Here is a 288358-nt window from a genome sequence, read left to right as displayed (position 1 = left end):
CAGCAAGGAGCAGCTGTGAGTGGCAGGGATCTGGCCCCAGGGTGGCCTGGCCCTTGGCCTCCAGCCCTCAGCACGCCCTGTCCCCCATTGAAATGGTACCCAGGATGAGGAGGACTCAGGACAGGTTTAGCAAAGGGTAATGGCTCTGCCCTGGTCCCCAGGCAACAGGCTCCTTCTCTGGGCCTGCAAGTTTGTGCCTGGTGGTGGGGATGGTGGTGGGGCCCGAGTGCCCAGGAGCTGCCAGATCAAATGGTGATCTTTCCTCTGGGGAGTGAACTTTGGAGGGACAAAGCAATAGGTTAATGGTGCGGGAGGATCCATTTGCGTGAATCCACTTTAGATGGAACAAGGAAATACAGGGTTAAAGTGCAGCAAGGAAGGTTTAGCTAGACTTAAGGAAGGAGTCCTTCAGTGGCAAAGGCCACAAATCTGTGTCCACAAAGATCCAGACAAAAGGATCCATATCCACCCATGGGGCTGGTGGAGGTGGTCGGAGGCAGGAGACTGGCTGGGATGACCTTTATAAGTGTTCCCTCCAGACACAGTCCTGGCTCTGTCTCGGGGTCTCTGCAGCTCCATGGGGACCCAGAGGGGAGTCTGGTGGGGAGGATTGGCCAGGCACCCTTCTGGGCACTGCTCCCAAGCTCCTTCCCTTCTCTGCTTCCTCCAGAACCTTTTTATCCTCCATTTCCTGCTGCCCTCCTCTCACCTCCAAGTGGCTGCCCCAGCCGTGCCCCCAAAGTGGCTTCCTCACTCCCTCCCTGCTGCTCCAGAGTTTGGGAAAGAAGCCACAAATTCCCCCAGTGGACTACCCCCAAAGGCCCAGCCCCGTCCCACACACGAGAGGTGCTTAGAGGCCTAAATCGGGTGCGGCTGCAGGGAGGCGGGAGCCAGGGGCCTCGTAGGCATCATCCCTCCAGCAGGGTGGTCTCGAGGAGACCAGGCCAACTGAACAGAGAGAGTGCGTCCTGCGAGCAGGGTCATAGGAGCCCTGAGGCCTCCCTCTGTCCGGTGTCTCCCTTTTCTGGGGGGCTTTGGGGCCTCTGCTTACCCTCTCTGGTGGCTTCCTCTTGCTCTCCAGGGAGTGGCCTGTGGGGAGGACATGCAGAGGTACTTGGGGAGGATGTGGAGGCAGAGCGGGCGCCCCCCTGCACCCCTTGCTCCCCTCCTCCTCCTCCTCCAGGAGCCCCCGTGCCTTCCTTGGGAAGTCTGACCCAGGCGAGTCCAGGGACAAGGGGAGGAGGTCATTAATCACCATTATTTATTACTTCTTATGTAACGGGGTGTTATGAAACATGCAACCCTGTACCAGGCACGACTGGGAATATGGGAAAGACAGTCTCTACCAGTAAGAGCTTCCCACTGGATGACCAGGTAGGTCCAGGAGCCACTGAGCAACCTGTGGACCAGCCTGGAACGTGGGGCGCAGGCCAGGCTGGGCTCTGGCTGGAGGTGGAATGGTCCTGCTGCAGCTGAAAAAAAGGAGAAAGCAAGGGAGTGGTAGTGGGAACCTCAAGGTGGGAAGGGAGCTGGGTTTCCTCCCCTCCCCCCTCCCCCCGCACCTCGCCAGGCCAGGCCCAGACCAGCTCTGGCTCCGGGGTGGCCTGGGTCACAGCTGGAGTTGTCACAATATTGACCCAGGAGGAGATAACATCCAAAGGGCTTGGAGTCCCAGTCGGACAAGGAGGGGGATGTCGCCGGAAAAGATCCCTGGCCCCCAGGGGGATCAAACTAAATGGGGCTTTAATAGGTCTCTTCCAGCTCAGATTTCATGGATAATTGGAAGCAGGTCTCCAGCCGGGCAGAGTGGGCGGCCACCGCAGCCAGGAGACAAGGAGGGACAAGGTGGGGTGGGGGTGCCGCCTCCATGCCACCCCACTGTGGCCTAGTGGGCCTCTGGCCTCGCTGGGGCTTCTGGGCTCCCTTCTCTCTGTTCCAGAAGTGCTGCTGCTTTAACCCCCTCAGGGAAGGAGGTGGACAAGTGAGGAGACCTGAGTCAGTTAGCTCCGGGGAAGGAGAGCAGCCTGTCCCAGCCACACATGCCCGGGACTCCTTCCGTCATTCAAATACACATTCACATTTAAAGCTGGCAACAGCTCTGAAAAACAACATCTTTATTTTTTTTCTTATCACAAAAGGGGTACACACTTGCTGAAACAAAATTCAAGGTATGTAAAGTAAAAAGTGAAAATTCTCTGCCCACCACACACCCATTACTCCTCTGTCCCTCTCTCACCACCCCCAGACTCTGGGGGTAGCCTCTGACTGCAACTTACTGGCTATCTTCCCAGAGCATTTCCAGTGCCTTCTGAATTACATCCTGCTGCTTTTGCTCAGGATTGATCATCATTGATATCCTTCCAAGGCCAGTAACTAGGGTGTGGACATTCCTCACTCCTATTTTAAAGATGAGGAAACTGAGGCTCAGAGAGGTTTCATGGCTGTCCCGGGCTGCACAGCCAGGCCTTGTGCTCATCCTACCACAGTTTTCAGCCTCTTCCCTGGGGGGCAGGGGGATGTCATGAGAAGAGGGCGAGAAAAGCCTTGAGGGAGGGTTGGGATGGGGGAGAGGGGCCGAAGAATGAGAAGGAAGCAGCGGCAGGTGAGGGAGGGTGTGAGGTCTCCTTGGAATGCAGCTGTGCCCCTCCTCCCTGAAGGATCCAGGTTTTCCTCAGGCAGCGGAGCCTGGGGCCCTGGAGGCCTGGGCTGGGCAGAGCTGGGCAGCTGGCAGTGGAGGGGTTTTCAAGGCAAACCTGGCAAGAAGGCAGGACGGATTGCATTTCAGCCTGAACGTGCCTGGGATGTGCACATGTCTCCCCAGGCCTTAGGGGCATTTCTTGCCCAACACCACCAGTGGGAGCTGGCTCTGCCCCTGCCTACTGAGGCTGACAGCTGTGCCTGTGTACTCCCTTCACGGCTGCTGCAGTCTCTAGCGCCCTGGCCTCCAGCACATCCAGCAGTGGAGGGGATGCCCCTTATTCCAGCCACAGCCCAGAGCAGCCAAGAGCCAACTCTTACTCACAGGGAGCCTGGGGCACTCCCACAGGGAAGAGCCTGAGGGGACAAGCAGGTGGGAGGCCGATGTGGCCTGGGCCTCGGCCTGAAGTGTAAACAAGGAAGGCTCTGGAAAGGTCGTGACCCAGAGGCCTTCACACCAGACACCTAGCCTTCCTCCTTCCTGCCTAGGACCTCCAAGGGAGGGACCCCGGGAAGCCAAGAGGACACAGAGGATGCATGGGGAAGAAAATATCCAGCGTCCCTCCTAGGTGGAGGAGCTCACGTCCCCAGGTGCATGCATGCACACACATTCTCATGCACACAGGCATGAATGCAGGGGGGAGAACTCAGAAGTGCAGAACAGCTGCCCAGCAGAGAGGGCTGGAGGGATGCTCTTAGAGAGGCAGGGCCAGGGACCTGGTGGTCTTTGGAGAGCTCTTTGCTCCTGAGACTGCAAAAAAATGCTCCCACAGGTGCCACCTAGACCTTGGAGGGGGTCACGGAGATTCTCCCAGAAGGCATTTAGGCCAATCAGGGAAGAGGACATCCATCCATTTCGTTCGCCAATATCCTTAGCAAACTTACTCTGTGCCAGGCTCCATGCTGGGAGTATGGAGACCACCTGCAAGGCTCAACTAGTGCCAGGCACCAGTGGGAATGTGGGAAAAAGGATCCCTACCGGAAAAGCTCATCCTCTACATGTCTCTGGCTGGGCAGTTGCAGAGGGACTGCAGAGCGGGCTTTGGCCAAGCTTAGTCCTGGATGAAGACCCTGCACCCCCACCCCAGCTAGTGGCCAGCTTAAAAGGAGCCTGGAAAGGCTGATGTCTGCTCTCTGCCCGCAGCCCACCCCCATCCCCACAGTCCTGGCCCTGGCTGGGGCCCCAGGAAGGAAATCACTAAGGAGGATTGAGTGTCAGTTCACAACCTAATCCCATCAGCGCACATAGCTACAGCACGGGCCGCCCCCTCCCCTACTCTGCAGACCCTGGCGGCTGCTGGCTGTCAGGCCCGGCCCCTGCCTGGCTGTGAGGCCAATTACTGCGGCCTTAATCACCACGGTTGCGGCGGCGGCGCGGCGTTAACAACTGTCTGCTCATCAGTCTCCTTCCTGGGGCGTCGTGGAGGGGATGACCCCATGCGGCTCTCCTCGAAGGAGCTTGAAACTGGATCCCAACAACAGCCCGATGGCCGCCGTCCAGGGAAACGCCTGGCTCCCTCCTGCTGTCTGCTGGTCTCCTGTGTGTTTGCCCAGCTCCTCCTGTCCTGGGGCTGAGAGCCCACGAGGACAAACCCGGGGACCCCGCATCCCCTGAGCGAGCACTAACACCATGATTCCCTCCGGCCGGCACTGCCAACAACTGAGCCCGGGAAGGCCAGCGCTCCCTGCCAACCAGAGCAAATTGGGTGCCCGGATGTTGAGGTCTGGCTGGCATTTCCTGTGTTGGCTTTGGCTGGTGAGGCCAGACCAGTGGGCTGCCCTCTTGACCTGAGCGGAGTCAGGCAGGCACGTCCCAGACTCTTGAGCCCACGGAGTTCTGCCCTGCGCCCCACAGGGAGTCTTGTTCTGGAAAAAAGATCTCCCTCCCCGCCTGGGTTCATGCTGAGCAGCCTTCCCTGCCTTGTAGGGTGCTCCGACAGCCCGAGGCCTGGCTGGCCCCCAGCCTGGCTGCCTCTGCGCCTGCTCCTCGGGCTCAGGCAGATCTTGGTGCTTCCTGGATGTGGTGAGGCCCCTATGCAGGTGGCCCTCAAGGCTGTGGTCTGGCGGAGGACTCTGAGCTCCTCTGATCTGCTCCCATCTGTATGTGGAATAATTTCCCCAGCCCAAGGCCTGGACTCCTAGGAGTCGTCAGTATCGGGTTCCAGCTTGGGAGCCTGCAGGAGCTCCCATTCCCAACCCCTGAAGGGCCAGCTTCACCTGAAGGCTTCAGTGGCACTGGCTCCAGTTCCTCAGCCCAATTTTTTTTTTTTTTTTTTTTGGCATTGGGTCTCTGGGACATCAGATTGTCCAAAACAAGACAACTTCATGATTCTTGTTTTTCCAAAGAGCACAGTCTGTACACAATCAGGCTTTCTGTGTGCAACTAGGGCTGCTCTGCCCTAGTTGCCCCATTCCTGCCCTAATCAGGTCTCTCTGGGACATGGAGTGTTCCTCATTCCCTGTGGCCAGAGGTCTCTGGCCTAGGGCTCAGCACGGCTGGGCAGAGAGGGCAGAGCCAGTCCCACCCCACAGACCATCACTGGCCCACAGCACTTCCTTTTCTCCTCCCAGACTTGGGATGCCAGGAGAGCCCCTAGGAGAAGCAGCAGGATGTGGGAACCACCAAGAGCACAAGCTCTGGAGTTAAACCTGATTATGAATCCTGGCTCTACTACACACCAGCTATGTGCCTTAAACACAGTACCAAATGGAACCCTGTCTCTTGGTCAGCAAAATGGAGATAATAAAGGTACTTGTAGCACAGGGTTTGTGCGAGGAGTCAGTAGGCCCGGCCTATAGTAAACCATCAACAGCTGTCATTTACATAGCTACTCCTCTGTGTGGGGCTGCCTGGGCAGCCACTAAGGGGTCTGCAGAGTGGAACTAGGCCAGCCTTAAGCCACACCTGGGATAGAGATGCTGTACCTCCACCCTACTAGTTGCTTCCTTGCCCAGGCTGGCTCTCTCCTGAACCACTTGGCTCCATGGCCATCAAGGATTTAAGACAGGGAGCTGCAGGGGGCACTGGTATCAAGGATTTAAGACAGGGAGCTGCGGGGGGCAGTGGAAGGAGATGGTTGGGTCCCTGAACCCCTGTTTGTAGAGGTCTCCACCTTTCTCCAGGGAGAGATGAGGCACAGCATAGCATCTCAGGTCCTCAGGGCCAGGCCCATGGGTGTTCAGAAATTTGATGAATGTGTGGTGAGCAAAGGAAAAGCCTCTGGATTTCCTACACTGCTCATGGAGGAGCAGTGGGCATGATTTTTCTGGACAGTTTGGGGGGATATTTATCAAGAGACTGAGGAGTGTTAATCACTTTGCTGAGCAATTCTACTCCTGGGATTCTCCCTTGGGAAATTACCTGAGCTGTCAGAAGTCAGGCAGGGCCACAGGAGGGTCCCCTAAAACATTTCTACCAAGATGTTTTTCTTGGGGCCATTTATAATAGCGAACGAACAAACCAAGCAGACAAAGAAAGTATCTCAGTATTTAAGAGTAGGATACTGGTAAAATATGTGCTATTCCATCTACAAGGAGTGAAAATGCAGAACTAAAAATCATGTTGAGGGCCAGGCACAGTGGCTCACACCTGTAATCCCAGAACTTTGGGAGGCTAAAGAGGATGGATCTCTTAAGTCCAGGAGTTTGAGACCAGCCTGGGCAATGTGGCAAAACCCCGTCTCTACAAAAAATACAAAAAATTAGCTGGGTGTGGTGGCATGCACCTGTAGTCTCAGCTACCTGGGAGGCTGAGGTGGGAGGATCACCTGAGCTTGGGAGGTCAAGGTTGCAGTAAGCTGTGATTACGCCACAATGATCTCAGCCTGGGTAATGGAGTGATACCCTGTCTAAAAAAAAAAAAAAAAAAAAATCATGCTGAGAAAAAATTTTTAATGACATGGCAACAGCTGAGTAAAAAAAAAAATCAGGATATTTAACATCTGACAAAGTATAATCTTGAAAAACAGGTTATGAATGGATAAACAAAATGTGACACACAACAGAATATTACTCAGCCTTTAAAAGGAAGGAAATTCTGACACATGCTGCAACATAGATGCACCTTGAAGCTCATATTGCTCAGTGAAAGAAATCAGACAGGAAATACCATATGATCCGCTTATGCGAGGTATCTGGAATTGCCAAATTTGGAGAGACAGAAAGTAGAAGAGTGGTTGCCAGGGGCTAGGGGGAGGTGGGAATGGGGAGTTAGTATTTCATGGGTATAGAGTTTGGGAAGATGAAAAGTCCTGGAGCTGGCTGGTGGTAATGGTTGTAAAACAGTGTGAATGTACGAATGCCACTGTACACAAAATAATGGTTAAAATGGTAAATTTTAGGGTCGGGTGCGGTGGCTCATGCCTGTAATCCCAGCACTTTGGGAAGCTGAGGTGGGCAGATCATCAGGTCAGGAGTTCAAGACCAGCCTGGCCAATATGGTGAAACCCCATCTCTACTAAAAATGCAAAAAAATTAGCCGGGTGTGGTGGCACATGCCTGTAATCCAAGCTACTTGGGAGGCTGAGGCAGGACAACTGCTTCAACCCAGGAGGTGGAGGTTGCAGTGAGCTGAGATCGTGCCTCTGCCCTCCAGCCTGGGCAACAGAGCAAGACTCCGTCTCAAAATAAATAAATAAATAAATAAAATTTTTTAAATGGTAAATTTTATGTTATCTCTATTTTACCACAACTTTAAAAATAGCTTATAGGGAAATATGTCAAGATGTTCATAATGAATATTTTTGAGTGAAGGGACTAGGGGTGATCTTGGTTTTATTCTTTTTAGTTTCCAGCATTTTCCCCTTAGTAAATGAGATGTTTTGTTGTGTTTGTTGTTGGTTTTAAGGAAGCTTTCTCCAGCATCTCCCACATGTGTGCGGGGGCTGGGCGAGCGGGGAGAGGCTGGGTCCAGCTGCAGTTAGAAATGAGGAAGGCCACAGTCTGCTGGGGAGGGGTGGCTCAGGGAGGGCTTGGGGCTCCTAGGCTCCCCTAAACTCTCTCAGCCCTACTGGCTGGCCGCCTTCTCTGCCTGCCCTCTATACTTGGGCCTCACCCATGGGCCTCCCAGGAACAGCTCCGTCACCAGCCTGAAGGGGCTGCCCTGGGCCTAGTGGGAATGTGGGCTTGGGGCTTTCTCAGACCATCAGTGCCCGAGACGCCTTCCCGCTGCTGCTCCGCCCCATCCCAGCTGCAAAAACAACAGCCCATACCCAAAGCCCTGTTATTGCAGCCGAGAGTGGAGCCTCAGTGGACAGCGGAAGGAGTGGGGATGGGGCCGGCCAGCCCTAAATGGACCTGGGGCAGGGGCTTCTTGGGGAGGGGTAGAGTCCTCTCCTGCTCCTCCTGGGGAAGCCTGGCTCTGAGGTGTGTGGGGGAAGGGACTTGCAGGGGCCTGTGGGACTCAGGGACTGAGGGTCAGCTCTGCCAGTGGCCTCCCTGTCTCCCTGGGGACTGTGGGAGGTGGGAGCCAGAGGGAGGAGGAAGTAAAGCCACTTGGGAACCCGCTGAGCCAAGCCGTGGGCAGGAGGCGGCACCAGCGTGGCTCCCGGGCGGGCCAGGGCCAAGGCTTTCCCACGGAGTGTGACTGGCCACCGGGCTCTGCAGAGCCGTCCACCCCAGGCTGGGGCCTCTGAGCCTTGGGAAGTTTCTGTGCTCTCTTCCCTTGGGGGATAGGGACTGGTGGCCCTGCATTCAGAACCCAGCAGGACTCTTCCTCTCCACTCCCCGGTGCTCTCAGGTGTGTGCCAGGCATCTTATCGAGGCTGGGGCTCGGCTCTCAGAAGCCCGATGCCCAGCTTCCTCGGCACCCATTCCAGTTTCATCTGTTGGCTTCATACTCAGGGAGCAGGGAGAGGGACGCAGAGCTTCTATCACCAAAGTCCTGAAGGCTTCAGAGGCTGGCGGGAGCCTGGCCCCTGTCTGACCCCTCTCAAGGCCATTTCTCCCATTCTAACAAAAAGGATGTGGCCATGGTGGAATTAGGAGGCACTGTGGCAGTCTCTGGAGACAGACACCCTGGGTTAGAACCTACACTTGGTCCCCATCAGTTGTATGGGCACGCCACTCAACTTGAGCCTCAGCTTCCTCTGGTGTAAAATGAAGATGTTAACATTTACCATACAGAACCCTGGGAGACTTCGAGGTGATTATAAAAAGTCTCTGGCACAATGCAGGCCCTTCATCAGTGCAGGCCACTGTGATTCTTCTTCCTCAAGCCCCAAAAAGGGAAATTACCTGAGATTGGAAATGATTTTCTGACCTCAGTTATCCCCACCTCCACATTCTGTGCAGTGGAGAGAGCAGCTTGAGAAGTTTTGCCTTCTCGCCCAAAAACCCTGCTCAGAAACCAGTTAATCAAACTACCCTCTGAAGTTAGACATGACTGTTAGAATATTCCTGGCCATGGCTATCAAACCAGGGACAGAAACTATTCCTGGGACAGAGGGGAGTCATCAGATGAGAGTGAGGGAGTTCTGGGCCTCTGGGGTTCATTGCCTGCAGGTTGGTCGCCGAGGGTCATGTCTGCTCCTAGAGTGGCAGGAATCTGCTGGGACCCAGGACATAGGCATCTGGACTAGGCTGCACCACCATGCAAGGAGTCCTTGAGAGAGATGTTCTCAGGTAGTTATAATAACTGGGGAGTCCTTCAAAAAGAGGAGTTATCAAAATAGAAGTCGATATTATTTTTCTCTGAATTATCCCATCTGAAATTACAACCAGGTCTACCAGAATCACCTTTTATAGAGAGTTCTAAAAATTCTCTCATGTAATGGGTATCCAGACCCGCTACTTTAAAGATCAGTAGTAGGTCGAGCGCTGTGGCTCACCACCGCAATCCCAGCACTTTGGGAGGCCAAGGCCAGTGGATCACCAGCCTGGCCAACATGATGAAACCCCATCTCTACTAAAAATACAAAACTTAGCCAGGTATGGTGGCCCACGCCTGTAATCCCAGTTACCCAGGAGGCTGAGGCACGAGAATCACTCGAACTCAGGAGGCAGAAGTTGCGGGGAGATGAGATCGCGTCACTGCACTCCACCCTAGGTGACAGAATGAGATTCTGTTTCAAAAAAAAAAAAAAAGGTCAGTAGTAGTACATGTCTCTAAATATTTCAGATCCTTACCATTTAGCAAAGGTCTCTGTTACTAACATCTCCACTGACAGACAAGATCACCCAGCTTGTGAGGTGTACACTCTAGGAGATGTGTGTGACTTCCAAATCCCAGCTTTTAAATGATTGAACATTCAGTGACTAAGAGAATAACTGGCTACTGGGCCTTGATCTCCACTTTTTTTTCTTTCAGAATCACAGACTATATTGTTTTGTGTACCTAAACGGCTGGACATTCTCACTTAGCGGAAGGGCCCTATCAATTGCAGAATAACTATCTGTTGACCAGAACCAATCCATCTCGTAGGGCCGTTGTAGACATCAAAAGAGATATGGAAAATGAAAGTCTCTAACCAAAAAGCAAAAATCCTCTAAAGTGTAAGCGATGATCTGTTTATTAGTATTGAGTTTCTCCTTGTACAGGGCCTATTTTCCATTATGCAGTGTTGGTGCTTGGTATAAAGGTGCATAATAAATATTTGTTATATGTTAAATATGTTGATCTATGAAGAGCAACGGTTAATACACGATCCTACTAACAATAGGGTAAGATTGTTTTTTTTTCTAATCACATACCCTGGTTCCACTACCTGTGTCTGTCATTAGACTTGCCCTTCAAATTCCTAGCAATTGGCCAGGCACAGTGGCTCATGCCTGTCTGTAATCTTAGCACTTTGGGAGGCTGAGGCAGGTGAATCACCTGAAGTCAGAAGTTCGAGAATAGCCTGGCCAACATGGTGAAACCCCATCTCTACCAAAAATACAAAAATTAGCCAGACATGGTGGCACATGCCTGTAAATCCCAGGTAGTTGAGAGGCTGAGGCAGGAGAATCACTGGAACCCAGGAGGCAGAGGTTGAAGTGAGCTGAGATCGCACCATTTCATTCCAGCCTGGGTGACAAGAGTGAGACTCCTTCTCAAAAAAAAAAAAAAAACAAAACACACACACACACACACAAAACAAAACAATTCCTAGCAATTGACCATGATCAAGTGTCAGGGAAGCCCAAGAGCAGAACCAGATGCCACAAAATATAAATCCGTATTTAGAGCAAGATTAGTTTCTTGTTTAGCAGAAGCAATCAAGTAACGAACTTTTGGGGCTCCTGGGAGGACACAAGAAGCTTAGTCAAGGCTCTAGCAACCCAAAAAGTTAAACCAAAGGGGAATTTGTTGAGAAGTCCAAGGGTGACTCTACTTTCAGGCATGGCTAGATCTAAGGGCCCACATCAGCTCATCTCAGATCATCAGCTCATTTGTTCTTTCTCCCTCTGTCTAGGACTGGATTCTACTTGCTTCTCCTGGAGCAGTTGGCTGACTTTCTTCTACACTAGACAAGCTCTCCCCATGAGGCAGGAAAGGTAGCCACTGCCAGTCCGGAGCCAAACTCTTTGCAGCAGATGAGGACAGAAACCTGCTTTCTTCCAGGGTCCATATAGCAAATCACAGGGAAGGACTGAACGGCTTTGCATGACCAATCAGCGTGGAAGTTGGATGATGGACCAGTCCCAGGTGTGGGGGGCCAGGCATGCGGTTGGGGGCCACCTGGGGCACGAGGAGGTGCTGGGATTGACAGTTCCACCCAAATCACATGAGATGAGGAAGGGCAGTTCCCAATGGAAAGCGGGTGCAGGGCAGTCAAAAACAACAGGTGTCTACTACAATAGCACTTGTTCTCAGGTTGCATAGAGACATGACTTATCCACCAAAACAATCAGAGAAGGATAAAAACAGTAGTGCATTCACATGCCCAAGTGTTGAGTCAAAGGCCTTCAGGAAAAGGAAATGATCCTATGGCCTAAAGGAGATTTTTTAGAACAGGAGGATAAAGACACAAACATTTTAGTAAGCCTCCCTGCCCCCAGTTGAGAATTATCATCATAATCACCATATTCTCCAAATTAAGTCCGGGAAACTGTTATTTGATAATTATGCAGACAATCAGCCATAATGTTTGGAATTGGGACATTTCTGGAAAATCTGGAAGGTTTGGTCAACATAATCATATTTCTGGCTGAAAGAAGGGGCCTGATGGATTTCTTATGTTTCTTACAAATAACTTTTATTTCTCATTATGAATGGCATATGTTGATTGCAGAAATTTTGGAAAATACAGAACAGTACACAAACAAAAGTAAAAATCATTCTTGCATTTTATTAAAGTTGGGTGTGACTGCAAATGATGGAAACTCCAAGATAACTGTGGAAGTTAAACAAGACTGAAGTTTATTTAGCTCTCAGCTGTATGAAGCCCAAAGGTAAATATTCCAGGTTGGTATGGGAGCTCCACTCCACAGCTCAGAGTGTCCAGGCTCCTTCTAGCTCACTCCTCTGCCATCCCTACAGTAGGACCTGCATCCTCATCACCTAAGCTGGCAGAGCAGAAATGCAGCAAGAAAGACAAAATGATGAAGAGGCCAAAGACCCATCCCAACTATCTCCTAGGGAAGGTTCTCAGAAGCAGCAACAAAATATTAATACTTCCACACCTTCCCATTGGTAAGAACATAGTCACATGGCCATATCTACCTGTGAAGGAGACTGGGAAATGTAATTTCTATTCTGGGTGGCTATTTACCCAGCTAAAACTCTGTTACCACAGTGGGGGAGAATGGCTTTGGGAGCAATTGTCTCTGATAAACCTGTAATCATACTATCCAGAGATAGTCATTGTTAATGTCATCGTATATGTCATTATACACACTTCACATACACATACATCTATATACATATATATGTATATATAAGAGTATGTGTATTGTGCATATTTTTATATATAATAATACATACAAATAACATATATTTTTAGAGTGAAATTGAGGTCCCACCAAATATACTATTTTTACATCCTGCTTTAAAAAAATTATAGACTTTAGGCCAGGTGCAGTGGCTCACGCCTATAATCCCAGCACTTTGGGAGGCCGAGGTGAGTGGATCACGAGGTCAGGAGTTCAAGACAGCCTGGTCAAGATGGTGAAACTCCGTCTCTACTAAAAATACAAAAATTAGTCAGGTGTGGTGGCAAGCACCTGTAATCCCAGCTACTCGGGAGGCTGAGGCAGAGAATTGCTTAAACCCGGGAGGCGGAGGTTGCGGTGAGCCAAGATCGTGCCACTGCACTCCAGCCTGAGCAACAGAGCAAGACTCTGTCTTAAAAAATACATAGAGAGAGACTTTAAACAGCCTCTTTCGGGATCTATTTTAGCAGTGTGTCATTTAACAATTACAGCTAGAGTTATTTAAAAAATTCACTGGGCACAGTGGCTCATGCTTGTAATCCCAGTGCTCTGGGAGGCTAAGATGGGAGGATCTCTTGAAGCCAGGAGATCAAGACTAGCCTGGGGAACATAGCAAGACCCTGTCTGTACAAAAAAACAAAAAAAACAAAAAAAACAAAAAAAAAATTAGCCAGATGTGGTGACCCACACCTGTAATTGTAGTTCTCACTACTTGGGAGGCTGAAGTGGGAGAGTGGGAGGATCAGTTTGAGGCTACAGTAAGCTATGACTGGACCCCTGTACTCCAGCCTGGGCGACAGAGTAACCCTGTCTCTTAAAAAAAAATGACCAACCCCCAAATGTAATGCTTTATAATTTTATAATTTTCTTTTAAATAGATGTTTTTATTTCATAAATCCTGGTTTTAATTTGTTTAACTATTTATTTTGAAATAATTGTAGATTCACAGGAGGTTACAAAGAAATATATCCCCTTCTCTCTCTTGCATCCTTCCCCCCAGACTACTGCAATGCTAACATTTTATACAACCATGACACAATGCCAAAACCAAGAAAATGACATTGGTACAATCCATAGAGTTTATTCAGATTTCACCAGTCATACATGCATTCCGCGCGTGTGTGTGTCTGTGTGTGTGTATGTGCGATTTTATCACAGGTAGCCTTGCATAACCACCACCACAATCAAGAAACCCAAGTGTACCATTAATATCACAAGATTCCTAGTGTTACTCCTTTGTAGCCACACATCCCACCCATCTGTAACTCCTGGAAGCCACTAATCTATTCTTTATTTCTATAATTATGTTATTTCATGATTGTTACACAAGCAAAGTCATGCAGTATGTACACTTTTTTTTTTGACACAGGGTCCTGCTCTGTTACCCAGGCTGAAGTACAGTGGTGCGATCTCAGCTCACTATAACCTCTGCCTCCTGGGTTCAAGCGCTTCTTGTGCCTCAGTCTCCCGAGTAGCTGGGATTACAGACATGCGCCACCACACCTGGCTAATTTTTTTTTGTATTTTTAGTAGAAACGGGGTTTCATCATATTGCCCAGGCTGGTCTTGAACTCTTGAGCACAAGTGATCCGCCTGTCCCAACATCCCAAAGTGCTGGGATTACAGGCGTGAGCCACCACACTTGGTCTATATTTTTGAGATGGGATTTTTCACTCAGCACAATTTCCTTGAGGTTAGTCTAAGTTGTTGCATGTATCAATGTTTCATTCCTTTCTATTACCAAGCAGTATTCCATGGTATGGATGTACAATTTGTGTAAAGATTCACCAGTTGGAAGACATTGGGCAGTTTTCAGTTGTTGGCTATTATGAATAAAGCTGCCGTGAACATTCACCTGCAAGTTCCTATGTGGACGTTCTTCATTTCTCTGGGATAAATCACCAAAAATACAACTGCTGGGTTATATTATAAGTTCATTTTCAGTTTTGAAAGGGACTGCCCAACTATTTTCAAGAGTGATTGTGTGCAATCCGCCTTTTAAAACTGATAATACGGCCGGGCGTGGTGGCTCACGCCTGTAATCCCAGCACTTTGGGAGGTCAAGGCAGGCGGATCACTAGGTCAAGAGATGGAGACCATCCTGGTTAACACGGTGAAACCTCATCTCTACGAAAAATACAAAAATCAGCTGGGTGTGGTGGCGCGCATCTGTAGTCCCAGCCACTTGGGAGGCTGAGGCAGGAGAATCGCTGGAACCCCAGAGGCAGAGGTTACAGTGAGCCTAGATTGCACCACTGCACTCCAGCTTGGCAACAGAGTGAGACTCCATCTCAAAAAATAAATAAATAAATAAAAATAAAAAATAAAAAATAGAGGCCAGGCGCGGTGGCTCAAGCCTGTAACCCCAGCACTTTGGGAGGCCGAGACGGGCGGATCACAAGGTCAGGAGATCGAGACCATCCTGGCTAATACGGTGAAACCCCGTCTCTACTAATGAATAAAAAAAACTAGCCGGGTGATGAGGCGGGCGCCTGTAGTCCCAGCTACTTGGGAGGCGGAGGCAGGAGAACGGCGTGAACCTGGGAGGCGGAGCTTGCAGTGAGCTGAGATCCGGCCACCGCACTCCAGCCTGGGCGACAGAGCCAGACTCCGTCTCAAAAAAAAAAAATAAATAAAAATAAATAAATAAATAATAAAAAATAAAAAATGAACAAAACTGACAATATGTTATCAACAGTTCTCCTTATTGTTAAGCACTTACCATATCAAAATTCCAAAAATCAATATTCCATTTTATGACTGTACTATAACATTCTTTTGTTTTGAAAATAATTATAACAAATACACAATCATAATTTCCATTTCAGTTTTGAGGAATCACAAAGATACATGGTAACTACAAAGTACCTGAGGTACCTTTCAGCTTTCAAGTCTCAAAAACAAGAATTACTTTCAATTGAAAGTAGCTCAGGCCGGGCGCGGTGGCTCAAGCCTGTAATTCCAGCACTTTGGGAGGCCGAGACGGGTGGATCACGAGGTCAGGAGATCGAGACCATCCTGGCTAACACGGTGAAACCCCGTCTCTACTAAAAAATACAAAAAACTAGCCGGGCGACGTGGCGGGCGCCTGTAGTCCCAGCTACTTGGGAGGCTGAGGCAGGAGAATGGCGTGAACCTGGGAGGTGGAGCTTGCGGTGAGCTGAGATCCGGCCACTGCACTCCAGCCTAGGTGATAGCGAGACTCCATCTCAAAAAAAAAAAAAAAAAGAAAGTAGCTCATCTTCCAAGTTTAAGAGAATAAAGAAGAGAATAAAGAGAACAAAGCTATACCATTTTAGCTCCAAATTTTAATTAGACTACTTTATATCAAGGTAATATAGCTCGTGAGCATGGTAACAGCCAGGTTTAAAGTACTTTTTGTACTATAATGTTCTAGACCAATCTCCTAATTTTTAATATTTAGGTTTATTTCTGATTTTTGTGTTAAAAATAATAAAGTGAAAAATATTACTGTGGGCTGGGCGCAGTGGCTCACATCTGTAATCCCAGCACTTTAGGAGGCCGAGGTGGGCGGATCATTTGAGGTCAGGAGTTTGAGATCAGCCTGACCAACATGGTGAAACCCCATCTCTACTGAAAATACAAAAATTAGCCAGGCATACTGGCTCAGGTAATACCAGCCAGTCAGGAGGCTGAGGCAGGAGACTCACTTGAACCCAGCAGGCGGAGGTTGCAGTGAGCCGAGATTGTACCATTGCACTCCAGCCTGGGCGACAAAACCAAAACTCTGTCTTGAAAAGAAAAGAAAACAACAAAAATATAAGAAAAATATTACTATGGATAACTGTATGCCTATTTCTGATTATTTTCTTAGAATGCATTTCTAAACATGGATATGCTGGCTCAAAGGTATAAATGAACATTTTAAAGTCTTTTGCTGTTTTCCCAACTAAAACAGCTACTAAAAGGTGCTTTAATTTGCACTCCCACAGGAATATATGAGAATTGGGACAAAATTTCTAAAAATACTAATATTGCAACACAAATGGCAGTCAAATGGTTGGTATCTTAAATACAGTATATAAATAGATGTTACAAATCAACTAAAAACAGATAAATACCCAATATCAAGTTGCTTTGGACTGCAAGTGATTGAGAACTCCATTCAAAATTATATAAACAACAGAGAAATGTATCATTTTATATAATAAGTCTAAAGGTAGGGCAACTTCTGGTTTTGTTGATTTCATACAATTTTAATAGAAGATACCACAGTACATAGACTAAAAGTGCAGGTTCTGAAGCCAGACTGTTGTGTTTACATTCCAGTTCTTCTGCTTACTAGGTGTGTAACATTGAACAAGTTACCTATTTTTGCCTCAAGTTTCCCTTTGGAAATGGTTACATTAAGAGCACCTATCTCAAGGTTTTTGTAAGAATGAAAACAGTTAATATATATAAAATACCCATTAAGTGTTGATATTGTCAAGAGCCTAGGTCCTTTCTGTTTTTCTTTTCTTATTTTTTTGTAAGGGGGGGCGGGGCTCACTATGTTGCCCAGGCTGGTCTTGAACTCCTTGCCTCAAGTGATCCTCCCACTTCCGCCTCCCAAAGTGCTGAGATTACATGTGTGAGCCACCACACAATCTGCTTTCAGTAGGAAACCTGTTAAAGTGTGGTGCAATGAACTACTACATGAGGGAAAAGAAAGGGAAATTTCTTTATGGAATGCTATGGGATAATCTCCAGAACGTATTTTTACGTTAAAAAAAAAAAAAAAGATTCCAGCTTCTTTCTGTTTTTCTGTTCTCCCATCCTCAGTATGTTAACTTTATTCCCAAGTCTTGAGACCTCAGGTCACAAGATAGCTGCAGTATATCCAGGCATCATATTCAAAAAGACCACAGTGGGCTGTGCTGGCACCACTGCACTCCAGTCTGGGCAACAGAGTGAGGCCCTATCTTAAAAAAAAAAAAAAAAGACAAGAGTTAAGATAATGTTATATTGATTCAGAAATAGGCAAATTCAGCAATGAAACCAAATAGCCGCCAAACAGACTCACACATTATAGAAACTTGACGTATGACAGTGGTGACATTAAAAATCACTGAAGAGGCCGGGCGCGGTGGCTCAAGCCTGTAATCCCAGCACTTTGGGAGGCCGAGACGGGTGGATCACGAGGTCAGCAGATCGAGACCATCCTGGCTAACATGGTGAAACCCCGTCTCTACTAAAAAATACAAAAAACTAGCCGGGCGAGATGGCGGGCGCCTGTAGTCCCAGCTACTTGGGAGGCTGAGGCAGGAGAATGGCGTGAACCCGGGAGGCGGAGCTTGCAGTGAGCTGAGATCCGGCCACTGCACTCCAGCCTGGGCGGCAGAGCGAGACTCCGCCTCAAAAAAAAAAAAAAAAATCACTGAAGAATGGAAAAATTGGATTCACACCTCTTACCTTACATAAAAAGCAATTCCAAATTATATGTAAAGATGTTTTTTTAATAACCAGAAGAAAATATAGGAGATTATATTTGTAATTTTGGATTAGGGAAGAATTTCTTCTGTATTCTTTTTTTTTTTTCCAGACAGGGATTCACTCTGCCACTCAGGCTAGAGTGCAGTAGTATGATCATGGCTCACTGCAGCCTTGACTTCCCAGGCTCAAGAGATCCTCCCACTTCAGCCTCCCAAGTAGCTGGAACCAGAGGTGTGAGTCAATTAAAAAAAAATTGCTAATTTTTTTTAGCTAATTAAAAAAAATTTTTTTTTTGTAGAGACAAGGTCTTGCTCTATTACCCAGGTTGGTCTCAAGCTTTGGAGCTCAAGTGATCCTCCTGCATTGGCCTCTCAAAGTACTGGGATTACAGGCATGAGCCACTGCACCTGGATGGATTTTTTTACTTTTTCATTTTTTTGAGTTGAAGTCTCACTCTGTTGCTTAGGCTGGAGTGCAGTGGTGCAATCACAGCTCACTGTAACTTCAAACTCCTAGGCTCAAGCAAACCTCTCACCTCAGCCTCCCAAGTAGCTGGCACTACAGGCACATGCCACCACACTTGGCTAATTTAAAAAATTTCTTGTATAGATGGGGTCTTGCTATTTTTCTCAGACTGGTCTAGAACTCCTCGCTTCAAGTGATCCTCCTACCTTGGCCTCCCAAATTGTTGGGATTCTAGGTATGTAATCCCAACACCTGGCAAATCCACTGCGCTTGGCTGAATTTCTGAAATAAGACAGAAAAGACATTACGTATAAAAGACAAGGTTGATACCTTTTAACACATTAAAATCAAGAATTCTGTTCAAAGACATCTCAAAGTAAATAATACAAGCCATAATTTGGAGAAGATATTTATTCATATGATAAATATTTGAGAGAATATTAGTATCTAGAATATATAAACTCCTACAAATCTACTTGGAAAATTTTTAAAGCCAAAAACAGTAGGTAAAAGGCACAAACAATTCACAAAAAACTCATGGCCAACAAACACATGAAAATAATGAACAGTAATCAGGAAAATGCAAATTAAGACCACAGTAACATATCCTTTTATACCTACCTGATTCCCAAATAATAAGATATTTGATAATATCACATGTCAGTAAGGATGTAGGTCAGCTGAAACTCTTTAAATATTGCTGGAGGGAGCATACATTAATTGAACCACTTTGTACAATTAGATCTATTTGTAAAGTTGAACATTCATATAGCCTCTGATCTAGCTGTTCCACTTATATAAGTGCCAAGACATACACAGGACTATTTATAGTTTATGTTCACCCACCTCCCTAAAAAGACTGGAAACAACCCAAATGTCTGTTGAAAAAAAAGAATACATAAATTATGCTATAGTCACATGAAATACTAGTGCAAATAAGAGAACTACAAGTTCTCACCAGTACAAATTCACCAGTGCAAATAAGAGAATTACAGGTACATGTAACAACATGGATAAATTTTATGAATGTCATACTGAGCAGAAAAAAGTGAAATATACCACATATTTCCTAAATTGTAAAATAATGCAGAACATAAATTTTACCATCTTAACCTTTTTAAGTGTACAATTTAGTGAAACTAAACTGGCATGAAGTACATTCACATTGTTGTGCAATCTAAATGCACAACCGTTATTCACCATCTCTCTCTAGAGCTCTTTTCAACTTGCAAAACTAAAACTCTGTAGCCATTAAACAGTAACTCCCTCCCCTCAGACTCTAGCAATCACAGTTCTACTTTCTTTCTTTTCTTTATCTTTTTTTGAGACAGGGTCTTGCCCTGCTGCCCAAGCTGGGGTGCAGAGGCAGGATCATAGCTCACTACAGGATCATACATAGCTCACTGCAGCCTCGACCTCCTAGGCTCAAGAGATCCTCCCCCCTCAGTCTCCCAAGTAGTTGGGACTACAGACAGTAGTTGGGACTATCACCACACCTAGCTAATTTTTAAATTTTTTGTACAGATGGGGGTCTTGTTGTCAGTGCTGGTTTCAACTCTTGGGCTCAAGCCATCCTCCCACCTTGTCCTCCTGAAGTGCTGGGATTCAGGTGTGAGCTACTATGCCTGGCCAACACAGCTTTGCTTTCTATCTCTATTAATTCGAATATTTTAGTTTCAAAGTGAGGAACTGGTTCACATTCCTCAACCTGTTCGTCGTCACGCTTTATAATTTGCATACACACACATAAAAATTCTTCAGTGTATATAAAATACTATACACCTTGGTTTTTGTTGTTGTTGTTTGTTTTTGAGACACAGTTTTGCTCTGTCACCCAGGCTGGAGTGCAGTGGCACAATCTCAGCTCACTGCAACCTTCACCTCCCAGGTTCAAGCTATTCTCCTGCCTCAGCCTCCCTAGTAGCTGGGGCTACAAACATGTGCCACCACCCCTGGCTAATTTTTGTATTTTTGGTAGAGACAGGGTTTTGCCATGTTGGCCAGGCTGGTCCCAAACTCTTGACATTCAGGTGATCTGCCCACCTTGGCCTCCCAAAGTGCTGGGATTACAGGCATGAGCCACTATGCCTGGCCTATATACCTTATTTTTTAATGACTTGATATACAAAAAAAAAAATGACAATATCCAAAATTGGCTATAATATGGTAACTGCTAGCCAGCATGTAAATTGATACAATTTTAAAGACATTTAAAAATTAGCACACAATTATCCAGGCATGGTAGTGTGTGCCTGTAGTCCCAGCTACTCAAGAGGCTGAGGTGGGAGGATTATTTGAGCCGAGAGAGGTTGAGGCTGCAGTGAGCAGTGAGCATGCCACTGCACTCCAGCCTGGGCAACAGCGTGAGACCCTGTCTCAAAATAAACAAATAAATCAATAAATAAAAACTAACACAGCAAAACTGACAAATATTTTATGGCTTTTTAGAGCAACTGTGTTTTCAACTTCAATTTCTGATATTCATTGCTAGTACATAGAAATACAGTTTTTGTATCCTTGCTAAACTTATGTTCTAGGAGGTTTTGTTTTTGTTGCTGTTGACTCTGGGATTTTCTGTGTAGACTATCATGTCTCCTGTGAACAGGGACAGTTTCTTTCCATTCTGTATGCTTTTTCTTTTTCTTGCCTTATTGCAAGGGCTACGACTTCACATATTGATGTTAAATGGGAGTGGTGACAGTAGACATCCTTGCCTTGTCCTGATCCTAAGGAGAAAGCAATCTTTTATTGTGAAGTATGATTTTTGGTGTAGGATTTTGTAGATATCTTTTATCAAGTTCAGGAAGCTCCCTTTTGTTCTAGTTTTCTGAGAGTTTGTATCATGAATATCAAATTTTGTCAAATGCTTCTTCCTGCATCAGTTGACATGATCATGTGGTTTTTACTTGTTAGATTGTTAGTATGGCACATGATATTGATTTTTAAGTATTTGATCAGCTTTGCATTCCAGGTTTATGTTTTACTTTGTAATTACATATTTTTTTTTATGTATTGCAGGATTTGATGTGCTAATAATTTGTTGCAATTTTTGCTTCCTATGTTCATGACAGATATTAATCTGTAATTTTCTTTTCTTTGTACTACCTTTGGCTAACTTTGGTATTGACATAATTTTTCTGGAGGGCAATTTGTAAATTATAACAAAAGTCTTTAAAATGTGTTCGCCTAAGGATTCCACTTTGAAGAATTTATCTTAAGGAAATAGAGATTTCTATTATACACAGACTTTGGGTTCAGGAAGACCTGGATTTAAGTATGAACCCAATCATTTATTAACTGCTTAAATTCTGTGGGTCTGTTTTCCAATCTGTAAAATGGGGATAAGAGGACCTATTTCAGACCTTATATAATTGAGACAATTCACACACAATTCTCAACATCCAGTAAGCTTTAAGTAAATGGTAACTCTTGGTATTATGTTATACTCTCTGGCCTCTCTGTAGGACAATTCTGTTCAAATCGGAGGATGTTATCTTTGCTTCTGTATTGGCTCCCACTTTGAATCTCCTTAATGGTTGGTAGTCTTCCTCATCTCTAATTTCGCTATCTTCTATTAGACGTGTTAGGCCTTGAGAATACAAAAGCAACAAAAGATATTGTCCTTGTTTTCAGAGAGATGAACCTACTAGATACAGGCGCAAACGGTATCAAGTAATGTAACAGAACAAAAGTGAGACATCTGCCCAAGGGGCAGCCGACCCTGGACACGCATTCGGAACGTTAGTGTCAGCTGACACTCGGGAGTGACAGCTCGGGCGGTCACCGAGCTGGGAAGACAGGAGGGAGTGCCGCAACTTCTTCAGTGTAGCCTTAAGTCGCGGTGAGGGGCGCGTAGAGACTTGCTGCTCCCATAGCAACGGGACTAGCCACCCTCTACAGGCCTGACGGGTTACTTCCGTTCACCGTCGGCTGAGCCAAGAAAGGCCGCTTCCGAGCCTGCAGCCCCCGAGGCGCGCGGGCCCGGTTGTAACTGAACAACCCGACCCTCACGTCTCTGATTGGCTCAGGCAGAGGAAGGGGGCGGGAGAGTGAAAACGAGGGGCGTGGCCTGCTTCCACTGAAACTTGTGGTTTCCCCCCTCCCCTCACGGCGGAAGCCGACCTCGCCCGCCCCGGAAGTGCAAATTGTGTGGTCTGGCAGGTGTGGATTCCGCCTGTGAAGGCTGAAGGCAGCTACCTTAGAGATGCCGGGGTCCGCAGCGAAGGGCTCGGAGTTGTCAGAGAGGATCGAGAGCTTCGTGGAGACCCTGAAGCGGGGTGGTGGGCCGCGCAGCTCTGAGGAAATGGCTCGGGAGACCCTGGGGCTGCTACGCCAGATCATTACGGACCACCGCTGGAGCAACGCGGGTGAGGCCGGCCTGCCTCCGTCAGCAAACCCGGCCCCTGTCTGTTCCCGATCCCAAGGCTGAAAGTTTCCCAGGCCTCACTTCGCGTTGGCCCTTCTTATCATCTCTCTTTTGGACTATAGGGGAGCTGATGGAGCTGATCCGCAGAGAGGGCAGGAGGATGACGGCCGCTCAGCCCTCCGAGACCACCGTGGGCAACATGGTGCGGAGAGTGCTCAAGATTATCCGGGAGGAGTATGGCAGGTCAGGCTCACATCCTGGGCTCCGGGTTGGATACAGTGACACTTTTTCCACGGGCCCCTCTCCCTGCTCGGAGACTTTATTGGAGCTGAGCAGCCCTTGTTACCTGCCTGACCACTCCTCCTCCCCACCTCTCTCTTTGCGTCTTGTTGCCTCTATAGACTCCATGGACGCAGCGACGAGAGTGATCAGCAGGAGTCCCTGCACAAACTGTTGACATCCGGAGGTCTGAACGAGGATTTCAGCTTCCATTATGCCCAACTCCAGTCCAACATCATTGAGGCGATTAATGAGCTGCTAGTGGAGCTGGGTAAGAGGCCTGATCGCTGGGAAAATGGGACTGGTCACAGGCAAATAAGGGAACAGAAGCCCCTGAAGGTTGTTCATTAGCAGAGATGGGATATTACCAGTCTTCTGGTTCTCAGAGGTTTAGACAAACCTTCCTGATTAGGAAATGTTGCAACAGGTGACGGGACCAAAGTAACCCTCTCTACTTTTCCTTACAGACCAATCCTTGATAGACTGCAAGTCTGTGCAGTGGCACAGACTCTATTAGGACAGAGTTTTATTTTCATTGTAAAGAAGATGAACTCCCTAGAGAACCAGGTCGATAGACCGCCTTCACTATCTCTGAATTTTTATACACACGTACACTATACCATTTCTATCCCGCTTGTCATTGCAGTCCAAGTGACTTGCAGATATTCATTATAATCAGATGATGAAGAAGCTGCTTCCAAATTCCTCCCCCGTTTTTCTTCTCTGGCCATTCTCTCTCACGTAGAAGTGTTGTGGCCACCTTTTGAAGGAAGAGTTCTTTTAGGCAGAAACTCTGTTTACCCGATTCTTAGCACTTTAGGATTTCCCAGATTGCCATTCCTTGGCTGAATTCACTGTCTTCAAAATCGGTTGTAAGGAGCTCTGTAGTGACAGAGGTGGTTGATAGATAGGGGTACTTCTGGAAGAGGGCAGGCAGAAAATCCCAGAGTGGGGCTTTTAAGAAATTGTGACATAGCTGGGCGTGGTGGCTCACACCTGTAATCCCACAAATTTGGGAGGCCAAGGTGAGTGGATTGCTTGCGACCAGGAGTTCAAAACCAGCCTGGGCAACATAGTGGGACCCTATCTCTATTTAAAAAAAAAAAAAAGGCCGGGAGCGGTGGCTCAAGCCTGTAATCCCAGCACTTTGGGAGGCCGAGACGGGCGGATCACTAGGTCAGGAGATTGAGACCATCCTGGCTAATACGGTGAAACCTCGTCTCTACTAAAAAATACAAAAAACTAGCCGGGCGAGGTGGCGGGCGCCTGTAGTCCCAGCTGCTCGGGAGGCTGAGGCAGGAGAATGGCGTAGACCCGGGCGGCGGAGCTTGCAGTGAGCTGACATCCGGCCACTGCACTCCAGCCTGGGTGACAGAGCGAGACTCTGTCTCAAAAAAAAAAAAAAAAAAAAAAAAGGTGACATTTCACTTTAAGCACATTAACCCTGTGGTACCAGGGGCTGCTAGGTTGGCAGTGCATGTGAAGGGCAGACATCTTTTTCTGTACACTCATAATGTGTGTTTGTGATATAGCATAGCAATTTCATATATATATATATATATATATATATTTTTTTTTTTTTTCAAAACTGTTTTTACAGAAGGGACAACGGAGAACATTGCAGCCCAGGCTCTGGAGCATATTCACTCCAATGAGGTGATCATGACCATTGGCTTCTCCCGAACAGTAGAGGCCTTCCTCAAAGAGGCTGCCCGAAAGAGGAAATTCCATGTCATTGTAGCAGAGTGTGCTCCTTTCTGCCAGGTAAGGAGACTGCTGTAGCTGCTACTAAGAAAAATGGAAAATGAAGAAGAAGTAAATAAGGGATGGGTAGGGCCATTCCAACCTCGAATTGATAAGCAAGACTTTGAGACACTGAGAAGATAAACTAAAACATTAAGGGAATTTTCAAGGTGTTCGTCCTGTGAACATTCTTAAATAGTGGTTTAAGAAAGTTGGGACTGGGAGCGGTGGTTCATGCCCATAATCCCAGCACTTTGGGAGGCTGAGGTGGGCGGATCACCTGATGTCAGGAGTTCGAGAGCAGCCTGGCCAACATGACGAAACCCCATCTCTACTAAAAATACAAAAATTAGCTGGGCATGCTGGTGCATGCCTGTAATCCCAGCTACTCTGGAGGTTGAGGCAGGAGAATTGCTTGAACCTGGAAAGCAGAGGTTGCAATGAGCCAAGATCGCGCCACTGCACTCCAGCCTACTATACCACAGAGCAAGACTCTGTCTCAGAAAAAAAAAAAAAAAAAAAGGTGGTGAACTGCTGGGTCCGAGGAAACATAGGTTGGTTCTTTTAGGAATCAAAGCAGGGTAAATTACCTTGGGGATGACTGATGCTTGGTCTGACCTCACTCGATCCTAAGTAAATAATAGGTCTCAAAAAGGAAGTATGTAAGGATGCAGGATGTTTTAAAATAATGAGCCAGGAGCTATCTTGTCAGCAATCGTGATTATGTTATACACACACGTTGTATTTCCAGTTTTTTTTTTTTTTTTTGAGGCGGAGTCTCGCTCTGTCGCCCAGACTGGAGTGCAGTGGCCAGATCTCAGCTCACTGCAAGCTCCGCCTCCCGGGTTTACGCCATTCTTCTGCCTCAGCCTCCTGAGTAGCTGGGACTACAGGCGCCCGCCACCTCGCCCGGCTCATTTTTGTATTTTTAGTAGAGACGGGGTTTCACCGTGTTAGCCAGGATGGTCTCAATCTCCTGACCTCGTGATCCGCCCATCTCGGCCTCCCAAAGTGCTGGGATTACAGGCTTGAGCCACCGCGCCCGGCCGTATTTCCAGTTTTGTGGCTGGAGCACTAGATATTTATTAGCTTCCCCTGGGCTTCCCTACAGCTTACCAGAGCTATGATAGTCCAAAAACTTAGTTGTCTGAAAAATGAGTTATCTATTGGAAATTATGTGCTGGATATGCCCATATCACACAATTCCCCAGATCCAGTTACATTTGAGAGCACTTTTCACTGTTTCTCACTCTTTCTCTTAGAATCAGCCTTTCCCTCCCATTGTAGGGTCATGAAATGGCTGTGAATTTGTCCAAAGCAGGTATTGAGACAACTGTCATGACTGATGCTGCCATTTTTGCCGTTATGTCAAGAGTCAACAAGGTGGGTATATTTGGAGTTATGTTGAATTAATGAAGATTATGTTTCTAAAATTGATTTTTATCTCCTGTAATATCCATGGTGAGAGAAGGAAGTTTCTAGCACCTTTCAAAGTACATACGTAGGCCTTTTAAATCTGTTAACTGAATTTCTTTTCCCTTTTTCTGCATCATTGTTCCTCTCTTGAAGTAGCCTCTAAATTTGGTTGAAGCATTGAAAAGAATGAAGTATTAAATAGAACTAAAGCAAGAGTGTCAGTTGCTAGGGATTGGCTACAAGGCTCCTGCCTTATGCTCAAAGAGCTTGGCAGTTGTCGATAGTGAATGAAAAAGGTTCCTGGCTTCTCAGAAGGTATGGCATCTCAATTTCCAGAAAATATGGGACTGAGAGCAGTAGGTTTTGCAGTTTCTTGTCCCATTTTACATTCATTCTTTCCTTGGCAACCTACTTTTAAGCTAGAACTTGTATTGAGCCAGGGATCCCTTCCCCTATACCAGTCTGTGACCCCTCACGATACCATTCTGAGGCCTGAGCATTCAGCTTTTTGTGGCCAGTGGCCCTTTTAAGGCTCCACCCCCAGGATGACTCACATTTTTCTTCTTGTCTCAAAGGTAATCATTGGCACGAAGACCATCCTGGCCAATGGTGCCCTGAGAGCTGTGACAGGAACTCACACTCTGGCACTGGCAGCAAAACACCATTCCACCCCACTCATCGTCTGTGCACCTATGTTCAAACTTTCCCCACAGGTATGTGTGTCTGTCTTTAGCTAGAAGCCAGCAGAAAGAAGGAAGCCAGAGGGTAGGCTTGAACTCTGGGACTTCAACCAACTCACTCCAGGGCCTCCATTTATCTGCATTTACTCAATGGATTACACCCAGTGGAGGCTGGAAAGAACCACAGAAGTCTTGATTCAGTAAAATAGTTGAGAGTTCTAAGCTGCCAGCTTTAGGAAGGCAAGATTGTGCGGACAATATGTAGTTGGGAAAGGTCCTTTCCTTACGATTGCCACCACTCCCCGTCGCCTGACCATTTCTGAAAATGCCAAGCAGGTTGAAAGTAGGATCATAGAATCAGTTTTGTTATTGTTGCAGGGCCTGTCCTTTATAACCTGAATACAAGCAGGGACTAAGTGAAGAGACATTTCATCAGTGATAGAAGCTATTTGCTTTGAAAACATCAAACTATTTATAGTCTCTATTTTTTAAATTGAGGTGAAATTCACATAACATACAATTAACCATTTTAAAGTATACAATTTAGTGGTATCTAGTATATTCACAGCATTGTACAACCACCACTCTCTAGTTTCAAAACTTTTTCTCCACTCTAGAAAAACTCTCTGTACCCATTAAGTAATCTCTCCCTATTTCTCCTTCTCCCCATCTCCTCTAATCTGCTCCTGTCTCTATGGATTTGTCCATTTTGTATAAAAGGAATCATAATATGTGACATGTTGTGCCTGACTTTTTTCACTTAGCATGATGTTTTCAAAGTTCATCCATGTTGTAATGTCAGAATTTCCTTTTGAGGTGGAATAATATTCCTTTATATGAACATACCACAATTTATTAATCCATTCATCTGTTTATGGGCATTTGGGTTGGTTCCACCTTTTGGCTTTTGTGAATAATCATGCTATAAGCATCTGTGTATAAATTTTCTGTGTGGACATGTTTTCATTTCTCTAGGGTACATATCTAGGAGTGGAATTGCTGGGTCTCTAGTTTTTAAAAATTTTTTCCTTTCTAGTTCCCCAATGAAGAAGACTCATTTCATAAGTTTGTGGCTCCTGAAGAAGTCCTGCCATTCACAGAAGGTACAAAAGCTGTGTGTGCATGTGCGCATGCGTGCATGTGTTGTGTGTATTCGGGGTTTGTGCGTGCATGTGTTTTGGTCTTTTTGTTGTTTTGTTGGTCAGTAGAACTGAATGCTGTCAGGTTGTGTTTTTTATCATACTTCTTGGCGGGGGGGGGGGGACTGTTTTCTTTAGCAGCTGAAAGTGCTTGAGGACCTGATCAAGTCCATGTTAATTTGTTCTGAGACAAATGTATTTTAGATTTGTTGGGGCTACTGTGGGTTGGATCATCTAGCATTGTCTGGGTTTGGCTTTGCATGCTCTTTGAGATATAAACAACCAATTGGGAAAATGTACCTGTTTTCCTGCTATATAAGGAGTCATTTTGGTAAATTGACTCCCAAAGGAAGCAGGCTGTGAAATGTTCCTACTTAGAAAACTTGCCTGTAGCCTGGATAATCTCATGTGTTGGGGTTCTTTTCTCTGGCTCCTTCTGAAGGCAGCAGCTCAGCTCATTATGCCTGCAGCCTCATCAGCAAGGGTGGCCTTATACACCCTCTGAGAGCAACACATAGTAGTTGGGGTCCTAGTTCCTCTTAGAAGTTGAATGACTTCATCCCTTTATTTAAATAAACATTCATTCTTCAGGAAATAGTTACTGAGCACCTACAATGTATCCAGCACTCTTCTAGGCACTGAAGATATCACAATAAATGAAAAAGATAAGGCCCTGTTCCCACACATTCTATTGTGGAAGACAGATGAGAAAGTATCAGGTCATGGGATGCCTGAGGACAAGCAAGGCTGATGTGATAGAAAGTGGCTAGGGGCCTAACTGAGATTGAGGAAGGGTCTTCATGAGATGACATTTCATCTGAGTCCTGAATGAATACAGTCCACCATATGAAGATCATCGAGTTTTCCATGAGCTGGTGCAGGGGGCTTAGCCAGTTAGAAAAGGATGGCATACATGGCTAGACAGTAATGAGCAAGGGGAAGAGTGGTCCAAATTGTAATTCATGTGGTGTGGCAGGGAGGGCCCAGATCTTAAATTTCAATCCTGAGTTTGAATTTTATTCTAAGGGCTGTGCAGAGGCACGGAAGAGTTGTAAGCAGGGGTTGTCATGATCTGAAGTCATCTCTTCTGGTTTGCATTTTTCCATAGCTTCCCATCTTTGGGGAGCTAATATGCCTGCATTCTCGAGGTTGGAATCTATATGCTACTTAATTATGAGAGAGGGAGGCTCAGTTTTACCTTTAGCACGTGTGCTTGCCTTTCAGGGGACATTCTGGAGAAGGTCAGCGTGCACTGCCCTGTGTTTGACTACGTCCCACCAGAGCTCATTACCCTCTTTATCTCCAACATTGGTGGGAATGCACCTTCCTACATCTACCGCCTGATGAGTGAACTCTACCATCCTGATGATCATGTTTTATGACCGACCACACTTGTCCTAAGCAGAGATTGTTTAGGCAGATACAGAATGAAGAGGAGACTTGAGTGCTGCTGCTGAAACATATCCTTGCAATGTGGGACTGCACAGGAGTACACCTAAAAAAAATCCTTGATACTGTTGCCTGCCTTTTTAGTCACCCTGTATCAAGGGCACACATCCAGGACTGTGTCTTGCCTTTCAGATCTTAACAGAGCAGTGGAGCTTAACCTGTTGATTTTGGAGCCTCTTAGTGACCTGGTTGCGTCTGTGTCAGGAACTTAAACTTTCTGGTTCAGTAGTGTGTTAAACATAACACTGAATACCTTGCTGGGATACAGATTTTTGCTCAGAAATGGCTACGACACTTCTTCTAGGCTCTGCCAATAAAAGCCACTTGAAGGTTCCATAGTTGGTTTATTGATTGTCCTACTCTGACAGAACTGCTTGAAACAGCAGCAGCAGAGCCTTTTTTGTGTTTGCATAGAGGGCTGTAGTTAGCGGGAAAAGTATACAACATGGAAGTAGTGGCCAGATACAGTGGCTCCCATTTGTAATCCTGGCACTTTGGGAGGGTAAGGTGGGAAGATTGTTTGAGGCCTGGAGTTTGAGATTAGCCTGGCAACATAGCAAGATCCTGTCTCTACAAAATTTTTTTTTTTTAAATTAGCCAGACATGGTGGGACATACCTGTGGCCTTGCTATTCTGGAGGCTGAGGTGGGAGGATCACTTGAGCCCATGAGTTCAAGGCTTCAGTGAGCTATGATTGTACCACTGCACTCCCGGGATGATAAGCAAGACCCTGTCTCTAAATAAAATTAAAAAACAGAAGTACAAATGAAAGTATAGTTTCTTTTACAATTCACTGCTCATGGCCCCAGACAGCTTGTTAATAGGCTAAAACGGTAGTTCCAAAACCTCTCTGATCATCAGAATCACCTGAGTCATTCCGGTCACTCACTCACACAGTCTTGGGTTTCATCTTCGACCTACTGCATCTGATCTCTGGGTTACCACCTGGGAATCTGTTTAAAGCTTCCCAGAAAAGGATAGTCTCATGCAGTGTTTATAGGACTATAAATTGGTACAACCTTTTAGAGGGCAATTTGGAAGCTGTATTTCTATAATTATTTGTATAAGCACAAAGATTTATACAGTAGTTTTTATGTCATAGCCTAAGTGTCCAGCTACAGGAGACACGTTGAGTAAGGATTGACAGTTACACTGCGGAACATTATACATGGCAATAGAAATTTCAGAAGGATGGCTGGAGGCGCAGTGTCTGGATTGAAGACATCTGGGCTGGTTCACTGCATTTAATGTGAATTCGTTACCAATATTTAAAAATCTGGAGATTGCACATTTCAAAAATTCAGATTTCTTGCTCTTCTTGAAAACTCGAATTTGGCAACTCTGGGCCAACATTTCCAAATGGCAGTAGTTAGTTTGCAGTTGGGTAATGTCTGATGCAATTAGATGAAACATCTCCAGTTTTCTGCAGTTCCTACTGGATCCATTTAACTCATTTATGTTATCTGCCTAACCCCTGTAGGCATCTGAGTTGTGATCCTGGTGTTAATAGGACAGATTTGCAAGGAAGTCCATTTGATACTCTGTTAGTTAAAAACAAGCTGGGAAAAACAAAAAGCTGCAGAGTAATGTGCATAATACGGACTCATTTCATTAAAACAACAACACTGGCCGGGCTCAGCGGCTCACGCCTATAATCCGAGCACTTTGGGAGGCCAAGGAGGGCAGATCACTTGAGGTCAGGAGTTTGAGACCAGCCTGGTCAAAATGGCGAAACTAAAATAATATAATAAAAATAAAATTTTTAGTCTCCACTAAAAATACAAAAGTTAGCCAGGTGTGGTTGTGGGTACCTGTAGTCCCAGCTACTCCGGAGTCTGAACTGGGGAAGTGGATGCTGCAGTGAGCAGTGCCATTGGGCCACTGCACTTTAGCTTGGGCAAGCATGGGTGAGACTCTGTCTGACAAAAACAAAACAAAATTATATGTACACGTATAGGGAAACAGTATAGAAGTAAAATACCAAGCACGGCAAGCAGAGGGACATCCTCTCATTTTGTTGACATGTTTATGCTTACATACTGTTTCCGGTTTTTAACCTAAAAAGTCTCCCAGGTGATCCAGATTTTCTGCCATGTTTAGGAACTTGTGGTCCAAAGCAGGGCCTCTTGTGCAGTGTCTGTGTGGGTGGAGGGAGCACTAAGAATCTGCATGTTTAACAAATAAGCACACTGTGGGCTTTGAACAGGTGATTTGAAACCACATTTTGGTGAACACTGGGCAGAGGTAGGTTCTGAGGGAAAGGCCTCTATTCTTTGATACCTCTTTGAGAGAGATCTTTGCCTTAGGTCTTCCAGAGAGGGAAAAAAGTAAGACCTCAGAAAGTCAGTATTTTACACTGACCTAACAACTGTATGACTCAGAAGAGCCTGACTCACTCAGGCTCAGTCTTTCTATTATTTCTTAAAGCATCTAAGACCCCACACTTTCTCAGTGAAGTGGCTTGTAGCTACCAATTACGAGCAATTGTCTCCTCCAAAGGCACCAATTCTAACAGCAATTCACTTGGGTACAATTGTGTGGTTTGGAGTAAGAGCAGCAGTGAGGCAAGGAAATTAAATCTGTTCCTGGCTCCAAAAATGCTTTATGATACTTGTCCTTTGTCCATCTTAGTCTCTGTGTCTAAAATTAGCACCAACATCCTTCCCAGGCATGACTGAGATGGATGAAGGTTATAAGGGTAGAAGCTCTCTTTCTCATCAGCTCTTACAGTGCTAAGAACAGAACTGCAGGAATGCATACTTTTTAGAATCTTTATGCCCCCAATTAAGTAAACCCTATTGAGGCTCATCTTCCTATTTCCCCTCTCTTCGTTTCCCTATTTGAGGAGGGGTAAGTATCAGAAAGAGAGAACCTGAACTGAACAGGAGGAAACAGAAGTTCCACGTCAACTCACTACCTGTCAGCATTGGTATCGGGGTGCCCACCTCCCACCCCTGCCTTGCTGGCAGAACCAAGAAACTCGAAAAAAAAAACAAACAAAAAAACAACTGTTGTAGCTTGGAGAGAATTAATAGAACTAGGATTCCATGGATGTGAAAGTCTTCCTGAATATGTTAAATAAACCAAGTTAGATAACTGCAGTTTGTAAAGACACTTTTTTTCCCACGGTTTCTATCTTCCAGTTTGGGCAGAGGGCAGGAGAGGCACAATTCTTGGAACTTGAATAAGGAACAGAAATTCCTAATTTAGCCTCAGAAGAGACGTCTCAGAAAAATACTCTACCAGGAAAAACTGAAGTGTAAAACGATGCCTCAAAGAAATCAATGCTGGTACCCATAGGATCATATGTTTCATGGATGTGCTTCAAAACTATTTCTCAAAGCAATCTGTTGCATCAGTCTTTGGGCTAAGAAAGGCTGCCAGTCACAGTCCCATCATGGAACGACTGGCATACTCTGTAATGATCTGTGAGAATACAGCTACATCAGAACGGCTCTGCCATATAGACAGTACCAATGGTAATGGGATTATTGTAAAGGCCTCATACTATCCACCTGTCCTTGCAAAAACTCCCTTAGCAGACACGCACCTAGTTGACACGAAAGGACCATTTTGAAATGTGATTTGGAAGTGTTTTATATCTGGCCTACTTTGCTTTGAATTACTCTTTCATTTGCCAAAGAGCTCTTGCAAGGTACTGCACAATGGCTAGGCAATTATTATTATTGATGGTAAAAACTGCAATTACTTTTGCACCAACTTAATAATAAAGAGCTAAAGTCTAAACTTCCAGTTTCCTGGCATCCCTCACATGATGGAGGGCAGCGCTTGAGTCTAATCATGCTTGAGATGGTGATTGCCTGATAGGTATATTAAATACTCTGCTGAAGAGACGGATCCTTTCAATAGTGTTTTTTTCAAGCATGTTACATTTAGAATTAAGACCTGCCTAGAAAATAAGCTACTTAGTGCTGAAGAAACAAAAACTTGACAAGATTCCTAAGTCATCATTTATATGTAATATTCTTCTTACAACACTGGGGTTGGAAAGATAACAAATACATAAAAATAAAATTCTGCAGTTAACTAATGTGAAAAAGAGGTAATGCAATGTTGAATAATGAGAAACTGCTAACTGCGGTAGCTAACTCCAAGCCACTTTTTTTTGGACTGCTTGGCCCATCATGGGGCACTCCTTACTTTGGAAGTAGATAAGAGCAAGTTGTAAGGCCAGAGTCAGGCAAGGCTGGCCAAATTCCACTTCTGCAGGCTGCTGCTCAAATCATGCTGGCCTGATAGATTCCCACATGCAGCACACTGCGATTCCCACATGCTTGGATCCGGTTGCCTGGACTATATCTGATGCTTCTGGGTAAGACTGAGTGCTCTGTAACTAATGGGCCTGCGGTGAAAATGATCCAAGGGTTGGAAACATCCTCAGCCATGTGATAACCTGTTTTTTTCCCTGGATATCCTGCACAAGTTCTGATACAATACATTTAGAAGGGAACTCACTGAAGATTTGCTGAATGATGAAGAGAGGGATGGAAGGAAGAAGGACGGAAGGGTTTATTTGGTGCAGATTCTTCAGCATTTTGTTTTCCCAGACTTCCTTCTTTTCCCCTCTTCTGGACCCACCTTTTTGCCATCTCACCATTGACGCGCAGCTTCAGCTGAGAGGGTAAAGACAGACAGGCATGATCGCGAGTAGCCAGCATACTGGCTGGTTCTCTCTGTTAGCAGACTTTTGCAAAGGGTTTGGATGGAATGGGTGGCTCTTCAGGGGGAAAACAAGTCATTCACTCCACTGTGCCATGACTGGCTCCCACCCGAAGCTTCAGCTGAGCTGGCTTGTCAGGGCTCGCTAGGAACTGCTGAGCTGCATCTGCTCTCACTTGGCATGGCTTCCTCAGCCCCTCCACATCTCAAGAATGTGGCCCTGGGCCCCCTCCTGCTCTTACCGTTTTGCTTGCCTGGGTTTTTTCACTGTCTGCCATGCCCAGATCCCAGCTGTTCATTTGTACCTGACCTCTGACTACTGCTAGAACCCCTCCATTCTTACATCTCATGTAGTTCCAGGTCCCCAGCCAGATTCTGGATGTTACCCAAGACCCCTCCCCATTCTGCAGCTTCATTCTAGCCTACACTTTATGTTTTGCCTTAAGCTTTTCCAATACTAGCTCCTATTGCCATCTCTAGTCTTAATTCTGATAGTGGGACTGTTAGCTCCTCTTCTTTCAATAATAAAAGGCTAGCTGTCACTAGCTGTGACTCTAATACCTAACGCCAGAGGAAGCTACTATATTCTATTGTTAGTTTTCTTGTCTTTCTCAGTGACTAAAGCTAAGCCTCTTGAAGGTAGAGACAGCCATAGGAACCTTCACTTCTCAATAAAGTGTTGATGAATGTTACAGAAAAAGGAACTCTCAAGAATGGCTGCATTTCACATCTCATCTCTGAAGTTTTACTCTGAAGTTACTAAAGCCTTCAGTGACCAGAATCGAATGAAGGTGAATCACCAAGTTTATAAATGAATGAATTCCTAATAAATTAAAAATATAAGGGACAGCATATGGGTAATAATGGGAAGGAGTGTGCAGTTTGAAGTCACTGAGACCTGGGTCTGAATTCTGGCTCTCACAGCTAAGCTTTCAGCAAACCAGTTAACTGCTCTGAGCTTCAAAGTTTTATTATACAAAGCGGGACAACCAGGCTCCTAAGAGGACGGCTCTCCCCCTTCGTTTCCCACTTTGTGAAATGGTGATGAAGCTACCACCTTACCTCACGGACTGTCAAGAAATTAAAATAAGATAAAGTATGAGAAAAAATATTTTGTAAACCTTAAAGCACAATATAGGTATTAATGATTACTATTATAAATTACATGTATCTTTGTTCTTATGGCATCTGAGTTAAAAACAACATAAAACCTTAATAGGCAATAAAGGTCATCTATTGGATGTTTTTCTCTAACAGGTTGTTTGAATGCTGAGGCCTGCCCCCACACTTATAAATGATGAAAATAGAATAATTATCTCTGACATTGCTTGAGTCAGGCTAGCCAGGAAGGCCAATGACATAATTTATGGAGGACTTTTTCTAATCCTCTGCTACTCTCAAGAAAATTGTAGTTGGGATTACATATAGCAAAACCTTCTGAAATCATAAGAGGCATTGAGACACTTTTTAAAATCTCTCAAATTGGTCTGACCTGAAAAGATTTTTGCACCTCCCAGGACAGTTGGCCTCTGTGCAGCCCTTAAGCAGGGAGGCGGAGGCCCTGAGGCCACGATGCCACACTAGGCCTGGAGGCAGAGCCCCTGACAGCCTGCAAATCCTCTGAAAACTCCCTCCTTTCTAAGGTCATGTTTTCCCATCTATAAAACACCCGTTTATATGTATTTAGAAGAATAAAAGCCATTTTTAGACAGTAGGGCCTGTTCTTCAGGGTTCCAATTACGTAAATCTACAAGGATCCCCTTGAAAACAAGTGAAGGTTTTCCCTGAACCTTCTCTGGGGCAGATGCTAATGAATGCAATACTTTCATTGCTCCTGTAAGATTCACTTCAAGGCTGCTGGCAAAGGAACTTTTCTTCCATGAGCACGAATTGGTTTCCTGTATTAAAAAATGAGGAAAATCATTCCATTGATATAAAAGCCACTTTGAGCAGGCTGGACAGGAAATACAAAAGTAGAAATTCTCATTGCATCATCTTACTAATTGTATAACACCCCAGTTGCAATAAACATTACCAGCTGGCATTTTGTATTCTTTTCTACTATGCAATTTTAGTCTATTGAGTCCTATTAACCACAAATCATGTGAAAAGGTGTGGGAAAAATAGATTGAGAATGGCATAACAAGCATTTGCAGAATGATCAGTCCTGGTCCCAAGTGAAATTATAAGGGCAATAGATAGGCATAATGTAATAACACCAAGATACTGTTTGAAAGGGACTCAAAGAACCCTTGTCTCCTGAAAGAGAAAGTGTAAACATATTTGGTTAGGTTGAACATAGATATGCTGTGTTTTGATATGACAATTGCTGTCACATAAAGAGATACTTTATGAAGTACCAAAAAAAATCATATTTTAAAAAACAAGCTCATAGTATTTTCACCATTTTACTGGTTTGAGATATTGAATATCAGTCTCTGAGTTTTTAAAGAAAACAAAACAAAAAACCCGGGACAGGACTTTAAATTTTCTCTGTTCTATCCTTGTCCTTTTTATCAATAGTTTTTCTCCCTAAAATAACTAAAGGCCTGATGAAAGCCCTAGAGAATGTTTTCACTGAAAGTAGAGAAACTCTTTAAGTCTGAGATGCAGCACATGAAGCAGCAGCACAGGGAAGTGAAGAAGACTGAAGGGAAAAGAAGGGACCAGTGGAGAAACCCTGGGGGCAGCCTGGGAAGGCAGACTACCCCTTGGACTTGAACATCAGCTGAATTAGATACGCGCAAATGTAAAGCTTGAAAAAAAACTGTACGGACACAAAAATCACACCCTTCAAATAACAAACCAAGCAACCAATCAAAAGGTCATTAAATTTTATCATTAAATAAGTAGCAAAAGGTAGATACTATATGGCAACCTTCTGTATCCATGGATGCAAATGAATGAACTGTCTTTAGGCTTGAATTCCATCTGGCTACTCAACTAGAGGAATCATCTGCTCAAGAAAGACTGATACAAAGAGCCCTGTTGTCTAAGCTGCTCAGGGACACTGGGCTGATTCAGTCAGGGCCGTGCTGGTACCTGCTGCTGCTGCTCTCTGCTCAGAAGCATACAGTGAAAATCCCTTTGTTCCTTTTAGACCAGTGATTCTGTTCTCATGGTGGCTCACAGGGAGGCATGGATTGCTGCAGGCTCTGCGTTGTATCACACTCTGCTTTTCCAAAGAGACGCCAGGCCTGGGCCATTTTGCGAAGTTTAGCGAGATTGGGTTTAATCTATGGGAAGAAAGAATAACTTCAATTAGCAATATGAAAATGTAGGTAGCATACAGGCCAGGTGCAGTGGATCACGCCTGTAATCCCAGCACTCTGGGAGGCCTAGGCAGGCGGATCACAAGGTCAGGAGTTTGAGACCAGCCTGGCCAACATGGTGAAACCCTGTCTCTACTAAAAATACAAAAAAAATTAGCCGGGTGTGGTGGTGCACGTCTGTAATCCCAGCACTCTGGGAGGCTGAGGCAGGCGGATCACAAGGTCAGGAGTTCGAGACCAGCTTGGCCAATATGGTGAAATCCTGTCTCTACTAAAAATACGAAAAAAATTAGCCGGGCGTGGTGGTGCACGTCTGTAATCCCAGCTACTCAGGAGGCTGAGGCAGGAGAATTGCTTGAACCTGGGAGGCGGAGGTTGTGGTGAGCTGAGATTGCGCCACTGCACTCCAGCCTGGGTGACAGAGTGAGACTCCGTCTCAAAAAAATAAAAAATGATAATAATAAAAAAAAGAACAAGAAAATGTAGGTAGCATACAAATATTTCCAAAGTCTGGTTGTTATAATCTGTTTAGATTTCTAACTTCTGGATTCAATAGAGATAATAGATGTTTTTAAGGATCAAAGGGGACTGATAACTTTAAGTCTAGATTCCAAGCTCTTCAGCAATGGAAAAAAACTTTCTTCATATTTTTCTTTGTGAAACAAAGAGGTTTTAATGAAGTAAAATCAGCTATTTAAGTCAGAAAACATTAGTACCTGAAAACTCCATGCAAGAAAATATTTTATATCCCTTAGCAGGGAAAGGTTAGCAAAAGAAAAGATTTGGGGCAGGTTGCGGTGGCTCATGCCTATAGTCCCAGCACTTTGGGAGGCCAAGGTGGACAGATCACCTGAGGTCGGGAGTTTGAGACCAGCCTGACCAACATGGAGAAATCCCGTCTCTACTAAAAATACAAAATTAGCCGGGCGTGGTGGCGCATGCCTGTAATCCCAGCTACTCCAGAGGCTGAGGCAGGAGAATTGCTTGAACCCGGGAGGCGAAAGTTGCGGTGAGCTGAGATTGCACCATTGCACTCCAGCCTGGGCAACAAGAGCAAAACTCTGTCTCAAAAAACAAAAAATCGAAAGAAAAGATTTTGGAAAGCAGCAACAGAGACATTCCTGTTACGTTTTCCATGTTCTCCTTCATTGAAGATTATAACAAGGACAGAGGTTCTTAATTTAAGCCACTCTGTGCCTTTACTGCATTATCCACATTGTAGTTTGCAGGTTGCTGGATAATTAGGGCCAAAGCATAATGTAGAGATCCCCAAGCTTGGGTCCCTGTCTGATGATCCTCAAACTATAACTCAAGATCCTTGGGGATGGCCAGGTACAGTCACAGATCACCATTTCCAGCAGGTACTATCCAGAAACTGGATGTGGAGGCTCTATATTGCCAACAGTGAATTTGCTGTGCTTCTACCAACTTTCAGTAGCTTCAGGAAGAACTGCAAATTATCAAACCTAGAGCCAGCAGGCAATAGATATTCAGGATACATAAGTCTGTACATGTGTTAAGCTTTAAAATACAAAGCCATTATGTAGGTGACCTGACAGTTCAGTCTAAGCTTCATTTTGGATTTGAGCTGGAAAATGAAATCGGTGAGGCTTTATGTGAAACTTCCAATGCAGATTTTGCAAAACTCTCCTATTTTGGAAAGGATTAAGACAGATTACAGTTGCGTAGTAAAAGCCAGAAAAGAAAGAAAAGATAAACTTTGCTCCCTCCTGCTCCTGTTAGTCATTAATGTACCTGTTTTTCCTGCTCCAAGTGGTCTATGTCAGCTAATGGCAGCATAGAAGGTCTCCCGTGAGCACACTGGAATGGCAGCTGGCACGAGGACAGAGTTTCAATAAGGCGGCAACTTTCCTGTAAGCTCAGGCCATCATTAAACTTAATGGCCCCTAAATGAAAGAGAGAAACAAGAAGGTTATAGTGTGTATAGTGGGAAACCAATGCTGACCTTGGGTCACTGCCAAATATCTGGAAAAAGTAACATGTTTCTTAGGCTTCTTTAATGAGGCTTTAATCCTGCTTGAAATTGGTGCTTATAGGCTGGGCACGGTGTCTCACGCCTGTAATCCTAGCACTTTGGGAGCCTGAGGCAGGCAGATCACGAGGTCGGGAGTTTAAGACCAGCCTGGCCAATATGGTGAAATCCCGCCTCTACTAAAAATATAAAAATTAGTCGGGCGTGGTGGCACGCGCCTGTAATCCAGCTACTTGGGAGGCTGAGGCAGAAGAATCGCTTGAACCCAGGAGACGGGGGTTGCAGTGGGCCGAGATCATGCCACTGCACTCCAGCCTGGGCAACAGAATGAGACTCTGTTCTCAAAAAAAATAATAATAATAAAAAAGAAAGAAAGAAAGAAATTGGTGCTTATGACCATGGATGAAACTAAGGCTTCAGGACTGACCTCTCAGCTTTTTCTTATGGAGTATTTGTCTTTCTAATCTCTGTAGGAGGCATTCCTTAACTTGTTAGGGTCTTACTCTCAGAGTTTTTCTCCAAGAGGCAAGAGCAGTATTTTTGCCTACTCTTTATGGGTTTGTGAAGTTGGGGTTATCTTTTTCCATGGATCGTCCAATAGCAATCTCTGATTGTTTCCTTACAATATTCATTTTATTTGCTTCTTTTTTCTAATTTCCATAATAATCTTCCTAAACTCTCATATTGTTATAACCTGCCTTTATGCATAATTTACCCAGTCAACAAACATTTATTAAGTATATACTTTGTATTGGGAGCTTTGTCAGGCAGTTAATGAGACAGATAATTTCCATCCTCATGGCGCTTATGGTCTAATAGGGGAGACAAACATGAAGCAGATACTTACACAATAATTTAAATGATAAATATAGGTGCTATAAAATACAGGATATGAATATATAATAGGAAGACCAAACCCAGTTGAGGAGCTTAAGGAAGGCTTTCCTGGCAAAGTAGTATTCAGGCTGAGACTTTAGGTTAAGAAAGACATGGCTAATTGAAGGAGGAGAGAAAAATATTTCAGGTAGAGGAAAAGGCCAGCCCAGAGGCCCCCAAACTGACAGATGTTTAGCACACAGGAAGTAGAAGACCAAAAAAGCAGGCCAGGATGTAAAGAACCAGGTAGACAGTGATATGACATGACACTGGAGAGGCAGGCAGGGGCCAAATCATGAAGACCCTTGTGGGCCACAGTAAAAAATCACATTTCTATCCCAAGAGCAATGGGTCGTCACTGACACATTTTAGTTAGAAGAACAACACGCTCAGAGGGATGTTTCAAAGAGATTCCTCTGGGTGCCGAGAGAAGAGTGGCTTGAAAGGGAGCCAGAGTGAATGTGAGGAACTAAGAGAACTCAACAGTGGCAAAAATGAGGGAGGGGCCAGACAGACTGAATCAGACGGACTGAAGATACATTTTGAAGGTGGCAATGATGACATTTGGTGATGGAGGAGTATGAATCTGTTCTCACCCTGCTATGAAGAAATGCCCAAGACTGGGTCATTTATAAAGGAAAGACCATTTAAATGACTCAGAGTTCTGCATGGCTGGGGAGGCCTCAGAAAACTTACAATTATGGCAGAAGGTGAAGGAGAAGCAGGCACCTTTCTCACAGGGTCTCACCCAGCTCCCTATTTTCTATACTGTATCATATTACCCCGCTCAAGAACCCTCAATGGTGTTCGCTTTGGCAGCACATACAATAAAATTGGAGTAATACAGGATTAGCATGGTCCCTGCACAAGGATGACATGCAAATTCACGAAATATTCCATCTTTATTATTATTATTATTATTATTTTGAGATGGAGTCTCACTCTGCCACCCAGGCTGGAGTGCAGTGGCACGATCTTGGCTCACTGCAACCTCCGTCTCCTGGTTTCAAGTGATTCTCCTGCCTCAGCCTCCTGAGTGGCTGGCATTACAGGTGCCTGCCACCATGCCCAGCTAATTTTTGTTTTTAGTAGAGATGGGGTTTCGCCATGTTGGCCAGGCTGGTCTCGAACTCTTGACCTCAGGTGATCCATCCGCCTCAGTCTCCCAAAGTGCTGGGATTACAGGCGTGAGCCACTGCACCTGGGTGTATTCCATCTTTTTAAAAAACCCTAGAAGAAAACCTCAGAAATACCATTCTGGACATAGGCCTTGGCAAAGATTTCCTGATAAAGGCTCTAGAAGCAACTGCAACGAAACGAAAATTGACAAGTGAGACTTAATTAAAGAGCTTCTCCACAGCAAAAGAAACTATCAACAGAATAAACGGACAACTTACAGAATGGGAGAAAATATTTGCAAACTGCATCCAACAGAGGTCTAATATCCAGAATCTATAAGGAACTTAAATAATTAACAAGCAAAAATTTAAAAACCCTATTAAAAAATGGGCAAAGGGGCTGGGCGCGGTGGCTCAAGCCTGTAATCCCAGCACTTTGGGAGGCCGAGACGGGCGGATCACGAGGTCAGGAGATCGAGACCATCCTGGCTAACATGGTGAAACCCCGTCTCTACTAAAAATACAAAAACTAGCCGGGCGAGGTGGCGGGCGCCTGTAGTCCCAGCTACTCAGGAGGCTGAGGCAGGAGAATGGTGTAAACCTGGGAGACGGAGCTTGCAGTGAGCTGAGATCCGGCCACTGCACTCCAGTCCGGGCGACAGAGCGAGACTCCGCCTCAAAAAAAAAAAAAAAAAAAAAAAAATGGGCAAAGGACATGAACACACACTTCTCAAAAGAAGACATACACATGGCCAACAAGCATATGAAAAATGTTCAACGTCACTATCCTAAGTGAATTAGAAAACCAAATACTGCATGTTCTTACTTTTAAGTGGGAACTAAACATTGAATACACATAGAATCAAAGATGGGATAACAAACACCTGGGCCTACTTGAGGGTGGAGGGTGGGAGGTGGGTGAGGATCGGAGAACCACCTATTGGGTACTATGCTTATTACCTAGGTGACAAAATAATCTGTACACCAAACCCCTGTGACATGCAATTCACCCATGTTACAAAGTGCACATGTACACCCTGAAGCTAAAATAAAAGTTGGAAAGAAAAGAAAAGAACCCTTGCTAATTCTAATGCCTTCTGTAGCAAATCCAGAGGTTTTGCTGTGACCTTCTAGATTTCTGTTCTCTTACCTGCCTAGTTTCTTGATACTCTTTGCTGCTTCTCACATAGCTAATTTGTTTCTGTTCTGCGTCTCTGCACAGGCTGTTTACTCTCCCTGTAGTGAACTCCCCCTTCCATGCTATGAACCCATGTCCCCCAGCTCATTCAAAATTCAACTCAAAATGCATCTCCTCTAGGAGTTATTCCTCCACTCATATAGGTCAGGCAGCACTACAGTCAAATTTGTGTGTTGGGATTTTGTTTTTGTAAAAGTGATTTTTTAAAATGTACATTCAGTTTCTTGATCTAAATTGTATTCTCCAAGAGTTAAGTAGTAAATGTGCCCTCTGCCTCTTTTGTAATCCCGGCAGCCCTGCCAGGGCTCTGCATGCAGAGGCGTTTGATCACTGCTATGTTGAAGGGCTTACCATGGCAGGCTTGGGATGCCAACACCTTCTGGACAGTCAGTGGCAATGTCCCTTGGATGCCTCCTGTGGTCTGGAGTAGCTAATGCATAAACACATTATTAACAGGAAAAGGAAATGGAACAACAAAGCCTTTTATGTGTGATGCTTCTGTGTGAAACCCCAAAATAAAGGAAAAGCTTACCTCCACTTGTTCTCGGATAAATTCCTACAAAGCAAAACGAAAATAGGCTTTAATCTACCGTTATGTTTTACTTGCCCTTTGATAGTTTACAAAATATCTCAATTTTCTTCTTTAAATCATGCCTCCTGAAGGAAAGAGTTCCAGCAATACAGCACTTGGGGATAAACTTATTTGTTGTAAGGCACTTTGAATGTGAAAAACCAAGCAACTAAACAGAACTCTTATTAAACACAGAATATACTTAGCTACTGAGACTTCTTCCACATACAGCTTCTCAACCAATGAGGTTATGTAGCTGGTGAGAGTCGTCTTGATGATTCAACCAGTTCAAAACATCAGGAAGGCTTCTCACTAAAAGGCTGTCTGTTTGTGTGTGTAATCTTAGCCAGAACAAGTGTAATATTACACACAAACTGAGAATAAATACACAACAACCATCAACACAACCACTGCTCAGTATAACACTTGCTTAAATATCATAAACATAAGTAAACAGTCACTTCAGTTCCCACGGGCTTTCTGAGGACAATTCCCTTCAGGTCAGAAAGTTTATTTTCTGAGGCCCTTTGTTGAGAAATTTCTCCTCCCTTGTATGTCTCTGTCCCTGGGGTAACTTTTTCAATAGTTACATCCCTGTGGATATTAATATTTACAAAAGAACTTTAAAGAAATTTAAAGCAGACACTATTTCATGCTACCAATTTGTTTAACCTCTGGAGGTAAAAAGAAAAAAAACCTGTTGCACATTTAATGATTTCTTTATAAGAAAATCATTTCTTTACTCCTGGAAAAGGCTATGTGTAAATCTGCCTCCTAAGATGACAACATGGTACATTTTCTTTTAAAACCAGACTCAGGAAATTCTCTTCCCTCCTTCATTTATACTCTAGTCTGCCATGCCTATAAATGAGCACAGTTACCAAGAGCTACGTAGTAGATACTATACTACATATAATTTAAAAATCACATGTTTTCCCAAACGAACCTAAACAGAAAGATGGTTTCATAAGACTCAATCCACTAACAAAGCTTACTGTGGATGGAGAGCAAACCTAACTGCTCTGCTGTTCTCTCTGGTGTTTGTGTATCTGGGATGGTAAAACATCTGTTTGTAAGCCTAGTGAAGGGGTGATGGGTCTCATCTCAGTCCATTTTATATTCCAATGGTCTGTTTAATGCTGGATAATTAATATTATTTTATTTTTATTTATTTATTTAGTTAGTTATTTTGAGATGGAGTTTCGCTCTTGTTGCCCAGGCTGAAGTTCAATGGCATGATCTTGGCTCACTGCAAACTCCGCCTTCTGGGTTCAACCTCCACCTTCTGGGTTCAAGTGATTTTCCTGCCTCAGCCTCCTGAGTAGCTGGGATTACAGGCATGCACCACCACGCCTGGCTAATTTTGTATTTTTAGTAGAGACAGGGTTTCTCCATGTTGGTCAGGCTGGTCTCAAAACTCCCAACCTCAGATAATCTGCCTGCCTCAGCCTCCCAAAGTGCTGGGATTACAGTTGTGAGCCACTGCGCTTGGCCTTATTTATTTATTTTTTTTAATTTTTTGAGACAGAGTCTCATTGTTGCCCAGGCTGGAGTGCAATGGCGCGATCTCGGCTCACTACAGCCTCTACCTCCTCACCAGGCTAGAAGATAGAGCTTTATAGAAGGATGTATTAATGATCTTTCAGCTGCTAGGATTCAATTAGCTACCTCCTCAAAACACCAAAACTATTCCAGCTTCTTCCAGAATCACACAAAAATCTCTCTGATCTGCCTGACATAGCATAATCAAGATTTTCTGAAACCAGAGGTTTGTTTCCATTTGAAGTAAACTCCTTAACAGTAGTCTTTGAAGTTCCTTTAGGAAAAGTTTTTCTTATAATTTTCTGGTTACATATTTAGGGATTGAATTACAATAAAAGACTCTAACAGATCCTATCTTTTGGATTTAGGACAATTTGGAGCAGGGGTCTTAGAGAAAGTATGTCTGTGGAGAGGAAAGAGCTTTGCTGGAAGCAGAGCAAAGTCTGTCTGATCCAGAGGCAATTCTGGAAACTGCAAAGCCAAGACGATCCAAGAGCTCTTCCTCTTGAATGTTTCACCCTTGGCCTGCAAATGTGCTTAGATCTTTTTTGTCTTAAAGCAAACAAACACCCTTCCTCAGCCTTGAATCCCACCCCACACTTCCCAACCACCTCTAACCTTTAGCTCTCACCCCATCTCTCTTTTTCTGTGTGTAGCCAAAGTTCTTGAAAGAGTAGTCTACTTAGCTCCACTTCCTCCTGCTTCATACGCTCCTAACTCACTGCACTCTTATCTTCTGCCCTACCTCATCCCCAGGAAATGATTCCACAAGACAACTAATGTCCACATGACAGCCAAGTCCAACGTTTCAGGCTCTACTTCATAGCTATTATTGGCCATTCCCTCCTTGCTTAAAACTTTCCTTAGTTTTGGCAATATTACTTTTTCCTGGTTTTCCTCCTCCCTCTCTAACCAAATATTTTCAGCCATCCTTAGAATTTCCTCTTTTCAGCAGAGCTTTCCAGACCTTTGCCAAAGCATATGCACCCTGGATGCTGACATTCCACAGGCTCCACCCTTTTCTCTCTTCCTTTTCACTCTCCATATTCTCCCCGGACAACCTCGCCTCCTCAAGGCCCTTCTCCAGCTTCTGATACTATCACAATATATATACTATTAACTCTCAGATAGATATTATGTACAGCCCAGATTTCTTTTCCAAGCACCAGATCTTTTAAGTCTGCCTATCCGCTGGGCATTCCACCTGAAGGCACATTCACTGTGTCTAAACCCAGCTTCACCATGGAACTCCTAGGCAGGTTTGTTCCTCCCCATCTGTGTCCCTTCTCTGTCAATGGCACCACCGTCCTTCCAGCCACCCATGCTACAACCCTCAGAATCACTGTTGCTTTTGTTTTCTCCTTTATTCTTTCACATTCGATTGCTCACCAGGTCCTCTTGCTTCTGCCTCCCAAATTCTGTCTCAAATATGTCACTCCTCTCTACTCCCTCTGCTACTGACTCAGTCCAATCCTCATCTTCTCTTACCCGCACAACTGCAGTAACCCCTCAGCTGCTCTCTCTGACTCAAATCTTCCCACATCAATCTATCCCCCAATTTATCTACTACATCTATCTTCTAATTTTAGATATTACTATTTTAGTAATTAGTACAGCACTTCAGACTTCTAGATGATGTGGATGTGGATTTGCCTGTGCTCCAAATAAAGAGAACCAGGGATAAAGGAGTAGGAACACTAATGAAAAAAGCAGGACACCAAGGGAGGACGAGTGAGATTTGGGGGAAAAAAACCACAACTTCTGGAAATAAAAAATATAGTCATTGAAATTAAAAATTTAGTCACTGAAATAAAAAACTCAGTGGATAAGCTAAACACATAATTAAACACAAGATGAAGAGATCCTTTAGTTCACTGGAACATAAGAGGAGATTTTGCAGAATGTATCACAGAGAGAGAAAGCAATGGGAAATACGGAAGAGATTTGAAGAGGCATGGAGAGTAGAAAGATAAGGCCCAGTAGATATCTGACAAAATTTCCAACACAGAGAATGGGAAATAAAGGTTTGAGGTGATAATGACTGCATACTTTCCAAGTTGAAGAAGCACAGCGAATCTCCAGAAGGAAATGAAAATAAATCCATACAAAGATATTTCATAGGGAAATTGCAGAACACCAAAGACAAAGTGAACATTGCAAGAGCAACCAGAGGGAAAATCAGATTACCTACAGAGTAATAATTGGATTGACAAAGGACTTCAATGGCTAAAACAGAAAGTCAGGCTGGGTGTGGTGGCTCACACCTGTAATCCCAGCACTTTGGGAGGCCACGGCAGGCGGATCACCTGAGGTCGGGAGATTGAGACCAGCCTGGCCAACATGGTGAAACCCCATCTCTACTAAAGATACAAAAATTAGCCAGGCGTGGTGGTGGGCACCTGTAATCCCAGCTACTTGGGAGGCTGAGGCAGGAGAATCACTTGAACCTGGGAGGTGGAGGTTGCAATGAGCTGAGATCACCCCACTGCACTTCAGCCGGGGCAACAGAGTGAGACTCTGTCTCAAAAAATAAAATAAAATAAATTAAAATAAATAAAATAGAAAGTCAAAAGTAGTGAAATATTTTCAAAATGTGGGGGGGATAACTGGCAATGTGAAATTCTGTTTTTAGCTAGATAATCATGCAAGTATGAAGGGAAAATAAAGAAACTTTAAAAGACAGCTTATCATTCATGGACTTTTTTTTTTCGAGACAGAGTTTCACTCTTGTCACCCAGGTTGGAGTGCAATGGCGTGATCCCAGCTCATTGCAACCTCTACCTCCCGGGTTCAAGCGATTCTCCTGCCTCAGCCTCCCAAGTAGCTGAATTACAAGCACCCGCCACCACGCCCAGCTAATTTTTGTGTTTTTGGTAGACACAGCATTTCAGCACATTGGCCAGGCTGGTCTCGAACTCCTGACCTCAGGTGATCTGCCCGCCTCAGCCTCCCAAAGTGCTGGGTTACGGGCATGAGCTACCATGTCTGGTCCATGGACTCTTACTAAAATAACTTCTATTTATTTTTATATTTTTGTATTTTTTTGTCTCAAGATCTATTTGTGGGTAAAAGATCTTTTAAGAGATTTACTTCAGTAAAAAAAAAAAAAAAACAGAACATAAAAGAACACAGAATAAGTAGGATGCAAGAGGCAATGGTGAACAAAGACTCTGGTGAACACTTTGTTTAATCTAAATGAAGATTGACTATAAAATAAATGACCACCAGGGGATTAAAAACAAGGTGGAATTAAAGTACTAGACAGCAACATGGAAGATGGGAGGAGATGAACGGTTTATAAGATTTTGGTACAGTTAGAAGAGGATGCAGAAATGAATTACTTTTAAACTGTGATAAGTATGCATGCTAAAAGTTAAGGCTAATCTCTAAAAGGATATAAATGGAATATATAACTTCTAAACCAGGAGAGCAAAAAAAAAAAAAAAAAAGAAATAAAGAAAACTATAATAGAAAACAGGAAAGGAGAGGAAAAAGACAATAAAGGCAAAATAAATGATATTTGCTATAAAAGAAACATATAAGTAATCAAAGTAAAAAGTAATAGTCCCCTCTAATACCTCCAATGCCACATCCAGCAGTAGCTTTCCAAACCTTTACCAAAACATATATGTAAAGTAATCATATTTGGAAAGGAATCTAAAATGGACCTTACTCTCCTGCTTAAAATTCTTCACTGGCTGCCTATAGGATAAAATGCAAACTACTTAGTAGAATATGCTAAATTATTTTATGATTTGATCTTGACAACCCATCTAGCCAACTCCCATCCAGTCAAAGATCCAAGTATAACTTCTGATTTCCCCCCAGTTTTTTTTTTTTTTTGAGACGAGTCTCACTCTGTCACCCAGGCTGGAGTGCAGTGGAGCAATCTTCGATCACTGCAACCTCTGCCTCCTGGGTTCAAGCAATTCTCATGCCTCAGCCACCTGAGTAGCTGGGATTACAGGCACATACCACCATGCCCGGCTAATTTTTTGTATTTTTAGTAGAGATGGGGGTCTCATCATGTTGGCCAGGCTGGTCTCGAACTCCTGACCTCAAATGATCTGCCCGCCTTGGCCTCCCAAAATGCTGGGAGCATTACAGGCATGAGCCACTGCACCTGGCCTGATTTCCCCAAATCTTAACTACCAATAGCCTACCGTTGACCAGAAGCGTTATCAATAACATAAACAGTCGACTAACACATATTTTGTGTGTTGTATATATTACACACTGTATTCTTACAATAAGGTAAGCTAGAGGAAAGAAAATGTTGGCCAGATATGGTGGCTCATGCCAGTAATCCCAGCACTTTGGGAGGCCAAGGCAGGTGGATCACTTGAGGTCAGGAGTTCAAGACCAACTTGGCCAACACGGTGAGACCCCATCTCTACTAAAAATACAAAAATTAGCCGGGGCATGGTGCTGTGCACCTGTAATCTCAGCTACTTTGGAGGCTGAGGTAGGAGAATCACTTGAACCCGGGAGGTGGAGGTTGCAGTGAGCTGAGATTGTGCCACTGCACTCCAGCCTGGGCATCGCAAAAAAAAAAAAAAAAAGTTAAGAAAATCTTAAGAATTTATTATTCATTAAGTGGAAATGAATCATCATAAAGGTCTTCACCCTCATCATTTTCACATTGAATAGGCTAAGGAGGAGGAAGAAGAGCAAGGAGGAAGAGACAGCAAGGTCTTGCTGTCTCATGAGTGGCAGAGGTGGAAGAAAATCTGCATATAAGTGTACCTGTGCAGTTCAGACCCAAGTTGTCCAAAGGTTAACTGTAGATCTTAATTTGAGCCATATCTATTATAGTTCCCTAAGCATAGGATGTGCCTCAAGTCTCTGATATGTATTCCTCTGAATAGAATGCCCTTCTGCCCTCTTCTGTACTCAGCAGTTTCTCACTATTCTTTTTTCTTTTTTTTTTTTTTGACACAGAGTTTCACTCTTGTTGCCCAGGCTGGAGTACAATGGCCCAATCTTGGCTCACCGCAACCTCTGCCTCCCAGGTACAAGTCATTCTGCTGCCTCAGCCCCTGAGTAGCTGGGATTATAGGCATGCACCACCACGCCCGGCTAATTTTCTGTTTTTAGTAGAGATGGGGTTTCTCCATGTTTGTCAGGCTGGTCTTGAACTCCCAGCCTCAGGTGATCCACCCGCCATGGCCTCCCAAAGTGCTGGGATTACAGGCATGAGCCATGGCGCCCGGCCTAGTTTCTCACTATTCTATAACACTTTTCTGGCTGTGTGCAGTGGCTCATGCCTGTAACGCCAGGGGTTTGGGAAGCCAATGCAGGGGGATTGCTTGAGGCCAGAAGTTCAGGACCAGCCTGTGCAACATAGTGAGACCCCCATCTCTACAAAAAAAAAGAAGGAAAAAATTAGCCAGGCACGGTGGTGTGTGCCTTTAGTCCGAGTTACTTGGGAGGCTGAGGCAGGAAGATCGCTTGTGCCCAGGAGATCAGTGAGCCAAGACTGCACCACTGCACTCCAGCCTGGGCAACAGAGTGAGGCCTGGTCTTTCAAAAGTAAAAACTTTTCTTAAGAAAACAGCTTTTCTGTGACAGTTTCATTGACTCCACCTCCCCAGGCACAGAATTCATTCTATATTTCCATAACACTTCCGAAAAACTATCTTGGTGCATTCTAGACTCTTAGTTTTCATGACCGTTATCATATTTGGAAGAAAGCAAAACACAAACCTGTACTAGCCAAAGTTCACTGACTATAATTCTTTAAATGCCCTTCTTCCTTATTTTGAGCTAATTCATCTCTGAATTTCTAGCTCCTGGCACACAGCAGGTAAATACCATGAATGCTTGTTGAAGAAAAGATGAATTCAGAGAACCTACAGACAAAATATGAGGTTACCATCACTCAGCAATTTCCTTAACATCTGCAGCTGTGTCTTACCTCCACGATACTCTTGGTCACAGTAGATCTTCCTCTCCGAAGCTCATTGGCTTCTCTTTCCACAAAACAGAGTGGTACTTTTCCCACAAGTACCAGAGAATCACTAGTGTCTGGAAATACAAGTTCAAGGCCCAGATCTTCCAGATTTTTGTGGTAACACCTAAAGAGATAACCTCAAATGTTAAAAAAAAAAAAAAAAAAAAAAAAGGGCTACTTCATTTGCACTTCAGTGCTGGTTCCAAATACTGCTTGATAGTTTTTCAAAAGCTGCCACAGGGCTTAACAATTGTATTGTTTTTCTCACACTTATGTGTGTGTTTGGGATTTTTTATTATCAAATTTCCTTTCTGAATTATAGTAATCTTTACTGTTTTTCTCCTTTCCATTGAGAATCAATCTTTGTCTAAGTCTTGTTTCTAAGTGTGTTTTCTTCATTGAGGAACTGCTAACTTCTGGCTGCTGGCACTTAACGGAGTCTGGCATGAAGAAAAGGTCTGAGAGTGATTGAATCAACATGAAAGCAGGGAGATAATTAATAGCCCACGGAACTGAGAAGTCCTGACTAACGGAATCTAAGTAAATAGATCTGCCTCTACTATAAATTATGTCACAGGGAAAAAAGATTTACTGGCAGTATCATATTCCCAAACTTGAAACATACTGGGAGAAAATTCTCTTTTTCATTTTCAATAATTTGTGCTGCCTAGAAGAGGAAAGATGCCCTATCTTGTGACTCACTACATGATTTGCCTCTTCCTTACATCCCAGTGTTTTACTTTCTTCACATTATGATTACGGTAACGAAAACTAACAGTCTAGAATGCACCAAGGCAGAGAAGAATGGGACCAATTACTGCAGAAACTTTGCTTTCACAAAGCACGGCACACAGACTGTTCCAAGAAATGAGAAGAGTGTTCTAAGCCAATTGCTGGAAAAAATTATCAGGGAAACTCTATCCTATACTCACCATCTTGGATACAGTGGAAAGAACAGGCTGGGTGCAGTGGCTCACGACTGTAATCCCAGCACTTCGGGAGGCCAAAGTGGGAGGAATGCTTGAGCCTAAGAGTTCAGACCAGCCTGGGCAACATGCCAAAAACTCATCTCTACCAAAAAATTACAAAAATTAGTCCAGCATAGTGGTGCTCACCTGTAGTTCCAGCTACTTGGGAGGCTGAAGTGGGAGGACTGCTTGAGCCTGGAAGGTGGAGGTTGCAGTGAGCAGAGATTACACCACTGCACTCCAACCTGGACAACAGAGTGAGACCATGTCTCAAAAATTAAATATTTTAATGGATGATTGGATGCAGAAAAAAATATATTTTAAAAAAGGAAACAGATGACCTGTGGAGTCAGATGACCTGCCTTTGAGTGCCTGCTCTACTACTTAATAACTGCTATGACCTTAGACAAGTCTTATAACCTCTCTTGGTCTCATCTGAGAAATGGAACAATAGTTATGCTTATTCCTCAGAGAATTATTGTGAGAATTGATACCATCAACATCACATTCTCATGGTAGTACTAACCATAAGAGTCTCCTTTGTTCCTCTGTCACTGTTATCTCTAGTGGAGGAATTAGAGTAGAAGACAGTAATTTTTTCCGACCAGAGCCTTGTGCCTGTTGCTTCTCATAGGAATCTATTGGCAGAAAGATGAATGGGTTAAGAGTAGGAAGGGAAGTCTTCTAGATTCAGATAAAAATAAAGCACAGCCTTGAGATAATCATTCTAATCCATAGCAGAATGTTTAATATCAGTTTTAGATTTTGGATTTCCATTTTTAAAGTCAAACTAATAAATATTCAGCCTATTAACAATTTTGGTAACATTTTTCAAAATAAGAAATATAAGACTTGCATCTTACATTCAGATGAACAAGGCAATGTTCCTGTAGTTAATAAATGTGGTTTTGATGACAGAGGTGAATAATGTGGATTACCAGGGACATATGTGGGTTTACCACACAGTCTTATGGCTCCAGAAGGCTTCCCTTTCCTTGAGCAGGGTCTCCCAGTCTCTGGAGAGAATTAGTACTATTCTCAAATGGTGGCGGGCCTGTAGAGGTAAGTTTTTCTAACACTGTTTTTGCTGTATCTTTCCCAACTCTTAGGCCATCATTTTATAAGGAAAAGTGAAAACAGTAGTAATATCATTGTCATTCTAGTCCATGAAGCACTCCTTAGTTCCTTGCCTAATTCTTTGACATTACTCATTGGCCACAGGAGTAAAGACTTTCCTGGTATTTTACCACTTGGCGAACACACTGCCTCATGATGAGGAAAAGGGTAGCACAAAAAAAAAAAAAAAAAAAAAAAAAAAAGCGGGGCGTGGTGGCTCACGCCTGTAATCCCAGCACTTTGGGAGGCTGAGGAGGGCGGATCACCTGAGGTTGGGAGTTCGACATCAGCCTGACCAACATGGAGAAACCCCGTCTCTACTAAAAGCACAAAATTAGCCGGGCGTGGTGGCGGGTGTCTATAATCCCAGCTACTAGGGAGGCCGAAGGAGAAGAATCACTTGAACCTGGGAGGTGGAGGTTGCAGTAAGCCGAGATCACGCCATTGCACTCCAGCCTGGGCAACAAGAGCGAAACTCCATCTCAAAAAAAAAAAAAAATAAATTAAAATTAAAATAAAAAGCATATATTGCTTTGGAAAGATAGATTTAAAAACCAGTGATATTGGTTGTCTCTGGGGACAGAAACTAGGAGGGTGGGGCACGGGTAGAAAGGAGACTTTATTACATTCCCTTTTGTGCCTTTCAGAATTGGGTCTATTTGATTATACTGCATATTCAAAAGCAAACTAAATTTTAAAATCAAAACAGCATACTGGGCCTTCTGAGCTGCCAGTGGTCTCTGCCTGATGGAGTGTAGGAAGGCATGCCAAGATCACTGGGCATATGGAGGGGCAGATCTTTGTGCTGGATGTCAGAGTAAGCAGCCTATCCTCAAGTACCTCTGGGTTGTTCGTAACATCCGGCAAATACGCCTCTGACCACATAAATAAGACCCACATCTTTCAATTAGTGAACTACCACATTCTTTCAGTTATAACACAGGCAAACTGGAGGACTTTAGTTTAATTTTTTAACATACAGTACAAAGTGTGCTTTCTCACAACAGTCACAGTTAGAAAAGCTCTTTGAGGAATACTGATTCTGCTGGGAGTCTCAAATTTATTCTGGCTGCGAACAGATCCTTACCAATGATAAGCTGCTCCAGACGGATACGCTCATGGGCAGCATGCTGATCCACCAGCACAAGCAGGTTTCCACCTAGATGAGCAAGGATTGTGAACTTTCAGATTCTCAGAGCAAGATGACGCCCATTGTGTGTGAGGAGAGACAAGGTTTAATTCAAACTATCTAACAACAGCATAAGACAAAACATTCTGAGTATTAACAATTGTACCTTTTATTTCCTAAAGCATGAAATTATGGGGAAAATGATAGCAAACTTATCCCATAAGTTTGGATCCCAGCTCCAATTCTGAAAGGCACAAAAGGGAATATAATAAAGTCTCCTTTATACCTTTGCTCCCACTCCTTCTAGTTTCTCTCCCCAGAGATTACCAGTATTAGTAAGTTTTATCCTATAAGTTTATTATTTTCCCCATAATTTCATTTTTTAGGAAACAAAAGGTAAACTAAGAAACTCTTTAGTTCACCAGTATCTCATTTAGAAAACAAAGTCAGGGCTGGGTGCAGTGTCTCACGCCTGTAATCCCAGCACATTCGGAGGCCAAGGCGGGCGGATCACGAGGTCAAGAGATCGAGACCATCCTGGCCAGTATGGTGAAACCCTGTCTCTACTAAAAATACAAAAATTAGCTGGGCATGGTGGCACACGCCTGTAGTCCCAGCTACTCAGAAGGCTGAGGCAGGAGAATCACTTGAACCCAGGAGGCATACGTTGCAGTGAGCCAAGATTGGGCCACTGCACTCCAGCCTGGCAACAGAGTGAAACTCCATCTTAAAAAAAAAAACAAAAAGTCAAAGTGGCGTTTCCTCAAGTTTGAAGCTTGAATGTATAATTCTTATGTTTAAATACTGATTTTGCCTTATTAATTCAACTTTAATATGATAAAGGATCACTAAACAACACATTGTTATAATCAGCTATCCTTGGTATACAAACTACTTGGAAACCCATAAAGAATGTACTTCCAGTGCCCTTTAGATCACAAGCTGGTGAATGTTTTCTGAAGGGCCAGATCATAAATATTTTAGGCTTCTTGGGCCACACAATTTCTGTCATGACTACTCAACAATTCTTTTTGAGCCAAAGCAGCCACAGATAATATGTGAATATTGTAGCTGTGTTCCAAAAAAACTTTATTTATGGACACTGAGATACTAATTTCATATAATTTTAATGTGTGAAGAAATAGTCTTTTTTTTTCCCCCAACCATTAAAAAATGTAAAAACCATTCTCATCTCCCTGGCTGTACAGAAACAGGTGATGCCCGGATTCTCCTCGGGCCATGTTTGTCCTGCCTTAGACTTGGGCTTCTCAAACGTTCATGGGCACACATACCACCCGGGGATCTTATTAAAACGCAGATTCTGGCTGGGCCCTGTGGCTCACGCCTGTAATCCCAGCACTTTGGGAGGCCGAGGAGGGCAGATCACTTGAGGTCAGGAATTCAAGATCAGCTGACCAACATTGTGAAACCCTGTCTCTACTAAAAATACAAAAATTAGCAGGGCGTGGTGGTGCGTGCCTATACTCCCAGCTACTTGGGAGGCTGAGGCAGAAGAATTCCTTGAGCCCGGGAGAGGGGGACTGCAGTGAGCCGAGATTGCACCACTACAATCCCACCTGGGCAACAGAGCAAGACTCCGTCTCAAAAAAAAAAAAAAAAAAAGGAAAGAAAAAAAAAGAGAAATTTCAACAGATCCATTTTGCTTCTTTTAACATCTGCAGATTTCGTGGCTACACCCATCCTGAGTACCATTAGTAGAGATTCTGACATCTCAAAAACAACAAAGAATTCCAGATAATGAAAACTTAAAAAAAAAAAAAAAATTGGCTGGGTGCAGTGGCTCCCGTCTGTAATCCCAGCACTTTGGGAAACCGAGGTGGGCGGATCACCTGAGGTCAGGAATTCGAGACCAGCCTGGCCAACATGGAGAAACCCCGTCTCTACTAAAAATACAAAATTAGCGGGCGTGGTGGCGGCACCTGTAATCCCAGCTGCCCGGGAGGCTCAGGCAGGGGAACCACTTGAACCCAGGAGGCGGAGGTTGCAGTGAGCTGAGATTGCGCCATCGCACTCCAGCCTGGGCAAGAAGAGGGAAACTTCGTCTCAAAAAAAAAAAAAAATCTATTACTTTTCTAGAAATAGTAAAACTACAAGAATTTTATCTTCACAAATTCTGTATTCATGATAATTCTCACAGAACTTTAGGTTAATTTGCCTTTGATCCACTATGACATTTGCTAAACAAGGTAAAGGGAATATTTTGAAATACATAGAGAATAAAAGCTCTAAAACTTTAGAAGCACTTGCCTGCAGGTGCTATTAAGCTGGAGCCAGCCCTCCACTGCTGCTCAGGGCTCAGCCACTCAGGCCTTTTCAGGAACTTTATCCCATCAAGCATCCCTTGTAAATACGCTCAAGATTCTCCCATTAAAAAAAAAAAAAAGTCCTCTGTCACCCTCACCCTCTGTGGTCCCTCTCTTCCATGTCACAGGCACATTCCTGAGTATGTCCTTGCAGTCTCCATTAGCACCATCAGCATCTTGTCCTGTCTATTCTCTGAAACAGCTCTCACTTGCTAAAATCCCTGATCTCTACTGTCACAAAATCAGATGGTCCTCATCTTACTTAATGTTTTGGCAGCGTTTGGCATGATATCTTGGTTTTCCAACACAACATTCTTCTGTTTTCTTCCTATTTCTCTAGCTGTTCCTTCACAGTCTCTTTTGCTGGTTCATCCTCTTCTACCCAGCTCTTATGTGCTAGAATTATTCTAGATTCAAGACCTCTTCTCACTCTTCATTTTTTTTTTCTAGGTGGTAACATTTATATCCAGGGTTTCAGTGACCACTTTTCTGCATCTGATGGCTCAAATTTGTATCTCCATGTCAGAACACTTCTCTAGGCCAGACTTGTAATATCCAACCACATTCTTGACTTTTTTTTTTTTTTTTGAGACAAAGTCTTGCTCTGTCGCCCAGGCTGGAGTGCAGTGGCCGGATCTCAGCTCACTGCAAGCTCCGCCTCCCGGGTTTACGCCATTCTCCTGCCTCAGCCTCCCAAGTAGCTGGGATTACAGGCGCCTGCCACCATGTCCAGCTAATTTTTGTATTTTTAGTAGAGACTGGGTTTCAACATGTTGGGCAGGATGGTCTCAATCTCTTGACCTCGTGATCCGCCTACCTCAGCATCCCAAAGTGCTGGGATTACAGGCATGAGCCACCGCGCCCGGCTGCCTTGACATCTCTTCTGGAGCATTTCAAAGAGAACTTAGACTGAACTCATGATTTTCATCTTCTCTGTTCTGCCTGCAACCCAGGTCCTGCAACATCATCCACTCAGCTATGGAGGCCAGAACACCAGAAGTCATCTTTTACATACCTTCCTCATATCCAATCCATCACCAAACCCTGCTGACTCTATCTCCTAAATATCTTTCCAATACATTCACTACTCTCTAGTCCACCCTGGTCCCATCTAACCATGTCTCAGATATTATAATATTCTTTTCTTTTTTTTTTTTTTTGAGATGGAGTCTCGCTCTGTCACCCAGGCTGGAGTGCAGTGGCCGGATCTCAGCTCACTGCAAGCTCCACCTCCCGGGTTCACGCCATTCTCCTGCCTCAGCCTCCCGAGTAGCTGGGACTACAGGCGCCCGCCATCTCGCCTGGCTAGATTGTTTTGTATTTTTTTAGTAGAGATGGGGTTTCACCGTGTTAGCCAGGAGGGTCTCGATCTCCTGACCTCGTGATCCGCCCGTCTCGGCCTCCCAAAGTGCTGGGATTACAGGCTTGAGCCACCACGCCCGGCCTTATAATATTCTTTTAACAGTCACTCTACAGTTAACTGGAACTCCACCCCTACTCCTACTCCATTCTTCACACTGCAACCAGAGCAATCTTTTTAAAATGCAAATGTGATGTGACACGTACCACCCCAAAAACAACATCAAAATACAAATGATAAAAAATGAAAAAGAAAAAAAAAGCTTTCAATGGTTTCCAATGGTGTTGGGACAAAGCAAAGCTTGTAGCTGGCATTTAAGATCTGACTGCTACCTACTTCTCTAGCCTCATCTCCAGTTCCCCTTGCTCTGTTTCCACTCACTGAGGAGAATAAATCACAAATTGCATTATGTTATTCCCTCCTTTCTTTACTTAGTTAATTCATATTCATATTCTGACCTCATTTTACCAAGAAGCACTTCCCTGAACTCCCTGATGAAATCAAATCTCCCAATACAGTTCTTAGAGCACCTTGTGCCTCTTCCTCCATGACAAGGGCTAGAATTAAAATTTTATGTTTGTGTGATTATTTTTTCTCTCGCATATATATCTTTTCTCATTATTGTATCTCTAAGGCCTGGTACAGTCCCTGGCATACAATGGGCACTCAATTAGTACTTGTTGGCCGGGCGCGGTGGCTCAAGTCTGTAATTCCAGCACTTTGGGAGGCCGAGACGGGCGGATCACGAGGTCAGGAGATCGAGACCATCCTGGCTAACACGGTGAAACCCCGTCTCTACTAAAAATACAAAAAACTAGCCAGGCAAGGTGGCGGGCGCCTGTAGTCCCAGCTACTCGGGAGGCTGAGGTGGGAGAATGGCGTAAACCCAGGAGGCGGAGCTTGCAGTGAGCTGAGATCCGGCCACTGCACTCCAGCCTGAGCGACAGAGCGAGACTCCGTCTCAAAAAAAAAAAAAAAAAAAATTATACTTGTTGAATGAGTTAATATATTTACAAACTATTATTGTTTCATTACAGCAGGTCACCAAGAGATTCTGTGTAAATATTGACAAATCTAGCAGAGTTCATTATATACACTTTCTATTATTATAAAGGGAAAACATGAAAATATTATTAAAAGGTCAAACAATAGAAAATATTTAAAAGAGTAAAAGATAGGCCAGGCATGGTGGCTCACGCCTGTAATCCCAGCTCTTAGGGAGGCAGAGGTGGAAGGACAATTTAAGCCCAGGAGTTCTAGACCTGCCTGGGCAATATAGCGAGACCCCGTTCTCCACAAAAAGGAAAAAATAAAAAAGACAAAAAAAGTAAAAGATGAAATACTTCCTTTGCACACCCTCATTTTCACTCCCAAAGTAAATACTCTTGATAGTTTAATGTGCATCCTGAGTATATGTATGTGTATGAACATAAAACTAAATGTCTGTTGCCCAGGCTGGAGTATAATAGCACAATCTCGGCTCACTGCATCATCTGCCTCCCAAGTTCAAGCGATTCTTGTGCCTTAGCCTCCTGAGTAGCTGGGACTATAGATGCATGCCACCATGCCCAGCTAAGTTTTGTATTTTAAGTAGAGACAGGGTTTTGCCATGTTGCTCAGGCTGGTCCTGAACTCCTGGCCTCAAGCCATCCACCTGCCTCGCCTCCCAAAGTGTTGGGATTATAGGTGTGAGCCACCGCACCCAGCCTTCATAATATTCTTAGTTTAGATTGGCTTTCCCTGATCCATCCAAATCATTGAAATATACCAAAAATAATCATTAAAAAAACGTTACAAGAAGACCAGCTGGTTAGTCATTCAGGCTAAACTCTATTCTTACCTGCCTCGCCATTCTCTTCAGTCTTAGTGCTCATCAAACAGGCAATAAACTTGCTATCCACTTGCTGGAGAACCTGTCAGACATTCAAATAAGTGGTACAACACTAAATAAAAATTAGCAAAGGTTTATCTGCATAGAAAGGTACAGAACTGTATTTTATTTAGAGTTGTTTGCCTTATCACACTCCTTTCTCGGAGACTGGGTAAGGTTCCGATGAACCAGAAACAGTCACTAGGAAGGATGAAAGAATGGACAAGTGGAGTGATCAGAAGATGTAAGGGGAGGGAGGCGACAGGGGAAGACAAACACCCACTTCTCAGAGTGGTGTGCTAGCAATACTTTAGAGACGGCCTGAGATGTTCCCAACAGAGTGACTCTTGAGAACAGGTCACGTGACCAGAGATTGCTAACATACAGGCCGAAATAAATTTTTAAAATTTATATGAAAGCAAGGAAAACTATTTTGGAGGAACTAGTCTATTTATTTTTATTTATTTATTTTTAAATTTTTTTTTTTTTGAGATGGAGTCTCACTCTGTCACCCAGGCTGGAGTGCAGTGGCATGATCTTGGCTCACTGCAAGCTCCGCTTCCCGGGTTCACGCCATTCTCCTGCCTTAGCCTCCTGAGTAGCTGGGACAACAGGCGCCCGCCGTCACGCCTGGCTAATTTTTTGTATGTTTTAGTAGAGTCGAGGTTTCACCGTATTAGCTAGGATGGCCTCTCAAAGTGCTGGGATTATACGTGAGAGCCACTGTGCCTGGCCGCTAGTCTATTAAAGAAGGAAGTTAAAAGCCACTGGTGGCTTTAGACCTTGGTGGTTCCTCTCTGTCTAGGTACATGATGCTCCCCAATACCCCCGAGCCTAACCACTGCCCCAGGGTCTATTTCTGGATCCACTGCTTGCCTGCTCTGGTACCAGGTCAATGCCAGGTTAGGAGTCTGCCTAAATCTGTTAGCCTCCCAATTTGTTTCCTTACTAAAAACAAAGGGAATAAAGACAGCCACGGTGGTAAACAGAAGGCAAAGTAGAAAAGCAGATCAGACAAAGGGTCCCTTTTGTGAATGGACTCCTCAATATGGGCTTTCCCAAGCCTGCGTGGGCTCACACAGTACAGGGTCATTTCTAAAAGGGCACTGTTGCACACTGAAGGACAAGGTCACTAAAGGACTTTATTGATTTATAAATTATTGCCAAATATAAAGTCAATATATAATCTTCTGCAGGAGAACCTTGAGAATCCTTGAACCTGTCAGCCCGAATTCATAATTCATTCCCTCCAAACCTACTCACACTACTAAAGACATTTCTTTCTTTGTAATTATAATTAATTCCTTGCTTTCTCTTCTGATGATAAAAGTTCTAGTAAGGTAAGAACACACACACACACACACACACACACACGTGCCTTGACCGAGGTGGTCTATATCATTATATAAATCAAATTTTAGAAGAGTTAGGCCTTATACATATATTTATGAGATTTTGAAGTCAATCTTTTACCTGCATTGAATGAATCATTTCTTTGGTGAAACGATAGGGATACAAGATGTTGTGAATTTTAACTGCTAAGCTCTCAGCCTGGCCACTGCTTACATCAACAGCAACCTAGAAAGACTCAGCAAAATATAATTGAAATTTTAATTTTTGTGTCAGCAGAACTGTTTTACCAAAGATATCAGAGTGCTTTAAAAGCATTCATTTTTATATAGCCTACTAGAGGTGGGTTTAATTCAGGGAATTTGTAGAAATTCAAAAGAATTGGCTGGGCACTGTGGCTCATGCCTGTAATCCCAGCACTTTGGGAGGCCGAGGTGGGCGGATCACGAGGTCAGGAGATTGAGACCATCCTGGCTAACACGGTGAAACCCCATCTCTACTAAAAAATACAAAAAATTAGCTGGGCGTGGTGGCAGGTGCCTGTAGTCCCAGCTACTCAGGAGGCTGAGGCAGGAGAATGACATGAACCCAGGAGGCGGAGCTTGCAGTGAGCTCAGATCACACCACTGCACTCCAGCCTGGGCGACAGAGCGAGATTCCACCTAAAAAAAAAAAAAAAAAAAAAAAATTCAAAAGAATCTGTGAAAAACGAGTCTTATGTAAGACTTCATGTAACAATTTTTGCTTATAAACAAAATTAATGACAAAACAAAAATAGTTTCAGAACAACAATTTGTCTATGTTCGATGATCAAGTCCTCAAATGATATCTTGAGGAAAGAATTGGTAAACAAATGCTCATCTATTATACAACCTGTTTATGACATGCACAGTACATTCTGTGAAAATACACCGAGGAGAGAACATCCACCCAGGGCCAATGAGGAACTGTTCCTCCAGTAGAAGATGTGTGGCTTTATCTAATGATAACAATTTTATTATCACCACCCTGAATATTGTGCCAAAGCTACAAGTCAGGGTTTCTGAGAGTGGTAAACACATTTGCTGTTCTTACATTGATTATACATGTTTAATCCAAAATGAGCTCCCAAAAATGCTATAAATTTTATTTCTCCTCTCTACATTAAACAGTAACTTCCAAATAAATTATTTAGAAATGTCCAGTTTCCAATCATAATTACAAATTAGTATAGTCTTGCATGGCATACCCAGCTTAAATAAAATTCAAATTTTATTTTTAATTAATTTACTTATTTTTTAAGAGATGGATTCTCACTATGTTGCCCAGGCTATAGTGCAGTGCCTAGTCACAGGCGCAATCAGCACACTATATAGCCTTGAACTCCTGGTCTCAAGTGATCCTCCCACCTCAGCCTCCTGAGTAGCTGAGACTATAAGTGCATGCCACTGTACCCATCTTGAAACTCAAAGTTTAAAATAACAGGCAAAGAAAGGCCAGGAGTGATGGCTCATGCCTGTAATCCCAGCACTTTGGGAGGCCGAGGTGGGCAGATCACCTGAGGTTGGGAGTTAGAGACCAGCCTGACCAAGATGGAGAAACCCCATCTCTACTAAAAATACAAAATTAGCTGGCGTGGTAGCAGGTGCCTGTAATCCCTTTACTTTGGAGACTGAGGCAGGAGAATTGCTTGAACCTGGGAAGCGGAGGTTACGTGAGCCGAGATCGTGCCATTGCATTTCAGTCTGGGCAACAAGAGTGAAACTCCATCTCAAAATAAAAACAACAACAACAACAAAAAAAGACAAAGAAAAACTCCTACAGACCCACCTCTGGATAACGGGCAAATACTGGATTGTCCCATTCTGAGAACAAAGACTGAAGCGATTCACTACTAACGGTATCATCCACAGTATCTAGGGCAAAAGGGAACAGGTAAAGTTGGCATCCAGAACCATAGGGAAAGGAAGGAATGGCATTTCCTGTTTGGTGAGCTGTAGCCTCAAGACCAAAGATCACATACATTGTTTCTATATTCTACAAATGTTCAGTGTTTGCTATATCTCTAAATTATTTTGATCTGTTACTTTTTAAACTAGAGTTGGTGACTGTATCTTCTGGCATTACAACTTTTCTCCAAACTGTTTACAAGATATATTTTGGAATACTGACAGAGAAGCTATGGCTCAAATTTGTAGCCTTACTGCCTTTAAATAAAATATACCTTATCTATTTTTAAACAAACGCAAAAAATTGATGTCTGTAGCTTTTTTTTGAAGAGTTTTGCTTACATAAAACTACAGCAACTTGGAGGGTAAGTCCAGCCTTTTTAAAAATAAGAAACATGTCCCCTAATTACAAGACACCACAGACTATGCATAATCAGCAAATATTGACCTCAGGTCTGGAATAGTAATTTCTGATCTAAATGCATGCACTAAATTAATTAGTTCCACTGTTAAATAGCGCCGTGGGGAATTCCTGATTCCAGTACAGCACAGCTGGCACTGATCAAGCTTAATGCAAGCCTGCTTTGTTTTTTGAGTTAGGTGGTACGATGTGTACTGGGTGCCCCAGCAGTCTCTGCCACCCCTACCTCTGTTATCCTGTCTCATCACAGTCCTCTCTGCTCGAGCTCCCGGAAGGAAAGGAAGAACAAGGTCGCTTCTAAAAGGATGACACCTGTACTGAGACCCTAAATATAAGAAAGAAAAACCTAGAAATGTGAACTTAAAATACAAGTAAACTCTTTAAAAATTTAATCACATAAAACCTCTTTCTGCATAAACTGAGTCAAGACATAAAGCAGACTACTAAACACCAGATTGAGAATCAGAAATCCTTTAATGAAATTATGCTGTCAATATAGGACTCTATATTAATGCTTAATTCCATTATCCATTCATACCAGACAGAATGAAGGCCTAGAATAGGTCACTGCGATTCTCAATGGGGGGCCATTTTGCACGACGGGACATCAGCAATGTCTCGAGACACTTTTCTTTTTTTTTTGGAGATGGAGTCTTGCTCTGTCACCCGGGCTGGAGTGCAGTGGTGTGATCTCAGCTTACTGCAAGCTCCGCCTCCTGGGTTCAAGTAATTCTCCTGCCTCAGCCTCCCAAGTAGCTGGGATTACAGGCATGTGTCACCACACCTGGCTAATTTTTTTGTATTTTTAGTAGAGATGGGGGTTTCACCATATTGGCTGGGCTGGTCTCAAACTCTTGACCTTGTGATCTGCCCGCCTCGGCCTGCCAGTGATGGCATTACAGGCGTGAGCCACCGTGCCTGGCTTGAGACACTTTTCATTGTCACAACTTAAGGGTTCTATGTTCTACTAGCATCTAGCAGATAAAGGCCACGGATGCTGCTAAATATCCTACAATGCATAGGGCAAACCCTACGACAAAAAATGATCCAGCGAAGCCCTGTGTTAGACATACAGCAGTACTTAATTGTCACCTATAACTTGGTGCAACCTTCACAGATCTCCAACTTATGTCTCTTATCTCCAATGTATGTCTCTATCCTAACATTTGTCTCATTATAATACAACTATGTTTAGATAGCTATCTTCCCTAATAGTCCTGTGAACTCCTGAAAGCAAAGTCAGTTAACCTGCAATGTGACAGCATCTAGCACAGTGTGGATGATCAACAAATGTTTCATGAAAAAGTGAACAGGTGGACAAATGAAAGGTTCTCAATTCAAACTCCAGAGTCTAGTAAGATCTGGTCCAAATGCTGTTCTTCTCCATGAAGGATAATAAGATTTGAGTTTTAGAAACAATGCTGAATTTGACAGCTTTAGAACAGGAGGAAAACATGAGAGATAAATCCGTTGGACTAAAACTGGAGAGGTTAAGAATGATAAAATTAAGATAATGAAGTGAAATAAGGTTTATAACTACTAACAGAAAGAACTACATTAAATACATTTTAAAGAAAAAATTACCAAGGCTTGGGGACTTGACACTACTACTCAAAATTACATTTATAGATCCTCTCTTCTGTACATTAACATTTATCTTTTAGGCCAGTGGCTCATGCCTGTAATCCCAGCACTTTGGGAGGCTGACGCGGGCAGATCACCTGAGGTTGGGAGTTTGAGACCAGTTTGACCAACATGGAGAAATCCCATCTCTACTAAAAATACAAAATTAGCTAGGCGTGGTGGTGCATGCCTGTAATCCCAGCTACTCAGGAAGCTGAGGCAGGAGAATTGCTTGAACTCAGAAAGTGGAGATTGCAGTGAGCCGAGATCGCACCATTTCACTTTACCCTGGGCAACAAGAGCAAAACTCTGTCTCAAAAAAAAAAAAAAAAAAATTATCTTTTAACAATTTATCTCATGTAACACTTTTAGGTAAAGTTTGACAATGTCCATTAGGACATATACAACATGACATTAGTCATCATGTATATCGGCCATTTCCAGAAAGGTAGCAGGGTATTGAGGAGCCATCTGTTCATGGAACTTCTTTCTATACCAAAAATATTTTTCATTAGGAAACTATGAGTTAACATGGCTTTTAAAAGTTCATAAAAAAGTATACTAATCCAGAATGTTAAGTAGGTTAAAGTGTTTTAAACATCTAGATTCGAAGGGAAGAGAGATTTATGTTGAGTATGGCAGCTAAGATTTCCCCCTTTCTTTTAGCAACAGCTATCTCACAGTATAATGTAATCCAGTTATTTTTTGGCACCATATCAGAAGCAGTTGCATTTCAGGAAGATGAGGTGTCAGTGCTGTAGATTTACCTCTGATAAGCCTTCAATATAAGTCAGACATAAAACCACATAGATTGAAAAGCACATAAAGTGGCTTTAAGAGCAACTTGATAGTCTCAGGAACAACAGTGAAAGAAATGAGTTTTCTCCTAATGAATACTACAAAATACTACGAAATACTACTGAAGTTACTACAGTGATTTTTTTTCATAAGGAAAAAACAGAAAACCACTGAAAAGTAAAGGTCTCATTTAACCTTAAAGAAATCACAGCTTCCTGCTAGAGGTACTCATGGTCAGGAGAAATTAGAAATTGACTTATAACTACATTTATACATGTTCCATTCTTCTGCAGCATTCAAAATTTTTAATATGAATACAGATGTAATGTTTATCCTCCTAGTACAAAGCCAAGATTATAGCCAGATGGAAATCAGGTTTATCACCTCCCAACATCTGGCTCCCAACACACTGCCAAAGCAATATCACTTTAAATGTGGACTGTGAACCCAGAGTCCTAGTGCAGGCTCAAATGTAGCCCTGTGGTATGATCTAAAAGCTATATTGGCCGGGTACAGTGGCTCACACCTATAATCCCACCACTTTGGGAGGCTGAGGCAGGTAGATCACCTGAGGTCAGGAGTTTGAGAGAAGCCTGGCCAACATGGTGAAACCCCATCTCTACAAAAATACAAAAAATTAACCGGGTGTGGTGGCAGATGCCTGTAATCCCAGCTACTTGGGAGGCTGAGGCAGGAGGATTGCTTGAACCTGGGAGGCGGAGGTTGCAATGAGCCAGGATTATGCTACTACGCTCCAACCTGGGCAACAAGAGTGAAACTCTGTCTCAAATAAATAAATAAATAAATGCCATATTATTGTCTTCCTGAATAACAGCTACTTGTAACATAAACAGATCAAGGAGATTTTACCATATGCATTACAATAAAGTACACTTGAAAAGTATAGTCATGAAAGTATATACTTGACCTATATTTTGAAAATTCATGCACAAATCCTACTTTCCAGAAAGAAAAAGCTCATAAATGTAGTACTGTACTAAGCCACAGATTTTACTGGAAAACCTAGGATGATTACAGAATCATTCTGGCCCTTAACCGGGAAGCCATGCAGAGAAAGTTCCAGTAAAATACCATGCTGACACCGCAGGCACCTTTAAAGACAAGTTTCTAGGAAAGTTGGGCATTTGACAGGAAGGGAAAACAAGGTAGGAAAGTACTGTGGATCTTCCCAACTATTAATAGTATCATTTCATTAAAATTGGACAGTCTCACCCTCTTTTTTAGTGTTGTTCTAGATATATACCCATCACCCCCTTTCTTACACATACACACACTGACATCTTTTAACTGTATTCTCTATTTAAATAGTGTTGGACATAGAGGCTGGGTGCAGTGGCTCACACCTATAATCCTAGCACTTTGGGAAGCTGAGGCGGGTGGATCATTTGAGGCCAGGAGTTTGAGACCAGCCTGGCCAACATGGTGAAATCCTGTCTCTACTAAAAATAAAAAAATGTAGCTGGGCATGGTGGTACACTCTTGTAATCCAAGTTACATGGGAGACTGAGGCAGGAGAATCACTTGAACCGGGGGTGGAGTCAGAGGTTTCAGTGAGCCGAGGTGGCACCACTGCACTCCAGCCTGGGTGACAGAGCAAGACACCGTCACAAAAAAAAAAGAAAAGAAAAAAAAAAACTAGCGTTGGACGTAGATAATCTTCATATAGCGTGAAAATACAACATATGTTTTATAAGTGGTCTTCAAAATGTTCTATCTGTTGAGATAATCTCTTTGGATAATAAGGATCTTACTCCTTGTCCAGCATTTCCATTTTCAAAAGCATCTCATGCACATGAACAGTACGTACTTACCATTCTCAAGTACGACATCCACAGCCACAGTTGTCAGGTCTTTAGTACAAGCAGCCTGAATGTCCTCAGTTGGGGCAATGAATGTGCTGAGTCCAGTCATTTTGTTGACATAAACCATTCTCCCCAGGGCTACATCGAAATGCTGCTGCCAATCCGAGCGACACGTGTTTGACTCTTCAGTTTCAGAACAGGCTCTTGCTTTAGATTCCTCACTTTGAAAACAAATTCCATTTTGGTCACCTATGGCATCTTCTACCAGATTCATTAACATTCCACTGGGAGAGTCCGGACTTCCTGTGTGTTGTTCTGAAGCTCTGATAAGAACATCTGAATCTTTACTGGTAACTTTAGAATTATCATAGGGCAATACCAAAGGAGTCTCTGATATCACACAGTTCTCTGTTGTATTGCTGTTAGAATGTGTTTTACTATTTTTATTAAAGGAATTATCCTGTGTGACAGAATCTGATGTTGGGATGACACCATTCTCTGTTTTTTCATGCTCATTTTTAAATAACATACAAAAATCTTGTGTTAACACACTGCACAACTTGTTCTCTTTCCTACTGGAATCTGGATTTGGAAGTTCATTAAAACGACTCATCATCTCCATTGTTTGAGTTTCTCTTTCGGAACCCTTCCGTCTGGATAATTTAGAGGCTAGTGATTCAGATGACTTCTCAAGGTCCAAAGGTTTTCTATTAAAGAGAGATAACTCCTTCAGGGTCATGGGGCTTTCTCTCAAACTAGGCATCTGTTGTTCTAAACAATCTTCATCTTTGGAGAATGGAAACTTCCCTGAGTCAAGGATGTGGCTTGCTGGTTGGCAACTACTATCTGAATCACTATGCTTCATAGTAGTGATTTTACAAATATCAGAGTTGTCTAAGCGGTTCTTGGTCTTCAGCAGAATGTCAGGTTCAACATGAGGACTGAGATTGGTAGTGACTCCGTTACTTTCCTCTACTTTTGTATCCAGAGGATTTTCAACCTTTCCGTATTGTCTCTTAAACTTCTCTAAAGATCCTAGCTGTGAACTCAAGCTTAGCTTCTTACGGACGATTGGTTTGGAGGAACCAATTAATTTATCTGTTTTCCTACTATCATTTGAAACGTGTCTATACCAGGGGAAAGAGGGGGATATATCAGATAATATGCAACCTGTTTGTGATTTTTTGCTATCTTCCTGAAAAGTAGAAAACTTTGCATAAGTTGCTGTAGGTTCATTCTCTAGCCCACAACTTACATTTGTTCTGCAAATTTTTTTGTTGGGCAATTGACCAGATTCTTTACTCAAAGTGCCGGCTAAATCTTTGAGGTCTAGAGTTTCAGCTGAATGACATGTTCTATTTCCAAATGTTTCTTGGGCACGTGTGGGACCAGGTCTAACATAACTTTTAAATGCATGTTCTGTTTCAGTTGATTTAGTTTTCTCATTTTGTACTATATGAGTTATAAAGCCAGTGGAACATAATTTAACTTGTCCGTAACTAAACACATTTCTTCTTCCACAATTGCTAGGCTCTTTTTTTCCCTCCCTCTCTGTCTGAGCACTATGTACTCCCAATAATGTTGTCGCAAAAGGCAGAGGCTGGCATCCCACTTCAGTAGCATCTTTAAATCTCTCTGGTTGATTCTGAATTCTATTATTTTTCATGACATTGGCAGCCATGCCATTAAGAGTAGTACTTTCTTTCCATATTTCTAGATCCTCCCCACTCTCTTCAAAGTGACATGGTGCCTGAAAAGGGCTTAAAAACATTTCTGAACTGGTTCCACATGTGTTTTCTAAAGAGCTATGTTCCAGGCAAGATTTTTTATGTTTCTCATTTTCTCCTGCTTCTGATGCTACAATTGTCTCTTGTTCTAACATCTTTGATTCTGAGCAAGAGCTGTCTTTGTTTTGTAAAGATGGCTCTGTCATTGTGCTATGGCCTGGACCACCTGATTCATAAATATATAAAAATGCATCATTTGTATTTTTTCTGATAGCTTCTAAATCCCTAGAATTCTGTGTGCTTATGTTTTCTGCAGTAGCTTTTCTTTTCACAGCTTTTGATTGCAAATTAAACATCTCATAGGAATCTAAAATATTATTACATGCTTCCTGGAAACTGCCCTGGTTACTCCTCTCATCGGAAGTCACACGCTTCTGAAGAGTAGCATCAAATAAATTAAAACCATTATCTTCACTAAATTCCTTAATATCCTCACCTGATAATTCCACAAATAATTTTTCTTGCTTTAAAAACATTTTCACTCCTTCCTGAATGCAAAACAAGAGAGTGTCCCAGTTCTGAAACTCAATCAGAGTTTTGGCTGGCTCCATGCACACATCATACTCACAGAATTGGCACTGCACATTAATTACATATATGCCATAGAGTTCTGGGGTAGACCGGTGCCGAAGACTTGAATTCATTTGCCTACTGCTGGAACCGTTCTTTGGCTTGCATATAATACTTTCTTTCCTTAATAAAAAGTCAATGAGTTTATGTAGCTTTGTCCTTAAAACTAGTCTTTTATTCACAAACAAAAACTGCATATTCTTATTGTAATGTGCTTCAGAGCTGATATAGCCACTAAGCTCAAACTGTTTATATTTAAAACTTATTTCTCTCAGCTTTTGGGACTTTCCCAATCCATAAATTTGACAGAATCGGGAACATACGTCTTTGGTTTTAGGGAGCTGAAGAACCATGGAACCAGAAACATCATTTCTCAAAGAGAAAGAGATGGAAGGGTGCATAAGTGAGAGAGCTTCTATCCTCTGCCTAACCTTCTCAAACTCCAGTCTAGGGTCCATGCATTTCCTCCTTACAGGCAGCTGGTAAAATAGGTTATACACTGTTACAGTGGTCCCAGAGCTTGGTCTAGTCACATCAGCTTCACAAGCTTTCAGGGCTTTTCCACTCTGAAACAGTTTCACAAAAGTTTTCATTGTCCTGTTTTTCTTGGATGAAATTTCCACAGCGCTGGCCATGTCAGCAATATTTGCCAAGGCCTCTCCTCGGAAACCATAAAACCTTGGATTCTCCAAGTCCTGTACCGAGTGGCATTTACTGGTGAAATAACGATTTCCCACTTTCTCTACATCATCACTCCCCATCCCAAATCCATTGTCTATCACTTGAACTTGGAAGATTTCCATATTCACCCTGACAGCCACACATTTTGCTTCAGCATCAATACTGTTGAGGGCAAGTTCCTCAACACATTGGCCCAAGGAGCTTATGGCCAAACCAGAACGCAATTTGGCTTGTACTTCAACTGACAAGCACTTGATCATGGTAGGTAGAAAGATGGTGAGAATGCCAGGCACTGGTTTCCTTCTCTGACTGGAAATAATTGCCTATAAGAGAAAAAAACCACACACACACATAATCAAAGCTTCAGCATTACACATTTCTTTCAAGCATTATGAAGAAATAGCATTTGAGGTAAATGAAATCGCTCTTATTAAACCAAATTGTGAAACAAAGCAAAACAAAGTCATACCACTGATCTCTAGGCACAGCTCATGCTTGGTGCAATGAATTAATATCCAAAGAAACATTCATAATTTCATAATTTTCAATGCTCCTTTCTAAATCCCACATGTCCTAAAGTGAAATCATAATTACACTTGAAGTTGACCGGTAAAGACAGTATTCGAAATTCTAACCACTTCACCAAAAACAGATGCCTAAATTAAATACAGCTAAGGAACATTAGCTAGAAATTATTCATGACAAAAATGTCCAAGCTAGTTTCATAACATTTATACATTACACAATAACCATGACTTTTAGAAAAATACTTATAATGAATTGCTAAGACATTGCAATAAGGTGAAGCAACAGGAAGAAATTTTAAGAATCATATTGTATCAAAGAGAAATTGGGGGCATTAAGAGATTATTATTATTATGGTTAAGTATAGTCACCTCAGGGAAAGAGGCTGGGAATGGGAAAAGATAAAGCAGGAAAATTCCTTTTCATATAAACCTTTCTTTGCCATTCGATTGTTAAATCCTGTTCATGTATTACTCTGATGTTTTTAGAAGGTCGTTATTATTCTTTTTTGAAACAGGGTCTTGCTCTGTCACCCAGGCTGGAGTGCAATGACACAATCTCGGCACTGCAGCCTGCACCTCCTGGGCTCAAGCAATCCTCCAGCCTCAGCCTCTCGAGTAGCTGGGATTACAGGTGCACACCACCACGCCTGGCTAATTTTTGTCTTTTATGTAGAGATGGGGTTTCACCATGGTGACCAGCCTGGTCTCAAACTCCTGAACTCAAGTGATCCTCCCGCCTTGGCCTCCCAAAGTGCTGGGATTACAGGTGTGAGCCACCGCGCCCGGCCAGACGGTCATTATTATTAATATTCTTTTGATCTTTACAGACGGGCATAAACTACCTTGGTAATAATAATGATGGCATGGGGCTGCCTGAATTTGATTTTAAGTTTTCCTGCAAGTAAAAGCACAAAACCAAAAAACACTTAAAAAACCCAAACCCTAAGATTCTAGTGCCATTAAAGGTCTCCCCCTCTTCTCCATCAGTGACAGCCGCGTGGGGGAGCCCCCTGTAGGCGGTGGGGTTGGTTTTCCAAACTCGGGAAAATCAGGGCTCTAACTGCAGAACTTCTGCTGCTTTCTAAGCTAATGCACTTCGCAGCCTGCAGCAAGTGAGGGGCAAACGTTTAACAAGTATTCGGATTAATGTAAACCCAACGATTTCCTTATGACGCCTCCCAGCGCCTGGGACGGACGGAACGCACGGGCCTGGATCCAGGGCCCGGGGGCCTGGGAGCGCCGCGCGGGCCGCGTCCAGGGCAGCGCCGCCTTCCCGCCAGGCCCAGCCCCTCCCCAGCCAGCCCCGTCCTTGTCCCCAAACCGGGCCCGCCCTGCCGCCAGGCCGCCGGGCCTCCGGGGTCCTCGCGCATCCGGCTCCGAAAGCTGCGCGCAGCCATCATCAGGCCCTTCTGGTGTTAGAAGAGCCCCTGGCAACATCTTTTCGTCGCGTGCTTCCCCCAGAGTCACCTCGAGTCCCGCTTAACCAATTCTCGGACACCAACCGCCTGGGACGCCGACGCGCGCACCTTGGGTCTTGAGGCTCGTGCACGTGCGAGTCCACGAGCATGCGCTTCGGAGGGGGCGCGCCAGGCCACGACACACCAGTGCGCATGCGCATCAGGTGTTCCAGCCAAGGATCCGCATCCCAGGGTTCAGTGAACGGGTACCTACAGTCTCAATCGTTATCTCCTTTTGGCATGGTATGAAAGACTATGTCGTAACTTTTACTTTTGTTTTTATTTTTTTTTTTCCCGTATGTTCCCTTTCCTTTTTTTCTCATTTTCACCTTTGCTCTTAACTACCGTTTAATTCAATATATATTTTATGTTTGCTTATTGTCTTCTCTCCCTAGAATGTAAGCTATGTGAAGGTAAGGAGTTTATATATTTTGTTTACTGCTGTATCCCAGTTACCAAGAGCAGTGCCTGGCTTATGGTAGGCACTGAATGAATGAATAATTCCAGAGGCTTCCATCTTAGAATTATAGTATTTGGAGCTGGAAAAGGCTGAGAAACTGTCTAACTCAACTCTTTTTTTTTTTTTTTTTTTTTTTTTTTTGAGACGGAGTCTTGCTCTGCCGCCCAGGGTGGAGTGCAGTGGCCGGCTCTCAGCTCACTGCAAGCTCCGCCTCCCGGGTTCACGCCATTCTCCTGTCTCAGCCTCCCGAGTAGCTGGGACTACAGGCGCCCGCCTCGTCGCCCGGCTAGTTTTTTTTTTGTATTTTTTAGTAGAGACGGGGTTTCACCATATTAGCCAGGATGGTCTCGATCTCCTGACCTCGTGATCCGCCCGTCTCGGCCTCCCAAAGTGCTGGGATTACAGGCTTGAGCCACCGCGCCCGGCCTCAACTCTTTTTTGTTTTTTTTTTGAGACGGAGGCTGTTGCCCAGGCTGGAATTCAATGGCGTGATCTCAGCTCACCACAACCTCCGCCTCCTGGATTCAAGAGATTCTCCTGCCTCAGCCTCCCAAGTAGCTGGGATTACAGCCATGCGCCACCACGCTCGGCTAACTTTGTATTTTGCGTAGAGCCGGAGATTTCTCCATGTTGGTCAGGCTGGTCTTAAACTCCCGACCTCAGGTGATCTGCCTGCCTTGGCCTCCCAAAGTGTTGGGATTACAGGTGTGAGCCACCGCACCCGGCCTTTGCTCAACTCTTAATTTACAGACAACACCACCAAGACTCTCTTCACTGACTTGAATCTCCCCAATGCCACCACAGCTTCTTTTATAACTAAAGGAGAGCAGAACTCTGAGAATGCTGTGAGAATAAAGTGTTTTGAAATTGTTAACCAGTCCTTAGTTTTTGCTTTCTATCTCATTTTCATTGAGAATTTATTTAAAGTGGAATTTATAACAAATTTGTCAGACCTGGTAAGCATTTGATATATACTAGTTTAGTGACTAACCAAACCCAACCAACCAGTCTTCTAGGGCTGATTAAGCAAAATCCTGATAACTGTTTATGATTATTACTATAGCTAGGGCTGCCATAACAAAATACCTCAGACTGAGTAATTTAAGCAGCAGCAGTCTATTTCCTCTCAGGTCTAGAGACTGGAAGTCTGAGATCAAGGTGTTGGCAGCAACGATTTCTTCTGAGGCCTCTCCTTGGCTTGTAGATGGCCATTTTCACAGGGTCTTTCATTTTTGCACACGTGTCTATGTCCAATATGTTCTCTTCTAAGAACACCAGTCAGATTGGAGTAGGGCCCACCCTCACAGCCTCATTCAACCTTAATCACCTCTTTAAAGGCTCTGTGTCCAAATACAGTCACTTTCTGAGGTACTGGGGACTGGGACTTTAACATACGAATTTGGTGGGCCACAGTTCAGCCCGTAACATAACTTTATGTGAATTCCTTACCCAGAGAAAAGAAACAACAGCAGAAGTAATTCATCCAAACATCATGTGAACAGAGCTAACAAATTGAACTTGTGGTATTTGTTCTTATTAGGCATGCAATTTCTTGAAGAACATTTCATAGAAACCATTTAAAGAAATGACTAAGTAACATAACTTTTTTTCTTTCAGACTTCTTTAAATTACCTCAAAATCCTCTTCCCACAAATGTTTACTGAATAAATACCTCTTATTTCGCCCAAAAGGAAGTTCACTGAAGATTTTTAAAAAGTACTCTAAGCAAAAGGTTCTAACATTTTTATTGATTAGGCTTGTGTACAGTTGTAAACCTTCCATCATACAGGTCATATATAATAACATTCAAATATCTGACATTAGAATAACTTCTTTTTTTTTTTTTTTTTTTTTTTTGAGACGGAGTCTTGCTCTGCCGCCCAGGCTGGAGTGCAGTGGCCGGGTCTCAGCTCACTGCAAGCTCCGCCTCCTGGGTTTACGCCATTCTCCTGCCTCAGCCTCCCAAGCAGCTGGGACTACAGGCGCCCGCCATGTCGCCCGGCTAGTTTTTTTTTTGTATTTTTTAGTAGAGACGGGGTTTCACCATGTTAGCCAGGATGGTCTCGATCTCCTGACCTCGTGATCCGCCCGTCTCGGCCTCCCAAAGTGCTGGGATTACAGGCTTGAGCCACCGCGCCCGGCCTAGAATAACTTCTTGACTAATGCTAATATAACACACAATAGTTCTATCTCTATTAATAATAAAAACCAAACCACTGAGTTTATCTTAGAAAACTTAAATTCAGGCCATTATTTTACAATTTGGAAGTCTGAGTAATCCAACTTTAAGATGACTTTCTCATTGTTGAAGTTTGCTTTGTCGATGTGTGATTTGGGACTTCCTCTTGTTTCAAGCCATTCCTGCATATGACGCACCTTGGAGATGGGACCTTGCAATTGTCCTTGCACTGTGCCCCGGTCAGTGTTCTGGACCCAGCCTACCAATCCCAGCTTTTTACCCTCAGCCTAAGGGGGGAAAAAAGAGAGAGAGATCCAGTGAGATTGAGGAAAACAAGGTAAGACTACAATCTGTTGCCAGAATCTTGGCCTATAATCAAACCACTGAAACTAATTTGATATTGCCCAGAACGGTCAAAAGAAAGACAGCAAGAAGGATCTCATTGCTTATCTTCACATGAAGTGTTGGCCACTTGACTCCATGTCTTTCTTCTACCCTATAAAACCCAGGCACTAGAATTTTTTGGTGTGAAGTCAATTTGGTTAAGTACCAAAGACTTAAGTCCAAAACAGATGCTTTTGAAATGATCCCCTAAGGCTGATTGTTTTTAGAATACTGAACTGTATCTTGCTCATTTTCCCTTCCCCTAATCAAGAATCTATTGGGTATGTTAAATGGAAAAAGCATGAAGTTATTTGATCCTTCCCTTTGCCGTTATCCAGGACCACACCTAAAATCCAGATGAATTCGTGTTCATTATATCTTTAAAGATCATTAGAAAGTATGTCACAATTTCCTGAGTAACTCATCCCATTGTTCTTACTGTAGTAAAACTGTCTAACCCAATATATTTATGTTGTAGCCAAAGCCCACTTTGTTGTCTTCCTAGAAAAGGAAAGCAGCTGGTGATCAGGCTCTCAACAGCAAACATGAGACTACATAACTATCAGGTTTTCACTTGACTTTCTTCTCTTCTGTCTAAATAATCACAATGCCTTTAGGCTTATGAAAAACATCTAATCATTATAGTGGCTTATCCTTTTTAATGTTCTTTCCTTTTATTAAACTGTGGCAAGACTGAATGTTTAGGAAAGGTAGCAATGTTTTGGAGGTAATTTTATATTTGTATAAATTTATGATTAGAATATTAAGTCACTGATTGTTAAAGTAATCTATCTAAATAGAAGGTGCTGGATTACAAAAGAAAATGAGAGTTAACATGATTGCATGTCAAAATGTGGGAAATTGCTGGAGTTGGCCAAAGAAAACGTTATGCATAGCAAAAAAAATGTTTGATGAGGAATTTAAGTATCCATCAAATCAAAGACATGTTCAAAGCAAAGACATGTTTGCTTAATGAACAAAACAGACTCCAACCAAATAAATAACCATTTGAAGGATACAAAGGAAATTAAAGAATGAAGAAAAATAGAAGATGCCTACCTGATGCACTGCTAAGTGCCAAAGAAGATACCATAAAAGAAGAATGCTGAGAATGAATTTTGAGTAAGACTCCACATCCAACTGACTTGGTATAACAACTGCCCTCTTCTGCTTCAAATTAACCCAGGGGAGCTGACTATCTCCAGTTCTTAAGAGTTATCTTATATGTATGGTAAATAGCTATAAGAATGTGCAGTTTTAAACAGGAGGTTTAACAGTCAAACAAATCTTTAAAAATTTGCAGTGTGATTTATCTGAACTCTCTTTTTTTTTTTTGGAGACGGAGCCTTACTCTGTCGCCCAGGCTGGAGTGCAGTGGCGCGATCTCAGCTCACTGTAAGCTCCGCCTCACGGGTTCACGCCATTCTCCTGTCTCAGCCTCCCAAGTAGCTGGGACCACAGGCTCCCGCAACCACTCCCAGCTATTTTTTTTGTATTTTTAGTAGAGATGGGGTTTCACTGTGTTAGCCAGGATGGTCTCAATCTCCTGACCTCGTGATCCGCCCTCCTCGGCCTCCCAAAGTGCTGGGATTACAGGCGTGAGCCACTGCACCTGGCCTTACCTGAACTCTTGAGAGTTGAACAGAACACTACAAAATTTGACCAGTGTTGAGAATGGGTGTTTCCTACTGGTTTCATTTGTGTGCTCAACTCTGTTCTTATTTTTTTAACGATAGCATAATGTTATTGACTCATGTTCAGTTTTGAATATCTATTGCACAAGTAAACAGGGTTTTTCTCCCCTAAGAAAATTCCAAAAAGCGAATTCTACCTCATAACCATATTTTTGCTTAAACAATCATCTGACAACATTTTAAGGTATATAATCACCAACTCTAGTTGCAATCTAAAAAGAAACTCTCTTCAAATCAATAACCAAGATTTCCACCTTAGGATACTAGAAAAAGAAGAGCAAACTAAATTCAAAATGAGCAGAAAGAAAGAAATAAAGATTAGAGCAGAAATTAATGGAAAGCAGAAGAATGGAGAAAATCAATAAAACAAAAGTTGCTTATTTGACAAGATCAACAAAATTGACAACCTTTAGCTAGACTGATAAAGAAAAAAGGATGAAAGTCTCAAATTACTAAAATCGAAATAAAAGAGAAGCTATTACCACCAACCTTACAAAGATAGGATATAAGGGAATTCTATGAACAATTATATGCCAAAAAATTAGATTAACTTGGATGAAAAGAAACCTAATAACCTAGAAAGACAAACAACCAAAACTGAATCAAGAAGAAATAGAAAGTGTGAATAGACCTATACCAAGTAAAGAGATGGAATTTTTAATCAAAAACCTTCCCACAGAGAAAAAGCCCAGGACCAGATGGCTTCATGGGTAAATTCTACAAAATGTTTAAAAAACAATCCTTTACCAACCCTTCACAAGCTCTTCCAAAAAATAGAAGATCCAAACCAAGAATTAAGGGTTAAAAAGAAATAAGAGGAAACACTTCCCAACACATTCTATTAAGCCAGCATTATCCTTATACTAAAACCAAAGCTAAAAAATAAAAATGATAAATAAAGAGAAAAAAAAAACCCAATGTAAAAGAAAAAACAAAGAAACTCCAAAACAACAAAGCCATCACAAGAAAAAAAACACCAAAAAACCATAGACCAATATCTCTTATGAACAGAGATGCAAAAATCCTCAGCAAAATACTAGCAAACCAAATCAGGCAACATATAAAAAGAATTGTACACCATGACAGATTAGGATTTCTTTCAAGGTTGCTTCAATATGCAAGAAGTAATCAACTTAATATGCCATATTAATAAAACAAAAGCTACATGATAATCTCAGTAGATGGCAAAAAAGCATTTGACAAAAACTAATACCTCTTTTTTGATCAAAACACTCAAAAAACTAGGAACAGAAGGAATCTTCCTCAACCTGATAAAGGGAATCTGTGAAAAACCCACTGCTAACATCATACTTAATGGTGAAAGATCGAAAACCTTCCCACTAAGATCAGGAACAAGACAAGGATGTCTGCTACTACCATTCTACTCAATATTATACTTAAGGGTCTATCCACAGCTGGAAAAAGAAAAGGCATTCAGATTGGAAAGGAAAAAGCAAAACTATCTCTACTTGCAGATGACATATCTTGTATACAAAAAGTCCTAAGGAACACACACAGGCACACACTAGAGCTAATTAACAGTCTCACAAGGTTGTAGGATGTAAGATCGATATACAAAAATCAATTGTATTTCTATACACTAGCAATGAAAAACTGAAAATGAAGTTAGGAAACAATTCCATTTATAATAGCATCAAAAAGATAAAATGTCTACGAATAAATTTAACAAAAGAACTGCAAGACATACACGGAAAGTTACAAAACATTCTTGAAAGAAATTAAAGACTATCTAAGTAAATGGAAAGACATTCCTTATTGATGTATTGGAAGACTTAATATTGTTAAGGTGATACTACTACCCAATTGATCTACAGATTCAACTCAATCTCTATCAAAATCCCAGTGCTTTTGCAGAAATCGAAAAATTGATACTAAAATTTACATGGAAACATAAGGGACCCAGAATAGCTAGAAATAATCTTGAAAAGGAAAAACAAAGTTGAAGAATTCACACTTCCCAATTTCAAAATTTACTACAAAGCTGCAGTAACTGAGACAGTGTGATATTGGCATGATAGTGGCTTAGACCATTTTGTGTTGCTATAAAGAACTACCTGAGGGCCAGGCATGGTAGCTCACACCTGTAATCCCAGCACTTTGGGAGGCCGAGGTGGGGGGATCAGGAGGTCAGGAGTTCGAGACCAGCCTGGCCAAGATGGTGAAACCCCCTCTATTTTTTTTTTTTTTTTTTTTTTTTTGAGATGGAGTCTCGCTCTGTCACCCAGGCTGGAGTGCAGTGGCCGGATCTCAGCTCACTGCCAGCTCCGCCTCCCAAGTTCACGCCATTCTCCTGCCTCAGCCTCCCGAGTAGCTGGGATTACAGGTGCCCGCCACCTCGCCCGGCTAGTTTTTTTTTTTGTATTTTTTTAGTAGAGATGGGGTTTCACCATGTTTGCCAGGATGGTCTCGATCTCCTGACCTCGTGATCCGCCCGTCTCAGCCTCCCAAAGTGCTGGGATTACAGGCTTGAGCCACCGCGCCCGGCCTGAAACCCCCTCTATTAAAAAAAAACAAAAATTAGCTGGGTACGGTGGTAGGTGCCTGTAATCCCAGCTACTCAGGAGGCTGAGGCAGGAGAATCATTTGAACCTGGGAAGTGGAAGTTGCAGTGAGCCGAGATCGCACTACTGTACTTTAGGCTGTGCGACAGAGCAAGACTCCCTCTCAAAAAAAAAAAAAAAGAACTACCAGAGGCTGGGTAATTTATGAAGAGGTTTTATTTGGCTTATGATTCTGTAGATTGTACAAGCATGAGCCTGTCACTGGCATCAGGTGAAGGCCTTAGGCTGTTTCCACTCACAGTGGAAGGCAAAGGGGATTCCACATGTGCAGAGATCATATGGTTAAAGAGGAAGTGAGGTGGGGTGGGAAGTGGTGGGGTACCAGGCTCTTTTTAATAACCAGTTCTCACCAGGTGCAGTGGCTCACACCTGTAATCCTAGCACTTTGGGAGGCCGAGGCAGGTGGATCACCTGAGGTCAGGAGTTCGAGACCAGCCTGGTCAACATGGTGAAACCCCATCTCTACTAAAAATACAAAAATTAGCTGGGTGTGGTGGTGGGTGCCTGTAATCCCAGCTACTTGGGAAGGTGAGGCAGGAGAATCGCTTGAACCCTGGAGGCAGAGGTTGCAGTGAGCCAAGATTGTGCCACTGTACTCTAGCCTGGGTGACAAGAATGAAACTCCGTTTCAAAAAAATTAATAAATAAAAATAACAACCAGTTCTCAAGGGAACTAATAGAGTAAGAATTCATTGGCCCTCCCACCCTGCAGGAAGGGCATTAATCTGCTCATGAGGGACCTGGCCCCATGACTCAAATACCTCCCATTATGTCTCACCTTCAACACTGGGGATCAAATTTCAACATGAGATTTGAAGGGGTCAAACATCTCAACTACAGTAGGCAGACATACAGATGAATGGAATAGTATTGAGAGTCCAGAGATAAACCCTTACATTTATGTTGATTTTTGCTATGACAAATGAATGTGGGAAATAATACTCATTTCAACAAATGGTGCTGGGACAACTGGATATTCACATGCAAAAGAATAAAGCTGGATTTCCTACCTCACATCACATAAAAATTAAACTGGATCAAAGACCTCAATCTAAGAGTGTAAACTATGAAACTGAAGAAAACAAAGGCGGCTGGGCGTGGTGACTCACGCCTGTAATCCCAGCACTTTGGGAGCCCAAGGCGGGTGGATCACGAGGTGGGTGGATCACGAGGTCAGGAGACCAGTCTGACCAACCTGGTGAAATCCCATCTCTACTAAAAATACAAAAACTAGCCAGGCGTGGTGGTGCACATCCGTAATCCCAGCTACTCAGGAGAATTGCTTGAACCCTGGAGGCAGAAGGCTGCAGTGAACTGATCGTACCACTGCACAGAGCAAGACTCTGTCTAAAAAAAAAAGAAAAAAAAGAAAGAAAGGAAAAGAAAAGATAGGCATGACAGCTGGGTGTGATGGCTCACACCTGTAATCCCAGCACTTTGGGAGGCTGAGGTGGGCAGACTGCTTGAGGTCAGGACCAGCTTGGGCAACTTGGGGAAATCCAGTCGCTACAAAAAACAAAAACAAAACAAACAAAAAACATAGGCATGAACCTTCATGACCTTGGATTAGGAAGATTTCTTAGACATAACACTAAAAGTACAAGCAAAAAAAGAACAGATAAATTTGATTTGACTTCATCAAAAGTAAAAACTTTTGTACTTCATAGACACTATCAAGAAATTAAAAAGACAACCCACAGAATGGGAGAAATGTTTGTATATCATATATCTGATAAGGGACTAGTATCCAGAATAAAAATATTCTTACGACTCAAGAATAAGGAGGCAAATAACTAAAAATGGGCAAAAAGATTTGAATGGACATTTCTCCAAAGAAGACAAAATATGCCAATAAACACATGAAAACATGCTCAACATCATTAGTCATTAGGAAGGCAAATCAAAACCACATTGAAAGTACACATGTACAACAGGATATTATTCAGTCTTACAAAGAAAGAAAATTGTTTTTACTTTCATGATATAACACAGATGAACCTTGAGGATATTACGCTGAGTGAAATAAGCCAGCCACAAAAGGACAAATACTGTAAAATTCTACTTATATGAGGTAACTAGAATAGTTGAATTAATAGAATGTAGATTTATGATTGTCAGGGGTTTGGGGGAAGGAGAAAATGGAGAATTAGCATTTAATGAATACAGAGTTTCAGTTTGGCAAGATGAAAAGCGTTCTGTAGATAAACAGAACAATGTACTTAAGACCACCGAATTGTACATTTAAAAATGGTTAAAACAGTAATTTTTATGTTATATGTATTCTACCACAATTTTAGAAGTAAGCGTGCTATATGGTTTTCAAATATTTTGGGATTTTCCAATTATCTTTTTTATTTTTATTTTTAATGTGGTTTAGTTCCACTGTAGTTGCAGAATATTCCTCGTATGATTTAAATCCTTTTAAATTCATTAATACCTGAAAAACAAACAAACAACCACAATGAGATATTACCTCATACCCACTAGGATGGCTAACATAAAAGACAGTAACCATTGTTGGCAAGGATGTGGACAAACTGGAATTCTCACACATTGCCAGTGAGAACATAAAATGGTATAGCTACTTTGGAAAAGTTTGGCAGTTCCTCAAAAAGTTAAACATAAAGTTACCATATGACCCAGCAATCTACTCCTAGGTATGTATATACTCAATGGAACTGAAACATTGTCTACACAAAAATATGCACACATGTGTTCCCAGCACTATTATTCATAATGGCCAAAAATCAAACCCAAATTTCCATCAACTGATGAATGGATAAATAAAATGTGGTATATCCATACAATGGGATATTATTCAGCCATAAAAAGGAATAGGATACTAATACATGCTACAGTGTAGATAAACCTTGAAAACAATATGTTAAGTGAAAGGAGCCAGTCACAAAAAAAGGCCACATTTGTATGATTCCATTTATATTAAATATCAAGAATAGGGTGAACATGGTGGCTCACGTGTGTAATCCCAGCACTTTGGGAGGCTGAGGTAGGTGGATCACCTGAGGTCAGGAGTTCAAGACCTGCCTGGCCAACACGGTGAAACCCCGTCTCTACTAAAAATACAAAAATTAACTGGGCGTGGTGGTGCATGCCCGTAATCCTGGCTACTTGGGAGGCTGAGGGAGAAGAATCACTTGAACGCGGGAGGCAGAGGTTGCAGTGAGCCGATATCATGCCACTGCACTCCAGCCTGGACGACAGAGTGAGACAGAGTTGAGACTCCATCTCAACAACAACAACAAAAATCTAGAATAGGCAAATTCATAGAGACAGAAAGTAGGTTAGTGGTTATTAGGGGCTTAGGGGATGAGGAGTGAGTGCTAACAGGTAGGGGGTTTCTTTTTGGGATGATGAAAATGTTCTGGAATTAGTGTACAACTTTGTGAATATACTAAAAATCACCAAATTATACACTTTAGGAGGATGGGTTTTATGGGATGTAAATTATATTCCAAGTTTTTAAAAGTCCCTGAATTATTATTTGCCACTTCTCTAGAAATGAAGGAATTTATAATAAGAGGCTAGATAATATCAACAGCAGACTGCAGCAAAACAACTGTTCAAATGAACATATATATTTAAATGATTATAAATAGTAAAGAATAAGCTACAAGCCTAATTAAAAAAAAAGATGTCATTTTATATGCAGTTTTCCAATCAATATTTGTTTTTCTGTATTCTGTCATTCTTTCTTTAAACTGGGGAGAAGGGCAGGTAGAGAAAGATGGGCTATATATACCACTATCTGGCCCTTTTCCCTCAACAACTTTGACTAACCTTTGAAGCTATTATCTCAATCACCTTAATTTACAGGAACTTAACCTGCATAATTGGTAGCAAAGCTAATTGGAACACAGCTCTTGCTATGAGTTTCAGCAATTCTGTTTTCAACAGTCATTTCCTATTTGAATGTCAGATGGGAAGAAATGATTTCTGAATAATTAGAATAAGAGGTATTGGCCCGGCACAGTGGCTCACACCTGTAATCCCAACACTTTGGGAGGCCGAGGTGGGCGGATCACCTGAGGTTGGGAGTTCAAGACCAGTCTGACCAACATGGAGAAACCCTGTCTCTACTAAAAATACAAAATTAGCGGGGCGTGGTGGTGCATGCCTGTAATCTCAGCTACCCGGGAGGCTGAAGTAGGAGAATGCTTGAACCCGGGAGGCGGAGGTTGCCGTGAGCTGAGATCGCGCCATTGCACTCCAGCCTGGGCAACAAGAGTGAACCTCTGTCTCAAGAAAAAAAAAAGAAAAGAAAAGAAAAGAAAAAGAGGTAGAAGGATCACTTGAGCCCAGGAATTCAAGACCAGCCTGGGCAACATAGCTCTCTATTAAAAGAAAAAAAAAAAAAAAAAGCTGGGTGTAGTGGCATGCACTTGTGGTCCCAGCTACTTGGGAGGCTGAGGAAGGAGGATCATTTGAGCCTGGGAGGTTAAGGCTGCAATGAGCTGTGACTGTGCCACCATCCTCCAGAAAAAAAAAGAAAAAGGAAAAAAGGTATTGACAATTCACATTCATATTTCAAAGATTCCCTCCAGGTTAGAATTTGAATTTTAAGTACCACAGTCCCAGGAAGGAGACACTTAAGAAGTTCTGCAGTCCTAACTCATTATCTGTGGGATTAGAGACACACCGGGAAGGCAATAGCCAATACCTACAGAAGGCAGAGGGGAAATTGAGCTTGCATTTATGTGTGCCTGTTGAGGGAAGATTAACCACATTAAAGCAGAGGTAGAGGCTGCCAACAGTTTGTCCATCCCCTCAAATACTCCCTTATTGCTCTAGGAAGAATACCAGGCTCCACATTCAGTGTTCCCATCACCTATTCTGGAACGGATAAAGAGTTTTTAATAAGAACAACGTCAGCTGGAAAAGGTAAATGTTCTTTCAAAACCAAAAAAAGAATAGAAAGGAATTAAGTGGAGAATTGAGGGAAGCTTGGAGAAAGAGGTCTGAAGAAAGTGCAGCAGCTACAGAGAAAGCATTTATATATGTTATATACCTGACATCAGGTCATCTAAATGCCATCTCTTCAATCAATGTTAGCCTTTCTATAAGAAATCTGACTTGGTTTGATGACGCCACAACAGCGAGAAGTGGTGAAGCCCTCTATTTCCCTTGGAAGAGAGAAGCTCATTAATATGTGTGTCTTGATGCTCAGGCACCACTGTTGGAAAAAGACCAATAATAACAGCAGGATAATCTTCCATTTACACCATGTTTTACCGATTGCACAGCATTTTCATACTCATTGCTCTACAAACTACCTCTTTGCCATGCAGCTAGCCAGCGGCTTCCAGTTCACATTTGTCAGGAACATGTCCCTTGTTCCTATGCCCACAACCTAGGTTACCACCCCAAAGCCTGCAGGCCACATACCTGAGTATACTTGCGGAAAAACACCCCTTGCACCTTCCCAAAAATTTCATAATCCACTGATAACAGGGTGTCTCCTTCTGCCATGCTCAAACCTGTCAGAAACCAGGAAAGCAGAAGAGTGAAGGGCTATTATTCCAGGACCCGCAAGCCTGAGTCAGAAAGGGCCACACCCACCCCTGTCCATCCTTAACCACTGCGACCTCTCCGCGACCTCCAAGTCCTGGAAATGGGAATCGTGACTGGATGTGATAAGGCGTGTGTGAAGGAAGAGCCAGACGCCGGGAGAGGGAGCTTCGGTACGCAGCTGCCCGCTGAAGCCTCTTCTGGGGAAATCACCTGCTGACCGATGACCTCCTTACATCCATTCCCGGTCCCGCTCCCTCACTACCAGAATCCCCTGCTACTAACATTTTAAGGCTAATCGACTTGACAAGCACACCCCGGGGGCCCCTCCCGGCTCACCCTCCTTGACTTCCCCACCGGCTGCCGGGATCACTTCGGGACCACCGGGCCAACGGCTCACCAGGGCGCGCAGACCTCCGCGCCCGGAAGTTTAGTGTATAGCTGCTCCTTCGCTGTCTCTCATGCCCATCACCTCCAGCTGGCCAATCAGAGAGGGCGCCTCGGCCCGTGCCCGCCCAGAAGGCGGGATTTCAGGACGCGGTTGTCCGGCAACCCAAAAGCTTTGGGTTGGGGATCTGTCCAGGAACTCGGCTGGGCCTCCACAAACCTAGCCCTCATCCCATCTTAGTCAACAAGCGCACCCCTCTTCTCATTTTCTCATGGGGAGAAATGCATAGACGAAGAAGTACATTGGGATATATTCAATCATTCCATTAAATACCGACTGACAGCTACTGTGTGCCAGGCACCTGTTCTAGGTGACCTGGCAAACGTTAGTGAACAAAACAGGATCCCTGTCCTGAGGAGCTTAATTCTGGAGGTTAGAGACAAACAGTACACATTAAACATCATAAATAGCTTGTAATCTCAGCACTTTGGGAGGCCAACGCGGGCGAATCACTTGAGGTCAGGAGTTCGAGACCAGCCTGGCCAATATGGTGAAACCCCGTTTCTACCGAAAATACAAAAATTGGCCGGGCGTGGTGGTGGGCGCCTGTAATCCCAGCTACTCGGGAGGCTGAGGCAGGAGAATCGCTTGAACCGGGGAGGTGGAGGCTGCAGTGAGCCAAGATTGCCCCACTGCACTCCAGCCTGGGCAATAGAGTGAGACTCTGTCTCAAACAAATAAATGAATAAATAAAATAAAAAATAAACATCATAAATATGTTGAGTAGATACATCCAACCTTTCTGTCCTTTTTCATTCAGTTCTTAAAGTTTGGGTCATAACTAATCTGGAATAGGGGATTACAGGAGCATAAGTGCACAGGAGGTCCCAATGGAGGTTACGTCTGCTTCTGGGCTTCTGGAAGCTACTCACCGGTCTCCTTTACTAAGAAAATGTCAAATAATGCTTGAACAAATAACTAATCAAACAAAGCAAGAGCACAAGCAAAATAATTAATGGCTCCAGAATTACAGTTGAATCAGTCAATCTAAGCCAAATGGCCAAACTACACGAATTTATTTTGGGAAAAGGGAATTGTCAAGGGGGATGTGGATGAGTATGGTTAAAATTAGAGTTGATGTGTAAACATTTGAATCCAGCTACCCTTATGATTCATAATGTGTGTGAAGGAAAACTGGTGTTTACTGATCCTTTGTGGATTGATTGTATATATTACACCGCTTCATAACATAAGACTCCTTATGCGAATATGCCAGGTTGGCAGACCTGACAATGAGATATGGGTTTGTGACAGTAGGCACGGAAATTCATCATTCTGCTAGTTCCCTGCTACAGAGTGAGGATCCATATCCTAGCGAATCATGCAACCTTAGTGCTGAGAGGCAGGGGGTTGGTGGTGAACAAGCTGGATTGAATGTTGTACTTGGCAATATTTGAAAATAACTCTAAATAGAGTATCTTGCTAATGGTATTTTTTTCTCTAAAATTCATTTAAAAAAAGTTTATAGAATTCAAAACTTACTGAGTGTCTAATACGTATGGGGCACTCTAGAATATACAAAGATGAATGATATATAATCTTTGCCCTCGAAGAGTTTTTAATTTAGTGTAGGGGCACATATGCATGCAAATAATGACAATAAAATGTACATGATAATTTAATTCTATGAAAAGAAAATCCATTGAGAGCTCATCAGGAACCAGCCCTGTGCTATAACAAGGGCAGAAAATATTACAAAGGAGCAAACAAATTAATTCTGATTGGGAAGATTGGGAAAGGGTTCTTGGAGGAAACAGCATTTAATCCAAGGTCACACAACCAGTAAGTGATGGAGCTGGGATTTGGTTCCAGAGTCAACTCCCGCGAATGCTATGCTCTACCAGCTCCCAGTATGTGGAGCTTAGAGTAAGGTAGTACCATGGAGATGAAGTACAAGTAGCCAGTTGTGGCTAGACCAGGGGTCCGCTACCCTGCTTGTGCATCAGGATCTTTGGGGAAGCTTTAAAAAATGTTAGTCCTCAGTCCTCACCCCTAGATATTGCTTTCCAAGTAGTCTTAACACACAGCCAGGAATGAGACTCACTGGGTTGGACTCTGTGGCTTATTAAGGGGAGGCAAAACTGAAAAGGTAGGCTGGACCTAATCTGGGAGGTAGAAATGCCATGCTAAATTATGCACTTCAACTTTATTCTATAGGTGAAGAAGAAGCTACTGGGGAGGGAAATGGTAGGATCAGAAGTATTTAGTAATTAGCTTGATTTAATCACTGCACAATGCATACATGTATCAAAACATCACTGTACACTGCAAATATAGACAAAATTTTGAGTTGTCAATTATATCTTAATAAAACTGGGGGAGTGGAGAAATATTTAGACTGATTATTTTGGCTGCAGCATGAAGGTTGGGTTTGAAGAGCAGATATTAAAGGCAAGAACAAAAGTTAGGAGGGCTATGCCATCCCAAGGAGAAGTGAGGAAAACTCATCTGGGGCAGCAGGCAGAAATGTAAAGGAAGAGTCATATATGAGAGACATGGCAGAAGTAAATTCAATAGGCCAGGCTTACATTTGTAATCCCAACACTTTGGGAGGCTAAGGCAGGTGGATCGCCTGAGGTCAGGAGTTCGAGACCGATGAAACTCCATCTCTACTAAAAATACAAAAATTAGCTGGGCGTGGTGGTGCACACCTGTAGTTCCAGCTACTAGGGAGGCCGAGGCAGGAGGATGGCTTGAAGTGGTTGCAGTGAGCTGAGATCATGCCACTGCACCCCCGCCTGGATGGATGATGGAGCAAGACTCTGTCTCAAAGAAAAAAAAGGAAGAAAACTCAATAAAACTTGTGATTAGTTAGAAGGAAGAGGCAACTAAGAGGGAAGCATGGAAGACTGATGCTATGAGCATGCAAGGGCACACTGCAGAAGCAGATTTGAGAATGGGAGAGGATCATGAGTTTATGTTGTCTTACAGAATTTGAGGTTCCTAAGGAATGATCTTGTGGAGGTGTCAAATGGGCAGTCCCGAAATTTGAGTCTGTAACTAATGAGAAAGACTAAAGCTAGGCTGGCTGTTATTTAAACACAGGTGAAACCTGAAATTTCAACATTTGGTTGAAATCGTTAAAGAAGAGAATGTCTGGAACTACATATATATATATATATATATATATATATATGAAATAAGAGAGCTTCAGAAAACACTTAAATTTAGGGGGCAGATGGGGAAAAGATAAATGCCAGAGACTTGGAAGAAGATGGAGCGAGAATATGAAAGAAGAAAACAAGAGGGCACAGGAGAACTGAGAAGAGCATTCTAAGTGGGTGGACAATCAATCATGTCACATGAGTAGGCTGAAGAAATGAAGCTTTTGTCTTTGGAAGGTCACTGGTAGCTTTGTAGTTAAATAAAGTGGAGAAAGTAGAAGCCAGGCCACAATGAACTGGACAATGACAGGGAGATGAGCATATGTGGGCAGCAAATGTGGAGATTTCCATTAAGAAGCCTTGTGGAGAAGAGGAGAAATGAATGGGACCATAATATGAAAGTTAGGTCATGGGAAGTAAGGTTTGTTTTGCAGGAGAAAGTTGAGTATATTTTAAAACCAAAGAGATGGAGTTTATGGAGAGGTATAACTTGAAGTTAACAAGATGCAGACAGGATGCTGTGGCTCACGTCTATCATCTCAGTACTTTGTGAGACTGAGGCAGGAGGATCTCTTTTGATTCCAGGGGTTTGAGACCAGCCTGGGTAACAAAGGGAGACCCTGTCTCTACAGAAAAAAAAAAAAAAAGCTGGGTGTGAGGGGCACACACCTGTAGTCCCAGCTACTCAGGAAGCTGAGGTGGGAGGATCGCTTGAGCTGTGGAAGTCGAGGCTGCAGTGAGCAGTGATTGTGCCACTGCACTCCAGCCTGGGCGACAGAGTGAGACCCTGTCTCAAAAACAAACAAAGTCCGGGCGTGGTGGTTCATGTTTGTAATCCCAGCACTTTGGGAGGCTGAGGCAGGCGGATCACCTGGGGTCAGGAGTTCAAGACCAGCCTGGCTAACATGGTGAAACTCCGTCTCTACTAAAAATACAAAAAATTAGCCAGGTGTGGTGGCAGACGCCTGTAATCTCAGCTACTCGGGAGGCTGAGACATGAGAATCACTTGAACCCAGGAGGCGGAGGTGGCAGTGAGCTGAGATTGCGCCACTGCACTCCAGCCTGGGCAACAAGGTGAGATTTTGTCTCAAAAAACAAATTTTAAAAAGCCCCCAAAACCAACAAAACAGAAAACAAAAACAAAACGCTGGGGTAAAGTGATGGAGTCAATTCCCGGAGGGTACTGAAAAGCACTAATTCAAGAGAACTCATGGAAAGTGGCCCTTCTTTCTCATAGAGGAGAGGGAAGGAGAGAGGGAGAGAGACAGACAGAGACAGAAACAGACAGAGACAGAGGAGAAAGGGAGAGAAGGAAGAGGAGAGAAAGAGAGAGAAAGAGAAAGCCGGTACAGTCTTCTGAGGGAAGCTGCGGGAGTTGATATTGGGACCCTGAGTAGAGTGGGAAACGTCTGGAACTGCATATATGGAGAGGTGGTACAGTCAACTAGGGATGAAAACAAGGAATTAAAAAAAAAAAAAAAAAAAGAGGACTGACCTGGAGGGTCCACCAAGGAATTTCTTTGTAACAGGTAACAGCTGTAATATGACATGTTGAAGTATTAACACTGATGACTGCTGTCTACATTATTTTCCAAGTGCATGAATTGAGTAATTACAGGGAAAAAGCGAACTGCCTGTTCCCCACGGCCTACACAGATGAACTGAAGCGAAGAAGAAAAATAAACTTTCTTTTGATGTCAACAAGTTACAGAGTATCATTTACTGTTGAAACCAGGTTATACTGATTATTTTCGATCTGGTAGTTCTTTATTATCATTACATTTGGCTGAGTCATTCCTGGGCCCTAAGTATGGACGGCTAGAGTTACCACGTAAGAGTAAAACATTATAATACCAAAATAATTAGATTGGCCACAAAAATTACCCCGGAAAGATACTGCGTAGCAAAAACGTTGGCAGCAAGTTCCAAAGACTTGGCGAGGACAAGCAGGGAGCGCGCACGTGCAGCCATACCTGGGGCCCGCCCAGCGCAGCCAAGCGCGCCGAGAAAGGCCAGCAGCAGCCCCGCTCCCACCAGGCGGGCGGTCGCCTGCACCCTGCGGCGGAAGCACGCGGAGGCACAGCCAGAGCCTCCGCCCTTTGCCAGAGAAGGGCACACCCCAAGGTCTGGGAGCATCGTTCTCAGAAAAGTACAAGTTCTTCTTTGATGGAGTCCCAGAAAAGCCTCTCCGCCCTTCCCCGGCTCCCCAAGGGCAGGGCTGGACCGGGCTGCAGAGTTGGCCGGACACTGACTGGGTCAAGTGACGCTCGGGCTGACCGCATCCCCACCCCCGGTCGCCCCGGGTCGCTGGTGCACTGCGCCTGCGCACGCCTCCCCGAGGACTTCGCAGCGAGGGGCGGAGCTTGGCCCGCCAGTAACTAGGTCTCCAGGCACCGGGAATAACAGAAGCTAGATGAGAGCGCCTGCGCGGCGGTCGGTTGAGGGAGAGGTCAGGTCTGGGAAACTAGGCCCTGGGGTTTTCCCTGAGCAGGAGCGGTGCCCGAGGGCCTCAGGTACGCAGAAGGGCGGGGAGACAGAGGGTCAGCACCTCCACCTCCTAAGGGCCCGAAGGGCAGGAGAGAGAGAGGACTTGTCTCCAGATGCGGAGTCCGCAGTGGGGGCGTCCCAGTTGACCCTTCGGGACAGAACGTGACTTCAGCCTTAAGGATCTAAAACCGGCTGCAGCCAGGTCAGGTGGCCCTCAACGCTCAGGTTACAAAACTTTTACCGTCTGCGCTAAGGGGACTCCTGGGATGAGGGTTTGACAGCCAGGCACCTGCTCCAGGCCCTAGCAGCCTCTGTGCTCTTTTGAATCAAGCAGGGTTCCAGCAGGAGGGAAGCCCTGAGAGCTCTTTGTGCCAGTCACTACCTCTGGACCACAGCTTGCTCACCTGTAAAATGGTGAGGCTGGACTCGGAGGGAACCCTTCAGTTTACAGGTGAAGAAACGGGGGCCAGCAAGGGAGAAGTCGCTTGTCCTGTTACGGGCCTAAAACCTGACTTTCAGTCCGATGCTCTTTCCACTTACTATAGAGTATACTGTGCGTGGCAGAGGCTGGTGCTGGAGGAAAGGAAAGCTAGGTGGCAGGAACACCTGTAACACCTTCGTTTTTCTACCCTCAGGGCCTAACACAGTGTCTTGTGCATAGTAATCACTCACCAAATGGTTTTTGACGGGAAGCTTTGGCAGATCCAGCACCACTGTCTCCAGAAAAGTTTAAGGAAATGTGGGCAGGGCAAATGTAGAAATAGTTTGCTTTAGCAGACGAGAGTGAACCTCAGACAAACTCTTCCCATGTATCTGGTTTAAATCTCCCGTAGGCATCAGTCCAGGCCCTGAATGGTTGGACTCCAGCGGTTGGCATCACATCTGCCTGTGGGCGTTATGCTCCCACATAATACAACAGAAGCTCCAGGGCCCCACTCAGCCAAGCAAGACTCTTACGAACAAGGTGACTCTTCCCAGCAGTCCTTGAAGGGGCTCCTGAGGAACAATTTCCAGAAGCAGCTTTTGAGCAACAAAGAGTTGACTCTGGATAAAGTCTATACTCACCCCAAATGGAACACCCACACAAAAGCCCGGAGCTACTCCTATCCCCACTGTACTGGAATCAGCCACCAAGATGCAGGAAGTGATTCCCAGGGCCAAGGAAATGGTTTGTTTTACTCATCAGGCCCTCAATCCTGGTATCCCAAAGCCAATAACCAGGACTTTATCCCCTTTACAAAGAAACGAGTTGGAGTGGACCGGGCATACCCACTGAAGCCCGTGGTCCACAGGAAGTCGTGCAGTACAGGTGAGTCTGGCACTGATGGGGACCAGAATGTCTACCCAAGGGCCCCTGAACTGAGAGAGTTTTCATCCAGGAACTTTGATGTGAGGAACCAGGTCAACTTTTCTGTGGTTGATCCTGTTCTTGCTACCATGCAGGCGGAGAAGGCCTTGGCAAACTTGGACAGGACTGAGTGGGTACAGATCCGAAGACTGGAAGCTGCAGGGGAGAGCTTAGAGGAGGAAATCCGAAGAAAGCAGATTCTCCTGAGGGGAAAGCTGAAGAAGACAGAGGAGGAACTCAGAAGGATCCAGACGCAAAAGGAACAGGCCAAGGAAAATGAAAACAGAGAGCTACAGAAAATTATATTCCCCAGGAGCAGAGTTAAAGGTAATAACAGCAACACCACGCACAAAGCTGTCTTCTCCCCAGAATTTCATTTTGAGGAAGAATTTAGTAGAGACAGGAGAGAGGATGAAACTTGGGGATGGTCTCAACAAAATTCGAGTCCATTCCAGCTCTCTGATTATAGAATCCAGAGACTCAAAAGGGAAAGGCTGGTAGCAAGCAATAACAAAATTCGAGACCAAGTCTCAGAGCCATCGATGGAGAAGTTCTCCCCGCCTTCAGAAACACCAGGCGGTGCTTTGCAGGGATCTGCCAGAAATTCTAGTCTCTCCACGGCACCAGACTCCTCAGGTTCCAGCGGCTCCACTGAAGAGCCACAGCTGGGTGAATGCAGCCACTGTGGGCGCAAATTCCTCTTGTTCAGGCTGGAGAGACACTCCAACATCTGCAGCAGGATGCGGGGTTCCAAGAGGAAAGTGTTTGACTCCTCCAGGGCCCGGGCTAAGGGCACAGAACTAGAGCAGTACTTGAACTGGAAGGGGCCAGCTTCAGCCAAGGTAACAAGAACCTTATGGATGTGACTTGGTGTGGGGATCATTGTAGGGGTCTGTTTTGTCATCATCAGTTTTCTTTAGGGAAAATTCATGTGTCATGTAGGAAGAACTGACGTCTAGAATTAACATTTCTTGATTACTACTGTATGCCAGCATTGTGATGGGAGCTTTGCATGTGATCCTCGCATTATCTCTCATTTCATCAGTTCAAAAATCAAGACTTGGACAGGCTAAGTAACTTGCTTGAGGTCACAAACAGCTTTAAGTGGCAGAGTCAGAATATAAATCTTGGTTAGAATGACTAAAAAATCTAGACCAAGAATTTGTGTCCTTTGGATTATAAAAGTAATAAAAGTTTACTGTAGAAAATTTAAAAGACACAAAAAATCTAAAGAAAAAAATGCAGCCTTTTGTCACCTGGAGAGAACGCCTCACTCTTTGCAATGTATTCTGCCACCTCCCAAGACTAGAATCTGTGACCATTCCTTTAAGTACTCTGTTAAGATTAGCTCAGTGTTGGTGGGCGCGGTGGCTCACGCCTGTAATCCCAGCACTTTGGGAGGCTGAGGCGGGCGGATCACGAGGTCAGGAGATCGAGACCATCCTGGCTAACATGGTGAAACCCCATGTCTACTAAAAATGCAAAAAAATTAGCCGGGCATGGTGGCGGGCGCCTGTAGTCCCAGCTACTCAGGAGGCTGAGGCAGGAGAATGGCATGAATCCAGGAGGTGGAGCTTGCAGTGAGCCGAGATCGCACAACTGCACTGCAGCCTGGGCAACAGAGCAAGACTCCGTCTCAAAAAAAAAAAAAAAGATCAGTGTTGACATAGCTTCTTCGTAAATAGATGAAACACAATTAAGTTTGGAATTCTTTTTCTCCCCATTTAGAATGTAAACACCTTGAAGGTAAAAAGGACTTTCTTTCTGGTTATCTAACAAACCATGCCCTTGCCGATTATTTCTCACTTTAGAAAAACCAGGTTGTAAAAAGTAAGGGCTTCATGACACTTACATGATAAATTTAGGTGAACTTCATAGGCACATTTGGACATATCTGGAGAAGATTATCTCATAAATGAATGACATGTCAAGGTTTTGCCACTTGGTTTATAAAATGGTTATTTCTCAAGGTGTGGCATGCTGACAAACTTTATTTTAGTAGTTTTAGTGTTTAGTGTTTCAGTGTTATGTTAGGAAAATATAACAATATATTAAGCCCCTGATTTCCAGGGATCATAAATTTACAGAAAAATATTAATTAATTGTAAGGATGAAGTGAAAGTGCAGATGACTGAAGTTTGGGAAATTGTAGACTGTATGATCTCTGAGGCCCTGTCTACTTCTAATATTCCAGAAAAATAAGAGAGTGTCATTCTGTTTTCATTTCTTTCCAACCCTCCCTCCACTGTGCTGGCACCTCTTGTCCATTGGGACCTTACAGTTTCTGATATTTGCTGGAGCCTTTAAAAACTCACATTTATATGATGGTTGTTAGAAGAAATTGTTTACAATTAGAGTTCTTTTTTTCAGTACAGTTTGGGGAAATCACAAGGAAGTCCCATCCATGTTCAGAGAGCATCTCCCTGAAATCTAGTTTCCAAAGAAGAAATCAACATTTTGCTCTTGCAGAGAATAATGTGATGGCCACTCACTGTTTTTTCCTGTTTTCTTTCAGTTCAACCCAATAATCCACTGGGAATTCACTCTGTCCCACTGTAGCAATTTATTTTTGGTCAGAGCCTAAAACAATCTTGTGTTTCTTAAATTCGCAAATACAGTTATGGTGAAGCAAAATAATTAGTTTCCTGAGATAAGATGCTCCAGCTTTATGGCAACTAGTTTGGGGGAATGTGTGACATTGAGGACACCAAGACAGAAGGGACCTAGACTAAGATGCACCCGCACCACCCTGGTAATGTCTCAAATCTTATTCCACAGTGCTGTGCCTTTGGAAGCTGAGTGGTTGTACCTTCCTGTCATTCCTATAGAGTACTCAAGAACAGGTGATTTTCCTGGTATCCTTTAATCTTCACATAACTTCCAGCAGATGCACACCCCGTCTCTCTCCTGGACTGTAAGCATTTTTGAGGACAGGGAACATATCTTTGTGCTTTGTGCTTAATAAGTGTTAACTGAATAGAATTTCAGTACAATGAGGAATAAAATTGAGGAATTAGAGTATAAGAAGTAAATTACTAAAGTATCTCATACACTTGAGGAACTTTCCCCTGATCAAATTCTTTGAGACAGAATCTTGCTCTGTCACCCAGGCTGGAGTGCAGTGGCGTGATCTCGGCTCACTGCAGCCTCCACCTACAGGGTTCAAGCAATTCTCTGCCTCAGTCTTTCTGAGTAGCTGGGATTACAGGTGCCCATCACTACAGCGGCTAATTTGTATGTTTAGTAGAGACGGGGTTTCACCATCTTGGCCAGGCTGGTCTTGAACTCCTGACCTTGTGATCCACGCTCCTCGGCCTCCCAAAATGTTGGGATTACATGCATGAGCCACCGTGCCTGGCCTTCGAATCTTTTAAAGGTTCCTGGTTACCATCACTAACACTCTCTTGCCTTCTTATCTGTTTCAGCAAGAGACTTTCCGGAAGGATCCTTTCTTTTCCTTCAATAGTCTCTCTTCCTATTATTCATCATTAACAATGCCAGATCACCAAGAGCTGTTTGTCTTTTTCTCTTTTAAAAATTTTAGTGTGGCCGGGCGCGGTGGCTCAAGCCTGTAATCCCAGCACTTTGGGAGGCCGAGGCGGGTGGATCATGAGGTCAGGAGATTGAGACCATCCTGGCTAACATGGTGAAACTCCATCTCTACTAAAAATACAAAAAACTAGCCGGGCGAGGTAGCGGGCGCCTGTAGTCCCAGCTACTCGGAGGCTGAGGCAGGAGAATGGCGTGAACCTGGGAGGCGGAGCTTGCAGTGAGCCGAGATCGCGCCACTGCACTCCAGCCTGGGCGACAGAGTGAGACTCCATCTCAAAAAAAAAAAAAAAAAAAGAATTTAATAGTGTTTGCATGCATTTACAAAATCATGTAGTACTGACTAACCTATACTGGAGCCCCTAATTCAGCCCCCGGAGGCAGCCTTCAGTTCTGTTAGATGGTTCTTCTGGCCTGCCTTTCCGTATTTCTAAATAATATGTTTATTTTCTTTTTTTTTTTTTTTTTTTTTTTTTTTTTTTGAGGTGGAGTCTCGCTCTGTCGCCCGGGCTGGAGTGCAGTGGCCGGATCTCAGCTCACTGCAAGCTCCGCCTCCCGGATTTACGCCATTCTCCTGCCTCAGCCTCCCGAGTAGCTGGGACTACAGGCGCCCGCCACCTCGCCTGGCTAGTTTTTGTATTTTTTTAGTAGAGACGAGGTTTCACCGTGTCAGCCAGGATGGTCTCGATCTCCTGACCTCGTGATCCGCCCGTCTCGGCCTCCCAAAGTGCTGGGATTACAGGCTTGAGCCACCGCGCCCGGCCAATATGTTTATTTTCTTATCAATTTTCTACATTACCTTTTTTTTTTTTTTTTTTTTTTTTTTTTTTTTTTGAGACGGAGCCTCTGTCGCCCAGGCTGGAGTGCAGTGGCTTGATCTTGGCTTGCTGCAACCTCCACCTCCCAAGTTCAAGCAATTCTTGTGCCTCAGCCTCCTGAGTAGCTGGGATTACAGGCGCCCGTCACCACGCCCGGCTAATTTTTGTATTTTTAGTAGAGACAGGGTTTCACCATGTTGGCCAACTTGGTCCTGAACTCCTAACCTCAAGTCATCTGCCCACCTCAGCCTCCCAGAGTGCTGGGATTACAGGTGTGAGCCACGATGCCTGGTCTACCTGGTAACTTCTTGGAAGCTGGGAGTGAAATTCTCTTTCATATTCCCTCTCTCCTACTGTTGTCCTTCTCTTACCCTTCCACTGTAGTTGAATCACAATTTTTTGTTGTTAGCTTTCGCATTGTAATGATCATGTACATTTTGTTCATTAATGAGTGAACAAATTCTGTCTCTGCCCACATGTACCTAGAGTTAATAATGGATGTATGTTTTCATTTCCTTCATTTTCTACATACCTGTCTTTTTTTCCCCCCACAATGATCCGATATCAGACATCTGTTAACGTTTTTGTAATGCTCAAACACCTCTCATCATCTATCAGTTTGATTTTTTAATTCTGAAAACCTCCCTTCCACCACTCTGATCCCTTCTGCTCCAACCTGGACTGCTTATTCTCTAGGCCTGGTGCAAACCCATTGTCTTGGGACTTCTCTTTGCTTCTCTTCTTTGTTGGGTCCCCTGTTTCCAGCATCGTGTCTTCCTTGTTCTTGCATTACTCCTTCCTTTGCTGAAACTTACTAAGAAAGGTGCACAGCAGGTATACTGTCTTGGAATGAATGACACTATCTGTGTAACAGGCCCCCATTTGATGCTTCGGCTAGGTACAGAATTCTAGGAGGAAAGTGATTATCTGTTAGAACTTTTAAGGTATTTCCCACTAGCTCGTAGCATCCAGTGTATTGTTGAGAAATCGAATGCCATTTTGATTCCTGTTTCATTACAAGAAACCTTTTTTTTTTTTTTTTAAAGGCTACAGGATTCTCTATTTATTTTGAAATTCTGAAACTTTACAATAATTGTGCTGGATACTTGGTAAGCCATTTCAAGTCTCAAAATGTGTGACCTTTAATTCTAGGAATATTAATTGTATTATTTCCTTAATAATTTTCTCCTCTCCAGGTGCTGTGGCTCATGCTTATAATCCCAGCACTTTGGGAGGCTGAGGCAGGTGGATCACCTGAGGTCAGGTGTTCGAGACCAGCCTGACCAATATGGTGAAACCCCATCTCTGCTAAAAATACAAAAATTAGCCGGGTGTGGTGGCGCATGCCTGTAGTCCCAGCTACTCGAGAGGCTGAGATAGGAGAATCACTTGTATCCAGGAGGCTGAGGTTGCAGTGAGCCAAGATTGTGCCACTGCACTCCAGCCTGGGCAACAGAGTGAGACTCCATCTCAAAAATAATAACAACAACAATAATAATAATTTTCTCCTTGTGCTTTCTCTGTTCCTTCTGGAACTCTTACTGGTCACATGTTGGACTTCCAGGATTAACTTTCTAATTTTCTAATCTTTTCTTTTTACTTTCCATCTTCATCTTTTTTCCCATTCTGAGAAATTTTCTTGACATTAGTTTACAACATTTCTATTTATTTATTTATTTATTTTTTGAGACAGGGTCTTGCTCTGTTGCCCCGGCTGGAGTGCAGTGGCACGATCTTGACTCACTGCAACCTCTGCCTTCTGGGTTCAAGCAATTCTTCTGCCTCAGCCTCCTGAGTAGCTGGGACTACAGGCGTGTGCCACCACGCCTGGCTAATTTTGTGTATTTTTAGTAGAGACGGAATTTCACTGTGTTAGCCAGGATGGTCTTGATCTCCTGACCTTGTGATCTGCCCACGTCGGCCTCCCAAAGTGCTGGGATTACAGGCATGAGTCACCGTGCTCGTCCTCTAAATAATTTTTATTTTTAGCTATCAAAGTTTTAATTTATAATAGTTCTTTCTGGTTCTCTGGTTGTCTTTTTTTCATAGTATACTCTTCTTGTTTTATGGACATAATCTCTTCTAATACTCATTTTGTTGATATGGTCTCATGTTAAAAAAAAGTTTTCTTCTGCTACCTGCCTTGTTGCTGCTTCCTAGGTTTTTGTTTGTGGACTTTCTGGGCTCTTTTTCTTGTTAGAGCTTTTAGTAAATATCTGATGATTCCTGGCTGTCCTTTCATATTTAAGCTTAAGTGGGGCTTGTTGACTAAGGATCTTCATATTAAAGTTACCAAATAGTGAGTCTTTTAATTAGCGTCTCCCAAGGTCAGTATCTGAAGGCTTTTCTCTGGACTGCTCCGTGTATCCAGAGAACCCCTCTTTTTCCTATGAGGATGTCAATCTGCTTGGTACTCTGGGGGCTGAGCAGGGGAAGGAGGCTGACAGTTCCATAATTTGGTATGTACACTTGTACTTAATTCCCATTTTCAGCCCCAAGATTAATCCGGTTCCACCATCTGGATTTCCTGAGTCAGAGGTCTGTCTGGTTCAGTTTCTCCAGAGAATAAATCCTTGCTCTTCTGTGAGTGTGCCTGGGTGTTGGACACTTGGATGCGTAAGGTGGGAGGAGCCGTGGGGTCCTGCTTGTTCTCAGTCCTGTACCTCCTTACTTTCCACTATCTGGTACTTCCAAGCACTGAACCTCTCTGGATTCTGTTGGGAAAGTGGCTTGCCTCTCAGCAGTACCTCCTTTGCAGGCCCTTGGTTTGCCTCAATGCTGGCAAGTCAGTTACCACTGTTGCTCCTTCCCTGTTCTTTGACCTTGCAGATTAGTACCCTTTTCATTTTCTTACTGTTATTCTAAAAGAGACTCAGGAAGGAGACAGGTGCCAAGTTGAATGATCAGTCTCCCTTTTACATTACAGGCTGAACCTCCTCGGAAGAACAACTGGAGACAGAAGCACGAATCTTTTATCCATACGCTCCGCCAGGCTCGAGAGGTCCAGCAGGTAACTGCCAAAGGTGAAAACCGTTCACACTTGCCTCCCATCCTGCCTGCAGAAAACCCAGACTACATTCAGTGTCCTCACTGTAGCCACCACTTTGCTCCCAAGGTGGCTGAGCAACACATTCCCAAGTGTAAGACCATCAAGAACCGTCCTCCACCTCCAAGGAAGCATTATAGTTGAGCAGACAACAATGGGAACTTTTGGATAGGTCAGAAAGCTCTGCTTCTTTTCAGCAGTAAATGGGAGTAGAATTTGATGCAAAGCAGAGAGAAATCAAACAGCTCCCAGATCTACCTGCAGAGTTGAAGTCTGTGAGGAGAGAGCCACTGCTAAGCAGCAGGAGGCAGAAGGAAGCCCCAGCTTCCCACTAAATTACAACCCTGGGCTGGTAAGCTTTATGTTATTGCCCTCAGAATTGACGGGTGAAGACACTGAAGAGTCGTGAGCAGGCTCCATTAAAGCTCTCTTCTTGCATGCCTGACTTGTGCTTTGTGCTAGTGAAGTGCCTGCATCTGGTTGTGCCTTCCTGTCATTGCATGTATGTTCAGAGTTCCTGTTAACTCTTGCTTTTGTAGAAGCTGGAGTTATTAGGATGTGTTGGTATCAGAGGGGCATGATCACCCAGATGGTAACTCTTATAAAAGATAATACAATTTTGCTGTAAGGCATTATTAATGGCAATCTATCCTTGGTCTCCCTGGTGCATGATCCTGGCCAAAAACCAATACAAGTATGTAAGGTTAAGGCACCAATGTCTCCTAAACCTTCCCTATGGTGTACTGTGTAATAAAGGAAAGATCTTTATGTACTTTACAGGGTCGGGATGGGTGTTGAGGGGAAACACATTATACTTCTCTCTACTTGTTCTTTTCTAATGGGTTTCATATGTTAAGAAAGAAACCTCCATTTTAGCTGTTAATAGCACTCTACTTTCAAATCGGTTTGGCTAAATGACTGTTTAGAGGCAGTAATATCAACCATCAAAGTAAGCTGAGATAGGCTGGGCATGGTGGCTTATTCCTATAATCCCAGCACTTTGGGAGGCTGAAGTGGGAGGATTGCTTGAGGCCAAGAGTTCAAGAGCAGCCTCGACAACAAAGCAAGAGCCCATCTCAAAACAAAACAAAGCTGGGACATTGCACAGTGTCACATGCCCTTGGCAATTATAGCATAGTCAACTTCTATTTGAGAGAGTAAACTCTGAAGGGAAAGGGATCAAATCTTTTTAATTTTCTCTGTGTAGAATATTGCCTAGCGCAAGTTAGACCCTCAATTAATGAGGTCTGGAGATTTAAAATTAAACAAGGTGAATGAGTCCCAGACGTGAAATGAGAGAACTGATAATGTCTGCGAGAGTATTATCAGTTCAAATAGAAGTGAAGTTAGCACAACAGATAGAAATCCTAGGATTACTGTTCTGTATTACTCAAATTGTTAGTTTAAAATACTGGAGAAAAACTGCTCAATTTGAGCTAGGCAACAGGGCTAGACAGACAACAAAATCCTATTTTACTAAATAACAAATGGCCACTCACTCTTGCTCCATTTCCTCTGCAGCTTCTGCTGAGTTGCTGGGCTAACAGATCAGACCAATTTGAAATGTGAGTTAAGGCTTTAGTGGTGAAGCTGCAGGACACAGGCTGGGAAAAAAATCCTATATATTTAAAAAGGAGCACATATTTCTTTGCACTCTTTTTAATTGTTCCAAAGGAAAGGCGATATCACATAATAAAGCTTTATGGGTAGCCCCTTAAGGAAACCTCACACAGAGATAATGGATATTTAACCTAATAGGTACATTCCCTAGGCAAGTTCAATGAAATGTACACTTTAAGTGGGAATGTAAACTAGTACATTGCAATAGATGGCAAGAATAAGCTGTGGCCAAGGTCACAAAATGGCAACATGTGGACTGCTTTGCTCCACAGATGTTTTATTTAGCTGGCCTAGTATTCACAATATGATCCGACATTTAAAAACTGGGATATGGAACATCTCTTGAAAAACTGGAAGTTCTGGAAACACTGGGCCAGCAACCTGCATGGCACAAATTGGGTGGGGTTTAGAATCGGATGGATGCTCCTTCAGATGGGAATGGTAGCACCAGACCACCGCAGTCTCACCTGACCTGCTTCACTTCTTTACTTTATCTGTCTGGTACCACAGGCACCTGGATTCGGGATCCCTGGATGTTAGTAAGGTCAAATGTTGTTATATGTGGGGAGTGCTTTCTATAGACAAGGAAGCAGTTATTCACTCTCATTTTGCTAAAGAAATAAAACAGTAGTCAATGCCTTAGTGTTCCCTTTAATCTCTACGTTTAGGCCTTGGTTATATTAGAAATATCTTTCAAGGCCGAACACGGTGGCTCATGCCTATAATCCCAGCACTTTGGGAGGCCGAGGTGGGCGGATCATGAGGTCAAGAGATCGAGACCATCTTGGCCAACATAGTGAAACCCCATCTCTACTAAAAATACAAAAATCAGCTGTGCGTGGTGGTGTACGCCTGTAGTCCCAACTACTCGGGAGGCTGAGGCAGGAGAATTGCTTGAACCCAGGAGGCGGAGGTTGCAGTGAGCTGAGATTGCGCCATTGCACTCCAGCCTGGTGACCTAGTGAGACTCCATCTCAAAAAAAAAAAAAAAAAAGAAATATCTTTCATCTTTTAAATTTAGCTTGATCTGGTCTCTGGAAAGAGGTAAGAACCTTTTTTTAAAAAAAATCTAAATCTCTTCCCGGAAAGCTCAGAGGATGACAGTAAATAAATGCATGCTGCTTCTTCTTAATGTCTGTATTTTATACTACTTTATCCAATAAATGTTTAGTGCAAGTAAACATAAATTCTAAAGTTCATAAGGTTACACCATGGGAGAAATTTCATGGGAAAACTCACATGGAAACAAATTTCATTAAAAATGTATACAGATGTGCCAAGACAGTATTTCTTTTTTATTTTATTTTATTTTTTTGAGATGGAGTCTCGCTTTTGTTGCCCAGGCTGGAGTACAGTGGAGTGATCTTGGCCCACTGCAAGTTCCACCTCCCGGGTTCACGCCATTCTCCTGCCTCAGCCTCCCGAGTAGCTCAGACTACAGGCGCCTGCCACCATGCCCAGCTAATTTTTTGTATTTTTAGTAGAGACGGGGTTTCACCATGTTAGCCAGGATGGTCTCTATCTCCTGACCTGCCTGCCTCAGCCTCCCGAAGTGCTGGGATTACAGGCATAAGCCACCATGCCCGGCCTGCCCAGACAGTTTTTCTTTTTTTTCTTTTTGAGATGGAGTCTTGCTCTGTAGCCCAGGCTGGATTGCAGTGGCGCGACCTCAGCTCACTGCAAACTCTGCCTCCTGGGTTCACACCTTTCTCCTGCCTCAGCTTCCCGAGTAGCTGGGACTACAGGTGCCCGCCACAATACCCGGCTAATTTTTTTGTATTTTTAGTAGGGACGGGGTTTCACCGTGTTAGCCAGGATGGTCTCGATCTCCTGACCTCGTGATCCACCCGTCTCGGCCTCCCAAAGTGCTGGGATTACAGGCGTGAGCCACTACGTCTGGCTGGAGACAATATTTCTTAACAGCAATGTATGTAATGCCGCACAGCACCTTCTGGTCAATGTCTGCTTTCATTATCAATATATCACTCTCCACAGCTACACAGGAGGTAACAGAGATGTGACATAGTGGAGTTTTTCTCTCTAATGTTCATGATTCTGTGAGGTTTAATGATCAGCATGTTTATTTCCACAGTTAATCATTGAAACAATAAATGATTTTTGGCATTGCAGCAGGAAGGAACATGTTTTATAGTCCTGATAACAGCCCACTCTGCCCTGACCATCATGAATACTTTTTTGGAGGTTTAGGGATTTCATCTGGATGAATTTATTTAAAATGCATTCTTGCCCCTGAATTGTTCTATTATGAATGTTTGTGAACATATGGCAAGTGAAATGAAAATTTTTAGTGTACTTTTGCTTTAAACTTCAGTGAAAGGCTCAGCCAAGAGAAGTAACGTGGCTGTGCTATGCCAGGGAGACCAAATTCAGTTCAATCTCTTTGAGGGAAAAGTTTTACAAACCATAAACTGGCATTATCACTTGGAAAGGCCCCCACTGAGACTGAGGAGATAGGTACAAGAAAGAATCATCCTTTTAGTGGCTAAATTTTTCCCTCCCTCTGCACTTTCAGCACTTTTAGACATTTTGGGGAAAAAAGCTGTAGCAGCAGAAATGATTCTGCTGGCAAGAATAAGAAACTGGAGAGAAGCAAAGACTATTTCTGTGCAAATGTCCCTTGCATTGTTTCTGTTCCAAGAACATTATTTATATAAAGACTCATAGAATCAAAGATTCAAGGAAGCCTAGAATCTGGATGTTTTATCCCCAGAGACTAAGGTCCATGCACAGGCTTACTGAGGCACAGTACTGATTAAGAGCTTAAATGTTTATTTAAAACAGAAATGCCAAACCACTCCACCCTCAACCTTTCAAGCAACCTGGCTAACAATAAACTAGTTCTTCCGCAACAATGTTAGAGCAGAGGAGTAACTCAGGTTATACTGTAACTCAAAAGCAATACTACTAGAAAGCTTGAAACACCTAGCACTGCATAAAGAAAAAAGCAGGACAAAATTTAAAGAGAATTAGCTACAGAAAACCATTCAAAGGCATTTCTACTGCTTCATCTTTTACTCCATCCCCCTTTGAACTGGTTTCTGTTTGCATACTTGTTTGGTGGGGAAAAAAATCATATGGCTGTCTCAGGCACAATATGAGAAAGTGCAAACTGTCTCTAAGGCACAGAACTTAGATTCTCAGCCAGATTAATAGCAAATCTAGACTTCCCAAGGGAATATGCTAGAGAAAATGACCACAGCGTTCCACTGCTAGGGAAAGACTCCCCTATGAACAAGACCAGGGCGCTCACCCACCCCCAGCACTCACTTTCACCCCACCTTCTCAGCAATGTGCCCATGTCCCTCAGCTCTACAGCAGAAGCAATCCTCATGATGAACACCCAAACTGACCTGGCCTCTCAGGCCTGCTGAGATGATGAGCATGAGGATATAGGGACATGACAGGCCAATCAGTCCTTAAGAAAATCAAAGTTGCATTTACATGCTGAACCAAAACCCACCGTCAGGGTTTACGGCAACCCCCGCAAGTCTCCAGAACTTGCAACTTTAATCAAAGTTTGGCTGCTTCCCTGATTTCAAGAAAAGGTTTCAGTGATTACATTAGTACTAATATACTAGGCTTCCCAGAACTGAGAAAACAATGGGAACATCAAACCAAAGAAGATCCCATTAAACAGAGTTGCCTGTCCCCAGCAACAGGGTTCTCCCCGAGCATCAGCCTTTATGCCACCAGTTTTGGGGAAATGGCAAGATTTCCATTGCACAGGACCTCCCATAATGTTGAACAGATGATCAAACATTTTGGTCTGGGGAAAATGAAACAAAATTATTTTAGCTGTTTGTAGGAAGGTGGGATGTGAGACTCATCAAAGGTAGGATGTGTGATACAAAATACCACAGGAACATTTTACAAGGCTAGGTGGAAACACAAAGCTCACATCCTTAAGGAAACCATCAAATACTTGCCTAGAACTTTCTATATGAAGTTTTGTTCTTCTAGTACACTATTTCTCTTTGGCAAAGCTAGCTTTTTTCTATCTACAAAGACACAATGAGTACAGGATTAGAAGTGAGCTCTCAGCCAAATTCCTTTTGCAAGTTCTACCTGTTCTGTTAGGCTTCAGGGACTCCCAGGGTTTGGTGCTGGCTTTGGGTCACTCAGGTAGGAAAGGTGATACAGATTCATTGGTTATCATATGGCTTCATAAAACACCAAAAGGAGAAAAATACTGACTAGACACACAGAAAGAAAGTGGTTGGGGCTGCTGCTATCAAGATCAGAACCCTAAGAGCCACAAAGGCAGAGGCTCAAGAAGTCTTTCCATGGGCAGAAGACGGAGAGCTCTCTAAGCCCTCTCTAAGGTACCAAGTAAAGGCAGCTAAAGGAAGACCTTTTCTTCTTCATGATTTTCTCTTAAGGCTATTCTGACTGCCCCATGGACTCAACTCTCTGAGACACCTCATCCTTCAGAGACACCTTATTACCTCATCCACAGCTAGGAAATCCCACCCTGCACTGGCCACAGCCTGAAACACCAGCTGTGTGATGAGGAGGGTCCTGCCCTTTCTCTACTCCTCACTCAAGAAATTTCAATTAACCCTCAGAGGAAAAGCAACCTAAGCCTATCTTTCCTCCTGAAGCATTTAGCTGCACAGAGTAACTGAATTTTCTGGAAACAAGCCTTAGATGGACTCCATCAGACATATTTTCCTGGACTCTGGGCTCCCGAGAGGGCTCAGACTACTTCACCACTCTGCAGAGGACACTGGGCGGGCCACGCCTGACTCCAGCCCACTCCAGCTTTACACTTTTCCCTCTCCCACCCAGAGGGGTAATGCCTGGTACTGAATTCCCAAGGCAGCTTCCAATCAATGGTGAAAATGATACATGGGATATAAGCTGCTACCAGCTCAATTAAGGTGAGCACTGTGTCTCCTCTTCAAAGGTGGGATCAACAGATGAGGTACAGAGCTGCTGTTGCTATGGCAGTCCCTGATGACAAAGCCAGGGCCATGGGGACCCTTCCATTCTCCAAAACAATAAAATCACTCCTAGATCCTATCTAAAAGGCAATGCCACTCTCCAAATGTACAAGGAAAGTGCTTCAGAGCCTCTGCCTTGCGCTCCTCTTCTGCAAGTGAACAAAGCCAGGAAAGCTGCTCTCTGCATTCGGTAAGTGTGCTGTGAAGTTCTTTGGGTCCCAGTTTCCTGGGGGCTCTATAGGCTCAGGAGACTAGAGGCTGGGTCGACAGGAGTCTGTTCCCAGGAGGCACCAGGAATCTGAATCTAAGTCAGGCTTTGGATCCATTTCCATCTCTTCCTTTGCGGTCTGAGTTCCTTTGGAATGCATCCCCACCTGTCCGGATAAAACACAGTTCTATATTAGCAACAGTGCCACCTAGTCACAGCAGTAGTTCAGTACTGTATTTTCAATGCCAACCTCTAAGGATTTATAGCCACGATCTTGTGAGACACTCATGGCACTATTTTACACAGTCATACCTTTATATTTATTGCAGGTAGGGTGACCAACTATCCAGGTCTGTCCAGGACTGTGGGGTTTCCTGGGATGCAGAACTCTCAGTTTTAAAATGGAAAATGTCCTGGGCAAAACAATCTTCTCCCTGTTAGAGCTGCCAATCTTACCTCGTGTTTTTTTTTTTTTTTTTTTTGAGACAGGGTCTTGCTCTGTTGCTTACACCAAAGTGCAGTGGTGTGATCATGGATTACTGCAGCCTCGCCGTCCCCAGATTCAGGTGATCCTCCCAACTCAGCCTCCTGAATAACTGGGACTATAGGCGTGTGCCATCTGCCCAGCTAGTTTTTATTTTTGGTAGAGATGGGATTTCACCACATTGCCCAGGCTAGTCTCGAACTCTTGGGCTCAAGCAATCTCCCAAAGTGCTGGGATCACAGGTGTGAGCCACCGTGCTCAGCCTGTATATTAATTTCTGAAGTAATTTCATAAACATTAGTTCATTTAATCCTCCAAAGAACCATACAAGGTATCTATTATTTTCTTTCAGGTGAGAAACCAGGGCTCAGAGAAAACAAAGTAAGTAGCCCAAACACCTACAGCTGGTAAATGGCAAAGCCAAGGGCCTAACCTTATTTCTCTGCTTCTGCTTCCCTCTATATAAAACAATGGCATGGCTCTCAAAAAATAATGCAAGCAGAATCACTTTTGAAGTATTTTCACTAAAAATGTTTAATGTGAATCTAATCAAGCCTTAGGTTAAAATTCCAGTTTTCAGAAAAGACAGGGTGACAGAAAAACAAGTTAGACAACACCCTGTGAAAACAAGACAAATCTAGAATGTGGGACATTCTGTTGAACAACTGGCCTGGTTTCTTCAACAAGTCAGTATCATAAAAGTATTTTTTTAAAAAAGATGAAGCAGAGCATGGTGGATCATGCCTGTAGTTCCAGCTACTTGGGGGGCTAAGGTGGGAGAATCACTTGAGCCTGGGAAGTCAAGGCTGCAGTGAGCCATGTTTGTGCCACTGCACTCCAGCCTTGGTGACAAAGCAAGACCCTGTCTCAAAATAAATACATAAATAAGGCCGGGCGCAGTGGCTCACACTGGTAATCCTAGCCCTTTGGGAGGCCGAGGTGGGTGGATCACAAGGTTCGACACCAGCCTGGCCAATATGGTGAAACCCCATCTCTACTAAAAATACAAAAATTAGCCGGGTGTGGTGGTGCACACCTATAGTCCCAACGACTCGGGATGCTGAGGCAGAAGAATCGCTTGAACCGGGAGGTGGAGGTTGCAGTAAGCTGAGATCACGCCACTGCACTCCAGCCTGGATGACACAGTGAGACTGTCTCAAAAAAATAATAATAAAAATAAAAATAAATAAATAATTTTTAAAAGGTGATGGTGGTGGAGGGAACTGTTTTAGATGAAAAGAAATAAGAGACATAACCAAATATAATGTGGGGTTCTTGACTGGATTCTAGTCTGATAAAAAATGGTTATAAAGGACATTTTTGTGGGGAAAACTGGGAAAATTGGGGTATCAGCTGGATACTAGATGAGAATTGAGAGTACTAGTATTAATTTTTTTAGGTGTGGTTATAGTATTGTGGTTGTTCAGAAGAATGTCTGTACTTTCAGAGGTATGTAATTAAGTTTTGTAAAAGAAAAAACACAAAGAAAAAGCAATTCAAGTGATGAAAATGATTCAATCTAGGTGCCTGAACAAGGCCCAAGGCTTCTGGGATTATAATTATAAAAGTGATATCATTAAAAAGTAAGGATCGGCCGGGCATGGTGGCTCATGCCTATAATCCCATCACTTTGGGAGGCTGAGGCGGGTGGATCATGAGGTCAAGAAAGCAAGATCATCCTGGCTAACATGGTGAAACCCCGTCTCTACTAAAAATATAAAAACTAGCTGGGCGTGGTGGCGTGCACCTGTAGTCCCAGCTGCTCGGGAGGTTGAGGCAGAAGAATTGCTTGAATCCGGGAGCTGGAAGCTGCAGTAAGCTGAGATTGCGCCACTGCACTCTGGCCTGGCAATAGAGCAAGACTCCATCTCAAAAAAAAAAAAAAAAAAAGGAAGGACCTGCAAAGGGACAAGTCTATTTCAGTACTTCGTGTTTTGTTTCTGTGATTCTTCAAAACAGGCTTAGAAATTGGATTTTTCTTTTAACGCTCTCACCTGCTGCCCTCCTTCTAATTTCTTGTTTAACTTCTGCAGTTGGGTAAAAATTTGGAGGTTTTCTTGTTGTAGCTTCTGTTGTTCAGCCAGACACTTTAACACCAGACCCTGCAATCTCTCAACCTCCACCTGCAGAGAGCCGCATGCACAGGCAGGAGGAGTCAGTGGTGTTCCCTTCCCAGCACAGGTTACTGCAGGATTCAGCCGAGGTGACTAGAGAGACAAGAAGAGATTGCAGGAGGTTCTGCCCCGGTGTCATAGCTCCTCAATCCAAACTTCCTCTAAGTGCAATCAGATTTTACATTTAAATTAACAAGATAAATCATATATACACATGAATATATGTAAGAGAAACAGAAATGCTAGCATTATAACAGCAATGGGCACTGACATAACAGGGAAAGCAAACTCTCTGCCTCAGTCCCCATTAGGCCAAGGTGGGAGACGAATCATCTATTTTGGAAGACTTTGTGAAAAATTTTGAAGTGCACTGGTATCTTCTTGTTTAAAATGCTGAAGTAAGGCAAAGCATAATTTGGTTTGGAACAAGTCTTTCAGATCACTGTGAGACACAAAGTGTCAATATTCATGAAATGCAGTGAATCACACTTTAGAAAAAATTTGAGAGGTGGTCAGTAAACAGGACCACCAACACAATTTAAGAAGGTGAACTGACAGAGAAATTAAAACATTCACCTTGAAGTTTCAAAGGTATGATTACCTCTTCTGGGAAGCTTTCTGATGATCCTAGTCTGGATTTTTCTCTTTTCTACTGTACTTTGTTTATAGGAGGGTTCAGCAAATAGCCCATGGGCCAATTCTGGCCTACTGCCTGTTTTTGTAAACACAATTTTATTGGAACACAAGGTTGCCCATTCATTATGTATTACTTGAGGCTGCTTTTTGTGCTATAATGTCAGAGTCAAGTAGTTGCAAAAGAGGCTGTACATATTTCGGTCTAAAATGGTCTCAAATAATTACTATGTGGCCTTTAATAGGAAAAGTCTAAAATAATTATGCAGCCTTTTATAGAAAAAGTTTCATGACCTTGGCTTATAATTTTATTGAGGTATTTACCACAATGTCATTTTTACCAGGTTAGGTGTACATGTGTTGCTTCCTCACTAGACTACCATTATTCTTTTTTATATTTAGAGCCTCTAAATTACCCTGCCAGTATCATGAAAAACTGAATTTGAATTTTGGTATTTCTGAGGCAGAGGGAAAAGACAATCCTTTTAGAAAGGTGTTAGCCTTTCAGAAATGTGGAAGGGTAAATACCTTTCTGAGGCAACTGAGTTTAGTCTTGGGTTGAGGCTTTAAGTACTGCTGAAGAGACAGTATAATAAGTTGACGCAGGGCAACTGAAACCCAAAAGCTAGAGTGAGGCCAGAAGAACTGGGCAGAGCTTGTAGTGACTGTTTACCTAGTTGTGATTCAAAGGCAAAAAGTTCAGTTACCCAGGCTCCTACTTGGGGCTTGTGTTCCAAAGGAGCTTCAGAGGCCACTTTGAGTCCTTGCAGCTCTTCATAGGGCAGGGTATCTTTCTCAGATTCTGAAAACGCTGCACTGAGAGGAGATGGGCTGTCAGGCATGGGGATAAATTCTGCATTTTCCAGCTCCTATGTAAATGAGAAAGAATCTCATTAGTCTGTTTGCAGTATTTGCTTCCTCCTAAATTCCCTTCTCCTTTTTTTTTTTTTTTTTTTTTTTTTTTGAGGCGGAGTCTCGCTCTGTCGCCCGGACTGGAGTGCAGTGGCCAGATCTCAGCTCACTGCAAGCTCCGCCTCCCAGGTTTACGCCATTCTCCTGCCTCAGCCTCCCGAGTAGCTGGGACTACAGGCGCCGCCACCTCGCCTGGCTAGTTTTTTTTTTTTGTATTTTTAGTAGAGACGGGGTTTCACCGTGTTAGCCAGGATGGTCTCGATCTCCTGACCTCGTGATCCGCCCGTCTCGGCCTCCCAAAGTGCTGGGATTACAGGCTTGAGCCACCGCGCCCGGCCCCTTCTCCTTTTTGTTATAGTTTTCCCTCTGTCATGACATCAGCACCCTCTAGTGGGCATGACAGTTGTGGTTAGCAACATATCACAGCCTACTTGTGAGCAAACTGCCAACCCTTCGTCAGGGGAGGGACAGTGATGCAAAGGCAAACTCAAAGAACACAGGCTGGAGTGTCTGGTGTGTCACTCCAACACACTTATCCTACACAGGCTATTCAGTGAGCTGGGAAGTTCCAAGGAAGGGGCAGTGAGGCTGGCTGCCACACTGCTGAAAGCTGAGGCTAAAGGTGCAGACAGAACAGCATGCTGTTTCCTCTGTTCACCCTCCTCAAATCACTAGCAAGTTTAGTCTTATTAGACAGGGAGCTTTAAATCTACAGATTCTTTTTTGAAACAGGGTCTTGCTCTGTTGCCCAGGCTGGAGAGCAGTGGCACAACCATGACTCACTGTAGTCTTGACCTTTGGGACTCAAATGATCCTTCCACATCAGCCTCCTGAGTAGCTAGGACCACAGGCATGTGCCACCATGCCCGGCTAATTATTATTATTTTTTTGAGACAGAATCTCACTCTGTCACCAGGCTGGAGTGCAGTGGCACAATCTTGGCTCACTGCAAACTTCACCTCCCGGATTCAAGTGGTCCTCCTACCTCAGTCTCCCAAGTAGCTGGGATTACAAGTGTGTACCACCACACCTGGCTAATTTTTTGTCTTTTTAGTAGACAGTTTCACCATGTTGGCCAGGCTGGTCTCAAACTCCTGACCTCAAGTGATCTGCCCACCTTGGCCTCCCAAAGTGCTGGGATTTCAGGCGTGAGCCACCTCGCCCAGCCTTATTTATATATCTATTTATTTTTTAAGATGGAGTCTCACTCTGTCCCCCAGGCTGGACTGCAGTGGTGCAATCTCAGCTCACTGCAACCTTTGCCTCCTGGGCTCAAGTGATTCTCCTAGCTCAGCCTCCCAGGTAGCTGGGATTACAGGTGTGTGCCACCACACCCAGCTGCTTTTTTTTTTTTTTTTTTTTGAGATGGAGTCTTGCTCTGTCACCAGGCCAGAGTGCACTGGTGTGATCTCGGCTCACTGCAACCTCCACCTCCCGGGTTCAAGCGATTCTCCTGCCTCAGCCTCCTGAGCAGCTGGGACTACAGGTCTGCGTCACCACGTGTGGCTAAGTTTTGTATTTTTAGTAGAGATGGGGTTTCACCATGTTGGCCAGGATGGTCTTGATCTCTTGTCCTTGTGATCTGCCTGTCTCGGCCTCCCAAAGTGCTGGGATTACAGGCATGAGCCACCTTGCCCAGCTAATTTTTGTGTTTTTAGTAGAGATGGGGTTTCACCATGATTGGCCAGGCTGTTCTCAAAATCCTGACCTCAGGTGATCCTCCTGCCTTGGCCTCCCAAAAAGCTGGGACTATAGGCGTGAGCCACCATGCCTGGCCCCGGCCTTATTTCTTTTTTAAGTTTTATAGAGATGGGATCTCCCTATGATGTCTAGGCTGGTCTCAAACTCCTGGGCTCAAGCAATCCTCCTGCCTTGGCCTCCCAAAGTGCTGGAATTACAGGTGGGAGCCATCATACCTGGTCTTTTTTTTTTTTTTGGTAAAAATTTAAAATTTCACAAACCATAAATATTCACTGTAGAAAATGAGAAAATACAAATGGGCAAAGGAAACTAATAAAATTCACCAGCAATTCTATCACTCACAGACAACCACTTTAAAAACTGTCAATACATAGTCTTGTCGACATTTGTATTACATATTTCCTAAAAGAATGAGATCATACAGATATTTCATCCTCTTCTGCATAGCCATATGTTGTGACTAACTGTCCATGAAAAGAAATATACTTCAACATTTTTACTTTCTTTCTTTTTTTTTTGAACAAGGTTTCGCTTTGTCACACAGGCTGGATTGCAGTGGTGCAATCATGGCACAGCTCGGCTCACTTCAGCCTTGACTTCCCAGGTTCAAGTGGGCATCCTGCCACAGCCTCCTGAGTAGCTGGGACTATAGGTGCACACTACCACACCCAGCTAATTTTTTACATTTTTTGTACAGACAAGGTCTTGCTGTGTTGCCCAAGCTGGTCTTGAGCTCCTAGGTTCAAGTGATCCTCCTGCCTCAGCCTCCCAAAGTGGTGGAATTATAGGCATGAGCCACTGTGCCCAATCCAACATTTTTACTTTCTGTATCTCAACTTTCTTCAACCATTTTCCTATTGTAAGGCATTCCAATTGCTCCAATATTCCATTTCTATAAATGACAGCATAAAATCTGTAAGCTTAATCTTTATATACATGTACTACAAAAACTGTCATCAAGGTAGGTTATAGTAACTTATAATACATTCACTTAAGTAACAAGGGTATGAGAACATTTTTTCTCTCTTTTTGGAAAGAGAAAAGGATTAGTGATTAGGCAGTTTCTTTCCAGGTAGAAATCAGAAGGCTGGATTCAGGATGCACAACAGTTTACTAGGTACTTGGAAAACTGAGAGACCCTGACAGCTCTTTCTAGTTCCTGCAAAGGGTCAGATATTTTATCCAAGTTACTTCTTCCAAAGGAATTACCTTTCGAAGCCAGCCAGGACAGGAGCTGCTGGCCCCGTTACTGTTCCCCATGGCCTCTGTGGGACTGATTAAACCTTCCATTCCTCGGTCTGCTTCCATTGTTCCTCGGAAGCCTCCACTTGGGTCAAGAGTTTCAGATTCCTGCTGACTGTCCTCTTCTTCACCACTGCCGCCCCCGCCGCCTCCTCCCGGGCTAGAGCTCTGAAGCACTGACAGATGCACAGCACAGAAATAGACAGCTTTGCCATGCAGCAAGACAGATTTACCACCTGACAACCCCACTTAACCTGGAAAGGTGCCTAAAGCTGCATGAAGTGCAATGGCAACAGTGCAAGTCAAGTATTAGGGATGAAATTTTTGGTTTTCATACAAACTATGTTTTGTAATTTTGTATAGTTGTATTTGTGTAGCAGGATGCTCATAATGATAATTCCATTTACCAACTTTATCTTATATCCATAGCAGGTTATCAATATTCTAAAAGCATTACCAAACAATTCCCCCAACCACAGCCCACCAAATCTAGCACCCATGCTTACTCTGCTTCTTTAAAAGATACATTCAGATTCCAGCATCCTCCATAGACATTTATCTTATATAAAAAGGTCTTTAACATTTGAGTCAAACTCCTCTTAAAGTTGCCAAATAAACTTACCATTAACTCCCTGTCCAGGGAAAATCTGAATGTTGAATTCTTTAACCTTTTTTTTTTTTTTTTTTTTTGAGACTGAGTCTAGCTTCTGTTGCTCAGGCTGGAGTGCAGTGGCCCGATCTCGGCTCACTGCAACCTCTGCCTCCCAGGTTCAAGCAATTCTCCTGTCTCAGCCTCCTGAGTAGCTGGGATTACAGGCATGTACCACCGTGCCCAGCTAATTTTTGTATTTTTAGTAGAGGTGGGATTTCACTATGTTGGCCAGGGTGGTCTCAAACTCCTGACCTCAGGTGATCCGCCTGCCTTGGCCTCCCAAAGTGCTGGGATTACAGGCGTTAGCCACTGCGACTGGCCAATTCTTCAAAATTTAATGTGAACATTACATTCTCTGATGACTATCTGTATGAATTTTTATAATATAATGGCTGGTTCTTTCATATCATACAGCATATTCCAAGCAACCTTAATGAAGACTAGCTGATGTGTGGTCAGGAAATGAAACTGAATTTTAATATGGGCCAAAGAAAAATATAATTAAGAAGATTAATTTGTCAAAGTTAAAAAAATTGCCTGGTATTTTCTTTTTTTCTCTTACTCCTCAGAGATCCTTATTCTGATGCCTGGTATTTTCTGAGGCTAAATGTAAAGAAGGGTTAATTATCACCTGCTATGCTGGCCTGGGGACTAACTGGGTCATGCTGAGATCCTACAGAAGCAGAACTATAGTTACCAAAGTGAGTTCTGAAGCTTACTTTTTTGTTTTAAATGGCTTTTTAAGATTATGCTGCATTTTAGATATACCTAAGACTATTTTAACATACATGTAAATTTTCATGCCTAACAATAAACATAGGTCTATCTGCTACTAGAACTAGAACTGCACTATCCAATATGAGTTACTAGCCGTATGTGCTTGCTTAAACGTAAAGACAATTAAAAATTCAGTTCCTCAGTCACACGAGCTACTCTCTTGAGAGATCAATAGCCACAGAAGGCTGGTAGCTACTATACTGAACAGCACAGATATGGAACATTTCCACCATTGCAAAAAGATCTACTGACACTGCTGAACTAGAGCATTACCTATATCACTGTATTTGCCTTGTGAATTCCTTCCTTCTCTGGCCTCCTACCCAGATGAAACCATTCTGTTTAATTTTATGTTTATCATTTCTTCTTAAAAACTTTATCGCCTTTATGCATCCTTAAATAACACATTACTATTTATTTTACTTTTATTTATTTATTTTTTTAAAATGGAGTCTCGCTCTTTCGCCAGGCTGGCATACAGTGGCACAATCGTGGCTCACTGCAACCCCCGCCTCCCAGGTTCAAGCAATTCCCCTGCCTCAGCCTCCCGAGTAGCTGGGAATACAGGTGTGCACCACCATGCCCGGCTAATTTTTTTTTGTATTTTAGTAGAGACAGGGTTTCACCATGTTGGCCAAGATAGTCTCAATCTCCTGACCTTGTGATCTGCCTGCCTTGGCCTCCCAAAGTGCTGGTATTACAGGCGTGAGCCACCACGCCCAGCCTATTTTACTTGTTTCTAAACTTTATAAAAAGGCCATGTAGTCTGCTGTAACTTGCTTTTTACATTTCACATTATGGAACTATTTGGAGATGTTCACTTTCACTCCAATGGATGGTTATAATGCATTTAATCAACAAATAGTTACTGAGCATTTACCATTTGCCAGGCACTGTTCTAGGCAAGTAGATAAAATTGATAAATAAAAAAGACAAAAATCCCTGCTCTTCCTCGAGTTTACATCTTCCCACCAATGGACATTTGCTTTTAATTTTATGTTTTTCCTTTAAATACTGTTCTAGCAAAACAAAGTTGTAGTCGAACTGCTGTGCTTAGCAAAAGATCTTTAGTCAGTTTTGACAGATATTAATATACATAAACAGAAATGCCAAGCAATGGGCTACTTAAGTAAACTATATAATATGGTATAATAAGTCGGTGTATATGTGTAAACTGAAGTTCAACAATTCTAGATCATGTTTTCAGCTGTTTTGTTTTTGGAGGTTTAATCTGTTTGACCGATTGTTTATGTATTTATTCATTCATTCGAGATAGGGTCTTGCTATGTTGCCCAGGTCCGGATTGCAGTGGCTATTCATAGGCATAATGATAGTGCACTGCAACCTTGAACTCCTGGCCTTAAGTAATCCTCCTGACTCAGCTTCCTGAGTACCTAGGATTAATGGCTGTGCCACTGTGCCCAGCTTTAATCTGCTTTTATTCCGGGTATTTATGTGTTTTGATTCCAAACAATATCAGAATCTGGGCCGGGCATAGTGGCTCATGCCTGTAATCCCAGCACTTTGGGAGGCTGAGGTGGGCAGATCACTTGAGGCCAGGAGTTTGAGACCAGCCTGGCCAAAACGGTGAAACCCTATCCCTACTAAAAATACAAAAAATAGCTGAGTGTGGTGGTGCATGCCTGTAATCCCAGCTACTTGGGAGGCTGAGGAAGGTGAACCACTTGAACCTGGGAGGCAGAGGATGCAGTGAGCCACTGCACTCCAGCCTGGACGACAGAGCAAGACTGTGCCTCAAAAAAAATAAATAAATAAAATAAATCAGAATCCTGGTTCTGAGACATCAAAGGCTACAGGGACTCTAGCAGGCAGAAAACCAAAAGGAAAATAGATTCAATTCCTGGCATGGTCCCCAATAATAAAGAACCATGAAGACAGCAGTCAAAGGAAATCTATCAGAGATCTTTGGGATGATTCTCCTAACCACACTGAAAGTTTAGCCGAGTTTTATTCTGAGTGCCTGTTTTGGTGAACTATTTCTTTAGACTGGAATACCCCAGGGAATACCGTGGACGTAGAGGACTCACTACCCCCTAGAATAGCAAGGAAAGGAATAATACATAAGTCATATTACAGTACTGGGCAAGCTACTTAGTTAACTTCCATATGCGTTGGAGGCAAAGATGATGTACTCTCTCTCTGATCACAATGTAAAAGTGATAACTTACTGCAAAACCAACCAAAACATGATCCTCTCTCTTAACCACTGTATTCTTCACTTCCCAAAGACATTTCCCATTTTCCTTTGGGTTTTGGAGTGTACATGGAATCTAACCAAAAGATTCACACTTCAGAAAACCACTGGTACTTGAAACATTGGTACTTACCAGTTCCAATGGATAAGCCACTGCTATTGGAACGGATGGTCTTAGAATTCAATACTTTCTCTGAGAAAAAATATTTGGTAGGTAAGCACTGTATACAGATATAGGCAAGAAAAATGAGAGAAGACTAGGATAGGGAGATAATTGCTCTCCCTGACTTCAGACAACTTTAGACTTATAACTTACAGTTTTAGAAATTAGTATCATAAGCTAAACACCACTTGCTATTCTAATTATATTCACCATCTACATTAGTAACTGTCTGCCTTGGCTGGTCACTGGTATCACCTGGGAAGTTTTAGAAAGTAACCATGTGTTTGAGACCAGCCTAGGCAACATGGCAAAACCCAATCTCTAAAAAACACACAAAACTTAGCCAGGTGTAGTGGCACTGGCCTGTAGTCCCAGTTATTTGGGAGGCTCAGGTGAGAGATCAATTGAGCCTGGGAGAGGAAAACTGCAGTGAGCTGTGTTTGTGCCACTGCAGTCTACTCTGGGTAATAGAGTGAGACTGTCTCAAAATTTAAAAAAAAGAAGTAACACTGCATAGGTCCATAGGTTCCACCCCAGAGATTCTGATTTAATTGGTCAGGGATAGGGTGTGGACAATGGTGTTCTTTTTTTTTTTTTTTTTTGAGGCGGAGTCTCGCTCTGTCGCCTGGGCTGGAGTGCAGTGGCCGGATCTCAGCTCACTGCAAGCTCCGCCTCCCGGGTTTACGCCATTCTCCTGCCTCAGCCTCCCGAGTAGCTGGGACTACAGGCGCCCGCCACCTCGCCCGGCTAGTTTTTGTATTTTTAGTAGAGACGGGGTTTCCCCGTGTTAGGCAGGATGGTCTTGATCTCCTGACCTCGTGATCCACCCGTCTCGGCCTCCCAAAGTGCTGGGATTACAGGCTTGAGCCACCGCGCCCGGCCCAGTGGTGTTCTTAAAAGCTTCTTGTCCGGGTTCAGTGGCTCACGCCTGTAATCTCAGCACTTTGGGAGGCCGAGGTGGGTGGATCATGAGGTCGGGAATTTGAGACCAGCCTGGCTAATATGGTGAAACCCCATCTCTACTAAAAAATCCAAAAATTAGCCAGGTGTGGTGGTACACTCCTGTAGTCCCAGCTACTCGGGAGGCTGAGGCAGGAGAGTCGCTTGAACCTGGGAGGTTGCAGTGCGCTGAGATCACACCACTGCGCTCCAGCCTGGGTGACACAGCAAGACTCCGTCTCAGAAAAAAAAAAAAAAAAAAGCGCTTCTCAAGGATTCTAATGTATGTGCTGCTAAGGTTGCAAACCACTGATCTAAAAGTAGACTTATAAACTCTTACACAAGCATTTATGAAGTAGTTCATAACAAAGTAATGTTTATGCAGAAAGCACTTATAATTTAAAGTTTCTTTTAAAGGATGTACTGAATGTTTCTCATGAAAGCATGAGCACAGACAACAAATTAATTGGTGGATGATTAGAAGTAACAAATTCTAGGCCCGGGCATGGTGGCTCATGCCTGTAATCCCAGCACGTTGGGAGGCCGAGGCAGGTGGATCACCTGAGGTCAGGAGTTCTAGACCAGCCTGGCCAACATGGTGGAACCCCGTCTCTACTAAAAATACAAAAATTAGTCGGGTGTGGTGGTGGGTGCCTCTAGTCCCAACTACTTGGGAGACTGAGGCGAGAGAATTCGCTTGAACCCAGGAGGTGGAGGTTGCCGTGAGCCAAGATCACACCATGGCACTCCAGCCTGGGCGAAAAGAGTGAAACTCCATCTCAAAAAAAAAAGACAAAAAAAAAAAAATCAATTCTAAGCAGGGAGGCAGAGCCCAAAGTTATATTTAAAAATAATCAAGAGATGGCAGATAGCAAAGTTCCAGGAAATGACAATGTTCTGTTCCCACCACTAGGCATGGCATTCTTGACCATTACAAGACTTACAGAATGGCTTCTTCAGGACATTTCTGTTTCCGAGAGTGTGACCAACAGTACCGCAGACGTGGGTCTATCCTCTGTCAAAGCCATCCCAACCCCAGACATATGAAACTCTTACCAACAATGAGAATGGTATGCCAGCCACGGCAAGATAGGTCCGGGACATGATGCAGAGATCCAAAAATAGGCCGAGGCCATGAGGTACAGATATCAGAGCCATGTGGTCTCTCTGTGGGGGTCATTGCCAGGCGGCCATTACCACCATTGCCCCAGGCAAAAATGTGATTATCTAGAAAAAAAGTTAAACAACAGACCATTTAACAGAACACTGGCTTCCCAACTCTCTGGGTTCTCCATCTTTATATCCTAGAGCTAGAAAGACTTCCCACTATGTACTAAACAAAGGAAAGCTGTTTATTCTCCTATATAAAGCCTAAACTCTTCCTGATTCCACTCGGGTAAAAATGCCCATTCTTCCTATGTACTGCCATTCATTCATTCATTCATCCATCCATTCATTCACCTTTTTCTTCAACAACTTTTTATTGGTCATTCAAACACTGAACGTCTACTTCATGACAGGTACTGCATGGGGTGATGGAGCAGTGAAAAAAACCAAGTCCTTGCCCTGTGGAACTGACATTCTAGTAGGGGAGACTGATAATACATAAATAAACACCTAATATTTAAGGTAGTGATAAATGCTATGAAGATAAATGGTGGAGAAAAATAAGTGGAAACAAAGAGTAACAGTGGGGTGGGATATCATTATTTTAGATAGGGAAGGTCAGAGGAGTTCTGACATTTGAACAGAGATCTACTAGAGTGAGGAAGAGTTTCCAGGCAGAGGGAACAGCAACAGCAAAAGTAATGTCAGTAGCACAAACAAGGAACAAGGAGACCCCTACAGTTGGAACAAAGTAAAGGAAGGGACGGTGATAGCAGAAGGGGTCAGGAGGTGGCTGGGGTCCTGCTCACATAGGGCCAGTCAGGCCATTGTGATGACTCTGGTACTTACTGACTGATAGAGGAAACCACTGGAGGTTTTGAGCAGTAGGTATTTAAGAGAATCCCTCTGTCTACTGAGGAGAACTGATGGCAGGGGAGCAAGGATGAAAGCAGGGAGACCAGTTGTAGTGGAGATAGTGAGAAGTGGTTGGATTTATTCTGAAGATAACCAATATGGATGGGATGTGGAGTGTAGGATGAAGCTGCCATTTACTGAGACAGGAAGGCTGCAGGAGGTACAGGTCTGGGCAGAAAATCAGAAGTTTGATTTCGAATATACTAAGTTTGTCTGAGATGCCTGTAACTTCTTATCCAAATCAGGCTTTTTTTTTTTTTTTTTTTTTAAATGAAACAGGGCTGCTATTAATCATTAAGCCACGACAACAGGCATGAAGGCATGAATCAGGATTGGTCTAAGATAAGTGGGCTATATGGCCCACCCTATATTTAGACATCAAGTTGAGGAGCTGTTGAATAAATGAGTCTCAAGGTCAAGGCTGGTGATACAAAGCAGTCAGTGTATAGGGGGAATTTAAGGGAACAAGCTCACTTTGGAGAGACAAGTGAGCCTTGGGGCACTCCAGGACTTAGAAGACTAGGCTGCTGCTATTACAGCACCTAACACCTGCCTGTGCTAGTCCCCTACTCTACTAGACTGTGAGCTCCTTGAAAGCAGGGGTTTTCTGAGACTCATTTCTATATTCCTAGAGCCTAAAAGAGGACCTGGACATGAATGTGGCCATCAAGTACAGTTCAGAGGAGTATAGGAACATCAAGAGATAATATGCCCAGCCACAGAATCCAAATTTACATTCCTCATTCTGAAGTTAAAGTCATGAACTACACAGATCTATTCAAGAAACATGAGCTCTCTGAAGCCCTGTTAGAAAGTGCTATAGCATTTGCTGCACTAAATTTATCTTCAGTGACATCCTGATTCTGTCCTGTGTGACATTTCCATTTATCCAAGTCTGACCTTAACAGTTTGCTCCTTAAAGTCCCTTATTTTGGGACAAACAGAGAGAGTTAATGTGCTGTTCTGAATGCTGGTTTATTTAAATATGGTAACAGATCACTTAATTGACAATATCCCTGAGATCCCTCATGAGTACAGAACAGGCATGGACCAAAAGAAAACAAGGATATCTCAGAGCAAAAGCAACAACAAAAAAATTGATGAGTCAAAAGATGAGAAGATGAAATGTATTAGCTAGGCATGGTGGCACATGCCTGTAATTCCAGCTACTTGGGAGGATGAGGCAGGAGAAGCAGTTGAACCTGGGTGGTGGACGCTGCACTGAGCTGAGATCACACCACTGCACTCCAGCCTGGGCAACAGAGCAAGACTCTGTCTCAAAAAAAGAGAATGAAATGTGAGTTGTTACCAGTCAAGTGAAAAAAGTGGCTACAAAAATTTAGAAGTTCAGATGATGACACAGGAAAAAGAAAAAAGAGGAAAAAAGTAAGCAAAGAAGGAAGGGAAAGTAGGATAGCAACAGTGGCAGTACAGAAGAGAAGGAGTGACCAGGCGCAGAGGCTTACACCTGTAATCGCAGCACTTTGGGAGGCCAAGAGGAGTGGATCATCTGAGGTAAGGAGTTTGAGACCAGTCCGGCTAACATGGCAAAACCCCATCTCTACTAAAAATACAAAAATTAGCCAGGCATGGTGGCGAGTGCCTATAATCCCAGCTACTCGGGAGGCTAAGGGAGGAGAATCGCTTGAACCTGGGAGGTGGTGGTTGCAGTGAGCTGAGATCGCGCCACTGCACTCCAGCCTGGGTGAAAAGAGTGAGACTGTGTCTCAAAAAAAAAAAAAAAGGAGTGAGGAACCAAACTATACTGTGGAAAGAAATAGCCACAGAAGACCAGGTGCAGAGGCTCACACCTGTAATCCCAGCACTCTGGCAGGCAAGGCGGGCAGATCATGAGGTCAGGAGTTCGAGACCAGCCTGGCCAACATGGCAAAACCCTGTCTGTACTAAAAATACGAAATACAAAAATTAGCTGGATGTGGTGGTTCACGCCTATAATCCCAGGTACTCAGGAGGCTGAGGCATGAGAATTGCTTGAACCTGGGAGGTAGAGGTTGCAGTGAGCCAAGATCGCGCCATTGTACTCCAGCCTGGGCAACAGAGCAAGACTCCATCTCAAAAAAAAAAAAGGCCAGGCACAATGGCTCACGCCTGTAATCTCAGCACTTTGGGAGGCCGAGGCAAGCAGATCACCTGAGGTCGGGAGTTCGAGACCTGCTGACCAACACAAGGAAACCCCATCTCTACTAAAAATACAAAAATTAGCCGGGCGTGGTGGCGCATGCCTATAATCCCAGCTACTCAGGAGGCTGAGGCACAAGAATTGCTTGAACCTGGGCGGCAGAGGCTGTGTGTGATAAGCTGAGATTGCACCATTGCACTCCAGCCTGGGCAACAAGAGTGAAACTCTGTCTCCAAAAAAAAAAAATCATCTCAGAGAAAAGAGAGAAGAAAATCAGTTAGACCAACTCAGAAATCTGAGAGACACATAATATAGAGGAAAGCAGCCCTTCAAACCTTAGCAGTCCCTGTGGACATCACTGTAGTACAGTTGACCACAGGCAACAGAGAAAATATGCTGTTCTCTCCAGCTATCCAATCAATGTTTATTGAAACCAATCAACAAGATACTGGGCAAGTTATATAGAAGTACTTAATAATTCTTATAACATTTTACCAAAAAAGTGAAAGCTGAAATGAAAAAAGGAGGAATGTAGAACATTAACATATCATTATCTAGAAATCTGGCCTTTAAAAACAATCACTATGTTGAATACATAAAAAGTTAATAAAGCTTAATATATATAACCGGCCACCAATTTAATACAAATAAAAAAGTATATCCATAATTCAGCTATACAAATAACCAGTTCACTTCTTTCCCAGCCAAGAACTGAAACACAGCCAAGTATCCAGAAAGCGTGAAATGATATGTACAGACTCACCATCAGTGGCAGCAATGGTAAACTCATCACCGCAGGAGACCCTGATCACTTGCTTCCCACCTAGAGGTCCCCCCAACAGATTGATTCCCAGACGCTTCTTGTAGTTCCCAACGCCCAGCTGCCCACACTTGTTGCAGCCAAAGGTCAGCAGCCGGCCTCGCTCTAAGAGAGAAGCAAAAAGAAACAACAAAGCACAAATGAGTCCTGGAACCCAGAGAAGATGCAGCCAAGTAGACTTCCATGGACTAGCTTCTGGTTGTTAGAATATACAAATAGAAAACTAGCCACATGATCCTGGACCTAGAGCAGCTACAGTATCTAGGCACCATAACCAATTAGATCCAGTCAGTGACTCGATATTGTATTCTCTCTCCAGTATTGTACTTTTAGTGAGAAAAATGAGTATTACCTTAGAATACTTATAAAAGGTGCTAATCAGAGACAACAGATGTCTGGAATCATAGGCGTGGTGGTCTCATAAAAGGATGTATTTATTATGCATTTATAATAATTATCAAGAAAAATATGTACCTGAATACATTAATGAGATAATACTAGATGTTCAGGGGAAATCAGGATGATGTACATATGAAGAAAACCTAATACTTGATTGAATAAAAGAGGCTGAGCTACTAAGGCATGTGATAGAGTTGTAAATCAACTTACCATCAATAGCAGCTGTGTGAGTCTTGCCTGGGGCAATGGTACGGATCTTATAAAAGGACAACTGTTTGGCCAAGGTAAAGGACGTTGTGTAGGGAACTTCATGGTATGCCTGAACCAAAATAAAACACAAAACAGATATATGAGGTAAGAAAGTCGAGGGAAAATCAGGTTGAGAATGGAAAAAAGTCCTGGTGACCAAAAGGCCTCGAATTCAAGTGAGTTATATTACTAAGAAGAGGGTGCCAGGTAGTTTTCCATCTCCAACAGAAAACAAGAAGAAATAAGCTCAATATGTAATTAGAGAATACAGCACATGAGGCAGAACTTTCTGACAACCAAAGTTTTAGATACTGACTTAGGGTTTATAAAACACGAACTTTCTATCCCAGAAGGTATTTATATAAGGAAAGAATCGTTGACACCTTGGTTATACACTCTGCATATCTAACAAGGGCAGGGCAAAGAATTAAAGTCCTGAGGACTGTCTCCAGCCCATAAAGGAATCAGTTACTGTGATCTAATTTCATCTATAGGGTAGTATTTCTCAACTTAATTAAAACTCGTGTTCCCTTTGAATTAGTATTCAAAAAGAATCCTCTCATTTAAGTTTAAAATTTCACAACAAAATCCACTGCTATAATGAAAACATAAATCAAGTAATAGTAATTCTGACTATTTCTTTATTTTTTTTTTGTTTTTTTTTTTTAGACAGAGTCTCGCACCATCGCCCAGGCTGGAGTGCAGTCGCTGGATCTCAGCTCACTGCAAGCTCCGCCTCCCGGGTTTACGCCATTCTCCTGCCTCAGCCTCCCAAGTAGCTGGGACTACAGGCGCCCGCCACCTCGCCCGGCTAGTTTTTTGTATTTTTTAGTAGAGACGGGGTTTCACGGTGTTAGCCAGGATGGTCTCGATCTCCTGACCTCGTGATCCGCCCGTCTCGGCCTCCCAAAGTGCTGGGATTACAGGCTTGAGCCACCGTGCCCGGCCTGTTTTGTTTTGTTTTGAGACGGAGTCTTGCTTCATTGCCCAGGCTGGAGTGCAGTGGCACGGTCTCGGCTCACTGCAAGCTCTGCCTCCAAGGTTCACGCCATTCTCCTGCCTCAGCCTCCTGAGTAGCTGGGACTACAGCCACGCCCGGCTGTTTCTTTTTGTATTTTTAGTAGAGACAGGGTTTCACCATGTTAGCCAGGATGGTCTTGATCTCCTGACCTCATGATCCGCCTGCCTCAGCCTCCCAAAGTGCCAGGATTACAGGTGTGAGCCACCGCACCCAACAACTGAATATTTCTTTTCAAACTACAAAGACTTTCTCCAGCCTTGCCCTGAATTTGTACTCTCCTAATTGAAAATCACTACTTTAGAGATTGCTTAAATATTAATTCTTACCTTTTTCATTGAGTCAGAAAACTTCTGTCTCTTAATTTTATTCTTTGGAAAATGACAAAACTCATCATATTAACACAAAAAGGAAACTAAGGCAATATCACTGGCGAATTTATTAACATTTTTGAAGACAGAATGGTAATTACATCAATAAGCCTAAACAGGATCAGTGATTTGGGAGAAATAAATCTAAAAAACTCCAATCAATCAATCAATCAATCAAAAAAACTCCAGGAAGGTGATGCACGGAAATGTCTTTTTTTTCCATAACATTAATTTGCTTGTTCCTATTTCAATAAGGTAAAAGCTGAATTTCATCATTTTATTCTTTGTAATCAATTTATTTATTGAAGTATAACATACTGCAAAATATCACACAGCTTGACACATTTTTCTATATACATATACTTGTAAAACCATTACAGATCAAAATATAGACCATTCCCATCACCCTAGGATCCCTTCCACCTCTTCTGTTAATACCCCTCCTTCCATAAGTAGCCAGTACAAGTTCATTTGATTTCCACCAGTATAAGTTAATTTTGCCTGTTCTTAAATTTTACACAGATAGAGCTATATAGCATGTACTCTTTGTGGCTGGCTTCTTTTGCTGCACACAATGCCTATGAGACCATAACTTTATTCTTAAATCAAATTCCATGGTCACTAACCAATAATAGCATCTCAAAGAAATTCCAACCTAGAGAAATTCTGATGATGTGGTTAGAACACCAATTAGGACACTCACTTCATGGTTGATAATTCCTGACATGCACTGATTCAGACCCAGCTTATTGAACTCATTGAGTCCACAGGCCAGCACTTTGCCTGACTGGGTCAACAGAAATGTCCCATCACAGCCACATTGAACTGCAACAATAATCAAGGCCTTGGGAACATCCACCTGCAAGAAAAAAATCAGAAAAAGAAATCCCAAATATATAATTTGTATTAGAAAAAAAGCTCTTAAATTCTTTCAAAAGAGACATGCTGCATTTAGCAGAATGATTACAGGTATGTGAGGATTGCTCTATTCTTTTCAGATTTGCCCAGTGTCTTAGAGACTATTTTTTCTTTTCTTCTCTTTTTTTGAGACAGAGTTTCCCTCTTTTGCCCAGACTGGAGTGAAGAGGCACGATCTTGGCTCACTGCAATCTCTGCCTTCCAGGTTCAAGCGATTCTCCTGTCTCAGCCTCCGGAGTAGCTGGGATTACAGGTGCACACCACCATGCCCGGCTAATTTTTGTATTTTTATTGGAGATGGGGTTTCACCATGTTGGCCAGGCTGGTCTCGAACTCCTGACCTCAGGTGATCTAACCATCTTGGCCTCCCAAAGTGCTGGGATTACAGGCATGAGCCATCACGCCCAGCTGAGACTACTATTTTCTTTTCTTTTTTTTTTTTTTTTTGAGGTGGAGTCTTGCTCTGTCGCCCAGGCTGGAGTACAATGGTATGATCTTGGCACACTGCAACCTCTGCCTCCCAGGTTCAAAGCGATTCTCCTGCCTCAGCCTCTTGAGTAGCTGGGACTACAGGCATGTGCCACCATGCTCGGCTAATTTTTGTGTTTTTAGTAGAGACAGGGTTTCACCACGTTGGCCAGGCTGGTCTCAAACTACTGACCTCCAGTGATTTGCCTGCCTCGGCCTCCCAAAGTGCTGGGATTACAGGCATGAGCCATTGTGCCCAGCCAAGGCTACTATGGTCAATGAAGAGCTCAAGTTTTACAATATCAAGGAAAAGGTGACAGTTCCAGGTCAACCAAACAAGACAGCTCCCTCTCAGTTTGTTTTAGTAATAGGTCCTACTTAGGGTGACTTGTCAAAAAGTTGAGAAAGAAGCTTCAATTCGTTGCTGATTTTGTCTTGAGATGGAAGGCTGCTTGACAGTTACAGAAATTCAACAGCCCTGGGGGTCCCAATCTGGTCATTTTATAGGAGAGGTGACAGAGTACTGAGGTAATATCTAGGATTTCCAAATGCTCATATATTTTTACAGCTAACTAGACAGGACTGGAGAATGGTGGGGTGATGCGTGTGTGGGGCCACAATGGATGTGTGTAAAACCTGAAACCTCAACCCTCAGTTTCTGCCACAGCCTTTCCAGGAGAAAAGGAACAGCTGGGAATCCCATTGAGGATGGTCTTCAGAAACGCAGAATAATTTAATTTTTTTTTTTTTTGAGACGGAGTCTTGCTCTGTTGCCCAGGCTGGAGTGCAGTGGCCGGATCTCAGCTCACTGCAAGCTCCGCCTCCTGGGTTCACGCCATTCTCCTGCCTCAGCCTCCCGAGTAGCTGGGACTACAGGCGCTAGCCACCTCGCCCAGCTAGTTTTTTGTATTTTTTAGTAGAGACGGGGTTTCACCGTGTTAGCCGGGATGGTGTTGATCTTGTGACCCCGTGATACGCCCGTCTTGGCCTCCTAAAGTGCTGGGATTACAGGCTTGAGCCACCGCACCCGGCAATAATTTAATTTTAAAAATGTAAATAAAAACTGGTTTGTCTAACAGTTCCCAAAGAAAAGAAAAAAAAAAAGCCAAAACACTGGTAAACAATAAATGGTATAGCTGATTTAGCCAACCCTCCAATGGGTGCCCTAGGGTAGGTGGGAGAGATGTGACTGTGCTTTTCCCCCAGCTGGTATCAACCTCTGTGAGCCTCTCACAGGGCCAGCTCTGGCAAGGCTGAGTAATTAGATAGTAAGTTTCATGCAACATGACCGCTAAACAAAAACAACTATTAATATTTCATCTGGTGGTCAACTGTAGAAATAGGAAAGGAAAATGACTGTGTTGGGTTAAGAGACAGTATATTGCTTTACTGTATCTTCTTGAATTTTCCAGTGTATTTGTAGCTATATGTGACTTTTCTGGTGTACACGCTGATTTTAGCTTTCATCCCTGAGTAAGATGTGACTTCACAATGTCCACAGTCGTTGGATCCACTTTCTCAATTTTCTATGATTTGGTCAGATGACAAGACCACAGGGTGCTAAATCAGGAATCCTAGATTGTCGGTCTCCCACACAGGAAACATTTCAGAAATAAACACCTTGATACAACAGAGCCAAGGAAAGAGGTACATATTATTGGAGTCTGTGCGACTTAGATAGGTTTTAGAAAGAAGCTGCTTCTGATTTTACCTTTTGTGGTGTATAATAATCCTCTTCTGAATCCAAACCCAGTCGTCCTGAAACACACATAAGAATGAAAATCGTTATAATGAGGGCTTCCTTCCCAGTGAAGAGGTTCTGTAAGATTCTCTTTTGCCAGGCATGTGGCTCACACCTGTAATCCCAGCACTTTGGGAGGCCGAGGCGGGCAGATCACGAGGTCAGGAGTTCGAGACCAGCCTGGCCAACATGGCGAAACCCCGTCTCTACTAAAAGTACAAAAAATTAGCTAGGTGTGATAGCGTGCGCCTGTAATCCCAGTTACTCAGGAGGCTGAGGCAGGAGAATCGCTTGAACTCGGGAGGTGGTGGTTGCAGTGAGCCCAGATCGTGCCATTGCACTCCAGCCTGGGTGACAGAGAGAAACTCTGTCTCGAGGAAAAAAAATAAAACATTAAAAGATTTATGGAATCAACACTTCTCATTTAGGGGCTGCATGATGTGTTTAGATGCACACAACTTTGAAGTCAGGTTGTATACCTGCGAAGAAGTGGACAGAGACAAGGCTACCCCTACCATATTCGCCACAGCCCCAAGAATAGACTTCCTTGTTTCGTGTCAGAACCACCACATGATTATCTCCACAGGAGACCTGCTCCACTGGATTGCTGAGGAAGTAGTTCAGCTGCATGGGTTCTAGCACTTCAGGGCCAGCAACTTTGTCCACCCCCATGCAGCCATAATAATCTGATCCGAAGGCATAGAGCTGACCCTCATCTGCAAAAGAAAGGAAAACAGAATCCATCAAAGGACTGACTTATTTTATCTAATCAGAAAATTGGGCAGGGCTGGAATGAGGACTACCCCAGCAAATGATCTCACATGAAATGATTATATCCAAGAAATTAAAAGGACAGACTGTGCAAGTCTAGAGTTCTATGTCAGAGAGTCATGTGTACTACTACCACTACTATATAAAACAATTTAAAAAGTGGTAGCATTATCATGTTAAAAGGACTTAAAATTTTAATAGGGCCATCTTTGTTATATAGATAAAAAAAACAGTTCCAAGGAATCATAAAGTAAGTCATGACAAGACTAAAACTAAACTTAGGTCTTGATCCTACTTTTGTGTTATCCATAGCCTGATGAGGTGGTAAGATTATTTTTCCTGCCAACCGGGACACACATTTTCTCCTGATCCCACCTCTTCTCCGTCTTCTCCTTGCTCACCACCACCTAATACTATAGCAAATTTGGCATGTTATTATTAATGAGTATATTTGCTCAAGGTCCTCTGGTTCTTTCTAGACTGTCTTTTGTTTTAAAATCCCAACTAAGATTGCACAGCATTAAGCAAAATACCCCCACATTAAATGCACTTAAGACACTTTCTGCTGATGGCTTACCAGTCACACAGACAGTGAAATCATCACCACATGACACCTGATGGATAGCTTTGCCTTGCAACTTTTCCACATGCTTTGGCTGTCGATAGGAGGCTTTGTCTCCATGGCCCAGCTGACCATGGAGTTTAGTGCCTCCTTGCATGTTCTGTGAAATAAAGAGGTCTTATGATTTTTTTTAAATTACATTTTATTAAACTTAAATTTTAAAGAGATAGGTTCTCGCTATGTTGCCCAAGCTGGCCTTGAACTCCTGGGCTCAAGTGATCCTCCTGCCTCAGCTTCCCAAAGTGCTGGGATGGTAGACATGAACCACCATGCCCGGCTGAGAGGTCTTACGAAGTTTTAATTTTTCATGCCAAAAGCTGATCTTTAATGTAACTTCATACGAAGAAAAACAGTAGAAAAAAAGAGCTAGAAGTTTAGAAATTAGAAAAAAAAGGGCAAAGGGATTAAATATTTTAATAGCAAGTAGTATAAAGACCCTGCCAACAGGTAAAGAAAACTTAAAAAGTATCCAGATTAATATCCATTAATCTAATCTTTGTCCTTCAAGTCTAAGGTAAACAATATATTTAATTACAGGTGATGGTGAAAAAAATTCTTTATAATATAGTCTAATTTGGTTGCTTTCTACAGGAATATAGCTTCTTGAAAATCTGTACTAGAAGTTTCATAAATTTTGATCACAGTTTTCCTGAAACACGGAAGAGTTATAAAGAATCTGGCTACATCAAAGAGGCTGCTATACAGCAATGAGACTAGTCCTTGATGACTTTTCAACTTTTTTTTTTTTTTTGAGATGGAGTTTCGCTCTTGTCACCCAGGCTGGAGTGCAGTGGCTCGATCTTGGCCCCGGCTGGAGTGCAGTGGCTCAATCTCGGCCCACTGCAAGCTCTGCCTCCGGGGTTCAAGCGAGTCTCCTGCCTCAGCCTCCCAAGTAGCAGGGATTACAGGCACCTGCCACCATGCCCAGCTAGTTTTTTGTGTATTTAGTAGAGATGGGGTTTTGCTGTGTTGGCCAGGCTGGTCTCGAACTCCTGACCTCAGGTGATCCACCCGCTTCAGCCTCCCAAAGTGTTGGGATTACAGGCGTGAGCCACCACATCTGGCCTTTTCTACAGTTTTATAGAGAAAAATAATTCTATTAAATGAGTAAACTACAAGTCCTCATAATACATACACACACACACACACACACACACACATATATATATATATATATATATATTTTTTTTTTTTTTTTCAAACAAGCTCTTGCTCTGTCACCCAGGCTGGAGTGCAGTGGTGCGCTCTCCAGTGGTTCACTGCCATCTCCACCTCCCAGGGTCAAGTGATTCTCGTGCCTCAGCCTCCTGGGTAGCTGGAATCACAGGCATACGCCACTTTTGTATTCTCAGCTAACTTTTGTATTTTTAGTAGAGACGGGGTTTTGTCATGTTTGCCAGGCTGGTCTCAAACTCCTGGCTTCAAACAATACACTCGCCTTGGCCTCTCGAAGTGCTGGGACTTCAGGTGTGAGCCACTGCTCCCGGCCAATAAATGTTTAAGATACTAATTTCTCTCCAGCAGCCTGAAATGAGCCTGAGAGGGCATAGCAAGAGACAGGCGGAAAGCCAAGAGAACACGCTATCACAGAAGGCAAGTGAAGACAAAGCTTCAAGAAGGGAGTGGTCAACTATGTCAAATGCTGCCGAGAGTCAAGCTAAGTAAGGACTAAAAACCATCTGTTTTATTTTAGCAATTTATGGGTCATTTTTCAAGACTAGTTTCAGTTGAGTGGCAGAGATGGAAGCTGCACTGTAGGTGAATGAGGAGAGAGTGGGAGATAAGGAAACAGACAGCAAACACAATTTGTTAAAGAAGGTGAGGGGGAGAATCTAGAGGGCAACAAAGAAATTCTACACAAAATATACCTAGCCATCTTCAATCACTGCTGTGGGCTTCAGGGGTTTCCTGACATGGTATAGCGCTTCCTTTGTTTACAAACCTATTTCACAGATAATAGTTGCTCTGAACCTCATGGTAATATAACAGAGTAATTGAGTGACTTGTCTAAAATCATCCAGCTGTAAATGGGAAAGCCCAGTCTCCTGAGTCTTTCCATTTTCTCTCCCTCTCTAATTCATTCATTCAAAAACCATTTATAGGTGACCTAATATGTACCACCCCAGGGCGTACATCAGTGAACTAAACAGACAAAATTCCTGCTCTCATAATAGCTTCCATTCCATCACCCCATGTTGCCACTCCCTTAGTATAGGTTCAACTAATAAAATGCTTAAACATCGTGGGCCCAGTAAACTATTAGGCTTACAGCACTGTTCCAAAACGCTTAGCGTTCACTTACCACCCAAGTGTACAGTTCCTTCTCCACTGTGACCACAGCAAAGTGGGTATTCCCTGCACACACCTGCCGGGCACTACAGCCGCTCTTGATAACATCCAGTTTTTGGGGGGTGGATTTTCCACCACCCCAAACATAGACTTCACTGGTTCGTGATGTTACTACAGCAATGGGTGCTTCAGTCACAGTGCTTGACCTGCCAACAACCCCCAGAACAAAGGCACATTTAACATTAAAAACAATATCAAAGAAAAATGCTTCCAGTCTGTTCCCTGAGCAGAACTGCCAATTATGGTATGAGAAAGTATGTTCTTTCTCGACAACTTATTTCAATGTGCTCTATCACAGCAGACTCTGAAACTCCTGCCTCAGGGCTTCATCACAGCTTGGCCAGATCAGATTCCAGTCTGACCCATAACACCTACACTTTTCCACATTCATCATGGTAATGATGGCCACTTTAGTGTAAGGGTGAAATTATAGCTTTCTTCTTAGAAATGACTGTCTGAAATTTAAGCAGATGCTGGCTCCTGAAAGGATGCCAAAGGATCCTGGGATCAAATAATGCCTATGCTCAAGAAAGACCTCCCCCCCCAGTTGTAATTTAGGATATATTAGTTTTTAAGAGTCTCTTGAACATTACCTTGGTCTCTTTGTAGGTGCATTAAGCAGAGTGACTTTTTCCTCCATCTCTCTACCAAAATAAAAGCAAAGATACATGAGTGAAATAATAGGATTTTATATTGCAGAGGTGTCTGTTTAATACATGTCACAGATTTAATCCTCTTATAAACTGTACGCATCCTACAACATCACAATACTTTTAGCAAAGTACCTTGATACAACTCAAAACAATTATATAGTCCTTTCATTAGATAATTCATTAAATACCCAAAGGCCAGAAGTTTGGGGCCATTTGCTTTCTACCTCTGAGAAGTGGTCCAGGGTGGAACAGAGAGCCTTGAGAACCTCTGATATACATGTTTAGTATCTGATGGACACCTTCATCTAGTCTGCCCACTGACTCCCAAACTCAGTATCTCCAAATATGAGCTTGTTAGCTTTTTCCCAAATGAGCTTTTCTTTCCAACTCCTCTATTTCTGTTAACTAGCCGCAAGAGCCTTCCCCAGTTCTCCCAGTCAACTGGGCTTAAAATCTCAGTCATCTCTGATTCATCTCTTTCCCTTTAATATTCAGGTTCTACAGATTCTACCTATATAGTATTTTTTGTACTCATCTCTTCCTTTCCAGTCTCACCACCTTAGTTCTGGGCAGCTCTACTTCCCACCTGTACTGTTGATAATACCTCCTAATCAGCCTCACTTACTATAGTCTTAATCATTTTACTATACTAATTTAACGCAGATGCTAATATTGCTAAATAACTCTTCCTTAGGTATGCCTCTCATCACATGAACTGCCCTCTCGCAAACATCCACTGTCTCTCGACAGTGGATGTGATACCCACTCTATCTTTTGCACTACCTCTTGAATTAACCACAATCTTCTTGGCCTGGCATGCAAGATTTCCTACCTATTTTTCCAGACTTCCTTCCTTTTGTTTGCACCCCATGTTCTAGCCTAGGGCTGTCATCCTAACTAAAATCAATTATAGCTGAGTTCCTGGAGTAGCGCTCAGGCATCAGTACTTTTTGAAAGCTCCTGATATTTTGCATCGAAAGTCCCAGGTCTAGAACCACTAATCTAGCCAAATAGAATTTTGTGTTTCCTGAATATTTTCCACAACTTCCTGTGTCTATGTTTCTGCTTATACTATATTCTCTGTCTGGAAAACTCTGTCTTATGTTTTCCATCAAAGTACAAAGTTCCAAAGTATTGCAGGCAAATCTATAATTATCTCAGTAAAAATTTCATGCCCACACTCAAGAAGTAAGAGACTAAAATAGTGACTTAAAATAGTGATTATGCCGGGCTTGGTGGCTCATGCCTGTAATCCCAGCACTTGGGGAGGCCAATGCAGGCAGATCACCTGAGGTCAGGAGTTCGAGACCAGCCTGGCCAACATAGTAAAACCTTGTCTCTACTAAAAATACAAAAATTAGCCAGGCATGGTGGCGCCTGCCTGTAGTCCCAGCTCCTCGAGAGGCTGAGGCAGGAGAATTGCTTGAACCTTGGAGACAGAGGTTGCAGTGAGCCGAGACTGCACCACTGTACTCCAGCCTGGGCAACAGAGTGAGACTCTCAAAAGGTAAATAAAAAAATAAATAAATAAATAAAATAAATCATTATACTGCTGTGAAATAAGCCAGATAAAAATTTTAAATATGCTTAACCAGACCAAAAGGATGATACTGCCTGCACATGCACAAACATAAATGGAAGTTCATGGTGCCATATTTGGAGTACTGTACATAATTTCAGGCACTAAAACACTGGCTGAAGAACCAGAAATGATTAATTAAATGGCATAGTAGAATAAAAGTACAGATGAAACAGCAAATAAGTAATTAGGGATGTACAGAATGTATCCAAGGGCAAGACTTGAAACGAGCATTGTACATGAATATTTGGAAGGTATAAAAACAAAGAACTGGTAGTGGAGGAAGAAGGGTAGCAAGGCAAAAATAGTGTAATAGGATGAAATACAGACTCAAACATTTAAGGAAGATAAACGTTTTAAATTAAGGTGTGAAACCTCCTAGAGGAACTGAGGGATAAAGGATGTTCTTCCTATCTCTAAAGATATCTGACAGAATAAATGTCAGGAAATAACCTCTGAGGAGTCAATAAAACTCAACTTCAAATATGGGCAAAATGTACCTGAAGAGGATTCCTCCAACTCCAACCTACCACCTAAACAAATGCAGTGAAAAACAAAGGCCCAGGCCGGGTATAGTGGCTCATGCCTATAATCCCAACACTTTGGGAGGCTGAAGCAGGAGGATTGCTTGAGGCCAGGCAACAGCTTTGAGACCAGCCTGGGCAACACAGCGAGACCCTGTCTCTATAAAAATAGAAAAATTGGCCAGGCATGATGGTGCACACCTGTAGTCCTAGCTACTTGGGAGGCTGAGGCGTGAGAATCACTTGCAGTTCAAGGCTGCAGTGAGCTAGGACTGTGCCACTGCACTCTAGCCTGGGTGACACAGTGAGACTCTGTCTCAGAAAACAAACAAAAAACAAAAAAACCAGAGGCCCAGTCCAATTCACACTACAATTGATAAGCACCCTATGCCAGGCCCTGGGCTGACCACTTTTTATGCATTATCTTCTTTAATCCTGACCTCATCTTACTTTATAGAGGAGAAAGCTAAGAAATAAGGATATTAAATAACTTGACAAAGATAATGACAAAATTCAGACACAAACATAAGGATGTCTGAGTCCAGACACCCCTCTTCCTTACTGCACTCTAATGCCTCAACACTAGATTTAAAACCAATGGATGGGGGTGTGAAGGGCTCTTGGGTCTCATCAGTACACATTTAGAACAAAATAGCATAGGCAAAGGAGGCAAAAGTCAGAAGCTATCCCTAAGCAATAAAAGCAGGGATGTTGGTAGAAAATAGCACTATTGCAACCAAGTCCGGAAACACTACTCTTTCTTGTAGTACTTGGATCAAGCCTCTAAAAGTCATCTATCTCAGAAAAGACAATGGAGTGACTTCTTCATACTTTACCTCCTGCGTTTCCTGAGAAGGGGGCGATCTAGAAGTTCATCTGCAGTAGGTCTCTGCTCAGGATCCTAAAAAGTAAAAACAGGGTTAGTTTTCACTTAAAGGAAATGGGCAACATGGGATCTAAAGATGATAATTAGCCAAAGATCACTGCATTATCCTTTTGTTTTAAAAATCATTTCTTATGTGATACTCCATGTTTTATGTTTCTCACCTCATTATCATCAACACTTGTACATGAAGGTGAATGTTTATAATGCACCTTCCTCACTTGTTCAATTAGGGCAGTGGCTCTCAAACCTCAATATATACAGAATAGAAGAATCACCTGAGGGGTTTGTTGCAAATAAAGATTTCTGGGCTTTATCCACAGAGATTCTGACTGAGTTCGTCTGGGGTAGGGCCCAGGAATCTTCTTTTTACTTACAAAACTCTCCCACTCCCTGGTGATTCTGACTCCAGTGTTTCATGAAACATACTTTGAGTAATACTAGAACTACACAGCAAAGGAACTATGAGATATGAGAAATACAGACATTCTGTATTAAAAGTGGTAAATTATCTTTCATTGCAGTTTTACGAAATATATATTCAGAAATTATTCTTGGTCATAAAAATGGAGCACAATTTAGATGGGAAATTCATTTCACAAACTAATACTTACAAAACAGAATAAAGTAAGAATTTGTTCACTGAAGCACACAACTATAATGGATTACCAATACCTATTCTGTGTATAGCCACAAATACACTCTACCCTGGGGAACTGGATGTGGTTTTGTATGGTTTATAGCTATGCCATACACCAAACACTGAGGCTGGAAGGGGAAATACGAAACTGAAGTGAATATTTAAGTCACACCTACCTGGTCAAGGCACGAATGAACCATCTGGATCAATTCCAAAGAGTACTGGCGAGAGTCAACTTCCATGGCCCGAATTCCTTGCACGATCTTCACACACAGGTTGAGTGGGTTCTATGAGAAAACGATGACTGCATTGTTCCTGGTTATATGAAGATGATGCTATACGCTACTGGTGGGGGCTCTCAGGTGTCTATGATCATTATTTAAAGAATTGGCAATAGGTCTGACTTCTTGTTATAACTACTAATATGCATCAACAAGAAATGGTTAGGGATGCACTGATACTATCAGACAGAATGAAGTCAACTGGCTATACAATCTATAACTATGTGGCCAATAATATAATGCTCAGAGTATATTATAATCTGACCTTTCAACTGAATCCCAAGAAAAAGGAAAGCAAGACTAGCCATGCTTCTTGGCTTCATGTAGTTCCCTTGCCAACTAACTTGCCTTCTAATTTATATATCCTAGTTGTGGCTGTACAGGCAATACTTTGCTGCAACAGACAAGGCAGTGAATAATAATAAGATGATAATATTGCTGGGCGTGGTGGCTCACGCCTGTAATCCCAGCACTTTGGGAGGCCAAGGTGGGCGGATCACGAGGTCAGGAGATCGAGACTATCCTGGCTAACACGGTGAAACCCCGTCTCACTACTGAAAATACAAAAACATTAGCCGGGTGTGGTGGCAGGTGCCTGTAGTCCCAGCTACTCGGGAGGCTGAGGCAGAAGAATCGCTTGAACCCAGGAGGCGGAGCTTGCAGTGAGCCGAGATCATGCCACTGCACTCCAGCCTGGGCGACAGAGTGAGACTCCGTCTCAAAAAAAAAAAGATGATAATATTAACAATATTATGGTAATACCATTATTGAGAGACTACTACAAACTAGACAGGCACATTACATATATGGTATTTTTTAGCCTCATTAACATCATTCAAGGAAATTATTATCATTATCAATTTATATATGAGAAAAATGGGGCTCAGAGATGTAAAGTAATTGACCAAAATCACAGATAGTAAAAATGAAGCTGTAACTCCAACCAAAGCCTGACTCTAAGTCATATATACACACACATACACACACACATATGCACACAACATATATATATACACACATATTTCTTGAGACAGAGTCTCACTCTGTCACCCAGGCTGGAGTGCAGCGGCACAATCTCTGCTCACTACAACCTCTGTCTCCTGGGTTCAAGTGATTCTTGTGTCTCAGCCTCCTGAGTAGCTGGGATTACAGGCATGCGCCACCATGCCTGGCTAAGTTTTGTATTTTTTAGTAGAGATGGGGTTTCACCACGTTGGCCAGGCTGGTCTCAAACTCCTGACCTCAGGTGATCCACCCGCCTCAGCCTCCCAAAGTGATGGGATTACAGGCATGAGCCACCGTGCCCAGCCTCTGACTCCAAGTCATTTTTCTTCCACCATGCTATTTAGGAGAATTAGAATGATATACTAGAACAACCTTCAGGATTTAGAAAAATGAATAGGTCTTATGAAAGGGCAATGAATTTACATTATCTTACATTTGCGTTTTTCATATACATTATGAGAGAATCTCTGTATGGGGAATATATATTGTTATCATGTTATAGATAATGAAACAGGATCAAAGAGATGAAGTGATTTGCCTAAATTCTCACACCTGGTTGGTAGAGGCAACTGGATGTGAATCCACTTTAGCCCCTCAGTGTGCTCCATGGACCAGCAGCATCAGCATCACCTGGGAGCTTGTTAGAAACACAGAATATCAACCCTGCCCCCCCCAAAAAATCTGCATTTCAACAAGATGACTTTGTATGCGTATTAAAGTTTGAGAAGCACTGCTTTATATAAGGTTGTACTTTAATTTACTTAAAAAAAGAAAAAAGACTTAAAGGGATTCATTGTCTATAAAGCAATGACAATCTTTATTTTTTAACAGATAAACTTTTTTTTTCTCTAGTTAATGAATATTTTTAACACCCACAATGTGTTAAGTATTGTAGAAAATAAAGCAAACATTTGGAAGGGTTTTAGATTACCTGGCAAAACCACAGCTATATAAAAAAAGTTAAGTACAATAAAGTGATACTGGTGCTATGTCAGAAGTGTTTACAAAGATAGAATAAAGGCATAAAAAAGTAACAATTTAGGAAAAGGCCTAAATATGCTGGGCATGGGGGCTCACACCTGTAATCCTAGCATAGGCTGAGGCAGGAGGATCACTTGAGGCCAGGATTTTGAAACCAGCCTGGGTAACACAGTGAGAACCCATCTCTACAAAAAATAGCCAGGGGTGGTGAGGCATGCCTGTAGTTCGAACTACTCAGGAACTGAGGCAGGATGACTGCTGGAGCACAGGAATTTGAGACTGCAGTGAGCTATGATCACGACACTGCACTCCTGGGCAACAGAGTGAGACCCAGATAAAACAATTGTCTTTTACTCCCTTCCATTCTATTCACTAGATTTGCATCCTTTTACACGTTTCCAAGAAAGTGATGCAGTAGTTGCATGATCATCTGGCTGCTGTTAATAATGTTCCAATTCCTACTGCTTGAAAAAGTGAACCATCATGTTCCATTTTTTGCTTTTAAGAGATGAACTTTTTAATTTAATTTAATTTAATTTTTTTTTTTGAGACAGGGTCTTGCTCTGTTGCCCAGGCTGGAGTACAGTGGTACAATCTTGGCTCACTGCAACCTCCACCTCCTGGGGTTCAAGCAATTTTTGTGCCTCAGCTTCTCGAGTAGCTGGGATTACAGGGGCACGCCACCACACCCAGCTAAGGTTTGTATTTTTTTTTTTTTTTTTTTTTGAGACGGAGTCTCTCTCTGTCGCCCAGGCTGGAGTGCAGTGGCCGGATCTCAGTTCACTGCAAGCTCCGCCTCCCGGGTTTACGCCATTCTCTCGCCTCAGCCTCCCGAGTAGCTGGGACTACAGGTGCCCGCCACTTCGCCTGGCTAATTTTTTGTATTTTTTTAGTAGAGACGGGGTTTCACCATGTTAGCCAAGATGGTCTCGATCTCCTGACTTCGTGATCCGCCCGTCTTGGCCTCCCAAAGTCCTGGGATTACAGGCTTGAGCCACCGCGCCCGGCCAGGTTTGTATTTTTAATGGAGATGGGGCTTCACCATGTTGGCCAGGGTGACCTCAAGTGATCCACCCACCTCAGCCTCCCAAAATGCTGGGATTACAGGCCTGAGCCACTGCGTCTGGCTGGGTCTATAGCATTTTAATAACAGATTACTAATCTTATACCTGAATACAGGTTATTTTTGCCAGAAATCCGAAGCCTGGGAATAGAGTTGATCTGCTTCGTCAGGCTGTACCATTTGCAATCTGCTAAATGCAATATGGGGGTAATATGCCAACTTACTGTAGCATCAAACGTCCTCTTCAAGGTAAGGAGTTCAAAAATGACACAGCCTACTGCCCAGATATCAGACTTGAAATTGTACTTTACTCCTTGACAGAGCTCTGGAGACATGTAATATGGGGTTCCCACAAGCTGAGCAACAAAGAAACAATCAAAGAATAATTTCTTTTCTGAGGTGACTATGTTAACATTTCAACAGCTTAATTAAATTTCCCAGGAACTAGTGATAACAACCATAAAATATTCATCAGCAGATTCCAAAATGGTTTTTATGAGATGATGCCACTATGGAAAGAAATCTTATATCAAATCTCTTGGGTCAATTATAAAGGGACAATCTCCATGATAAAGGAACTGTGGTAACTTGAGGAGCTCAATAGCTGTGTGATTCCTAGATCACAGAGGTTTCAGGCGTTCAAGGCCTGCCAAAGACTTTACACATACTTAAAAGACATACTTAGTAAAAGTTCACCAATGGGAAAAAAACCCAAACACTGGCAGTGGGGAGATGGTAACTGAATGATGGAATTAGATGTTCTAACTAAAATACACGTAATGAAACTTTTAAAATGGCCCAATTTGACATCTGTTACGCTAATGCAACTAGTGAATTTCTTTTGAATTTGAAAAAGATTTTCTCACTTGAAAAATAAACTTGGAAATAAAAATGTCCTAAGAAGTCATGCCTCTCCCAAGATGAGATATAATGAAGGCCCTAGCAGCTCTAATAAAACTCATTGTCAGCTTTAATCAGCAAAGCAAAGCAAATTTCAGATGGCTTACATGGCTTTTATAAATTTTCATATCATTCCTTCTTTGCATTTAACTAGCTAAAAAAAGTCAAGTCTTGGTTTTATCAGATTGTTCTTCATGAGAAAAATCCATATAAAGACATGATTGCTTCTTCAGAAGCTCACTTTGGCCTCCATCATAGAAACATCTGAGTCCCTGAAGCAGACTCCAAACCCTAAACATCTAAATTGCTTGCAGACAAATCTTGACATTATTTAAAAAAAAAAAAAAAAAAAAATTATTGGCCAAAATCAGTTTTCAAGTTCTTTTAAGGATAGAGCATTGTGAAACTAGAAGAATAATAACAGGGTTTTATAATTCCTAAAAGGATAAGATTACTGTCCCAAAGATCAACTTATGTCTACTCTTTACCAATGATCTTTCTCAAAATCACGTGAGAGGGGAACCCTGTGCAGTTCAGACTGTGTATAATATTAAAGAATAGATTGTTTACAAGCCTTCACTTGTAATATAGGGGTTCTCTTTGAACCAGAAGCATTCAAAGGAAAAACAAAAAGAGATGTCTAACACTTTGAGCTCAAACATTAAATAAGAGATAAAGTGAAATCTACTAAAGACCCTAACCTGGACAAAACAGTAAAGCATTTTGTTGCTTTTAGATTAAGTCCCTAATCAGTATTGGAAAAAGGTTATGAGGTCAGAGCTGTAACGTTGGCAATGACTTAAATGCCTGCTAGTGGGCCCAGGAAAAAGACTTCTAGGACATGCATTAAAAGTATGGAAAACTTGAAAGAATATTGAGAAAAGTATGCAAGATTTAGGGAGTATAGCTATATTTCACAGTACTAGAAAAGAAAATAAAAATTAAGACAAGGGCAACACATACCGTCTCAGCCATGGAATACTCAGAATTAAGTTTCTTTGCTAGGCCATAATCTCCAAGTTTTATCAGGTTTGCCTTGGTCAGAAAAATATTTAATGTCTTTATATCTCTGAAAAAAAAAGATGCTGCAAATTAAGTTCACACAGATAATTGTTTTATTTCATCCCCCGTCTTGCCCAGGATTATTACAGAATAAAAATGAGTGTGGGCCGGGTGCAGTGGCTCACATCTGTAATCTCAGCACTTTGGGAGGGCAAGGCAGGAGGATTGCTTGAGGCCAGGAGTTCTAGACCAGCCTGGGCAACATAGTAGGACCCCATCTCTACAAAAAATGAATTAGTCAGGAGTGGTAGCAAACACTTGTAGTCCTAGCTTCTCGGGAGGCTAAAGCACCTGAGAATCAGTTAAGCTCAGGAGGCTGAGGCTGCAGTGAGTCATGACTGCACCACTACATTCCAGCCTGGGCAACAGGGTGAGACCCTATCTCAAAAACTAAAATAAAATAAAAAAAGTGTTACCATTGCTCATATTCTGTCCTAAACATCCCACAGTGGTCGTCACTTTCACATGCTGTTTAACACTGAAGTGGGGACTTTATTTTTTATTTTTATTTTTTTTTTGAGACGGAGTCTTGCTCTGTCACCCAGGCTAGAGTGCAGTGGCGCGATCTCGGCTCACTGCAAGCTCCGCCTCCCGGGTTCACGCCATTCTCCTGCCTCAGCCTCCCGAGTAGCTGGGACTACAGGCGCCCACCACCTTGCCTGGCTAGTTTTTTGTAGTTTTTAGTAGAGACGGGGTTTTACCGTGTTAGCCAGGATGGTCTCGATCTCCTGACCTCGTGATCTGCCCGTCTCGGCCTCCCAAAGTGCTGGGATTACAGGCTTGAGCCACTGCACCTGGCTTGAAGTGGGGACTTTAAAGGAGTGAAGGCAGAGAATTAACTTCATCCTCTAGGACTTCAAAGCATAGAAATATCTCCCATACTACTGAAGCTATTAGGAAAAGCTGAGAGGGTCAGACGAGGAAAATGGTGCTCTAGGTAACCATAATTCCCATAAGATACCACGGCTCTTCAACTAACACTTATGCCTTGAATTAAATGATATCAAGGCAACTTTAACTAACTTGGTTGGTGTCAAAGTTTCAAATAATCTGTTAAGGCAAGAGAAGAGGCCTACATGTCCCCACAACGATATGATTAGGCCATTTAGTCATCTAAATAAAATCACAGGCTATTTTTCTAAAGATTAATTGACCATATGTAAAACAAAATGAACTGTGCCTGGTTCACTATGGCTTCCTTATTGAAAGATGCAAATAAACCAGAACAATATACTTTGTTACTTTTAAAAAGAAAATAACAACATGCAACAGAAGCCATTCAATAGCTATCCAGAAATATATGTTAACTGAATGAACAAACCAATAAAAAAAGAAATCTTAGTGTATTATAATTAATCTCTGGCACCAGTCAATGACTCACTTAAGAAGGGCATAATGATGTGAAAATGTTACTGAGATGGTTCTCTTCTATAGCTAGAAATGAATGGAAATGTGCCTGTTTTTAAAGATCTGGTAAATTTGTACAATTAATTGTACAAAGTGAAGAGATTTTTATTTAAATTAAAAGCGCTTAATTATAGAATTAAAAAGAATTGCCAATTATTACTGCTGTGAATTCTTACCAAATACTACTTCTCATAGTGCTTTCTAGGCTTTACTGATGAATTAACAAACTGAATTCTAAAATTTTTGTCTGTAAAATGACTGAGTAGTACTTGGCTACTGAGGAGATTCTTCCTAGATCATAAACATGGTTTAACTTCAGGGAGTGAAAATAATATTCCTCAAATAATTCCAAAAATTATTTTCCTTTCCTAATGATATAAATGGAAAAACTCTTGGCTGCTTAATCAAGAAAATAAAAGTGTTGTTGGGGGGTATCCAGGGTAGGGGCTGAATTGGTAGAGAAGAATCCATCCATAAATTTTTTTACTTTTTACCTATGAAGGATTCCAGCTTTATGGATACAGCTCACTGCTGAAACAATCTGAAATAGGTACCACACCACCATCTGCAGAGAAAAAATAAATATTTGGATTAGAAACAAAAAGTTCCATTTAAGTAAATACACACACATACACAAACAAACAAAACAAAGAAAGCTGCAACCAGAAGTTATGATTCAACATGACTTGACATCTCTTCCTTGCAGGTTGAGTAGGCAAAGAAAAGTGAAGGGGTAAAAAAACACAAAAAACAGGTTCCTCATAAAATCGTTCCAATGTCATTATAATATATAGTATGGTAAAGCAGACATGTGGAAAAACTCAGGAAGAATGCAAAGTTATAGAAAACTGGGCATACCAGTATGCAGTAATAGAACCAGGAAAGAAAGCCCACAGAGAATCATGATGTGGAGGTAAAACGTTTAGGAAGCAGCTATAGACAGCTTCCTTGTTAGAGGTTTCCTTTCTCATGAATATCAGAGCCTGGAAGGAGTCTGAACAAAAGGAAAAAAACACTCTTCATTATTGGAAGAGTAAATACAGAACTAGAATGCAAGAATTACAACACTACAATTCTAACTTCCTTCCATAGAAATATGAATTACCTCTTCCTCAAACAACTTGTCCTTCTGACGAAGGATTTTGTCATACAGGTTCCCTCCTGCAATTAAACAAGACACAGGTTTGAATTGCTTAATACAGATCAAAGCTTGGCTCCTGTTACAGGGTTTTTTAGGTGACACAAGGAAATGAAGGATTCCGCTTTCTCTCCATAGGCAACTACGTCTTTTAACTTTTCACATGGGCACAAAACTCTTCCCATCTCTCAAGGACTGCATCAGAAATATTCTTCAAAGATCTCCCTAACACAAGAGGCTTAATAAAAAAAAAAGACATTTTAAGAAAAGATGTAAGTAAAGATCATTCTTGTTGTTCCCAACAAGTATATTCAAAATCAGATTTCTTTTCTAGAACTCTCCTTTAAGAACTTAGAACAACTCTAAGTTGTTACAAAATAATATTTTTGTAACAACTCTCCCAGTTGTGACTACTATAACATTTGGATTAGGCTGGGCACAGTGGCTCAGGACTATAATCCCAGAACTTTGGGAGGCTGAGGTGGGCAAATCGTTTGGGTTTGGGAATTCAAGACCAGCCTGGGCAACACGGCAAAACCCTATCTCTACCAAAAAATACAAAAAATTAGCCAGGTGTGAGGGCACGTGCCTGTGGTCCCAACTAATCAGGAGGCTGAGGTGGGAGGATCGCCTGAGCCTGGCAGGCGGAGGTTGCAGTGAGCTGAGATCGCACCACTGCACTCCAGGCTGGGTGACAATGAGAGTCTATCTCAGGAAAAAAAGAAAAAAATTGGATTACACCTGTGATACAATGTTTTGTATTTATAGGGTATATATTGACAAATTTTCTACTTCACACCAAAAAATTTCCCAAAATTTAGGGTCTACCCCTAGACTGTTTCCTATCATTACTCTCTTTACTAATTCCTTCCTGTGGAATAAGTGTGAATTTACTTCTCTCTTTCCTTTATCTAGTAATACAGACCTCAAGTAATCACGGTTCATCTTACATCCCACCTGCAACTGTAACTTACACTTTAGCCCTGGGTAAGTTTTTACAACTTCTTTTCCCCTGCAATGTAGTAACTCAGTTTCAACAAATGTATCATTTGTTCCAGTTCTTCCTAATCACAAAAGAAGTTAACTTCCTAGGGCTTCTGCTACTTTGAAAATTTTTAACAGAATCTTGTATATGGCATTGATCACCAATGATCATAATATACAAGAGTTTATACAAGAAAGTTGTAAGGGACGAACATGCTGGGACCTCTTTAGCATGCAGTTCAGAAAAGGGCTTTGGAGGTTCTCTTGTGCAGTAAGATGATTAACAGCTAGTACAGTATGTAGCGAACACTTTCTACCTACCAAGTACTATGCATGTAATATAACAATCCTAGAAAGTAGGTACTATTATCAACAAACTTTTTTTTTTGAGATGGAGTTTCGCTCTGTCACCAGGCTGCAGTGGCGTGATCTCCACTCACTGCAACCTCCAACTCCCTGGTTCAAGTGATTCTTCTGCCTCAGCCTCCCCAGTAGCTGGGATTACAGGCACGCGCCACCATGTGCAGCTAATTTTTGTTATTTTTAGTAGAGACAGAGTTTCACCATGTTGGCCAGGATGGTCTCGATCTCCTGACCTCGTGATCCGCCCAACTCAGTCTCCCAAAGCATTGGGATTACAGGCGTGAGCCACCATGCCCAGCCTTTTTTTTTTTTTTTTTGAGACAGGGTCTGGCTCCATCGCTCAGGCTGGAGTGCAGTGGTCTGAGCTCACTGCAACTTCTGCCTCCCTGTCTCAAGCCATCCTCCCTCCTCAGCCTCCCAAGTAGCTGTGACTACAGGTGCACACCACCATACCCAGCTAATTTTTTGCATTTTTGGTAGCAACAGGGTTTTACTATGTTGCCTAGGCCTTCCTCGAACTCCTATGCTCAAGTGATCTGCCTGTCTTGGTTTCCCAAAGTGCTGGAATTAGAGGCATGCACCACTGTCCCTGGCCAACAAACTCATTTTAAAATGAGGAAACTGCTGGGTGCAGTGGCTTAAGCCTGTAATCCCAGTACTTTGGGAGGCAGAGGTGGGTGGATCACCTGAGGTCAGGAGTTAGAGATGAGCCTGGCCAACATGGCAAAACCCTGTCTCTACTAAAACTACAAAAATTAGCTGGGCGTGGTGGCGCATGCCGGTAATCCCAGCTACTCAGGAGGCTGAGGCAGGAGAGTCATTTGAACCCAGGAGGCGGAGGTTGTGGTGAGCAAAGATGGCGCCATTACACTCCAGCCTGGGCAACAAGAGTAAAACTTCGTCTCAAAAAAATAAATAAATAAAAATAAAGTGAGGAAACTGAGGCACAGGGAAGTTAAGTTTCTTGCCAAGGTTACAGAGCTAGAAAGTAGACAAACTTGGGTTTAGAGTCTATTTTCTTTAACAACTAGGCTATACTGCTATCTTACAAGCAAAATGATCTGAAGAAATCAGGGACCAGATAAATAGGGCCATGCTTTACCATATATCACTTTCACTCAGTTATGATCTTTGGACTACTTTTCAATAGAATAGCTTTAGCTGAAGACAATATAAATAAATATCACCTATAAGATATTATTAAATACTGTATCAAGTGCTGCCAAGCCACACTCTGGTTAACTAATGTCATTTCATGAAAAAAAACCTTGAAAAATAAATGTAAAATCCAACCGAAGAAAAGATAGTTTGAAAATGGAACCATAATCACAAGAGAAAATTTGGGTATGCAGGGGAAAATCCCTCTCCTTATTTCGTTAACCACTTCAAAATTCTCCAAGGCCTGAAAAGTTTCTCTTAAACTCTAGACATTCATTTAAAGTTTTTATCACTGTATGTCTCTTCTTATATTCTTCTCCTCAAGGTAACTATGAATCTACGAAAGTCTTGCTGGAGAAAGTCCCACTGAACTCTATCTTACCATTACAATATTCCAGCTCAATCAGCAGGGTGGTATTGTCCATGAAGTGATTGTAGTAGGCAATAATGTTGTCATGCTGCAGCAGTGCCAGAATAACAATCTCATTCAAGGCATCACGACGTTCCTTCTCAGACAGCCGGGTCAAATCCACTTCCTTCCACACAACCAGTGAGTCATCCTAAACACAGTAACAGAGGTATTGTGCTTTTCCTCTTGCCTGGCAGCAAATGAATCCACACCTAGCTCTGTAAGCCTAGAAGCAAAACTACCTAAGAGGGGCAGAGACTGACTCCTCTTATTTTTTCTTTTTAACAGACTTTAAAGGTTATGTGTACAATTTATCATTATAATTTATTGCAGGACAGGGGAAGTAAAGCATTATGACGTCGTTGTCACACTCAATTTGCATGATGTCAGTTCCAGGTAAAAATATGGGCTGGGCATAGGTCTCAAAAAGATTCTATTGAGGATACTATGACAGGCTGCTAATCATGATGGTGATTATGGCAGGGCAAGAATACTGGAGAGGTAGAGAACTGGGGAGCAATTATCTATAGTCGGTCACAGCTTCTAAAATGAAAACACTAAACATGCCTCTAGTTTTATAAATTTAGACTTCCCTAGTTTTATAAATTTAGACTTACCCTTTCTGGATAAGTCATGCCCCCTTTTGCAACTCTATAATCTCTCACACTTTAATGTATCACATTTTCTTCCATTCCTGAAAACTTACCTGTAGCTCCTGATGTCTACCATCTTTTTAGTTAGGACTACAGGCATGCACTGCCACACTCAGCTAAATTTTTTTTTTTTTTTAAGAGATGGGGTATCACTGTGTTTCCCAGGCTGGTCTAGAACTCCTGGCCTCAAGCGACCTGACCACCTTGGCCTCCCAGGTGTTGGGATTACAGGCATGAGCCACTGTGCCTGGCCTCATTTTTTGCTGACACTGCTTCCTAGCCCAGGAGCATCTCCACCAATGTAACCCTCCCCATCCTTTTGAATGCCTCTGCCAAGCCTTTACAATGTTTTTGGAAAGACTCTGATGAACCTTTTACTGTAACCATGCCTTTAATTTTTAGACCCCATACACTGAAATATTTGTCCATTCTTTTCATATCTCTACATATACAACTTAATGCTATGTGTTTACTAACAATGGCCAACTTATTTTCCTATTGAAATATAAGCTTCTAGAGGAAAAGAGTGCTTCTGAACTTCTGTAAATTCACAGATCTAATAAATATTTGGTGATATGGATAACGCTATGCAATTTTTGAGACGTGTAATCAAATTTAACTCAAAACAAACCCAGTAATCAAGTTCAACAGGATAATAATAAAAAGGCAATGGGCAAGATGTGACTTTAGTTCTAGTCCAAGATTTACTTATAACTTAAGTGAGCAAGTCACTGAAGTATACTGTCTTAGTTTCTCTAACTAAAACACAGAAATAACAATCCTTATCTCCTTTCTCATTTTGGATGCAAAAAAGAAAACAGACTACTAAGAATAACTAACTCTAACATCATACATTAATGTGGCATCAGGATAAAAAAGAACACTTAAAAATATTCTCTTGCAACCACTTCTCTCCTTCTCCATCTTTCAGGATTAAAAGTATGCTGGCTTGGAACACACACCAGAACTGCAGATGGATGAATCACTTTCAGCAACCTCAGCAAGTTCTCATTAAATGTTTACCCTAAAGTAAGATTTTATGATCAAAACCAGTATATCGTTAATTTTTGGAAGTAGAATCATCACTGCAGGGTTTTACACTAGTATATATTCTTAACTTGGGATTCCGTGATCCATGGATCTCTCCAAAGGATGTGCATATGTGCAAATGTGTTGATGGAGGGGTAAGATTACTTTGCTTATGTTAGGTTCTCAAAGGGGTCCTTGTGCCCCCCAAATTAAGAACTAATGGCTTAGAATATACCAACAGAGTATTTCCCATGCATAAACCCTGTAGGATAAACACTGATAAAGAACCCACACACAAAGATCTTCCCAATGAGCTTCAAGAAAAGCTTCCAACTGAGTTATCACTGCTGAACTTAAAGATAGTAACAAAAACTACGGAGGGGCCACCGGTGTGGGGATTTTGAAGCTATGCCCGTCCTCCTCACCCCGACCTTGGAGAACTCTATATACAGCATGAGGGGAAAGAAGTTTTGGCAATACCTCACATTCGTATACCACTTTAATTTACAGAATAAGCGCCTTCGTTTCATTCTCAAGATAATCTTAAAAAAAAAAAAAAGGATGATTTCCAGGTATTATCAGTAAGCCCATTTTACAGATGGGGAAGCTAAAGCTCAGAGACGGTTAGGTGACTTAGGCCAATCAAAAATGACTAGTCAAACCAATGATCTTGCCAATTTCTAGTGCCGATGAATGGGAAGAGTGGTGAAGACCCTGAGACATATATCCTGTGGGCGCCTAAAGCACTAAATTCACGACGCTGAGAAAGCGGGGCCGGGAAAAAGGGACTCGGGGACGACCCGACAGCGCCAGACAGGGCGGCCGGTGCCGAGGGCCGCTACCTCGGTGCGGCGGTACAGCGTGGCTTCCCCGAAGGCGCCGCGGCCCAGGACGCGGATGGGGATGTAGTGCAGCTCCTCCTGCTCCGCCGCGCCGCCGCCAGCTCGCGGCCCCTGACTGGCGCTAGGCCCCGGACTCGAGTCCCCGCAACCCCCGGACTCGCTCCCAAAGTCCGAGTTGATGGAATCGCAGTGTCGTTCGTACTCGCCCAGCACCGACATGGCGGCGGCCGCGGGCCTTCGGGACCGGCCTGCGTATGCCCAGAGGCTCTGGCCGCGCTGCGTCCCGCTCGCTTCAGATGCCGGCCCGCGGATCCGTCAGCCCAGCAACCCCGCGAAACTCCATGGTGGCTCCTGCCCCCTGACCCGGAAGCAGTTCTCTGTGTTTCCGGCCCGCTTGAGTTTCCTCCGTGTTTGCTTGCCCGCTTGGCTAGTCCAGCGGCCAAGGCTTCCCGCTTTCGGGGAAGGCGTGCAAAGTGAGGCTTCGGGCTGGGATTGGCGGGCGCGTGGTAGGAACTGCGTGGAACCGAAGGGCTCCCACGGGAACAAGGGCGTCACTGACAGTTCGGCCTCTCGAGTCTGTTTACCCTCCTCTGCCTCTCTGGTCCGGTCCCCATACAACTTCGAGGTTCAGAGGTCGTCCAGTCTCATCCTGACGTGAGGTTTGTGACAAGAGGGTGATTGGGGAAGCATTCCCAGTGTACACCTTCTTTCCCCTTCCAACGCTGGACAGCATTCTTTTTTAGAAAGATAGTATAGTAAAGATAATATGGCCGGACAAAGTGGCTTACGCCTGTAATCTCAGCATGTTAGGAGGCCGAGGCGGGCGGATCACCTGAGGTCAGGCGTTTGAGACCAGCCTGGCCAACTGGTGAAACCACGTCTCTATAAAAATACAAAAATTAGCCAGGCGTGGTGGCAGGCACCTGTAATCCCAGCTACTTGAGAGGCTGAGGCTGGAGAATCAATTGAATCCGGAAGAAGGAGGTTGTAGTGAGCCGAGATCGCGCCACTACACTCCAGCCTGGATGACAGAGCGAGACTTTGTCTCAAAACAAAACAAAACAAAAGTAATATAGACAGCCTAAATGTCCGCCTCCTGTCATCTCAGTCACTGGTTCGTTCTTTCTCCCAGAGCCAACCTAAGTCCCTCCCTCTTCTACACAACTCCAAAAATATTTTAAGTCAACTCTCCTGACACTTTCCTTCTCCCCCGTCTCTTTTTCCAGGTTCACTTTATTCAGATTTTTCCAGATCTTTGACCATATGATCTCATGAAACATTGAGCATTCGGTGCCATACACTGTTTGGGAACAGGAGATCTGCAATAACATGCTCCCTACCATCAAGTAGGAAAGCAGCAATACGGTGAACAATAGGTGTTCCATCAGTTATGTGACCTTGGGCAACTTCTCATCTCCAAGCTTGTTTTTGAACTCTATAAAGTTGTGAGAATATGGTCTACATCACAGACATAACAGCTAACATTTATTGAGTGTTATGTTCTGGGTACTATGCTAAAGGTTTTTCACGTATTATCCCACATTATTATGTATTATCCTATGTATTATGTATTATCCTAACATTCCCATTTTACAGAAACAGAGTCACCTAAGTTAGCTGCTTAATGTGACAGATCTAGTAAGAGGGAGCTGGGAGGTTGAACCCAGCAATCTGAAAAAGCAGGATGTGATGGGGCTAAGAGAAAGCCATGTGACTAGCCGGGCGTGGTGGCTCATGCCTGTAATCCCAGCACTTTGGGAGGCCGAGGTGGGTCGATCACTTGAAGCCTGGAGTTCGATTCCAGCCTGGCCCACATGGTGAAACCCCGTCTCCACTAAAAACACAAAAATTAGCGGGTGTGCACATGCCTGTAATCCCAGCTACTTGGGACGCTGAGGCACAAGAATTGCTTGAACCGGGGAGGCGGAGGTTGTAGTGAGCCAAGATCATGCCACTGCACTTGAGCCTGGGTAACAGAGCGAGAACCTGTCTCAAATAAATACATAAAAATAAATTGTGTCATATGGATTTATGAAAAGTTTCTACTTTAAGAGGGCTTACGATTCATGTAACAGAAAACCACCAGACAATTAAAACTGTTTGTATAAGGGCTATTAAAGTGCAAGATTCTAGAAAGGCATTTAGGAGGGGCATCTGTCCAAGCCAAACTTGCTGTGTGAGTGCAGGCTCCCTGGAGGAATATATAAAATGTTAAGTCCAATGGTGGCTAAATAAACTAGAGACATCATTCCAGGCAGAGGCCATTCCATCTACATCCTCCTATTAATTAGAAGGCACTTTGAGGATAGGTATTACGCCTCTTGTTTATCTAGATAAACTCGAGTTTAGTTTGGCTTAAATCTGTTAATTCTATTAACTGTTAATTTTGTTATTCTTGGTTAATCTGTTAAACAGAAAAGATGTGCAATAGTTTCTCAGTTGAATGGGAAAAAAAATACTTAAAATTGGGAATGTTGACTTTCAAAGAGGCTGAATAGATTTCAGCCTAAGCTTTAAAAATTTATTTTTTTCTGGCACCTTTGCAACGAGGAACTAGTTTTCTATAACTTGGTTGGCCTGAAACTGAATTGTTCTAATGATAATGCATGGATACTATAAGCTTAGAAGAAACATGTCCTATTACAGAGCAGAGACATTCCTGCTGAATTCTTCATTATACTGGATCTAACTGAAACTAATTGTCTTACCTTTGAATATTCATAAGTTCAAAAATAGTCAACATTTATTCTAATGGTATAACTTTTTTTTTTTGGAGACAGTCTCACTCTGCACCCAGGCTGACTGCAGTGGCATGATCTCAGCTCACTGCAACCTCCACTTCCCAGGTTCAAGTGATTCTCATGCCTCAGCTTCCTGAGTAGCTGAGATTACAAGCATCTGCCACCACACCCAGCTAATTTTCGTATTTTTAGTAGAGAGGGGGGGGGGTTCTGCCATGTTGGCCAGGCTGGTCTCGAACTCCTGACCTCAAGTGATTGGCCTGCCAAAATGTTGGGATTACAGGCATGAGCCACTGCGCCTGGCCAAGGTGTAAAATTTTAAAGCACCTTTGGCTGAAACCAAACTATTTCCACATTTTACTCTAACAAGTGAATGGTTAGAATGCTATTTTGCAGAAGTTTCCAATTTGTGAATGGCAAATTCCCAGGGGCCATAGAGTTACTGTCAAGATGAAAGAATCTACCAAAGACCAACCCAAGTTTATACCCTTCACTGTCTGCCACAGTAGCCACTAGCTACATGTAGCTACTGAACACTTGAATTGTGGCTAGTCTAATTTTAAGCTATCGATGTGGTATAGCTTGAAATACACACTGGATTTTCAAGATTTTACATGAAAAGTGGAATACAAAACATCTCCTTAACCATTTATATATATATATGTATTTTTTGAGACGGAGTCTCGCTCTGTCGCCCAGGCTGGAGTTCAGTGGCCAGATCTCAGCTCACTGCAAGCTCTGCCTCCTGGGTTCCCGCCATTCTCCTGCCTCAGCCTCCGGAGTAGCTGGGACTACAGGCGCCCGCCACCTCGCCCGGCTAGTTTTTTGTATTTTTTTAGTAGAGATGGGGTTTCACCGTGTTAGCCAGGATGCTCTCGATCTCCTGACCTCGTGATCCGCCCGTCTCGGCCTCCCAAAGTGCTGGGATTACAGGCTTCAGCCACCACGCCCGGCCACCATTTTTATATTAACTATATGTTGAAATAATATTTTGGGTATATTAGGTTAAATATACTACTAAAAATAATTTTCGGCTGGGCGTGGTGGCTCATGCCTATAATCCCAGCACTCTGGAAGGCTGAGGTGAGCAGACCACAAAGTCAGGAGTTCGAGACCATCCTGGCCAACATGGTGAAACCCCGTCTCTACTAAAAATACAAAAATTACCTGGGTGTGGTGGCATGTTCCTGTAATCCCAGCTACTCGGAGGCTGGAGAATCAGCAAATTTTACCTGTTTTTACTTCTTTAATGTGATACTAGAAAATTTAAAATTATACATGCATCTCAACATTATATGAGACACCACTGCAACAGACTGAATAAATGATTTATAAAGCATGTATTGGGCTGGGTGCGGTGGCTCACGCCTGTAATCCCAGCACTTTGTGAGGCTGAGGTGGGTGGATCACGAGGTTGGGAGTTTAAGACCAGCCTGGCCAACATGGTGAAACTCCATCTCTACTAAAAATACAAAATTAGCTGGGCGTGGTGGTGCATGCCTGTAATCCCAGCTACTCAGGAAGCTGAGGCAGAATTGCTTGAACCCGGGAGGCAGAGGTTGCGGTGAGCCAAAATGGCACCATTGCAATCCAGCCTGGGCAACAAGAGTGAAACTCCGTCTCAAAAGAAAAAAAAAGAAAAAAAATTATACCCAAATAATGGGAACCACTACTTTACAGACTATGGATTCATAATAAAATTTATGTGAGGGAGAACAGAGATAAGAGGATAAATATGAGGCCAGCCAGTCAGTGTGCAAAGCACTTCATATTAGGTCTTGGAAAGCTTTGTGAAAAATGTTCAACTGTAAGTGAAAGGAGAGGAGAAAAGGCCTTTACCTCCTGGAGTGGGGTTTTGCATTGGATATGATACGCCTAAAAAGTGAGTCCTGAAGGGTCATATATTGGGGGGGAGGGGTGTTTTAGGCTTTTAGGAATGAAAGGCAAGGGAGATGGCTTTCTGTAGGAGAGATTCTACGTAGTTGCAATTTTAATTGCAAAAACTGCAATCACTTTTGAGCGAACCTAATAGTAACAGTTTCCAAAAGAGAGAAGATAGAATAAAATGCCTAGCTTACAGAACCATATTTGGTCTGAGGATGCAAAATTAAGGATTCTTAATTATATATATATATATAAAATTTACATATATTACATACAAAAAATATAATCTTTTACTAGCTCATATAAACTATCGATCTGCAGTAACTGAAGAATATAACAATATTTTTTGTCTAATTCATCAGGTATCATTTGCCATAATTTAAAATGGAGAAATATGGAAGAATTATCACCAATCCAGACATAGAAGTACTCAAGAGTAACAGAACGTACACCTAAAATGGTTTCTGCTAGCCTTTATTTGAGAAAATTTACACAAAAATCCCCAATCCAACATTTACAAGTGAATCTGTATAAATCCCGTATGCCTCTTTCCCAAACAAACTGAAAAATGGCTTTATAACAGGGGTCCATGACAATGGTATACAAGGCTTACTTAAACTGCATCATTCTCATACAGACCATTTTGGATAATATGCTCAAAAATGGAGGAAAGCACATAACACCCCTGATTTTAAAGCTTATTTGCTCTTGTGTCAGTCTTTTGTCAAAGGCAAATACTTTTACTTTTTGGATAAAACCAAGGTATAATATCAATTAACTTTTAAACCAAAAGCACAAAATGTCCCAGTTGATAGGCATGAGTAAAGAGAAGGGACATGAAAGAATGTCATCTCCTACAAAGCTTAAGTTTAGGGTCACACTTGGGAACAAAAGCATCAACAACATAAAATATTCTCTTCTCCTATCTTCTTGACATTTTGTCACATCAGAAGAACATAACTAACAGAGTAGCTTTCATTGCTCCTAAAAAGGGGAAAGGCACCAGTCAGAAATGGGAAAGAAAATCTTGTTAGGCTAATGGTACATAATAGAATTTCACATTTAAAAGTTTAAAGATGGAGGCTGGGCATGGTGGCTCACGCGTATAATCCCAGCACTTTGGGAGGCTGAAGCAGGCGGATCACTTGAGGTCAGGAGTTCGAGACCAGCCTGGCCAATATGGTGAAACTCTGTCTACTAAAAATACAAAAATTAGCCAGGTGTGGTGGTGTGCGCCTGTATTCCCAGCTACTCAGGAGGCTGAGGCAGAATTGCTTGAACCTAGGAGGTGAAGGTTGCAGCGAGCCAAGATAGCGCCATTGCACTCCAGCCTGGGCATCGCAGCAAGACTCCGTCCCCCCAGAAAAAAAAAAAAAGTTTCAGGATGGATCTTAACCCACATATTATTTTCTCTACTTGGATGCATCCTCTGTGACTTAGTATATGTAATGCTACAGATAGACTTTCAACGTTTGCTGCCTATGCTAAGGTTCTGCAGCCAGGTTCTCAGAAGCAGCACCTACCAATTCTCAACAGCAGATGGCAATGTTGTACAAGTTAACCACAGAACTACTTTTATGCCACGTGAGAGGAAGATAAACAGCGTCAAAGAGTGGGGAAAAACGGTTTGAGTTCATTGTAGCAGGAACATTAACAGAATAGCCTGAGATTTTTAACAATATAACTCATTCCCTCTTCTACCTTTGTACTTTATCCAGGTTAACACATCAAGGTTCTCCAGTATTCTGCTTCTTTACTGTAAGATACATGTAATTCTTGTGACTGATTAAACAAGCCCTGTAATAGTCAGCAGAGTTAAAAAGAGATTACAGAAAGGATAAATTCCTACCTACTTTCTTGGGAGATGTGGGCAAGATTTCAAGTCACAACATTTTTCATAAATTTATAAACATGGTCATTTATATCCACATTTTCTCTTATTTACATTAGTTTTGGCCCTTAGGCACCTCATACTCCTACAGTGATTACTGGCTTTGCATTCTTAACATGTATTTTTAAGTATTTACTCTCTTAATGGCCCTCCTAGATGTCTATTTTATACATTATATCTCTTAATTCTCCAGATGGAACACCGAAGGACAGGAATTAAGTGACTGGCCATGCAAGAGTTGGAAATTTTATTTATTTTTCCTTGGTATAAGTTATGTCAAAAATTCAAGCAACCACGTATCTAACAGAGGAATTTTATCTAGGATATATTAAAAAAAAATTCTCAAAACTCAATAGTAAAAAGAATAGATGACCTAAATAGAAAATAGACAAAAGACCTGAACAGACATTTCACCAAAGAGGATATATAGATGGCAAATCAGCACATGAAAAGATACTCAACATGATTAGCCATTGGAAAATGCAAATTAAAACCACATGTGGTGTTATTACACACATCTGTGTGAATGGTTAAGATAAAAAATAGTAATACCAAAAGCTGGTGAGGATGTGAAGAAACTGGATCAATCATACATTGCTGTATGAATTGTATGAGTGGCTGTATGTAAAAGGTACAGCCACTCTGGAAAAAGAGTAGGGTAGATTCTTACAAAAATATACATGTTTACCATACAACCCAACAGTGCCCTTTTGAGCATTTATCCCAGAAAATGAAAATGTATGTTCACATAAAAACCTGTATATGGGCCGGGCGCGGTGGCTCAAGCCTGTAATCCCAGCACTTTGGGAGGCCGAGACGGGCGGATCATGAGGTCAGGAGATCGAGACCATCCTGGCTAACATGGTGAAACCCCGTCTCTACTAAAAATACAAAAACTAGCCGGGCGAGGTGGCGGGCGCCTGTAGTCCCAGCTACTCTGGAGGCTGAGGCAGGAGAATGGCGTGAACCCGGAGGCGGAGCTTGCAGTGAGCCGAGATTGCGCCACTGCACTCCAGTCTGGGCGACAGAGCGAGACTCTGCCCCAAAAAAAAAAAAAAAAAAAAAAAAAAAAAAAACCTGTATATGAATGTTCATAGCAGCTTTATTAGTAAGGGCAAAAAACTGAAAACAACTCTTATGTCCTTTAGTGGGTGAATGGTTAAGCAAACTGTGGTACATCCATACCATGGAATACTACTCAGCAATCAAAAGGAACTGCACAGACTTCACCACGATGCAACATATGCATGTAAGAAATCTGTACTTATACCCCCTAAATATATAAAAATTTTTAAAAGAAAAAAAGGAAGAAACTATTGATACATGCAACAACTTGGATGGATTTCAAGGGAATTATGCTGAATGAAAAAAAGTCAACCTCATAAGATTACGTTCTGTATGATTCTGTTCACACAACATTCTTGAAATGACAAAATTACAGAGATGGAGGACAGAACAGTGGTAGCCACAGGTTGGGGTGAGGGTATAAGAAAGGGATGTGGCTGTGGCTATAAAAGGGCAGTGGAAGGGATTCATGTGACAGAACTGTTCTGTCTCTTGTGATGGTGGTCACATGAATCTACACATGTGATAATATTGCATATAATTAAATACACGAAAAAAGTTCAAGCAGTTAAGCACAAATATTTTAATTGTCTAAAATGACATTTTCTTTAAGCGTTATCTACAGTTGAAAGCTCACTTTTATAAGGTGTCACATCCATCACCATTTTAAGACATAAAATCATGAAAAGGTATCACCAGAAGCTACGTAAACATTTCAGCTAAGGGTAAAGAGAAAGTTAAGGGTGTTTTCACAAGGAAATTGAAAGAGGGCAATCCGAATGAAGTCAACATGGTCACACAAAAATCTTGGTAAAAGAACTAGAATGGAAGCCCAAGCTGCTGAGCAAGTGGGAGAAGAAAAGAAAACATACCCCAAACAGATCACACAAGGGAACCCAGGACAAATGCTGACTTTGGCATTATCTAGGTAACCCCTATTTTTTTTGTCATAGGTGACTCTAATAATAGACCTATTGTTGCAAAACCAGTCAAAATCCTACCAAATTAAAAAGTCCCTCATTGACTTGTTGGGTGTAGGTGGTACCCCATGTCCTCCCACACCAAAAGAGATTAGTTCTGGCAAGAAAGCTCCAACATGCCTTGATGGTGCTGTTGGTAGGATGCCTTAGGCCAGGCACATCCCAGCGATGTTCTGCTGGCTGAGGTACAAGGTGGGAGGAGAATATGCCTCATTCATTACTCAATCAACTTCTTGGCCTTGAAAAAGCGTCGTAGGTAGAAGACCTGCCAGGTGGCTAGTCCAATGAGGCAGAACATTGAAAAGATGCTGAAGTATAGGACCCGAGTGTTTGTTGACTCTAAAAAAAACAAAAACATTGTAAATATAATGAGTGAGCCTCCTCAGCTGGCTAAACAATGGCAGGGGAGGGGTGCAAAGGCAATTAATTAACTTCACTCTGTCCCTAGGTCTAATAGTAGGATTTCAGATAATTTTTTTTTTTTAAGTTCATTATCCTGGCTGGGCGTGGTGGCTCACGCCTGTAATCCCAGCACTTTGGGAGGCTGAGGCAGGCGGATCATGAAGTCAGGAGATCGAGACCATCCTGGCTAACTCTGTCTCTACTGAAAATATGAAAAATTAGCCAGGCACGGTGGCACGCGCCTATAGTCCCAGCTACTTGGGAGGCTGAGGCAGGAAAATCGCTTGAACCCAGGAGGCGGAGGTTGCAGTGAGCCAAGATCACACCACCGTACTCCAGCCTGAGCCACAGAGCGAGACTCCATCTCAAAAAAAAAAAAAATAAAAGTTCATTATCCTACATATAAATGTTGAAAATAACAAAGATTGCCTTTATCAATTTGATATGGGTATAGACTAATTGAGGATGCTGTCAACTGCCTATCACAGTAGCAATTTCTACTCTCTTGAAAATCTAACAAGGCTCATTTACCTTTAGTAGCAACAACAGCGAAGTAAGCAATTTCCCTTCCATATACCCGCCTTGGCAAAACTGAGAAAAGGATACACCAGAATTGAAAGTTTGGAGACTGTCTCATTAATGGGTCACTTAAGAAGTAAGAGTCGCCTTCCCCCTCACCGTTGGTATCACGCATCTCCTCTTCTCTCTTCTTCATGTAGGCAAAATCATTAACAATAGATTCTGAAAGGTCTTCTAGGCGTCGCAGCTCTACCTCTAACGGTTTGAGCTTCTCAACTTTTGCAATCTGGAAAAGAATGGAATATTTTCAGCTCTCTGAAAACATCGCTTCAGTCAAGAATACAAAGAAGGCAACAGAAGAGTCTTTTTTAAAGTTTCACCAGATTTAAATTCTCTCCTATCAATCATCCTAACATATTTTAAAATTTGGGCTTGTTTCGTTCCCTATAGACCATATCTTTCCATTTCAGACTTTTTATACACTTTAATTTTGACTAAAATCTCTTTACAAGTAATATAATAACCGCAGGCTATAAAGCAAGATATACTATTGTCTCAAGATTTTTTACTTTCTTTTTGAGACAGAGTCTTATTCTGTTGCCCAGACTGCAGTGCAGTGGCATAGTCTTGGCTCACTGCAGGCTTGACCTCCTGGGCTCAAGCAATCCTCTTGCCTCAGCATCCCGAGTAGCTGGGACCACAGTCATGCAGCGCCACATCCAGCTAATTTTTGCACTTTTTGTAGAGATGGGGTTTTGCCATGTTGCCCAGGCTGGTCTCGAACTCCTAAGCTCAAGCAATCTGTCCGCCTCAGCCTCCCAAAGTGTTGGGACTACAAGTGTGAACTACCATGCCCAGCTGATTTTTGACTTTAGTAAAGCACTTTACTTTGCCCTCCACTCATGTCTAAGAAGTAAACAACATTATTAATATAATAAATGTGAAGTCATATTAGGTCAAACCTGGTTTTAGAAGAAAAACCACTAAATTCATTAAACCTTTGACAGTACATATGAATGTGAGCATGTGTTATTACAGCATTAAAGTAATACTTCAAAATACACAATTAGAGAATTCTGGTTTGTTCATATAAATCCTACAACAACTTTTAAGGTTTAGTATCAGAGCTCAGATGTGAGAAAACTGCATTGAATTTTTTATGTATTTTTTTTTCTTTTAGAATGACACAGTTATCAAAAGAAATCTCCAAGGAATTCCCCGTATGCTGAGGAATGAAGGCGTGAGAAAGAAATTAACTGTCTTCTTTTCTCAAGTTAGATCCCTAAGAAAACTCTTAAGAGTATCTAATAACTAGAGGCATCTATCACACCAAAGATTGCACTATTCTATGTTTTTTTTCTTATCAATCTTAGATTATGCTTTGCTTTAAAATGGGATACACCACCAGAGCTTTCCAGATTTTTTTTTTTTTTGAGATGGAGTCTCGCTCTCTTGCCAGGCTAGAGTGCAGTGGCACAATTTTGGCTCACTGCAACCTCCACCTCCCGGGTTCAAGTGATTCTCCTACCTCAGCCTCCTAAGTAGCTGGGACTACAGGCATGCGCCACCACACCCGGCTAATTTTTTGTATTTTTAGTAGAGGTGGGGTTTCACCACGTTGGCCAGGATGGTCTTGATCTCTTGACCTCGTGATCCACCTGCCTTGGCCTCCCAAAGTGCTGAGATTACAGGCGTGAGCCATCACGCCTGGCCAGCTTTCTAGATCTTAAAACTTTTACACACCAGTTGCTCTTGAAGTTTCCACATAGAGAATTCTTTAATAATTATCTTTCTTTCATTCTTTTTTATTTTATTTATTTATTTATTTATGGAGTCTCACTCTGTTGCCCAGGCTGGAGTACAGTGGTGTGATCTTGGCTCACTGCAACCTCTGCCCCCCAGGTTCAAAAAAATTCTCCCACCTCAGCCTCCTGAGTAGCTGGGATTACAGGTGTGCGCTACCACACCTGGCTAATTTTTATATGTTCAGTAGAGATGAGATTTCACCACGTTGGCTAGGCTGGTCTCGAACTCCTGACCTCAGGTGATCCACCCGCCTTGATCTCCCAAAGTACTGGGATTACAGGCGTGAGCCACCACACCTGGCTACATCTAATAATTCTGTTTCTATATCTGCTTCTTTACTCCCTATTTACTGTACATTCCCTATGGCCCACTTTTTTTCCTCTCCTTTGTTCAATTCATTGTCCTTGTTCTTTCTCTTTGTGAAATGTTAACAGCAGTTAACAAGGGATGAATAGGAGGAATTTATTTTACGTTTTCTTATTATATTTTTCACTAAATGTGTGATGAACAAAAGTTATTTAAAATAAAACAAACTGCTGTTAAGATTGGGATGTAAAAATTGAGTTTATATTTAAGGTTCATAAAAATATGGTGATAGACGCGATGATACACCTACGTTTTCTCTCACCAGATGCACATTTTCTTGCATTTATAAAATGTTGGCTAGAGTTAACGGTGTGACTGGTAACTGCAGAACAGCTTCTGGGTGTAAGATTTAACCAACAGTTAACGCACAGAGCTAACTTTCTTAGGTGAATGGCCAAATGCCAGGTTTTGTCATTAACCCAGAATATATATCTATTCATTGATCTCATATAGAGCTGCAGAACAAAAAAACATTCCCCAAGAAAAATAAGAGGAGCTATACAAGCTGAACCTTAGTCTAACATCTTCCCTCCTGCTCTATACTTCCCCACCCTGAGCTTCCTAAATAAGACAGTATAAAGGAAATGGCATGATATTTCTTAGAGACAAATTATTTAAAGTTCCCTAAATAGAAACTTGCAAAAGAAACTGGAAGTGAAACTACGGCTGTGCCTCTGCCAGCTGAAAATGATATTAAAAAAAAAAATTACTTTAAAGCCTATTGAATCCCCCAGCCCCTGCTTTTTTTTTTTTTTTTTTTTTTGGTTAAAGGACAATAGTCCAGAGACCTAAAACCCAAAAAACAATGATGGAATTAAACCTAGTACTGAAGATGGCTTTTGTAGATTACAGCCCCCCATAAGCTGTTCTCAATCCCTTTACAGTAATAAAATTTATTTTTTAGTTGTACAACCAACACATAAATATAGCCTTCTGCTACAAATTTAAACTATCCAGAAGCAAAGAGAATATCAACCAAAAGTCTACCTTCATGGTTCCTCAATTCCCACATTGCTTTCCAGAGGTAACGATGCTTATAAACTTGATGTATTATCTTTCCACACCTTTTCTTCTGAGACACTATGCTTTTATATGTAAATGTACACAAAAATATAACTTAAAATATATTTATAAATGGCATCATACTACACATATTGTTCTACAGCTTTTTTCCATTTAATAAGATCTTTCCAAAAATGTCAGTGCTTATAAATTCACCTTATTCTTCTGAACTGCTGCATAGCATTCCACACTGCTAGTATTCCACATTGTTTAGTTAATCATTCAATCCCCAACCCCTTTTCTAGTACAGGTGCTACTCCAGACTCTATACCTCTATTCATAACCAAACAGTCAAATTCCTATCTTCAAAGCTGATTTTATTTCCTCAACAAAATCTCTGCTGAGGCCAAGCATGGTGGCTCACATCTGTAATCCCAATACTTTGAGAGGCTGAGGCAGGAGGATCACTTGAGCCTGGGAGGTCAAGGCTGCAATGAGCCGAGATCATGCCACTATACTCCATCCTGGGAGACAAACTGAGACTCCGACTCAAAATCAATCAATCAATCAATCAATCAATCTCTATTGAATCCCATCTTTCATCCAGGAAATTATTTTCAGACCTTCATTAGTGGGATGAAGGTCTCATTTTGGTCTCATTTCCTAAAAGCCATTTTTGCCTAATAATTACCTTCACTCATGATACTAATTTAAAATCTAGAAATCTTAAAGAAATCTCAAGAGACTAAAACAATACTGAAATCTAACTTGCCATTCCAAACACCTAATACACCATGGATACTCAATAGTAAATAACATCAATCATGGATATATTTCTATGTTGAATCTAAACCTAGAAATCAAAATAATATTTGGAGGAAGTCAAAGAACAAAAATCTTTTCAAACCACCAAAATCTGACAGACTTAACAATTAAATGCTATTAAGGAAAGCAATTCCACCTTCCTCCATGTGAGAACACAGTGAGAAGGCAGTATGCACTCAGAAGAGGGCCCTCACCAGAACCTGACCACACTGGTACCATGATCTTGAACTTCCTAGAATCCAGAACTATGAGAAATAAATTTCTGTTGTTCATTTTATTTATTTTTGAGATGGAGTCTTGCTCTGTCACCCAGATTCTCCTGCCTCAGCCTCCCAAGCAGCTGGGATTACAGGCGCACACCACCACACCCAGCTAATTTTTGTATTTTTAGTAGAGGCAGGGTTTCACCATGTTGGTCAGGCTGGTCTCGAACTCCTGACCTTGTGATCCTCCTGCTTCGGCCTCCCAAACTGCTGGGATTACAGGAGTGAGCCACTGCGCCTGGCCTGTTTATTTTTCCAAAAGAAAAAAATTAGCCAGGTGTGGTGGCTCACGCCTGTAATCCCAGCACTTTGGGAGGCTGAGGCAGGTGGATCACTTGAGGCCAGGAGTTTGAGACCAGCCTGGCCAACATGGTGAAACCCTGTCTCTATTAAAAACACAAAAATTAGTTGGGTGTGGTGGCGCACGCCTGTAGTCCCAGCTACTCAGGAGGCTGAGGCACAAGAACCCTTTGAACCTGGGAGGCAGAGGTTGCAGTGAGCTGAAATGACACCACTGCATTCCAGCCTGGGCTGGGTGGACTCTGTCTCTAAATAAATAAATAAATATAAATAAATAAATAAATAAATAAAGGAAGGAAGGAAGAAGTAGTAGTGTTACAAAAAAAAAAAAAACCACAAAATTTCATTGCAGGCTGGGCGCAGTGTCTCATGCCAGTAATACCAACACTTTGGGAAGCCAAGGCAGGTGGATTGCTTGAGACCAAGCTGGGCAACACAGCAAGACCCCATCTCTATTACAAAGTAGTAGTAATAATAAAGAAAAAAACTTTACTACAAGAATATATAACAGTACACTTTTATTACCAGCTTAAAACAAATGTAAAAAGTTTCTTGTTTTTTTTTTTTAAACATTTTAAGGCCTTAACATTTTTTCTGAGTTCTTATTTTTTTTTTAGACGGAGTCTCGCACTTTCCCCCAGCCTGGCGTATAGTGGCGCGATCTCGGCTCACGGCAAGCTCAGCCTCCAGGGTTCACAACATTCTCCTGCCTCAGCCTCCTGAGCAGCTGGGACTATAGGTGCCCGCCACCACGCCTGGCTAATTTTTGTATTTTTAGTAGAGACTGGGTTTCACTGTGTTAGCCAGGATGGTCTCGATCTCCTGACCTCGTGATCTGCTCACCTCGGCCTCCCAAAGTGCTGGGATTACAGGCGTGAGCCACCGTGCCCGGCTCTGAGTTCTTATTATGTGCAAGGTACCAAGGTAAGTTATGATCTTAAGCTTTCACAGCTTACACAGTAAGTTATAACTATAATATACGGCTTTATGTAGTAACTTCTATAACAAAGATACACATTAAAAACAGAGCTCTAGTCGGGAGGACAAAGTGAAGCTTAACAGCAAGTGCGTGAGCTGGGTCTCCCAAGTTGGGCAGGACTTCTGAGAGGGCATTCAAGGCTGAGGGGAACCTGTAAACCAAAACATGGAGGGAGTAAAGTGCAGGCATGTTTAGCAACTATGAATAGTCTAGACATAAGTAGTCTGGTGTGCTAGAAACTAGACTGTAGGGTATGTGTGCATGTACACACATAACTGCTACACACTTGTGCTTGGGGAGGGTAGGGGATAATAGCAAATGACAGGCTCAAAAGTTAGGCTGAGACTAAATTGGGGAAGGGGATGAAAAAGGTAGAATAATGAATCAGGGTCATTCATATATGCTCACAATGTGGTATATTTTGTAATCTCATTTAATCCTCGTAACCCTATAAGGTGAATATTTTTATCCTTAAGTTTTACAGATGAGGAAACTAAGTCTCAGAGGTATTAAATATACTTGCCCAAAGTATCACAGCTTGGTGAGTTGGCATTAGAATCCAAGTCTATGTGAGTTTATTCTGTAAGTACCAGAAATGTAATAAAGAAAACCAGATGACTATACTAAGTTTTTCCTGAATCAAAGGTGAAATGAACAAGCTATATTCGGCCACAAGGATCTATATAAGTTGTCCTATTTGCTTGACTAATAAAGTTTGACTAATAAACTTCCTGGGTTTCCCATTGCTATTATTTTTGCAGGGCCACAGAGTAAAATTTTAAAACAAATCATGGTAAGTATTCTCAAGAAGATGCTCTTTACTTGCTCAGGACTAAGCATTCAATAAATAGCACTGAGACTTTATATCACTGTACAAAAAGCTAAAAAAGAAATCCTCAGTATCAAAATTCCCACTTTCTGTTGTTCTGCTCTTGTAAACAGTTGACTGAACTGTTCAAAGTATCTGTAAGAATGCCAAATTATACATGTTTCATGAAGGCAGGCTGGTATTCTATTCTACTTTCCTTCATCGCTGGAAGCATGAGGTATGTTTTGCCAAGTCTATAAGACAATGTGCACCACAGGTTCTCCAGTAGGGGCTGACATTCCCCTGGCAAGCTGCATGTAGTTGTTAAATAATCAAAGGATGTTATAACTTCAAGGTACTTCATTTTGCAGTGAGTCCCTCATTTTTCAAATGAGGAAACTAAAGATTCCATAAAGTTACTCAGCCCTTTGGGTGGCCAACCAAAATTAACAGTACCATGGTCTCTTAACTCCCTACTCAGGGTCATCACAGCATTTAAACTGCCAAACTCTGCTGTAAAATTCGAGAACAGAATCTTTGACTTCCAAAAGCATTTATGCTCTCTGTACCCAAATCTGACCTATCTTTCAAGCCTCCTTGAAAGCCTCCTTCAACCACTCCTGTCCACGCTCTCTCTTCCCTGAAGCTCTACAACACTGTATCACACAGTTAACACTCAATCATATATTGTCATATTCACAAATTGTTTTATTTTTATCCTATCCCTTCACACTAGTTTGGCCCCTGAACTCAAGGAAATTAAAATGATTTACAGTTCATATAGTCTTAAAGACTTGATACATAGTAAACACTTGTAATTGACCTGTTCTGCCCACTCTATGCCTTCTTCAAAGAAGCCAACTTTCTCAAAGTAGCTAAGTGCTGCTGGTCCCCTGAAGCAAGTGTTTCTTGTATACTAAAAGCACTCTGCATTTATTTTTTTTCTTTTTCTTTTTTTTTTTGAGATGGAGTCTTGCGCTGTCAGCCATGCTAGAGTGCAGTGGCACGACCTTGGCTCACTGCAACCTCCGCCTCCCAAGTTCAAACGATTCTCCTGCCTCAGCCTCCCGAGTAGCTGAGATTACAGGTGTCTTCCACCACACCCAGATAATTTTTGTATTTTTAGTAGAGACAGGGTTTCACCATCTTGGCCAGCTTGGTCTTGAAATCCTGACCTCAGGTGATCCATCTGCCTCAGCCTCCCAAAGTGCTGGGATTACAGGTGTGAGCTACCGCGCCTGGCCTGCATCTATTTTCATGAGGCCTGCCGCCTAGGAGAAAGCCTTCTCTACCACCATATCTATTAACATCATTCTTACTGGTCATGGTAGGTACTATTTGGAAAAGCTACAAGTTACAAAGCCTTTTCCTGTCTAACACCTCCAAAATACTGGTGAAATTAAACTCCTCTAAAACCATATCCAAATCTTCCATTATAATGAAGATTTGAATCTAAAGAGTTTACAGAGTTATAAGTAACTGTACCAAGAAATGGTATTAACTTTCTGAAAAAACTGCTTCTTAAAACAGGTGTTAATCTAACCTCTAGGGAATTTCTAAATTCTTTTCCTTGGTGGAGCATCAAGATCCAAGAGAGAAGCTTATTGTGACAAGACAAATTCAGTCAAAGTAGTTTGCTGCCTCCATGCCTCCCACCACAGCCCCCACCAACTCCAGGAGCACAGCAATAAATGTGAAGACCATCTGCTCTAACACAAGCAAGATAAACATAACTGGGCTGGTACAGTGGCTCATGCCTGTAATCCCAGCACTTTGGGAGGCCAAGGTGGCTGGATCACTTGAGGTCAGGAGTTCGAGACTAGCCTGGCCAACATGGTGAAACCCTGTCTCTACTAAAAATACAAAAATTAGCTGGGTGTGGTGGTGCACATTTGTAATCCCAGCTACTCAGGAGGCTGAGGCAGAAAAATCGTTTGAACCCAGGTGGCAGAGGTTGCAGTGAGCTAAGATTGCACCACTGCACTGCACTATAGCCTGGACGATACAGTGAGACTGTGTCTCAAAAAAAAAAAAAAAAAAGGATTTTGGATCTAGTACATGGAATCAGAGTTCCTCCTTCCTGAGAGCACTCAGAGAAAAGAACTTTTGGAAAGCCTTCAGCTGTTGCTCCAACCAGAGCAGGTGTGTTTTTGGTGTATCTGTTGATAGCCAACGACAGACAAACAGAACTGCTAGGCAAAACGGTGTTTTACTCATGGGACACATAGACCAGGAGTTAGAAGATGCGTCAGATAGCTCCTTCTTTGTTGGACAGTAATTGCCTGCATTCTCCCAACTGCACAATCAGACAGTAAGTCCCTACAAACAACTGCTTTAGTTCACAGATCACAAGTTAAAAAGAAGTGGCTCGGTTCACATCCTGAATCTACAAAGATACACCCTCTGAAGGGCAAAAGCGAGACAGTGGTCAGAGGTTCATAAAATACAATACAGGAAATCAAAATCAAAAGTGCTTTATTGGCCGGGCGTGGTGGCTCAAGCCTGTAACCCCAGCACTTTGGGAGGCCGAGACGGGCGGATCACGAGGTCAGGAGATCGAGACCATCCTGGCTAACACGGTGAAACCCCGTCTCTACTAAAATAATACCAAAAAAAAAAAAAATTAGCCGGGCGTGGTGGTGGGCGCCTGTAGTCCCAGCTACTCCGGAGGCTGAGCCAGGAGAATGGCACGAACCTGGGAGGCGGAGCTTGCAGTGAGCCGAGATGGTGCCACTGCACTCCAGCCTGGGCGACAGAGCAAGACTCCCTCCCTCTCAAAAAAAAAAAAAAAGTGCTTTATTTCTGAGGACAGAGGCATTCTTTCTCATTAAAGAATTCAAACAACAAGACTGAATGCTTCTTCACAGTATGACAAACATTCTGTCTTCCAAATAATATCATCTTACATTTGTATTGTGTTACATAGCAATTTCATATGGATTAACTAATAATAATTTAGGTAGGTAGTGTGGTACAATTACTATCCAATCTTACAGGACCACGTGGGATTTCAGAATTATGAGTCCACAAATATGAGGGAGAGATGTGTTGGACATGAAGAAAATTAGAGAAGTGTGCCACATTACCGAACCTTAATACTGATGCCAAAAGTTCCAAATCCTCTGGAGATGAAGCCTCTCCATTATCTCAAGGGCCTGAAATTAAATCATTCAAGTGATTCTCTTGCTTCAGCCTCCCAAGTAGCTGGGACTACAGGTGGCCGCCACCATGCCCAGCTAATTTTTGTATTTTTAGTAGAGATGAGGTTTTCGCCAAGTTGGCCAGGCTGCTCTCCAACTCCTGACCTCAGGTGATCCACCCAACTTGGCCTCCCAAAGTACTGGGATTACAGGTGTGAGCCACTGTACCCTGCCAGCTAACAGCCATTTCTAAGCAAAGTTCAAGGGAGCCTTGCTGCAGACCGAAGAAAGGGCTGGTCTTTGGACTGTGTCATAGTCATTCCTCCTCTACATCAATCTGGTCTGCTGCTGGGGGGCCGGGGTGAGAGGTAAGAGAGTGGGGACAGATGTTAAAGTAGTGGGGAGGAGTTTCTTGATTAAGAAGTAGAACCTTGGAGCTGTGTTGTAACTACACGCATAAAGAAAGGCTTAGGACATGTCAGACATCTGAAGCAGGAAGCAGGCAAAGGAAGCACCGTGGTTTCCTTTGGGCTAGGGATTCCCCTCTTGGGTTAAGCAAAAGGTCAGGAAAGATATAGCCCCTTTCCTAATAGTTATGAAGTCCAAGGCTGATGGAAATTCCAGGAGGTATAGGGATTCTAAAATGCTATACGACAGCTGTGTCCAAAGCATTCTTTATTTAAACCCATAATAATGTCATCTGTTTTTGAGGAGAACTAGCTACATCTACTGTCTAATAGGGCACTGATGTGTTGTTATTTAATAAATACCTTTGGGCTGGGCAGGGTGGCTCATGCCTGTAATCCGCCAGCACTTTGGGAGGCCGAGAGGCGGATCATGAGGTCAGGAGATCGAGACCATCCTGGCTAACATGGTGAAACCCTGTCTCTACTAAAAATACAAAAAATTAGCTGGGTGTGGTGGCGGGCACCTGTAGTCCCAGCTATTTGAGAGGATGAGGCAGAATGGCGTGAACCTGGGAGGCGGAGCTTGCAGTGAGCCGAGATCCCGCCACTGCACTCCAGCCTGGGCAACAGAGCGAGACTCCATCTCAATAAATAAATAAATAAATACCCTTAATGACAGCCAACATGTTGGAGAAAAAAATTACAATAGGTAAAATTCTACAGAGTACAAATTCAACTGAGAATGGTCCACAGTTCAGGAACAGAAGCAGTAACCACAAACTAGAAATCATTTTACCTATTCTTCCACCTCATAATAATGACATCTTCCCTTGTGTTTTATATCTTACAAAAGCACTTTAAAATAATCTTATTTACATATAATTAAGATTCTTCTGAATCATGAAGGTTTAAAAAAAATTTTCAATTTACTCTTAAATTCATCAAATAAAGAGGTTTTCTTGTTTTATTTATTTAAATTAAACTAGCCTGGAAACAGAAACAAACAACTGAAAAGTCTCTACTGGAAACTGTCTCCCATTCACAACTGTATCACTTGCTCCTCCTTACTACCTCTAAATAACACTACCCAGTTTCAGTCAACTGAGGATTTGAACAAAGAAAGAGCTGCAATTGTTGTACTACTTCCTGTAGCAGAATTAACCAGTCATTTCCAATCTTCTTCCATTTTAGGATATTTCCCTTCCCAAGTCCTGTCCAAAGAGAGAGCAACTTCTGTTCCACTATTCCTAGACAATTTTCCCAAATCACTTAAACCAATTTTCCTTCATTTACTTAGTTTGCATTCTTCAAAAGCCCATTCTATTTCCTGTACCCCACTCCTCCTTCATGCCCTTATGTACGGTTTTGCTGGGTAAAAATACTCTTATCTTTCTGTAAAGATCAATTATCTAGTCTTAAATAGTTCTTGTGGTTTTTCAAAGGTGCCCTTCGTTTGAAGAACACTTTTGTGCTGCCCCCAAAGTCTCGCAGAGATGAAAAAGGCTGTTGCCCTTCTCCTCATTCTGTGCACACCTCCATCTCCCTGTCACCCAAATAAATGTCAGTTTTTATTACTCTATAATGAATGCTTCCTATCAGCATCAAATTTCTATCATCACCATTCCTAGTCTCTTGCAGCTTCTTCCTCCATCCTGCCCTCTTCCTTAAAAGTCTGAAATTATTTTAACTCAAAACTATCTTTGACTATTGTTATTTCCCAAAGACAAAACAGTTGTTCAAGACTAAACAGCACTGAATCCATGCCCTAGATATATATATATAGATATATACAACTGTTGGTCTTGGGGAAAAAGTCTTAGGAATTAAAAAGAAATCACTTTTCTTAACCTTGGGCATTTACAAATAACTGAATTCCAGCTTTAAAAATGTAAAATATCTGTCTCTCCACACACACACACACACACACACACACACACACACACACACACACTTGGTTTCTGCCTCAAGAGAACTAATGCCATATGCTTCAGTGTTTTATCAAACCCACATTTCTGTGGGACAGTTAGTTCAGTCCTTTGGCTGACAGCACAGCCAGAATTATTCTTCAAGGCTTTTTTTTTCTTTTTTTTTTTTTTTTTTGAGACGGAGCCTTGCCCTGTTGCCTAGGCTGGAGTGCAGTGGCGCGATCTCGACTCACTGCAGCTTCTGCCTCCCGGGTTCCAGCAATTCTCCTGCCTCAGCCTCCTGAGTAGACTAGCTGGGATTACAGGCGCACGCCACCACGCCTGGCTATTTTTTATTTTTAGTAGAGACGGGGCTCCAACATGTTGACCAGGCTGGTCTCGAACTCCTGACCTCAGGTGATCCACCAGCCTCGGCCTCCCAAAGTGCTGGGATTACAGGAGTGAGCCACCACGCCCAGCCAAGGCTGTTAATAACAACTTTTTGTTCATGGCTGGCTGTCACAAGACTGCTAAGAAACCACAGCCTTTTGGGCAAAGCACAGCCTGTTGGCCTGCCGAGGTCACAGAAACCTCACAGCATAGCACACTGCTGCCTCCTCTGGCTGTTACAGCAGGACATACCTCTTCGTAATTTTTCGCCTCCACTCCATGCTTCATGTCTAGGATCACGAGTTGGTCAGGTATCCGCCCTGTTCCTGAGAAAGAAATCAAAGGATTCATTGTGTGGAATACTTAAAATTCCGGGAAATTACCCACCCACCCACCCGCCTTCCCTCTCCAGAACCCCTACCCTCTCAATAGAGGGAAACAGCCACAACTCCTCCCCCTGCTCAGTTGCAGAAAATTCCTGGCTCTGGCTAAAATCACAAACATTCCAGACAAAGCCTCTATCTGTGTGGGGTGCCGGAAAGCAACAAGAACATGCTGCTGGCAAACATCTCTGAGCAGGCAAGGACACAAGATACTGCAACTGGTACTACAGAGGAACAGAACAGAAGGGAAAACACACAGGCTTATTGAATTGGGAAATAAAACTCAAAAATCAAAACAGTGTGAAATTGAGTGGCATATAAACCAAGAGATAGTGGGCAACGACTTCGGCTGAAAATGCGTATTTCCACATCTGAAAAGGTTGCCCTGTCAAATTTTGAGGGAAGGCCATGATGAATTAGGATTATTGGGTATGTGCTAAGCTTGGATTTACTTAATATAAATCTGAGTACTGAAAAGAACATACGTTTTATCTAATAATCCACTTTAATTCAAACATTTTGATCAATGTATGGCCTATTTCAGTAGGAGTACAATGTTACAGAGCTATTCCCACTAAGCCCTTAAAGGAGTTACAACAGCTCAAGAAAAAAAAAAACAAAAAACAACTTTACAGTAAGAGTTCAAATCTCAGGGATGCTTCTTATAACAGAGTTCATGTTAGAAGAGTCAATCTGATTCCGCTGGATCAAAGAGGCATCCTAATCTTAAATCATCAAGTAGGAGAAAGGAAAAGACCCAAAGAGCCCCAGAAAACTGTTCAGCCCCAATCCCCTGGAATTCACCTAGTTATAAAATTTACAACTGCCTGCATGAAATCAGAAGTTCTGGGATACACAGTACCACTGAAGCACTGGGGTTCCTGAGACCATAAGCCACACTGAATGGTACTGTACCCTCTGATGCCTGAGAGACACTGTAAGTTTTCTGAAATGAACTGAAGTCAATTCAATAACTACTCATTGAGAACTCACTAAGTACTAGAACTGTGCTGGAGATTTTAAAGGGACATGCTACGGCTTAAATGTGCCCCTCTCAAAGTTCATGTGTTGGAAACTTAATCCCCAATGCAAGAGTGTTGAGAGGTAGAACCTTTAATTTTATTTATTTATTTAATTAAAAAAATTTTTTGAGATAGGTTGTTACTCTGTCTTCCAAGCTGGAGTGCAGTGGCACGCACCATCATGGCTCACTGTAGCCTTGAACTCCTAGGCTCAAGCAATCCTCCCACTTCAGCCTCTCAAGTAGCTGGACTATAGGTGTGAGCCACTGCACCCAGGTAATTTTTGTATTTTTTGTAGAGACAGGGTCTCACTATACTGTCCAGGGTGATCTGGAACTCCTGGGCTCCAGCGATCCTCCTGCCTCAGCCTCTCCAAGTGCTGGGATTATAGCCATGAGCCACTGTGCCTGGCCGAGAAGCAGGACCTTTAAGAATTGATTAGGTCATGGGGCTCTGCCCTTATCAACAGATTAATGTCATTATCATAGAAGCAGGTTTGTTATAAAAATGAGTTCAGCCCCTTCTTGCCCTCCTGTGCATTCTCTTGCCATGTGATACCTTCTGCCATGTTCGTGACACAGCAAAAAGGCCCTCATCACCAGATGTGGCCCCTTGATGTTGGACTTTCCAGACTCCAGAACCATGAACCAAATAAATTTCTACTGTTTATAAATTACCCAGTCTGTGATGTTCTGTTATAGCAGCACAAAATGGACTAAGCCAGGATACAATCCCTGCCTTCAAATAATTCAATTGGGATCTAAGACATATACACAAAACGACTACGGTGAAAATGCAAAGCACTGTAAAATTTTAAGCCAAAGGAACTGGTTCAGACAATCCCAATATGGAGCAAAGGGAAGAGGAGGGAAGACAGTAGTTGTGGACAGACTTTACTGAAGAGGGAACACCTAAAGGCAGGACTTAGGCAAAGTACTCTAGGCAGATGGCAAAGCATGAGCAAAGGCTCAGATATTAAAATCGGAGTATGGCATGTTTGAAAGACAGTAAAGAACTTCTTTTGGGATGGGTGCAGTGGCTCATGCCTGTAATCCCAGCACTGTGGGAGGCCGAGGCAGGTGGATCACTTGAGGTTCGAGTTTGAGACCAGCCTGGCCAACATGGTGAAACCCATCTCTACTAAAAATACACAAACTAGCCAGGCATGGTGATGCGTGCCTATAGTTGCAGCTACTCCGGAGGCTGAGGCATGAGAATCGCTTGAACCCGGCAGACAGAGGTTGCAGTGAGCCAAGATCGCGCCACTGCACTCCAACCTGGGTGACAGAGCAAGACTCTGTCTCAAAAAAAAAAAAAAAAAAGTTCTTTTGGATAGATTGGAAAGATTAATTTGAAAGCAAAGAAATATAAATAAGACTGCCGAGGGTAAGACTGAGAACAAAGTAAGACAAGCCACAGGTGTCTTCTGAGCATGAAAACAACAAGTCTTCAAAGCAAAACAAAATGTCGCACCCAGAGTGTTCTGTTCTCCCAAATCCAGTGTGTAATCCTGATTATGCCATTGTCCATGGAAGATGTAATGCAAATTTCTGATTTTCTTTCCTCATTGAAAAAGTTGTGAAACTTAAGCAGTTCATAGCCCCACCTGGTCCAAATGATCAGGCTATCTTCTTACGTACAGTCTTCCAACTACCTCCCTGATAGTCACAGCACAGTACAGTCACGCACTGCATGAAGACAGTTCAGTAGAGGGCGGACTGCATATATGAAGGTGGTCCCATAAGATTATTATAATACTGTCTTTTACTATATCTCTTCTATGTTTAGATACACAAATAGCATTGTGTTCCAACTGCCTACAGTATTCAGTACAGTCACATGTTTTACAGGTTTGTAGCCGAGGAGCAATAATAGGCTACACCATATAGCTGAGGTGGGTAGTAGGCTATACCATCTAGATTTGTGTAAGTACACTTGATATTTGAAGTACACTTGATATTTGCACAACAAAATCGCCTAAAGACCATTTCTCAGAATGGTCCAAGCAATTCTCCTGCCTCAGCCTCCCAAGCAGCTGGGATTACAGGCATGTGCCACCACCACATCTGGCTAATTTTTGTATTTTTAGTAGAGACGGGTTTCGCCATGTTGGCCAGGCTGGTCTCAAACTCCTGGCCTCAGGTGATCCACCCGCCTCAGCCTCCCAAGTGCTGGGATTACAGGAGTGAGTCACCATGCCTGGCCAGTTTTGTTGTTGTTGTTGTCATTGTTTATTTTTTTGAGACGGACTCTCATTCTGTCACTCAGGCTGGAGTGCAGTGACCCAATCTTGCTCACTGCAACCTCCACCTCCTGGGTTTAAGTGATTCTCCTGCCTCAGCCTCCCCAGCTAATTTTGTATTTTTAGTAGAGACAGGGTTTCTCCATGTTGGCCAGGCTGGTCTCAAACTCCTAACCTTCAGTGATCTGCCCGCCTTGGCCTCCCAAAGTGGTGGGATTGCAGGTATGAGCCACCATGCCCAGCCTTTTTTTTAAGACTTCATTTTGTTAGAGCAGTTTTCGGTTCACAACAAAACTGAGAGGAAGGCACAAAGATTTCCCATATTCCCCTTCCCCTTACATATGCATAGCCTCCCCCATTATCACTATCTCCCACCAGAGTGGTACATTTGTTAGAAATGATGAACCTACATGGACACATCACTATCAACCAAAGTCCATAATTTGCATTAGGATTCACTCTTGGTGTACATTCCAAATGTAATGTTCCGACAACCATATAATGACATGTATCCACTATTACAGTATCATACAGAATATTTTCACTGCCCTAAAAGTTCCCTCTGTTCCACCTATTCAATCTTTCATTCCACTTAGTTGACCTTTTAAAAGGTGCTCCAAAGACTACAAGGTAACAGGTCTCCAAATCAGGACAAAGAATACAAATGAAACTGGATATTAAGTGCTGACTGCAGTAGTAAGGAGCACTAGTGCACTAGAGTTGGAGAAGATTCTTAATCCAGAGAAACGCTCTGATTACTCACCTTTGCTCTCAAAACACACTTCAAACATGTCATAATCTTCAGTGGTAAAGGCAAATTTCCCCTTGGTTGCATCCTCTTTGGAGTAGAGAATATGGCCAGCAGAATCTGTGATCTAAAATAAGAAATGTAGTAAGAATAGGCAGCAGATAACACTCAGGAAGAGAACTTACAGAAACTGGGGAGACAGAGACACTATCTATGAAAGACAATTTATAGTTCTCATTATGATGACTATCTTCCAACCATCCCCAAAGACAAAAACTGGATTAGAAGATTAAATCCAAATACAGTAAATTTCATTCATTCAAGTAGTCTAATTACATTGCAGGCTAAAATCTGTTGCTGCTATAGGATGTCTTACCATACCAAAAAGTTAATCTAGCTAATGCTCCAAGTTACATACACTGGACTTATTGGCAAAAACTCACTTTATAGATGCAGACTAGTATCATTCTGCATAGAGGAACATGTCACAAAAATGAAAGTAGACAATTATCAAAAGCTTATACAAGAGGGACAAAGATATATAAAAACACATTTATTCTATAAAATAAATTTGATAGGGAAGGGGTGTGGGTGGAGAATAAAATTAGGACACACAATACAAGGGCAGTAGGAAAAAAAAGCATGCATAGAGAAGATAATCCAGGAGATCTATTCCTGCAAATTTCATGTTAATTATGTCATCAGCTACGTAGAGTGGGAACAAAACACAGGAAACAAACAAGAAATTTCTGGTGGCTCACGCCTGTAATCCCAAACTTTGGAACACCAAGGCAGGAGAATCACTTGAGCTCAAGAGTTTAAGACCTGGCTGGGCGCGGTGGCTCACACCTGTAATCCCAGTACTTTGGGAGGCCGAGGCACGAGTTCAAGGGATCGAGACCATTCTGGCTAACCAACATGGAGAAACCTCATCTCTACTAGAAATACAAAAAGCAGCTGGGCACAGTGGCTGGTACATGCCTATAGTACCAGCTACTCGGGAGGCTGAGGCAGGAGAATCACTTGAATCTGGGAGGCAGAGGTTGCAGTGGGCCAAGATTGTGCCACTGCACTCCAACCCAGATGACAGAGTGAGATTCCGTCTCAAAAAAAAAGAGTTCAAGACCAACCTGGGCAACACGGCGAAACCCCATCTCTACAAAAATTAGCCAGACATGGTGGTGTGCACCTATAGTCCCAGCTACTGGGAGGCTTGCTCTGTCACTGCAGCCTGGGTGACAGAGCAAGACCCTGTCTCAAAAAAACAAAAACAAAACAAAAAAAAGGAGAGAAATTTATCCTAAAAAAAAAAAAAGATATCCTTGGCTTCCATAAATGATTATTCCTTAGCTTTAGTTCTTCAGACTTAAACTGCTCTATTACCAAAGAACAGCCTATCAGTACAGAAGAAAGGGCATATACTGGGAAGTAAACAGCCACATACAAAGCAAGGGAATTCCACGGTAATTTAACAGCCTGGATCTCAGCCTTCATTTCTAGAGCAAGCGGCTGTCTTGGTAGAAAGCATATTTCATCACTTAAGACTGGAAGCTACTTTGCAACGTGGAACACAAAAGTAGTGGCTTCATCACATTAAACTGGATGTTCTAATGCTATTCTTTTAAGGGGAAATTTTAAGCAGGAAAATTAAGTAGCACACATTTAAGCTTATATATTTAAAAGTACTTTATAATAGTAGTTATTTCTGACGGTTGAGACTTTCTCTTTATATTTTTACTTTTTTTCCTTTTTTTGAAATGGAGTCTTACTGTGTCCCCAGGCTGTGTAGTACAGTGGCGTGATCTTGGCTCACCGCAACCTCTGCCTCCCGGGTTCAAGTAATTCTCCTGCCTCAGCCTCCTGAGTAGCTGGGACTACAGGCACCCACCACCAGGCCCAGCTAATTTTTTTGTATTTTTAGTAGAGACAGGGTTTCCCCATGTTGGCCAGGATGGTCTTGATCTCCTGATCTCATGATCCAACCACCTCAGCCTCCCAAAGTGCTGGGGTTACAGGCGTGAGCCACTGTGCCTGGCCTTTTTTTCCATTTTTTAAAAAGACATGTAGCCGGGCATGGTGGCTCAGCCAGGTGCAGTGGCTTACGCCTGTAATCCCAGCACTTTGGGAGGCTGAGGCAGGCGGATCACCTGAGGTCAGGAGTTTGAGACCAGCCTGGTTAACGTGGTGAAACCCTGTCTCTACTAAAATACAAAAAAAAAATTAGCCAGGCGTGGTATTGGGCGCCTGTAATCCCAGCTACTCGGGAGGCTGAGGCAGGAGAATCACTTGAACCCGGGAGGTGGAAGTTGTGGTGAGCCGAGACCGTGCCACTGCACTTCAGCCTGGGCAACACAGTGAGACTCTGTCTCAAAAAAAAAAAAGGCATGTATCACTGGATCACTTATGTTCAATAATAATAATAAAGCTATTTTATTTTGGAAAAAATTGATAATAAAGAAAAGTTATCACTACTAGATAAATTTGAAATGATAGATCAACTAAAAAAAGTTTTATGGCACATCTAAATTCCCTAATAAACAGTAGTTAGTATTAGTCAACTGTCTTCTGCCATCTAGCACCATTTACTAATTTGGCAAACTTTTAAATTTATTGTTATTATTTATTTATTTTTGAGACAGTCTTGCTCTGTTACCCAGGCTGGAGTACAGTGGTGTGATCTCGGCTCACTGCAACCTCTGCTTCCTGGGTTCAAGCGATTCTCCTGCCTCAGATTACAGGCCCATGCCACCAGGCCCGGCTAATGTTTTGTATTTTTAGTAGAGACGTGGTTTCACTGTGTTAGCCAGGATGGTCCTCATCTCCTGACCTTGTGATCCACCCGCTTTGGCCTCCAAAAGTGCTGGGATTACAGGCATAAGCCACCGCACCTGGCCTTTTTTTTTTTTTGAGACAGTCTTGCTGTGTCACTCAGGCTAGAGTGCAGTGGCGCAATCTCCCCTCACTGCAACCTCTGTCTTCCAGAGTCAAGTGATTCTCCTACCTCAGCCTCCCAAGTTGCTGGGACCATAGGCATATGTCCCCACGCCTGGCTAATTTTTATGTTTTCAGTAGGGATGGGGTTTCACCATATTGGCCAGGCTGGTCTCGAACTCCTGACCTCAAGTGATCCACCTGCCTTGGCCTCCCAAACTGCTGGGATTACAGGTGGGAGCCACCACGCCTGGCCTAATTTGTCAAACATTTAAGATACCTAGACCTGTGCTGGTCACTGGGATACAAGTATGAGTAAGATAGTTCCTGTCTTCAAAGGGCTTATGAATCTAAATGAGGAGAGGAGGGTGATAAGAAATGAGATGCCTTCATAGTGGTTTCGATTTGCACTTGCCTGATGGTTAGCGATACTGGGGAACTTTTAATGTATTTGTTAGACATTTGTATGGGGTGATAAAATATGTTAATTAGCTTGATTGTGGCATTCACTTCACAATGTATATGTAACACCAAAACATCACATTATATATCTTGAATATAAACAATTTTTATTTGTCAATTATACCTCAATAAAGCTGAGAGAGAGAGAGAGAGCATTTCACTGCAATGTGCAAGGCATACTACCAGAGGTATGCGCAAGTGCCATGGGATTATGGAGGGTCAGGGAGTGTATCTAGGAGTGGGTAACACATGAGCTGAGTCCTAAAGGATGAATTTCAATCAAGGGAAAGAGGGGTAAAGACATTCAGGGTAGAAGAGACAGCAAATATGAAGGCCTGGGTTCAGAAAAACAAACAAAAATATGGTATCATCATATTACTAATAGCTAGTATTTACTGAACACTTACTAAGTGTCAAATACTGTGTTGCTGCTTTATAAGCATTTTAAATTTAATCCTCACTATAACCCTACTGGCAAGAATTATTGCCCCCGTGTTTCATGGGAGGAAACTGAGGCCCGGAGAGGTTAAGTGCCTGGAGAGGTACTGGCCCGATCATGTAGAACTAGAATAGCATGCTAAGGAGTTTAAGCTTCATTTAGTACAAAGTGGAAAGGCAGTAAGGAATTTGAAACAGAATGATGTGAGTCAATGTACAGTTCAGAAAGGTGAAGGTACCAGTACTATGGAGATAGACTAGAGAGAGACAACCCTAGAGATAAGAAGGTGGGCTGGGACACTATTCCAGTACTCCAGCTAAGAAAGGAGAAGGGCCTTCAGTATAGAGAGGGGACAGATTTTATTTAATTAAAATAATTTTAAATTTTATTTAATTTTTTAAAGTTTATTAAATTGTATTTAATTAAACAATTTTATTTAATTAAAAAAATTTTAGTAACCCATGAACTGAAGAGTTTGAGGGATTTTAAGGAGGTAGAGTCTAACAGGACAAAACCAAAAAGTAAATGCCCACAGAGATCAAGTGAGAAACACACTGATACTGGACCAGCACAAGCCATACATAGCAAACTAGAAAAGATGGCCTGTGTCATAGGAAAAGCCAGTGACTGCCATGGCACTCCAGGTTTTCAGATCATCCAGTTTTTCAAGAGAAGGTAGATATTTTAACTTTTATTTGAAATCTCCTAATTTTTAAACATTTACAACCAATCCCAACATTTGAAAAACTACCTCAGGCCAGGCACAGTGGCTCACACCTGTAATTCCAGCACTTTGGGAGGCCAAGGCGGGTGGATCATGAGGTCAAGAGATCGAGACCATCCTACCCTGCCTCTACTAAAAATACAAAAATTAGCTGGGCGTGGTGGTGCACGCCTGTAGTCCCAGCTACTTGGGAGGCTGAGGCAGGAGAATCGCTTGAACCCAGGAGACGGAGGTTGTGGTGAGCCGCGATCGTGCCATTGCACTCCAGCCTGGGCAACAAGAGTGAAATTTCATCTCAAGACAAGGAAGGAAGGAAGGAAGGAGGGAGGGAGGGAGGGAGGGAGAGAGGGAGGGAGGAGGGAGGGGGGAAGGAAGGAAGGAGGAAGGAAGGAAAGAACTTTAGAACCTTGGATACACACATATAAGTCAAAAAGGTCTGAGAACTAACCATCACAAAGTAATGTGTAGTCATCAGTATGATGCCTCTCTTCCTTTCTTCAGAATCAGTTGACCCACAGAGATACTCACTTCCCCAAGATTCTCACTTCATAAAGCATAAAGACAAAATTTAAGAGCAAAGAAGAAGTTCAAAAAGGTAGACAGCAGGAATAACAGATTTTTCACATTCCAAGCCAATCTAGAAACCCTAATTTGGATTTGGACTTTTTTCCTATGAATAAAGTTGCAGACAAATAGAACTTGGGTAACATGACTTTCCAGATTTGCTCATTGCATTGGCTTAATTCTGAAGGAAGAAGTTAGTTAAGAATTACAGGTTGCTGAAAATGTAAGTGAAACTGGTAGAGGACAGCCTGGAATAAGCATCAAGGTGAAAGCACTGAAAAGAGTCATCACAGATTTCATCATCTCCATGCTAAGGCAAGGAAAGAGACTAAGTCATTGGCCTAGGACAAATGCAGGATTTGGCACACATTTGCCCAACCACCTTATTTCCTGGAAGAATAGATTGGTTCCTCCAAGATATGAACAGTGTCCTTCAAAAACTTTTTTTCCTTTAATTTAAGGAGAGGAGTCTCTTTACATCATAAAGGAGCTTAAATGCAGGTCATAAAACTCTTAAGGCATTGCTAAAAGTATCTTATAAAATGAATTAAGAAATCTGCTATGTTTTTCTGAAAGACTCCAGGAAAATCACATCTTCAACTGGTACTCCAAAGGGGTAAATACTATTTAAATTGTCCTCTACCACACTGTACTAAGGAACTGCAATCACAGAAGAACTATTTGCATCGTCTCTTCCATGACATCCGAAGAATATTAAAGACTCATTTTGAAGCAAAAACTGAAATTCATTTCAAGAGGCTGAAGGCAAAGGGCCCACCAACCACTGCAGCCTGCACCTTTCATCAACATGAAATTGGCCGGGCGCGGTGGCTCAAGCCTGTAATCCCAGCACTTTGGGAGGCCGAGATGGGCGGATCACAAGATCAGGAGATCGAGACCATCCTGGCTAACACGGTGAAACCCCGTCTCTACTAAAAAAAGTCTCTACTAAAAAATACCAAAATAAAAACTAGCCGGGCAAGGTGGCGGGCGCCTGTGGTCCCAGCTACTCGGGAGGCTGAGGCAGGAGAATGGCGTAAACCTGGGAGACGGAGCTTACAGTGAGCTGAGATTCCGGCCACTGCACTCCAGAGGGAGACTCCGTCTCAAAAAAAAAAAAAAAAACAAAAAAAACCCCATGAAATTTACCTCCCAGAAATAGTGTGTGATGATGCTGGAAGTTCCCCCAGGGCCTCCACATGTCTACACTCCCTATAACCTTCAGATGACACAACTACATGAGGGAATTTATCTGGATATTTGGAAATCCAGGCAGGCAACCTGACAGCTGAACTTTCAGGTGGGGCTCACTCATAGGGACTGTTTGGGCATTATAAAACATCTCAGGATTTTTCTGAAAATCAGTAGGTTTCTTATCTAGTTCATATAACTTTGTAGTTATTTAGGAGCCAAGACATTAGTCTTAAAGAAAAACAAAACAAAACAAAAATCATATCTCCCAACCCCAACATCATTACATAAACCAGGTAGCTAAAATTAGGGAATAGGAAACTGGGCCAAGCTCAATGACTAACCAGAGCCAGCAAAGTCTAATAGGCTAAAATGATAGCTTAATTTCCTTTAATTAAAATGTTCTAATTATAAATCACCTTAAAAGGTCATCTGGTTTCTCAAGAATTGAGAGGTTTTTTTTCTTCGTAAATTGTCCTAGAGAACCACCTTGGTGAATCAATAACTGCTACTTTTACCTACTGTAACAGCAAGACCTTAAAAGGATTATTTTCTTCCCTTTTAACAATAAATACTTATAATAATAATCATAAAGTTCTTTAATTAAACAAAGGTAATACCAAGCTATAAAATTTGCCCATATGACATCAAGGAATGGGAAGTAATAAAGATGTTTCTAGATGTCACCTTCTGAAGAAAAGTAAACCAAAGTTCACAACTTAAAAAGTAGGGGGGATGGGCATGGTGGCTCACACCTGTAATCCCAGCACTTCGAGAGGCCAAGGCAGGCGGGTCATTTGAGGTCAGGAGTTTGAGACCAGCTTGACCAACATGGCGAAACCCCGTCTCTGCTAAAAATAAAAAATTAGCCAGGCATGGTGGCAGGTGTGTGTAATCCCAGCTGCTCAGAAGGCTGAGGCAGGAGAATCGCTTGAACCTGGGAGGTGGAGGTTGCAGTGAGCCAAGATCGTGCCACTGCACTCCAGCCTGGGTGACAAAGCTAGACTCCATCTCAAAAAAAAAAAAAAAAAAAAAAAAGGAAAAAAAAGTGTTAATTTTACATGCAGAGTAGGTGAAGTCAAGAATATGTGAATACTCACACTGAGCCTGTGAGAAGTGAGAAAACAGGTAACTGGGAAGATAAACTCATTTAAAATTGGATTTTCTTGGACCATGCTAGGCAGTGGCTGGAAACAGATTTTTGAGCAGGTCCTGCTACTGAAATTGCTCTCATTCCTTTACCAAACATTCAAAATAAAACTTTAAAAGGATCTATAAATAGCTTAGGTCAATAAGGCAATTAGGAATAAAATGAAATAGAGTTCACCTGAGGGAAGAAATAAGTCTTATCAAGAACCTGAATTGAGCAAATGATAACTGTATAATAAATTTGGTTCTAAGCTTTCTGGAAGCCAAAATTAAAAGACTAAAGAGACATCATTTGTTTTCTGATGAAAGCTCACAGATTTATCTCAGGGACAATTTTCCTGGAAGTAACCACGAACAACCATTTATCAGGAAGGTCCTTGTAGAAGGACTGTAACTAACAGACTATTCATTTTCAACCACGATCTTGCTAAAGATACAAGCACAGTTCAAATGAGTTCTTTTAGTGAACCTCCCTAACAATGAATGACCTGATCTAATGCAGAAGTGAGACCTGGTTCTCTGCCCTGCCCCTAAGCACTACATTTCTCTCCCCCATCCTAGCCCACTCTGGCTGCTCACAGAATTCCAGCCTTACTACAGAGTTGCAGGAAGGATGGGACTACTTTTGGCCACTTGCTAGCACGACTGCGTCTAAAAAAAAAAAAAAAAGTACCAGAAAAAGATGTCTTAAAAATAACACTATCCACCCAGACTTAATTCCCTTCTCCAATAAAAGCAACCAGGGCTCCTTGGATAAATGATCCTAAGACTGAGGAAGAAAATGTACAAAATGAGCCTGGAGCATCTTATAGTGCCAGAAAGTAAGAAAGTGCTCAAAAACAAAAACCAGAGGTCGACGGGGGCAAAACATTTAAGGTCAGGAGTTCAAGACCAGCCTGGCCAACATGGAGGTACCCCATCTCTATTAAAAATACAAAAATTAGCCAGGTATGGTGGCACGCACCTGTAATTGCAGCTACTTGGGAGGCTGAGGCATGAGAATCACTTGAACCCGGAAGGCAGAGGTTGCAGTGGGAGGAGATTGTGCCACTGCACTCCAGCCTGGGTGACAAAGCTAGACTCCATCTCAAAAAAAAAAAAAAAAAAAGGAAAAAAAAGTGTTAATTTTACATGCAGAGTAGGTGAAGTCAAGAATATGTGAATACTCACACTGAGCCTGTGAGAAGTGAGAAAACAGGTAACTGGGAAGATAAACTCATTTAAAATTGGATTTTCTTGGACCATGCTAGGCAGTGGCTGGAAACAGATTTTTGAGCAGGTCCTGCTACTGAAATTGCTCTCATTCCTTTACCAAACATTCAAAATAAAACTTTAAAAGGATCTATAAATAGCTTAGGTCAATAAGGCAATTAGGAATAAAATGAAATAGAGTTCACCTGAGGGAAGAAATAAGTCTTATCAAGAACCTGAATTGAGCAAATGATAACTGTATAATAAATTTGGTTCTAAGCTTTCTGGAAGCCAAAATTAAAAGACTAAAGAGACATCATTTGTTTTCTGATGAAAGCTCACAGATTTATCTCAGGGACAATTTTCCTGGAAGTAACCACGAACAACCATTTATCAGGAAGGTCCTTGTAGAAGGACTGTAACTAACAGACTATTCATTTTCAACCACGATCTTGCTAAAGATACAAGCACAGTTCAAATGAGTTCTTTTAGTGAACCTCCCTAACAATGAATGACCTGATCTAATGCAGAAGTGAGACCTGGTTCTCTGCCCTGCCCCTAAGCACTACATTTCTCTCCCCCATCCTAGCCCACTCTGGCTGCTCACAGAATTCCAGCCTTACTACAGAGTTGCAGGAAGGATGGGACTACTTTTGGCCACTTGCTAGCACGACTGCGTCTAAAAAAAAAAAAAAAGTACCAGAAAAAGATGTCTTAAAAATAACACTATCCACCCAGACTTAATTCCCTTCTCCAATAAAAGCAACCAGGGCTCCTTGGATAAATGATCCTAAGACTGAGGAAGAAAATGTACAAAATGAGCCTGGAGCATCTTATAGTGCCAGAAAGTAAGAAAGTGCTCAAAAACAAAAACCAGAGGTCGACGGGGGCAAAACATTTAAGGTCAGGAGTTCAAGACCAGCCTGGCCAACATGGAGGTACCCCATCTCTATTAAAAATACAAAAATTAGCCAGGTATGGTGGCACGCACCTGTAATTGCAGCTACTTGGGAGGCTGAGGCATGAGAATCACTTGAACCCGGAAGGCAGAGGTTGCAGTGGGAGGAGATTGTGCCACTGCACTCCAGCCTGGGTGACAGAGTAAGTCCCCGTCTCAAAACAAACAAACAAAAATCAAAATCCAAAAAATACAAGAATGAGGGTATGTCAAAGGGAAACAGGAGCCTAAAGAGCTCCCAATAGCTAAAGCTGAAACAATTAGGGCAACAAAATATAGTACTGATTTATAATCCAAAGTACACAGTAAACATCCATGAATCCACACTTACATATAAATGATTGATTAAATAAATAAATAAGGAAGAGAGACAAATCTTCCATGAAGATTCTCAAATAATTTATGTAGGCACCCGTAAGGAGTCTGAAGCATAACTCCGCACTCCTTAAGTGTAGGCTACATAAAGTGACTTCCTTCTAAAGAATACAGTATAGAAAGATGGAAAAAAGGGTAACTCTGTAGTGGACTGACCAAAACATCATTAAGGGGGAAAAAAGGAAAGAAAAGAATAATTGTATAGTGAAGAAACCTGACAAACACTAATTCATCCAAATGATCAACGGCAGTATCAACAGTGACAAATCATGTTGATACCATGTGATGAAAATGACACTTTACAAGTGAATCATGGTTTTGACAAGAAAAAAAAAATGACACTTTATCTCTATGGTCTTCCTCCCCAAAACCCATAACCTCAGCTTATCGTGAGAAAAACATCTGACAAATGCCCAATAGAGGGCATCCTACAAAATACTTGGCCAGGGTCCTCAAAACTCACAAGGTCTGCCAGGCCCACTGGCTCACACCTTGTAATCCCAGCACTTTAGGAGGCCAAAGGGAGAGGATCACTTGAGTCCAGGAATTTGAGACCAGCCTGGGCAACACAGGAAGACCCTGCCTCTACAAATAATTAAAAAAAAAAAAATTCGTTGGGTGTGGTGGCGCATACCTGTGGTCCCAGCTAATCAGAAGGCTGAGGCAGGAGGACTGCCTGATCCCAGGAGGTCAAGGCTGCAGTGAGTTGTGATCATGTCATTGCACTTCAGCCTGGGTGACAGAGCAAGACCCAGTCTCAAAACAAACACACAAACAAAAAACTCACAGGCAAGGCACAGTGGTTCACGCCTGTAATCCCAGTACTTTGGGAGGCTGAGGTGGGCAGCTCACTTGAGGTCAGGAGTTCGAGACCATAGCTAACACAGTGAAACCCCGTCTCTACTAAATATACAAAAACTAGCCAAGCATGGTGGCATGCGCCTGTAGTCCCAGCTACTCAGGCAGCTAGGGCAGCAGAATCACTTGAACCCAGGAGGCAGAGGTTGCAGTGAGCCGAGATCGCGCCACTGCACTCTAGCCTGGGCGACAGAGTGAGAATCCGTCTCAAAAAAAAAAAAAAAAAGAACGGAAACAGAATATCTAGCCTTTTCTCTCTCTCAGAGACCGTACAACATAGTACTTTTAAGATGGAAGGTTCTAGAGTCAGACTTTCTGGTCTATGCTCAAATCACAGGCGTGCCGTTTACCAGCTGTAAACACTTGGGCATGTTCCTTAACTCCTCTACCTCATTTGTAAAATAAGGACAACAGTTGTACATACATCACAAGGTTATTGTGAGGGTTTTTTTTTTAGTAAGGTCTCACTGTGTTGCCCAGGCTGGTCATGCACTCCTGGGCTTAAGAGACCCTCTGGTGTCAGCCTCCTGAGTAGCTGGGATTACAAGGACATACCACCACACCCAGCTACTGTGAGGATTAAATGTTATACAGGTAAATTGCCTGGAACAGTGTTTGTCACATAGCAGGCATTAAATAGGTGTTACATTATTGTTATAACTGTTTGTTGGTGATAACTCAGAACTCCATAAATATTTAGGTCACTAACCATATTTTCTTCCCTTTTTCTTTTGAGACAGTTTCGCTCTGTCGTAAAGACTGGAGTGAAGTGGCACTATCTCGGCTCCCTGCAACCTCTGCCTCCTGGGTTCAAGCAATTCTTGTGCCTCAGCCTCCAGAGTAGCTGGGACTACAGATGTGTGCCACCATGCCCAGGCAATTTTTTTTTTTTTTTTTTTAGACAGAGACTTGCACTGTTGCTCAGGCTGGAGTGCAGTGGCACGATCTCAGCTCACTGCAACCTCCGTCTCTTGGGTTCAAGCGATTCTCCTGCCTCAGCCTCCCCGAGTAGCTGGGACTACAGGTGCACGCCACCAGGCCTGGCTAATTTTTTATTTTTATTTTTTAGTAGAGACAGGGTTTCACCATGTTGGCCAGGCTGGTCTTGAACTCCTGACCTTGTGATCCGCCTGTCTCGGACTCCCAAAGTGCTAGGATTACAGACGTAAGCCACCACGTCTGGCCCATTAACCATATTTTTTGTTTTTGTTTTTTGTTTTTTTTCTGAGATGGAGTCTCGCTCTGTCGCCCAGGCTGGAGTGAACTGGACGATCTTGGCTCACTGCAAGCTCTGCCTCCTGGGTTCACACCATTCTCCTGCCTCAGCCTCCCGAGTAGCTGGACTACAGGCACCCGTCATCACACCCGGCTAATTTTTTGTATTTTTAGTAGAGACGGGGTTTCACATTGTTAGCCAGGATGGTCTCCATCTCCTGACCTCGTGATCTGCCTGCCTCAGCCTCCCAAAGTGCTGGGATTACAGGCATGAGCCACCGTGCCCGGCCCATTAACCATATTTTCTAACCTAACAGTACTAATGGATGGCAAACTAGATAAATTATGCTATGTTCACTAAATCCAGGGATGATTCGGGCCCAAATGGCTATTGCATGGAAACAGAGAGAAAGGGGTAGTCAGGTACACTCTCAAGGAAGCAGCAGCAAGATTTAGAAAATGAAAGGATACAAAATGCCTAACAAAACAGATGTTTGATCCTTTTAGCTGATAAAAAGAGACAGTAAGGAATCCAAGATGATGCCAGCTTTTCCTGTATGTGGTTTTTAACTTAATAAGGAATAAACTACATGAAGAATCCAACATTAGATATGGGGGAAAAAGAGGATTGAGGCTGCATATATAATTATCTCTACTCTTCACTTCATAAAAATTCACAAGTGAATAGTGAGCCAAAGGGTCTCTTCCCCTAAGATATAAAAAAGCAGAAAGAACACCAACTCATTAAAGATGCTATGGTTTTAGATAGAAAAATAGTATCAGAAACACTTTCTTTTTCTTTTTTTTCAGAGTCTCACTCTGTTACCCAGGCTGGAGTGCAGTGGTGTGATCTTGGCTCACCACAACCTCCGCCTCCCAGGTTCAAGCGATTTTCCTGCCTCAGCCTCCCGAGTAGCTGGGAATACAGGCGTACGCCACCACGCATGGCTAATTTTTGTATTTTTAGTAGATACAGGGTTTCACCATGTTGGCCAGGCTGGTCTTGAACTCCTGATCTCGTGATCCTCCCACCTCAGCCTCCCAAAGTGTTGGGATTACAGGCGTGAGCCACCGCGTCCAGCTTCAGAAACACTTTCAAAAGGGACCACTGTATCTCAAAAACGAAAAACATAAACTCGGATGGCTTAGGTGCTATATTTAATGGGCATAAAATGAATTTAAGCTATCTTTTAGATAAAAGCTTGTACAAAGTCTATCAAGTATATTCCTGAAATAAAAGGATCACATCTAGATTTTACCCAGAACAAAGTCAAACTCAGCCCACAAGCAGCACTTGACAACACTAAATTCTTTCAAATTTCTAGTACAGTTCACTGATAGTATAACATAGTACATAAGTATTGCTTAAGCTAAAATATGATCAAGGAGGCTGGGAGGCTTTTTCTAGAAGTGCTGAAAACCAGAAATAGCAAATTTCCAGGCACTGGCATGATAATGGATAGATGCTCTCTTCCTGCTTCTATCAGCATTTGCTACATTAACTTAACACAGGCAATACGTCATGCTTGACTTGGGGGAGGAGTAGCAGGGAGGAGAAAAGGGGAGAAAGAGAGGGAGGAAAGGAAGGGAATGAGAACGAAAGACCAGTTGCTGCCCTAACAATACTACTGCGGGGGTGAAGCCAGATCAAATGTTTTTTTTCATACTGTTCCAAAGTTATTTACGGTAAAAACCTCCAGCGTGACCCTTTTATTATGGGCACAAACAAAGCCTTGTTCTTTCTTAACAACTAGTCCCTTGATTTCCCACATTTTATGTTGAACAATGAGGTTGGGAGTACAGGATAAAGCAGATGACATCAACCTCCCTCAAGTCGGAGACTTGTTTGGGAGCCCAAGTTCGGGTCTGTGGCCAGCTGGCTGATTTCACAGAGGGCTCTACTGTCCAGGCTGCCAGGCTGTATATGCGTATGGGGGCAATGGCTTAGGATCAAACTACCAGTCAGCAATTCACACAAGAAACAGCATAGAAGTCACTGCATCCCTACTAGGTTACCTTTACATATTTGTTCCACTTTCCTAGAAACCAGACTTAGTCTTCAGAAGTCAGCATAAAGATATGGTATAGGAATTCCAAACTGGAAGCAGCCCCCTTCTCTAGATCAGTTCAAAACAGAGAAGGCTATAGACAACTGTTTACTGAATAAGAGAGATTTAAATGAAGTAATGTATCCTTTAACTTTTATGGAGAAGGAAGCACAAGGTCAAGTTATAATTAAAAGCTAGGAACTTTGTATGTAGTACAAAAAGAAATTCGATTTATCTTATTAAATGTTAATGTACCAATTAGCCTTCTGTACTGAACCATCTATTTATTGACCTGTTTCTAACCCAGTGGACAACAGTCACATTAAATTCACACTGAAAGGGCCATATTTTTCCCTACAGAAAAAGTCTGGCATAAGTAAGGGTTCATGGATTGTTATTGATATAAAGGATGTTTCATTTTGGTGACAGAGCAACATGCATCCTATTCCTTTTTTTTTTTTTTTTTTTGAGACGGAGTCTCACTCTATCGCCCAGGCTGGAAGTGCAGTGGCATGATCTCAGCTCACTGCAACCTCCGCCTCCCGGGTACAAGCGATTCTCCTGCCTCAGCCTCCTGAGTAGCTGGGACTACAGGCGCACACCACCATGCCTGGCTAATTTTTGTATTTTTAGTAGAGACAGAGTTTTACCCTGTTGGCCAGGATGGTCTCATTCTCCTGACCTCGTGATCCACCCACCTCGGCTTCCCAAAGTGCTGGAATTACAGGTGTGAGCCACCGCACCCAGCCGAAGCATCCTACTGTTTCTCCTTGTCAGCACAGTACAGACCTCAGTACAAATACCAGTAATAAAAAAGCTGAAATACAGTAATTCCAAACAAAATAATCTGAAAACTATAGCATATATACCATCTTTTCCTTCCTTCCTCCCTCCCCTGCCTCTTCTCCCCTCTGCCTCTCTCTCTTTCTCCTCCGCAACCCCCACCCCACCACCGCCCTTCTCTACTCCCTCTTCCCTCTCCTCTCTCTCATCATGCCTGGCCTGTAGTATCTTTTTATACAGCTTTTGGTGAGGGAAAAAAGAAGTTATAAGCCAATAGTTTCTCAACTGCTGAGTTACTTCTTCATAATTTTTAGGCTTGAGTTGTGGTAGGCCTATGACTCAAGGCTGAACTCTTTAAGGGATCTGTTTGGCTTTCTTATCTATAAACTAGTTGGGAAGGACTGAAATCATAACTGGGTATAAGATCCAAATTTTCAGCCAGGTGCAGGGGTTCACGCCTATAATCTCAGCGCTTTGGGAGGTAGAGGTGGGAAGATCACTTGAGGCCAGAAGTTTGAGGTTGCAGCGAACTATGATCGTGCCATTGCACTCCAGCCAGAGCAAAATAATAATAAAAATATTACTCAAATTTTTGAATCCCTACAACAGGCTTTTATTATGGACCTGAAGTAATGGGGGAAACTTCTACATTCACTGTAAATGATGAGTTGATACTTCCTGCTTCAATTATGTGCAGCAAAGTCTTTATACCTGACACTAGTTAGCCTGATTTAGCCTCACTTTGTGAAATGAGTAGGAAAATATGGAATAGACTCAGTTTGGAAATCTTAACACAAAATGCATCTCAACATAGGCCTCAAGTAGAAATCTTTGCAGGAGAGGACCACCCATCATTTCAATCCATTTCTCTCTCTCTGTTCAGAAACGCCTCCCCTGACCACTCAAACACCCTTTAACCCATCAGTCACCCCCTGCTCCCTAGTGCCTGAACTTTCATTATAGTGCTCATCAGTACCTGAAATTCTATTTTTTTAACTTGTTTTTTGTCTTTGTTCCCCAAGAGAGCTCAAGGACCTTGCCCCCTGTTTATCCCCATATTCTCAGCCAGGTCTGACATATACTAAATATTAAATAAATATTTGTTGAATGAATGAAAGAATCACAAACTATTCATAATTCCTCTCATTAAAAATACTCCATATCTAGTTATTTCAATGATATATAGCATGAGGGGCTCTGAGGAGCAATTCAATTTTCATTCAATATAGAAGAAAGAATCTATGGAGCGCCATAATGGGCCCTGCACAATAAAAACCTCAACCATCTCAATCAGTCCTAACAAGTTTATGAGCTCTACGATTCCCGTATTACAGAAGCAGGACAAGAGAAGAAGGGCTAAGTAATCCCTGCAAGACCCACATACCCTTTAAGTGGTGGAGCTGCTGGGATCTGAACCAAATCTATCTTACTTCAGATCTAGTCTCTACTATACCACAAGGCTTCTCAAGAAGACTAAGATGTTTAACTCAGTTATACAACAATGTGTATGTTAAACTAAAGACACAAAGATGAGTAAGACATTAAACAGTTCACAAGGTAAACACTACACTATGTGAAAAGTGCCATGTAAAACAGGATGTAATGGTATATATACTACAGTATCTTTTCACACAGCTTTTGGTGAGGGGAAAAAAAAGTTATAAGCCAATGCGGCACATAGGGGACACAGAAAGTCAAAGACTGATCCAGGTTAAGAGAACATTATATTCAAAGAACTGTAAGGTGTTCAGTATAGCTAGAGTCAGAGTGGGAGGAAGGAAATAAAGAGAATTTCAGAGGGAAAGATGAGAGATGAGGCAAGGACAGTGCTTGTTCATCTGTTCACTAATTCCTTAGGATGAAGTCCTACTATGTGCCAGGCCTTATATTAGACAAGCATTGCAATGATGAATGAAACCTAGTCTCTGTTTAAGCAGCTTATAGTTTATCCCAGGACATGGGCAAATACACAACTGTAACACAGAGTGGTATATGATAACATAGGTGCATTCACTGGATACTAAGATTTTCCTAGATAGAAAGAAGGTGAATCAGACAGATTAACCAAGGCACTACATTCACAGAGACGCTTATAAGAAAGACTGCCTCAAGCCGGGCACAGTGGCTCACGCCTGTAATCAGAGCACTTTGGAAGACAGGCGGATCACCTGAGGTCAGGAGTTTGACACCAGTCTGGCCAACATTGTCAAACCCCGTCTCTACTAAAAATACTAAAATTAGCCAGGAGTAGTGGTATGCACCTGTAATGCCAGCTACTTGGGAGGCTGAGGCAGGAGAATTGCTTGAACCTGGGAGGCAGAGGTTGCAATGAGCCAAGATCATACCATTGCACTCCGGCCTGGGCAAAAAGAGTGCAACTCCATCTCAAAATTTTAAAAGACTGCCTCATTCAGCACAACCACCAAATGCTAAGCTCAGCTGGCCAGGTTCTGCACCAGTCTCCAGTTCTTATCCTACCTCAAATTAAACCACAGCTGCCTAAACCAAGGGTGGAAAAGTGACCAAAGACAAAACAATCCATTGGCTGACCTGAGACCTAGAATGTGGCCTAGCATATGAAAAGGAGCTCTGGCACTCAGGAGTTGCACTTCAGGAGCTAAAATGATGCATAGAGAGAATCCCTGAAGCAGTCATCAAAATATAAGAAAAAATGGCAGCCAGACGCAGTGGCTCACGCCTGTAATCCCAGCACTTTGGGAGGCTGAGGTGGGAGGATCACGAATTCAGGAGATTGAGACCATCCTGGCTAACATGGTGAAACCCCGTCTCTACTAAAAATACAAAAAATTAGCCGGGCGTGGTGGCGGGTGCCTATAGTCCCAGCTACTTGGAGGCTCAGGCAGGAGAATGACGTGAACCTGGGAGGCAGAGCTTGCAGTGATCGCGCCACTGCACTCCAGCCTGGGTGACAGAGCGAGACTCTGTCTCAAAAAGAAAAAGAAAAAGTGGAACTAAGTGAACGGACACTATGAAAAAGACTGAAAGCTGCTATGGGCTGAATCTGCTCACAAATGTGTTCTGTGGCTTGCATGGTATATTACATTTTCAAAAATGACACCTAGTTTGTGGTCTCCAAATACCAGTCCCCACAAAAAGGAACCAGAATTCCTCAGAGAAACAGTTGTTCTGAGGTCAGGGGATAGACATATACAAAATAAGCCTAGAATACTTTGTCGTGCCAGAAAACAAGGATGCTCTCAAAACCTAACAGGATTACGTCGAAAAAATACAGGAGACAACATGAAGGAACCAAAGGGACAAATTGGGCATAAAGAACGGAAACAACTGCCTAAAACACAATGAATGACTCTAAAAGTTGAAACAAACAATTAAAAAGAGTTCAGTAAAATACTTAAAAAAAAAACCAAAAACTCTTGGACAACACTGAAAATGACAAGGGCAACAATCTCTTACTGTAACAATTATCAATTAGAATAAATTCTGCATTTATCTTACCAACATGAATGATAAATTTTAGGGTAATCAGATGATATTAATTCCTTAAGAATAATTTCAGCTAATAAATATGGAAGGAGTAACAGAATTAGAAAATCATCATTTCACAACCTTAATGAAATAATAAATGCACACAGCAGTCACCAGCAGATTCCCAAGTGAAAGGTTAGTGGGAAACTTTACAATGAAGGCTTCAGGCTATTACCATAGAGAAAAATGCCTCCCCTACACAAAGATGTCCACATCCTAATCCCTAGAACCCATGAATGTGTTATCTTACATGGCAAAAGGGATTGTGCAGATGTGATTAAATCAGATTAAGGGTCTTGAGGTGGAGAAGATTATCACAAGGGTCCTTCTAAGAGAACAAGGGAGGCAGGTGAATAAGAGAATGAGATGAGATGATTATAGCAGGGGAGGGAGGGAGGAAGAGAGGAAGAAGGGGTGGTGAGGAACAAAGAAGAGGATGGAAAAGGGAAAGAGAGGGAGAAAGTTAAAGATATTATGCTACTGACTTTATTTTCTATTTTTTTTTTTTTTTGAGACAGAGTATGGCTCTGTCACCCAGGCTGGAGTGCTGTGGCACGATCTCGGCTCACTACAATCCCTGCCTCCCAGGTTCAAGCGATTCTCCTGCCTCAGTCTCCTGAGTAGCTGGGATTACAGGTGTGCACCACCATGATCAGCCAATTTTTGTATGTTTGGTGAAGACAGGGTTTCACCACGTTGGCCAGGCTGGTCTCAAACTCCTACCCTTCAGTGACTCGCCTGCCTTGGCCTCCCAAAGTGTTGGGATTATAGGCGAGAACCACTGTGCCCAGCCTGGTTTTAAAGATGGAGCAAGGAGATATGAACCAAAGAATACAAGCGGCCTCTAGAAGCTAGAAAGGGCAAGAAAACTGATCCCCACCCCACTGTGAAAGTCTTCAGAAGAAACACGGCTCTGCCAAAACCTTGATTTTAGGACTTCTGACCTTCAGAGTGATTAAGACAAATCCCTGATGTTTTAGGCCATAAATCTGTGGTAATTTGTTACAGCACCAGGACACTAAGACACACCTTAAATCCACTTATCAATCGTAGCAGCTGCAATCAGGGGCACAAAAAGTACTGTGTGTTCCTGCAGTGACATTCTTGACAAAAAGATAAACCTGAATCTGGTTACATCTTTTTTTTTTTTTTTTTTTTAAACACTAAGTTCTGGGGTGCAGAACGTGCAGGTTTGTTACATAGGTATACATGTGCCATGGTGGTTTGCTGTACCTCTGGTTACATCTTTACAGCTGATTCCTTTTACAAAAAGTACGGGGAAGGACTGGTTAAAAGACACCTCCAGGAAGCAAACAGACAACTCCAAAATGCTGTACATTCTTTTAAGAGCAATTGACTCCAACAATTCAATTGCAAGCATAAGAAAGGAGATGAGAGGAAGAGGAGATTGCTCTAGATTAGACACTTGGAAGAGACAAATTAACTTTCAAAAGATATTTTTGAGACAAGTGGGATCATACTATATGGACTGGGTATTAAAGATATTAAGGAATCATTGTTCTTGGTTTTTTTTTTTTTTTTTTGAGACACAGTCTCACTCTGTAGCCCAGGTAGGAGTGCAGTGGCACAATCTTAGCTCACTGCAACCTCCGCCTCCCAGGTTCAAGCGATTCTCCTGCCTCAGCCTCGAGCAGCTGGGATTACAGATGTGTGCCATCACGCCCAGCTAATTTTTTATTTTTAGTAGCGATGGGGTTTCACTGTGTTGGTCAGGCTGGTCTCGAACTCCTGACCTCGTGATTCGACCGCCTCGGCTCCCCAAAGTGCTGGGATCACAGGCATGAGCCACCATGCCTGGCCATCATTGTTCATTTTGTGAGGTGTGATTAGCCACATAAACACTGTGGTTTATATTTTTAAAGAGATGCATGCTGAAGTAGGCAGGACGGAAATACATGACATCTGGGATTTACTGTAATATAATTTAGCATGAAATGATATGATGGAAGCAGTTAACATGACATGTGTGGAAAGATCCTGATAATTGCTGAATCTAAGTAAAGGGTAGAAAGGTGAACTCACTATACTATTCTCTATAACACTGAAAACAAATCAATGCCGAAACCAATCTGAATTGGCTGGTGAATTTTTTTTTATTTTTAGGGGGCCAAACCATTTTACTGAGGGAAATGGAGTGGCAAAGCAGTGGTGAGAACAAAGATCCATGGCCCTCAGGTGAGCCAGGAGCACCCAGGCTCTACAGCGCTGAAACCTGGTTGGTGAAATTTAAAAGTCAGGAGCTTTCACATCAAAATCTGGTGTTCCCATTTCATATGAAAAATCAGATGTGGGCTGGGTGCAATGGCTCATGCCTGTAATCCTAGCACTTTGGAAGGCTGCGGTGGGTGGATTACTTGAACCCAGGAGTTCGAGACCAGCCTGGGTAACATGGTGAAACTCCATTTCTGCAAAAAAATTATGAAAACTAGCTGGGCACGGTGGCATGTGCCTGTAATCCCAGTTACTCAGGAGGCTGAGGTAGGAGGATCACCTGGGCCCTGGCGAGGTCGAGGCTGCAGTGAGCCTGTGATGGTGCCACTGCTCTCCAGTCTGGGAGGCGGAATGAGAAAGGAGGTGAAGGGAGGGGAGGGGAGTGAAGGGGAGCGGAGGGGAGGAGAGCGGAGGGGAGGGGAGGAGAGCGGAGGGGAGGGGAGGAGAGCGGAGGGGAGGGGAGGGGAGCGGAGGGGAGGGGAGGGGAGCGGAGGGGAAGGGAGGGGAGGGGAGGGGAGGGGAGGGGAGTGAAGGGGAGCGGAGGGGAGGGGAGGAGAGCGGAGGGGAGGGGAGGGGAGCGGAGGGGAAGGGAGGGGAGCGGAGGGGAGGGGAGGGGAGCGGAGGGGAAGGGAGGGGAGGGGAGGGGAGGAGAAGGGAGGAGAAGAAAGAAGAAAAGAGAAGAGAACAGAAGAGAAGCGAAGTGAAGCGAATCACATGTGGGCCGAAGAACCACATGTGGCAAAAGGGCCCACATGTTTGCACGGCAAGTCTCATCAAGAACTGAGTATTGGTCACCCCTAATTAATAACAGTTTCCACTACGTCCAATTATTCTCCCATTTATCATCACTGTTGTTTTTTTTAAATGCCTGGTCCAATTTATTCAATTATATTACCTATTTGGCATTTGGGTTTAGGACCCTTGTAGTTCCATTAAGCTGGTTAGTAGCAAAAGAACAGAGCAGACACAGGAGAGCAACTGAGTGATGGTAAAATGCTAGGGTGTATGCACAAAGTCCTCCTGGGTTTTGTTTTGAGATGGAGTCTTGTTCTGTTGCCCAGGCTGGAGTGCAGTGGCACAGTCTCAGCTCATTGCAGCCACTGCCTCCCAGGTTCCAGTGATTATCCTGCCTCAGCCTCCCAGGTAGCTGGGATTACAGGCACATGCCACCATGCCCAGCTAATTTTTGTATTTTTAGTAGAGACTGGGTTTTACCATGTTGGCCAGGCTGGTCTTGAACTCCTGACCTCAGGTGATCCACCTGCCTCGGCCTCCCAAAGTGTTAGGGTTACAGGCATGAGCCACCAAGCCCGGCCTAAAGTCCTGCTGTTGAGGTCCCTTCAGCAGCCCTAGATTCAATGTAATTCCCATAAGGCCATGCTAAACTACATTTCCTGTTATTTATAGAGTACTTACTAGAAGCAAGGTAATATGCCTGGCATTCTTGAAAAGATGAACCTGAAAATAGTTCCCACCCTGAGGATACTAACAGTCTAATAAGTAGGTCAAGGCATAAACAAAAGCAGTTCAGAAAAATAGGTGAGTTCAGGGTACTGTTCAGGGTGGCTCCATGTAGAATGCAAAGTGGGAAGTGACCACACCTATAGCTCAGAAACAGATCATGAAGAGCACAACAAAGCATGCTGAGAAATTTAAACTATCAATAAGCAATACTGAGTCACTGAAGGACTTTAAAATATAAGAACAAATCAGACAGCAACAGTGGAGATGAGAGCAAGGTCTCTTTCATTGCTGAAATTCCCTGAGTCCACGAACATCCTCTGAAGAGTTGGAAGCATGATCTCCCACCCCGGAAACACTAGATCTAAGCTTCTAAAATCATGCCACCACTATTTTCCTGTGTAGAGAGAGGTTTGGTACCCAAAGAGAATAATAAAAGGATGGGTCACAGATTAATTGCCCTGAAAATAGTTTATCTCTCCCAAATAAAGTAGAAATAAATTACACGTATTACCACACTACTGGGTTCCACTACTTTAACATAAGTTATGGTCTTATTATATCTGAAACTCTATTAAAAAGTAAAAACGAGGCCGCCGGGTGCGGTGGCTCAAGGCTGTAATCCCAGCACTTTTGGAGGCCGAGGCGGGCGGATCACGATCGTGGTCAAGAGATCGAGACCATCCTGGCCAACATGGTGAACCGTCATCTCTACTCAAAACACAAAAATTAGCTGGGTGTGGTGGCGGGTGCCTGTAGTCCCAGCTACTCGGAAAGCTGAGGCAGGAGAATCACTTGAACCCGGGAGGTAGAGGCTGCAGTGAGCTGAGATCCTGCCACTGCACTCCAGCCTGGACAACAGAGCGAGACTCCGTCTCAAAAAAAAAAAAGTAAAAATCTTTCTCCTATTTAGTATAAGAAAAGCAAGCCTCATTGTGTTACAAAGAAATAAAAAAAGACACTTTGCTTATTGTGAATGAATAAAATTACCTAAAATACAACCAAATACTGACAGATATCAAATTATATTAATGTCTCAAAGACCAGGCCAGGCTACTCTTAGCTACAGAATGGGACTAAACTAGTATTATGGTAGTAGTTGTCACCATCCAAGGGCATAGTTGGTATTTACATAAAAGTAGCCAAGTCCAGATTCTGGCATACCAAAGAAAAAGGACTAGAGACTGAGACCATTTTGTAACCAATAATAGACTTTAATCAATTACAGAAATTACAAATTTAAAACAAGGAAGGAATAAGGTTGCAGCGCTTTTCCCTCAACATACTTAACTACCAAACTAAGTAAGAATCTATTCCAACGCAAGGACAGAAAACCTAACACCGCATGTTCTCAATCATAGGTGGGAACTGAACAACGAGAACTCTTGGACACAGGACGGGGAACATCACACACCGGGACCTGTGGTGGGGTGGGGGGATGGGGGAGGGATAACATTAGGAGAAATACCTAATGTAAATGACGAGTTAATGGGTGCAGCACACCAACATGGCACATGTATACATATGTAACAAACCTGCACGTTGTGCACATGTACCCTAGAACTTAAAGTATAATAATACTTTTTAAAAAAAGAATCTATTCTATCTGTGACACTAGTTTATTCTACCTTTGAGTCTCAGTTTCCTCATTTGTAAAATGGGGCTAACAGTACCTATCTACTTCATAGGATAGTGCATGAACCAAATGGTAATATATGCAAAGTAGCACAGTAACCGACACAGCAGATGCTCAATAACATTCTATTAATCACAGTTAGCTTTGTCTCCATTACTTTCCTGCAGGTATCGCGGTATCTTATGACGCCAATTCCCATAAATATTCAACATCCCAACACTTATCTGGAGAACCAAGTTACGGTTCAAGGTATCTGAGACCAAAACTGGTATAGGACGTTGACAACAACCGCTCCAGCTCAGGTGTCACCACATCCGCCAAAGCCTCGCAGCCCTTCTTGGGGTTCCCAGGCGTTGGTGCCCAGCCCCGCCCCGCGAAAGGCAACCAGCGGGGTGAGGGGGCGGGCTCCACCACACGTCCTTTGCGCTCCCGAGAGGCGAGAACAACTCACGGGCCTCCGCCCGCCCGACTCCCCCGAACCCGGGCCTCCCCTCCCCTAAGCCTGTCGTCTTCCCTCCCGGCCCCACGTCGCCCAGTGCCGCACCTTGAGGTGGCTGCGCAGGCCGCCAGCGCCCCCAGACTGGTCGGAGATCTCGTACGCGCCAGTCACTAGCAGGTCCTTGTGGATCTCCTCACGGAGGCACTTGCGAGAGTTAATGGGCAGATGGAAGGAGATGGCGAGGACCAAGCTGGGGCAGAGCAGGAACAAAAGCAGCAACGCCAACGGACAAGGGCCACGCCGGGCTGGTGGGCCAGACAAACCAGACATGGTGCTGGAGACTCGTTCACTACCCAAGGCCTCTACCGCGCCGGAACCGGGAGGACCCACGTGACTCACCTCTGACCTACTGATACCGTCCGCGCCATTTTGGAGTCTGGCAAATAGAGAAAGAATCTATAGCGAATCTTTTGAAAAGGGAAGAAAGGATAGGTACCATGTCAAAACCGCAAGTTTAAGTGGTTAAAGAAGATTTAATAGAATACTGTTGCAAAAGTTTTATTTTCGTTGAACTTAGTGACTACTGAGTCGGCCATGGCAAGTATGGGCAGCCCTGGAAGTAATTCTCCTTTAACTTCCGAAAGATGTACCCACGAATTTAAAGGCGAGTGACACCATAGCAACCAAGCCCCAATAGGAAACAGCCACAAGGCCCTTTGCTGGGCCCGCCCACCGGCCGCCTGGGCGCGCGGGCTGGGAATAAGGCCGAGTCTCCGAGGCTGAGGCGGGTTGCAGGCACTCTCGGCGCCTTTGACACCTGGATGACACCTGGGGCGTTGAGACACTAGAGAGGAAAATTTCGAGGAAAGATTTCAACTTGGCTATTAGCGAGTGTGGACCAGTACCTTAGAGAAGAAGTTGTAGAGGTTACCTGATGAATGTGTGCCGGGCAGACATCCAGTTCATGTCCCAGAGCAGGGTATTTGGGCTGGAGTAACTGGCTAACTGAATGTACATGGTGTTATTATTGTTATTATTATTATTATTTTAAGCAAACATTGAGTGTCTTCTAAGCTATATTCAAAACAAATTTGAATTTGGTATTTAAATTGAATAAAACAACATGTTTTAGTCCAGTCTCAGATGAACATAGTTAAGGGTTTAGCAGATAAGCGTTGTCAGGGAAAGTGAATATGTGTGTGTTTTAAGTTCACAAACACTTTAGGGATCAAATTAACTATTAATATTTGCAAATAGACAAGCAAATTGACCCGGTAATAATTCATGCATTCTTTCAATGGAGTACCTACTGTGTGCCAGACACTATACTATGCATGTATGTCAACACGTTTATTGATTTGACAAACTATTACTGAGATGCTATCAAATATTCAGAGCTGAAGAATATATGAAAATAAACGGCCGGGCACAGTGGCTCATACCTGTAATCCCAGCACTTTGGGAGGCCTTGTGACTTTGGATCACAAGGTCAGGAGTTCAAGACCAGCCTGGCCAAGATGGTGAAACCCCATCTCTACTAAAAATACAAAAAAATTAGCCAGGCGTGGTGGCGGGCGCCTGTAGTCCTAGCCACTTGGGAGGCTGAGGCAGAGAATTGCTTGAACCCGGGAGGCGGAGGTTACAGTGAGCCGAGATGGCGCCACTGCACTCCAGCCTGGGCGATGGAGCAAGACTTGTCTCAAAAAAGAAGGAAAGAAAGAAAATGAAATTGCTTCTTGGCCTTTTGGCTAAGATCAAGCGTAGAAAATAAACATGGAAGACACAGTAGCCAGTAGCCCATGTTGGGAATCATTACCTACTTTGATTAACGTTTATTGAACATCTTCAGAAATATCCAGAAGATGGACTGTCTGCCCTTAGTAATGTACACGATTGGTGTTTTTTTTTTTTTTTTTAAACTTAGTCCATTTAGTTATTTTCCTAGAAACGAAATCCCACAAACAAAACAAGAACAAAGGAGCTGTAAAGCATTTACAGTTTTGACAAATGCCATGCAATAATTATTTTATGAGGTGTCCACTTAGGAACATTTCATTTGATTGTTGTATCACTGATCTAAGATAAGATTGCTAGTCCACACAGTGCATCCTGATAATTTGCACTGGCCTTTTCCCTGCCAATGCAGGGAATCAGTTTAAGCAGTTATCTAATTCATTGTCTACTTGCATTCCTGAGGCTCTGCTGACCAATAGCAAGAGATCTGCAACCCATGAAAAAGCTGTGTATGTGTTTTCTTTAAATTTCCATCTTACATTTACATAATAGATAATGCAGTTTAAAATATTTTCACATATCATAATGATCTCCTTTGACATTTTCAAAAACCCTGTGAAATAGTCTGGACAATTTGTTCATTTTACAGATGAGGAAACTGAGGTTCTGAGAGGCCAAAGAATTATACTATTAAAGAAAAAATACTTCATGACGTTTGTTAAAGAACTGTAAAGCAGGCCAGACGCGGTGGCTCACGCCTGTACTCCTAGCATTTTGGGAGGCCAAGGCGGGCAGATCACTTGAGGTCAGGAGTTCAAAACCAGCCAACATGATGAAATCTTGTCTCTACTAAAAATACAAAAAATTATCCTGATGTGGTAGTGGATGCCTGTAATCCCAGCTACTTGGGAGGCTGAGACAGGAGAATTGTTTGAGCCCAAGAGGCAGAGGTTGCAGTGAGCCAAGATCACACCATTGCCCTCCAGCCTGGATGACAGAGCAAGACTCCTTCTCAAAAAAAAAAAAAATGTAGAGCAAACCTTTATTCAAGGGGGACTGCCAAGATAGGTAATACAGGCACCTACGACAATAGGATTTTGTAGCAGGAGGGAGAGATCGGGCTCAATTCCAAATGCAAGGAAAAGTAGGGATTTACAGCCAAGAATCAGGGTCAGTGGATGGAAAATTACTAAAAGGAAATATTGGGAGTAAGGGGAGATTCTGGCTAAACTAACTTAGCAGGATTCTTCCTAAAATTGGACAATGCAGAGTCATGGAAGTCCAAAAGTCAGAGCCTAGTTGAGAAGGCAGATCAGAACAGCCTGAGTAGAGTTTGGTCAAGGAGGGAATCTTTGTCAGTACCCCAAACCCAATGAGCTTAAAAGTGACAAAAGCTGTCTGTGGGCCTGAGCTGTCCTCAGGAAGATGCTATTATTCCTTATTTTATAGATGAAGAAACTCAGATGCAGAGCAGTTACTTTTCTGTGTCACAGCTCTCAAGTCCTTTCTTTTTTGAGATGGAGTCTGGCTCTGTTGCCCAGGCTAGAGTGTGGTGGTGTGATCTTGGCTCACCACAACCTGTGCCTTCTGGGTTCAAGTGATTCTCCTGCCTCAGCCTCCTGAGTAGCTGGGATTACAGGTATGCATCATCATGCCCAGCTAATTTTTGTATTTTTAGAAGAGACAGGGTTTCACCATGTTGGTTAGGCTGGTCTTGAACTCCTGACCTTGCGATCTGCCTGTCTCAGTCCCCAAAGTGCTGGGATTACATGTGTGAGCCACTGTGCCCAGCTTCCAGGCCTTTCTTGTCCTGTAGTCTCACTTATCCCCATCCCTTAACACCTCCTGTCTTTCTTCCCTCCTTTATAGTTTTCCCCTTAGCACTCATTACTATCAAAGAAAGCATACATTTTACTTATTAATTGTGTTTATTAGTCTGTCTCCCTAACTAGAAGGTCTGTTTTGTGAGGGCCGGGATTTTTGTCTATTTTTTTCACTGTTTTATCTTGTGAACCTAAAACAGTGCCTAGCACTTAGGTACAATAAATAATGGTGCAATGAATTTAAAACTGATACCTTAGAAAGCCCAATAGCAAATTTCTCCCATTATTCTTTAACTGTTTTCACATAAATTTGTTTAATCCGTAATGTATCTGAAGTGTAGGTACAGTTTCAGTGTCACCAACAACATGTGTATCTTTTCTTAAAAAAAAGTTGGAAAATATATGCTTGTTTCTATGTAAGGACACAGAAACAAACAAACAAACAAACAAAAACCAATTCTCCACTGTATGCTGTGGAACGGAACCGAGACTTAAACCTGCACCTGTGTTAAAGAAGTTACCGGCCCGGCGTGGTGGCTCATGCCTGTAATCCCAGCACTTTGGGAGGCTAAGGCAGGCGGATCCCGAGGTCAGGAAATTGAGACCATCCTGGCCAACATGGTGAAACCCCGTCTCTACTGAAATACAAAAAATTAGCCCAGCGTGGTGACACATGCCTGTAGTTTTAGCTCCTCGGGAGGCTAAGGCAGGGGAATTGCTTGAACCTGGGAGGCGGAGGTTGCAATGAGCCGAGATTGCGCCACGGCACTCCAGCCTGGCGACAGGGCGAGACTCTGTCTCAAGAAAAAAAAAACAAAAAACAAAAAAAAGAAGTTACCATTGAGCCAGATGCTGTGGCTCATGCCTGTAATCCCAACATTTTGGGAGGCTGAGGCAGGCAATTCACGTGAGGTCAGGAGTTCGAGACCAGCCTGGCCAACGTGGTGAAACCCCATCTCAACTAGAAATACAAAAATTGGCCGGGTGTGGTGGCTCACACCTGTAATCCCAGCCACTCAGGAGGTTGTGGCACGAGATTCGCTTGAACCCAGGAGGCAGAGGTTACAGTGAGACGAGATTGCGCCACTGCACTCCAGCCTGGGTGACAGAGCAAGACTCCATCAAAAAAAAAAAAAAAAAAGGACACCGTTTTACATCTGCATGGTAGAAAGGCCTCATTTGGATTGGAAAGCAAATGAAAAGTGTCCCATAACTACAGTAAATGCTTCTTTCTGGCCAACAGTCCTCTGCCATCCTGTCATCCTGAAACTTCCCCAGCCAAATCCACCTAAGATTCCTGAGCCACTGGAGCCTCTGGAGGTGAAGAAATATCATGAAGACACCCTCTGCCAGTCTATCCCTAAGCCATATGTTTCTCAACTCTTCCTTTGTGTAAGAGGGGGCATATTTAAAACACACCTCACCCCAGATGGTGAATCAGAAGCTCTTACTAAAAATTTGCATTTGGGCTGGGCGCAGTGGCTCACGCTTATAATCCCAGCACTTTGGGAGGCTGAGGCAAGCAGACTGCTTGAGTCCGGGAGTTCCAGACCAGCCTGGGTGACATGGCAAAACCCTATCTCTACAAGAAATACCAATAATCAGCCAGACATAGTGGTGTATGCCTGTAGTCCCAGCTACTCTGGAGGCTGAAGTGGAAGGATTGCTTAAGCCTCGGAGGCAGAGTTTGCAGTGAACCGAGATCACACCTCTGCACTCCAGCCTGGGTGACAGAGTGGGACCATGTCTAAAAAAAAAGAGAGAGAGAAAAAGAAAAATCTGCATTTGTAACAAGCTTGCTGAGTGATTCTGTGGTTGGGAGTGCTTGGACCCTTTCCTGACACCTCCTTGCACCAGCCTAATCCTCCAGTGTGGCTTGAGACTCCTCAGCTCCACGCAAAAGCCATCAAGGATTCCTGACTTGGTTGTTCCCGCCTACTCATGTATATAACCCCACATGGAGTATGTGTTTACATAGCTAAGACAAGATGGGTTCTGTGAGGACATAAAAGACCACTTTGGAGAGCAATTTGGCAATATTTGCCACATGCCATACTCTTTGACCCAGAGAGTGATTCCAAGGGCCTCTTTAATGGGTCTTCTAAATGTTAGAGTCCCCCAGGACCTGGTCCTGGAAACTTGCTCTGCATTCCAGGTGATGTCATCCAATTCCATGGCTTTATTTTTATATATTTAATTTGTTTTTATTTTTTTGAGACAGAGTTTCACTCGTATTGCCCAGGTTGGAGTGCCATGGTGCAATCTCAGCTCACTGCAACCTCCGCCTCCAGGGTTCAAGCGATTCTCCTGCCTTTGTCTCCTGAATAGCTGGGATTACAAACATGCACCACCACATCTGGCTAATTTTGTATTTCTAGTAGAGACGGGGTTTCTCCATGTTGGTCAGGCTGGTCTCGAATTCCCGACCTCAGGTGATCCACCCACCTCGGCCTCCCAAAGTGCTGGGATTATAGGTGTGAGCCACCGCGCTCGGCCATATATATATATATGTATTTTTAAATATGGAACCTCGCTTTGTCCTCCAGGCTAGAGTGCAGTGGCACAATCTCAGCTCTCTGCAACCTCTGCCTCGCGGATTCAAGCAATTCTCCTGTCTCAGCCTCCCAAGTAGCTGGGACTTGGGACTATAGGCCCACGACACCACGCCCAGCTAATTTTTGTATTTTTAGTAGAGATGATGTTTCACCATATTGGTCAGGCTGGTCTTGAACTCCTGACCTCAGGTGATCCACCCTCCTTGGCCTCCCAAAGTGCTAGGATTACAGGCATGAGCCACCGCCCCCAACCCAATTCCATGACTTTAAATGTATCTGTAGACTGATAATTCCCAAAAGCTCTCCTTCTCAGCTGTTTTCTCATAGACTGCTGATTGCTCCTCATCATTTAGGACCCAGCTGAATGTCACCACCCCACATAAGAACCGATAATTCTCCTGACCTCTCCCATAAGCTCCAGAGTCTATATGGAGCTCCCTATTTGACATCTCCACTTGAATGACTAACAGGCAATTCATACTTAACTCTTGATTTCCCTTCTCCCCTCTTCCCCTGTCCCGCTCCCAAATCTGCTTCTTCTGCATCTCAGTAAATGGCACCACCTTCTGCCTAGTCAATGACACCATTCCTGTTTCCTCTTTAACTAACCTTCTCCCCAGACAAAGTCAGTTGATCAACAAGTCCCATCAGTTCTGGATTGGGTCCTAAAATATATGCAGGTCAGTTTCTACGTCTCTGTAAGCTAGGGGTCCATAAACTGCTGCCTAGCTAGGCAGGCCAAATCTGGCATGCAACCTCCTGTTTTTCTATTGTGCAAGAGCTAAGAATGGCTTTTACATTTTTTGAGGGCTGTTAAAAAAAAAAAAAAAGGAGGAGGAGAAAGAAGAGAAGAATGTGCGATAGCTCAAATGACCTGCAATCCTGAAATATTTGCTATCTGACCTTTTACAGAAAAAGTTTATTTCTGTCAGTTAAGCAAACAAGACAACAGTCTCCTTAATGATTATCTCTGCTTTTATTATTGCCTGACAATAATCATACTCATTGATGTACCCAGATTTTTTTTTCTGATTTTTTTTTTTTTTTAAGTAAAGCAGATCAACTAGATTAAAATCCAGACACCTAGTCACAGCCTGAAGGCTGAAGGCCACTGTGCTCTGGCTCATGCCTGCCTCTCTGTGCTCATTCTACCCATTAATGTCTCACCTGGCCTTGCAAACAGTTTAAGCTCCTACATGCATCAGAGTCTTGGACCTTGCTGCCTACCTGGAGCCCTCCTTCTCAGCTGTTGTCTCATAGACTCTGCCGACTGCTCCTCATCATTTAGGACCCAACTGAATGTCACCACCCCACATAAGTAACCCCGCCCTTGGGTTACTTTCTATCACATTATCTGGTTTTATTATCTTTATTTTCTCTCTTTTTTTTTTTTTTTTTTTTGAGATGGAGTCTCCCTCTGTTGTCCAAGCTAGAGTGTAGTGGCACAATCTCGACTCACTGCAGCCTCTGCCTCCTGGGTTCTAATGATTCTCGTGCCACAACCTCCCAAGTAGCTGGGACTACAGGCACGTGCTACTGTGCCTGGATAATTTTTGTGTTTTTAGTAGAGATGGGGTTTCACCATGTTGGCCAAGCTGGTCTTGAACTCCTGACCTCAAGTGATCTGCCTGCCTTGGCCTCCCAAAGTGCAGGAATTATGGATGTGAGCCACCACACCCAGCTCTTTTTATTTTTTTTTTAGAGACAGGGTCTTGCTCTGTAACCCAGGCTGGAGTGCAGTGGCACTGCCATCATAGCTCAGTGCTGCCTCCATCTCCCTGGCTCAAGCGATTCTCCCACCTCAGCCTCCCCAGTACTGGGGACTACAGGCACACGCCACAATACCTGGCTAATTTTTTTTTTTAGTAGAGATGAGGTCTCACTATGTTGCCCAGGGTGGTCTCAGACTCCTGAGCTCCAACAATCCTCCAGCCTCTGCCTCCCAAATTGCTGGGATTACGGGTGTGAGCCCCTGCACCTGGCACTGGTTTTATTATCTACGTGGCTCTTGTCACTGTTTGGAAGTATCTTGTATATATCTTTCTTGTTTGTTATCACCCAACCCCACTGGAATTTAAGCTCAGAAGAGCAAAGGCTTTGATTTTTGCCTGATCTTTCCCTGAGATCAGGCACAATATGCTGTTTGTAGTCGGTGCTCAACAAATACTTACTGAATAAATGAAACACAACATAATGTAAAGCTCCTAGCACGAGATGAACATAGAGCAGTTGCTCCATAAAAACAAGTTCCTCTATCTAGTAGGTACAATATTTTAATTGCCATTTTTTATATGGAGAAGCTGAGATCCAAAGCTGCTTGGTGACTTGTCTCAATCATACAGTGAGTCAGTGTTAGAGCTGAAAATAGAAATGAGAGTTCCTAACTGCAGTCCAGTTTTTGTCATTACATTTGATAAAACTTGGTATTTATCATTTAGTTTCCACTCTACTAAGAAGTTTTAAATTCTTGGGCAGTCTTTCTCTACTTTCACTTAGAGGCTAGTGTAAGATCCACTAGCCTCTCCCAACTCATTTTGCTTGAAAAAACAAGATTTTATTGGTCGGGCGTGGTGGCTCATGCCTGTAATCCCAGCACTTTGGGAGGCATGTGGATCATGTGAGGTCAGGAGTTCGAGACTAGCCTGGCCAACATGGGGAAACCTCATCTCTACTAAAAATACAAAAAAGTAGTCAGATGTGATGGTGGGAGCCTGTAATCTCAGGTACTTGGGAGACTGAGGCAGGAGAATCGCTTGAACCCGGGAGGTGGAGGCTGCAGTGAGCCAAGATTGCGCCATTGCACTTCAGCCTGGGCAACAAGAGTGAAACCTGAAACTCTGTCTCAAAAACAAAAAAGAAAACAGAAAAGAAAAAACAAGATTTATTTTCTTTTCCAGATTCCCGTGGTATGGTGCTACATTTTTATCTTCCTAGGTGGGAAACATGAATCCCTGTGGTATACACATGATTTTTCTCCCAAGTTTCTGGCTCATAACTCCCATAGCCCTTGTTACAGTTTTTGTTGTAAAGTTGGGTGTGTTAGTCCTCAGAGGCAGGCCTCAGGTAATAGAATCTTGCTGACTTTCTTCTGCTCTCCTTTCACCTGCCCCAAGGCAGGACTCTAATTTTCCCCCACCTTTCTGATTGTGGGTCCTAAGACCTTCACCAGAGAGGGTCCTTCCCTGTTCCCTGGGGGAAGGAATGCTGACATCACGAAGTTTCCGTAAAAGCCCAAGAGGACTGGTTTTTGGGAGCTTCCAGATAACTGAACACGTGGAGGCTCCTAGAAGGTGAAGCACCCAGGGAGGGCGTGGAAGCTTCCTGCTCCTTCCCCTCTACCTCTCCCTACACATCTCTTGTCTGTATCCTTTGTAATATCCTTTATAATAAGCCAAAAAACGTAAGTGTTTCCCTGAGTTCTATGAGCCTCTGCGGCAAATTAATCCAACTCAAAGAGGGACTTGTGGGAACCCTATTTAAAGCCCATTGGTTAGAAGTTCCGAAAGCCTGGACTTTGGTCTGGTTGGGGGCGGAGTTGGGGGAAGACTTGGGGACAGAGCCCTCATCCTGTAGGATCTGATGCTTTCTCAGGAAATGGAGGAAAAACTTCCACACATTTGAACTCAAAAGTCTTCTTCTGGGCCGGGCACAGTGGCTCACACCTGTAATCCTAGCACTTTGGAAGGTTGAGATGGGCAGATCACTTGAGGTCAGGAATTCGAGACCAGCCTGGCCAACATGGCGAAACCGCTTTCTACTAAAAATACAAAAATTAGCCGGGCATGTTGGTGGGTGCCTGTAATCCAGGCTACTCAGGAGGCTGAGGCAGGTTAATTGCTTTAACCTGGGAGGCAGAGGTTGCAGTGAGCCAAGATCATACCACTGTACTCCAGCAAAAAAAAAAAAAAAAAAAAAAAAGTCTTTTTATGTGTTGATTGTCATGCTCCTGTGAGAGGAGAGGAAAAACAGTTTGAGAAAGTTTTTTTCACAACAACCCCCACCAGTTTCTCGTCACAGTTAATGCCCTTTATCAATGTTTTCTACAGGATATTGTTGAGATAAACAATTAGAACCCTGTCTTAGATGCTATTATATAACCTGTAAGTCCGATTGCCAGGACCAAAGTTCTTCTAGTGATTGATATAAGTGGGCTGGATTTAACAACAACAACAAAATTTATTAGAAGGAATTTTAGAGATGATGCAAGCAAAATATATAAGATGTGTCTCGAAAGAACAAGTTCAGAAAATGTAAGAACCGTTACATGAACCATCACCACTACTCCTTTTTTTTTTTTTTTTTTTTTTTTTTGAGGCGGAGTCTCGCTCTGTCGCCCAGGCTGGAGTGCAGTGGCCGGTTCTCAGCTCACTGCAAGCTCCGCCTCCCGGGTTTACGCCATTCTCCTGCCTCAGCCTCCCGAGTAGCTGGGACTACAGGCGCCCGCCACGTCGCCCGGCTAGTTTTTGTATTTTTAGTAGAGACGGGGTTTCACCGTGTTAGGCAGGATGGTCTCGATCTCCTGACCTCGTGATCTGCCCGTCTCGGCCTCCCAAAGTGCTGGGATTACAGGCTTGAGCCACCGCGCCCGGCCCATCACCACTACTCCTATGTTTTGAAAATAAACCAAAGTTGAAAAGAATAGGACTAAAAGAAGAGAGACATCTCCTCTGCCCCATAATTACTTGCTTATGAAGAGCTTTGGCCCCAGGTCCTGGTGCAGAGAGAAGTCCTAGAGGCCAGGAAGATGGTATCCCAAGGAAGAATGAGAGAAAAAGAAATCCACTGAACTAGTCTGAGTGGAGGAACCAAGAGACAAAAAGAAAAATAGAATTGTAAAGATGAGACTCTATGGGAGAAAGAGGTGGGGTAGGGGAGGATCAATGGGAACTGCGGGGGCCCTGGTTTACCTTATGTCTGTAGACATACAAAGGAAGGGGAAAAACTATTGAGAAAGAAATAAATGGGGAAGTTGCTCAGAGCTTTGAGAAATAGCTCCAGAGTTGAGGCCACCAAAGGAGGATTAATGGAGAGCCAAAATGCATCCATCTCCAAACACTAGCTACATTCAGCACCTGGACACAGCTGTGCCTGAAGCCTGAGTATGTGCAGATTCTCAGAGGGCTTGGGATTACTTCAAAAGGGTTCTGAAACCTTAAAGTTCTGTGGCCTAGAGTGGAGAACTACACTGTTATAGATCTTTATTCCTGGTTCTGAGAAAGTTTTGGTTTTCCTCTCCAGGCCATTAAGTGGTCAGTATCTGGCATCTACTATTACCCGTTGGCTCTGAAATCTGCCAAAACTCATTATCCTTCAACAAAAGCTCCATCCTGTGAGAGAGATGGACCAAATAGATGGAAAAAGAGTACCAGCTGCAGGCCTCTTAATATTGCCTGTATGATTGCATTCTTTTTATTTTTTTTAAATGAAGTTTCGCTCTTGTTGCCTAGGCTGAAGTGCAATGGCGCAATCTCGCCTCACTGCGACTTCCGCCTCCCTGGTTCAAGTGATTCTCCTGCCTCAGCCTCCTGAGTAGCTAGGATTACAGGTGCCCACAACCACGCCCGGCTAATTTTTCATATATTTAGAGTCGGGGTTTCACCATGTTGGCCAGGCTGGTCTCAAACTCCTGACTTCAGGTGATCCGCCCACCTTAGCCCCCTAAAGTGCTGGGATTACAGGCGCGAGCCACCGTGCCTGGCCTCTATTCTTTTTATTATCTACTGGAATGAATAGTCTCTGAGTATCACCTGAGCAGTTTTTAAAAACTACCAACTTACCAACTTAGATGAATGAAAACAAAACATCTGGGTATGGCACATGGAAATAGTATGTTCCAGTGGTTCCCTAACTTTGCTGCACATTGGAAGTCACCTGGGGATCTTTAGAAACTACTGATGCCGGCTGGGCGCAGTGGCTCACGCCTGTAATCCCAGCACTTTGGGAGGCCAAGGCAGGTGGATCATCTGAGGTCAGGAGTTCCAGACCAGCCTGGCCAACAAGGCGAAACCCCATCTGTACTGAAAATACAAAAATTAGTCGGGTGTGGTGGCATGCACCTGTGACCCTAGCTACTTGGGAGGCTGAGGCAGGAGAATCGCTTGAACCAGAAGGCGAAGGTTGCAGTGAACCGAGATTGCGCCACCTCACTCCAGCCTGGGCGACAAAGTGAGGCCTTGTCTCAAAACAACAACAACAACAACAGAAAATACCGATGCCTATCTCCCACTCCCGGACATTCTGATGTAACTGATGTGGGATGTAACCTGGGCATCAGTATTTTTTTAAAAACTCCCCTGTGATTCAATGTACATCCATAGTTGAAAACCAATGCTCCAAAGTAATGCTTGCCCACTCCTATCTCTGCACCTAACCTTTCAATGCCTTTCATGTAGCATGCTCTCAATAAATATTGCTCAGTTTGATTTACATTTCTGTTTCCCTTACTGAAGCACTGCCACCCTTTCACTTAGAACACTAAGTGAATTTGTCCTCTGGTAAGTAGAGTACCTGCAATACCAGCTTGAGGACAAGGTTCATTCCTCTGCTGGCCACGTGCTACCAGCTCAAGCTTTAGCACAAAGGGAGGAATGGGAAGCTAGGAGGACTTCAGAGGAGGAAGTCTCTGCACAGGCACGTGGGGGAGACTTTTTTCTTCTCCCTTGCAGAAAGTTATTGTGGCACATGGACAAAGGAAGTATTAATAACCTTTCTAAAGATGCACTTCTCCAACATTTGGTGGTTCAAAACCGCAACCAGTGCTGTCAGTTCTACAGATGGCCAACTTCTGCATTTTGGATGAAGGCTTCCAAAGATAGCTCAACTTGTATCCCTAAAGCAGAAGACACAACTACGGAGAAGAGGACCATCTTCATTTCTAAGCCAGAGGTCAAAAGCCACTACCCACATGTTGGTCAGAGACAAGAAGACTGACCACCAAGCAAAGTCATTAGAGGCAACCAACTTTTTTTGGAGTAAAATTAAAGTAACATTATTACATCATTATCAAAACCAGACCTTAATGATACAGACTGGGCATCATGAGAGTGTGCTCTGGACAGAGGCTTTGCTTTGTCACCCACTTGCTGGATGACCTTGGGCTGATAGTTACCCTTTCTAGGTGTTGACTTCCTCCTTTATAAAATGTGAAGCCAGAAACTGAGAACAGAGCCTTTAACTTCTTCCAAATCTGCATCCAAAGAGAAGTGAAGAAGTATCAAGTTCACAAGGACAACAATTACTACATCACTAACAATTGTGCTTCACCATCCTCCTTCAGGATCTGGGGTCCCAGCCAGGGATTTGGCAAGCATAGCTCAAGTGTCTGCAGGCTCTGACCTCCATAGGGCAGAGTCTAGTTGCAAAGACCTTCCCAGAGCAGCTTTTGGGACCAGGATGAAAGACAATGTTTGTTGCCTCCCAAAGTGCTGGTTGCTGTAACAAATGAACACAGACTAGGTAGCTGAAAACAATAGAAAATATTTTCTTTCACAGATCCGGAAGCCAGAAGTCTGAAATCAAGGTGTTGGCAGGGATGCAATCCCTCCGAAGGCTCTAAGGGAGAATCCTTCCTTGCCTCTTCCGTGGTTCCAGGCATTCCTTGGCTTTTGGTTGCATCATTACAATCTCTGCTTCTGTCTTCACATGGCCTTCTCTCTTCTCTCTGTGCTTCTTCTCTCTGTCTCATAAGGACACTTTTCACTGGACTTAGGACCCATCCAGAGAATCCAGGATGATCTCAAGATCCTTAACTTAGTTACCTCTGCAAAGCCTCTTTTGCCAAATAAGGTTACCTTCACAGGTTCCAGAAATTAGGACTTCAACATGTCTTTGGGGAGTTAGGGGAAGGGGGGCGGGCACACAATTCAACCCAATCAGCCTTCAGATGGAAAGATGTAGAAGAATATATAAAATCCTTCCCATCCTTAAACCCCATGTCAAATGCTACCTTGTCCAGGAGGCCTTGCCAGTTCCCGCCACATGGATGATCTTTTCCACCAAGCCATTTAGTTATGCCCAAATTGTACATGTCTTCTCCTCTTGCCTCTAGACCACCTGCATCAGAATCACCTCAGGAGTTGGTTATAAATATACATGTCTGTCCTTTCTGCCCTAGCCCCCACTGTCACTGCTTTGAATGACCTTCTAGGGATGGGGCTCAAGAGTGTGCATTTTAGGCTGGGCGCGGTGGCTCACGCCTGTAATCCCAGCACTTTGGGAGGCCGAGGCGGGCGGATCACAAGGTCAGGAGATCGAGACCACGGTGAAACCCCGTCTCTACTAAAAATACAAAAAATTAGCCGGGCGCAGTGGCAGGCGCCTGTAGTTCCAGCTACTCGGGAGGCTGAGGCAGGAGAATGGGGTGAACCCGGGAGGCGGAGCTTGCAGTGAGCCCAGATCGCACCACTGCACTCCAGCCTGGGCGACAGAACGAGACCCCGTCTCAAAAAAAAAAAAAGAAAAGAGTGTGCATTTTAGGCCAGGCATGATGGCTCATGCCTGTAATCCCAGCACTTTGGGAGACCAAGGTGGGCAGATCTGAGGTCGGGAGTTTGAAACCAGCCAGGCCAACACGGTGAAACCCCATCTCTACTAAAAAAACACAAAAATGAGGCTGGGCACGGTGACTCACACCTGTAATCCCAGCACTTTGGGAGGCTGAGGCAGGTGGATCACAATGTCAAGAGATTGAGACCATCTTGGCCAACATGGTGAAACCCCATCTCTACTAAAAAAACACAAAAATGAGGCTGGGCACGGTGACTCACACCTGTAATCCCAGCACTTTGGGAGGCTGAGGCAGGTGGATCACAATGTCAAGAGATTGAGACCATCTTGGCCAACATGGTGAAACCCCATCTCTACTAAAAATACAAAAATTAGCTGGGCGTGGTGGTGACACGCACCTGCAGTCGCAGCTACTCAGGAGGCTGAGGCAGGAGAATCACTTGAACCCGGGAGGCAGAGGTTGCAGTGAGCCGAGATTGCACCACTGCACTCTAGCCTGGCAACAGAGCAAGGCTCTGTCTCAAAAAAAAAAAAAAAAAAAAAAAAAAAAAAAAAAAAAAATTAGCCAGCAATGGTGGCGCATGCCTGTCGTTCCAGCTACTCGGGGGGCTGAGGCAAGAGAATTGCTTGAACCTGGGAGGCAGAGGTTGCATATATTGCTGTGAGCCGAGATTGCGCCATTGCACTCCAGCCTGGGCAACAAGAGCAAAAATCTGTCTAAAAAAAAAAAAAAAAAAAAACCTGCTGGGTGCAGTGGCTCACGCCTGTAATCCCACCACTTTGGGAGGCCAAGGCGGGTGAACCACAAGGTCAGGAGTTCGAGACCCACCTGGCCAACATGGTGAAACCCTGTCTCTACTAAAAATACAAAAATTAGCCAGGGGTAGTGGTGGTCGCCTGTAGTCTCAGCTACTCGGGAGGCTGAGGCAAGAGAATCACTTGAACACTTGAATCCAGGAGGCAGAGGTTGCAGTGAGCTGAGATCGTGCCACTGCACTCAACCTGGCAACAGAGTGAGACTCCGTCTCAAAACAAACAAACCAACAAACAGTGGTAAACCTTGGTGGTATGTCCACGTGGTGCTAATTCTGCAGCCATGCAGAATGCAAGAGCTGTAGGGGCATGGCTTCCTCTACAGAATTTCAAAGGATATCTTAGCCTGGGGGCCCAAGCAGAGAAGTATTGCAGGAGCACTGTAGAGAGCCCACGGAGACCCCATACTAGGGCAGTACTGAGTAGAAATGTGGGGTCAGAGATGCCCCGGAGTCCCCACTAGGGCAATGCCTAGTGGAGCCGTGGGAATGAGGCCATTCCTGAGACCCCAGAATTGTAAAGCTAGCAGCTTGCAGTATCAGCCTGGGAGAGCTACAAGCATGTGACTCCAACCCATGATAACTGCTGGCTGAATTGAGGCCAGTGAAGCCATGGGGCCCAATCCCCACCCCAGTGTGCCTAGAAGGGTGGGACATGGAGTCGAAGAAGATTATTCTGGAGCTTTAAGACTTAATGTTATGGCCAGGTCAGTGGCTCATGCCTTAATCCCAGCACTTTGGGAGGCTGAGGTGGGAGGATCACTTGAGCCCAGGAGTTGGAGACCAGCCTGGGCAACATAGAGAGACTCTTATCTCTTCAAAAAAAAAAAAATTAGCTATGTGTGGTGTTGTATGCCTGTGGTCTCAGCTACTCAGGAGGCTGCGGTAGGGAGTTTGCTGAGCCTGGGAGGTTGAGGCTGTAGTGAGCCATGATTTTGCCACTGCACTCCAGCCTGGGTGACAGTGTAAGACTCTGTCTCAAAAAGAGAGGGAAAGAAAAAAGACTTAATGTTGTTTTTCCTTTTTTCTTGTTGGGTCTTGGATTTACTTGGGACTAATTACACATTTCTTCTTAAATTTCTCCCTTTTGGAATGGGAACGTCTATCCTATGCCTACCCACTATTGTATTTTAGAAGTACATAAACTTGTTAACTTCACAGGCTCTCAACTGGAGAGGAATGTGCCTTGGGATAATTACACCTTGAGTCTCACCCCTATCTAATTCAGATGAAACTTTGGACTTTTGAGTTGGTGCTAGAATGAGTTAAGACTTTTGGGGCAATTGGGATGGAATGAATGCAACTTGTATGTAAGAAGGACATGAGTTTGGTGCGGCCAGGGGTAGAATGCTATGGTTTGAATGTCCCCTCCAAAACTCATGTTGAAATGTAATTGCCACTGTGATGATGGTGTTAAGAGCTGGAATTGTTAAGGGGTGATTAGGCCATGAGAGCTCTGCCCTCATGAGTAGATTAATGTCACTGTCATAGGAGTAAGGTTGGTATTGTGAGAGTGGGTTGTTATAAAAATGAGTTTGGCCCTCTGTGTCTCTTGCTGTCACCCTCTCTTGCCCTTCTCCCTTCCACCATGAGATGATGCAGCATGAAGACCCTTGCTAGATGCTGGGGCCATGCTCTTGGACTTCCCAGCCTCTGTAATTGTAAGTCAAATACATTTCTATTCATTATGAATTACACAGTCTGTGGCGTTTTGTTATGGCAACACAAAATGGACAAAGACACAACCAAATCTAAGCTCTACTATCCATTAACTGTGTGACTTCAGGATAGTTACCTGGATTCTCTGCATCTCTGCTTCTTCATGTAAATGAGGATAATTATAGTGCCTACTTCATAAGTTTGTCAGGAGGATTAAATGAAATAAACATGTAAAGTGCTTAGAACAATGCTTTTATTTTTTTATTTTTTTTTATTTTTTTATTTTTAAGACAGGGTATCGCTCTTTCATCCAGGCTGGAGTGCAGTGGTGTGATCATAGCTCACTATAGACTCGACTTCCCAGGCTCAAGAGATCTTCAGCCTCCTAAGCAGCTGGGACTACAGGTGCACATCACCATACCTGGCTAATTTTTAAAGATTTTTGTAGAGATGAGGTCTCACTGTGTTGGCCAGGCAGGTCTCAACTTCCTGGGCTCAAGTGATGCTCCTGCCTCAGCCTCCCAAGTACTGGCATTATAGGGCTGGGATAATTTCCACCCTGCCCAGCTTCTTAGAACAGTGTCTATCATATGGTATACACTTAGTAAATGTACCCTGTCATGAAACAGAACAGGCTGGCAATATTTCAATAATAAAAACTATTGTTATTATTATTACTATTATTGAGACAGAGTCTCACTCTGTCACCCACGCTGGAGTGCAGTGGTGTGATCTCGGCTCACTGCAACCTCCGCCTCCCAGGTTCAAGCGATTCTCCTGCCCCAGCCTCCCAAGTAGCTGGGACTCTAGGTGCCTGCCTCCACACCTGGCTAATTTTTGTATTTTTCATAGAGACAGGGTTTCACTATGTTGGCCAGGCTGTTCTCACACTCTTGACCTCACGATCTGCCCACTTCAGCCTCCCAAAGTGCTGGGATTATAGGCATGAACCACCGCGCCCGGCTATCATTATTATTATTATTATTATTCACTCTATTTCTAGATCCCTCTCCTCCAGGATCATACCCTGATCTTTCCACCACCATTAATTATTATTAATGTTGATTGGACCTTTATCTCTTCCAGGCACTGTGCCAAACTCAGGTCATGCTTTATCTCATTTCATCCTTACAACAAGGTATAAGGCATGTAATATTATTATCTCCCATTTCATTTCTAGGGAACTTGAGGGTCAGACAGGTTAAGTAACTAACTTGCTCAAAGTCCTACAGCCAGTGAAGGGCAAGGCAGGGATGTGAAATATCAGCTTGGGCCCTGCCTTTATGGCTATTCTGCATTTCTACATGACCCCAAAGGCATTCCCCATGTGGTCATTAGGCCCACCATCCTCTTGAACCAGCTCCCTAAACCTCCCATCACATAGCTTCCTTACATCAAGTTCCATCTTTTATGGGCTGGACGCAGTGGTTCATGCCTGTAATGCCAGCACTTTGGGAGGCCGAGGCAGGTGGATCACTTGAGGTCAGGAGTTCAAGACCAGCCTGGCCAACATGGTGAAATTCCTTCTGTACTATAAATACAAAAATTAGCTGAACGTGGTGGTGCTCACCTGTGATCCCAGCTACTCGGGAGGCTGAGGTGGGAGAATCACTTGAACCCAGGAGGTCGAGGTTGCAGTGAGCTGGGATCACACCACTGCACTCCAGCCTGGGAGACAGAGTGAGATGCCACCTCAAACAAAAAAAAAGTTTCATCTGATCCCTTCAAACTATGCCTTTCTGTTTCATTCTTGGTCTGGGCCTTCCAAGAAAATGTCCTTTTCTCAGGGGTGTTGAATCAGGCCACATTACTCCTCTACCTTCCCGTGAAGTTCTGTCAAATCCTACTTCTGTTCCCAGGGTCTCCCAAATCCAAATGCCGCCTACTCCAGCATCTCCATTCAGAGTCCTCTCCTCATACACAGTCACTCTGGCTGGCTTTCCCCACAGCCCCCAGGTGACCCTGTGTGCATTGAGAGGCTGCCTCCCTCTCACTCCCATGTGTCTCTGTAGCTCCTTCTGGTGGAAGAACCTGAAGGTCTTGATGCCGGGGAGCTAGTAATCAGTCAACCCTCAGGATGTCCCTCCTATCCCCTGCTGTATCCCTGGTCTCTTGGGCACCACAGTCTTTCCCTCAGCCTTGTTAGGGCAGGCGTCTCGCACTGCCCCACTCTACTGCCCACCTCCCACTCTCGCCACTGGCCCAGGGCATGGGGTGTACCATCAGGCACACAGGCCTTATCACTGTGCAAACACTTCCTTTTCCCCAGTGCTGGTTCCCACACAATTGGTAATCAGTGTAAACTTCCTCTGACAATTTACTGAGCAAACATTTACCTTACAACTGCCCTATGTAGGGTTCTGTGCTAAGGCCCGCAGGAAACCCAAGCCTGGTCTCCACCTTGGGGCATCTTGAGTCTGGCAGAGATGAGGCACACGAGGCATCTCAGATGCCACAGGCCTTGTGGACCAGAGCACTGCGGACTGGAATCCCATTTCTGCTCTCTACTCCCTGTCTTACCTTGGAGCAAGTGACATCCTTAGTGAATTTCCTTAGCTGTGAAATGGGAGTAATGCTGTCTAGGTTTGTTGTGAGGACTAAGATCCCTAGAGGGCCTGCTAGAGCACCTGAGATAAGGACATTCCACAGTCCATGTGGTGCCACCTTTCAATATGAATTGAGAGGTCCCTGTATACCACAGGATCAGCCAATCATCCAGTCAACAAGAACGCATTCAAAACAGAAGTGTTGGGTAATGTGGGGAACACACATGAACGTAACACACATAAACATAAGGGTATAAACATAACCCTTTAGTTTAGCTGGAGTGGGTGGTGGTGGGAGTTAGTGTTTTTTTAATTAAAAAAAAATTTTATAGGAACGGGGTCTTATTGTGTTGCCCAGGCTGGTCTCAAACTCCTGGACTCAAGCAATCCTCCCGCCTTGGCCTCCCAAAGTGCTAGGAGGGGGTTAGTTTTAATATACCCATATGCAACAGCAAGAGATTATTATGAGATGTTTGTTTCCTAGGTAAATGCTTATCCTGTGGCCACAGCCTGTGAAGGAGAGATCTGTGCAGGCCTGCGGGAGTTGGGAAATTTCTCAGTGTTGAGGAGTCAGCATGCAAAAAGAGAGCAACGCAGGCAAAGCAGTCATATCAAGGCACAGGGGAATGACGGCTTCCCTTCTTCCCTCCTCCGTCAAAACAGGCAACCTAAATAGACAACCTTTCTTTCTTTTTTTTTTTAATGTGGTGATGGAGTCTTGCCCTGTTGCCCAGGCTGGAGTTCTGTGGCGTGATCTCGGCTCACTGCAACCTCCGCCTCCCGGACTTAAGCAATTCTTCTGCCTCAACGAGTAGCCAGGACTACAGGCACACACCACCACGCCCAGCTAATTTTTGTATTTTTAGTAGAGACGGAGTTTCACCATGTTGGCCAGGCTGGTCTCAAACTCCTGACCTCAGGTGATCCGCCCGCCTTGGCCTCCCAAAATGCTGGGATTATAGGCGTGAGCCACCGCGCCCTGCTGATAGACAACTTTAAACCTACATGTTTGCTTATTTCTTAGTATTTTAGGGTTGCTTCGTGCTCTGGCCTGGGTTTGCAGGAAACATGGGAGAGAAGAGGAGAAAAGGGCTGGAGGAGGCTTGGCCATGGTAGAAGGCATGCGGGTTGTGTGAGGAGAAGGAAGCACAGAGTGATGGGCTGGCAAGGAGTCACAGGATTTGGGGATCCGGGCCAGTGGCCCTCCTGGCCTCCAATGGGGTAACGCAGAAAAGAGGGATGCTGATACTCCCGGTGTTGGAGGAAGATTCTGCGGAATGACAGCAAGAGGAAGCACAGGGCAGCTATGGATGCCTCCACGGACCCAGTATGCGCTTTGGTGTTAGGCCAACCTTGGTTTCCATGGGGCCCTCACCACTGACTGGCTGTGTGACCTTGGTCAAGTTACTTTACCTCTTTGAACTTCAGTTTCCTAATCTCCAAGTGAGAATAACAGCATCTGTTTCATGGCTCTTTTGTGAGGACTGTAAATTGTATAGCACAGAGTCTGCCAAAATGTAGGCGACCAAGTTCCCTTCCCCCTTCTCAAGCTTCCAGGAGTGCCCCAGAAATACAAGACTGACTATATTTAGTGTCTGGCTCCCTCCCCCGACAACCCATGGTTAAATTAGAATGAAACTATTTATGCTAAAGTCTCTGAAGTTCTAAAATTCTCTGGCAATGTGAGTAGACTGGGTGGGAGAAGACAGCAGTTCACCTCCTGGAGACATGGCGGCTGCTGCGAGGCTGTACTCTCTGAGCAGCACATGACAGTCTTCCCGGGTACCAGCCTGGCAGACGGCCAGGCAGCAGGGCAGAGGGCATGCCCAGAAGCCTGGCTCCTCCCTTACCCATTCATGTTCCCTGAGTCTGGGTTCCCTCAGTCCCCTTGGCCAAGGTTTGCCTTGGGTGATGGTAGGGGTGGAAGGAAAGACTGGCCTTACAGGAGTGTGTGTGCGGGGAAGGTACCCCAGAGGCCGGTTTCAGCCCATTCTAGGAAAGGATGTTGTAGCAACAAATGTCCCATGCTGGAAAAGTGCCTGAGGCAGCAGCCAGAGCTTGGGCCCTGAAGAATTTACCCAGATACTATGGTTTTCCATTTGGATGCCCATGAAGTATACCAAGAGTTTTGTAAAAATACCGTTAGCCTGATCCCCATCTATGAGATTCTGGTTCCATTGGTTCACAGTGGCTGGGATTTTGTTAACAGTGCTCTAGGTGTCTGCATTGTGCAGAGGTGGATGAGGACCAGTGTTCTCAAGGCTGATGACGCCCAGGCATTCCCATGTTATTGGGCCAGAGCTCCTTTGTGCTCCTTTCTATCTCCAAGTGACTGCATGTCTGGTATGATGTATGTGTTGTAATCACTTGAACTTGCTTCCATCCTGGTCCCTTGCCATCTACCCTTTGAAACACAGCAACCAGAATGAGGCCTTTCAACATAACCGGCCAGGCATGGTGGTGGCTCATGCCTGTAATCTCAGCACTTTGAGAGGCCGAGGCAGGCAGATCACTTGGGCCCAGGAGTTTGAGACCAGCCCGGCCAACATGATGAAACCCCATCTCCACTAAAAATACAAAAATTAGACATGTCTAATGGCCTGTGGTCCCAGCTACTCAGGAGGCTGAGATGGGAGAATCACTTGAACCTGGGAGGCAGAGGTTGCAGTGAGCCAAGATCATGCCACTGCATTCCAGCCTGGGTGACAGAGCAAGTCTCATCTCAAACAAAACAAAACATAAATCAGATCCCATCCCTTTCCCACTTCAATATCTCCAGTATGTCCCATTTCAATCCCAACTCCTCACCAGGGGCAGTAGGATGCTCCGTGATCTGGCTCTTCCCCTACTTCCTCTCACCCGTGACACTACTAGAATCTTCCTTTGTTGTTGTTGTTGTTGTTGAGATGGAGTTTTGCTCTATCACCCAGCCTGCAGTGCAGTGGCATGATCTCAGCTCACTGCAACCTCCACCTTCCAGGTTCAAGCAATCCTCCTGCCTCAGCCTCTCGAGTAGCTGGGATTACAGGTGCCTGCCACCACACCGAGCTAATTTTTTTTTTTTTTTTGAGATGGAGTCTCACTTTGTCGCCCAGGCTAGAGTGCAGTGGCACGATCTCTGCTCACTGCAAGCGCCACCTCCCCAGTTCATGCCATTCTCCTGCCTCAGCCTCCCAAGTAGCTGGGACTATAGGCACGTGTCACCACACCCGGCTAATATTGGTATTTTTAGTAGAGACAGGGTTTCACCACATTGGCCAGGCTCGTCTCTAACTCCTGACCTTGTGATCCACCCGCCTCTGCCTCCCAAAATGCTGGGATTACAGGTGTGAGCCATCGCACCCGACAAATTTTTGTATTTTTTAGTAGAGATGGGGTTTCACCATGTTGGCCAGGCTGGTCTTGAACTCCTGACCTCAGGTGATCCACCTGCCTCAGCCTCCCAAAGTGCTGGGATTACAGATGTGAGTCACTGCAGCTGACCACCACTAGCACCTTCCTGTTCCTCACACTCACCGAGCTGCTCTTGCCCTAGGGCCTTTGCACTTGCTGTACCCTGTGCTTGGTGCTCTTCCCCAGCCTGGTTCATGGCTGGCTTCTCCTCATCTTACAGTTTTCAGAGGTCCCCTCTTCAGAGAAGCTTTCTCTCTCCTGCCTAGTCCACGTGGCACTCCTTTCCCTTCCTGTCCCTCCCTATCATTATCACCTACAATACTCCCCACTAGGAAGCATGTTCCATGAGAACAGGAAACTTGTCTAACTGGTTTGTCACAGTGCCTGGCACCGATGAATTCTTAATAACCAGTTGTTGAACAAATAAGTGGAAATGGATATAGAATGCTTATGTATTAAATTATGTGTTTTTATGTACACAGACATAAAGCTATATCTCCATATAATGTGATTGGAGGTCTGGGGTAGAAATGGACAGATGGTACCAGAGAAGAGGGCACCAAAGGAGAAGGGTAAGGAACATTGATTGAGCCTTGACTCAGTGCCAGGCACTATTTTAGAGTTTTTTTATACATTTAATCTTCACAACAACCCATTGGGCACTGTAAACAGAATTTCAAGGATTTGAGCTGCCGTGGACCAAAGGAATCCGAATCTTGAGGATGGGCCGGCATTATTGTCCTCATTCTACAGATTTAAAAACTTGAGACTTAGAGTGGGGAAATAACTTGTCCAAAGTTAATCTACCAACAAGTGCCAAAGCAGGATATAAACCCGAGTTTATTGAACTCCAAGACAGTCTTGATCATTGCATCATTCTTGAAGGAGAAATTACCTTACTCATTACCTGTTTCCATTATCAGGGAATAAAAAAGCTCTGGTGAATGCGGCCGCAGATAGCAATGGCTAATTGGTGACTGGAGCTAATAACATTGGCGGAGCGAGCAAGGCAGATAAGGAGGGGAAAGAAAATCCACTAATAGTCTTGCCATCTATCTGAAAAACAACCTCGTTTCTTAATTTTATTTGTGTTGTTACAAATTTGCACTCCTTTCCTTTTGCAGAATATGTGCATATATTCTGCTTGATTTAAATTCCCAGGATACAACAAGCCAGGGGGATTTGGCTTCATTAAGAGTCAGTGGGCTAGTTTGTTTGGGCCTTCTATCTTAAACTTCCAAATCTAATCTCCAACCAAAGGAATAGAATATACTCTTTTTAAATTATTTATTTATTATTTTTTTGAGATGAAGTCTTGCTGTGTTGCCCAGGCAACAGATCACAGTGCAGTGGTGTGATCTTGGCTCACTGCAACCTCTGCCTCCTGGTTTTAAGCGATTCTCTCACCTCAGCCTCCCAAGTAACTGGGATTACAGGCATGCACCACCACACCTGGCTAGTTTATGTATTTTTTAGTAGAGACGGGGTTTCACCATGTTGGCCAGGTTGGTCTCAAACTGCTGACCTCAGGAGTTCCATCCACCTCGGCCTCCCAAAGTGCTGGGATTACAGGTGTGATCCACTGTGGCTGGCCTAGAATATACTCTTTAGAATACTCTTTTTAAAATACCCCCAGAACTTAGTTTATATCCAGGTTGTCTGTTATCCTAGTCTCTGGAAAGCACTTCTGTTTTTCATGTTTATTTTTGCTTTTTTTTTTTTTTTTGGTAGGTGTTAGCAGTACTGCCCTCACCATGCGCTCATTGGACAGTAGCACAAACCCAACAAAAGAATGGTGATTTGGCAGTCATTTCTAAATAGCAGAACACCTTTTCTTATTTTAGAATATGTAGGGCCGGGCATGGTGACTCACACCTATAATCCCAGCACTTTGGGAGGCTGAAGTGGGAGGATTGCTTGAGCCCAGGAGTTCAAGACCAACCTGGGCAAGATGGCAAGACTATCCATCACTATGATAAATAAATACATAAATAAATAAATAAAATGTCAGAGCTAGTTCTCAATTAAATCTGATCAAAACATATCATGCCATCTAGCACGGGACCTCAAGGCCTTATAGACATGAGATATATATCTTCCTTGCCTATAAAATGCAGACCGTTTAATTGCTAGCTCACAGAGGATCATCACATAGGGACTTAAAACTGAGTTGGGACAGAGCCATCGTGTAAGATATAAACAGAATGGGGAGAATCTGTAATATAGGGCGAGAACTTTGTAAGCTTCATTCTATGGACAATGGAGAACTATACCAGGGCTCTGCAGTTTCAGGAGATAAGAACCAATTCTGAGTTAACAGGAAAAAAAAAAAAAGCCATCTGAAGGAAGGATATTGGGGAGTTTATAGAATCGAAGGAAAAACTGACCAGGCAAGAGGGGATCTCCTGGGGATTAACTCATGATTCAACTTCAAACTTCCCATCCCTGAATCCCTGTTCAAAATTCAAATTCCCGGGTGAGTTTGAATGGCTTAACTTAGGTCATGTGGGACCCCCTTCATGGGACCGGGATTGGTTGACCTCCAGAATTCTGCACAACAGAGAGAAGGAGACAAATTCCAAAGGAACAGATGCTGGCCAGACAGATGAGACATATCTGCTCTAGTGGCCACTGGACATTGATTTTTCTTTTTCTGTTTCCTTTGTTTTTTTTTTTTTTTTCTTTCTTTCTTTCTTTCATTTTGCTCCGTCACCAGGCCGGAGTGCAGTGGCGCCATCTCGGCTCACCACAACCTCCGCCTCCCGGGTTCAAGCGATTCTCCCGCCTCAGCCTCCCAAGTAGCTGGGATTACAGGCACGAGCCCCCACGCCCAGCTAATTTTTTTATTTTTAGAAGAGATGGAGTTTCACCATGTTGGCCAGGATGGTCTCGATCTCTTGACCTCATGATCCACCTTCCTTGGCCTCCCGGAGTGCTGGGATTACAGGCGTGAGCCACTGCACTAGGCCAAAATAAAAAGAAAAAAAGAGAGAGGGCTAGGCGTGGTGGCTCATATCACTTGTAGTCAAGAGTTCAAAACCAGCTGGGCCAACATGGTGAAACCCTGTCTCTACTAAAAAGGCAAAAATTAGCTGGGCATGGTAGCACGTGCCTGTAGTCCTAGCTACTTGGGAAGCTGAGACAGGAGAATAGCTTGAACCTGGGAGATGGAAGTTGCAGTGAGCTGAGATCACTTCATTGCACTCTAGTCAGGGTGACAAGAGCAAAAGTCCGTCTAAAAGAAAAAAAGAAAAAAACAAAGAGAGAGAGACAGAGACAGAGGCAGGAGATGTGTTAGAAAGCTATTAGCTGTCAACCACTGTGGAAGGAATGAACCAGGATGGGCTGGTGGAGAATGGAATGAAGTCACCAGATATGAGGCACAAGGCTCAAAAAGTAGTTTGCAAACTCGATTGAGCCATCTGGGGCAGTTGGGACCCCAGGAGCTCATCTCTAGCCTATACTAGAATCCTCTCTGGGTAGTGACTGGGAATCTACAATTTTAAAACACACAGCCATCCTCCATAGAAGACACTGGTCTGTGTAGATGGGCATTTGGAAACCATTGACCTATTAGACCCTTTTTTCTAAATGTCCTCCAGTCCAGTTTCTCATCTTATCTCTTTGCTCTTGCAGTTAAGCATTATCAAAGCTTAGCTTTTGAGTACTTGCAATTTGTACTCATTACATTTAGAGTCATATATCTGCAAGATCTCTTCTGAGGTCTTCGGAATGAAAACAAGGACAGAGAGGCATGTTGGCTCCTAACTATCACCTTATTTTGTTAGTGTGTCTGGGGCTTGTGGCTTTTGTCACGGACTCTAGAGATGACTTTGTCAGCTTTTCCTTTGAGGACAATAATCCCAAGTTTTATCCTCCCTTTTGCTATAGTAAGTCTCCATAACAAACACACCCAAGTCTGGTATTTCTGAACTTATGGCTCTGTGCTGAATACATGCTGTTCCTGGAGCCAGGCTCATTTTGCAGTTTCTCCTCCCAACTCCACCCTTTGGTCCTGCTGATAGGCTCATTCAGCCTTGGCATGTGATAAACCTCAGGTTCTGGGAGTTTTCTCTAGGACACTGAAGAACAGTATTTACTTTTCAGTAATTGCTGGAGTTTAAAAGGAATGGTGATCTTTGGGAGTGGGAGTGTGGAACAGGTGGGAGAATAGGACTTACGGTCCCAACTTGCTTCTCCCCATTCCTAGAGTGAGGGGACTTATAAGAATGAATAACTAGGAAAGGGTTTTCCAGACTTCAGTCGTTTCAATACCATCCTCACGATGTTTGCCAAATCTTCGTGTTATCCATCTGCTATTTATTTTATACTTTTCATTAATTAAATGAAATTTAATTTAATTTTTGCTGGCATAGTTACTACCTACGCTAGCGTTGCTATAAACAATCATATTCATGAAGTTGCTGATTCATGAAATCGGGTCTGGTATGCTACCTATACATTTTTTTCTAGTACACAGTAAAATAAATACACATTTATTGAAATTGTGTAAATGTTCACCCATGTGCTAAAATCCTCCCGTGTGCCACTAGAGGTATGTGTATCACAGTTTGGGAACATTAGCTTAGGAATGTCCATGAGCCAGTGATTCCAGACCCCTTAACTCATTGTAGTTTTGGTGCCAAATGAAATAATTTTTTTGAGTCTATTTATTGAAAAGTTACCCTTTTGTATATATCCTCTTATTGCAGAAGTTAAGGTTCAGATCCAGAAACAGAAGCTACCCAAGGTATTTTAAGCAAGAAGGAAATTAATTAATTAATTAATTTTTTTTTTTTGAGATGGAGTCTTGCTCTGTCATCCAGGCTGGAGTACAATGGCTTGATCTCAGCTCACTGCAACCTCTGCTTCCCAGGTTCAAGTGATTCTCCTGCCTCAACCTCTGGAGTAACTGGGATTATAGGTGCCTGCCACCATGCCCAGCTAATTTTTGTATTTTCAGTAGAGACGGGGTTTCACCATGTTGGCCAGGCTGGTCTTGAACTCCTGACCTCAGGTGATCCACCTGCTTTGGCCTCCCAGAGTGTTGGGATTACAGGCGTGGACCACCGAACCCAGCAGGAAATTAATAATTTTATATTATTCGAAGGTTGGGAACTGAGCTCCCTCTTGGACCGAGTACCCGAGCACCCCAGAACTGACCTCCCGGGGACCCGTAACTCCTTCATTAGCAGGAGGCTGCTAATGAGACGGCTCAGTTTAAGATTTCACCACCACCACAGCTGTAATCCAGGGATTAGGTATCATGTCCACCTCCTCTGCCACAAGTTCCAGTAGCCAGTTGTGGATCTGGAAATTACACACTGGACTGCTGCTGTGGATCCCCACATCTCCTTGACATTGCTTGCAGCAGAACGTGGCCAAAGCAGGAAGAAGGGGGCCCATGACTCAACTTTCTTCTACCTTTCAAATCTCTCTTGAGTGCATCAAATTTGATGGGGCCTACTTGCATCATCCAGGACTCTAACTTGAGGGAGTCTGAGTTTGCAGCTGGAGAGCTTTTTTTAACATAAGAAAGTCCAGTATGTTGGGCGCTGTGGCTCACCCCTGTAATCCTCCCACTTTGGGAGGCCAAGGTGGGTGGGTCACTTGAGGTCAAGAGTTCAAAACCAGCTTGGCCAACACAGTGAAACCCCGTCTCTACTAAAAATACAAAATTTAGCCGGGCGTGGTGGTGCACGCCTGTAATCCCAGCTGCTCAGGAGGCTGAGGCAGGAGAATTGCTTGAACCCAAGAGGCAGAGGTTGCAATGAGCTGAGATCATGCCACTGTACTCCAGCCTGGGCGACAGAGTGAGACAACCATGTCTCAAAAAAAAAAAAAAGAAAAAAGAAAGAAAAGAAAGGTGAGAATGGATGCTGAGAGCCAATTAGTCATATTCATCAAATTGCCTATTACTGGCAGGTCTGCTGCTGATTCTCAGTGAGCTAAGAAAACAGTAAGCCAAAGGCAGGAAGAAAAGGCCATGGAAACCCACAATTAATTCAGGTTCTTATGTTACCAAATAGTCGCTCTTATGTGAATTGGGGGAGTATGCATGTGTGTATGTGTGTAAAACCAGGTTTTGTGTAATCCGAAGGTACGCACTTAAAAACATACAGGTCAATAAAAGTCAATAAAAGTGACCTTGCTAGCACAAATTGACATGCCACACCAAAACCTCAATGGCTCCTCATTGCCTGGGGGAGGTAATAGCCTTGTATACTATACCTTTTACAAGTTGGCCCTTAGTTAACCTCTCATCCCTTAACACCTGGCACTTCCATGACAGCCCTCCATTCTAGCTAAAGAGCTCTAGTGATTGGATAAGAAACAGCCAAACAGTCCCCGCTTCCTGCCTTCCTGGTTAATAGTGTTGTGCCTGGAAAGCCTTGTCCTCTTCCTGTTGACTAACTAACTTCCGTCAAGCCAATTCTGTGCATTTTCCTCACTTCCTAAAGCAGGCCTGTTCTCCCACTCTCTTCTCTCTGCATTAGTAAGAACTCCTGGCTGGGGACAGTGGCTCATGTCTGTAATCCCAGCACTTTGGCAGGGCAAGGTGGGAGAATCACTTGAGCCCAGGAGTTAGAGACCAGCCTGGGCAACACAGTGAGACCTTGTCTCTACAAAAAATAAAAAAATTAGCCAGGCACAGAGGCGTGTTCCTGTGATCCCAGCTACTCTGGAGGCTGAGGCAGGAGAATCTCTTAAACCTGGGAGGCAGAGGTTGCAGTGAGCTGAGATCGGGCCACTGCACTCCAGCCTGGGCAACAGAGAGAGACTCTGTCTCAAAACTGATAACAATAATAATAAAGCCCAGTAAAGGCGGAGTGCAGTGGCTCACACCTGTAATTCCAGCACTTTGGGAGGCCAAGGTGGGAGGATTGCTTGTGGAGTTTGAGACCAGCCTGGGGAACACAGCAAGACCCCATCTACTTGGGAGGCTGAGGTGGGAGGATCACTTCAGCCCAGGGGGTTGAAGCTACAGGGAACAAAATGGCGCCATTGCACTCCAGCCTGGGTGACAGAGCAAGACCCTGTTTCAAAAACAAGAAAAAAAACAAAAAAAATCCTCTTTTTCTCAGTTGGGATCTGGTTTCCACCCTCCTAGTCACCCTTTCAGGGCTTTGCTTCCCTGTAACCTGCTTGGGGAGGTGCTCCTCCCACTCCTTCCATTCATTCCATCCATAACGGGTGAAGGTGGAAGAAGGAAACCACCTTCACCTTCATTCCCATTGCAAGATGAAGGCGTGGGAGGAGGGTGGTCTTGATTGAAGGAATTAATCTGGTAGATCCTTATAGGCAGTGACAGGCAAAGCCTTAGCCAAATCATCGGAAGTGCAAACATTCTGCTGTGGAGGTGGGGAAAATGGAATCCCTGTGCATAAGATAAAAGGAGACACAGGGCTGGCTTTTGAGAAACAGGGACGAGGTAAAGCACTGAGAGAAGGGACATTGGAGGAGAGAGAAGGAAGAGAGCCAAGAAGGATGAAGGCCCTCTGAGGAGTGAGATGCTTGGTGCTATTGTAAAGAGGATGGAGGACATGGCTCAAACCCTCATTAAAGTCCACTGCTGCACCCACCAACGCCAGAGAGTGGGTTTTTGTGGCATGACTAGAACAAGAAGCTGGGCGTGGTGGCTCACGCCTATAATCCCAGCACTTTGGGAGGCCGTGGTGGGTGGATCACCAGGTCAGGAGTTCAAGGCCAGCCTGGCCAAGATGGTGAAACCTCATCTCTACTAAAAATGCAAAAAATTAGCCGGGTGTGGTGGTACGTGCCTATACTCCCAGCTACTTGGGAGGCTGAGACAGAGAACTGCTTGAACCCAGGAGGCAGAGGTTGCAGTGAGCCAAGATAGCGCCACTGCACTCCAGCCTGGGCGACAAAGCGAGACTTCGTCTCAAAAAACAAACAAAACGAGAACAGGACTGAGCTCCAGATCTGGTCTGTCATGGGACATAACAGGGACCCTTCATGGGGACAGCAAGAAGATTTGCAGCCTGACCTAATTTGGAGGAAGGAGGAGCCTGGCCTCCAGAATCACTATGACTATCAGAATGTCCTTGGAGATCACAGAAGTAACGGAGTGGGCGTGAGACCTTTTGCAAATGCGTGCACTCATACAGTGCAAAGGCACATCTCCCAGGGAGCCATCAGAATGCAGACCCCACTTCTATGCTCACAGAACTTTGGCTGCTGCAGAGGCCTGTCAGTTAAAATTCTAAGCCTCTGTTTTGATTCCTTGTTCTTGTAGGCAACAACATTTCTAAAATGGTTCCCAAAAGATGTCCAAATCCCAGGAACCTTGAATGTGATGGGATTTCAGTCCCGTGATTGTGTTCTGTTTCAAGATAGGGAGATTATCCAGGTCTACCTGACCTAATCATGTGGGCCTTTGAGAGCAGAGAGCTGTCTCTGGATAGCACCAGAGGAGAAAGTCAGAGATTCAAAGGATGATGCACTGTGACTGACTTTGAAGATGGAGGGGGGAATTTGAGAAGAATGTGGGGGCATCTACTTACAGGGAGTGGACTCCAGATAGCAGTGAGCAAGGGAACAGGGATCTCAGTCCTACAGTCATGAGGAACTGGATTTTGGCAACAACCTGAATGGGTTTAGAAGTGGGCTCTTCCCCAGCACCTCTAGATAAGAGCCCAGCATAGTTGATATATTGACTTTAGCCTTGTGAAAACTTAGGCAGAGAGCTCAGCTGAGCCTGCCGGACTCTGAACCGTGAGTTCTACAGAATCATGAGCTAATAAATCAGTGTGTTTAAGTCACTAAATTTGTAGTGACTTGTTACAGAGCGATAGAAAACTAATATACTTGTCATGCCCTGCCCAGTGTTGACCTCCTCACTCAGCAGCACCTTTCAGCCATAAGGGATTTGTTTTGTTTTTTTTTTTTTTTTGGAGACAGAGTCTGGCTCTGTCACTCAGGCTGGAGTGCAGTGAGGCGATCTCAGCCTCCCAGGTTCAAGTGATTCTCCTGCCTCAGCCTCCTGAGTAACTGGGATTACAGGCATGCGCTACCACATCCGGCTAATTTTTTGTATTTTTAGTAAAGACAGGGTTTCACCATGTTGGTCAGGCTGGTCTCGAACTCCTGACCTCGTGATCCACCTGCCTCGGCCTCCCAAAGTGCTGGGATTATAGGCGTGAGCCACTGTGCCTGGACTTAATTTTTGTATTTTTATTAGAGATGGGGTTTCATCATGTTGACCAGGCTAGTCCCAAACTCCTGACCTCAGGTAATCCGCTCGTCTCTGCCTTCCAAAGTGCTGGGATTACAGGCATGAGTCACAGCCACGTATTCTTTTATTATGGCATGCTTTAACTGGGACCCCTTTGTTTAGCCTCTCAATATTTGACATACTCCACTTACCCTCTCTGACCCCAGGCTTGGCCTCCCTTGGACTCTTCTACCCAGGAGATTCCCGAGCATTCCCGCAGGACCTCTGATGTGTGTGTACCTCTTCCCTCTAGTTGTTATAGTATGGAGCAAACCTAGACTGATGCTCTGTGTATAATGGGTTTGTGACATGTGTTACCCATATCCCCAACACCTATCATGGTGCTCAGCATATAGTAGATGCTCAATAATACGTGTTGATGATGCTGATGACTAGAGAGAGAAGAAAATCTCCACATCATCCACCTCAAACATTCCCAGTGTTGGCATTCGATACTCTTGCCAGGTTGAACTATGTGCAATTTGCAGAAGCCACCGTGGTCTGCCTTGCCTCTGAGTTCCTCCATCCCTAACTTGCTTTTCTCCATCCTCACCCCCTGAATCTTCCTCCTTCTTTCAACTGGCTAAATCTTATTCTTCAGGCCTCAGCTATATATGACATTCTCTGAGAACCTTCTCTGGTCTCCCAGTTCAACAATAGGCCCTCTTTTGTTCCTTGGCAGTACCCCATCAACACAATTGTCTTTATAATTGTAACTGTTATTCTCTACTAGATTATATGTTCTAGAATAACAGAGAGATGTTTCTTTTTTTTTTACTTGTGAAACCCCAGCACCTGACACAGAGTAGGTTCTCAATAAATATTTGTTACATGACTATGCTTTTTTTTTTTTTTTTTTTTTTTGGAGACGGAGTCTTGCTCTGTCATCTAGCCTGAGTGCAGTGGCATGATCTTGGCTCACTGCAACATCTGCCTCCCGGGTTCAAGTGATTCTCCTGTCTCAGCTTCTTGAGTAGCTGGGATTACAGCATGTGCCACCATGCCCGGCTAATTTTGTATTTTTAATACAGACAGGGTTTCTCCATGCTGATCAGGCTGGTCTTGAACTCCTGACCTCAGATGATCCACCTGCCTCAGCCTCCAAAGTGCTGGGATTACAGGTGTGAACCACTGCTCCTGGCTATGGCCATGCTTCTTAATCACTTGGGTATCTTGTTAAAGTGCAGATTCCTTCTTGGATCTGGGTAGCACCTGAGCGTCTGCATTTCTAAAAAGGTCCAGATGATGTTGATGCTGCTGGTTCAGGAGTCACACCTGGAGTAGCAAGGTAATTGGATACACACTCCCACCATTACCTCACAGTGGTGAAAAGTTTGCATTTAAAAGCCGCTTAACAGGGTTTGGGGTGCAAATAATGGCCACTGGACAAAATCTTCCCCCGTCATTGCTAAGGCAGCTGACTCATTTACAGAGGTGAAGCCAGTAACCTTGACCTTATTAGTAACCAAGCTAACTGCCACAAATGAATAAATAACAACATTTGGCTAATTTGCATTTCAAAACGGTTTCCTTCCCTTGCTCACACTCTGGTGGAGGTGCTAATGAACCGTAAAATATCTAAAACATTGGCAGCAAGGAGGAAAAGAAGCAGCATTTACCCATGCCTGAAGAATAATGATCTTCAAAACTCAAGAGCTATTAAATGCAATGTGGTATCTGGGGTTGGACCCTGGAACAGGGAAAAAAACATTAGAAGAAAAGCCGGTGAAATCAGAATAAAGTAGGGAGGTTAGTTCCTAGTAATGTACTGGTGTGGGTTTCTGAGTTTTGACAAATGTACCATGGTAATGTAAGAATGCAGGATAAACTGGATGAAGGGTATATGGGAACTCTCTGTGTTATCTTTGCAACTTCTCTGTAAATCTAAAATTATTTCAAAATAAAAAATCTGCTAGGCCGAGCCCAATGGCTCATGCCTGTAATCCCAGCACTTTGGGAGGCTGAGGTGGGTGGATCACTTGAGGTCAGGAGTTCAAGACCAGCCTGGCCAACATGGAGAAAACCCTTCTCTACTAAAAATACAAAAATTAGCTGGGTGTAGTGGCAGGCACCTGTCGTCCCAGCTACTCAGGAGGTTTAGGCAGGAAAATCACTTGAACCCAGGAGGCAGAGGTTGCAGAGAGCCGAGATCATGCCGTTGCATTCCAGCCTGGGGCACAGAGCAAAAATCTGTCTCAAAAAAAAAAAAAAGAAAAAGAAAAAAATTACTAAAAAAATTAAGAGGTAGATTGCTGTATATATTTTCTTCACCTTGGATAATAGTATTCCATAAATATAAAACAAGTTTTTATAAATATAAAACAATTGCCATTGATTTAACAATAGGTTGGAAATGCGTATTCATGGAAAAGATTCTCTATCCAAACCTAAGCAGCAATCAAGGAAAGGATGAGATGGTGACTGGTCACAAGAGCATACCTGGCAATGTGGCATACCAGTGGCACCAACACTCCAGAAGTGCTTTGCCATATATCATGAATTCCAAGATAGCCTGGCTGCCATTGGTTGCTGATTCCTATTTTTCTTTCTTGAGGATATCAGGAACTTCTTCCATGCTTGGAAGAAATGTCTTTGTGTGTTTGTTTGTTAATGTAACAGTATTATCTTAAACGCTTGGTCATGGCATCACGTTTTGCCTCAACTGTATTTCTCTGTATTCTTATGTACTAGAGACATTAAGTCTGGTGAGACCATGGACTTGAACTTACCCATCATTGCATGTCCAGCACCTGACTCCAAGTGAGGCTCATTACAGGTGCTTAATAATTATTTGTTGGATGGATGAGTAAATGAGGTAAGTTAACATTTGGAGTAAATTCCTGCCTGAAAAGCATGCATTTTCCAATGATATTTCATTATGCAAGTATACCCCTTTGATGGAACTTTTACTTCAAATCTTATAAAAAAACTTATCAATAGACCTTTTCCAATTCTTTCTGGTGAATTCATAGAAAGTCATGAAGACCTTATTAACTCTTATAGAAACTACAACCTTAACTAAAACAGTGCACGGTGGGTGTGCTCTGGTCTCAGGAGGCAGCTCCCCAGGACCTGCACTGAGGCTCAGAGTCTGGACTGGCCACAGAGGTATGGTCAGAGGCTGTGTGGTCAAAGGAGAGTCTGTGTTGTGTTTGTGGCAGGCGTTTATTGCCTTGTCTGTCCTACAGTCCCTGCTTTCTTGAGGAAACTGCTCTTACCCCACTTCAATGTAATGGGAAAGGAACTCTTAGTTCACTCTTCTCCCTGGTAGATTAATGACCCCTGCCAGGCCAATCACAGCCTTCTCTGTGGTTTTAAAACTTGAAACTAGAGGAGAAGGGGCTTTTGCCTTTTAGAGCCTGGGATTGGGAGGATATGAGTCAAGGGCAGCTGTCAGCCACCTTCACTACCATGTGGAGAGTATCTATAGGAGAAAAGAGGGGACTCAGCCAGGACATGGAAATGGAGAGAGGAAGAAATAACTAATATTCATGTTTGAGTGCCTGGATGCAATTGTACTTTAGACCAACTCAACCCTCTGGACTTCCCAATTATGACAGCCAACATGTGCCCTTTTCCTTTTCTTTTTTTAATTTTTTTTTTTTTTGTTTTTTGTTGTTGTCGTTGTTTTGAGACAGGGTCTGGCTCTGTCACCCAGGTTGGAGTGCAGTGGCACGATCTCGGCTCACTGTAACCTCTGCCTCCTGGGTTCAAGGAATTCTCGTGCCTCAGCCTCCCTAGTAGCTGGGATTACAGATGTGCTCCACCACACCCTGCTAATTTTTTATTGTATTTTTAGTGGAGATGGGGTTTTTCAATGTTGGCCAGGCTGGTCTCGAACTCCTGGCCTCAAGTGATCCGCCCACCTCGGCCTCCCAAAGTTCTGGGATTACAGGCATGAGCCACTGTGCCTGGCCTATGTGCCCTTTTTCTTAGGCTGATTTGGGTTTCTATCAGTTGCCATAGAGAGTTCTGACTGTTACTATAATCCTGGAGGAAAATGCGCAGTTTCATTCTCATCTCTAATGGGAAATAGGATACGCACTTATCCACAGTCACTTCACAGTGGCAAAACGTTTGCATTGCTCATCCAGGGAACCAGCAATGTGGGCCTCTGCTTGGACTTGGTGCTGTGACAGAGATAGCCAGCTGTCCGCCCAAAATTCAAGCCCTTCCTACCATTGCATGCCATTGTCACTAGGGGTGACACCTCACCACAGACTATATTCCCCATCTCCTCTTGCATTTAGGTGGGGATCCATGATTAGCTCTCACCAATGGAATATGAGTAGAAATGATGTGTATCACTTTCAAGAAGCAGTTAAAAAGTAGGGATTCCTTTGCCACTCTCTCCTTTTTGCTCCCCACCAGCTGGATAAAGAGGATCTGAGGCCCTCAAAGATGGCTGAGCCACAGGTAGAAAAAGGCTAGGACCAGGACAACTTACATTTGACTATTATGTAAGTAAGAAACAAACCTTCATTATGTTAAGCTGCTGAAATGTTGGGAATTTTTTTTCAGAGTATAGCTGTTGATTTCTAGTATTATTTGATAGTTGAGGCTACTACAATTACCTACTGCTCATGGATTCCATTATTGGACCAAGAAGCACACAAAGTAAGGGCAATTGCCCAAACATCAGACCACTTAAGTTTGTCAAGAGCCATATCTGCAAGCAAAGTCCTCCTCATTAAAGGAACAAAGATAATGTGCCGGCAAATTGACGCAAGAACTTCGTTAATACCACATTAACTGCCTTTTGTTGTTTTTGCTGTGCTCTAGTTAAGGCCAAATTGGATATTATTGTGATTATCGTTTTAAAAATTATTTATTTATTTGTTTATTTTTTGAGACAGGGTCTCACTCCCAGGCTGGAGTGCAGTGGCATGTTCTTGGCCCACTGCAACCTCAATCTCCTGGGTTCAAGCAATTCTCTTGCCTCAGCCTCCCAGTAGCTGGGACTACAGGTGCATGCCACTGCACCCAGCTCATTTTTGTATTTCTTGTAGAGATGGGGTTTCACCATGTTGCCCAGGCTGGTCGCAAACTCCTGAGCTCAGGTGATCCGCTCTCCTCGGCCTTCCAAAGTGCTGGGATTACAGGCATGAACCACCACACCTGGCCGATTATTATTTTTTTAGGGATGCGTTTGTTATAGCAGCCAGCAGTACTCTGGCTAATACATTTCCAATGGCTGGAGCTGGGTTGAGTTGAAGATTTTGTAAGTAGAAACACAAGCAAAACTTAAACTCCATCTTGGAGAGGCCAAGCGTCACAGCAAGAAGAGCTGAACTCTGTGGTCAAGTCCAAGGGATGATTTCAAGGTTGGAAACAAAAGAGAAAGTTGAAGGGTCAGCAACCAGGTGGCACATGAAAGAAGTGGGGAGTGGGAAAAAAGATCAGGGACAGATACAAAGTGAGAGCAGACCAAGTGGAGGGGCCTGTGGTTTGGTTTTTGTAGCTGCCAGCCGCCCGGAGCATGGGTGTGTCTTCCTGGTTTGGCAGGGAAGGGGCAGGGTAGGCAGGAAGCACAGGTAACCTGATGGTGGTGGTGGGAGGGAATGGTACCAGGTGTCAGTCCAGGAGGATGAGTTGAATCCACAAACAAGAAAGCAGTCATGACGTCGTAACCTCCAAGGCTTGGGAACATGTTGGGATACAGGGCAGGAAATAGGTCAAGGCAAGTGGTTCAGAACTAATGACTGAGGTATTTTGGAAGCGTCATTCTCTGTGGAGTCTTGGAAATGGGCCTGGTAGGTAAAGTAAAGGAAAGTAGAGAGCTAGGTGGGGCTGGAGCTCAGGGAGGTACCCAGGCCTCATCCAAAGGGGGTCTTGCTGCTCAGGTCCTGTCTAGTGTTGCCATGTGAACCTGCAGCCCCCATGTCTTCAGATCTTCCAATTTTTCAAGAAAAGCAGGGAATCTGGATTTTTGTGTGTGAAATCTGCTGATTTTTAAATGCTGGCAACTAATTCAAAATTTTAAAAAAACAACATGTAGGCCAAACAAAATACACTTGCAGGCTGAATTGGTCCACCCAAACTGCCAGTTTTTGGCCTCCAGCTTAGAGGAAATGGGCAGAACCAAAGGCACGTAAAAAACAAAAACCAAAACCATGCAAGCCATCCAGTTTCCTCTGACTTCAAAGCACCACAAGATACTACTGGAAAAAGAGCCTTGTGAGAACTGCTAACTAAAACACAATACCTTGGGTCTTCAGAAAAGCCACGGGCCCTGGAAGTTGCCAGAGATATACCTTGTAGTTCCCCAGGTCTGTTGCAATTTCCTTAAAATTGGATCTCCAGCTTTGATGGAGTGAACTAATTTTCTTTAATCTTTCTATCAGGTGCATCAGTTTTGAGGTTTACTCTCTTTTCTGAAAGCCATCAACTCTATCTTGACCCCTGAGTTTCCAGTAAAAGCAATCACTTGGGTGAAGGCAATTCAGAGAAAGAGCACTTGAGCCAAATAAGAGTTTGACTTAACTAAATTTTATGATAGGAAATGCTTCCAGGCCGAAAACCTCAAAAGCAATCAAAGGTTTTCAAAGACTGGATCCAGTGAGTTGAGTTTATTAACCCTGGCCTATGTCCGGGCCAGGGTCATGCCCAGAGGATGTGGCAAATGCAGGAGCTGAATTTTTTTTTTTTTAATGTGGTCTTTTAGAGGGTATGTATTGACACTGCTGGTTGCCAAAGTATTAATTTTTAGTGCCCCAACTAGTATCTTAGTGTAAGGCTCTGCACATCCTAACTGTCCTGTTTACCCAGGACTGAGATGTTTCCTGGGATGTGGGACTTTCAGTGCTAAAACTGGGACAATATTGGGCAAACTAAGATGGTTAGTCATCTTACACCCTAGAGGCCTTTTCTCAGTGTTCATGCTATGAAGCTTTGAAATCTTTTTATTGCCCCTTTAAAAAATAAAACCCAGCCGGGTGCAGTGGCTCACACCTGTAATTTCAGCACTTTGGGAGGCCAAGGCGGGAGGATCACAAGGTCAGGAGATGGAGACCATCCTGGCCAACATGGTGAAACCCCATCTCTACTAAAAATACAAAAATTAGCTGGTATGGTGGTGCGCGCCTGTAATCCCAGCTACTCAGGAGACTGAGGCAGAAGAATCGCTTGAGCCCGGGAGGCGGAGGTTGCAGTGAGCCAAGGTCGCGCCACTGCACTCCAGCCCGTTGACAGAGCAAGACTCTGTCTCAAAAATAAAAATAAAAATAAAAATAAAAATAAAAATAAAAATAAAACCCTAGCCTAGGCAACATAATGAGACCCCATCTCCACAAAGATTTAAAAATTAGCTTGGTGTGGTGGTGCTTGCCTGTAGTCCCAGCCACTTGGGAAGCTGAGGTGGGAGGACCACTTGAGCCTGGGAAGTAGAGGCTGCAGTGAGCCATGATTGTGCCACTGCACTCCAGTCTGGGGGACAGAGTGAAACCCGGTCTCAAAAACCAAACAACAACAACAAAAACAAAAATCCAACAAAGCTAGTATGGTGGCATACGTCTGGAATCCCAGCTACTTGGGAGGCTGAGGCAGGAGGATCATTTGAGCCCATGGGTTCAAGACCAGCCTGGTCAATATAAGGAGACCCTGTCTCATTAAAAAAAAAAAAAAAAAAAAAATTAAAACAGCAACAACAAAAAAGCAGAGCAAAACACACTTCGCTCTAAACTGCAATAGTGCCGAGCTCTCCTGGCTTCCTTCCTATTTCTCCAGCTGTTCTTACTCATCTCCTTGGCTGCTTTCTTAGCCTCCTCCTGCCTCTCATCTCTGAATTGCACCTCAAGGTTTAGTCGTTGGGCTTCTGTTCTATTTTCTGCCCTTCTCAGTGGACTCACCTTTACGTGGAAGACTTCCACATTTAGTTCTTGAGCTCATATTCTCACCTAAGATCCAACCCTTCAGCTCCAACAACTTCATAAACATTTTCCACTGGGATGCCCTGATCACCTCATGTCCTGAGTCATTGTCTTCCAGACCAACCCAGCTCCCACTCACTCGTTTAGTGTCCTCTTCCATTAGAGGCAGTACTATTTTTTTCAAGCCTTCTGTCTCAAAATGCCATGCTAATCCCAAATTAGCATCCACGTTACTATGAGTGTATCCACAGCAACTACTACACCGTGGGGCACATCTGAAGGGCTCAGCATAGGCTTGTCGAATCAAAGCAGCTCTTGGGAAGAGAGTCGAAGGAGGAGGACATGTGATAGTATTCTACCAGAGGCCCAAGATACCCAAGTAAATACCCAGGATTTGCAGGGAGAAGTAAAGCAAAGATCTGGCAAGTGTTATCACTGTAGCCATAGTTGATTCAAATGCTCACGGATGCATCTTCAACTATAGACATTTGACCACCTGTTAGTTAAATGAACCAGAATGTTATAAAATTTTTAGTTCACTTTGTCTTGTATTGATACACTTTCAGGCATGGTCAAAGGTATTTCCAAGCTTCCAGACAATTGCAAGAGTTAACGTAACAAATATGGATCCTATTCTTTTGTTTCATTTGCCAGATTCCTGACAGAAGAGTCTATGTCTAATTACCAAGTGCTCAGAACCAGAGCAAAGCTAGTGACCAGAATCCAGATTTTTCTCCTTCCATCCCCTATCCTTTCCCATATGCTTTTTTTTCCCTTAAAAATAGGAAAAGTGGCCGGGACAGTGGCTCACGCCTGTAATCCCAGCACTTTGGGAGGCGGAGGTGGGCAGATCACTTGAGATCAGGAGTTTGAGACCAGCCTGGCCAACATGGCGAAACCCCGTCTCCACTAAAAATACAAAAATTAGGTGGGTGCAGCAGTGAGCGCCTGCAGTCCCAGCTATTCAGGAGGATGAGGCAGGAGAATCACTTGAACTCTGGAGGTGGAGGCTGCAGTGAGCCCCGATCACGCCAGTGCACTCCAGCCAGGGCCACAGAGTGAGACTTCGTCTCAAAAAAAAAAAAAAAAAGCACTTATGGCCAGGCATGGCAGCTCATGCCTGTAATCCCAGCACTCCAGGAGGATGGGCAGGAGGATTGCTTGAGCCCAGTCCAGGCAACATAGTGAGACCCCATCTCTATAAAAAATAGAAAATTAGCCTGATGTGGTGGTGTGTGCCTGTAATCCCAGCTACTCAGGAGGTAGAGGTCAGAGGATAGCTTGAGCCTGGAAGGTTGAGGCTGCAGTAAGCCATGATCATTTCACTGCACTCCACCCTGGATGACAGAGTGAGAGAGACCCTGCCTCTAAATTAAACAAACAAACAAACAAAAAAACTACTTATAGCATAATAGCTTTAAAAAGTATTTTTGAAATAGGCTGGGCACAGTGGCTCATGCCTGTAATCCCAGCACTTTGGGAGGCCAAGGTGGGCAGATCACGAGGTCAGGAGATCGAGACTACCCTGGCCAACATGGTGAAACCCTGTCTCTACTAAAAATACAAAAATTAGCTGGCTGTGGTGGCACATGCCTGTAATCCCAGCTACTTGGGAAGCCAAGGCAGGAGAATCTCTTGAACCAGAGAGTCGGAGGTTGCAGTGAGCTGAGATTGTGCCACTGCCCTCCAGCCTGGGTGACAGAGCAAGACTCCATCTCAAAAAAGAAAAAAAAGCAATAGAAATACACCATGTTTTTGGTGGGAGCCAGCAGTCTGGAAACATTGCTCATGTTCTTTAGGAAAATCCTTCTCCCAGTGGATCTTCCAGATATCCCCAACTGTTGGGATTCCCTAGTGCCCCCTTTCTTTGCATCTATAAAGTACAGGGCACACCTTAGACCAGGGTTTCCCAATCTCAGCATTATTGGCATTGAGGGCTGGTTAATTATTTGATAGGGTCGGGAGGAGCTGTGTGCTATCCTGAGCATTGGAGGATGTTTACTGGATGCCAGTAGCACACAGTTGTGATGACCCAAGATGTCACTAGACGTTGCCAAATATAACCTGAGGGGTAAATTGCCCATGGTTTATAATCACTGCACTTGATTCTTTTACTCAGAAATGAATGTGGAGCCTTTTACTTGCACCAGTAAAATGCATCTGCTCTTGGAGTCCCTTTGGTCCAAATCCCAGCCAGGGAAGTTCCCAGAGATGGGAGCAGAGGATTATCTCCAGGCAGTGCTCAAGGTGAGACCTGAAAGCCCAGTGAATCAAGAAAACTCTAATTGGACCCATTACCTTACCTAAGCAAACTCTCTTTTGGAAGCTCACCCTGCACCCAGGTAGGTGCCTCTGGGATCTTTTGCCTTCCTCAGGAGGTATAGGATAGAGGGTGCTGGAGAGGGAAGGTTGGCAGGGTTCCGAGACACAATTAGAATGGTCTGAGTCAGCAGAGCTGCTCTAGGCCTTGGGGATTTCCATGGGGAACTGTGTGGACAGAATTCCCCTGGGATGGTGGTCTAGACAGGGCTCACCCTTCCCTCTGCTCACCAGGAGCTTCTGCTTCCCCTTTAGGAAGAGGAAACACCCTGGCTGTTTATTTTGGGGCTGTAGGATCTGTTGTGAATAAGCCCCAGGATGGACCACAGGATGTCTTTCTTCTCGGGTGGGACATTTCAGGAAGTGCATAGAGCTGGCAGCAGCCCTGTGAGATGGAAGTGGTGTGCCACGTGGGCAGGTGCATCAGTAGAGCAACCAGTAAAATCAAAGGAAGGAGAATGCCTGAGATTGAGTCCAGTGACTAAGAAAATGTAATTTAATTTATTTTGTTATTATTGTTTTTTAAGGCAGAGTCTTGCTCTTGTCACCCAGGCTGGAGTGCAGTGGCATGATCTCTATTCACTGCAACCTCCGCCTCCCAGGTTCAAGTGATTCTCCTGCCTTGGCCTCCTGAGTAGCTGGGATTACAGGCACCCACCACCATGCCTGGCTAATTTTTGTATTTTTTTGTAGAGACAGGGTTTCACCGTGTTGGCCAGGCGGTTTCGAACTCCTGACCTCGTGATCCACCAGCCTCGGCCTCCCAAAGTGCTGGGATTACAGGCGTGAGCCACTGTGCCTGGCCAGAAAATGTAACTCAAAAGCAGATTAGAATTCCTGCTAACCTTTCTTATCTTAAAAAGCAATCTGCTTGTTTAAAAAATTAATTTAATTTAGAAAAACTGCAAAGTGGCCCGGTGCTATGGCTCACACCTGTAACCCCAGCACTTTGGGAGGCCAAGCAGACAGATCACAAGGTCAATATATCGAGACCATCCTGGCCAACATAATGAAACCCATCTCTACTAAAAACACAAAAATTATCTGGGCGTGTTGGCACACACCTGTAGTCCCAGCCACTCAGGAGACAGGCAGGAAAATCACTTGAACCCAGGAGGCGGAGGTTACAGTAAGATGAGATCACGCCACTGCATTCCAGCCTGGCAACAGAGACTCTGTCTCAAAAAAAAAAAATTGTTTTTTCTCTAAACACCATTTAATGTTGATAATTATATGTGCTTTTTATCAATTTTATTTATTTTTGAACATGATTGGAAATTAGTGATTTTATTTTTTTTAACATAATTAGAAAATTGATGAGTCTTTCCATCTTTTTTTTTTGAGACGGAATCTCGCCCTGTTGCTCAGGCTGGAGTGCAGTGGCGCGATCTCCCGGGTTCACGCCATTCTCCTGCCACAGCCTCCCGAGTAGCTGGGACTACAAGTGCCCACCACCACGCCTGGCTAATTTTTTGTATTTTTTTAGTAGAGATGGGGTTTCACCATGATAGCCAGGATAGTCTCGATCTCCTGACCTTGTGATCTGCCTGCCTCGGCCTCCCAAAGTGCTGAGATTACAGGCATGAGCCACCGTGCCCGGCCCTTCATCATTTTTAAGGGCAAGAAAGCTTTCTGATGGCGTAAATGTGCTGTAAGTATTTTAACTAAAATCTATACTAAACATTTTAGTTGTTGACATGTTTTTGTCATTATAAACTATGCCTCCAACAAACATCTTTATGCTTTTTCTAACTGTGTTCTTGAAAACTTTTTATTCATTGTATTTCTTTTTTCCGACCTTCCGTCTGTCTTTTCCTGTACCCTCCTCCACCCAAATCAATGTTGACAGCATGGTATATACTTTTCTATATCTTTCTCTATGCTCAAGCAATGATGTACAGCCTGTATACACATAGAGGGCATGTTGGTTTGGTCATTGATTTGTGGGTAATGGAATGCTGCTCCATATCCTTAGTGCCTTGGTTTTCTTCTTGATGAGAAATCTTCTGTCTGTATCCACAGGTTCTTTCTCAGGTGTGAGCACCCCAAGGGGTTAGGAGATCTGAAAACTTTATCTTTCTATATCTTCCGCTTCGACTTGGAGGCCTCAGATAGAAGCCATTGTCTCAGCAGACTTTTAGTTTCCTCATGGATGAAATGGGAGCATGGTACTGCCCCATCTACTTTATAGGATCACTGTGAGCCAAACTCCCACGGGAGTGTGTATATATATACATATATGCATATATGGTAAACCATTACTTGTTAGCCATGACAGTCGAGACAGTCAATGTCCTTTACTTGCTGTTTTCCAGACTACCCTGGCACCTCTCTGCCTCAGTGTCTTTGCTTATGTCATTGAGCTTGCCTGGAATGCCCTTCCGCCTGCTCCACTTATCCAAGTCTTATCCACTCCTTGAGGCTCAGAAATTCTATTTCTTTTTTTCTTTTACTTTTGATATGGGGTCTTGCTCTGTCACACAGACTGGAGTACAGTGGTTCCCCCGTAGCTCACTGCAGCCTCAACCTCCAGGGCTCAAGCAATCCTCCCACCTCGGCCTCCTGAGTAGCTGGGACTACAGGTGCATGCCATCACATCTGGCTACTGTTTTTTTTTTTTTTTTTTTTTGTAGAGATGGGTTCTCATTATGTTGCCCAGGCAGGTCTTGAACTCCTAGCCTCAAGTAATCTGCCCGCCTCAGCCTCCTGAAGTGCTGATATTATAGGTGTGGGCACCTCGTCCAGCCAGAAATCCCATTTCTTGCATGTAATAACCTTTAATGTCTCCAGATGGTAGTTATAATATCCTCCTCAATACCCTTGATTTTCCATATTATTCATTCATTTCCTTGCCTTTTTCTGCTTTAATTATTTTTTGCTAATTTTTTATTTTTATTTTTTGTAGAGGTGGGGTCTTGCTATGTTGCCCAGGCTGGTCTTGGACCCTTGGCCTCATGCAGTCCTCCTGCTTTGGCCTCCCAAAGTGCTGGGATTACAAGCATAAGCCATTGCCCAGCCTATTTTTGCTTTTTAAATCTAAATTAAAAAGAGGACAGGGCTGGGTGCAGTGGCTCACACCTGTAATTCCAGCACTCTGGGAGGCCAAGGGTTGGGGAATCACGAGGTTAGGAGTTTGAGACCAGCCTGGCCAATATGGTGAAACACTGTCTCTGCTAAAAATACAAAATTAGCCAGGCATGGTGGCACATGCCTGTAATCTCAGCTACTCGGGAGGCTGAGGCAGGAGAATCGCTTGAATCTGGGAGGCAGAGGTTGCAGTGAGCCGAGATCATGCCACTGCACTCCAGCCTGGGCAACAGAGTGAGATTCAGTCTCAAAAAAAAGAGAAAGGAACTATATCCTAAACATCTTTTATTCCTATAGAGTCCAGAAATAATACACATTAAGCACATAATATTTATTTGTTAAATAAAATAATGAATGGGCCAGGCATGGTGTCTCATGCCTGTAATCCCAGCAGTTTGGGAGGCTGAGATGGGCAGATCACTTGAGGTCAGGAGTTTGAGACCAGCCTGGCCTACATGGTGAAACCCTGTCTCTACTAAAAATACAAAATGTAGGCTGGGCATGGTGGCTCACGCCTGTAATCCCAGCACTTTGGGAGGCCAAGGCGGGTGGATTACGAGGTCAGGAGATCGAGACCATCCTAGCTAAGACGGTGAAACCTCGTCTCTACTAAAAATACAAAAAATTAGCTGGGCGTCATGGCGGATGCCTGTAGTCCCAGCTACTCTGGAGCCTGAGGCAGGAGAATGGCGTGAACCCGGGAGGCGGAGCTTGCAGTGAGTCGAGATCCTGCCACTGCACTCCAGCCTGGGTGACAGAGCAAGACTCCATCTCAAAAAATAAAATAAAAAAAATACAAAGAGTAACTGGGCGTAGTGGTGGGCACCTGTAATCCCAGCTACTTAGGAGGCTGAGGCGGGAGAATCGCTTGAACCTGGGAGAGGGAGGTTGCAGTGAGCCAATATCCTGCCACTGCATTCCATGCTGGGTGATAGAGGGATACTCAGTCTCAAAAAAAAAAAAAAAAAAGATCTTTACTATCACTCTTATACAAATACTCCCATGGAGAGGGTTTCAGGGAGAGATCGGAATCATGGAAGATTTTGAGCACTTTGAAAGATAGATATTTTAGAAGTTCTTTAGTTGTAATAGTTTGCCCTTTTGGGAAAAAACACATTGCAGAAAATACAGAAAAATCATAGATAAAAATAATTCACAATTCCGCCACCTAGAGAAAATCTACCTCTAACATTTTAATGTCTATTTTTTAGCTTTCTATACATATACATACTTATAAAATATGATATACGTGTGTATATATACATACATATACACATACATATATAACTTTTTAAAAGGTTAGCACTTGTGCTGTCTGGGGAGCCAGGAGGGAGACAGTAGGGAGAGCCACTTTTAGGTGGCCTGGCCCCTGCTCTCTGATTCTAGTTATAGGAGGTCGGGAAGCATTTCCCCAAGTACAAGCCAAGGCAAGTTCCTGGGGCCCTTTGTATTCATTGAATCACTGGGTCAGGGGAGGAGCCATGAGCAGAGAGCCCCCGGTCTCTGGGGGTCCTGCCTCCCTGGATCCCACATAAACAGAGGAGCAGCACCCACAGCCTCCTACTCTTCCCGCTCCCTTCTCATTTTTACCCCTTTTCGGGGAAGTCCAGGCCCCCAAGAATCCTGGGTCTCACTCATCCCCTAAAAGAACCTTAGTCCTGGGGCAACGATTTCCCTATTGTCCCAGCCCTGCCTGCAGGGAGTACCAAAAGTACAAGAATTACCCAACAAGTGAGTGGGTGAGTCGGGTTCTCCCTGGGGAGTGTGACACTCCTGACCGAGGGAAGTTCACCCACTCCCCTGGATGGCTCCGCAGACAGATGGAAGCTCATGGTGGGAGAGCGCATTCTAGGAAGAGGAAATGGGTTAAGGACATTCACTGTGCATTAGCTCACCACTGACCCTTCATGTACCTTCTCATTTAACCTTGAAACGAAATGCTCAGGATGTTATTGTCATGGCCATTTTACAGATGAGGAACCTGAGGCTGGTGCTGAAGCTTCTAAAGTAGAACTGTGTGAGCTTGGCTGACTCCACCTGGTGTTATGTATGCCCACACTGCCATTCGCTAGCTGGAACCCCCGACTGCCTCCTCCCCATCACTGGTGCCCCTCACTCTGTAAGAGTGACCTTCCTTCTCTCAGGAATCATCTTTGACTCTTTCCCTCACCTCCACATTGAATCCATCAGCAAGACCCGTCCACTCTGCCTCCAGCACATCTCCTATGTCTTCCATTTCTCTCTATCTTTGCTGCTCCTACCTGGCCTAAAACACCATCACTCTTTCCTAAACTTTTGCAATTGCCCTTTCATTGGTCTTCCTGCCACCATATGCCTTATTTTCCACACCACAGCCAAAATGATCTTTTGTTTTTTAAAAAGTATTTTTATTTATTAAATTTTTTTGACACTGAGTCTTGCTGTCCCTCAGGCCGGAGTGCAGTGGTGCGATCACAGCTCACTACAACCTTGACCTTTTGGGCTCCAGTGATCCTCCTGCCTCAGTCTTGCAAGTAGGTGGGATGACAGGCATGTGCCCAGGTAATTTTTTTTTTTTTTTTTGAGACAGAGTCTTGTTCTGTGGCCAGGCTGGAGGGCAATGGCATGATCTCGACTCACGCTACCCTTTGCCTGCCAGGTTTAAGCAATTATCCTGCCTCAGCCTCCTGAGTAGCTAGGACTACAGGTGCGTGCCACCACACCCAGCTAATTTTTATTTTTGTATTTTTAGTAGAAACAGGGTTTCACCATATTGGCCAGGATGGTCTAGATCGATTGACCTTGTGATCTACCCACTCGGCCTCCCAAAGTGCTGGGATTACAAGCATGAGCCACCATGCCCGGCCCCAGCTAATTTCTTATTTTTTTTTTTTAATTTTTTATTTTTGTAGAGACAGGGTCTTGATGTATTGCACAGGCTGCAAAATGATCTTTTCTTTTTTTTCCTTTGAGATGGAGTCTCACTCTGTCATCCAAGCTGGAGTGCAGTGGCACTATCTCTACTCACTACAACTTCTACCTTCCAGGTTCAAGTGATTCTCCTGCCTCAGTCTCCTGAGTAGCTGGTATTACAGGCACGTGCCGCCACGCCTGGCTAATTTTTGTATTTTTAGTAGAGATGGGGTTTTCACCGTGTTGGCCAGGCTGATCTCAAACTCCTGACCTCAAGTGATCCACCTACCTCAGCCTCCCAGAGTGCTGGGATTACAGGCATGTGCCACCGCACATGGCCTGCAAAATGATCTTTTAAACAGATTGTATCACTCCCCTGCAAAGCCTCCAATGGATTCCAAACAAACCTTCAACAAAACCCTTAATCCCTACAGGATGTGGCCTCTGCTTGCTTCTCAGACCTCACTCCTGCCACTTCCCCCCCGCCCCCCACACTCTAGCCACACTGCCTTTCTCTCTGTTCCTCAAACAGTCAAGCTGGCTCTGCCTTAGGGACACTGCAGTTGCTGTTCTTTCCATCTGGACTGCTTTTCTCACTCAGTTTCCCACGGCTGGTTCCTTTTTGCCATTCAAGACGCAGTATAAAGGTCATCTTCTCAGAGAGGCGCTCCTTAACCACCTGTTCCAAGTAGCCACTTAATCACTTGCTATCACATTCACCTGTTTTAATTATTTGCATAACACTTATCAGTATGGTTTTTTTTCTTTCTTTCTCTCTTTCTTTCTCTCTCTCTTTCTTTCTTTCTTTCTTTCTTTCTTCTTTCTTTCTTTCTTTTTTCTTTTTTTGCCCCATATAATCTGCAGTAATGTGCTCTTTAAAATTTTGTCATTTGGGCCGGGTGCAGTGGCTCACACCTATAATCCCAGCACTTTGGGAGGCTGAGGTAAGTGGATTGCTTGAGCTCAGGAGTTCGAGACCAGCCTAGGCAAAATGGTGAAACTCCACCTCTACTAAAAATACAAAAATTAGCCAGTGTGGTGGTGCATACCTGTAATCCCAGCTACTCGGGAGTCTGAGGCAGGAGAATTGCTTGAACTTAAGAGGCAGAGGTTGCAGTAAGCTGAGATCGCACCACTGTACTCCAGCCTGGATGACAGAGTGAGACTCCGTCTCAAAAATATTTAAAAAAATTAAATTTTTGTCATTTATTCATTCATTCATTCATTTGTTCATTCCTGTGTCCTCCCATTAGAATCTATCCCCAATGCCTAGGACAGTGTCTGGTATATAGTGGCTACTCAATAAGTATTTGTTGAATGAATTTTTGAATGAATGAATCATGTTTTTCCTTGATTAATTCAGTTAACAATTGTCATCTGCTAGGGGCCAGATACTAAGCTAAAGGCCATGAGAAACATAAACAAGACAGATCAACTCCCAAGAAGTGTTTGATTCATGATGTCTGAGATGTACTTTCAAATAATTCAGAAAAAAAAGGAGGACCGATGAAATACAACTGGCCAAATGTTGATGACTATCGAGGTAGCATGACGGGAAAGGGGGCTTATTAACATTATGTTTTGACTTTTGTGGATCTTTCAAAATGTTCATAATAAAAAGGTATTTTTGGCCAGGTGCGGTGGCTCACACCTGTAATCCCAGCACTTTGGGAGGCTGAGGCGGGAGGATCACTTGAGGTCAGGAGTCCGAGACCAGCCTGGTCAACATGGTGAAACCCCATCTCTACTAAAAATACAAAAATTAGCCAGGCATGGTGGCGGGCGCCTGTAATCCCAGCTACTCTGGAGGCTAAGGCAGAAGGATTGCTTGAATCTGGGAGGTGGAGGTTGCAGTGAGTCGAGATGGGACCACTGTGCTCCAGCCTGGGCAACAGAGCAAGACTCCTGCTCAAAACAAAACAAAACAATACAAAAGGTATTTTAAAATTTTTATTTAAAAGGCAGTTTACTGCTAGGCGTCGTGGCTTATCTCTGTAATCCCAACACTTTGGGAGGCTGAGGCAGGAGGATAGCTTGAGCTCAGGAGTTTGAGACCTGACTAGGCAGCATGACAAAGCCCTCTCTTTACAAAAAATTAGCCAGGTGTAGTGGCATGCTCCTGCAGTCCCTGCTGCTCAGAAGGCTGAGGCAAGAGGATTGCTTGAGCCTAGGAGATTGAGGCTGCAGTGAGCCAAGGACGTGCCACTGCACTCCAGCCTGGGCAACAGAGTGAGACCCTGTCTCAAAAAAAAAAAGAAAGAAGAAGAAGGAGGAGGAGGAGGAGGAGGAGGAGAAGAAGGGGAAGAAGAAGAAGGGGAAGTAGAAGAAAAATCCAGCTTATGATGAAGATGGGGAAAAGTATGTATATAGAAATAACTATTTTGCTGAAGATTGCTGAGAGTGGTGTAAATGGAGAAACTTGTTAGTGAATAAACATTTTTGAGCATCTGGTGTGCCTAGGCACTGCGCTATGCACTAGGGATGGAATAATAACAAGACACACACAGGGCTGGGCACGGTGGCTCACACCTGTAATCCCAGCACTTCAGGAGGCCAAGGCGGGCGGATCACCTGAGGTTAGGAGTTTGAGATCATCCTGGCCAACATGGTGAAACCCTATCTCTACTAAAAACACAAAAAAATTAGCCAGGAGTGGTGGTGCACACCTGTAATCCTAGCTACTTAGGAGACTGAGATGTGAGGATTGCTTGAGCCTGGGAGGCAGAAGTTTGCAGTGAGCTGAATTTGTGCCACTGCACTCCAGCCTGAGTGACAGAGCGAGAATCTATCTCAAAAAATAAAAATAAAAATAATAAAAAGTAGCCAGGTGCCATGGCTCACGCTTGTAATCCCAGCACTTTGGGAGGCTGAGGCGGGAGGATCACCTGAGGTCAGGAGTTCGAGACCAGCCTGACCAACATGGAGAAACCCCGTCTCTACTAAAAATACAAAATTAGCAGGGCGTGTTGGCGCATGCCTGTAACCCCAGCTACTTGGGAGGCTGAGGCAGGAGAATCGCTTGAACCTGTTAGACAGAGGTTGTGGTGAGCCAAGATCATGCCATTGCACTCCAGCCTGAGCAACAAGAGTGAAACCGTGTCTCAAAATAATAATAATAATAATAAGTTAAAAGATACACACAGGCTCTGCTTTCATGCAATATAGAGTCCAGAAGAGCCGGGAGACACAACCGAATAAAAGGTCACACACAGAATGCCAACAGAGAGCACTCACATGGTCTGGGGTCAGGAAAGTGAGGGTGGTGAAGGGTGAGCAGGACAGCCTTCCAGACAGAAGGAACAGCATGCACAATGGCAGAGCAGCATGGAACAGCCTGGCACATGTTAGGAGCCCAGAGAAGGCCAGCATTCTAGGGCAGACAGAGCAAATAGGTGAGTGGGAAGAGAGAAGGTGAGACTAGTGAGCAGAAGCTAGACCGACCTCATAGGGATATAAACGTCCTATTCAACATTTGAGACTTGATCCTCCACTACTTCAGGAGGATGCAGGAAGTTTTCTTGAGGTAGATGGTCTAGCCACCAGGCCTTGAAGCTTGGTGAGAATTGCAACAGGGAAAGGTAACCCCAAAAGGTATTCCTGGTGAAGGTAACAGAGTGAACTCTGATCCAGAGGGACAGAGTCCAAGGTGCTGAGGAAATAGCGAGTGGCATGGGAGGAGCCCGGCAGGGGTGGTGCATGCAGGGGTGTAGGGGGCAATAAGCCTAGATAGCAAGGTCAGAGACAACACCAGACATGGCATGCTAAGGAGTTTGGACTTTGTTCCACAGACAATGGGGAGCCACTGAAGATTTTTTGATTATTAGAGAGATAGGACCAGAGTTGGCCCTTAGGAAGGTTGGATTTGGTGGGGAAATCAGGCAGGAGAATATTATTTATTTATATGAGAGGCAACATGGGTTTGATTTTAATACTCAACAATGTATTGAGTGCATGCTACGTGCCAGTACTGAAGACTGGAGGGGCAAAGAGAAAAAAGGGACTGTCCCTGTCCTGTCCCATAGAGCTCGTAGATGACTAAACTGGCAATGATGATACAGTGTGATGTGGTAGTGATATGACCAGCATGTTATGGGTGCCCTTAAGAAAGGGGTCCACTGAGGCTGGGCATAGTGGCTTACACTTGTAATCCCAGCACTTTCGGAGGCCGAGGCGGGTGGATGGCTTAAGTCTAGGAGTTCAAGACCACCCTGGGCAACATGGTGAAACCCCGTCTCTACAAATCATCTAAATATTCGCTGGGCATGGTGACACATGCCTGTAGTCTCAGCTACTTGGGAGGCTGTCGTGGGAGCATTGCTTGAGCCCGGGAGGTTGAGGCTGCAGTGAGCTGAGATCGTGCCACTGCACCTAGCCTGGGTGACAGAGCAAGACCCTGCCTCAAAAAAATAAAAGAAAGGGGACCACTGAGGCTGGGCACAGTGGCTCACACCTGTAATCCTAGCACCTTGGGAGGCTGAGGTGAGCAGATCACCTGAGGTCGGGAGTTTGAGACCAGCCTGACCGACGTGGTGAAACCTCGTCTCTACTAAAATATACAAAAAATTAGCCAGGCGTGGTAGCACATGCCTGTAATCCGAGCTACTCAGGAGGCTGAGGCAGGAGAATCGCTTGAACCCAGGAGGCAGAGGCTGCAGTGAGCCAAGATTGCACCATTGCACTCCAGCCTGGGCAATAAGAGCGAAACTCCATCTCAAAAAAAAAAAAAAAAGAAAAGAAAAGAAGAGAAAGGGGGCTACTGAACTCAGCCTGAAGTGGGGCAGCAGTCAGCAAAGTCTTCTGAATGAAGGGTGAGTTACTAGGAAAAAGAGTGAGGAACGATATTCCAGGCAGCAGCAGCACATGTGAAAAGCATGGAGTGGTAAGAGCAGAGTGGCTCAGCCTGGGCTGAGGATGAAGAAGCCAGTGCTGTGACTACAGAGAAAGCCAGAAAGAAAGCAGGGGACAGACCACGAGGACTTTGCATATCATTCTAGTTTGTTTCTTATCATTAAAGCCATGGGTCCCTCCTCCCTAAATTAATAACCCCACCTTTTTCCCTTTGTTCCCACAGTCCCGGGAGGAGGAGGAGCTGTTTCCTGCAGTTGCTGCCTCAGTGATACCTCAGTGTTCTCTTTGTCATTTCACTTGCCAAGTTGAAGTTAACAATTCTTTTTTGTTTTTGATAGTAAACAATTCTTTATCTTAAATTGACCCCGTTACAATAGCTGGTGTGGTTTCAGTTCCCTGTCTGGACCCTGACTGAGAAAGGGCCCTTGAGAGATTTTTTTTTTTTTTTTTGAGACGGAGTTTTGCTCTTGTTGCCAGGCTGGAGTGCAATGGCACGATCTTGGCTCACCACAACCTCTGCCTCCCAGATTCAAGCGATTCTCCTGCCTCAGCCTCCCAAGTAGCTGGGACTACAGGCATGCGCCACCACACCCGGATAATTTTTGTATTTTTAGTAGAGATGGGATTTCTCCATGTTGGCCAGGCTGGTCTCGAACCTCCTGACCTCAGGATCTGCCCGCCTCAGCCTCCCAAAGTGCTGGGATTACAGGCGTGAGCTATCGCGCCTGGCCAAGAGATTTTTAAGTAAGCGGAGGAGTGCCGTCAGATTTACATTTTAGAAAGTTCTCTCTGGGGGCAATGGTGGAGAACAGAGACTAGAAGCAAGGAGCCCACTGAGGCCATGGTTCCCGTGTAACAGGGGAGACACAGCGGCAGCCAGAATGCAGAGGCGGAAGGTAGATGGGAAGGAGGGGAAGTCAAGAGATACTAAGGAAATTGAATTAACAGAAGACGGAGACCAAGAGGAGATCTGCTTATGTTTCTGGGTTTGCAGAACATGCCATTTCCTGGGGCACAGAATATAGAAGGATTAGGTGGGTGTTGAGAAGATCAATCATTCTGTTTTGTACACATTAAGTCTAAGAACCACCAGGTGGAAATGGAGGCAGCTGTGTATGCAGATGTGTGGGCAGAAAGCCAGGCAGATGGATTCGGAACTCAGCAGGGTATGGCTGCGGTTGAGGTCATGCAGAGAGCATGGTGGGTGGGGGCACTGAGGGCAGAATCTCCTAGAACCCCAACATTTAGGAGATGAACTGAGAAACAGGAACCCTAGATTATCTGGAAGAGAAGCTTAGGAACTATGGAAGTGTTCAGAGGGAGGACCAGGCAGGGCACTTGTCAGAACAACTGGAGTTTGGGTACTCAATGGAAGGAAACTTGTCAAAGGTGTGTGTTTCAGGCACGCAGATACATATGCATTTTTAAAGTCATTCCTTCTTGTAAGTTTGGAATATTGAGGAAAAACTCTTTCACACCAACCCTGGTGCCCCAGGTGACCTGACCCAACCCTTCACTGTTGTCCAAGTACGTCAGGAGAAGCCACCTGGCCGGAAGGAGCCAGGTGGAGCAGAGGGCAGCCAGTCTTATAGTCAACAGTCAGTGATAAGGCCAGATGTGTGGCAATATCAAATAATCAAGAACTGGCGTCATCCCCAGACAGCATGCTTAACTGTCTTCAGTGAGGAGACGAGGAAGGGGTGGAGGGGTGTCTCAGACGCCTGGGAGGGGAAATGGGAGGGAGCTCACATTTATGGAGTGGGCCAGGCCCTGTGCTAGGCTCTTCCCACGTTATCTCCACTAACCCTCCCAACAGCCATGCCTGTTTCAAAGATAAGACAGCTGGGGCTCCAAGAGGTTAAATAATGTGCCTCAGGTAGTAACTGGGTGACCTAGGATTTGAACCTGGAAGGCCAAAGGCCGTGCTGTCTCAAGGGAGCCCTTGGTCACCAGTTCAATCAATCTCCCTGGTGAAGGTCTGCCTGCTGTAAGTTTGGGCATGAAAACACACCTTCCCGTTGAAGCTTGATCCGAGTGATGGCTCAGCCCCCAATCAGCAGCCAGATTAGGTGTTCTCCATGAGTGGTTTGGTGCTAGCACTCGCTTCCAAACCACACTTCCTGTTCATCTTTCACACCTATTGTCTCACTGCTGGGTTTCTTGCCAAGTGCCTACCTTGCCACTCCCAGTATGGGGGCGGAGTGACTAGGGAACAGCTTACAATGAGGAGTCTGTCAGACCTCCTTACTTTGCAGACGTCCTAAACACCTGATGAGCAACCACCAACTACGGGGGAGAGCCAATTTGCACCCACTTTTTGAGACCCTAAAAGACACTCTTTGAGCCTGATTACAGGTCAAATAATGGTAATAGCTAAAGGGAGGCTTTCTGTGTGCCGACCCTTGAGTTGTCTGCCTAACATGCATTGTTTCATGTAATTCTTAAAACAACCCCATAAGGTGAGTGCGATTATTACACCCATTTTGCCTACAAGGAAGCAGACTGAGAGAAAAGTGTCTACACCCAGGAAGCACCAGGAATGTCTGAATCAAAGGCAGGGAGAGGTGCCTGCCACGCCCCACACTTCCTTTCCCTCCCTTCCCCCTCAAGGCCTTTGGCTTAGATATGGCGATCCTTGAGAAATCCCTCTTCCTCTTTTCTTTCCTTTTCTTTTCTTTTCTTTCTCTCTTTCTTTCTTTCCTTCCTTCTTTCTTTCTCTCTCTCTCTCTCTCTCTCTCTTTTTCTCTCTCTCTCTCTCTTTCTTTCTCTTTTTGATGGAGTCTTGCTCTGTCACCCAGGCTGGAGTGCAGTGGCGTGATCTCAGCTCACTGCAACCTCCGCCTCCCGGGTTCAAGCGATTCTCCTGCCTCAGCCTTCTGAGTAGCTGGGACTACAGGTGCCCGCCCCACACCCAGCGAAGTTTTGTGTTTTTAGTAGAGATGGGGTTTCACCATCTTGGCTGGGATGGTCTTGATCTCTTGACCTCGTGATCCACCTGCCTCAGACTCCCAAAGTGCTGGAATTACAGACGTGAGCCACTGTGCCCAGTCTATTCAGGAGCTTTTACCCCATAAATCTTCTTACACAGAGAAAAATAAAAAGCTCTGTCCCTTGTTACAGGCATTTTATATTATCAGTGGCGCCAACAAAGAAGGTGTGTGGGTTTCTGTGCACACATGCATGTATGTGTCTGTGTGTGTGCACACACATATATGGGGGTGGAGTAGGAATCAAGCAAATCAACCTCATAGACCTGTTCCTTGTTTCTGGGGTCATATGTGGCTACAGTGCCTATGTCTCTGAGCCACAGGCCAGGCCACATGTCCTGGCCATTGCAATGGTTGTTAAGGGGATATTACAACAATGAAACATACCTTGACCATGAGGTACAGAGGCTGTTGCATAACAGTTCAGCAGATACACTGTAGTGTGCTTTGGAGACATTCTAAAGGCCTCTGAGAGAGACAACATCTTGCCAAGAGTCGAGGCCTGAAACTTGACAGCTGCCCACAGCCCATTTAAGGGTTAGTGTTACTCGACACATTTTATTTTATTTTATTTTATTTTATTTATTTTTTTTGAGACGGAGTCTCGCTCTGTCGCCTGGGCTGGAGTGCAGTGGCCGGATCTCAGCTCACTGCAAGCTCCGCCTCCCAGGTTTACGCCATTCTCCTGCCTCAGCCTCCCGAGTAGCTGGGACTACAGGCGCCCGCCATCTCGCCCGGCTAGTTTTTGTATTTTTAGTAGAGACGGGGTTTCACCGTGTTAGCCAGGATGGTCTCGATCTCCTGACCTCGTGATCCGCCCGTCTCGGCCTCCCAAAGTGCTGGGATTACAGGCTTGAGCCACCGCGCCCGGCCTCGACACAATTTTAAAGACATTGTCATGGAGGATCTAATATTCTCAGAACATTCAAGAGAAATGTTATAGCCTAAAGCCAGAGGGGAAGTCTGAAACCATATCTTGTTTTAGGGGCTACTATAGAATTCATTAAATTAATAATTAAATATATGTATGTACATACAAAATGTCATGGACAACTGAGCCAGCCCTACACATACACAAGATGTCAAAAAGATTACCTCCGGCCGGGCACAGTGGCTCATGCCTGTAATCCCAGCACTTTGGGAGGCCAAGCTGGGTGGAACACCTGAGGTCAGGAGTTCGAGACCAGCCTGGTCAACATGGCGAAACCTTGTCTCTACTAAAAATACAAAAATTAGCCAGGCGTGGTGACTCACGCCTGCAGTCCCAGCTACTCGGGAGGCTGAGGCACAAGAATCACTTGAACCCAGGAGGCAGAGGTTGCAGCGAGCTGAGATCACACCACTGCACACCAGCATGGGCAACAGTGTGAGACTTGGTCTAACAGAAAAAAAAAAAAGAAAAGAAAAGAAAAAGAAAAAGAAAAGAAAAGATTATCTCCTTTGAAAATACTCACGGAGTGGAGATAGAAAGCAATTTTGGGTTTGCATGACATTACTTCAACAAGCATGTATTACTTCCTACCTTTTAGCTTCCAGATACTTGGTACCAAGCCCAAAGAAGACTGGGCCTGGGATTGCAGTGACAGTAAGGTAGCAGATGTGTGGGGGATAATAAGTATGATATGTTGTAGGGAGGGTTATAATACTGATGAGTGCAATGTGCTACAGAGTCCGGAAGATGAATTCTTGGGAGGGGTGGTGGTATTAGTTTTCTACTACTACGTAATAAATCACTACAATTTAGTAGCTTAAAGCAACAGCAATGCATTATCTCACAGTTTCCATGTGTCATGGGTGCAGGTATGGCTGAACTGGGTCCTCTACTCAGGGTCTCACAAGCTGACAATCAAGGTGTCTGCCGGGTTGCATTTCTTCCTGGAGGTTGAGGCCCTCTTCCAGGCTCACGTGATTGTTGGCAGAATTTAGTTTCTTGCATCTATATGATTGAGGCCTTTGTTTTCTTGGTAGATGTCACCAGGGGCCACTCTCAACTAGAGCTTCCCTCAAGTCTTTGTCACATGGCCCCCTTCACAGATCCTCTTATAAAGTGGCAGCTTTCTTCTTCAAGACTAGCAGGAAATTCTCTTTGACTTCAGGGAGGATCCTAGTCCCTTTATGTTTTCGGGGTTTTATTACTTATTTAATTTGAGATAGAGTTTCACTCTTGTTGCCCAGGCTGGAGTGCAATGGCGCGATCTTGGCTCACCGCAACCTCCACCTCCTGGGTTCAAGTGATTCTCCCATGTCAGCCTCCTGAATAGCTGGGATTACAGGCATCCACCACCATGCCCAGCTGATTTTGTATTTTTAGTAGATATAGGGTTTTACCATGCTGGCCAGGCTGGTCTCAAACTCCTGACCTGAGGTGATCCACCTGCCTCGGACTCCCAAAGTGCTGGGATTACAGGCATGAGCCAGCATGCCTGGCTATTTATTTTTGAGACAGGGTTTCACTCTGTCACCCAGACTGGAATGCAGTGATGCTATCACAGCTCACTGCAGCCTCGAACTCCTGGGCTCAGGCCATCCTCTTGCCTCAGCCTCCCAAGTTGCTGGGACTACAGGCATATGCCACCATGCCTGGCTAATTAAAACAATTTTTTCTTTGTAGAGATGGGAGTCTTGCTATGATGCCCCAGCTGTTCTAGAACTCCTGGGCTCAAGAGGTCCTCTTGCCTCCCAAAATGCTGGAATTATAGGCATAAGTCATCATGCCTGGCCCCTAGTCCCTTTTTGAAGGACTCCTCTAATTAGGACAGACCTACCCAGAATAAACTCCCTTTTGATTAACCCAAGCTGATTAGGGACCTTAATTACATCTGCAAAATTATTTTTACCATAATCAAGGGAGTGACATCCCATCATATTCACAAATCCTGCCCACACTCAAGGAGAGGGGATTGTGTAAGATGTGTACACCAGGAGACTGAAATCTTGGAAGCCATCTTAGAATTTTGCATACCATCTGTGAGAAGGCGAGAGGAAAGGGAAGGGGAAAGTGCCAGGGTGGGTAACCTTTGAGTTGAGTACTGAAGAATGAATTTAAGTTCTCTAGGCTGCCAAGAAGGGAGACAAGTGGGTAGGGGAAAGGGAAGAGAGAAAAGAACATTATGGAAAGAGAGAAGGGGCCTGGTGCAGTGGCTCATGCCTGTAATCCCAGCACTGGGAGGCTGAGGCGGGTGGATCATCTGAGGTCAGGGGTTCGAGACCCCTCATGGCCAATATGATGAAACCCTGTCTCTACTAAAAATACAAAAATTAGCTGGGCATGGTGGTGTGCGCCTATAATCCCAGCTACTAGGGAGGCTGAGGCAGAAGAACTGCTTGAACCCGGGAGGCAGAAGTTGCAGTGAACCGAGATTGTGCCACTGCACTCCAGCCTGGGTGACAGGGAGAGATTCCATCTCAAAAAAAAAGAAAGAAAGAAGAAAGAAAGAAAGAAAGAAAGAAAAGAAAGGAGGGAGGGAGGGAGAGAGGGAGGGAGGAAGGAAAGAAAGAAAGAAAGAAAGAAGAAAGAAAGAAAGAAAGAAAGAAAGAAAGAAAGAGAGAGAGAAGGTCACGAACAAAGTTTCTTCATGAACAAAGGCACGAAGAAACCTGTTCAGTGGCAGTGGAGCTGTCCAGTAGGGCCAATGTTCAGTGGGGAGAGTGAGATCAGAGGTTGAAAGCAGGTAGGGAGCACAGAAAAGGTGGACATAATACTAAGACAAAGTACCATGTACTTTCAATAAGCTCTTGGTCTCAACTCTTGGTGACTGTACGAGGTAGGCCAAAGACGAAAACTGTCAAACGACAGAAATTTCACTTTGAAGTTCCCTCCACTCCATTTCTCCACCCCCATCCTTCCCATCTCCTTTAGCAAAGTCCTTTCCTCAGAGATCTCCCTGACCCCACCCACCACAGCACCACAGCCCTGTTGGTCTAGCAGGGTGAGTAGCCGCCCTGTCTCTGAACCCTTATGCCTAGACTTTGAAGAGGGAACAGATTCTTGCTTACTGAGTCAGCCTCTCAGCTGCTTCCTTTTTGTGCGTGAAGAAGCCAAAGAGTGAGCAGATTGGAGAGGACTAGAAGAAGCCAGAGATGCTGGTCAATGGACACAAAATTAAGAGCTAAAGGAGAGGTTGAGAGAGGGAGAGCAATATCTAAGGGTGTCTGGAATTTTTAGAGGGCTCAGAGCAGCTATAAGACTTGGAGGAGGGGGCCGGGCATGGTGGTTCATACCTGTAATCCCAGCACTTTGGGAGGCCAAGGCGGGCAGATCACAAGGTCAGGAGTTTGAGAGCAGCCTGATCAACATGGTGAAACCCCGGTCTCTACTAAAAATACAAAACTAAAAATACAAACCACACCACTGCACTCCAGTCTGGCAACAGAGCAAGACTCTGTCTCAAAATAAATAAATAAAATAAAGTAAAATAAAAATATGAAAATTAGCTGGGTGTGGCGGCACGCACTTGTAGTCCCAGCTACTCGGGAGGCTGAGGCAGGAGAACTGCTTGAACCTGGGAAGCGGAGGTTGCAGTGAGCTGAGATCACACCACTGCACTCCAGCCTGGGTGACAGAGCAAGACACCATCTCAAAAAAAAAAAAAAAAAGAAGACTTGGAGGAGGGAAAAGGGAAGTTCAGAGTGTGGTTTTGCTTGCTGTCAGATCCTTTTTGTTGCTTTTCTCAATATTTACATAAAAATGGGAATTATTTTAAAAATTATTTTATTTTATTTTGAGATGGAGTTTCACTCTTGTTGCCCAGAATGGAGTGCAGTGGCTCGATCTCGGCTAGCTGCAACCTCTGCCTCTTGGGTTCAAGCGATTCTCCTGCCTCAGCCTCCTGAGGAGCTGGCATTACAGGCATGTGTTACCATCCCCAGGTCATTTTTTGTATTTTTAGTGAAGACGGGGTTTTGCTATGTTGGCCAGGCTGGTCTGAAACTCCTGACTTTAGGTAATCCACCCATCTCGAACTCACAAAATGCTGGGATTATAGGTGTGAGCTACCACACCTAGCCATTAAAAATTAGATTATTGTGTGTGTGTGTGTGTGTGCTTTCGCACATGTGTGTATGTTGTTTTGTTTTTTGAAAATGATACTGCACAGATCCTGGGCTATATGGGAATCCAGGATTTATGTGGGTTACCTTAAAAGGAAAAGGATAAATTATGGATACCTCCATGTGAAATAGTTGAATATGTTACCACTCACTAAGGTATTTTTTTCTTCTTAAGTTTTAAAATTTTTATTATTATTGTTATTATTATTTTTTTTTGAGATGGAATCTTGCTCTGTCACCAGGCTGGAGTGCAGTGGCGCCATCTCAGCTCACTGCAATCTCCGACTCTCTGGATCAAGTGATTCTCCTGCCTCAGCCTCCTGAGTAGCTGGGATTACAGGTGCGTGCCACTACACCCGGCTAATTTTTGTATTTTTAGTAGAGATGGAGTTTTACCATGTTGGCCAGGCTGGTCTTGATCTCATGACCTCGTGATCCGCCTGCCTCAGCCTACCAAACTGCTGGGATTACTGGCGTGAGCCACCGCACCCGGCTCCCCCAATTTGGTTTTTTTTTTTTTTTTTTTGAGACAAGGTCTCACTGTGTCACCCAGCCAGGAGTGCAGTGGCACAGTCACTGCTCACTGCAGCCTCAACTTCCTGGGCTCAAACGACCCTCCTGCCTCAGCCTCCCAAGTAGCTGGAACTACAGGTGTGCACCACCATGCCTGGCTATTTTTGTATTTTTAGTAGAGATAGGGTTTTGCCATGTTGCGCAGGCTTGTCTCAAGTTCCTGAGCCCAAGCCATCCACCTGCCTCAGCCTCACAAAGTGCTGGGATTACAGGCATCAGCCACTGTGCCCGGCCCATACAAATTTTTATTTTATTTATTTATTTATGTATTATTATTATTATTTTGGAGAAAGGGTCTCACTCTGTCGCCCAGGCTGGAGTACAGTGGTGTGATCTGGGCTCACTGCAACCTCCGCCTCCTCGGTTCATGCGATTCTGCTGCCTCAGCCTCCCGACTAGCTGGGATTACAGGTGCCCACCACCACGCCTGGCTAATGTTGTATTTTTATTAGAGACGGGGTTTCTCCATGTTGGTCAGGCTGGTCTCGAACTCCTGAACTCAGGTGATCCACCAGCCTCGGCCTCCCAAAGTGTGGGGATTACAGGCGTGAGCCATTGCGCCTGGCCAAAAAACTTCTTTAGAGAGGCAGTCTCGCTCTGTCACCCAGAGGGCTGGGGTGCAGTAGTACGATTGCAGCTCACTGTAACCCTGAACTCCTGGGCTCAAGCAATCCTCCCACCTCAGTCTCCCAAATAGCTAGTACTATATGCATGTGCCACCATGGCCAGCTTCTAAAGTATTTACTTCAGAGGGAAGTCCAAGAACATAAACTTCCCAAAATGAATGTGTAATAGTAGAATTTCAGAGGCCATAGTGTGGGATGATGGCTTTTTCCTGAAAACAAAACAAAACACAGTCTTGTCTCATTCCATCTAGTTTGTACCTATTTATCCGGTCTCTGGTTCCTGGGGTCAGCCATGCTTCCGTCTTTGAAATTTGTGTCATATCTGGTACGTACTGACCAAAATGACTAACCTTTAACTGTGCATCTTTTGGAGGGAAAATTATTCTGCCTTGTTTTCCCTCAAGCAGAAAAAGAACAAATCACCTGCTGCCTCGGGAGGACACGATTTCTGCCAATCCCACATGTGAGCGGCGTTCATGGCTTCCAGGCAAAGTGGGGTCCCAGGGCCTGCAGAACATTCGGCCACATTCACCAGCCTGTCTCTCCTCTGGACCTCTTGGCACAAGCTTTTACTCTCCAGACTGTGTGTGTTTGGTTGAATCGAAATAAACACAGTAGGATTTTGTTTTAGTTTGTTGTTTGTTCTGCAGAAGGAGGTCTTAGAGGGAGGACGTCCCACGCAGAACGAGGTCTTAGAGGGAGGATGTCCCAGCCAAACTTGACCCCACACAGGCCAGAGAGAAGTGGTAGGGAGGGCAGCAAAAAGGAACTCTGAAGTAAAATGGAGACTGGTGTGGGGACTGACTTCCTCCCCAAAAAGTCTGGAACATTCTTCTCAAAGCCCCATGCCGCCAAACTTCCCTGCCATTCCCTTGAAATGTTCTCAGAGCAGGGCTCCACATGGCCCGCATGTACACCCATGCGCGCGCGTACCACACACACACACGCACACACGCACACAGTTCTGTCTGGTAACAGATTGGGTCTGAAAAATCTGGCAGTCTGCGTGGCCGATGGCAGAGTGTCGAGCCTGTTCTCACTGTCTCCCTGGAGTCCCTGTGCAGACGCAGGTGCACGTCAGCGCCTGCTCTAATTTTATCCCTGGTTGATGGAGGAGACTAACTGAGCAGCAGGGAGCCTGCTATTTTGGGTCTCTCCGTGGCTCTGGGTTATATAAAGCCTATTGCTGTGACCTGCATTGCTTTGAGGCTGTGCCTCACTGTCTTGCGTCCTCTGTCACAATATGTCATCAGTTCAGACATTCACACACACACCCCTGGGTCTCTGGAGAATGAGAAAGGAGGTGTGTGCTGGAGGAGTGTGTGTGTGTGTGTGTGTGTGTGTGTGTTCCTGCAAGTTCCCTGAGGAATGAGGCCTACATATGCTACTGGGAGGGAAATTGTACGTGAAGGAGGTTTGTTCTTGAAGGAAATGGAAAGATCTTTCTGATGGAGGCATGTGAGGGTATGTGCTTTGGGCTTTAGCACAGAATGTGTTTGTAAGCTGAGGTTGTGGGTCTGCTGTTGGCATGGCAATAAGAAAAACTTCTATTTCAGTAACTCTTTTCATTTGATGGAACCCAGGGGTTGCATAAATCACACACAAACGGCTCTGCCTTTGAACGACAGGAAATTTTCATCTGGAATTAGGAGTAGCAGCTACATGAACAAACATGAGTGAGAATTTAGAGACGGGCTGATGGCAGACGATGGCGTTTCCTACATCACTGGGGAAATTTTTCACCTGGATATGTTGTCTTTCTGATTAAAAAACAAAATAAAACGAAACTTATGTTTCCTGCTATTGTGATTATTGTGTATTGTGTTAAGATATGTGTTTTCTGAACAGGCATGGTGGCCCACACCTGTAATCCCAGCATGTTGGGAACCTGACGTAGGAGAACTGCGTGAGCCCGGGAGTTTGACACCAGCCTGGGCAACATAGTGAGACCCCTGTCTCTTAAAAAAAAAAAAAAAGATATGTGTTTTCTAGAGTTAATCATATACGATATCTAAATTATCTTTGTATCTCCCCATATTGAATGTGAATATTTTAGGTATACATTTTGATAGGTGAACATATAATAGAATCCTAACATAACACAGCTCATTATTGTATGAATTTGAAAGTACTAGGTTTCTCAAAATATAAATTATTCAGAGGGAACAAGCCTAACAGATCTCAGTGAGCTTAGCACACAGATATTCATCCTGTCCCCCCAATACCAGCAGGGAAAAGATGTCCCGTACTTGCTGAGCTACGTGTCTCCCAGATATAATCTCCCAGGGTATATTCTGGCTAACATGATGGAGCCCTTAAGGCATCACCAGGGGAATGAGGACTTGGCGTGGACACCTCCTGGCTCGTGGAGCCTGCCAGAATGTGAGGCCTGCGGCTGGGGCTCGTCTTGCTGATTTGAGCTTCCCGTCACTGGCAGCTCCCACAGCAGGTGGCGTTCCCATAACTAGCAACTTCACTGAGCCACTGTTTCTTAGCTGCTCTTTGAAAGGCGTTGAAGACCCCTCTCTTCCACTGGCCAAAGCACTTCTAAGGGGTTTTGGAGAGAAAAACTTGGGAGCTATCCATGAAGAAAACAGAAGAATCTGGCAGCCGTTTCCATAGGGCTGAACAAGCGCCTTAGAGAATTCCAGTGAAGGGGGCAGCTAAGGGAAGAAGGAAACAGAAATGGACTAGAATCGAAGTCAGGGCTCGTAGGGGCTGGATGGTGAAACGAAGCTAGGAATGGGGAAAGTATAGATGCATCACTGCGTCGCTTATTAATAATTGATTTAGGCAGACTCTTCCTACTCATGCCCTCCCCCCACCATGGCTGGGGGCAGGAGCTCACCATTCTGGCTCTTTGGTGGTCTGCTTTTTGCCTTCCAATGCCCCTCCACCATGCTGTCAGTGTCCTTTCTAAAACACAAGTCCTGTGATCCCACTGGGTTAGCCTGTGCCGTGGCCCTTCATTTCTCTCTCTGGAGAAAACCTAAATGCTTTAGCAGATAGACAAGGCCCTCTGCAACCTGGGACCTGCTTATTTCTCTGGATCAGTTTAGACTGCAATCCTCTCAACCATTCACACCAACCCTCTCCTCTTTCCACTCCTTGGCATCTTTTTTTTTTTTTTTTTTTTTTTTTTTGAGGCGGAGTCTCGCTCTGTCGCCCAGGCTGGAGTGCAGTGGCCGGATCTCAGCTCACTGCAAGCTCCGCCTCCCGGGTTTACGCCATTCTCCTGCCTCAGCCTCCCGAGTAGCTGGGACTACAGGCGCCCGCCACCTCGCCCGGCTAGTTTTTGTATTTTTAGTAGAGACGGGGTTTCACTGTATTAGCCAGGAGGGTCTCGATCTCCTGACCTCGTGATCCGCCCGTCTCGGCCTCCCAAAGTGCTGGGATTACAGGCTTGAGCCACCGCGCCCGGCCTTTTTTTTTTTTTTTAAATACAGTGTCTCACTCTGTCACCCAGGCTGGGATGCAGTGCGTGATCTCAACTCGCTGCAGCCTTGACCTCCCGGGTTCAAGAGATCCTCCCATCCTCCCACTTCAGCTTCCCCAGTAGCTGGAAACACAGGCATGTGCCACCATGCCCGGCTAGTTTTTCTACTTTTTTTTTTTTTTTTTTGTAGAGACGGGGTTTTGCCATATTGCCCAGGCCGGTCTTAAGTCCTGGGCTCAAGTGATCCACGTGCCTCACCCTCCCAAATTGCTGGGATTATGGGCATGAGCCACTGAATCCTGCCCTTGGCACCTTAAAGCTAAATGTGCTGAACTCTCCCATCTGTGTGTTAGCACGCACCATTCCATCTGCCTGGAATGCTCTTCCCTGTCACTTTTTTTCCCCTGAAAAACTCCAAAGCTTCTTTCAGGCCTCAACTCAAGCAGGACGTGTTAACCCCTCCACACCTGGATCAGGTGCCTTTCCACTCCATCTTTGCTCACCCTTGCTGCAGTGCTTGAATGCTCTGCAATCTTTCCTGGGGTTCTACAAGACAAGACTGCATTTCTTTTTCTTTTCTTTGGAGACAGAGTCTCACTCCTTCACCTAGGCTCAGGTGCAGTGGCGTGATCTTGGCTTACTGCAACCTCTACCTCCTGGGTTCAAGCTATTCTCATGTCTTAGCCTCCTGAGTAGCTGGGATTACAGGTGCACGCCATCACACCCGACTAATTTTTATTTATTTATTTATTTTTATTTTTTTAGTAGACATGGGGTTTTGCCATGTTGGCCAGGCTGGTCTCAAACTCCTGAACTCTAGTGATCCCTTGCCTCAGCCTCCCAAAGTGCTGGGATTACAGGCATGAGCCACCGCGCCCAGCCAAGACTGCATTTCCTTACTGGGCCTACTGCTCAGCCTGCCCAGTAAGTATTTGCCGAATGAATGAATTGGGGAAGAGGCCACATTTTTAAACTAAAGCTTTCTCAAATGTTGTGAGGGATAGGGCTTGTGGGAAATGACAGTGACACTGAAGAGGAAAGGCCAGGTCCTGGGAAGTCTGACCATGAGTAAAACCAGTGGGCCTGCAATCGTCTGTCTCCAAAGCCTCAAACAGTGGGGCATAGAACAGAGCCGGCCTGTCCTGCCCACCGTTATATCATGCAGGTAGCACTATTGAGTGGATGGAGCCATTAGCAAGGTACCCGTCCCACCATGGTGATCAACCACCACAGATCAGCATCTTTCCAGCATTTTTCCCATTATCTATGGCAGGGCCTGCCTTTTCTGCACTGCCATGCCACCAAGCATTTGTGGGGTAAGAGTAGAGAATTTGTATACGGACCTCCATGTCCTTCCTGGAGGACCGCATGCCTCCATCTATGTCTCCCCCTTGGTCCCGCCAAGAAACTGCCAAGCCAGCTGTGATTCTCCAATGACCATCAGAACCTTGCAGCTCTATTCCATGGGGTGGGTTGCCCCCTCTGCCCGGGACACACCCTGGTGAGACTGGCCTTAGGGACCTGGGCACAGGAGAGGATTCAACAGGCTGAATGCCTAATACTCGACCGAATTAAACTGGGCCACCTTGGGTCAGGGAATTCAGCTCAGCAATTCTGGTGGTAGCTGACATCAGTATTTTAGAGGACATGGAGACAGGATTAAAAGAGACCTCATGCTATAAATCAGGTTCAAATGCACTGAGAGAGACTATTTAATTACATCCCTGATACTGCCTATGTATACAAGGCAATTTTTTATAAGACAGTTAATCACCACTTAATTCATCCGTTTTAATATTTACATTTTCATTTATTAGGCTTCATTAAAGTAGGACCTAGCTTTTCTATACTCTGAAGGCATCACTGCTCAAAATATTTTCATTTAATACTGTGTCAAAAACTGCCTACTTATCTTCCAAAGATAGATCTGTGTGTGTGTGTGTGTGTATACATGGACTGTTGTCCTAAGTCCTTTGTCTCCTCTTCTCAGAGTCTGCCCCATGATAACAGAATAATAATGATGTTATTCCAGAATAAACTTGCAATGTGGAGGCTGGAAGTGGTGGCTCACACCTGTGATCCCAGCACTTTGGGAGGCCGAAGTGGGTGGATCACTTGAGGCTGGGAGGTCTAGACCAGCCTGGCCAACATGGTGAAACCCTGTCTCTACTAACAGTACAAAAACAAAAACAAAAATTGTGGTACATGCTTGTAATCTGAGCTACTTAGGAGGCTGAGGCATGGGAATTGCTTAAACCCGGGAGGCAGAGGTTGCAGTGAGTGGAGATTGTGCCACTATACTCCAGCCTGGGTGACAGAGCAAGACTCTGTCTCAATGAATAAATGAATGAATGAATCAACAAACTTGCAATGGGGAAGGTGGGTACATAACCGGCATTTTTGTGAAACTTTCAGAATTTTATTTTACTTATTTTATTTTATTTTATTTTTTTGAGTCTCGCTCTATCGCTCAGGCTGGAGTGCAGTGGCATGATCTTGGCACACTGCAACCTCTGCCTTCCGGCTTCAAGCCATTCTCCTGCCTCAGCCTCTCGAGTAGCTGGGACTACAGGCGCCTGCCACCACGCTTGGCTAACTTTGGTATTTTTAGTAGAGACGGGGTTTCACTATGTTTGACCATGTTTAGTAGAGACGGGGTTTCACCAGGCTGGTCTCGAACTCCTGGCCTCAAATGATCCGCCCACCTTGGCCTCCCAAAGTGCTGGGATTACAGGCGTGAGCCACTGTGCCCAGCCAGCTTTCAGAATTTTAGACAGTGCCTTCTTAGGCTCATGAATCCTGACAGATAGCCCGCTGTGACAGAGAGGGAGAAGGAGAGAGCCTGCATGAACAGGAGCCTGAGGGACTAGAGAGGAAAGGAAGATGGCTGTTGGCACACTTGCAATTTTAGAACAGCTGCAGTGGTTAGAGTAGCTCCCCCTGAATGTGATGACGCTGGGCCACTTAGCGGAAAGGGAGAGAAGATTCTACAGCTAATGACAAGGAGGAGGGAGGACTCGATATACTCAGTGGGTGGGTATTAAAGGGATTATGTGTATTAGGCAGTATTACCAGAAAGGCATGTGCTTTAACTGCCAAGAAACTATTAATGAATTGGAACGCCTTCCAGGGATGAGAACAAGTTAAAACAATATATTCTGTGCTCAACATGTAAAATATTCCAAAATCAGTAGCACATTTGGCTTTATGGGACATGATGAGGGAGAAATTACAGAAGGTCTCATATCACCATTTAATTTGGTCTCTTTTTAAAAGTCAAGTAACAGGGCTCTCCATAGTAAGGTTACTAGCTAATGTTTATTGAATGTTGACTGCATGCTTATTGCTCATTTAAAGGTTCTATATCGAGGCTGGGCGTGGTGGCTCATGCCTGTAATCCCAGCACTTTGGGAAGCTGAGATGAGTGGATCACTTCAGGTCAGGAGTTCGAGACCAACCTGGCTAATACAGCGAAACTCCTCCTCTACTTAAAATACAAAAAGTAGCCAGGCATGGTGGCTGTGCCTGTAGTCCCAGCTATTTGGGAGGCTGAGGCATGAGAATCACTTGAACCCAGGAGGCGGAGGTCGCAGTAAGCTGAGATCGCATCACTGCACTCCAGCCTGGGCAACAGGGTGAGACTTGGTCTCAAAAAAAAAAAAAAAAAAAAAAGAAATTTCTATATCCATCAACTCACGTAACCCCCACAACTTTATGAGGTAGGTACTCTTATAATCCCCATTTCACAGACAGGAAAATAAAGCCACAGAGAGATCAAGTAACATGCCAAGACCACACAGCTACTACATGTTAGAGCTAGGATGATTTGAACCTAGGCTGGTTGACTCTAGATCCCAAACTTATTATTTATTTATTTATTTGAGACAGAGTTTCAGTCTCATTGCCCAGGCTGGAGTACAATAGTCTCACCACAACCGCCACCTCCCGGGTTCAAGCGATTCTCCTGCCTCAGCCTCCCAAGTAGCTGGGATTACAGATGTCTGCCACCACGCCCAGCTAGTTTTTGTATTTTTAGTAGAGATGGGGTTTCACCATCTTGGCCAGGCTGATCTTGAACTCCTGACCTCGTGATCCACCCACCTCAGCCTCCCAAAGTGCTGGGATTAGCTAGATCCCAAACTTATAACCACCATTCTATACCACCTTTATGGTGGACCAGATGCCTCTTTTTTTTTGAGACGGAGTCTCGCTCTGTCACCCGGGCTGGAGTGCAGTGGCCGGATCTCAGCTCACTGCAAGCTCCGCCTCCCGGGTTTACGCCATTCTCCTGCCTCAGCCTCCCGAGTAGCTGGGACTACAGGCGCCCGCCACCTCGCCCGGCTAGTTTTTTGTATTTTTTAGTAGAGACGGGGTTTCATAGTGTTAGCCAGGATGGTCTCGATCTCCTGACCTCGTGATCCGCCCGTCTCGGCCTCCCAAAGTGCTGGGATTACAGGCTTGAGCCACCGCGCCTGGCCCTTTTTTTTTTTTTTTTAAGACAGAGTCTTGCTCTGTTGCCCAGGCTGGAGCAGTGGCATGATCTCTGCTCACTGCAACCTCTGCCTCCTGGGTTCAAGTAATTCACCCTCCTCAGCCTCCCGAGTAGCTGGGACCACAGGTACGTGCACCATGCCTGGCTAATTTTTGTATTTTTAGTAGAGATGGGGTTTCACCATGTTGGCCAGGCTGGTCTCAAACTCCTGGCCTCAAGCAACCCACCCACCTAGGCCTCCCAAAGTGCTGGGATTACAGGCTTGAGCCACCGCGCCTGGCCCTTTTTTTTTTTTTTTAAGACAGAGTCTTGCTCTGTTGCCCAGGCTGGAGCAGTGGCATGATCTCTGCTCACTGCAACCTCTGCCTCCTGGGTTCAAGTAATTCATCCTCCTCAGCCTCCCGAGTAGCTGGGACCACAGGTACGTGCACCATGCCTGGCTAATTTTTGTATTTTTAGTAGAGATGGGGTTTCACCATGTTGGCCAGGCTGGTCTCAAACTCCTGGCCTCAAGCAACCCACCCACCTAGGCCTCCCAAAGTGCTGGGATTATAAGCGTGAGCCACTGTGCTTGGCCCAGATGCCCTTTTAAAACTGTCTACTGATGGTATGCAAGTTATTTGTTTTACTTCAGTGTATAAGAATGAAAAACTATGTAGAAATCCTATTTGAACATCAGCATGACATCATTAATAACAAATGCTTATGAATCCAGGTCAGTTGTCTTCACCTTTAGGGCATAGGAGCCTCTCCACAGAGGACTCAGCATGAGTCTTATTTCTTGATGCCCTGCACCAAAGTGATTTTCAACAAGTGGTCTCTTTATCTATTCACTGAATAAATGTTTCTTAAGCACTTACTCTGTGCCAGCCATGCCAAGCACACTGTACTAGGCTCTGGAAATATACTTGGGTCTAAGGCATAGTCTCTGCCCTCAAAGGGCATGTAACACATGGACATCTCTCAACCAATGACCAATAGGTTTAAAGCTCCATATCCTAAGGCTGATGCCCACCTGTTTTCCATTTGTCACCTGCTTCAGACATGAGGGTTATTATTATTATTATTTTTTGAGACAGAGTCTCGCTCTGTTGCCCAGGCTGGAGTGCAGTGGCCGGATCTCAGCTCACTGCAAACTCCACCTCCCAGGTTTACGCCATTCTCCTGCCTCAGCCTCCTGAGTAGCTGGGACTACAGGCGCCCGCCACCTCGCCCGGCTAGTTTTTTATATTTTTTAGTAGAGACAGGGTTTCACCATGTTCGCCAGGATAGTCTCGATCTCCTGACCTCGTGATCCGCCTGTCTCAGCCTCCCAAAGTGCTGAGATTACAGGCTTGAGCCACCGCGCCTGGCCTAGACATGAGGGTTATTACTATTTGCTGGAGGCCTTAGGGAAAGCTCAACTCCCAAATGAATGGGCTGCCATCCTGAAAGTCATCTGTGTCCAGGAAAGTTTTCCTAGCCAAGAGCTCGATGTTCTTAACAGGAAAGTGACACTGAGTGATGTCAAAGATGACCGTCAGTTAAAACAGATGATTGTGAACAGAATGTGTAACATGAACTCATTGTGGTTTAAATATGTATATGTGTATATTGATGACTAAACGTCTAATTGTAGGCAGTGTAGTCTGGTGGCTACAAATCTGGGTTCTAGAGTCAGATTATTTGGATTTTATTAGCTTTGCAACTTTAACATTTCTATGTCACACATTCAATGTGAAAACAGATGTAAAGTACTTACAGTGATGCCTCGAACACAGTAAGCTCTTTATAAACATTAGTGATTATTCTCATCAATATTATTACTCCCCAAAGCTACTTCTAAAAGGTGGCTCCAGGGTAGAAGGCAGAGAAAACTTTACTTTTTTATTAGTGTTACTTACTTCTTGATTATTGGAATTTTAGAAACATGTATTACTTTTATAATTAAAAAACAACAAACCTTGATTAGGAGTATCCAGTGCATAAAAATAAAAACAAACTAAACTGGCCGGGCATGGTGACTCGAGCTTGTAATCCCAGCTACCTGGCAGGCTAAGGCAGGAGAATCGCTTGAACCTGGGAGGTGGAGGTTGCAGTGAGCCAAGATCGTGCCATTGCACTCCAGCCTGGGTGACAAGAGCAAACCTCTGTCTCAAAAAAAAAAACAAAAACAAAAAAACAAAAACTAAACTAAACCAACCATTTATTTTGGTTCTCTGGAGGCTCCTACTGAAACATAATGAATCACCTGAAAGGTACATAAAAAGAGTACCTCTCGACCAGATGCAGGGGCTCACACCTGCAATCCCAGCACTTTGGGAGGCCGAGGCAGGTGGATCACTTGAGTTCAGGAGTTTGAGACCAGCCTGGCCAACATGGTGAAACCCCATCTCTACTAAAAATACAAAAAATTAGCCGAGCATAGTGACAGGTACCTGTAATCCCAGTTACTTGGGAGGCTGAGGCAGGAGAATCGCTTGAACCCAAGAAGTGGAGGTTGCAGTGAGCCGAGATCGCACCACTGCACTCCAGCCTGGGCAACATAGCAGGACTCCATCTCAAAAAAAAAAAAAAAAAAGTGTACCCCTTTTCACCCTCTCCCACCTGGTACCTGTTTTTTAGGGAAAATTGACTTCAGGTAGGAAACTTAAAAACATTCTGGTCTAGTTTCTCTAGGGAGCAGCTTGTAGAATTATAAAGTACAAGGTAGGCTGCACCAGGCAAGGCTTCATCTAGGGCTCCAGGACCCCATCTCTGTTTATCTTTAAGTAGGGCTCTCCTCCACTGTCGGTGCAATTCTCAGGCTCCTCATGTAAGGTGGCTGACAACAACTCTAGGTCTGTATGTGGTCAGGTTCAAGTCTAGTGGAAAACAGCACATGCTTCTCTCTGGGCAATCCCAGCAAAGGTCTCATTGTGTTTCACTGGGGTAATGTGCCCACCTCTGAACCAATCACTGTAGCAGAGGAATTGAGCAGTGCTCTGATTGGCCAGGCCATCTATGGAGGGAGAGGTAGAGTCAACTGCACTTAATACACAGAGATTAGGAGTGGGGAAGGGTAATTTCCTAGATGAAAATGGGAATCCAGTTGCCAGAAGAAGCCTGAATGAGCGTTGGGTGGCAAAGCAAGAGTTCCAACACATCAATGAAGGAAAATGTGCAGTTTCAGGGGTGACCTGATGGTGTTATATCTCCTCAATTGATTTGCTTTTCCAAAGCTTCCTTGTAGATACCTCTCACATACAGACCTACCCTGGGGTGGAGCAAAGAAATGGCAAACTTTCCTTATGCCTAGGCTAGGCATCTGTCCATATCTGGGGTTGCCAGGACTAGTGACTTGGAATCAGGAGACTCACACAGGGAAGAGAAGGTGAAAGCGAAAGATTGAATATACAGAAGGCCAGGCTTGAGGTGTCAGGAAACTATATCTGTCTTCTAGGAGTGGCAGATTTGTGAATGCCTCTCATATACACAAGACTTAAGCTTGGAATTTCAACTGCCCTGGGGGCAGGCAGGTGAAGCAAATGAGTTCAGCAGGCTGCTGCACCAAACCCAAGACATGTGCCCACCTAACAGTGGCGTCTATAACCCACTATCACTATTTTTCCACAGGAGAGTCTGTAAATCCAGAATGGATGTGTGTGCATGTGCACATGTGTGCAATTTCCCTGTTTTTATTCCTATTTTATTTTGGGGGGACAGGGTCTTGCTCTGTTGCCCAGGCTGGAGTGCAATGGTGCAATCACAGCTCACTGCAGCCTCGACCCCCTGGGCTCAAGCAATCCTCCCACTTTAACCTCTCAAAAAGCTGGGACCACAGGCGTGTGCCACCACATCTGGCTAACTTTTTTGTTTTTATTTTTTGTAGAGATGGGGGAGGTCTCCCTATTTTGCCCAGGCTGGTCTCAAAGTCCTGGGCTGGTCTTGATCCTCCTGCCTCAGTCTCCCAAAGTGTTGAGATTTCAGTGTGACTTAACATGCCTGGCTTCTCTGTTTTTAAATGTTGACAACTAAAACAAATGTTAAAATACACTATGTGGTTAGGCTCGGTGGCTTGTGCCTGTTGTCCCAGCAACTCAGGAGGCGGAGGTGAGAGGATCACTTGAGTCTCAGAGCTCGAGGCTGCAGTAAGCCATGGTCCTACCACTGCACGGACCTCCCCAACCCCCAAGTTTGTGACATGTGATACAGCCATAAGCCACAGAGCAAATGGAAGACCCTTCTCAATTAGTGCAATATTAAATCTGTGTGCTAATCTATGCCCAAATCAACAATTACCCAACGACAGCCCACTGCCCAAAGTTCAGCCCTTTAATCTACCCTATCTAACTAAAATCTAAAAAATACCATGTGGGCCATGAAAGGTGAGGGAACATCACTGTGAGAACTGTACTTTCATTTCCTGGCGGGGGTGTGGTTAAATTCACAACTTTGGTGTGATACTAACCGTCGGAGGGTTTTACATTCGATTTCCTGTTTCCTTTTCTTAATAAAGAAAGGAAAAGTGGGCCCCCGCAGCAACGGTAAGCTGAGTTCCATAGGAAGACACCATGGGGGTTCCAACTTGGCCACAAGCAAAAACAAAACGTAACCCCGAAACCTGGTAAATAGCAATATGCAGAAAACTGTGGGCCATGTGGTTGCTTAGGGGTGTTTTGATCATCTTATGCAGCAATTTTCCACCTTAAAGTCATCAGACTAGTGGCTATGTCCTTTATTTTCGAGTTGCTAGAACCATTTCCCAAGAAAGATTTAGAATATAATAACAGTGATAATAACTATGGTAGCTCTCGTGTGCCAGGGACAGGGAGAGATGCCTCACATGTCTCTAATTCTGGGGTAAACGCTCCAAGAATGATTCCCATTTTACAGGCGAGGAAACTGAAGTTTGGAGGAGTTAAGATAATTTGTCCAAGTTACTTTAACTGACGGAGATGGGGTTTCATTCTTTCTTTCATCCATTAAATATTTATAGGTCGCCTATTTATTGGGCTAGACACTACAGAAAGATTGAGGGTTGAAGGCAGCTGAGCTCAGAATGAATCCCACTTGCTGAAAATAACTTATGTGGAGAAGCCACATTTGGAATATTTATTTCGAGTTTTCTTCCTTTCTTTTTAGAGACAGGGTCTTGCTCTGTCGCACGGCAGTGATAAAATCATAGCTCACTGCAGCCTCAGACTCCTGGGCTTGAGTGATCCTCCTGCCTCTGCCTCCGCCTCCCAAAGTGCTGGGATTACAGGCATGAGCCACGGCATTCGGTTTTCTTTTATTTCTTCAGACTTTAAAATTTGTATTGCATTTTATCTTTTCCCGTGGTGCTCCTCAGCAGGATGTAGACTCTTACTGAGCACAGTTCTATGCTGAGTGCTGGAAGGAATACAAAGCTGCTTGAAGGCCAGTTGCGGTGGCTCACACCTGTAATCCCAGCACTTTGAGAGGCCGAGGTGGGTGGATCACCTGAGGTCAGGAGTTCGAGACCAGACTGGCCAACATGGTGAAACCCTGTCTCTACTAAAAATACACACAAAACAAACAACAAAAATTAGCCGGATGTGGTGGTGGGTGCCTGTAATCCCAGCTACTTGGGAAGTTGAGGCAGGAGAATGGCTTGAACCCCCGGGAGGTAGAGGTTGCAGTGAGCTGAGATCGCGCCTCTGCACTCCAGCCTGGGCGACAAGAGTGAGACTGTGTCTCAAAAAAAAAAAAAAAAAAAAGCTGTATGAAAAGCTAATCCTGACTTCTGGGGGCTTGTAATTTAGTTGGGGAGGCAGAGCCTGTGCAATAAATCATTTAAATAATAACACAAAATAATGCATAATTAAGTGCCAAAGTAAATGGTCCAGGTGAAAAAGTTCAGAGGGATGAGAGGCTACTTTAGGCTGACACGGGTGGGACACTGGAACAGAGGAGGCAGGTCTTCGAGGGACAGGCAGAGTAAAGAAGACATGTTCAGTTGGTGTGTAGAAGAAAAGGAATAAAGCACAGCATAAATGAAAGTGTAGAAAGAGGAGGAATATGGTGTTGCAGTATGCTCCCGTGCATAAAGTCTCAGTTTCAGCAGTTACATGGTCCTGGTTGTGAATCCAGCCTCAGCACTTTTCTACCTGAGTGGCCCTAGATCAATTATTTTACTTGTATTAAGCCTACAAGGATTGACACAATCCTTAATACAAGGTTGAAGTTTGTTTCCTGATCTGTAAAGTGGGCATAATGAATGAAAACATGCAAACAAAACAGTAGCTGGCATAGGGCCAGGCCTCAGTGGCAGCTACTGCTATTATGATGTCTTTGCAGGGGGGATCCCTTGCAGCTGTTCCACCTGAATAGTGGAGAGACGTGTGTGGCCACACTGAAACCTGAAACCATAACGTAAGAGCCCAAGGGAGACTGGAAACTCGACAGCCATGAACTAAAAGCAGCGTGTGTCAGCCGCAGAATCGGATAACACAACCAAACCACAAATGTGCCTGCTGCTCAGGCTTTAAAGTTCTACAGCAGAGCGGGACCCACTGTGACTGACTTTGTGTGATGGAGTCAAACCACATTTTTTTTTCTTCTTTTTCTCATCAGACTTCACAGGAAATATACATCTTTGTTCAGATTTGAGATAAAGTACCCCTTCACCTTGACTCTCCTTTGCAGCATGAACTCACCATTAAGTTGCTCACTTTCTATCCTAGGCCCATATCATCACCCACTTATATTTGGTAGGCATGTGGGTTTGTATTGCTCTTATGTTAGAGGTGGAATCAAAGCTTTATCTGTTAAGACATGGTTTGTAGTCAGACTGAGACGACAGTCTAAAAAAAGGAGGTGAGAGTCTCCCGGAGGATACAGCCAAGGGGGGTGGGTTCTGTTGAAGGTTGTTTATTTTGCCATCAGTAATCCCCTACAATGTTGTTGCTCAATAATTATTTTAGGTCTCATGACTTTCAACCTAACCTCTGCGCTCACAGAGAGAATCTATACTGAGGTGTTGACATGATTTCTTAGCAGCTGTTACAAATTAATAGCCTTGGCTCCCTTCCCACGTTGAACCATTAAAATTGTGAAAAAAATTGGCATTAACGAATTTCCTAAAGACCCCTCACCCGGTCTAATGGGACCTCTGTCCCGTTCTAGGAGTGCCTATTCCTAGATTTCTTTATTATTTATTTTATTTATTTTTATTTTTTTCTTTTAAGCCCAAATCTCACCACTAGATCTCTTTAAAAAGGACTAACCTATGGGCCGGCGCGGTGGCTCACACCTGTAATCCCAGCACTTTGGGAGGCTGAGGTGGGTGAATCACCTGAGGCCACTAGCTCGAGGCCAGCCTGGCCAACATGGAGAAACCCCATCTCTACTAAAAACACAAAAATTAGCCAGTCATGGTGGTACACATCTGTTATCCCAGCTACTTGGGAGGCTGACACAGGAGAATGGCTTGAACCCAGGAGGTGGAGGTTGCAGTGAGCTGAGATCATGCCACTGCACTCCAGCCTGGGTGACAGAGCAAGACTCCATTTCAAAAAAAAAAAAAGGACTAACCTAAGAATTGATGGTAGGAGGCATGGAAGGAGGAGTACAAACAATAGCCCAGTAGGTTATAGCTTATAGCCAGTGTTCAATAAACTTGTCTCAGAATCCTGAGAAGGAAGGAGGCAAATATATAATAAACTACCACCACGTTAATGCCTACTATTTGTCAAGCGTTGCCATACACACACCTTATCTTGTCCTCCCAACAACAGTATAAGGAAGGTAGTATTGGTGTGCCCATTTTCAGAGAAGGAAACTGAGGCACAGAAAGATTAAATAATTCGGAAGATAGTTTGCAATGAGTAGCAGAGCAGGGATTTGAACCCAGGGAGTCGAGCTCCAGGGCTGGTGTTGTCAAATGCTACTAAGATATGTGTATTTTATCAGGAGGAGGCCGAGGGAGAGGAGGCACTGTAAAGAAATAGAAGGGTGTCTTGGGAGCTTCAGCTTTGGCCTATAGCACGATGCTATATCAGTCACAAACAGAACCCAAGCCCAGATGGACAAGGCCATATCCTGACAAATACCCAGAGGTAAGACAATCACAGTTTCGTACCCACTCTCTGTCAGCATCCTTTGCTGTTCTTGTGGGGCCAGCCAGGTTCCAGCTGAGTTGTAAACTTGTGGTAGGGATCTAGCTAGCCTAAGGGATTAGTGGAGCCATCTCTGGCTCATTGAGCTCCAGAGTGGCCAGTGAGAGCCTGGGAGTTGGATCAGATGACACTTCTGGAGGCATGGGCTATGGTCCCAAGGGTCCCCAGTAATTGGACGAGGGACTTGGACCCCCAGCCTAATATGGAAGCATCTCAAGACCCTTCTCTGGTCCTGTGTCTTCACTGACCCTGGGGAAAGGGCCTCCACTTTGCTTTAGAGAATTGAGCACAGTCTGGGAAGTCAGTCATTTCTGGGTTTGAATCTCATTTATTGCCTGTGCTGAGTTGGGAAAGTTAACTTCTCTATGTCTCTATTGCTTTTTTTAAAAATTAAAAATATAGAAGGCTGGACGCAGTGGCTCACACCTGTAATCCCAGCACTTTGGGAGGCCGAGGCGGGTGGATCACAAGGTCAAGAGATTGAGGCCATGCTGGCCAACATGGTGAAACCCTGTCTCTATTAAAAATACAAAAAAATTGGCTGGATGTGGTGGCGGGCACCTTTAGTCCCAGCTACTTGGGAGGCTGAGGCAGGAGAATTGCTTGAACCGGGAGGTTGGGGTTGCAGTGAGCTGAGATTGTGCCACTGCACTCCAGCCTGGTGACAGCGAGACTCAGTCTCAAAAAAAAAAAAAAAAAAAAAATGTGCTTCCATCTCTTCATCTGTCAAAGAGGATAGTATAAGAACCTACCTCACAGGGTTGTCTTAAGGACAAAGTAAACAAATTCACATCAGTCACATAAAGCACACTTGGCACTCAGTAAATGTAGTAATGAACTACACCTTGCCTCCGTTTAAGAAGTCATTCTAACTGTTTCAAGCCCCACAATGCACATTATCTCATACAGGTAGGGAGCGGCCCCAGGAACAAAGCCTATGGTTTTGCCAGGCCCTGCAGCCACGTGCTCAGGCCTCTCTTGGAGAGAAAATGGTTTCATCATTCAGCTTTCTAGGTCATGGCCACTTTCTTCAGGGCAGGGCTCTCTGTGGCCTTGCCTGCTCGACATGCTTGGTTATGCCCAGCATGCCAGCCTGGCTCTGCCGGCCCCCAGCGTGACAAGGAGCACAGAGAGGCATACGCCTGCCTGCCACGAAGAACGCTTATTCATGACAGGTCCATAGTGTCACAATGCTTGTTCTTGCCTCTGGAGCAGGTGAGGAGCCCATGGATGCTAGTGCACTTCTGAAGATCCTTTCGTTGAACTGGCTGGATGACCATGACTGTGACCTTCAGCCAGGAAATCCCTGCACTCAAGGGAAGGCTACCCCAGGGTCCAGGGCAAGGGCAATGTTTAGGCTAGTAGAAAGGCCCTTTCTGGCTGGGTGCAGTGGCTCACACCTGTAATCCCAACATTTTGGGAGGCTAAGGCAGGCCATCGCTTGAGCCCAAGAGTTTGAGACCAGCCTGGGCAACATGGTGAAACCCCATCTCTACAAAAAATACAAAAATTGGCCTGGTTTGGTGGCTGGCACCTGTAGTCCCAGCTATTCAGGAAGATGAGGAGGGAGAATCACTTGAGCCTGGGAGGTCAAGGCTGCAGTGAGCTAGGATCAAGTCACTGTGTTTCTGCCTGGGAAAGACAGCGAGACCTGTCTCAGAAAAAAGAAAGGCCCTTTCCAAAGTTGACTTAGGAGCCTCAGAAGGGAAGGGTAGAGATGACAGGGCAGGTCTCGCGGGCTGTGTCTGTGTCTGCTGTCTAAGGTATCTAGCCACCGGCACAGCAGGGCTTTCCAGGAACATCGCTACCATTCTGGTTCTGAGATGTGTTCCAGAGGTTCTGGTTCGCTTCCGTATGGGTTCCAGACTTCCTTTCGTCGAATCCTAACACTGTCATTTATCAGCTGTGTGACCTTTGGCAATCTCCTTAACCTCTCTGCCTCCATTTCTCATCTATAAGAGGGGATGATAATAATCTGCTCACCTACTCACCTCTTTATGTTGTTTTGAGGCTTAAACGAGTTTTTACAAAAATGCTCAGAACAATGCCTGGCATGTCGTAGCGTAAATATTAACTGCTATTTTTCACATGCTAGAGATTTTAGTTCTGGACGGAGGCTCATCTAAGTAAGGTGGCAATTCCAGAATTCTAGACTAAGTCTATTTGACCTTGAAGTCTATTTTCCTTGAAAGCTACTACCTTGTATAAAAAGAACCCCTACTTTGCATGCTTTAGGAGAGACCATATTATAACTTTGGGGACACCAGTCCTCCAAGGTACAGCACAGTTGTCCGACCTCAGAATTTTTTTTTTTTTTTTTTTGAGACGGAGTTTCGCTCTTGTTGCTCAGGCTGCAGTGCAATGGCATGATCTTGGCTCACTGCAAACTTCGACTCCTGGGTTCAAGTGATTATCCTGCCTCAGCCTCCCGAGTAGCTGGGATTACAGGCGTATTCCACCACACCCGGCTAATTTTGTGTTTTTAGTAGAGATGGGCTTTCTCCATGTTGGTCAGGCTGATCTCAAACTCCTGACCTCAGGTGATACACCTACCTTGGCCTCAAAGTGCTGGGATTACAGGCATGAGCTACCGTGCTTGGCCCAGAAGAATTTTTTTTTTTTTTTTTTTTTTTTTTTTTTTTTTTTTAACAAACAGGGTCTTGCTCTGTCTCCCAGTCTGGAGTGTAGTAGTATGATCATAACTCACTGCAGCCTAGACCTCCTGGGCTCAAATGGTCCTTCTGCCTCAGCCTCCCAAAGTGCTGGAATTACAGGTATAAGCCGCCATGCCTGGACAGATTTTTGTTTCAGAAGCAGGAATTAAGTGCCCATGGGTAGTAGGAACTCAGGATAATCCAGCCCAAATGGACTTGATCATCCGTCCCCTGATCCTGGATCTCAGGATGATGGCAGTCTAGGAAGCCTGCCCTTTGACCTGAATGTGGATGACGTTAGTAATACAGGAATAGGTGAAATGCCAGCCACACCTGGCTGGCCCATAAAAAGGAAATACTTCCCACGCTTTGCTTTTGCACACCAAGGGCCCCCAGGTAAAGGCATCCAGGGTGCAAGCCGCCTGCTTTAATGCCTGGGTGTGGCTGCAGGAACAACCCAGTACAAACTGGAGTGAACCTGTTGCCCTCTTCCTTCCCTGCTGCCAAGCCAAACAGAACACAGGGAACACCAATAGAATCATCACAGTAAACCGGTTGTTGGAGCCAGACACTGGGAGAACCCACTCCCTGGCACTTCCACCCCATTCACGGGTCCAGACATGATGAAGTGCTCTGAGGGCTGAGGAAGGTGTGGCCCGTGGGCATTCCTGCCCAGCAAGAACCCCTGTGGCTTGTCTGTATTCACTGCCACCCACATGGGCCTCTCCAGGGTTGCTTGCCAAAGCCGGGAGGGAGAAGGGTCTCCCCTTCCTCCAAGCCCAGGATCACCGGGAAATGCCCTTCCCACCCACTGGACTTGACTAATGCTGCTTGTCAAGGAGGGAACTCTTCAGACACATACAAATCCTAAAGGCAGCTGAGCTGAGGTTTGATGGAATTCGTGCTGGACGTGCTACCCTGCAGGGTCAGGCATGGGGGAGGAGGGAGAAGAGGAAGGAGGGGCTGGTTGTAAGTGACAGCTGCAGATAAATCTGTGCAGAGCTCTCCAGGGAGCTGGTGAACTCAGGTAGTGCCCTCCCTAGCCTGGGGCAGGTCAGAGTCTCCCCGAACCGCCCAAACCTTTCTGCTGCATGTGCTCTGGGGCATGTCTCTCTTTGCCTCCTTGGATCTTGGGCCAATGAGGAAATATAGGCTAGTCCCAGGAGGCAGGGATGGATTCGCGTTCTTTGTGGTGTCAGCACCTTTTCATGAAGCTCTAGCAGATCTCACAATCTTCCCTCCTTAAAAAAAAAGAAAAGTTTGGAAAAGGGGGCTAGAGTCTCCCCATGGAAAAGAAAGCTTGTGGAATGATACAAGTGGAGGTTTTCCATGCATTCCACGGCATCGTTGGGGATGTCCTGGCTCTGTAATGCATTCTTGGGCAACTTATTTAACTACTTGAAGCTCAGTTTCTTCCATTGTAAAAGTGGGCACATGAAGACCTAGTTCTCATGGATGTTAACAGGATAAAACGAGATAACATATAGAGTACTCTCAAGTATTCTACATAGTCCTAGCATACCAAAAGTATTAGATAAATCTTGCCTTTATTTTCTCCTTCTCATACACTGTGTCAGTGGCTTGCTGGGTCCTTGATTAGCCTGAAGAATTGAAAGAGAGACCTCAAGAGAGAGAATGGCAAAGTAAATACAACCATCCTATTCGAACTTAACTCTGAGTTTAAAGTAGGGAGATAAGAAGGACTGCTGCTCCATTTCTTTTCTAGATGACAAGAGGGGTTATTTTTATTTTTTATTTTTGAGACAGAGTTTCGCTCTTGTTGCCCAAGCTGGAGTGCAACGGCGTGATCTCGGCTCACTGCAACCTCTGCCTCCCGGGTTCAAGCGATTCTCCTGCCTCAGCCTCCCGAGTAGCTGGGATTACAGGCATGCACCACCACACTTGGCTAATTTTGTATTTTTAGTAGAGATGGGGTTTCACCATGTTGGTCAGGCTGGTCTCGAACTCCTGTCCTCAGGTTATCTGCCTGCCTTGGCCTCCCAAAGTGCTGGGATTACAGGCATGAGCCACCGTGCCTGTTCCCGGCCTAAAATGGGTTATTTCTGTGCCTAGGGGTAAACTGCATCAATGCTTTTCCATCTGAAACAAAACACAAACCACTTCATTTCCATGTCAAAAACTGATTCAATCAAATCTACTCATAAATCAGGCTTTCCCATTAACCTGAATTTGAAGTTTCTCTCTTTTCCATCTGCTGTTATGTTCTAGGTAGAGTTTAGAAAAGAGAAGTCTAGCTTAACCATTCGTTGACAGAAAAAAGTAGAAATTGTCATTTCTTCCCTGAAAATATCAGAATTAATAAATTGCTACCTTGCCCATAACCCTGTAATAAGTAGAATCTGCATTATGGTTGAATGAATTATAGCATGAATCTCAACTACTATCTGGGTTTTTATTTTTATTTATTTATTTATTTTTGAGACCGCGTCTCACTCCATTGCCCAGGCTGGAGTACAGTGGTGCAAGCTCGGCTCACTGCAACCTCGGTCTCCCAGGTTCAAGTGATTCTCCTGCCTCAGCCTCTTAAGTAGCTGGGATTACAGGTGTGCGCCACCATGCCTGGCTAAATTTTTTGTATTTTTAGTAGAGACGGGTTTTCATCATGTTGGCCAGGCTGGTCTCGAACTCCTGACCTCAGGTGATCCACCCACTTCGGCCTTGCAAAGTGCTGGGATTATAGGCGTGAGCCACTGAGCCCGGTCAAGATTTTATTTTTCTTTTCTTCTTTTTTTTATTTTTTTATTTTTTCTTTTGTTTTTTTTTTTGAGTCAGAGTTTCACTCTGTTGCCCAGCCTGGAGGGCAGTGGTGGGATCTTGGCTCACTGCAATCTCTGCCTTCCAGGCTCAAGCAATTCTCCCACCTCAGCCTCCCGAGTAGCTGGGACTACAAGGCCTGCGCCACCACATCTGGCTAACTTTTGTATTTTTAGTAGAGATGGGGTTTCACCATGTTGGCCAGGCTGGTCTCGAACTCCTGGCTTCAAGTGATCCGCCTGCCTCGGCCTCCCAAAGTGACGGGATTACAGGCACCAGCCACTGCGCCTGGCTAGGGTTTTTTTTTTCCTGAAGTGCTGATGATGGCTTTGTTCTGCTCACTGTGCCCTGCTTCCTCTGTTTGGAACTGGACAGCAGTTCCAATAAGCTACTGTCTTCTCTTAAGTAAGGACCAGACATGAAAAACACTATGGTGGGGATGAGTGGATGGGGCAAGGGTTTGGGGAGCAATGATCAACTGGGTAAAATCCTGGGGAGTGGCAATTGAGTGGGAAGGGAGTCAAAGAAAAAGTGTTTAGAGAAGGATGTCAGGGAAGTGAGTAATAGGTAGGTCAGAGGATGGAGCAAGGGAATGTTGAAAGGCAGCGGATATGCTCTGTGGGCAGGTGGTAAAATATCTGAATGGGGGCCCAGGGAGGGCTACTATGGAGTAACAGGGAAGGGACCCTGAGGTGCTGATTTGTCAGAGATAGACAATGGGATTGGATATGTGTTGGTGGAGGAATGGAGAAAGCCCAGGCCAACTCCGCATGCCATTCATTTTCATGAAATCCCTCTTTATGCCTCCACCATCTGCAACAGACTATGTGCTCACCCCAATGGCTTGCTTTTAATTCCAGCAAATAATATCCCCTCTGCTTTTCCCCAAATACAAAAGACACCATTTAAATTCAGCCAGGATGGAAGATCATGGTATTTGGAGAAAATTCAAAGTCTGGGCCGCTCAGCTGTGCCTTATCATTCAAAAGTTACATTTTGTTCAGGTTGACTGGCTTCACATGGTCAGCTTAACCTTTTTTTTTTTTTTTTTTTTGAGATAGAGTCTTGCTCTATTGCCCAGGCTGGACTGTGCAGTGGCTCCATCTTGGCTCACTGCAACCTCCGCGTTCTGGGTTCAAGTGATCCTCCTGCCTCAGCCTCCCGGTTAGCTGGGATTACAGGCACCTGCCACCACGCCTGGCTAATTTTTTTTTTTTTTTTTTTTTTTTATTAGAGAGGAGGTTTCGCCATGTTGCCCAGGCTGGTCTCGAACTCCAGACTTCAGGAGATCCACCTGCCTCAGCTTCCCAAAGTGCTGGGATTACAGGCCTGAGCCACCATGCCCGGCCCTCTCCTCTGTTTCTTGACCTGGTTTTGTTTACAATTTGTTGCTGCAATCTTCCTATAACTGTTTCCAGAGTTGTGTGACGAAAAAGGAGGCTGGCACGCAGAGAGATTTCTCACACTGTTGGCTTGTGCAGTCGAGATGAAATTAAGCAATGTAGAAATTTAAGCTTCAGTTTTTATTGACTTAGGTTTTTCCAGGCCTTCCCATTTTTGAGTATCACAGTACTCAGGGATTTCTGAGTTTTCTCTCCCTTCGAGAGGAACTATTCTTGAGTGGGATTATTAAGCACCCCTTCCTCAATTCTTCAACAAAGCTCCGAGGAATGAATGTCTCAAGTTCTGCTGCTTTTAACCTATAAAAGATAAACGCAAAGTTCCTTATGCTTCTCCTTTCTGGGAGAATTCTGGGGTTTACTCTAACAGTGGGAAAATTTTCTGAGCTGGTTTTGCTCCTGTCTCATGAGCAAGGCAGTTTGGTCGGTGGCTGTTCTGTGGGCTGCTGTCTGGAGGAGACGGTCGGTCGGGGAGGTCACCCTGACAATTATGGCCAACTGAGGGTGGAGGGAGTGGTCTCAGTTTGGCCCTCAGTCTGGAGTCACAGGCAGCGCAGAGAGATGCTGGCTTAGGACCTGAGGCTGAGGCGTGCTGGGACAGCCTAGGGGGTGTCCTGGCTTTCCAGGGGCTGGGGAACCCTCTCTGGCCCGGGGGCTGGAGAAGCTGTTCCAGAATCGGTTCTGGCTCTACTGCTACTTCAGCACTTTCTAATTGCAGCTCCAAACAGCCGCAGCTGCAGTCATAGCAACAGGCCCCTCCCACCCGGCTTCGCTCCCGGAGTCCAGCACGTGACGGCGGCGCCTGCGTCTCTCCCTCCGCCCCTGGCGCTAAGGGAGGCGGGGAGGTGTGGGGGGATGACGTTTACTCTGTCGTCTCCATGGATATAATGCATAGACGTCAACGTCGCCTGTGTTTAGTGTGTAACGTTCTTCCGTCTCCATGGGAACGTCAGGCGGCCAAACACCGGGCCCCAGCAACAGGCTTCTGATTGGCCCGAGGCTTCCAAAGGCGGAGCTTCGTCTCCCGCGCCCGCTCGACTGTGTTGCTGTTTTGGTTGTTGTCTCCCACTTGTTTATTTCTCTAACAGATCCTGGAGGCTGAGGTCTAGATCGGTCGCCAAGGATGTGATCCAGGAGAAAACGTGCTGAACGTGCAGCTTGCTCCTACCGATTACAGCCCAGCAGATGACATAGATCCACTGTGCTCTAGTCTAGTGGAATCATGGCCCTCATGTCCGGCGTCTGTCACAACCCAATATTTGGTGTTATAACCTCGGCTTCCACCCCCCAGCACATCTCAAGAAGTGCCGTTACCCTCTCAGCCACATCCCAGAAACTGTGTTGCTTTCACGGTTACTCTTGTTTATGCTTGAGAGCACTCGGAGGTCGGCATTCAGTGCTACCCCCTGCAGGATTTGGATACATTTCCCCGTCTGGTCCTAATTCTGTTGAATGACATCATTTATCCGTATTCCCACCCAGAGATGGGCAGATTTCTTGTAGCCTGAATAGATACTAAAGAATCCCAAAGGACCTGGGTGGGTACTTCTATTTATGGGCTCATTGGATCTTATTATTTCCTCTCCGCCTGTTTTAATTCAAATCGAGGGGACCATTTGATTTCTCCAATAGAAACAGAAAGAAATTGAGGACAGAGATGAACAGAGTATTACAGATCAAGAGCCCAGGTTTCTTGATATCGAATACTAATATACTGATGGAGTTAAACATTCCAAGGTATGAATGTGTCCAGAAACAGTTTTAACCTTACCCTGGGTTTCCATCAGTGAAACCAAGTTAACATCTGGCAAAAGATAGCGATCTAGCCTCAGGGGTTTCAGTCAAGTTGTGCTTACAAGAATGCCTTAAAATCTGTAGTTATGGTGTCAAATATAATAAATCTTCACCAGCTCATGCACGTACAAGTCTGAAATGTTTCATAAAAGGTTTAGATGACCTGATAAGATGTTTTTAAAAACCAGAGAGAGAGAGAGACTGATACAAACGTCAAGTTAAAAACAAGAAAGTAAAATTAGTTTCATTGATTGGGGTTGATAAGGAGAATATCTGTCCTCTATGCTCACATCTTAGCCCACTACCTCCTTTCCTCTATCTCCTCTGGTGGATATCCTTGCTATCTGTCCTCGCCGCGGACTCTTTGGCTAGCCTCATAGTCTATAATTTCCTTCGGAGATGTGAGTGAAATTAAATGAAATTGAGAGCCTGTTTAATGCAAACAGGACCAAAGGGCACAGCTCTTTATCGTAATGAACTTCATTCTGATTAAGTCAGGGACTGCAAGTGCTTACTATTTACCCAGTAAATATATTAAATTGCTAGGCTAGTCTCCCTTCTGTCCTGACTCTGCCAGGGAATATTTGAAAGTCTGATATAAGATCCTTTTTAGACCATCAAACATCCCTTTCTAATTCTATCATCTCTCTTTATGTTTCCAGGAATATAGCATGTCTTGGTCTCTGAGAGCTAATATATCTGGGTTACACTGAAAGAGGAATTATGAGATAATATTTACGCTGTACATTGAAGATGACCTGAAAAGCTGGAAGAGGTGAATGAGGGCATTTTCTCAGTGTAGATGAAGAAGAGGGGAGGAA

General features: G+C 44.0%; 6 protein-coding genes, 2 long non-coding RNA genes and 1 other non-coding gene across 28 annotated transcripts; 5 read left to right on the top strand and 4 right to left on the bottom strand.

Annotated features, from left to right (window-relative positions):
* The first annotated feature begins 22541 nt into the window (after positions 1-22541).
* On the top strand, positions 22542-32499 carry EIF2B2 (eukaryotic translation initiation factor 2B subunit beta). The gene is made up of 8 exons (XM_033187415.1): positions 22542-22814; positions 22936-23056; positions 23215-23363; positions 24693-24856; positions 26123-26218; positions 26827-26964; positions 27968-28034; positions 29295-32499. Exons 1-8 carry the CDS (start codon positions 22652-22654, stop codon positions 29450-29452), a joined length of 1056 nt encoding a protein of 351 aa, XP_033043306.1. The 5' UTR covers positions 22542-22651; the 3' UTR covers positions 29453-32499.
* A 2655-nt stretch (positions 32500-35154) lies between these two features.
* MLH3 (mutL homolog 3) lies at positions 35155-73002 on the bottom strand. 10 transcript variants are annotated; one of them, XM_033187406.1, is made up of 13 exons: positions 72465-72707; positions 67442-70793; positions 63415-63513; positions 62649-62734; positions 60963-61067; positions 59460-59532; positions 53894-53965; positions 52217-52328; positions 50687-50846; positions 43189-43212; positions 43008-43086; positions 39227-39378; positions 35348-37435 (listed from the first exon to the last, which is right to left on the bottom strand). In XM_033187406.1, the coding sequence occupies exons 2-13, from the start codon at positions 70728-70730 to the stop codon at positions 37316-37318; spliced, it is 4371 nt and encodes a 1456-aa protein (XP_033043297.1). In that variant the 5' UTR covers positions 70731-70793; positions 72465-72707; the 3' UTR covers positions 35348-37315. The 10 variants fall into 10 exon arrangements, 8 of the variants coding, with proteins under 8 accessions (XP_033043297.1, XP_033043298.1, XP_033043300.1 ...); XM_033187407.1 differs by having other exon boundaries at positions 72524-72707; XR_004431502.1 differs by lacking the exon at positions 43008-43086 and having other exon boundaries at positions 35155-37435; positions 72465-73001.
* LOC117071658 lies at positions 41144-41246 on the top strand. The gene has a single exon (XR_004432424.1). It is a non-coding gene; the product is annotated as a U6 spliceosomal RNA (small nuclear RNA).
* A 1640-nt stretch (positions 73003-74642) lies between the features above and the next one.
* ACYP1 (acylphosphatase 1) lies at positions 74643-91092 on the bottom strand. Of its 6 annotated transcripts, none has more exons than XM_033187399.1 (4): positions 90806-91092; positions 85157-85248; positions 75066-75380; positions 74643-74743 (listed from the first exon to the last, which is right to left on the bottom strand). In XM_033187399.1, exons 1-3 carry the CDS (start codon positions 90966-90968, stop codon positions 75165-75167), a joined length of 471 nt encoding a protein of 156 aa, XP_033043290.1. In that variant the 5' UTR covers positions 90969-91092; the 3' UTR covers positions 74643-74743; positions 75066-75164. The 6 variants fall into 6 exon arrangements, with proteins under 6 accessions (XP_033043290.1, XP_033043293.1, XP_033043292.1 ...); XM_033187402.1 differs by lacking the exon at positions 90806-91092 and adding an exon at positions 85680-86115; XM_033187401.1 differs by lacking the exon at positions 90806-91092 and adding an exon at positions 85619-85744.
* Positions 91093-91188: 96 nt separating this feature from the next.
* ZC2HC1C (zinc finger C2HC-type containing 1C) lies at positions 91189-100852 on the top strand. Of its 3 annotated transcripts, none has more exons than XM_033187397.1 (3): positions 91189-91281; positions 92153-93509; positions 99961-100852. In XM_033187397.1, the coding sequence occupies exons 2-3, from the start codon at positions 92172-92174 to the stop codon at positions 100222-100224; spliced, it is 1602 nt and encodes a 533-aa protein (XP_033043288.1). In that variant the 5' UTR covers positions 91189-91281; positions 92153-92171; the 3' UTR covers positions 100225-100852. The 3 variants fall into 3 exon arrangements, with proteins under 3 accessions (XP_033043288.1, XP_033043287.1, XP_033043289.1); XM_033187396.1 differs by having other exon boundaries at positions 91192-91345; XM_033187398.1 differs by lacking the exon at positions 91189-91281 and adding an exon at positions 91367-91521.
* A 2906-nt stretch (positions 100853-103758) lies between these two features.
* NEK9 (NIMA related kinase 9) lies at positions 103759-150529 on the bottom strand. 4 transcript variants are annotated; one of them, XM_033187391.1, is made up of 22 exons: positions 150147-150529; positions 147596-147773; positions 144676-144731; positions 144065-144135; positions 142065-142170; positions 140426-140557; positions 137048-137158; positions 136185-136249; positions 133186-133236; positions 132546-132738; positions 130199-130343; positions 129330-129566; positions 128821-128867; positions 126427-126582; positions 124296-124404; positions 123630-123791; positions 119761-119931; positions 117736-117795; positions 113926-114134; positions 110811-110972; positions 109351-109563; positions 103759-107038 (listed from the first exon to the last, which is right to left on the bottom strand). In XM_033187391.1, exons 1-22 carry the CDS (start codon positions 150363-150365, stop codon positions 106916-106918), a joined length of 2976 nt encoding a protein of 991 aa, XP_033043282.1. In that variant the 5' UTR covers positions 150366-150529; the 3' UTR covers positions 103759-106915. The 4 variants fall into 4 exon arrangements, with proteins under 4 accessions (XP_033043282.1, XP_033043283.1, XP_033043284.1 ...); XM_033187392.1 differs by having other exon boundaries at positions 110823-110972; XM_033187393.1 differs by having other exon boundaries at positions 129366-129566.
* Positions 131768-147611, top strand: LOC117069318. Its single transcript, XR_004431500.1, has 4 exons — positions 131768-131904; positions 144847-144980; positions 145624-145695; positions 147539-147611. It is a non-coding gene; the product is annotated as an uncharacterized LOC117069318 (long non-coding RNA).
* An 18-nt stretch (positions 150530-150547) lies between the features above and the next one.
* On the top strand, positions 150548-151978 carry LOC117069319. The gene is made up of 2 exons (XR_004431501.1): positions 150548-150805; positions 151373-151978. It is a non-coding gene; the product is annotated as an uncharacterized LOC117069319 (long non-coding RNA).
* A 3253-nt stretch (positions 151979-155231) lies between these two features.
* TMED10 (transmembrane p24 trafficking protein 10) lies at positions 155232-200773 on the bottom strand. Its single transcript, XM_033187390.1, has 6 exons — positions 200482-200773; positions 176229-176340; positions 172071-172144; positions 159788-159914; positions 157740-159046; positions 155232-157418 (listed from the first exon to the last, which is right to left on the bottom strand). The coding sequence occupies exons 1-5, from the start codon at positions 200704-200706 to the stop codon at positions 158925-158927; spliced, it is 660 nt and encodes a 219-aa protein (XP_033043281.1). The 5' UTR covers positions 200707-200773; the 3' UTR covers positions 155232-157418; positions 157740-158924.
* Positions 200774-288358: the final 87585 nt, after the last annotated feature.

This window comes from Trachypithecus francoisi, unplaced genomic scaffold (assembly GCF_009764315.1).
Source record: "Trachypithecus francoisi isolate TF-2019V2 unplaced genomic scaffold, Tfra_2.0 Lachesis_group3, whole genome shotgun sequence".
In the NCBI taxonomy this organism is placed as follows: Eukaryota; Metazoa; Chordata; class Mammalia; order Primates; family Cercopithecidae; genus Trachypithecus; species Trachypithecus francoisi.
This window is presented reverse-complemented; position numbering and strand designations above follow the sequence as displayed.

Bases quoted from the DNA above. Each gene is read 5' to 3' on its own strand.
- EIF2B2 (XM_033187415.1), top strand. From the start codon at position 22,652: ATGCCGGGGTCCGCAGCGAAGGGCTCGGAGTTGTCAGAGAGGATCGAG. The intron at 23,057-23,214 runs GTCAGGCTCACA...TTGCCTCTATAG, and splicing joins ATCCGGGAGGAGTATGGCAG to ACTCCATGGACGCAGCGACG. The intron at 28,035-29,294 runs GTACAAAAGCTG...CTTGCCTTTCAG, and splicing joins AGTCCTGCCATTCACAGAAG to GGGACATTCTGGAGAAGGTC.
- MLH3 (XM_033187406.1), bottom strand. From the start codon at position 70,730: ATGATCAAGTGCTTGTCAGTTGAAGTACAAGCCAAATTGCGTTCTGGT. The intron at 43,213-50,686 runs GTAAGACACAGC...TTTGCTTTGTAG, and splicing joins TGACCAAGAGTATCGTGGAG to GAATTTATCCGAGAACAAGT. The intron at 39,379-43,007 runs GTAAGCCCTTCA...TCTTTCATTTAG, and splicing joins GGCATCCCAAGCCTGCCATG to GGGCCATTAAGTTTAATGAT.
- ACYP1 (XM_033187399.1), bottom strand. From the start codon at position 90,968: ATGCTCCCAGACCTTGGGGTGTGCCCTTCTCTGGCAAAGGGCGGAGGC. The intron at 85,249-90,805 runs GTATGGCTGCAC...GGTTTCTGACAG, and splicing joins CTGCGCTGGGCGGGCCCCAG to GTTTGAGCATGGCAGAAGGA. The intron at 75,381-85,156 runs GTATGTGGCCTG...TTCCCCCCTTAG, and splicing joins TTTTCCGCAAGTATACTCAG to GCTGAGGGTAAAAAGCTGGG.
- ZC2HC1C (XM_033187397.1), top strand. From the start codon at position 92,172: ATGGTTGGACTCCAGCGGTTGGCATCACATCTGCCTGTGGGCGTTATG. The intron at 93,510-99,960 runs GTAACAAGAACC...TTTACATTACAG, and splicing joins AGGGGCCAGCTTCAGCCAAG to GCTGAACCTCCTCGGAAGAA.
- NEK9 (XM_033187391.1), bottom strand. From the start codon at position 150,365: ATGTCGGTGCTGGGCGAGTACGAACGACACTGCGATTCCATCAACTCG. The intron at 136,250-137,047 runs GTAGGTGTGACT...TTTACTTTTTAG, and splicing joins TTCATTCGTGCCTTGACCAG to GATCCTGAGCAGAGACCTAC. The intron at 119,932-123,629 runs GTGAGTCTGTAC...CTTTTTTTCTAG, and splicing joins TACCATTGCTGCCACTGATG to ATAATCACATTTTTGCCTGG.
- TMED10 (XM_033187390.1), bottom strand. From the start codon at position 200,706: ATGTCTGGTTTGTCTGGCCCACCAGCCCGGCGTGGCCCTTGTCCGTTG. The intron at 172,145-176,228 runs GTGAGTAATCAG...TTTCTTTCTCAG, and splicing joins AGTGTGTTTTGAGAGCAAAG to GAACAGGGCGGATACCTGAC. The intron at 159,915-172,070 runs GTATGTCCTGCT...ATTCTTTTCCAG, and splicing joins AGGCGAAAAATTACGAAGAG to ATTGCAAAAGTTGAGAAGCT.